A 264,719-nucleotide genomic window follows, 5' to 3' on the forward strand; every position below is an offset into this window, starting at 1 on the left:
AAAAGTGAAGGAAATCCTTATTTTTGAGCTCCCCCATGGGCTGGGCCCTGAACCATGTGCTTCTACCTAGACTACCTCATTTTGTGTTTACAGTAATCTTGTGGGGTAGGGATTGTGCCCCTGTGTTTCAGAAGAGGAAACTGGCTTAAAGTATTTAGGTCACTTGCCTGAAATTACACAACCAGGGAGAGACAGAGGGAGGATTTAAATCTGATTCTTCCATATGTGATAATGCTTGGCATTCCTTAGGTACTGAATATGTGTTTGTTTTGCCTGTTGCTAAACCAAGCAGGTATAGGGAAGAGCTGACATTTAGGGGCCCTAGCACCCAGCACTTCCTGGAGAGGCCTCAGCACCACAGTAGGCACAGGTATCAACCCCATTAGCATATTAATCACATGCATACAATGCTTCCCAGTTGACAAGGTTCTTTCACACACCTTATTTCTTGGTGTGAGGGAGCTGAGTGCACTGATACCTGCAGATGTTTCTGACTCCTCCCCAACCTTCAGCCTGCTGGGAAAGAGATTGGAAGGTGAGCCATACTAGGTGATAAGCCTCAGAGAGGCAAAGTTCTCCTTCCCACAAAGGTGCACAGTCACCATTCCTGTGGAAGGGAGAGCAGGTTGGCTCAGAGCTGGGTATCTGGGTGGTGGTTGGGCTGTTGGGGGGTTGTGTCCAGGCCATCCCTGCAACAGCCCACAGAGCCTGTAACTGAGAAGAACTGTCCTCCAGATCAGATAACCTATCGTGTTCCTGGAGGCCCCCTCCTCCGGAAAGGACTTTAGTCTTTGGTGCTGTCAGCTGAGCTGAGTGAGATGGGAGCTCAGCTGGCTGGCAGGCCGTGAAGGAAAGGAGGGAACGCGGCAGAGGCTGCCTGCTGCACAGTCAAGACTCACATCATGGAGCCAAGGGCAGCCCAATTGCGGAGGAGAGCAGGGCCGAGGGGAGAGCAAGAGGACCCACCCTCCGGAGGTGAGCCACCGTCTGGGAGTGCAGAAAGCTCAGGAAGGGTTGGAGGTGGGGATCCCTGTGGAGAGGGGCTCCTGCTGTCCAACTGCAATCCTTCCTGCTGTCCTGGGTGGCCTCTGCCCCTAACTGCCCAGCTGGGAGAGAAAGGAGAAAAGGGACATTGAGAGCTGTGGCCCTGCCTTGCCTTTCTGACTTTAACCTCAGAGGGTAAATGGAACAGCTTCCTGTTCCCTGGGTACCATGTTTCCAGTAAGGTCACAAGGCTCCCTGCTTGCCAATGGCCTCTTCACCCCTGCCAAAATAACTTCCTCTTCTTGCTGCCCCACCCATGACACTAGATATTGATTGGCTGGGGGGCTGGGCTGCTGACAAGTGTACATAAAGCATTTCCTGGACTGGGGATGCCTCTGGGTTTGCACAAGGCGGCAGAACCCTGACTCCTCCCCCTTAGGTGTGCCCTTTAACCCTTCCTCCTAGGAAATGCTGAGGCACATGGAGGCCCAGACTTGGTGCAATGGACCCGACATATGGAGGTGAGGGACCTCAGAGGTCAGAGGTCAAAACAGACAAGTCCTGGAGTGAAGGGAGGTAGGAGTGTGGACTGGTTTGGTGATAAAGACAATTTGGTGTGAGGGATATGGATGATGAACGTCTAAGTATTACCTTGTTTTGTACACCTGAAAGTAATAAATAAATAAATTTATGAAAAAAAAAAAAAAAAAGACAATTTGGTTTTGCGTTCAAACCCCTCAGATCATGTTAGAACTAAGGGTTAAGATAAAAAGGTTTGAAACACAGGTTGTCAAGATGAGTCAGGGAGAAGAGCCAAGTCAGAGATAACAAGGTAGTTCGGATTCAGATCCAGGGGATGGAAGTGTCGTTCCTGTTGTCATTCCTTGATCTTCATTGCCGCCCTGGGAAGCCAGAGGGAGATCAATTCTTGGGGAACCTCTGGGCAGGAACTGTGCTTTCTATGCATAGCCCTTAGCAGTCCACCTGTCACAGAGAGAAGCTTGGTACATGTGGGGTGAATGAGAGGATGGCTAACGGGATGGAGGGACAGTGGGCTGTGCTTTGTCCTGTAGGCTGTGAAGATGGAGCTGCTGGATCAGTTACAGGGACAGCTGCTGGAGCTCCTGGATCGGGCCATGTCGGAGGCGGTGCAATCTTATCCACCACAAGGTGGATCTCCTTCAGATTCCCTGAGCAAGTAAGAGTCTGAGGAGCCAGGACCTGGGGAATGGCTGGAGCGGGTTTCTCCATCATAAGGATTACGAGCCATAAGCATCATCTCATATGTCCTTTCCCAGCACTGGCATACTCTCATTTCAAGTTTCCCTTTTCTCTTATCGCCTCTGCCTTCCTGGTAGTATCCCCCACCTCTGGGCCTTGCTGTGCCCTGGTTCTGACCTTCTGCCCGATCCTGCCCTCTGCCCCTAGCCTTGACCTTCCCCTACCACTGCTCTTGGCTCCCAAGTATTGCTCTTCTGTGAGACCCCGCCCACGTCTCCCTGCCTTCTTCCTTTGGGTCCTGACTCAGAACTGTCTCAATTCAGGACCCAAGAGCCATCCCTAAAGAAACGGAAAGTTTTCATCATTCGCAAGTCCCTGCTTGAGTAAGTCAGGGGTGAAGACGGGGTAAGAGATAAAAAAAAAGGGCTTTGGCTGGGGGTTCTCATCCCCAGGCTCTATGTAGTTTAGGAAAAGACTTGTAAAGGGTTTCTGAGGTTTAGTTTCCCTATTTATCCTGGGTGTGACTGGAAGAAAGGTCAACAGGATAAGAAGTGTCGGGGCTGGAAATGGCGTTGGACAGATGTCCCAGCCACATCCCGCCCTTAGATAGAAGTTCCCAATCACTAGACCCCATCCCCATCTGTGTACAGTGACTGAGCTAGTCCACATGACCTTGAGGACCCTCCCGCACTGACATTCAGGCCCCTGTCCTTCCAGTGAGCTGATGGAGGTGCAGCATTTCCGGACCATCTACCATATGTTCATCGCCGGCCTATGTGTTTTTATCATCAGCACCCTGGTCATCGACTTCATTGATGAGGGCAGGTAGGCACATAGATCAGATCAGACCCCTTGGGTCCCCAGGTTTCCACCTACCACTGGCCTGAGAGGGTACAAGTCCCCCATTGATTATTGCAAATGCATCAGTGTTGCTTCCAACAACATTCCTACCTAAAATGTGCTCAGCTTTTTCCTTCCACAGCCTTGGATAGGCCTTGGTCTGTCTTCCCTGGGTCAACCACTCTAGGAACAGCCCCTCAAATACTTCTCAATAGGAGCCTTGTCCTAAGGCAGATATACAAGTGTGTATGCACACGTGCACACTTCCCACCCCATTGACCTCGCACACTCTTTTCCAAGTCAGTGCTATTCAATTCAAGTGACCTCTTCTGAGCACTTCCTAAGTACCAGCCCTGGGGGCCAGGGAGGTGAGGGGCAGACCTCATCCCTGTCTACGGGCACTCCCAGTCTTGTGGGGAAGATAGACGCGCACACAAGTGCCTTGGTGGGTCATTTCTCCCACCGAGCACCCCCCTGGGGATGAGCTTCAGAGGGCTCTGCACCTGTGGGGGTCTGTATCTGCATGCTCTCCCCCGAAAGCAGGGCTTAGAAAGCAATAAAAGGAAGAGGACCAAGCGTCTGCAAATTCAGCAAGAGCACTTCCTTTTAGTAAAATTGTTGCTAATGATATGAGTATTATAAGGACCAAATCTCAGTCAAAAGTTCAAATACACATAAAATGATTCCTTGACCACCACCCCCCTTCAATCCCAGACCACTCCCCAGAAGTAACATTTTTAAACAGTTTTGAGAGTTTCCTTCCAGAGCGTTTTCCATGCATTCCATCCACATGTATTTAAGAACCAAAGAGCGTATCTTGTGGGGGGTTACAGCAATAAGATACGGTACCTATTGTTTTGTTTTCACTCCCTAACAACCTAGCTTAGAGATCTTTCCATGTCAGTCCATTGTTTTTAACGACCGCAGAGTCTGGGGATGTCCGATTTTGTTCATTTAGTCCTTTCCTAAGGGACATGTAGGTTGTTTCCAATTTTCACCATTAGAACCATACACTCTTAATCTAAGCAAACAAAACACCCAACAACCTGCTTTCTATTAACTCAAGTCTATAGCTCCAGACATTGCAAAAGAACAAAACTAACGAAAATCAAGGTTAAACTCTACCTACATCCTATCTGAACACGGGTGGCATACAAAGTAGGGAACCCGCCTGCAATACCATAAAACTCGCAGAGGGCTCTAATGGTAATGTGGAAGCAAACATTTCCTGACAGTCTGCTTCGGCAACGCCCTGTGTTAGAAGTCCCCAGCAACAGAGAGAGGTGCCACCTTGAACACCTTCAGAGATAGGGAGCTCACAAGCTTCGCAAGATACCTCAGGTTATTTTCCAAGAGCTCTGGCTGCAGAGGAAGGGGACAAAGATGGCTACACATTTGTCTACTGTGCTTCTCCCTCCCCACTCCAAGGCTCATGTTGGAGTTCGACCTACTGATCTTCAGCTTCGGACAGCTGCCCTTGGCTCTGATGACCTGGGTCCCCATGTTCCTGTCTACTCTGCTGGTGCCTTACCAGGCTCTGCGGCTGTGGGCGAGGTCCCAGGCCGGAGGGGTCTGGATGCTGGGGAGGGGCCTGGGCTGCATGCTGCTGGTCGCCCACATCGCGCTGCTAGGCGTGCTCCCGGTCCACGTGGCCTCGGAGTATCAGCTCCCGCCAGCCTCCCGCAGTGTCCTGGTCTTTGAGCAGGTGACGGACCGGGCCAATGGTGAGGCGGGGTGGGTGAGCCACAAAGGGCCGTGGAGGCTCAGGTGAGGGAGGGGACGTCACGTGTTATTGGAGGGGCGGAGCTAGTTACTAGGGGCGGAGCTCGTTGCGAGGGTATTTGTCTGAACCACCAAACTCCAAGGAAACGTAAACGAAGTGGGTCGGGCTACTCAAATATAATTCTACTCGGCAGAGTTAGAGGGTTGGCCAGATGAAGGCTCCGCCTGGTCTTTCCTTTACCCCCTTACCCTAGATTCACCCCAACAATAATAAGGTGATCCAACAAAAAGATCAGGTATGGGCTCTGATGTGCTCAAAGCCACACAGCAACTTAACCTCCCTTCCTCTCCATCTCAGGTCAGGTTCCTGATGAAAAGCTACTCGTTCCTCAGAGAGGCTGTGCCTGGGATCCTTCATGCCAAAGGAGGTGAGGCCTTCTCAGCTGGTCCCGGTGTGAACTCAGTCCTCTTAGCGATTGAATAAAGCTAGAGTGGCAGGATCCTCATTAAAGCTCTAACTTTCTAAGCCCGTCATGCCCACTGGGCACAGCTCTCGCCTCCATCTGGGCTCTGAGGGCCTCAGACGTTAGATATAATCAGGTCCCACCTCTGACAGAAATCCTGTTGCCCAGGATTTCTGGTGCTTTCCCATTTCCAGGCCTAACCTGGAAAGACCCAGGGTATGACAATCTTCTATTGGGAAGTCAAAACAGAAAGAGAGGGAGAATGGGTGGGGGAAATTTCTAAATGCCAAATAAAGCTTCCAGATGCACCAGAAAATGGGGTGCCTGGAATGGAAGCAAAAGAGTATTAGAGAGCAGATTCAGCTCCTGCCCAGTTTCACCTCCCCTCCCCCACCGCCAGACCCAGTATCCAGCCCTCACCCCCGCACCTCTGTCCTATCCAGTTCTCCACTGCCCAGTCCTACCACCCTTCCCCAGCAACTGCCTCACCTGTGCCCTCTCTCCCTTCTCCCTTTACTGATGCACTCCTCTCACTCCTCCCCAGGTAAGGGAGTCCAGGCTCCCAGTTTCTCCAGCTACTTCTATTTCCTCTTCTGCCCCACACTCATCTACAGAGAGACTTACCCCAGGTAAGACCCTACACCCTTTCCCCAAATGCCCAGGCCCATCAGGGACCTTGCCCTCCTCCTCCCCTCCTCTCTCTGAGGTCCCTAGCCTCACCCAGCCACTGGCTGCTTTGTCAGGAAGCATCCCATTACAAAGAGGGGAAAGAGGTGGCAGGTAGACTATCCCTCTTCCTCACCTAGCCCATAGTGACACAAAGGTGATGTCATGGTTTGCCCTAGATTGTCCTGGTTTAGCATGGAAAACCCTAGGTCTTGGGAAACCCCTCAATCTGGAGCGAACTCCCGATGGTTGGTCACCTTAGTTGACACCCAAGTTAAAAATCCATTTGCCATCTCTGTTATGGAAGGTACAAGTGTTCTAGACCCCATCTCCCCAGGCCTGAGCAATTGAGGGTCTATGGAGAGAGGGCCCCAGAACCTGGGCCCCAGCCTGAGCAGGGAACGAGAAACATATAATCCCATTGCTGCTGCAGGACACCCAACGTCAAGTGGAATTATGTGGCCAAGAACATTGCTCAGGTAAGAAAATGGATTAGAAGGGTGAACCACCAGTGACTCATGGTGGCTAAGGGAGCATTTCTGGGAGTGGGATGGGGAAAGCCTGGGGAAGAGGTTGAAGGGTGGTGCTAGAGAAAGAGGAAGCAGATACTGGGCTAGAGTCCAGTTCCAGAGTGAGGAGGCAGCTGCCAGTGCCCCCTCCCAAAGTTAGATGTCTACTACTCCCTCTCAAGGCCCTGGGCTGTGTCCTCTATGCCTGTTTCATCCTGGGCCGCCTCTGTGTTCCTGTCTTTGCCAACATGAGCCGGGAGCCCTTCAGTACCCGTGCCCTGGTGCTCTCTGTCATGCACGCCACGTTGCCAGGTATGCCTAGTAAGGCAGGGCTAGAGAAGACTGTGTCCTGGGAAAGGCTTAGCAGGGAACTCCTTCCTCCCTTCGCGCTTTACCTGCAGTCAGTTTCAACACCTCCTCCCTCTGAATCTCCCCTCACATCTGTTCCCGCCTATCACTGCTCATCGTGAGGGTCTCATTTTAGATTGCCATCTGCTCCCCCTCTCCATATCAGCCTCCCACCCAAATCTTTCCTCTCCCATCTGTCTCTGAAGACATTGCTACCCAGATGAACTTCCCTCCTAGAGAGTAATCATTCCTGACCTTGCTTCAAAATCTCCAGTGATTCCCCGTTGCTGGCATCTCCAGATAAGATCTGAACTTTGGCCTGGCATTCAAGGGCTTTCCTGTGTATCACATCCCAGCATAAACCCGCCTTTCCCTTAAAGGCACGCACTTCCATTCCTTTGGCCTTTTCTCATACTGGTCTCTCAGCTTGGAATGCGCTTTCCCTATTTTCCACTGGTGGAATCCAGTTCCTTTTTGGAGGCCCCCGTGAAATGCCCCTCCTCTAGGAAGCCTTCTTTTTTTAGCCATCAATCATCATGACCCACCCTTTGCTCTACACTCCCAAGCACATCAATGGCCCCCATGCTTAGCTCCCAGTACATTTGACCTTGATGCATGGTTGAATATATCTCTCTGTCTTCTCTCTCTCTCTCTCTCTCTCTCTCTCTCTCTCTCTCTCTCTCTCTCTCTCCCACTCTGTGAACTCTTAATAACCAGGAGCTTTGAGAGTCATCTCATACTGCCAACATCTGGCATGGAGTTCATGAGCAAATGGATGAATTAATGAATGCATGAATTAGTGAATGATTAATAAATGATGGATAGGAGTTGAGGCCCTGGTTGTTAGGTGAAGGGCCCTCAGATCTTCCTGGGGGGGCCAGGTGGGCCAGTCTGACCTGCAGCCTCTTGTCCCCACTCGCCAGGCATCTTCATGCTGCTGCTCATCTTCTTTGCCTTCCTCCACTGCTGGCTCAACGCCTTCGCGGAGATGCTGCGATTTGGAGACAGGATGTTCTACAGGGTGCGTCCTGGACCTAGGCCATTTGGGAGCTAGAGGCAGAGAGGGCTTGGGAGGGATCTAGGGAAGATGGTGGCTTCGCTGGGTGTCGATCAGCTGTGCTGTTCATCTCCCACAATGAGAAACGTGCTCTCCTTGGTGTGGTTATAATGCCACCCCTCTGCCTCTTGACCAGCCAGGGCTAACTGCTTTTGTTGGACGAGGAAGAGTAGGAGGGAAGGCAGGGACCCCAAATCCTAAAGAGGGAGCTGGGAGAATGCTCTCTATTCTGTGGAGCCAGCCCTTGTGAGAGAACACTGGAACAGGGGGAAGGAGGCAGGGGTGAGAATTTAGGGCCTGGGAAGAAATAGGGCCCTGAAACTCACCTCCTTTCCCCGCCCTGACCCCATCCTTTCCCCAGGACTGGTGGAATTCCACATCCTTCTCCAACTACTACCGCACTTGGAACGTGGTGGTCCACGACTGGCTGTATAGCTACGTATATCAGGATGGGCTATGGGTACGAGTTCTGCAGACCCCCTCAGCTCCCACAGTTAATGGAGCCTCTCTGGGACATCCTCTTCTTTCCCCTTTCTGCACCACCCATCTTTTCCAACCTAAGGGCACCTTGACTTCCATCTGCCCCCATTCTACCCAACCCAATGGGCAGAAAATCCTTCTTGTGATCTAACTTCTTTCCTTCCTCGTCCTTAAATCCACTCCCCTCCCCAGGGCCTTTCTGCCCTCTTAAGGAACTTGTATATATAAATTTTCAGTTACCAAGAGTTGTCACATACATTTAATATGCACAATAACCCTGAGAAGGAAGTATTATTATATCCCTTTTTAAAAATTGCATCGAAGGCCCAATGGGCTAATAAAATGGTCTTAAATAGGATGTATTAGCCCTTCTGACCCCAAATCCCAGTGTCTCCATTGCACCACACACCCTTCTGGCTTCTTTAATGAGAGGGCTCTTTGTGGAGGGGTTCTAGGGAGATTCACTGTACCTTCGTTTCCCGGCCGTGCCAGCTGCTGGGTGGCCAGGCCCGCCGGGCAGCCATGGTGGGCGTGTTCCTGGTGTCCGCCATCGTCCACGAGTACATATTCTGCGTCGTCCTGGGCTTCTTCTATCCTGTCATGCTGATCCTCTTCCTTGTCATTGGAGGTGAGCTTGGTTTGTGTGTGCCCCTGGAGGGCAATTCATCCAGAGGGAGGAGGCCTGTGCTCCCTCTCCTGGAGAATCCAGGGCCACACCCCCACGACAGAAGGGAATGTGCATGCCTTCTGGTGACGGCATGAGAGTTGTGTGTGAGGAGGGACTTGGGAGCAGGAAGGGAAGCAGCCTCAGGAGGCAACAAGGGGGTAGCTTGAGAGATTTCTGGCTAGAGGGGAGCATCTGTTCAGGACACTCATTAACGGAGACAACGGAAGAAACTGGTGGAGTTTGGGAGATGCAGTATGAGATCCAGGATATTGAAGGGTACACTGAGGCATCCTGGTTTTATATGAGCCACTGGAGATCTCCATGGGTTTCGAGAAGTGGGTTCAAGATCTTTCCCAGTGGGATCTTCCTGTTCCATCCTTCCCAGTGTCCTGGGATAGGAGAGCAGCTAGAGAGATAAAGCACAAGTATCTGGAGCTGGGGTGACCATCTTTCCCCCTGCCTCAGGGCCCATGAACTTCATGATGCATGACCGGCACACAGGCCCAGCATGGAATGTGTTAATGTGGACCATGCTCTTTCTGGGCCAAGGCATCCAGGTCAGCCTGTACTGCCAGGAGTGGTATGCACGGCGGCACTGTCCCCTGCCCCAGGTAATGCACCCTAAGCCGTACTCAATTCCCTATCCAGGAGAACGCGCTTCCAACAGCCAGCGCCCTATTCTTGCCCAATTCAACAGCTGTGATCAGGGGGCAGGTCCTGGTTTCGGGGTGATGGCTCCCATGTCTGGGATGCACAGAGTAGACACTAGAAGGAACCTAATTCACAACTCATCTTTCTCTGGCACAGACAACCTTCTGGGGGCTGGTGACACCTCGATCATGGTCCTGCCACACCTAGAGGTCACAGCGCACTGATGGTTCAGAGGACACCACCAAGTTCTTCTCTGCCTCCAAAGCCTAGGATCAGGGCTCATCTTTCTGCATTCCCAGACTCAGCTCTGAGGCAAGGGGGCTTACCATGTGTAACCCCACCCGAAAACTCTAGGGACTCAGATCTGTGGACCTGTGGACAGATGAGCACAGGCTCCCAATGGTGGTGGCTCTTGAACCTCCATCCCCATAGATTGGGCACATGGCCCCCTCCCACACCGTGGCTGTTCAGACTTGGGGAGACTTAAAGATTTGGTGAATGTGGGGTGACTTAGAGAGACCTGGGGCCACCAAGGGCTTGATTGTTGTTGTTTTTGTACTTCCAATACAATAATAAACTCTGCGTCTCTTTTTATTCATTTGTTTATTCATTCATTCATCATTTATTGCAGGCCCATATTTGACATGCACTATTGAAGAATTATGTCTGCAGAGGCAAGACTTTGTGGCAGGAAGGGCTGAGGGTCTTGGGTCACATCCTGCCTTACTTTCTCTATGCCACCCCCTGTCCCCAAAACCTGGCCTCACCCCCTCTTTCACCTCAACTCCTTCTTCAGCTCACATTTCTACATCCCTTTAATCCTTCTGTTCCCGGCAACCTCTATCACATTTTGAGAGGGCACATAGCAGGCCTCCTTTCCTTCAGCAGACTTAGGAAAGGAACAGACATCGAGCAAATCTTTTGACTTTGTAAGCCTGTTTCCACAGCAAAAAAATGGACATTCAAATCAGGAGTGTTCTGATTGTATGGGGACAGCAGGTCAAAATATTTGTATTCAGAACCATTCCAGAAACCAGACTATGTGGTAACACTAAGGAGAAGGTCATCTCTGTCCTCCCTACACAGATCCCTTGCCTAACCTGGTGCCGGGGAGACTTCTGGATCAGGAAAGGGAGAACATTAACCTCTAGGGAGACCAAGGACTGAACAGATCAGAGAACCTAAGAGAGAGGAGGCACTTTTTAAAACATTTAGACAGTATCTATAGTATATCTTTTCATATCAATAATATACATCTAGTTCATCTTTTTTTAAAAAGATTTTATATGAGGAATACTGGGGAACAATGTGTTTCTCCAAGGCCCATCAGCTCCAAGTTGTTATCCTTCAATCTAGTTGTGGAGGGCGAAGCTCACTGGCCCATGTGGGAATCGAACTGGCGACCTGAGTGTTAGGAGCACTGCGCTCTAACCCACTGAGCCAACCTGCTGCTCCTTGAACTTCCTTTTTGTTTCCCCTTTGAGGGATGTAAGTTTTCATGTCTGTTTTGTAACAGGCCTTGCAAGATCATGGAAATAACTGTTCCTTTAAAAAATGGATTTGGCAATGTATGTTTATACATAATCTAGTTATCAAATAATAAATTTTAAGTTTTATTGAGATATAATTAATATATATAAAGTGCATATATTTAAAGTGTATATTTTGGTAAGTTTTGAATTAGGTATACACTTGTGAAATCACCACTGCAATCACAATAATGAAGATATCAGTCACCCCAGAAAGTTTCCTCCTGTCCATTTTATAATCTCTCCCTTCTGTCTATCTCCATCCCCAAGCTACCATCCCTAGGCAAGTACTGATGATCTGCTTTCTGTCACATTAGTTTGCCTTTTCTAGAATTTTATATGAATGGAATCATACAGTATGTACTCTTTTCTATCTGGCTTCTTTCATTCTGCATAATTATTTTCAGATTCATTTATATTATTACATTCATTCTGTTTTATTACTGAGTAGTAGTCCATTATATCACAATTAGTTTATCTATTTACTTGTCCATAAACATTTGCATTGTTTACAAATAAAGCCATTACAAAAGAAGCTGCTGGGAGCATTTATATACAAGTCTTTGTGTGGACTTATGTTCTCATTTTTCTTGGGTAAATACCTAGGAACAGAATGGCTGGATCATATGGTTGATGTATGTTTAACTTTTTTCTTTTTCCAAAGATTTTATTGGGGAAGGAGAACAGGACTTTATTGGGGAACAGTGTGTACTTCCAGGACTTTTTTCCAAGTCGTTGTCCTTTCAATCTTAGTTGTGGAGGGTGCCATTCAGCTTCAAGTTGTCCTTTCAGTCTTAAGTTGTGGAGGGCGCAGCTCAGCTCCAGGTCCAGTTGCTGTTGTTAGTTGCAGGGGGCGGAGCCCACCATCCCTTGCGGGATTGGAGGAATTGAACTGGCAACTTTGTGGTTGAGAGCCCACTGGCCCATGTGGGAATCAAACCGGCAGCCTTTGGAGTTAGGAGCATGGAGCTCTAACCGCCTGAGCCACCAGGCCGACCCCTGATGTATGTTTAACTTTTGAAGAAACTGCCAAATTGTTTTCCGAGGTGTTTGTACCTTTATACATTCCCACCAGCAGCAGTGTATGAAGAGTTCCAGTTGTTTCACATTCTTGGCACACTTGATATGGTCAGTCTTTTTAATATCAGCCATTCCAATAACTGTGTAGTATGATCTCATTGTGGTTTTCACTTGCATTTCTATAATGACTAAGGAGGTTAAACATATTTTCATGTGTTTATTTACCATCAGTATATCTTTGGTGAAGTATCCATTCAAACTTTTTACTCCTTGTTAAATTGGGTTGTTGGTGAGCATTTGAGATCTTGCTCCCCAGCATATGTTATCAGTTTGGCACAAATAAACTTATAAAAATTTAAAAAAATAAATTGGGTTGTTGGTTTTTTTATTACTGCATTTTGAGAGTGTATTCTAGATATAGGTCTGTGGGGACAGAGCCCCAAAAAACAGTTTCCAGGCTCTCGGCCTCACATAGAAAGGTGCTGGCTCGGGTAGTAAATAGCCATCAACTGTGATCAGATGGCCAGCAGCTGTGGCTAGTTGGCCGTCAGCTGTAACCCGTACTCCATTGGCCACTAATGTAACGGCTGTGGCTACGCTAGCAGAAAGAATGGGAGCTAGCAAGAGCGGATTACAGAGAGGTGGATGCCACTGGTGAGAATGTAGTGATATGACTCCCCTACTTATGGCTCCGTGGGTGTTCCTTTTTGGCCTCACCATGTCCTGCGTTCTTATGTGGGGAGTGGGAGCAGAGACCCCGCAGGCCGCCCCGCCGGACACCCCGCACGACAAGGACCTTTATCAGTTGATTTCCAAACATTTTCTCCCAGTCTGTGTTTGTCTGTTTATATCCTTAACAGTGTCTTTCACAGAGCAGGTTTTAATTTTTTTTTTTTTAAAGACCATATCCCAAGGATGTGCTGGCCTAATTTTTTTTTAAACATTTTTTTATTGGGGAATTGTGGGGACAGAACCCCAAAAAGCACATAGAGAGGTGCTGGCTCAGGTAGTAAATGGCCATCAACTGTGATTGGATGGCCAGCAGCTGTGGCTAGTTGGCCGTCAGCTGTAACCAGTGAGCCATTGGCCACTAATATAACTGCCGTGGCTACGCTAGCAAAAGAGAAAGAATGGGGGGTAGGCAAGAAGATGGTGGCTGGCGAGCGCAGACTGCTGTTAGGACGGGCCGGCGGGTTGCAGATTATGTAGATCCTGCTTCCTGTGTCTCCAGCCCAGCCACCAGTGAGAATATAGTAGTATGACTCCCCTACCTATGGCTCCATGGGTGTTCTTTTTTGGCCTCACCATATCCTGTGTTCTTATGTGGGGAGCGGGAGCTGAGACCCCGCCGGGCGCCCTGCATGACAAGAATATTGAGGAACAGTGTGTTTCTCCAGGGCCCATGAGCTCCAAGTTGTTGTCCTTCAATCTAGTTGTGGGGGGTGCAGCTCAGCTCCAAGTCCAGTCACGGTTTTCAATCTTAGTTGCAGGAGGGTTGCTGAGAGCTCGTGCTCTAACCAACTGAGCCATCTGGCCACCCCTCCCACAGCTCAGCGGCATCTCGTTGTCTTCAATCTAGTTTTGGAGGGCGCAGCTCACTGGCCCATGTGGGAATCAAACTGGCAACTCTGTTGTTGAGAGCTCGCGCTCTAAGCAACTGAGCCATCCAGCCGCCCCTAATTTTAATTAAACACAACTTATCAGGTTTTTTCTTTTACAGATCATAATTTTGGTGTGGTATCAAAAAAATATTTGCCTACCTTGAAGTCACAGAAATTTTCTCCTACGTTATAGTCTAGAAGTTTTATAGATTTTGGTTTTACATTCAGGTGTGTGATTAATTTTGAATTTAGTTTTGTGTGTGATGTGAAGTATGTGTTAAGTTTCATTTTTGTGTGTGTGTGTGTATACAACTGTTATAGTGCTTTGTTGAAGATTAACCTTTCTCCACTGAATTGCCTTTGCAATTTTTTCAGTTTCTTGAAGTGAAAGCTGAGGACATTGATTTGAGACCTCTTTTCTTTTATAATATAGATATTTAGTGCTATAAACTTCCCTCTAAGCACTACTTTAAGAGCTTCCCATAAATTTAGATATATTTTATTCAGTTCAAAATACTGTATTTTCACTTTTGGTTTCTTCTTTGGCCTGTGGGTGGTTTAGAAGTATGTTCTTTAGTTTCCAAATATTTGGGGGGATTTTCCAGATATTTTTCTGTTACGAATTTCTTATATAAACCATTTTGGTCAGAGAATATATTTTGTATGATTTGAATTGTTTCAAATTTACTGAGACTTGTTTTATTGCCCAGAATGTGGTCTATCTTGTAAATGTTTAGTGTGTATTTGAGAAGAATGTGTATTCTGTTGTTATTCTTATTAAGTAGAGTGTTCTATAAATATTGATTAGATCAAGGTGTTTGATAGTATTGTTCAATCTTCTTTCTACTTGTTCTATTAATTATTGAAAGAGAGGTGATGAAATAATTTTAATTTTTTCTATTTGGTTTTAGTTTTGCATATTTTCAAAGCTCTTTTTCTTTTTTTTTCTTTAAACTTTTAAAAATTTATTTAAGTGTGTTTTTCCAGGACCCATCAACTCCAAGTCAGGTAGTTGTTTCAAGCTCACTGTGGCCCATGTGGGTATCGAACCAGCAATCATGTTGTTAGAGCACAGCGCTCTAACCAACTGAGCTATCTGGCAGCCCCTCTTTTTCATTTCTTTTTAGAATTTGTATAAGAGGTCTTTTGAGCCAAACTGATGACATATGCTGGGGAGCAAGATCGCAAATGGTCATCAAAGCTCTTTTTTTATGTACATAAACATTTAGGATTGTTATGTCCTCTTGAAGAATTCACCTCTTTGTCATTATGAAACAGCCCTCGTCATCCCTTGTGAAATACTTTGCTTTGAAATCTACTTTGTCTGATATTAGTAGAGCTACCCCATTTTTATTTTGATTAGTGTTAGCATGCTCTAGATCTTCTTTAATTGTTTTATTTTTAACCTAGATGTCTTTATATTTAAAATGGGTTTCTTAAAAGCAAAATATAATTGGGTCTTTGCTTTTTAATCCCATGTGATAATGTTTGCCTTTTAGTTGGGCTGTTTTGACCATTTCCATTTAATATGATTATTGATATATTGATATATTCTATTGTTTTCTATTTCTCTCACTGATTTTTGTTCCTTTCTCCTTTTTATGGCTTCTTTTTAATTAATTATAGTTCCACATGTGGAACGAATAGCACATTTGATTTCATTTTTTTCTATCTTATTGTATGTTCTTTAATCATTTCATGTTTTTGCTGTTTTGATCAAGTTGCTATTCATTTCATGTCCTCTACTCCCTTGTTATTTTGGAAGTTCTACTATATTTTTCCATTCCCTTGATAGTTTAAATCATTTAAACTTCCTTCCCAGCACTAAAAATCAAATACATAGTTCTTTATCGATTTTAGAAAATATATCAATTATTTCTTCCATTTAGATGTTTTATTTCTTGCCACTTTCACCCCCAATGAGACCTTTAGAATATTTTTACTTACCCCTCTCACTCTGCTTCCAATTTCTAGGTTTTGCTGAGTTAATAGAGTACTTATGGTTCTGGCTATAATTAGATATCTATCTCTATGAACATTTAACAGTACAGTATTTTGTCACCCTCAAAAATGCAGTCTATAATACAATTCTCTAAATTGATATATACATTTAGACATACTCTCTATGTGGTTCATAATAAAAACAAATTCAAAATATATAACATACATATATACATATGTGTGTGTGTATATATATATATATATATATATATATATATATAGCCTCCATTTATGTCTTTTCTTTCTTTTGGAACTAATATAGTTGAATGTTAGGACTACTGGATCTATTCTCCAAGTCTCATATTTTCCTCATTTCCATCTCTTTGTATTATTATATTTGCTCTGTGCTTTGAAATATTTTTTCCACTTGTTCTTCCAAGCCACTAATTTGAGTCTCGGCAGTTACCAGGCTTCTCTTTCAATATATATACTGATTTTTTGTTGTTGAAAATAATGGGTTTTAGTTCCAGAAAGGTTTTTTACTAATTTATTTATTTTTTGGTACACTACTTGAATCTTTTTAAGTGCTCATATACCTCTTCAGTGGTTCCTGCGCTGTCTGGTAGACAGGAAAAGCAACGCTAATGACTTCATCCCTGGAAGGCCAAAGCCTCTGAGTCACACTCTTTCAGTATCCCCATGTCCTGACCTCTGCTCAGGGGTTCTCCAAAGCTGGTGTCCAGGCTCCTGCGTGGTGAGAATGAGGAAGTGCCCCACCAGGTCTTGACACCAGGCTTTGTCCTTAGCAACGTCCAATTCAGGACTTGACTTGCACACACCCTGCCCGCTGGCCCAGCAGCAATATGGCTAAGGCAAGATAGGTGTTTGAAGATGAGCGTGGAAATCCCCTTAGAACAGAAGTCCTCAAACTCGAATATTCATTAGCATCACCTCCAGGGCTTGTTAATCTGGGTGGGTGAACCCCCACCGCCTGAGTTTCTGATTCATTAAGTCTGGGGTGGGGCTTGAGGCCTTGCACTGCTAACCAGTTTCCGAGGAACGCTGATGCTGTGATCTGGGAACCACACTTTGAGAACCACTGCCTCAGAATACAACAAACGGGGCGGGTGGGGGTGGGAACAAAAAGGATACAACAAACCAAGTCCTCCTCTCCTCCTCCTCCGCCTCCTCCTTCTCCCCCTGCTCCTTCAAAATTATACCTTTTTTTATGGTAAGGAAATGAATCCCATGTCAGGAAGGTATCCTCTCCTCATTTTACATTGGGTTCTTCCACGTGTTCACAATACTGAGGCTTGTGCAGGACTGGGCTCTAACCAAGCCCCCTCCCCTCCAGGCTCCTGGTGTGGGAAGGGGGCTCCAGCAGAAGGCCGAAGGAACCCAGAGCAGGTTGCTCTAAGGCCGAGCTGAAGTGGAGTAGAGATGAGTCAGTCTGGCAGGCTTTCACCTTGTGGTAGCCTTGTTTTACCCTAGTACCTGGAGGGTGGCAGCAGAGCTGCCTCCACCTTCCCTCCAGAACCCCCCACACCGGGGTTGGTGGGGATGTGGGGTGGGAAGTGCTTAGAACGGGAGTGTGCGTAGCAGTCAGGGAAGGCTCTGGGGTCACCCTCCTGCCCAGCAGGGTTCTCCTCCCAGGCCAGGTACCACTTTGTCTTCCTGTCTGGGGTCTCTTCTCTGCTGCCCCATCTGTGACCCCCAAAATCTGCACCCACCCTCTTGCTTCAAACACCTTCCCTCCACCCTTTGAATTTGTCCAGTCTTCTCTCCAAAACTCCTTGCCTGTCCTGGGATGCCCCCGCCCCCCATAACACCCTTCCACTCTCTGTGGTCCCCTCCCTAATCTGAGCAGCCCAGTGATTTGTGACCTCCAAACACCTCATACCTCACTCTTTAGAGCTCCTCCCTCCTGTATTACTCCTTCATTGCTCTACTGTTTAGAGCCCCCCTTCACTGTTCTAGAACAGATGGGCCTTTCAGCACCGTCTAGTGTTTCTATTTATCTGGAGGACTCCCTTCCCACTGTCCAGAAGAACATTGCATTCTCTCCTCCCATCATCCATCTCCAAGTCTACAGATCCCCCACCCCCAACACACATACCCCTCAGCTCTCCTCTACTCCAATTCCGTCCAGTTAGCTGGAGGAATTAGAATTAGCCCTCTTCACATCAAAGGCCATTCTCTCCTCTCACTATCTCAAACACTTAGTCTTTCTGATGAGATCCAGGCACAACCCTCGCCTTTCTCCTCTCTACCAAATTGCTCCCATTAGCATCTGGTATGCTCCTATACTATGTCCCCCTCCAACTTTCCCTCTCTTCACCCCACATCTTCATCAAACTGTCCCACCTCCCATCTTCTTGTCATAGCCAAACTTCTGGAAAGAGTTGTCTGTACTGTTACTGGTTTCTCACCTCCACTCGCTTTTGTGTTAATCATGAGTCTACAAAGGTGCCTCCCCATATTTTCATGTGGGTTTTCAGCTCCAGTACCCATCCCTTCCTGTCATTTCTCTTCACATCATAGGGATCCACTCTAATACGTGACAAATTTATATGTATTCGTAAACAATGTAATGTTGTACTGTCCCCTTTTAATTTATATAAAGGAATTTATATAAGGAAATACATGTAAAGATGTATCAGTGGTGCGTCAGGTAAATTTAATTTCTGCTGTTACTTGTGTAGAACTCCATCAGTCACATACCACGTTATATACATTCTAACCTGTTAGTGGGCCTTTATTATGGGCCTGAGGGGGCAGGTTCTGTGTGGGATTTCTTAAGAACTAGTTTCTATCTAAGATATATTTAATTTCACTAAGAACTGCCAGGTGTTCTCCAGAATGACCAGAAGTAGAGCCATTTACATTTTCACCATAAGTGCTTAGGGTTTCCTTTTTACTCACAGTTTCAGAGCATGAGGTGTCTAACTTACTTTGCACATAAATAGCCCAGTTGTTGCACCATCATCTGTTGATAAGACTATCCTTTTTCCACTAAAGTGCCTTTGCACCTTTGTTAAAATCAACTGATCATATATGTGCGGATCTGTTTCTGTTTCATTGATTTATTTGTCTATCACGCTAATACCACACTGTCTTGATTACTGTAGCCTTATTATTAAATCTCAAACTCAGGTAGTGTAAATCCTCCAATTTTTTTCTGGTTTTGGCTATTCTAGATCATTTGCATTTGCATTTCCATGTGAATTTTAGAATCAACTATTAACTTCTACAAAAGCCACGCTAGGGTTTTGCTTGAGATTACGTTGAATCTATAGATCAGTTTTGGGGAGAAATGACATCTCAGCAATACTGAATCTTTTGATCCATATACATATGGTATAGTTCTCCATTTAAGTTTAATTTCTCTTAGCAGTGTTTATAGCTTTTAGGGCATAAGCTTTGCACATCTTTCATCAGAGTTGTCCCCATATATTTCATACTTTTATAATATTATAAATGCTATTGTTTTTTAATTTCAACCTCCAATAGTTTGTTGCTAGTATCGTTTCTCCAAAAATAAGACCTAGCTGGACAACCAGCTCTAATGCGTCTTTTGGAGCAAAAATTAATATAGGACCCAGTCTTATTTTACTATATGACCAGGTTTTATATAATATAGTACAATATAATAAAATATAATACTGGGTCTTATATAAGACCAGGTCTTATATTAACTTTTGCTCCAAAAGATGCATTAGAGCTGATTGTCCGGCTAGGTCTGATGTTTGGGAAACATGGTATATAGAAATACAATCGATTTTTTTTTTTTTATTGATCTTGTATCTTGCAACCTTGCTAAACTAGTTCTACTAGCATTTTTGTAGATTTACTGGACTTTTCTACATAGATAACCATACCACCTGCAAATAAAGAGAAATTTACTTCTTCCTTTCCAATATTTGTCTTTTTTTTGCTTTATTGTCTAACAAGTACAATGTTAAATGGTTACATTCACATAACTTTTATTATAGTATATTGTTTTAATTTTTCTACTTCATTATTAGTTATTGTGTTAATCTCTTACTGTGCCTAATTTATAAATTAAACTTATCATAGGTATATACGTATAGGACAAAATATAATATATATAGGATTTGGTACTAACCGTGGTTTCAGGCATCCATTGGCTCTTAGAATGTAGGTCCTGCGGATAAGGGGGGACTACTCTATATGGAATCTGAAGAAGACACTTCTAAGTAACCCATTAATCAAATAATAAATTAAAAGAGAAACTAGAAAGTATTTTGAACCAAATGAAAATAAAAACACAACACTTATGAGATGAAGCAGAAGTGGTACGTAGAAAGTAATTGATAGCACTGAACACCTACATTAAAAAAGAAGAAAAGTCTAAAATCAATGTCCTCAGCTTCCACCTAAAGAAACTAGAAACAGAAGAGTAAATTGTACCCAAAGGAAGCAGAAGAAAGGAAATAGTAACAATTAGAGGAGAAATCAATTAAGTAGAAAACAATTAAGAAACTCAGTGAAACCACACCTGGTTTCTTTGAGACGATCAATAGCAATAAACCTCTAAGTAAACTGACGGGAAAAAGAGAGAAGACATAAATCATCAATATCAGAAATGAGAGAGGTGACAATACTACAGGTTCTACAGATACTAAAAGGATAACAAGCAATCAAGATTACATCAATAAACCCACAACTTTGATGAAATACATAATTCCTTGAAAGACAAAAACTACCAAAGGTTACTCAAGAAGAAATAGCCCTGAATAGCCTCTATCAAAGAAGTTAAATATATACTTTATAAAATCTTTCCCAAAAGAAATCTCAGTGTCAATACCTGGTATACATAATCCTCAAGTCTATATTTACTAGAAGAAGGGAACAGTACCAACACCACTTCTAGTTGACATTAAAAACATTTAAACTGCTAAGCCAATATTAAAATGTATGTGGTTATAAGAAAAAGCTAAAAATAACAGGCTACAAACTAAAGAAATGTGCAAACTAATTATGATGGCACCAGAGAATTTGCTCAAAATGAACTTCAGGAACATTTTCAAAACTGGGCCACCAGGCTACTGGATTCCTTTAACATGTGGAAAGTGGATCTCAAGAAACTGATATGAGTCTAGAAAAGAAAGCACAGAATTACTATATTTGGGGGAATAAAATTAAAGAGATAATGAACAAATGGCATTCCTCTTTGGAATAAAACACATCTTCTATTTAAGAGACAGACACTTCTGTGACCTTGTCAAAAACCTTAGTTTGGCCCAGGCTCTGCTGCCTTATTTGTAAAATACAGGTTAAAAAATCTGCCTAAAGGCCAAGGTGGTATCAGATGAATATTCGTGCTGGCCTTTCTATTTCAAGACCTATCATTCTATGAAAATTGTAATACTAACTAAACCAGGGAGTGTAAGAACATTGCCATCTTTATATAAAATCCAACAACCCAAATGCTCCACTTAACATAAACAAAAAGAAAACCTCTTCAAAAAAAGAGATGAATCAACCAAATCCGTATCTCATTCCATCTACCATCGATAGGTTGTTATCATTCTCTCTGTGGTCCCTGTGCTAACTCCCAGGGAAACATCACGGCCCCCTTTAAAGCTCTGGCCTTCATTTCCCTTAGCACAGTTAAGATGGGTTGGGAGATCAAAAATAAAGTTAGTCTCAATTTTACAAGTACATAAATATATCCAATAGCAATGAACATATGTGGTGCATAGATGTTGTGCTTTCTAAATGCCATTCTCCACTAAAAGGAATCAGGGCTCCTTGAAAACATGGCTGATTCCAAGACTGGGGCAGAGAAGGAACAAGATATGCCTGGAACATTTTTGTTGTGCCAAGAAGAAAGGCAGTGCTTAGAAGAAAAAAAAAGTCATGTCAAATAGACGGGAGCCAGATTAAAGGGGCTTCCTATGGTCAAAACTGGGACATTTTGAGCATTAATATAAGTAAGGATCCATATAGATTGTTACTTATTGAATAAAACCAGAGTCCATATTGATAATAAATGGAGGAATGAATAAGGGAGTAGGAAGTTTATTCTTTGTAGCCAAATACCAAATGATAAAAGTAGAGGGAATGTTAAGAGTTAGAAAATCACCGTTTTGCAGCCTTTGTGATAAAAGGTGGCTTGGCCAAGAATCATGAGTAGATACTAAATCTAGTTTGGGAAAGTATGAAGAGGAGAAAGCTATTAGCATAATCTAAGAATGTCTCCTTACAGATCATTAATTGCAAAAGGGAACATAATAACTATACTGTGGAGAAACCAGATGACACCTTAACCAATTTTTACCTTGATCAAAATTACATCACCAATAAGGAGCAAATGGACATTGTGGATCTTGGGATGTGATTCCCTGAAAAGGACACACATGCCTTATGTCAGGTTCCAGCTCAGAATGCATCACTTGAATCCAGTCATGAGGAAGCATCAGGAAATAAAAAACTGATGAACATTCTCTAAAATAACTGGCCTGTATTCTTTAACAATATCAATATCATTAATGACAAAGAAAGGCTGAGGAACTATTTTAGATTAAAAGAGACAAAGAGACATGACAACAAAATACATGATCCTGGACTGGAATCTTGAACTGGAGGGGGAAAATGTCACAAAGGGCAGTACTGGGACAATTGACAATTTTAGAATATAGACTTTAAAGTGTAGTGTCTATGTGAAATTTCCTGAATTTGCTAATTGTACCATTGTTATTTAAGATAATATTGTTGTTCTTAGGTAATATGAACTAGAATATTAAGAGATAAAGGGGCATAATGTATACAACTGACTCTCAAATGGTTCAGAAATAAATTATAGTACATATATAATAAAATTTGTTAAAGTGTGAAAAATTTATCAGTTCAGGTAAAGGATATATGGAAGTTCTATGTAACTGTTCTTGCAATTTTCTATGAGTTTCAAATTATTTCAAAATAAAAAATACTTTTTAAAGGTACATAAACAGAAGAGAAATAGCCAAATGAGGACCTAGGGTAGATAAGAACAGTTCCAAGTGTCCAATCAAATTCTGACTTTCCTGTAGCTTGCTCCCTTTCATCTCCTTTTCTAAAAAGGCTCTTACCCTCAACCTCAGCTAGCTGCCACATCATAGGTGCCCCACCTAGCTTCTAGCTCCTTCGCCCCTGGCCTACCTCTCTGTGAAGGCACCTTCTTCCCCAAACACATGGAGGCTGGCCTCTTGAACACTCTGACCCCTTGAAACCAAAGAACCCCATTCCAATATTGCAACCCTCCCATGGTTCCCAACATCTCTGTTTCCTGTTTGATGGGAATTAAATTTCCCCAGGCCAAGAGCAAGATGGATGACTGCTGTGGCTTCATCCTTCCCGCAAGTAGATCCACAGCATATGGTTAGTAACACCCTAATACCCACGCCTATGAATTATATACACCTGTCAACAGAAGCAGGCTAGGTCCGATGGTTAAGAGTCGGAGGACGATTGTTTGCGTTTGGCTTTGACCCCACCACTTAAAAGGTGTGTGACAGAGAGCAAGTAAACCAGTACCTGGAGCTCATTAACCATTCACACATCACCCACCTATTAAGTACCAGACTCCATTTTAGGAGGCAAAATCTCTGCTCGTAGAGCTTTCACTGTAGAATCAGACAGAAAATAATTGACAGATAGAGTATGACAAATGCTCATCCACGTCATAGAGAAAAAAGGGCAGATAAGGAAATAGCAAATGCAAAGATAGAGGGTAAAAATGTAATTTTTAAATAGGATATGCAAGGAAGGCTTCACTAAGGCAGTGATACCTGAACAATAATCTAAAGGCAACGAGGGAGCAAACCATGTAGATGGATGAACATTGAGGTAAAAGGGGACGGAAGGTGTAAAGGCTCGGGAGTAGGGATACGCCTAGGTTGAGGGACGACTGCTTCAATTTTAAGCTCTTTGAAGGCAGGGAAAGGAATTACACGAAGCAGCAGCTCAGTAAATGTTGATGGGAGACAAGAAGCAAGAGAGAGACTGTGATATTGCATCCCTAGACTTTGAGGTTGAATTTTGGGAACAGAGGAAAAGAAGCACCAGTTTTATAAATCTGGAGAAAAATAAGTGATTAACTGATTTTATGTCCTGTCTTTCTGGCCTTCTCTTAAAGATGTTTTTTAAATGAAATTGATTCAAGAAATTTGAAGATTTTTTTCATTTTTGCTTTCTGGCTTTGAGTTGAAAATAAGGATTTTTTAGTTTGCCTTTTTACTATAAAAAGATTTTTTCAGATGTATAAACCTCTTCAAGATTAGGGCTTGGAGATCAAATTATTAATATTCTCAAAACAATTTTATTATTTGGAAGACATTAAAATACCATTTATAACAAGAATAACAAGTTTATAGGGGAATTATTCATAATTTATGCATAGAAAGGCTTTTTTGTTCCCCAAATGGTCAAGAGAATTGGGTCTGAGATTTGGATGTTCTTTTGCTATAGTTTGAAGTTTGTATTTGCCTCTTCAAATAATTTTGGATGACTTTTACATGACCACGTTACTGTTTTCATAAATGGTATTTTTACGAACTGGAAATAACAAGAAGTTCTGGTAGACTTGCCACTTTTCCTTAATAACCTGTGTAACTAAATGCCTCTTTCCCAAAAAGTGACTGAAAAGCAACACCAGCCCAGGCTTGTAAGTATAAAATGAATGTGTTTATTTAAGACAGTAACAATAACAGAAGACGTGACAGGGGCTTGGTTACTAGTTTGTTTTTGTTTTTTTAAAACTTAGTTTCTGTTTAAATTACGAAAGGAAAATTCTTTTTCTTTCTCTCTTTTTTTTTTTTTGGTAAGAATTTTTCAAGAATAAGTGGATAAGACTCAACGTCACTAAAGTACAATTAATTTTAGAGTGACTCGATTTTTGGTATTTCCCCTCCCACTAAAGTTTTTTGAGAAAAAAAAGTTCCTATTTTTAGCCTGCCTTTAAAAAAAATTAATTTGCTTTCTCCATTATTCGGTTGAAAGGTAATAAACTTCAAAGCATACCAAAATAATACAGTTGAAATTTTACTTTATTTTTCTATTATAAAAATAATGCATATTCATTACATAATAAAAGGAGTAGTACAAAAGGCATAAAGAAGTTAATTTTTTAAATTGCCTATAATCCCATCCCAGGGAAAACTACTAACATTTTGGCATACTTCATCCATCCTTTCCTATGTATTTTTTAATATACGATATTACTATATACTGGGGGTGCCAAAAAAATGTATACACATGTATTTATCTTTTGTTATGGGTATATATCGAGTATTACAATTTTAATACATTTTTTCCTTTCTTAAAATGTGTATACATTTTTTTGGCACCCTCTGTCTAAAGTATTGTATCCAGCTTTTTCAACATTATATTAAAATTATATTTTCTCATATCAATAAAATCCTCTGTAAACATAATTCTAAAGGCAGAATAATATTCCATCATAAGGATATACTATAGTTCATTTAAACATTCTCCTTATATCAAATATTTAATAGGAGAGTTAGTGGGTCAAAGCATATAAGCGTTACAGCCACTGCTGCCTAGAAAGGCTGTTCTTGAGAACACAAGGAGGGAATTAACAGAGCCAATGAAATGAGGGGGTGTCAAGGCCAGCAACCAGAAGGAGGAAGCTCAGAGGTCCTGCCCTAGCCTTTCCAGCTCGTTGAGGAGGAAGTCCATATCAGCCTGGGTCAGCGCGGGGTTGGCCACGACCATACGGAAGAAGTTGCCCTTGGTCCCATGGGGCTGGTAGCCAATCATCATGGAGCCCTCCTTCACCATGCGTTCCTTGAGTAATGGTGCCACCTATCAAAGGGGTACAGAGAGCGTCTAGTTGCAGCCAGGGGTCAGGAGATGGGTGGGGTGGCTTCCTGGCCAGCAAGTTATCCAAGATGCATTTCCCTTCCACCCAGCCACCTTCCAGAGGTAGCCCTCATTGCTCTGATTCTGACCATAGCCCTAGTTTACCTTTCCCATCACATCTAACCTGCTTGGCCTTCTCTACCACTTGCTTTAGTCCTCACCCCGCCTATCTCCAGGTTGTCACATGGGCCATTTTCTGTCACATCCTGAGTTTTCCCTGATTGCCAACACTGCTGTCGTCTAATGTCAAGCCTCAGTCATCCTTAACACCTTCTTCTCCCCTCTCTGAATTCCCATATTTTTTATCTCTACCCTGTAATCTAACATGGATATTACAAGACTGCCTTGAACACAATTGGTTTCAAATAGATTAGTCTTGTTTTCTAAATATCACTCCTTAAAGGCAAGAACATTTTTTTTTACCTCCTTTCTTTCGCCTCCTCCCCCCCAACCCCCTACCCCCCCACCACCGCTTCAAGCCATTGTTTTCAATCTAGTTGTGTAGGACACAGCTCCTTGGCCCATGCTGGTATTGTGAGCCTTGCGCTCCCCCTGGCTAAGACAGTCGGTCACGGGTCAGCCGCTCACGGCAGCTCTCGCTGGCTGCCAGCCGCTCACGATGGCTGCCGGCCACAGTTGCCCGCAGCAGCCCACGGCAGCCCACGGCAGCCCACAGCAGCCCACAGCAGCTTTTGCCAACCTCTGGCTGCTCACAGCAGCCCAGTTCCAGGGAGAGCCATTGTTCACAATCTTAGCTGTAGAGGGCGCAGCTCACTGGCCCAGGTGGGAATCGAACAGGCAACCTTGGCATTAGGAGCACAGCGCTACAACCACCTGAGCCACTGGGCCAGCCCCAGCAAGAACTTTCTTGTCCTTTCAGATCATATGCAGCACCTAGTACCAATCTATCCTTAGGGATCTATGACATATCTCCCTGCCTCTAGGAGGCATGTGTGGACTGGCCTTACCAGGTTGTTCCATCCCCAGTATCAGTGACTCTTCCGTGATCTTTCTGCCTCACATCTGTCCTGGGTCTGGGTTTCCAGCAGAACTCCCAGCACTGAGATCTATATACTGTACACTGGTGACTTCCCCTATAACGCCCCTCTCTATCTTCTTCTCACTTTCCAGAAACATATCATATTCCCCAACCCCATCCCCACAGAAATAAGGACCACTGGGTGGTGTTTTCCAGTTCACATCCCCACCCCAGGAGCAAGAGACCAGCAAAGAGACCTGCCATGCTACTCCTAGCCAGCAGGGGGCAGAAACGTACCAGCTGCATCAGTTCCCCAAACTGGGTTAACCGGAGCCAGGAAGAGAAGAAACCTACCTTAGCCAGCCTTTCACTGTAATCAGGACTCTCTTGCTTGCCCCGCAGGCTGGGAGGCACGAACCAGAAACACACATTGACAAACTCAGGCTGGGAAGAATGAGGGAGGGGAAGGGATGAGCTGAGGAAGGGGGACTATCCCCCCTCACTGTCCCTCTTCCATTAGGGCTTTGCATGTATGATAGGCTAAAGGGGTACAAGGAGATGCAAAGAGCACAGAGTAGGCCATACCTCCATGACCAACTCAAATCCTTCCCGCTTCTTCATTTCTTTCACCAAGTACCTTCAAACAGAAGTGAGAAATCACAGGTGGAGGAGGAGAGGTAGAGATATAAAACCAGAGAATGAGCTGGAGAGGCACTGAGAAGAGGAAAGGGGTGCGGGCAAAGGACCCAGGGGAGGGGAACTGGACCCGCTCCCTACGCCTACCGGGTAAGGGTAAAGGCCTGGTCAATACGGCACTCCAGCCCTTGCCCGCCCTGGGCCTTCCACATGAGCCACAGCTTCAGACAGTCCACACGGCGGCCACACTGCACCACCTTGTCTCCCGTATCCAGGGCCACGTCGTAAAACTTGTCCTGCTGGAAGAGGTAGCTGGCCTGGGATCCATGGCAGTGCTTGAGCAGGTTCTGTGGGCGGGCAGGAGGCTGTAAGACCCCACCTCTCTACCCAGGTTTCTTCCAGCGCTGTACGTATCAGAGGGTTTCTTCGCTCAGTCCACCCATTCCTTTCCTAAGAACCAGGCAGCACTGATAGGACGGCTGCTGGCTGACTCCGACCCCTTTCTCTGGATTTTCTCCCAACACCCAGAGTTCTTCCTAAACTCAACCCAGGATTCTTTCAACTACAACTTCAAGTTGTAAAGCTTTTTCTTTGCATGAAGACAGGCCACAGGGGGAGTGAGGGAGCCCACTACAGGGAGTTAGGGTGGTCTCAGATATTCAGCTTAAGATGGGATAGTAAGGAGAATACACTAAGGCCAGGCCCCACTAAGGTGAGATAGAAAAATAGACAGAGGTCCAGGGTGAGAGATGGGGCCAGGCCTGGGGCAGACCCACCGAAGTATCCTGGAGAAGAAGAGCTGAGCACTGCAGGCCTGCTGTGAGGAGTTTGTGGGGATTCCAGGCCACGGAGTCTGCCCTGGGGTGGACACAGCAAATCTGGGTCAGCTGGCTCTTCCTCACGCTGCCCAACCAAGCCCCCCTCTCTTCCTGGACCTCAGTAAAAGGGCTTTAGTCTCACCCCAGCCCAGCAAGAAGAGGTGCCAGGAATTGCCATGTCTACTGTCTGACCTCCCAGCTGCAATCAGTCATCTCTCCAATCCCCTTCCCACAAACCTCCTTTCCCCACTCCCATCTGAAGCTCCCTAGACCATGAATATTCTGTGGATCAAGGATTTGAAGGGTGGGATTTAGAGAGCAGGGGCCATATGCACCTCTGGATCCCATCCAGGAGATGTCTATGTGTCTGTGACAGCAAAACACTTCCACCCCAGGCAGCCTGTGGAGCAGAAGGAATAGCACGGGCTGTGCCTCGGCTCGGCCCATCCCCACCTCCAACCCCTAGTCCCACTTACGTCCACATGCATCCACAGTGCGTGACGCTGGCACACATCAGCAATTGCTTCCAGGGGGTCAAAAGCCCCCAGCACCGTAGTGCCAGAGGTGGCACTGACCAGGAACGGCACAGCACCCTATTGCAAAAATGCAGAAGAAAGAAGCTGTGAAGTCTTCTCAAAAGCAACCGAGAGCCTGGTGATAGAGCCTAGTCCGAAACTCTTTGCATACCTGACTTGGGCCCTTTCAACCTTACATGTTACTGTCCCCTTTAATTTGCAGCTGAGGACACTGAGATTCAGAGGTGTTAAAAAAAAAACTTGCCACCAAGCTGAAGCGCCTGAGCCCAGGTCTGTCTGATGGTTTATCTCTAAAGCTCATACTCTTTCAAAAAAAAATTTTTAATGTCTTACTGGAAGTTCAAAATGCTATTTTAAAAATTCTAACAGTACATGGGGGCAGCCAGATGGCTCAGTTGGTTAGAGCACGAGCTCTTTACGGCAGGGTTGCTGGTTCAATTCCTGCATGGGCCAGTAGGCTGTGCCCTTCACAACTGGATTGAGAACGGCGAGCTGCCACTGAGCTGCGAGAGGGGCGGCTGGATGGCTCAAGTGTTTGGAGCACAAGGTCTCAATTTCCGCATGGGATGGTGGGCTGCGCCCCCTGCAACTAAGATTGAGGACAGCGACTGGACTTGGCACTGAGCTGCGCCCTCCACAACTAGATTGAGGAATGGCGACTTGGAGGTGATGGGTGCTGGAGAAATACACTGTTCCCCAATTTAAAAAATAAATAAATAAAAATTCTAATAGTACAAAGTTTATAGAAAAACTGAATTAGTATTAAAAAAAAAAAAGCCACGAAGAAAAGCCCAGGCCCAGATGGCTTCATTGATTAATTCTACCAAACATTTAAAAAAGAACTGATACCAATTCCAAACTTTCAAAAAACAAGAGAAAGGAACACTTCTGAATTCATCCTATGAGGTGAGTATTACCCTGATACCAAAACCAGAGAAAACATTACAAGACAACTACAGACAGTATCTCTTATGAAAATAGATATAAAAATCTAAAAAACACTAGCCAACTGAAATCAGCAACATATAAAAAGAATTATACACCATGACAAACTGGGATTTGTTCCAGGAGTGAAAGCTTGGTTTAATATCCAAAAATCTATTAATGTAATACACCCCATTAATAGAAAAAAAAGGAAGAAAAAAAACCTCAATGTGGTCTGTTGATTATCTCAATAGACACAGAAAAACATTTGATAAAAATCCAATACTCCTTCATGATAAACATTCAACAAACTAGGAATTGAAGGGAACTTCCTCAACCTGATACAAGGCAACTATTAAAAAAACCCAGTTAACATCGTACAAAATGGTGAAACACTGAAAGCCTTCCCCTAAAATCAGGAATAAGACGAGGATGCCCTCTCTCTCCACTTCTATTCAACATTGTACTGAGGAGGTTTTAGCAGGGCAATAAGGTAAGAAAAAAAGAGGCATCCAGATTGAAAAGGAAAAAAAAAATCTCTATTCATAGATAACATGATATTGTATCTAGAAAATTCTAAGGAATCCACTAAAAAATTATTAGAATTAATAAATGGGTTCAGCAAATTTGCAGGGTACAAGATCAACATTAAAAAATCAATTGCATTTCTATACATTAGCAATAAACAATCCAAAAATGGTATTAAGGAAACAACTGCATTTATAAGAACATCAAAAAAAATTTAAATAGTTAGGAATAAATTTAACAAAAGAAGTGTAAGACATATACTCTAAAAATTAAAAAGCATTGTTGAAAAAAAATCAAAGACCTAAATAAATGGAAAGATGGTCCATATTCATGGATCTACAATCCCTATCAAAATCCCAGTTGGCTTCTTTGCAGAAATTGACAACCTGATCCTAAAACTCATATGGAAATTTAAGGGACCCACAAAAACCAAAACCATCTGAAAAAAGAACAAAGTTGGAGGATTCACACTTCCTGATTTCAAAACTTACTACAAAGCTACATTAATCAAGACAATGTGGTCTACAGTATAGACGTGCATATCAATGGACTAGAATTGAGAATCCAGGAATACACCCTCACATTTACAGTCAATTGATTTTAAACAAGGATGCCAAGACAATTCATTGGGGAAAGAACGGTTTTTTCATAAATGGTGCTGGGATAAGTGGATATCCACATGCAAAAAACAATGAAGTTGAACCCCTTTCCCATGTCATACACAAAAATTAATTCATAATGGATCACAGAATTAAATGTAAGAGCTAAAACTACAAAATTCTAAGATCAAAATATAGAACTAAATCTTCATGAGCTTGGGTTAGGCAAAGCCTTCCTAGATATGACACCAAAAGCACAAGCAGCCAAAGGAAAAATAAATAAGTTGGGACTCATCAAAATTTAAAACTTTTGTGCTACAGAGGACACCACCAAGAACGTGAAAAGACAACTTAGAAAATGGAAACTATTTCCAAATCATACATCTGATAAGGGACTTATATCTAGAATAGAATAGAATAAGCACAGGACAGGATGCTCAACATCATTAGTCATCAAGGAAATGCAAATCAAAACCACAGCAAGAAACCACTTCACACCCACTGTGATGGCTATAATAATCATAAAAATTAAAAAAAACTGGTGTCAGTGAGGATGTGGAGAAACTGGAACCCTTCTATACTGTTGCTGGGACTGTAAACTGGAGCAGTCATTTTCAAAAATAGTCTGGCGGTTCCTCAAAGGTTAAATATAGAGTCACCACAGGACTCCACAATACCACTACCAGGTACCTATATAACCAAGAAAAATGAAAAACACATGTGCACATAAAAACTTGTACACTAATGTTCAGAGCACCATTCTTCATAATAGTCCCAAACTGGAGACAACCCAAATGTCCAACTGAGAAATTAATAAATAAAATGTAGTATATCCATACAGAATATTATTTGGCAATAACAAAGAATGAAGAACCCACACCTATATTGTCATTTAATTTATGACAAAAGGAGCAAGAATATACAATGGGGTAAAGACAGTGTATTCAATAAATGATGCTGGGAAAACTGGACAGATACATGCAAAAAAATGAAACTGGACCACCTTTGTACTCCATATTCAAGAATAAACTCAAAATGGATTAAAGACTTAAATGTAAGACCCCAAACTATAAAACTCCTAGTAGAAAATATAGGCAGTAAATTCTCCGACAGTACCCTTAGTGATATTTTTTTCTGACATCTTCTTAGGCAAGGGAAACAAAAGAAAATATAAACAAATTAGATTACATTAAACTAAAAAGTTTTTGCACAGCAAAGGAAACCATCAAGAAAACTAAAAGACATCTTACTGAATGAATGGGAGAAGATATTCCCCAATGATATATCTAAAGGGATTAATATCCAAAATTTATAAAGAACTCATACAACTCAACACCAAAAAAACAAACAATCCAATTAAAAAGTGGGCAGAGGACCTGAATAGATTTCTCCAAAGAGGACATGCAGATGGCCAATAGACATATGAAAAAATGCTCAACATCACTAATCACCAGAGAAATGCAAATTAAAACTGCAATGAGATATCACCTCCCATCTGTCAAAATAGTTATCAACAATAAATCAAAAAACAAGTGTTGGTGAGGATGTGGAGAAAAGGGAACCCTCATGCATTGTTGGTGAGACTGCAAATTGGTGCAGTCACTATGGAAAACAGTTAGGAGGTTCCTCAAAAAATTAAAAATAGAACTACCTTATGACCCAGCAAGTCTACTTCCGGTTATTTACCTGAAGAAACCCAAAACACTAATTTGAAAAGATATGTGCACCCCTTTGTTCACTGCAGTGCTATTTATAATAGCCAAGATATGGAAGCAACCTAAATGCCCATCAGTAGATGATCAGATAAAGAGGTGGTACATATATGCAATGGAATATTACTCTGCCCTAAAAAGAATGTAATCTTACCATTTCTGACAACATGGATGGACCTACAGGGTATTATGTAAGTGAAATAAGTCAGACTGAGAAAGACAAATACCATGTGATCTCACTTGTATGTGTAATCTAAAGAACAAAATAAATGACCAAACAAAACAGAAACAGACTCAGAGATACAGAGAACAAACCGATGGTTACCAGATGAGAGGATGACTAGGGGGATGAGTGAAAAAGATGAAGGGATTAAGAAGTACAAATTGGCAGTTACAAAATAGTCACAGGGATGTAAAGTACAGTATGGGGAGTATAGTCAATAATATTGTAAAAACTATGTATAGTGCCAGGTGAGTGGAGGACTTACCAGGGGGTACCAGTTCATAAATTACATAAATGTCTAACCACTATGCTGTACACCTAAAACTAATATAAAATAATATTGAATGTCAACTAAAATTGAAAAAAAAATAGTCACAGAGAGGTAAAATACAGCATAAGGAATATAGTTAATAGTATTGTAATAACTACGAGTATGTACAGTGTCAAATGGGTAATAGATTCATTGGGGTGATCACTTTGTGAGGTATATATATGTATGATCATTGTGTTGTTTTGTACACCTGAAACTAATATAATATTGGATGTCAATAGTAATTGAAAAATAATTTTTAAAAGTTAAAAAAAAAAAAAGAAAGGAAGGAGAAGTAAAGGAAGAGAAGAAGGAATAAGAAAGGAAAGAAGGGAAGAAGGAACCCAGATCTTGGGATCATTCCACTGCACCACTCAGTTTACAGAACTCATTTAGCAATTTTTAGTTTATTTTAAGGAAGTAATTTATAACAACATTGCAAATTTCAAAAAAGAAAAGAATGAAAGAATGAAGACCTGGTACATGCTACAACATGGACGAACCTTGAAGACACTATGCTAAGTGAAGGAAGTTCATCACAAAGGCGATGTATAGTTTGATTCCACTTCTATGAAAAATCCAGAATAGGCAAATGCATAGAGACAGCAAGTAGGTTAGTTAATTTTTTTTGCATGTATCTGTCCAGTTTTGCTAGCACCATTTATTGATTAGTTGTCTAATGGGAAGTATGGAAATATTGGGGAATTGGTGGCTAGAGCGTATGGGGTTTCTTTCTAGGGTGATACAAATCTAGTATGTATTGTGGTGACAGTTGCACAACTCCATAAATGTGTTCAAAACCATTAAATTGTACATTATAGATGGGTGAATTGTAGGGCATGTGAATGGAATTGTATGTCAATAAAGCTATTACCCCAAAAAAGTTTACAATGAAAGTGCTACTCCACTGTTCTACTTGCCTCTCATACTGCCACTCAGAGATAACATCCATGTCAATAAATATACATTGTTCTAAACAACAACAGGCTCAAAGTGTCCTTTGTATACTGCAACTTGCTACATATACACACACACTTATACATGTGTGTAGTATATATACTTAAATATATGGTGGGGTATTTTCATATGTGTATATATTTCCACCTTATGCTTTTAAATGACTACATAGTACTCCAATAACAACAACAATAATAATGGCACCTAATATTTATATAGTGTTTCATGGCTCTTAAGTGCTTTACATACATTAATTCATTTAATGCTTACAGTAATTCTGTGATAAGGTCTATATTATGCTCATTTTACAAAGAAACTGAGACACACAGATATACCATAATGCTGATGGACATTAAAAAAATTTGTATTTTATTTTGCACTTTGCTCCAGTGCACAGAATTTTAAGTACCGGAACGATGATATATAGAATCAATCCTAGCAGTGGGACCTGAATCAGTGGATAGATACATGTAAAATGGATACTGAAGCTGCCAAAACGCCGTCCAAGATGGCGGCGGCAGTTCACGTAGCCCACCACTGTGGAGGAGAGTCGGGTGCCTCCACATTGCCCACTGCTCACAGCCTGCGCTCCTCACCACTGGCCCACACATGTGCCCAAGCTTCTGTCTGCACAGACCCTCCCAGCTCACAGAAACCCTCCACACTACACTTCAGGCCCCAACACCCTCCCTGTGCTGCTGCCTTGAGACTCTCCTCAGTGACTCGGTTTGGTCCTGCTCCTGCCTCTCGGAGTCCAATCCTGCCTGTGGGTCTCAGCAAAGTCCCTGAGGGGACCAGCGTGTCCTTGCCCCTCAGGTTCCCCAGGGATCACTTCAGCCCATAGGGGAGATGGGCACAGAGATCAAGGAGAGGGATGAGGAATGCGTCGAGCACGGAGAGCCCAAAGAACCCTCCAAGAAAGGGACGGAGGTGTCCTGCCCCTTCCTCACTCACCTCAGCCTCAGCCAGACTGATCTGCCTCTCCAGATCCTCAGGGATCATTTTCCCTCTAGAAAAGAAAATTGAGTGGGTAGAGAAGCAATGGGTTTTCTAGGCTAGGAGGCGGAAGTGTTGACAGCAGGGTAATGTGGGGTTAGCAATGCAGAGGCTACAATGTGGACTTCTCCCTAAGAAGGGTAAACAGATCTCAGGGGACAGGGCACCGAGACAGAAGCAGCAATTCTGCAGGAACAGAGAGGGGAGAGAAGTGGCCAGGGGCGTGGGCCTGTGGCCGGAGCTTCTGATGGCGGGAAGGTACGCAGGCAGAGCCAAGCCAGGTCAGAGCTACATGGACAGGACCTCACCTCTCATCTGCCTTGACCACTCGGACACTGTCGGTGCCAAGACCCAGAAAAGCAGCTCCCTTCTTGATGGAGTAGTGACACTGTGTAGGAAGGCAAAGGGCACGTTAGTCTGATGATGGAGAGGAGAAAGTCTAGTAAAAGTCAAGTACGAGCTGCAACAGATGAGACCCTGTAGACCAGGGCTTCTCAAGTGTGCCTTCGAATCACCAGGGTATCTGATTAAAATGAAGACTCAGATTCGGTAGGTGTGGGGTAGGGCCTGGGATTCTGCATCTCTAACAAATGCCCGGGTGATACTGACGCTGCTGGTCCATGGACCACACTCCTAGGAGAAAGGGTGTGGCCTATGTTCCTTCCCCACCCCCAGACAGAAGGCAAGGTGAATAGGAGCCCCTTGATTGGAAGGAAGCACATCCGCTTGGGGGCAGGCAGAGGACCTGACAGGTCTCAGACTCAGCTGGCTAGAGACTAGAATCAGGAGCCCAGGGTAGGTCTGTGCCTCTTCCTGACCTCCTCTGATGTGAAGAGGGCTAGGGGTGGCAATGCCCGGAGGCCCCTCCTCTTGCAATCTGGGTAGCGCTGATAGCGGGCCAGATTCACAGCATACATGTTGGAGATGGAGCCACCTGTCACAGGGAGGGGATGGAGGCAAAAGAGAGGGACAGTGGGTCAAAACTGGGGCTTACCTCCCCTGACCTCGCAGCCCAGAAGTGATCAAAGCAGCACAAGTGATTGGCTCCCAGGCCATGAATTCCCAGGGTTCTACAAATGGCATGACAATAACCCAGAGCAGCCCCAGGATCTGCAGATCGCCCTGACTACCCGCCTCTACTTCCTGGGCTGCCCCCAGCATAGCACCCACCCAGAAAGGGCAGCCATCAGAGCACTGATCCCATGGACTGTTGGGCAAACATGATGCTACAGGGTATTGGGCAGCCTCTCTCTGGTTTGGCCCCAGCCCAGATAGAGAGGAAATAAAGAGGAACCTCACTGCCTGCCAGCTTAGAGCAATAGAATGGTGGGGAATGAAAACCCCTTAAAAGTCCCCCTTCCTTCTCACATACCAGGACAGAAGACCCCATCCCCAGAGCTCCAGCCCACCAGCGCCCGGAGTGTCTTCAACACTTCTTCTTCCATGAGTACAAACACAGGAGCTATTTCATAAGTATACCTGCCAGGAGAGGTAACGATGAGAAAGGGGAAGAGACAGGGAGGGACTCCAGGGGAGACCCTCAGGCCAGTGGGAGAAAGGAGGTGGTGCGAATGAGTGAGGGAAGGGTCCACAGAGAGGGGGAGTTGCTGACAAGGAATCAGGGAAGCAAGTGTGAGGGAGGAGGGGTCAGCACACAGGAGAAAGGGTGGAGAAAGGTGGTCCAGCGGGTCCAAAGGGACAGGTTCTGCAGCAGAGGGGGGGGACAAAAGCCATTCCCTCCCCTCCCCTCCCCCTGGGGCACATCTCCCACTGAGGCGGGGGGTGGGGTCTGGGCAAGGCTCACTGGCTGGTGTTGAGGCTCTCGGTGATGACGCGCCCAGCCAGAGCGTGGGGATCCAAACCCGAGAAGAGCTGGTTGAAGAAGCGTGGGTGACCTGGGGAGGGGCAGGAGCTCAGGGCGGGGCTGGGGGCAGACGCCAGACACTCTCCCCACCAGGAGCCAGGACCCACAGGTCTTTACGCTGTAGCGGATCACAGCCCAGCACCGCTCCAGGATCTGCTCCTGAGGCTCCCCCTGGCTCCGCAGCTCCAAATCCAGCAGCTGCTTCAGTTCCTCCGGCTCCTTCCACTCGCAGACCTAGAAGAAGCGGCTGATCCTGGTGGCCCTTAGCTACCCCATTAACTGGCTACCCAAACCACATCTCAGTACACACCACATACCACCAAGTTGCATTTAAAGCAACAAGTTAGGAAGATTGTCAAGGAAACACATGAATGGGGTAAATAAACACAGTGAGACAGTGATGGATTCTGGGGAGAAGCATTGTTGGAGGGGGAAAGTTCTGAGCCGGGTCTGATGGGCAGGAAGAGGAGGGAGAAAGGACCTACCTTCTCAGAGGCACTGGTCCCTTTCCAAATGATCTCATCCACCACAATCCCAAACACATCCCGGAGCAAGGCTTCTGCAGCCATGGGGTCACCATCATGGGAGAGGAGTGGTTTAGAGTCAGCCATCAGGATAAAACCTGTGAGCAGAGCAGGAGTTACTCCCTACTCAGCCTTTGTACCCTACCTAGATCTAACCACTAAAAACCCCAACCCCTTAATGGGCCTAAGGCCCCAGTCCTGCAGCTCACTCCCAGCTTTCACTGTACATACAAGGGCAAGTGAGAGCGTCCAGGAAGAAATCCAATAGAAAGAGGCTGGGAAAGAAAAAGGCAGTTAGCACGGAGCAGGTGGAATCTAGTGGCCACTGCCGCCTAAGGCAATGACGAGAGGGTTATCTTTCTGCTCGGTTCTCTGTGAAGGTGAGCTGGAGGTACGGTACACAATTAGCTTTTCAGAATGTTAGGGCCAGAACAGCAGAGGGAGCGAGGTATGGGCAGCAGTCACGAGACCATGACATCCCTCTCACGCCTTTGCCCTGAAAAAACCATGCAGAGATTTGGGATAGGGACAAGAAATTGAGACAAGTCCCCTGAATAATCATTAGCTAACATGAAGAGGGGGAAATGAGATGAAAGGCAAAAACACATGCCACATTAACTTCAGGATTAAGAAGGGGGTGGGGTAGAGAGCCAGCAGGAAGAGGGGCTTCACACCCTGAATCAAAGGGCCCAGAGGGGGCGGTCCGTGGGGGATATTTGGCAGGGAGGCAAGGGTGGGGGCTGAGGGTAAGGGGGAAGCCCAGCCAGTGGCCTTGTGGCAGGCTAGAGGGGCAGGGTGCAGGTGCAAGAAACTGCTGCAGGTGACTCTGGAAACTGACGAAAGCCTGATGCTGGTGGAGGTGAAATGTTCAGACAGGCCTCAGATGCCAATCTCTATATCCCAACCCGCAGAGTCTTTTCAGTACTGTCCTGCTTTCTAAAGCCCTCTCCCAGAGCAGGAAGGAAAGGTTATGCTGAGGAAGCACTTTGTTAAACAGGTGTGACCCTGTGCCTTCAGGCTGAGAGCACTCAATGGACAGGGAGTGGCTGTTGGAAGTGAGTACCAGCCGTGCTCCTGCCAGGGGCTGGGGACTGAGAAGGCCTCCCTGTCCCCCTGCAAGCACACAGATGCACCTGCAGCAGGTGCGGCCCAGGGCCTGGCTGGATGCTGACGCCAAGCGCTATTCGGGAAAAGAGGGGATTGATGAAGGCTGAAGAGTGACTGAGGAAGATCTCCAGTAGGACTGGAGCTGAATCTTGAAAATGGGCAGGAGAAATGAGATTGATGAAAGGGAGGAAGAGAGGCACGCAGGGGAAGGTGAGGAACGCCACGAGCTCACTTACATTAAGAATGAGTGTGGCTCCTTCGAAGGTCAGTGAAGGCACCCAGCTGGCTGGAGGGAGGGTCTACAAGGGGGATACAGGAGCACGGCTGCACGAGATTATGGAGAGCCTGGAGTGCCAGCCAGGCCAAGGAATCTAAATTTTATCCTGTAGAAAATGGGAAGTCACTGAAAGATTCTGTGGCAAGGAATAATGTACCACACTGATGCGGTCAGAAGACCAGTGTATAGCGGCAGGAGGCCGAAGAATTACCAGGCTGTCACTATAAACCAGACAAGAGGTGATCCAACCTTGAATAAAGATCGTGTTGGCAGGAAAGAATAGCGGAATCTGCAGGCTTGGCCACTCACCGGATTACACTCAATTCGACATTTATGGACTCTATGTTGTAGGAGAAGGGGCAGTCAAAGATAACCCTGGGCTTTCGAGCCTGGGTGACTGAAAAATAAAGGTGCCCCTGAAAGAAATTAGGATGCAGCAAGGGGAAGCTGGACAGAAAGTAAAATGGTTATTTGTGGAGATACTCATCCCAGTGGAGGTGTCCCAGGACTACAGATACTCATAGCTCTGATGAGATGCTAGAACGGAAAGCAAAGCAGAGTCAAGAGTCAGGGCGCCGCGGAAGCCTTGTAACAAGTTCCACTCCCTCTGGGAGAAAAGGTTCAGAGAGATGGTCACGGAGAGAGGGGCAAACACCAAGGCTTGGGGAACCCTCAAAATGAGGGGCAAGAGGATCAAGAAAATGTGGAAAGTGGGGAACCTTCCTCCAAGTGGGCTGCTCTGACGTAAGCCACTGTCCAAAGCCACTGGACTCCACACTGGTTGAAAACACACGTCCAAGGGACGCTGGTGGCCCTATCCTTAAACTTTTCCTCAGTAGATTGGTTTGGAGAAAATAAGGGAGCTGGCCTAGGCCCAGAGAATGAAAGAGTCAATCCTTCATCAGTGCTCACTCTAGCTTCCCTGACAGGTGGCAGCAGTGGGGTGTTTAGGAGAAAGGCTAATAAAACTAGGTACCGCTGAAGTACTTACCATACTCTCTACTTAATATGCATTATTCTAATCTTCACAATCGTTTAGGGTAAGTGTATTGCCCACATGTGAAGATGAGGACACTGAGATGTCAGAGACACTATGTATGTAACTTGTCCAGATCACGCAGCCAGTATGTGACCAAGCTGGGTTTGAACTCAGGCGTGTCGGGCTCTGAAGCCCCTGCTCCTAACCATCCCACTCAACCGCCTCACGCCAGCTCTCTCGGGCACTGAGTTTGCTGTAATGGGAAAGCCACTGGGCCAGGACGCCTCAGGGCTTCAGTTTCTGAAAAATAAGGGGTTTAAAGAGAGACTCTCCAAGGCATGTGCTGGTGTTCATAGGCACTCATGCCCTTGGATATGACAAGCAGGCCAAGGGAGACATTACTTTTACAGCAGGGGAAACAGGCTACAAGGAGGGAATGATAGTGAAGAAAGAGAGACCCCCGGGCTGGAGGAAGCCTTTCTCAAAGTTCTGAAGAGAGGGTCTTCAGGGAAGACCATGGCTCCGTCCATGTGGTACCTTCTTTATTCATCCCACATCAGTCACCTCTCAGAAATGAAATCTGGAGGTGAGGACTCTGAACAACCCCCATTTCCTCCGGGGTAAACAGGGAAGTGAGGCATCACTACCCTCATTCCCCACACAGAATCCTGTCCTGGGTACCTGAGAGAGGGAAGAGCCCCTGCCCACAGCAAGTTTCTCTTTTTAAAAGCAAGAAGGACATTAACTCACAAGATAGAACGATAAAGCAAAGCAACATGAATAGAGTCAGGAACAGTGCGTTAGCCCCTGGCTGAGAAGATGCTGGTAGGACCAAGTAGGATTTTTTCAAACATTCACAAATTTGTTCTGACTTCATGGGATCTCTAGTCTATAAACTCTTCTCACTATCAACTCCCTCATATCTTTCTTTCTATAACCTAGGTTGGATGGTCCATTGTTTCAACTACTCTTTATCCAAAATCCTCAACTCTCTGGCCTTACTGTCCTTCCACGAAATCCACCTGGCAAAACCTTAATCCACCTGGCCAATCCTCTTACCAAATCCACCAGAACTGCTGCATTCTGCTAGTGAAAACCACCTAACCATTCAAATCGGCATTGCTATAAATTCATGGTCTCTGTGCTCCTTCCAATTAAACACAGCAGATGAAAAGCATTTTTACCACTACTCTTTCCTGACACCCCACTAAAATGACATCAGTGGAATTTTAACTCCAGAAGAATAAAGCAAAAGAGAAGAGAGACAGAAGACGAGCGGTGTCCATAATGGTAGAAGATGGAAAACAGATGAAAAGTAGAAACTCAGCACATAGCAGCAAGTCCAAACCAGCATGCGTGTAGAGGATAACGCCAATGGGAAACAAGCTGGTTCTTGGGGCACAGGCCCAGAAAGGCTCAGGAACTAAAAACCAGCTATCTTGGAAGACAAGAGGGAGGGGCACAGCTAAAAATATGGAAATTAGATGAAAATTTATATAAGGATCATTGAGACCCTCAATGCCCATCCTCTCCCTGCCCATTCAGCCCACAACCCCCTCCTCCTACTTCCAAAGAAACAGGAGGTATGTTTTTAGAGAAACTGAAACATGGAGACCTAGACTTAGGAACATCTAGCACAGCAAGAGGTAAAGATGAGGCATTGCCCTGAAGATAGGATGGTCAGGAAGTTACATATTGAATGGATTCCTTTCTCCCAGTCAGCATTCAGAACCAATGGCCAGGGGTAAACCCTCCAGGGCCAGGAGGCTGGAGGATTCCTCTCTAGAGAAACTGACCTCAGTTGCCCCAGAGAAGAAATAACCTACTGAAGCTCTCATTTCAGTCCTTGTCCAATCACCTAGTCAGTGGTGCCCACCCGTCAATAAGGCCTATCCATGAACTTGGGCCCTCCAATATGCCTCAGTGCCTCGCTCTTAAATGCGTGCGACCAGCCAGCCAAACACCACCACGCACTTGAGAAAAGCGCCTAACCTGAACCACAGAGGTAAACACAGACAAACTGAAAAAAAGGCATTTGGTGGAAGAAGGGAAATCCAGTGAGCAGAAGAAAGCCTCAAAAATTCAAGAAGCTATTGCATCCATTAAAAAAAAAAAATAGGTTGCTCTCAAAAAGGAATACTGGGGCCGGCCCCGGCCCCGTGGCTCAGGTGGTTGGAGCTCCATGCTCCTAACTCCAAAGGCTGCCAGTTCGATTCCCACATGGGCCAGTGGGCTCTCAACCACAAGGCTGCCGGTTCAACTCCTCGAGTCCTGCAAGGGATGGTGGGCTCTGCCCCCTGTAACTAAGATTGAACACGGCACCTTGAGCTGAGCTGCAGCTGAGCTTCCGGATGGCTCAGTTGGTTGAAGCGCAGGCTCTCAACCAGGTTGCTGGTTTGACTCCCGCCAGGGATGGTGGTCTGTGCCCCCTGCAACTAGAAACAGCAACTGGACCTGGAGCTGAGCTGCGCCCTCCACAACTAAGACTGAAAGGACAACAACTTGACTTGGAAAAAAGGCCTGGAAGTACACTGTTCCCCAATAAAGTCCTGTTCTTCTTCCCCAATTAAAAAAAAAAAAATCTTAAAAATAAAATCCTCAGTTGTTAAAAAAACAAAAAAAGGAATACTGAAAGAAGAAGCTCTAGGATTTTAAAAACATGGCAACTGAAATTAAAAATTAGACATAAAACGAAAATCACACAGAAAAGATAAAAATATAAAGAGCTGGATAACAAAAAAGAATTTTAGAAGATCGATCCAAAAGGCCCAATAGTCAACTAATAGAAGTTTCAGAAAAGGAAGAAAAAAACAGAGGAAAGAAATCAAAGGAAGTTTTACAGAACAGAAGGACAGATTAAAAGGATATGCTGAATGAGCAACACAAAGACAGATTATTATATTGTTTTGGAACAATGGAGGATCCAAATACTTCTGGAGATAAAACAAACAAATAAGCCAAAACCAGGGCACAGACACAGGATAGACAATGAGACCACATCAAACTTCTCCATCACAGGACAGAGGTAAAGGGAATTCCCAGGACTGTAATGAAGGTCGTAACCATCTTCAGAGTAAAAAAGCAGCAGTGACCGAGCTCCACTGCGCACTCAGTACTGCCTGGCAACATTACTATTTTGCTATTGTCAGCTCTCCAATTCTCTGTAGCAACTATTTGAAAATTTTCCCACACCTCTCAAATTATTGACCTAGCAACCTTCTCCCTGTTTCTCTCATTTCAAATTTCTTAGAGAAAATAAATAAAAGCCATCAAAACTTACTCAACGTTTTGTTACCTGCATTCTAGATCCCACCTCCTCCTTCCCTCTCCCTTCCTTCCTTCAATATTTATTCAGTATCTAGTATGTGCCATTCACTTTGGTGGCTGTTAGATGTACGAGGTGTGATAAAAAAAAATACAGTGCATGTTTAATTTTTTTTTATTATTACGGTAAAAGACACATTGCCATTAAATGCCCTGAAAATACTCGCCCTCACTTCGAACACGCTTATCGCATCGTTCTTGCCACTTTCTGAATTACTTCTGGAAGTCCTCTTTCAAGAGTTTCTTTAGTTGCACTGTTGTGGCTGCCTCAATGACCTGAATCAATTCAAAATGTTACCTTTCATAGTCATTTTGACTTGGGGAAAAGCCAGAAGTCACACAGTGCCAGATCTGGTGAATAAGGTGGTTGAGGACACACTGTAATGTTTTTATTTGACAGAAACTGCTGTATACCAGAAGCGATGTGTGACACACATCCTTTCCATTGTGATCAAACAATACAGTGAATGCTGCTGCCCAGTGCCATCCAATGGAAAGGCAGGGATCTTCAATATGGGAAGTGGCACATCAAACCTTAGTAACAGTGTGTGACAAGTTTCAACCTGTTCGGTGCAGTCAGTTGGGTGTGAGCTACGGTTGAGAGACAAAGTGTTTTAAAGCGTGCCATAAATCATCCACCAACATGATAACGCGCTGTGTCACACATCACTTCTGGTATATGGCAATTTTTATCAAATAAATACATTATGGTGTATCCTTATCCACCTTATTCACCGGATCTGGCCCGTGCGACTTCTGGCTCTTCCCCAAAGTCAAAATGATCCAGGACATCAAGGTAGCCACGACAGCACAACTAAAGATGCTTTCGAAAGAGGACTTCCAGAACTGTTTCCGCAAGTGGCAAGAACGATGGGATAAGTGTGTTTGAAGCAAGGGCAAGTATTTTGAGGAGGATTAATGGCAATGGGTCTTTTACTGTAATCAATTTTTTTTTATTTTAACATTCACCATATTGTTTGATCACACCTCATACAATGGGAAGCAGAAGACCACAGCCCTGCCCTCATGAAGTTCACAGTCTAAAGCACAGGTCACAAACTGGAAGACGGTGACCCAACTCCCACCCACAGACAAGTTTCATTTGGATTACACAATACATTTTAAAACTTTTAAAAATAATTGTCAATACTGAAACTTAGCTTCTTGTGTAAAAGTCAGAAGACCTAGCAACACTGGGCCTGAATTAATATACAGCAATAATCACCTGTAGTTGGAGTTGCCCCTTTATTGTTATTATAGTTTTACATTCATTATATTTTCTTTTCAACTTTTTTATTTTTGATTAAACAATATATTCAGGTAATTCAAAAATCAAAATATATAAAAAATATTAATAGTGAAAAGTCTAATTCCGACTCCATTCCATACGCCCCATTCCCATCCCACCCCCACAGGTAACCATTTTTATTATTTTCTTGGGTAGCCTTTCAGAGTTTTTAATGCAAATACTAATAAATGCAAATATATATTTATTTTCTCCCATTACACACAAAAGATAGCATATAGTCACTGTTGTGCACCTTGCTTTTTTTGGTTAACAATATATGGACAATCTTCTATCAGTACATATAGAACTTCCTCATTCTTTTTTTAATGTAACAGCTTTTTTGAAATATAATTTACATACCATCAAATATACCCCTTTAATTTGTACAGTTCAGTGGTTTTTCATATAGTAACAAAATTGTGCAACCATCACCACTATCTAATTCCAGAATATTTTCATCACTCCAAAAAGAAACTCATTAGCAGTCATTCCCCATTCTCCCTTCTTCCCAACCCCTGGCAACCACTAATCTATTTTCTGCCTCAGTGGATTTGCCTATTCTGTACATTTCATATAAATGTAAACATACAATATGTGATCTTCTGTGACTGGCTTCTTTTTCTTAGCATAGTATTTTCAAAGTTCATCCATATTGTAGCTAGCATATATCAGTACTTCATTTCCTTTTCTGGCCAAATAATATTCCATCATATGGATATACCAATTAAATTCCACCAAATGATGGACATTTGGTTTGTTTCCAGTTTTTGGCTGTTGTGAATAATGCTGCTCTGAACATTAATGTACAAGTTTTTGTGTGGGCATATGTTTTCAATTTTCTTAGGTAACCTGGTAATGGAACTGCTGGGATCATATAACTCTGTTTAACTTTTTGAGGAATTGCCAAACTGTTTTCCAAAGTGCCTACACCATTTTACATTCCCATCAGCAATGTATAAGGGTTCCAATTTTTCCACATCCTTGCCAGACCTGTTATTGTCTGTCGTTTTCATTGTAGCCATCTGCAGTTATAATTTTGTTAAAGACTGCCAACATCCTAGAGGTTGCACCAGTGTACGAAGTGCCTGTGTCCCCAGCCTCAAGAAACTTCTTTTTAATTTGAGAAGTGAAAAATGGTATTTTAGTAGTTTTATTTTAGTTGAACTCCTGTATTAGTCAGTTTTGCTGTGGTAACTAATGACTTCAAATTCCCATTGGCTTACAACAGTTTATTTCTCTTTCATGGTTTACGTTTGTGGTTGGCTATAGCTTTGATCCATGTGCCTTTATTCCAAGACCCAGGCTGAAGGAACAGCCCCTATTCAGGACACAATGTTCTCGTGGCAGAAGGAAAAGAGAAAAACGAAGAGAAATCCATGCACTGATTCTTAAAACTTCTACTCGGACCTGGCGTATGGCACATCTACTCATATCCCCTTGACCAAAGCAAGCTCAAGGGCAGTGGGGTGAGGATGCATGTTCCTCCCACAAGAGGGCACTAAAAAACGCTTGGCAAGGGGTGAAGATGTCAAATCCCATCACAAGATCACTGGGCACACGCCCTTAGAATTTTGCACTCTGTTTCACCTCAATCCACACCAGCCCACCTCGTTCATTTGCATTACTTGCTTGGCCCTGTAGATATCTGAGTTGGAACCACTGGTCTAAAGGCGTCTCTCCTTCTCTCTCATGGACACCTTTTTGATTATCCCCTCATTTCTTCAACTCTCCCTCCTAATACTTCTTACATTTTAAACTGTTTAAACCTCTTACAACATGTTCCCACTCCAGCCATCTCCTCTTCACAGCCAACCTTCTTAAAAGAGTTCTCTCCACTCCGTCTTCACTTCCTCTCTTCTCATACTTTGTAGCTTCCACCTTCAACATCACCAAGAATTTCCCTGCCTCCAAGTCCCATGGACACATCTTTAATAGAGGCACCAAATTCTCCTTATTTACACAGTGATTTCTCCCCTTCTACAGTGTAAATCCCTGGGGGGAGAGGACTAAGTCTTATCCTTCTTTTAAGTAAAGCACAAATACAAAATAGGCACTCCAAAAAATGTAAGTTTTCATCTTCCCCACTCTCCACTCCTGTCCTCCAAGGTGTTGCACAAAGGTATTCAATAAACATTTAGTGAATCAACCATTATTTTCAGATACAGAAAAATAATACTGTTCTACTTACATTTAATTTGCATAAACCAAAAATCTGTATGAATTATAACTTAGAAGATTTGCAAAGGGTTTTGTTTTTCTTCTCAAAGCCTTCTCATCTATGACTTCATTTGTTCCTCACAGTAGTGCTAGAAATAAGCCTGAAAAGGTATTTATTTATTCATCCTCATTGTCAAATGAGGACTCTTGGGCCAGAGACAGTGAATTCATTTGTCCCAGATCACAAAGGTGACACGGGAGCAAGACTGGATCGCTGATTTCTGACTTCTAGGCTAGTACCTCTGCCGCTCCATTATTGGTCCCTTTTAAGTATGGCATTTCTCACTACCTCTTATCATACACAAAAATAAACTGCAGGTGAGACAAAGACATAAATTAAAAATATACAACTATGAGAATACCAGAAGGAAATGCAGGGAAATATTTTTATAATCTTGAGTTAGCATGTCACAAAACCCCAAAAGCCACAGGCAGATTTGACTACGCAAAACTTTTAAAATTCTGTGTAAAGAAAGACACCATTAAAGTGGTTAAAGATAACTCATGGCTTTATTTTTCCCCACTCATTATTTTACCCACTCAATATTTTCCAAAATGGTTTTTCCTCTCCTTGTAATTATTCCTTTCAATGTAAACTTTAAAAATCAGCTTAAGTTCCATGCAAAGTCTTGTTTTAATAAGAATTTAACTTAAAATATAGCAAAAACATATGTCTCTACTGTATTAAGTCTTCCTATTCATGGACATGGTAAAACTCTCCATGTAACCAACCCCTTTTTGTCTTTCACTAAAATAGTCTGATTTTCTTAATGCCATATAACTTGCAGTTTCCTGTTAAATTTCTAGAAATGTAATATTTTAATTGTGAATGAGATTATTTATTCTATGACATTTTTATGGTTGGTTATATTGTTATATTTTATTATATAATTTTCCTTTGTTAATCGAATATCTGACCATGCTACTGAACTCACCACTAGTTTTACTATTTTGTCAATTGATTCTCTTTGTAGATGAATATATCATATGAAAATAATGAGACTTTTGGGTGGCCAGGAGCTCTAGTAGAATATTAATTTTGATGGTAAATATTCTTGTCTTGTTCCTATCTTTGATAGGAATATTTCAAATATTTTCCCATAGAGCATAACTTTTGCTCTGAAAAAAAAAAAGTTGAAAGATAAATGAAAATCTATGAGAAAATACTTTAAATGCATATGATAAATAAGAAGTTAATATAACATAGAGAAGATTTCCACCAGTCAATAAGAAATAGACAAATGATCTACTTTTCTCCTTAATGGGCAAACGATATGAACAGGCAGTTTACAAAAACAATTAAAATGGTCAAAAAACAAGAGATACTCAATTTCACTATTAATGACATGCAAATTAAAACAATGAAATTACTATTTTTCACCTATCAAATTGGCAACTGGATAAAAATTGCCAAGGTTTAGGAAATGGGGACATTAACACATAGTTCTGAGTGAGGGTATAAACGGCTACAAACTTTTGAAACACAATTTCGCAGAATCTATTAAAATTTAAAATCTACATATCTTATCTACAAATAGGATAACTATGTAAGATGCTCATTATGGCACCGTTTATAAAAATAAAAAACCACTGGAACTCACCTAAATGTTCATCAGGATGGGTCTAGACAGATTAAAGTATAACCATAACTTGAAATACTATGAAACAATTAAGATACGAACTGACTTAGATGTCTAAAACACTGTGTAGGGCCAGCGGCATGTCTCAGTTGATTGGAGTTCAAGTTCTCAACAACAAGGCTGCCAGTTCAATTCCCACATGGGATGGTGGGCTGCGCCCCCTGCAACTAAAGATTGAAAATGGCAACTGGACTTGGAGCTGAGCTGCGCCCTCCACAACTAGACTGAAGGACAACGGCTTGGAACTCAGCGGCCCTGGAGAAATACTGTCCCCCTAATATTCCCCAATAAAATAAAATAAAATAAACAGTGTGGTGCACTGTAGTTGCTCAAAAAATATGTTCTGACCGAAAACAAAATTTTTTGTATGAACATAGAAAAGGCCTGTAGGTATATATATATATATATACCAAACTCATAAAAATGACTACCTTCAGGCACATGGGATAGTAGAAGGGGGAAACTAAATGTTTTTGCCTTTTATTCTTTTGTGTTGTGTGGATTTGTTAAAATGAGTTAATTTTTTAAAGTTAAAGACATTTCTGATGATTCTCTATCTCTTTCCGTTTTATCCCAATTTTATGATGAGCCTAAGAGCAGAAGCACTTGCTGTCAGTGGCTCCAACTTGGAAAGCTCAGGAAAATGAAACCTGTGTGAAAAAAGGGGCTAGGAATTCTTGTCTTCTTTCATAAAGAGATTTTTCTTTCGGTATCCTTAATTCACAACCTGATAGCACCTACAGCAGAAGCTGGGACCTAAACGGAATGGACATTTCCTTCCACAAAATGCACTTCACATAGTATGTTTTTAGGAGGACCACTCCCTAATTAGCAGCTAAAATTGCGAGCAGAATTTGAACAAAAGAGTCAAGTTTCCACTTTCCTAATTCGGCCAGGCCCAGGGGCCATCCTGCAGGAGCCAAGTCTCCAAGGAGACCAGTCTACAGAGGGGACCCTACGGTGTTTTCCAAGCCAGGCTACTGTTAGACGCTGGCGGGCCTAGAATAAACGGGGGAGCGGCGTAAGATAACCAGGCCAGCCTCGGAGTGCGTGCACCACCGCGAGGGCACCCATTTTCAGACTGGGGCTGAGTGTACACGGCAGGAGTGTGCAAAGGAAGTTAACGCCTCTCCCAGCTAGCGGACGGGGGACCCCAAAATCTGAAGACCCGGGCCTGATGGAAAGCTCCGGTAAAGATAACCTCGGCCGAGAACGAATTGTTCCGACTCTATTTGGGGCTCCAGGCTCAGAAGCGACAGGGAGAACAGAACGTGCACGAGTTAGGAGGGTGATGGCGCTTTTTCGAGGAGTCTGAACTAGCTCACTCACACAGGAAAACCTCTCAAACAGCACTCAGCTCACAATCATTTGGGGCCCTTCGTTCCTGCCCTCAGTCAAGATGGCTGCCGGGGCGCGCCGGCACCACGGCGCACGCGCCACACGGCCGCTCCTCCTTTTCCCCCCGTCCTTCCGCGCGACGGCACTGCCCACTCAACTAGCTGTACCCCGCTTGTGGTATTTTCGGCCTCACCCACTTTCAGGCTGCCCCCGCCCGTCCCGAGCCCGGAAGTGGATAAAGCTGCCTGGCGGAGAGGACGAGGGGGAGGGAGAAGTGCTTCCGGGGAAGCGGACCCCGGGTTGGTGTTTGTAAACTTGCCTCGGTCCCGGCGGGGGCAGCGGCAGCCAAGGGGTTGGCACGGGGTGCTGGGGCCTGGAGGAGGCGTCGCGCGGCGGGGGAGACAGCGGGAGGCCGTGCCTGGCAGGTAGGAGCACGCCCCAGGGAGCGCAGCGTCGTCCGGGCTGGAGGCAGCGCTTCAGCAGCTCGCAGGCCGTGGGACGCCGCGCGGGAAGGGGGAGGGGAAGGGAGGAGGGGCGCGTGGCGAAAGGAGGGGGCTCGCCGGGGAAGGGAAGGGGCCGCGCGCGCGCACTGCCCCGCGCCCGCGCGCCCGCCGCGTCACCGGCCGGGCAGAGGGGGGCTTGCTTGGAGGGACGCGGACGCGAGCACGCACCTGGCGCGCTTCTCGGCGCTCCCCGGCTCCCCGGCTCCCCGGCTCCCCGCAGGGCTCGTGGGGTGGCCGCGGTGGCTGGGTGGCTGGAGGGAGGGAGGGAACGCGCCGCGCCGGGCTTCGCTTGCCTGCCTTCCACCTCCGCAGCTAGTTTTCGTACCTTCGGGCAGACTCGAAGAACCCGCATGTGTGGCCCGACCCGAGGCACACTGCCAGTGCGGTGTCTGCCTGCCACCCAAGCGCCCAGCGGTTCGCCCCTGAGCTTTTCTCCTTCCCAGTCCTGACCACCTTAGGAGAGTGCGAGCCTCCCGGGCGGCCCACTGGGGCACAAAAGCCCCGAAGGGCCTCCGCTCCCTTCTTGCATTCCTAAGATGGCAAATCCAAGCAGTTGGCCTGTTGCAGTTCCTCCCTAAGAGACCACCAGTTACTTTTGCTCCTGTTGACGGCCCAAGAGAACAGTGTCTTCTGTTGACCTAGAAAGATAACTCTGCTTGACTAATGTCCTCTTTATGAGCTTCACCGAGAGCTCCTGGCAAAAAAATAAAAAAAAAAAAAAAAAAAAGGTCAGCTCGCTACAGGTTGCATGGCCTGAGGATGTGGCACCTAACAGTCCATCTCCCTTTCTGGTTTCAGGTTTCTGAAACAGATCGTGAACTTCATCAAGAGAATTCCGTTGGAAAACCAAGATTGGCAGACTCTCTTTCTTCAGACAATAGGCAGGAGCCAGAGTCCAGGGATTCTTGGAACATCAATCTTCTCTTTGGAGCATACTAAGTTATATTCGAAGACAAAGGGAGTTCAATATGGCAGCAGGACTGAAGGGACATGAAGGAGTTGTTACAGTGATTTGGTGACAGTTCTTCAAACAGCAGTGTCTTAAGGAAAGGTGGATCGAGAAACTTCTGAACTTTTGGGTTGCATTGAGTGAGAAATCAGCATGGCTCAGGTAAAAACCTCTAGAGTCCTCCTTCAAGATCGCTGGGAAGCGTGTTTGCAGTTTCACTCTTGAATGCTGTCTTAGTCAACATATTGACCAGCCCAGTGAGCCAAGCTCTGTATTAAGCAACAGGAGGAGGTCTAGAGGAAGGAAAGGAGACAGGCCACAGCCCCTGCCTTCAGGGAGCTTCCAGTCAGATGAAGGAGGTAGGCTATGCTGCTGCGTCAGGCACTGATGAGGATTTGCAAAGCATCCGGGTACTCAGTGTACACGTGGTACATTAAGTGCTGAGGGACGTGAGGGAGTGAACAGTCTTGTAGGTGCTTCATTTGTTTTTTTTCCAACAGGAATTTATTGAGTTCCTGTTACATATAAGACATGGTGCTAGGGATACAAAGTGAATAAGATTGGCCCGGTCCCCAGCAAGTTTCTAGACTAGGTGTGTTAGGATAGGGGGAGATGGAGAGACGGGGAGACGGTCTCTTATTTATCTTTATAGTCACACCACCTTCCGTAGTGGCTGACTAGTAGTAGACACTCAGTGAGCCTGTTGAAGGAATAACTGAGGTATGTACACTGCACGGGAGAGAATGATATTTCTACCTGGTTGCAAAAAGAAGCTTGAAGGATGCATAGGATTTTGCTAGATAAACAGAACTGCACATTCAGACAGGGAGAACTGCATGAGCAGAGTAAGGGTGGGATGGGGTTAGGAGTAATTCATGTAGTTTGTTAGTTAAGGAGGAAAGGATTTTAGTGGATGCTGTTAGGAGGATAGGGTAGGTAGTGATGGATGGGAAAGTTAGGGTGAGGGAGTTGTTTCCTGGAGAATTAAGTGGCGTAACTAAGGGCCTTTTCTGTCTTGCTAAGGAATTAGACTTTATTTTATAGAGAATGGGAACTCTCTGAAGAATGTGAAGCAGCAAAGTGACGTTAGCTCAGTGTGTTTAGAAGGTTATTGTCATTGTGGGTGTACACGATGGCTTGGAGAGACAAGACGACCTGATAGGTTATTGTCATCCTCGGGGTTGGAAAGCTGTGTGCACGCATCCCCAGAACTTCTCCCACCTTACTTCCTGGGAGCCTCACCTACCAGTCTCACCAGGATGACAACCTGATGAGAGTGCAATTGGCTTTCTTCCAGCTGCGTGCATAGCTTCCCCCTTTCCATGCAAAGTAGGACTCCTTTAGTTTCTTCTTCTTTTGTCTGTTTGCGTCCCATTTCACAGCATCTTGCTCACGCTTGTTCTGAAAACACTGCTTGGCGCCAGTCACTAACTTTGTATTGGGTACTGCTAAGCATTTTACATCCTAGTTTAATTCTTATCAACCCTGTGGAGACAGATACTATGATAAACATTTTGCATTTAAGGAAACTTAGCTTTAAAGAGGTGGAGTCATTTGCCCAAGATTATATAACGCAAATAGCAGAGCTAAGTTTTTTTTTTTTTACCTCCGGACCTTTCAGTCCAAAGTCCTTGAAGGTGAGAGAAAGGGTTCCAAGATAATACTGATCATCTAAAAGGAATTTATAAATCACTTGTGGAAGTTTGCTGACCACCTATTTCCTAAAAGTTTTTTCAATAAGAAAAGTATATTCTCTAGTGCTGGCTAAACAAAGTCAGTTTGAAGAATATAACAGCGAAAAGAAGAAATGCTCCTAAATATTCCTTGGTTAACTATTTGTAAACTATGTGTAGAGCAGGGAATGTGAAAAAATATGGAAATGCACACACATAAATGGCCTGGTGGGTCAACAGAAATTGTATATTCAACTCCAAAATCCTTCCAAGTGGTTTAATTTTTGTATGTTATAATTAGCGACACTTAGGGAATTTAAAATCTGAAGAGAGAAATGACCTAATTTTACCGATAAACATATTTGTGGGACCTGATAGAATATATATTTGGCATCAGTGAGGTCTGCCAATCACAAATGGGCTCTGTGAAGCTGAGTGCCGTTGAGAAATGAAGGCGGAAGTTCCCTTAGAAAACTCCCATTTCAGTGGGTCAGCAGGACGGACCCTCATGCCCACTTACAAGGCTTAGAAATACTTCAGTGTACTATAGATACACACATTGTACCTAGCACAGTGCTATTGATAAAAGTGTCAGTAAGACTTGATTCTTCACTTGATCCGTATCTAAATGATGGATAACAAAATAACTAGTTTCTAGTAAGATTAGTTCGGGAGCAGGGTTTCAAAGTGAGGAGGGACACCCCCTAGAGAAGCAGTTTGTAGCTGGGTGTAAAAGGTAGTTCGGTAGAGGATGGCAGCCTGTTTTTGCCCTGCCCTGCCAGGTGACCTGACACCTCATCTCCTTTCAACTTAGGCAAGTCTCCTGGCTTGTGAAGGCCTAGCAGGTGTGAGTTTGGTTCCCACTGCAGCCAGCAAGAAGATGATGCTGAGCCAGATTGCCAGCAAGCAGGCCGAGAATGGAGAGCGGGCAGGTAGCCCTGATGTGCTGAGGTGCTCGAGTCAGGTACAGCGCTTGAGTCCGTTGCGGCACCTGGGGGTTGGGTAGCCCAAGCTCTCTGCCAGGGGATGCCAAGCTGCAATTCTTCAGTGCTTGTTTAGGGAAGTGGGGAAAAGGGATCCAGCTGGGGAATGAGTGAAGATGGGTATTTTAGAGAGCTAAGGAAGGTCTTTAATGTACCTACAACCCCTTAAGACAGAGTATTTTGAGAAGAGATGAATGAATATGTTTTCTAAACCTTTAGGCAGATGGGTTACTCTCATTAGTTGCCTGAAGCAGCATTTGGTGTCCTGTCTTGTGTTCTGAGATGGACTGAGTTTAGATTTGATTTGTATTCAAAGGGCCACCGAAAAGACAGCGATAAGTCCCGGAGCCGCAAAGATGATGACAGCTTGGCTGAGGCCTCTCATTCAAAAAAGACTGTTAAAAAGGCAGGTAATGGGGTTATCCCAAACTGATAGTTTAGTAATGGGTTAATCCACTTTCTTCACTGTGGCTCAACCTGGAACTTTCCCTAAATGTTTTGGTCCCTCACAGCCAGTGAGCATGTCACCCTGATTTCCTCCAGAGACCACTTTAATAGTTGATCTCTGCCCTCTCTGGAACATCCTTGCTGAGAGTTAGAGGAGCATGTCCCTGTTGCAAAGGGACAGGCAGACTCCCCCTCAGATCCCATTCAAGTTGAACTTGTTGAGTTGAACAAGGCAGGTAGCTTACCCACCCCAGCTCCTTCCTCAGAGGGTCTCTGATCTCTTAAGGGATAGGGGAGATGACGGTATCTGAGGGGCTACTTTGTCCAGCAGCTGGAAATAGACCCTGAGTAGAATAGGGGCAAGAAGGGGGCAGAGAGATAGCCTCGTGACATGCCTGATTGTTGCCCCCAGGTGGTGGTAGTGGAACAAAATGGTTCTTTTCAAGTAAAGATTCCCAAAAATTTTGTTTGTGAGCACTGCTTTGGAGCCTTTAGGAGCAGTTACCACCTCAAGAGGCACATCCTTATTCATACTGGTAAGTCTCTTGCTTGTATTCAAAGCGGGAGAGTAGGTGTGTGTGTGTGTGTGTGTATAGTTCTTGTTGGGGTTATTTTAAAGGGTAAGTATTAGAAATAGGGTAAGAAGGTCAGTGAATAAGGTAGAGTGCATGGCTCTCTCTATATCTAGTGTCACGGAGACCAGCAGCTTTGGGTACCCTTCCCCATTAGGTGTCTACACATTGCTAAAAATTGAAATTTCTGGGAAATACCTAGAATGGGGTCCCTGCCATGTATACCTCCTGACATGAACTCCTCTTTCCATCTGGGCCAGGTGAGAAACCATTTGAATGTGATGTATGTGATATGCGCTTCATCCAGAAGTATCATCTGGAGCGTCACAAGCGTGTGCACAGTGGCGAAAAGCCCTACCAGTGTGAAAGGTGTCATCAGGTAAGCTCACATGTCATCCATCCACCCGCACACACCAATCTTTCCTTCCCCAAGAACCAGGGCCAGCCCTCACTTCCTGCCTGACAAGGGCTCACCTAGTGTTCCTGGCCATGAGCGAGCTAGTACGTCAGGGTGAGGTGGATCGCTCTGGCCTTATGCAGCTGATCGTGGGGAGGGAGCATTAGGAGGATTGTAATAATATCATCTTTTAAGGTCTTACTCTATGTCAGGTACCGGGAGAGCATACTTAACATAGATTATTTTATTCTCACACTAACTCCATAAGGTGGCTGTGTTGTCCTGATTTCACATATGGGGAAACTGAGGTTCAGAGATGTTAAGCTTCCCAAGGACAAAGCAAATCAAGGGCAGAGCCAGGATTCACTGGAACTTCAGACCTGGTGCACTTTGGAGGCAGAGATGTAATTTTGTGCTGGGGGGGGGGGGTCAGTATCTGATCTGATGAGAATGTAAGAGCCAGGACCAAGACAAGAACGAGGTGAGAGGTGGTAACAGCTGACACCTGGATGCTTTGCTAGGGCTCAGGCTTTGCTCAACGCTCTCACTGAACCTTCACAACCCTAGAATGAAAGCTCCCTAAGGCAGACTTTGTCCCTCTGGTTCTCCGCTCTCTGCAGCCCCAAGAACTGTACCTACCTTGAGATAGATACTCAATAAATATTTGATGAATGAAGCAGCCACACTGTGAGTAGGTACTTTTAGCTCTGTTTTACAGACAAATGTACAGATTCAGGACTGTTAGATAACTTTCCCAAGATCGCACCGCTGCTTAGTGGTAGAGCCAGAAGTCAATCTCCAAATCTGCTTGTCCTTACCACTGTGCATTCGTGCCATCTGTGAACATGCTGAGGTGACATAGAATGGGTCGTGTGCTTCCTGTTGGGGGAAGACAGATCTAGCCAACAGGTAGCTAAGCTTCTCCTCTCAGGCACTTAACCCTCCCTTTCTTCTCAGTGTTTTTCTCGGACAGATCGATTACTCAGACACAAACGGATGTGCCAAGGGTGCCAGTCCAAGACTTCCGACGGGCAGTTTTCTCTATAGGTGCAAGGGGTCCCGGGTGGTGGGAGAAATCAGAAGAATCTACCGAAGAGCGCACCCCCTCTGGTCTGATGGTCCCACCACCAACCCGTGTGTACCTGTCCCCTCCTGGAGGAGTGGACCCAGGAGACCAGAAGAGTGCATCGGGACAGTGGCCCCAGAGCCTCAGCTCTGTAAATAATCTGAGACTATGAGTATCTCGGGGAAGTTCCTACAGCATTCCTGGGTAGGGAAGCTAGTCCCTGGACCCTTGGCTGAGGTCATAGATGGGGGACTCAAGTTACAGGACCAAGACTGAAGTGTGGCTCCCACAACCTTGGACTCCAGCTGGCAGCTGAAATGGAAAAGATTGGGGAGAGGGATTTGTTTGTTTGTCCTGTTCTTATTTTTGTTTATCCAAAAGCAATTTCAGCAGGTACACTGTGTATACAGGTAATCTGGAGGCATAGAGTCTTGGTCAGAGGGACTGTGGGTAGTCCAACCTTTCCCCCAAATTGAGTTTTTAGTTGCAATTGATACTCAGTGTTCCACAGCCCTGCCCCTCACCTCCTGTTTGCAGGAGAATAGGATCGGGGGTGGCAGTTGAGCTTACTTTGGCCTCCTTATACACTGTAGGGACAAAAGGAAGAATAGTAGGAGGAGCAGACGAGGGCTGGATCCAAGAAGAGTGGACAGGTACCTCTGATTTCCTCCGGGGAAGAGGAAGAGTTGTGCTCCTGGGTGTGACAGTGGCCCATACCACACTGGTACTGATGGGGTCAGCTCAAGTGCCTTGTGGAGGAAACTTGGGTGAGAGTGGCCGTGAAGCCCTTTCCTTCTCTCTTGGGGCCGTTGGTCTCGGAGATAGTTTGTGGCTACCTCGCTGCCATGGACTCCTAAGCCAGAGGTGTTGAACGGGGAGTCATGGATATGAAAGTGGATTCTCTCTCCTTGTGCCCTCTTAAGAACTACCCAAGACTAGTCCTAAGTTGAGTAACAACTGTTCAAGAAACAAAGGAATTTAGTGTCCCCTGACATGACTGTTGAGCAGCGTGAGCTGTTCTCCTTGCCCAAGTCCTATCACTGTATTCAGGTAGAGGAGATAGGGTCTGGCCTTTGGTTCCAAAGAACAAGATCTTGGCTTCCTTCTTGATGGCCATCCCTTCCCAACAAATTGGGGGTGAGGGTGCTGCAGAAAAAGGACTGAGGAAGAAACCTAATGTAGGTTTTATTCTTAAACATATTCTCTGCTCCTCTCTGCTCCAACACCACCACCCTATCCATCCTCACAAAAGTGATCAGGGTGTGTGTGCGTGCGTGCGTGCGTGTGAGTGATTGATGTGATGTGAGCATGTTTGTATGCTTGGAGATGGCATATTGAGCCAAACCCTTCTCTGGCCCTCTCCTCAGGAGGATGAGCATAAAGCAGCCTCTCCCCGCCCCAAACTTGAAGGGTGCTTAAGGTTCCAGCAGGAGCTGAGGAACTCAATTTAGGGGACTGGAGGGCTTTGTTTTCGAGGGGTTTTTGTAGATTGATTCAACAGGCTAGTGGTTACAGTGTTTCTAACCCAAGCTAGAGGCTTCTGAACATGAATTTTCTTAAGTGAAATAAACCCTCTTTCTTCCTGCTAAGGAAAGATCCTTATGGGAGGTTCTGGGTTTGTGGCGTGTGTTCTGTCGCCTGCCCTGCGAGGTGGAGAGTAATCGTGGCCACTTAGTGAACCTGACCAGGCTGTCAGTGGGGATCTGAGGTGGCCGCCTGTTAGGAAACGTGATTTCATTTCCCAGGAAATAGATGGAACAGCAGCAGTGAGCTACTGGCTCTTAGCTATTCCAGAGGAGATAACGGGGAAAGTTGGGGCATCCTCCATACCTCTGAGGTGTGAGGATTGCAGGGAAAGAAAAGAGGCGTGGCATCCTTTAGGTGCTTCCTAACGGCATCTGAGATCCTGAAGGAGACGGGGCATGTTTGCCGCCCGTGCTCTCCTAGCTTCATACTGGCCTTCCGTTGGTTGTAGGACGTGGACCTCAGTCCCAGATCTGCCCTGGGGTCCCCATAAGCAGGGCACCCTTCTGCATGTGAGCCAGCCCCCCTCCTGTGAGGTGGCTCTGTTCAGGCTGGAATTGGTCTGTCATTCACCTCTGGGAATATATTCAGGGAAGGAGGATACATTTAGAAAGCCCAAGAGTGCTTTTGAAGATGGGAGGCCTCGCTCCCTGGCACTTGCAGCTCATCTGTTTCGGGTTGGGGTGGGTTGGCAGTGGGGCGGGAGGGCCTTGTGTGGAAAGAAAATCACATGAGTGGTCTATACCGCTGCATGTGTGAATGTGTGTTTAAGTCAGAATGTGCCCTGGCCCCCAGCAAGCCTCAGCTTCCTGCCTGGGTGAGTGGGACGGAGGGGACTGAGTGGATGTGCAGAGCCGTACCAGACCCACCCCTGCCAAGGATCGGGTGTGGGGGAAACTCAGGAGTGGGGGTCAGTTTTGTCCAGATGCTCATGTGCTGGGGCCATGGATGTGTGAGACAAAAGGAGCCAAGAGGTGAAAGGAGTGATTTAGCACCCGGAGGTCCTGGGAGCCCCTTTCCCCCCCAGGGAAACCACAGAAAAGACCACTGCAAAGGCTCCTGGGCCCAAAGCCCCACCCTTCCTTTGCTGGGGGGTCTAGCACTGGAAAGATGCCTCAGGTGTGTTTGGAGTGAAGGAAAACGGGGATAGGGCCGGCTCTCAAAGACCAGGACATGGGATTTGGGGACCTGGGAAACAGAGTAATGCCAGTTCCTGGGTGAGCTGCTGTACCGGGCCCTACCAGCCCTGCCCTTCCCAGCACCCCAGGTCTTCCGTCCACCTCCCAACAGCCTCGTCATCACTTAGCTACTGATTGTGCCCCACGGCTTGACATTGGAGGGTTAAATAAGGCTCTGAGTCCCGCCACAACTTTTAACCCTCTCCCCAGACGCCCTTTGCCTCTGCTGTAGCCCTGGGGCTTTTATCTTAACAATTCCTCCTACCCTTCCTCTACACCCTCTTTTTTTTTTTTTAATATACTTATTTTGCTATTGGGGGAGGGGAATATCAAATGAACAAGATCACTTTTAAATGGTAGTTTTTATAAGATGTTATAAACTTGTATCTTTTTACCATTCAAGTGCAGTGTATGTTCCTTCGTGATATATTTAGGATATTTAAATAAAAAGAAAGTGGGGCTTTTCTACATACTATCTCCTCTCTGAGAAGAATATCCTTTGGGGAAGCTTTTTCCCTGGGGGGCCAAAGTGGTGTTCCTTTTTTTTTCTTCCCCAAATATAACCACCCTACAACTTCCACTACCCCATAATCTGCCACTTTAAAACTCCCCTTCTCCCCTGCTCTACGTGGAGGAGCAGCACGTAGAAGTAAAAGGAGGCTATCAATTCTCAGCACAGCTGCACAGCAGGCCAGGCTAAGCGCTAGCATCTCAGTGTAGTCTGTATTCCTCCCTTAGCATACCCTGGGAATGCACTTCACTAGCCCCTCCCAACCAGGTGCTTCCAGGCAGCCACTTACTTGCTCCCCCGCACATTCAAGTTTGAGAACCTTTCCCTGCCTTCAGGTGGCAGGAGGTGCCCCCATTTTCACAGCCTGTGATGGCCTTGGGGTAAAACAAATGACAGCTGCAATCTCAAGTAAGACTTTATTGTATGTGTGTGGGGGGGGTGACTCCCACTCCTTGTGAGGTAGGGAAGCAAGGCTGCAGCAGGAACGAGCCCTCTTGCATGTCACTCAGAGTGAAATAGGTGGTGACCACTCTTCAGCAGTGGATTCGTCCCCTACCAGGCTGCGGCCTGATAGACCCCCCACCCCAGTTCCCACCGTACTGCCAGTGAGAAGAGCCCCAGAGTGAATATCCCTACCCCCTTCAGCCAAGGGGACTCTCTGTCCCGTGAAAGTGAGGGTTGATGGTGGTTGTGATGGCACTTTGGTAGAGCGGATTGCTGTCCTGTGGAAAGAGGTCGGAAATGATGAGGAAAAGTCCCAGGACTCCCCTTCTTTGTCTAATCCTAATAGCTAAACCTAGAACTTGAGCCAGACCCCAGGTGCTGGTGGGAGTTAGCAGAAGGTTGGGACAAAGGAGGCGCAGACTTAGGTGAGGGGACGGGGCCTTTGTCGGAGGGGGCGGGGCTGAGGGTGGAATGAGAAGGCAGAGGGAACCTAAGCAGGGAAAGCAAGTAAAACCCAGCACAGTGGGCAGTCTCCTCACCTGCTTCCAGTTGAGATTCTGCCGCTCCTTCTCAAAGCGACTGTATTCTCGGCGGTCATAGATTTCCACTGAGAGCCGATAAGCCAGGACCAGCCCAAGGCCTACTGCCACAATGCCCCCCACGCAGCCTAGCACAATGGCCTGGGTGTGGTCTGCTCCCTCTACGGGGGGAGAAACACACGGACTTCTAAGGGCTGGGGCATCGGGATTGATCAGCGTTTGCCCACAGTGTGTGTGTCCAGCCCTACGCAGCCTCCCCAGCCCTGCCTGCCATTAGAAACGGAACCCAGCAGAGTCCAAGGTGTTGTCAGTGCTCAGGGCCTCAGCCTTGTCCACCTGGTCTGGCACCTCCACTTTTGCCTGGATTCCCAGCTCTGCTTCAGCCCCCAGCCTGGTTTCCCACTCTCTCTACCTCCCCACCTGAGTCCTGAGGCCCTACCCATTGCACTTCCAGGGCCCGCTTTGGCGTGTCCACAGCACCCCTGCCCACTTACTCTCGTGGGGTCTCACTCGGAGCACGACCCTGCCTCCAGCTTCATCCTCCACCAGGAAGAAGAACAACTGATTGTCCAGGGTCCTCTCTCTGCACCAGCCGTCATCCAGGGTAGGTGCCACAGCCAGAGTCACGTTGGCATGGGCACAAGCCACGCTGCAGTTGGCAGCCAGGGGGCCAGTCCCAAGGGCTCCACACTCCGCACAATCCCTGTGCAGTGGACTCCAGTAAGATACTAGATGGACAGTTGTCACTACACCACATGCAGGAAAGGGTAGGCAGGTGGCAGCGAGTTTCATTACGCCCCTCCTCCCCAAATGCCAGGCCTGAGGCCTCACCTGTGTCTCTCGCATGGTGTCTTGCAGCCTGGGCACTGATCACACAGGGCACCATAGTAGCCATCCAGGCACTGGCAGCGGTTGCATTTGCAGTGTCCGTGCCCACTGCAAAGCTCATCCTCAGGCCCGACACAGCCGTCTGTGTCCCCACTGCACTCGCATGCTCTGCCCGTGCGGTTGGCGTGACAGTGACACACTCCACATTGGCAGCGGCCAAAGCCTGGGACAGAGCCACACACGGTGAGAACCATACTCCCCACACAGTGAACAACACGGTACAGAGAGCTGACCTGTTCATGTGTATCAGGTTCCCTCAAGTATGCCTGACACATGTCCCGACTCACACCAGAATCTTTGATACTTGAGCTCAGTGTCTAGAAGGTCGAGCCTAAATACCCTTGGGAGAGCCACTCTGAGCCCACCCTTCTCCCAACAAGTCTCCAGGTACCTCCACAGAGGATGCCCTCGTGTCGCTCACAGCTGGCATCGTCACACTCGCACAGGCGCCCAGAGCTCTGTCCACTGCAGCTGCAGCGTCCACACTGGCACCGTCCCTTCCCGCTGCATAGGGGCCCTGTCCCATTGGGGGCACGGCACCCAGATTCCAGATCCGGGGAGGACAGCTCAGCCTCAGAGCACTCACAGAGCCGACCCAGGCGGCCAGGGACACAGCTGGAGGCGGAGAGGCAGGAGAGGGAAAGGCAGGTCAGGCAGGGACCACCCCAGGAGCGTCACACGCAAAAGCTCACAAGAGTCAGGGACAGATGAGGGGCTGAGGGGGTGTGAGTACAGCGAAGCTCCAGGAATAGAATAGCAGAGGGAGTCCTGGTGGAGGGGAAGGGCTTGGCATATGTGAGAAACTTCAGGACGTGACCATGGGTGCAGTCTAGGGGTGTCTAGAAGAAAGTTGGGATGCCAGTGGGAGGGTGGAAGGCAAGGAGGAGGAGTACAGGGGCTGGTCACTCGGGAAACGTGGCTGAAGGGAAGCAGGAGGCCCGCACCTGCACACCCCGCAGTGGAGGTGCCCCTGGCCATCACTGCAGTGGGGAGCCTGTTGCTGGCTGTCACTGCAGTTACAATCACACAGTGTATGCAACTCCACAGTCAGTTCTTCTGAGAAGCCAAGGGCTCGCAGCTTCAGGTAATGGGGCTCTTGGAGGCAGTGGGTAGCTTGGAGAGTAACCAGAAAATTCACCTGAGGACAAGATGGGCAGAAATCAGACTAAGGTCATGCACACAGCCGGTGTGCACTCACACACCAACCAAACCTACTGGTCAGAACCCTACTCCTTCGTACATGAAGGAATCGTGCTAACATGTAACTCCTAGCAACACCCTTGAGGAGCCACTCACTAAACCCCTTCGGAAAGGATAGATGGAGGACTACCCCATGCTTTTGCATTGTTCTCCGCCGGCTTCAATTTCCCATTCCCACCCCCACTTCCTTCCTTCTGCCTATCTTGGCTGGCTCTCACCGTCTGGTTGATTTGGACGTAGTTGCACTGACCCCGGTTCCCAGCCTCACCATCCTTCTTCTCAGGACCCCCACACTGAGACTTGTAAGAGATGTGGACCCCAGAAGGGAGCTGAGAGTGTTCAAGGGTCACAGTAGATGACAGGCTCTGTGGAAAGAGAGAGCGTAACAACGTGAAGGCAGGACTCCAACCCCACCTCATGCCCTTTCCAGCTGGTCCAAATTCTGCCAGAAGCCTGCCCTCATCCCACTTGGGGCTCCTTCCATTCTGCCTAATCAGAGGCATTTCTGAAGGAAGGACCCATGAGAACCTTGAGATGAGTACACGGGGTTCCTGAGACCTGTAACAGCATCTCAGTGCAGCTGCAGTGAAGGCCTGGCTAGGCGCTGTAAACGTGCAGTGCCTGTTTTCACACCCCAAATCAGGATATAAAACCTGTTTGCATACACGGTCTAAAGGGCAGTTCTCCCAAACTTGGTCCTGGGAAATTTGATACTAGCTCAGTTTTTCTCACTGGGTTTAGGACATGGTCCTGTCATCAAGAAGCCTACAGTCTAGTTGCAGAGATAAGACCTAAACCCAAAAACACTTAGGAATTTTTGTGATTCTTTCCGTAAAATTCTATGGTTCCTGTGAAGAATATCTGAATTGTTTATAAGCTTAATGAAAGTAGACTCCGGTTGTCACATTCTTTGGACTCGGAGACGAGTCCCAGCCCTTCCGTCTGTTATCTGAGTGACCTTGAGCAGGTCACTTAGCTTCCTTGTGTCTGTAGCCCCATCTCTAAAATAGAGATGGTAACAGTTCCCCAGCGGGGGTTTTAGTAGGGTTACATGAGACAGCAAACACTAGGAGCACTTAGGACAGTGCTGGGTATGTAATGAAAGCTAGTGAGTATTAACTGTTTTTTCTTGCCCAGAGCAGGGCTCCATACTCTGCACAAATCAGACACTTAAGATTTATACATATAAGAGTGAGTGAGTGAGTGAACTAATGACAGCCATATACAAACTGCAGGTAGGCGCTGTGGAATGTTACCCAAAAAGCGATTATTCCCTTTTAGTTCTTCCACCCTCCGGAGGGCCCCTTCCCACCTTGCCCCAGTGCCCACCCTCACCATCCTTCCCCCACCCCAGCCCCTCACATTATAAGCGTCCATGATGAGCTGTACCACATTGCTGGAGTTCTCACTCAGCTCCCCCACTGCGGACTTGGGAATCAGCTTACTCAGCTCCTGAATTATGAGGAGTTTCGGAAATGGTGGATCACAGCTCTAGGGAAACGGGTTTCTGGGGTTCTGGGAGGAGGGAATAATGGGGGGGAGGAGAATGGGTCTTTGAGGGACTTGAGAAAGGCTCTGGGTAGGAGGGTCTGGCATTCAGACAGCTCTCACCTGGTAGACAGGCAGTGTGGTGCTGGTGACAGCAAAGATGGGCTGGATGTTTGCTGCAGAGAGAGCCTGGGCTACCTGACCCACAGAGGGGTAGTCCTGGGGCAGGGAGAGGGACAAGGTGAACACTACAGGTCCCCCACAACACGAAAGGGGCCCTCAGCCCGGGGGAAATCCAGGAACCAGGGTTCCACCAGCTACAGGAGCCCCGGAGGCTTGGCAAGTGAGGGAGGGGCTAGGGAGTGGGGTGACACAGGTTTCTGGCTGAGCAGTGGAGGGATGTGGAGAGAAGAAACAGGGGAAGATGGCAGGGTGGTTACCAGTAGGGAGGATGAGGCTGGGGAGGGGGTCAGGAGGGGAGTACCCGGGGCACAGGCGTGGACTCACAAACTCTGGACTACGACTGTAGAGGCCATTGCTGTCCAAGTGACAGTGCCCATCGCTGGGCATGAAAATGCCACCCAACTTCCCATCACCAGCTGTGTGGAATGTGTCATCTGAAGTGAACACCAGCAGCCTGGACACATTTCTCCAGCCAATCTGCTTCTGGGGTGGGATGGGAGGTGAGTTGTGCCGCAGCCAGTGCTGTGAGCCGACGATTTGGCCAGCTTTGGTCTGAGTCGGCGTATCTATACTCCTGCCTCTAGTTCCCTGCTGCTCCCTAGCCCCAAACGCAGGGTTGCTGCTCGTGGAGGCCTTCTTGTGAATTAGAAAAAACGTGCCTCTTCCCCAAGGTATTTTACTCCAGTCTACTAGGAAATTTTCAAAATAAATATGCAAACTACAGTGATTATGATATGAAGGGCACCCCCTAGAATTGTGCGCTGTACAGCCAGAGGTGGCAGCCTTGGCCCTAAACAGTCCTTCAGATTCGAATCCCCATCCCACCTCCTCACCTGGCAGAGTGCAGCCTGCAGAATGGCATCAAAGCCACCTTCCGGGGAGTCCAGGTTGCCGGACACATTCTGGCGCCCCACCTCCCGCTCAAAGGCCTTGGCGTCCCCCGTCAGGGACAGCACATGGTGAAAGCTGAAGGGTGGCTGGCAATGCTCCAGCCGGGTGGGACAGGGGTGGCGAAGCTTGGAGGGCACTGTGCTCACGAAGGGCAGCACCGTTTTGTCCACGAAGGAGCCAAAGCCTGGGGAGGGGAAGGGAGGCATGAAAGCTGTGCCAGAAGTCGCTGGACAGCAGCAGGAAGGAGGGGCGCCTGCTGAGGACTAGTAAGGGAGGACTGCATGGGGGAGGTGATCCTAGGGGGTGGGGACCCAGCACCTGGCAGGGGCAAAGGGCTGAGACCACCGGTTCAGGGAAGTGGGGGATAGAGGAGATTTAGAGGAGGACACAATGAGGGTCAGACAGCGGTTTCCTAAGGCTGAGGACGAAGGTGGGGTGTAGCGTATAGTAGCAGCATGAGGCAAAGGAGGGCACAGAGAACCGAGAAGAGATGAGTGCAGAATGTGCCCCCAAGGACAGTGGCATTTAGATCTTGTCCAAGAGACACCGGGCCGAGACAGTGGCATCAGGGCAGTACCCGCGTTGGTAGGTCCAGGGCACTGTCTGACCCCTGGGAGCTGTCTGAACCGTCTCTCCAGACTCTGAACCTCAGTTCCCACCCCTGCAAAACAAGTGGTCCTACTGGACTGTCTCTTAAATCCCCTCCAGCTCTGACCTAGAAGATGGATGTCTTTGGGGAGAGAGATCAGCACCCAGTGGCTTGTTAAAAACTGAGAGAGGCAGGTGGGGGCGCTGGTGCTGACAGAGGCTAAGGCGGTGGTTGAAGTCAGAGGCAGACGGCTGGCAGGTGTCTGGGCGGCGCTCCCCTCACCTATGCGCACTGACTGGGTGACCTCCTGCAGTCGCACCAGCAGGGCGTGCCCAAGCTGGCGCACGAACTCCAGGTCGTCCTTCATGGAGTAGCTCAGGTCCATAAGGTAGTACAGGTCCACAGGGTACCCCTCAGCACGGAGGAAGCGGACCCGGAGCTGCTGGGGCTCCCCTGGGGGGCAGCGGGGCGTCAGCGGGGCGTGTGGGTTCCCGCCCAGACCTCTGCCGCGACCCCTCCGCCCCTCACTCACCCGGCCGCAGCCTGACTCGCATCCGCTGCGGCGCCAGCTGGGTGGCCCCCTCGCCGCGGGCGCCCTGGCTAAGCGGCTCATCCTCCAGCACCTCCTGCCAGCCACGGGGCTCCTCCAGGTCCCCCGGGGGACAGCCCCGAGCCAGCAGCTCCTCCCGCCGGGCGCAGCGCCGCGCCTCCGCCTCCCCGGACGCTGTGAAGTTCTATGTCGCAAGAGGGGGCGCATCGGAACCCTAAACCCTACAGACCCCCAGCCCTGCCAGTCTGCAATCCCAGCCACTTCTAACCTCTCCCCCTCAGTCAGCTCCCTGAGCCCCTCGATTCTATCCCCTCCCCTTCCACAGCTACCCTTGAACCCCGACCCTTTCTTCCTTGTCAGAGCCACTTCCTATAGCACCCCTATTCTCCCTCATCTCTACTTCCCCCCTTTACCCAGCCACCTACCTTTACCCTCCCCCTAGCGCCACAGACTTCCTATTGAGAATCTCAGGGACTTCACTACTGCGGAAAAAAAAAGGAGGCTGGCCTCGTCCAACCAGCCCTTGATGCTCAGGCTGAAATGGGATCAAGCTAAGACCCACAGTTCCTGGGAAGGGAAAGAATAGGGACAGAAAAGGAACCCCCTTCCCCCCAATATTTCTTGTACCCCTGGGACTGGCTGGGAAACCGCAGAGGAGGGAAATGGTTAGAGTGACTTCTCAGAGGGCCTGGGTGCCAGCCGATGGTCTAGAGATTGGGGAAGGCAGACATATACCCGACTGTCCCAACAGACTCCACCTGGCACCTCTGCTGTCTTCCTCCTGTGGACTGAGTCTTCCCTTCCAGCCCTCCCAGATTCACTACGTGCCTTTCTCCTGGGTGTGCTTAGCCTCTGTAGCTCTGCCTCCTAGTGAGTTTGCCCTCATCCCTTATCTAACTCTCCATCTTCCTGTGAGAGAGTTAGGCCACCTCTATGCTCTCCATTCCATGAACTCTGTCTCCTTTAAGGCATAAACAAAGAACAGCCTTAATTGATTAGCCAGGAAGACACTGGCTCCCCAGCATCCTTTTGGGCCACTAAGGTAGCGCAAGCCTTTCATCCAAAGCCCACAGACTTCCAACGCCTTCCCTTCTACCCTCTCAGTCACAGGCTGCTACATACCCCTGCCACCCCTCAGCACAGACTCAGAAACCCAAACACACACTTTCTGCTATGGATTAACCCTCAGTATGACGGTATTTGGAGATAGGGCCTCTGGGAAGAAATTAGGGTTAGATGAGGTCATAAAGGTAGAACCCTCATGAGGAGATTAGTGTCCTAATGAGAAGAGACACCAGAGAGCTTATCTGCAGCCCATTTACAAGCCAGGAAGAGAGCTCTCACCAGGAACTGAATCTGCTGACACCTTGACCTTCGATTTCCTAGCCTCCAGAACTAATAAATTTCTATAGCTTAAGCCACCCAGTCTATAGTATTTTGTTATGGCAGCCCGAACTGACAAACTTTCTCACATGTATATACATGCATAATAGGTCCCTCTACCTATACACAAGTATGTGTTCCAACAAGAACATACTTCCTCCAAATTCAGTCACAAGTCTTGTCCATATATACACAAATACACGGGTACACACATAAACATACATGCACAGGGACCTTGCGTGCATGTTTATGCACACCTGCAAACACAGTCACACACAGAAGTCCTATGGGCACAAACTTAGTCACGCACAGGACTGCAGAGTACACCCTGAAAAATCACACATGTGCCCATACAGTCACACACGTATATCCAGGCTGCACATACACCTACACATGGCTCATAGGCCATTTTTACCAGTTGCTTGCACCATGCACAGCTTGGATGTGAGAGGATGCACTTCTGGCAGGAGGGGGCTGGTTGGCAGGATCCCGGCAGGGACCGATCAGGATCCCCCCATTCTGTAGCCTCCGCTGGAGATGAGATCTTGGTGTCCAACTCACTCTCACTTCTGCTCAGGACCAGCAGGAAAACAAGGACCACTGACAAAGTCACCATGGTCTATAATAGGATATAAAGGGGAACACATGGGTCATCAGGGAGGACCTCCCCCCCAACTTCTCAGTCCTCTAAACTTAGCCTGTGGTTGTTACTCTCAAAACTCTACCCGAATTCTTTATCTCTCCTCATAGTTTCACTTCCCCTGTGGATTCAGTAGTTTCTTCAAAATGGCAGGAAGGGGCAAGTACCAGGCCATGGAATGGGCCTTGGAGAAGACCCATCCCTCCTGTGTGCAGACTTCAAGAGGCCAGAATGGGCAAAACGGCCTAACCAAGAGTCTGGGCACTGGGCCTAGAGGCACTAAGGTCTACACACAGGTCTGTTCGCCAAGATTCCAAATCACGGAAGAAATAGATCCAAATGGGAAACAGACCAGGTTCTGGTCCTGCCTCAGTCACTCATTGGCTGTGTGGTAAGTCAGACTTTCTCTTTGAGCCTTAGTTTCCACATCTGTAAAGTGAGGGCATTGAATAATCTGACAGCTCTTGTAGCTCTTATAATCTTGGATTCTATGTAAGGAAAGAGGATCAGAGGCTCTAAATAAGGGGGGAAAGTCAGAGAGTAGGAATGAGAAGAAAGAAAGCTGGAGCAGATGAGGGAGTGTGTGAGAGGCAGGGAAGTTTAACTGTACTTGGTTGACATGGTAGCAAACGGAACAAAGATTAAACCATAAGAAGCACTTTCTAAACGTCTGGGATAACTGAGGAAGGAAGGCCAGAGGTTGTAAAATTTTTTCTCTTTCTCTACTTTGTGCAAAGGAAATCTAGAGTAGAGAAAGAGCCAAAAGGCAGGTCATTCCAATTCCTATGACCTCTGGAGAAGATTAGGCAAATTTCTGATTTTCAAAAACTTACTAATTAAAATTTTAAACAGTCAACCCATTACCACGTTTCAAAAATTAACAAGTGAAATCCCAAAGGCCTTTTTTACAGAACTGGAAAGCTGATCCTAAAATTCATATGGAATTGCATGACTAGCCAAAACAATCTTGAAAGAGAATGAAATAGGAAGACTCACACTTCCTAATTTCACAACTTACTACAAAGGCCACAGTCATCAAGACAGTATGGTACTGGCATAAGGACAGGCTTATCGATCCGTGGACTATAATTGAGAGTGCAGGAATAAATCCATCCATTTATGGCCAATTGATATTTGACAAATGTGCCATACCATTCAATAAGGAAAGAATAGTCTTCAACACGTGGTGCTGGGATGACTCGCTATCCACATGTGAAAGAAAGAAGTCGGACTCCTACTTCACAACATGCACAAAGATTAACTGAAAACGGGTCAAAGATCTAGTGTAAGTGCTTAAACTATAAACTGATAGAAGGAAATATAGGGATAAATCTTCACAGTTTTGGACTTGAGAATGGATTCTTAGCTATGACATCGAAAGCACAAGCAATAAAACTAAAAATAGATAAACTGGACTTCATCAAAATTTAAAACTTTCGTGTCTCAAGGGATACTATCGAGAGTGAAAAGACAGACCACCAAATGGGAGAAAATATTTGCAAATTATATATCTGATAAGTATCCAGAATATAGGAAGAACTCTTACAAATCAGCAACAAAAAGACAACCCAATTTAAAAATGGGCCAAGGACTTACATAGACGTTTCTTTAATGAAGATAAAAAGAAATGGCTAACAAGCACGTAAAAAATGCTCAACGCCATTAGTTCTCAGGGAAATGAATATCAAAAACACAATGAGATACCACTTCATACCCACTAGGATGACTATAATTTAAAAAAAAAAAGGAAAATAAGTGATGAGGATATGGAGAAAATGGAATTTTCATCGTTGCTGGTGGGAACATAAAATGGTACAACCACTGTGCACAACAGTTTGGTGATTGTTCAGTAAGTTAAAGCATAGAATTACCCTATGACCTGACAATTTCACTCCTAGGTATATTCCTAAAAGAATTGAAATCAGGTGTTTAAAGAAAAACTTGTACATGAGTGTCCATAACAGTTCTACTCACAATAGCTAAAAGGTAGAAACAACCCAATGTCCATCAACTGATGAATGGATAAACAAAAGGTGGCGTATCCATACAATGAAATATTATTGGGCCATAAAAAAGAATGAGGTACTGATACATGCTACGACATCAGTGAACCTCGAAAACATTATACTGCATGAACGAAACCAGTCATAAAAGACTACATACTGTATGATTCCATTTATATGAAATAGCCCGACTAGACAAATTCATAGAGACAAAAAGTAGATTAGTGGTTGCCAGGGGTTGAGGAGGAAAGGAGGATGAGGAGTGACTGCTTAATGGGCAGTTTCCTTTTGGGGGGAAGAAAAAGTTCTGGAACTAGATAGTGTTTATGGTTGCATGGCATTGTGAATGTATTTAATGCCACTGAACTGTGAAGTTAAAAATGGTTAAAATGATAAATTTTATGTGTACTTGACTAGAATAAAAAAAAGTTAAGAGTGAGAAATCTTCCATTCCTATCCCCCATCAACCCTAGTTGCTACCCAATCCAAATACATAATCATCATTTATTATCTTTTGTTGCCTATAGTCTTTCTAGAGATTGTTTTATGTATATACAAACTAATATGACCATATATGTGCTCTTCGAATGGTAGAATCAAATAGTAGAACCGTACGAATAGTAGAATGCACACAGTTCAGCATCTTACTTTTTCTCTTTGAACTAGTTTTCTTGGATCCTCCTACCCAAGAAAATACAGAACTTCCTTGTTCACTTTTATAACCATGTAGTTTTCCATTGCATGGATATGTCATAGTGTAGTTAGTCTCTTATGATGGGGATTTAAATTGTTTCTAATTGTTCACTATTGTAAATAATGCTGCAGTGAAAATTCACATACTTATCATTTCACATGTGTGCAAGTGAAGCTGTAGGATAAACCCCTGGAAGATTTGTAGGGTCCACAAATAGGTGTCATTTATGATACTGGTATTGCCAACATAACCTCCTTAGAGGTTGTACCAGTCGACATGCCTGACAGTGGTGTATGAGAAAGGCTTCTGCCTCCTCCTCAGCCTAGACTCAAATCCAGATGCCCTGCACAGTGTGGGAAAGGGGTGGGGTACCAAGTCGTTGACAGCCCCCACCCTGCTCCCCACCACCTGTGTGACCTCAGGCATAGAATATATCTGGAACGGATGTTCCACGTCTCTTGAGAGACCAGCCCAGGGCTCCGCCTCTGTGTAACCTCAGCCCTGCTTGTTCTGCACGCCTGTGGTCAGGGATGCTGGGGATGTTGCACGTCAAAGCCCACTTTTGACTCATCTCTCACAGGTGGGGCCCCCATGCCACAGTGGTTTCCCAGATAAGGCAAGCCCAGAGAGAGAACTCAAACCCCACTCATCTCCCCTAAGGAGGGCTCTGGGACTCCAGGACAGCCCACTCCAATCCCCTTCTCCCAATTCCCCACTCTCTTCCTGGTTCTGCCCTCCTTGGGGATATGTGACCTGCCACTTGCTTCTCTTAATCTGACTCACTCTCCCCTCCCTAATCAAAAACGGATGAACATCCTTCTGCTGCTTTTCTCTTCTATTAGAGGCAGAACAGGGACTGAGACAGGTCAGGCCCCGTGGTTGGTTTGCTCCTTTGCTCCCCTCCAACCCAGGCGCCATCATCATCAAAAGTTGTGCCCTCTCCCCACTAGCTCGCATGGGCTCTACCTAATCCCCTTTCTCTTTCCTTGGGGGACTTCATCTTCCCTTCTCTCCCTCCATGGTTGTCCCATTTGCCTGGACTCAATTCTGACTCCAATACACACCCTACTGTTCCCTCAGCAGCTGAGAAACAGAGCATCTTCCCAATCCCTCCAGACCTTCCCAAGTCAAGCAGAATCCTCTGCTGCCCACTTGGAATCACAAGGAGGAAACAGAACCGGACCACTGGGCCACAGTCTCCCAGGAGTGTGGGATCTGTGGCCAAGCTGCCAACTGGAAGGAGGTCTGCACTGAGCACAAGGCATTAGGCAGCAGGAATGGCAGCTGGAGAGTAATATTGGGAGAACCCTACCTTGACACAATCCTTGGCACATGGCAGGCACGCAGATGATAGCACTCATATATTCCCCCACCTTCTTTTCCTCCCTGCAGCCCCATTCTTGGGAAAGTGCTGCATGAGAGGTTGGGGGAGGAAGAGCTTGTGAAACAAGACAGGGGACCTTAGGAATGCAAAAAGGAGTTCAGAGCCTTTCCCAAGTTTCAGCTGAAACCTGGGCGTCAGAACCCTCTTCCCCGGCAGTTGGGACCGGGTGGGGCCTGGACGAGTAAGGGGAGGCAGGAGGGCTGGTGCCCTGGTACTCACAGGTGCCAGTAGAGCAGCCTTTCCTCCAGCGGCAGCGGCAGCCTTTGTGTACTGATCTGGGAGGCTGCACAGGAGGAAGTGACACACCCCGAGGGGGGAGACTTTGGGGTGGTGGGGGTAACTGATCTAGAAAGGGGAGCAGAGAGGGGTGGAACTGGGCCAAGGGAGCTGATGATACAGTGATCTGCGAAAAGAAGGCGGCGAGGAAGCTCATCTACTGGGCGCCGAATGGGTGCTGGGTGTATCGTGATGTTAAAACTAATCCTCACAAGAACCTCATGACATAGGTGTTAATACCTGCCCAGCCCCCCAGTTTTTCACAGATGTCGAGGCTTAGAGGTAAGAAGTAAAAATGTTACCTAAGGTCACATAGCTAATAAATGGCTAGTCTGGGATTGAAATCTAGGTCTGCCTGCCCCCCAAGCTGATGATCTCTCCACTTCCTCATATAGGCACATGATAGGAAGAAACATGGAGGCAGTAAGTACTGTAAGGGGGAAATTAATGACTATGGTCCATTTTGAAAATCCAGTGCTCACATTATCATAGTAGGTGCTTAACTACAGGCTCTGGAGCCAAACTGCCCAAGTTGACATCCTGGCTCTATCACTTACTAATAGTGGGACCTTCAGTAAGTTACTTACCCTTCTTGTGGCTGTTTTCTTACCTGTCAAGTAGAACTCATAGGAGTGTTGTGAGAATTCAATAATTGTCATACAATTAAATAATTAATGAGATAATTCATACAACTGCTTAGAAGAGAATCTGGAACATACTAAGGGCTTGATGAGAGAATTAGTGGATGAGAAGTAATAGGGGTGAAAAGTGGAGAGGCTTTGTGAAATTCAAGGTCCAGAGAGCTGGGAAGTTGGAGAGACACAGAGAATGAGACTGGGGGCCAAGGAGCCAAGCCAGTAGTGGAGCCTGGGAAAGGGGTTGAAGAGGCCACCTGGGAGAAGCAGAGACCACAGGATGACAGCTGGAGCTGGGGCAAGGATGAAACCTCGCTGTAGGGAGACGGGGTTGTGGAACATATTCGCCCCTGGCCCACAGCTGACCACAAGGAACCCTGAGAAGGAACAGGACCTGGGCTCTGTGTTCATAGCTCCGTCTCCTCTACCAGAAGTGGCACTCCTTGCAGGCAGGACTGCTGGAAGCCACAGCACCTAGCAAATCGCATAGCAGGTGCTTATCAAGCGGCAGATGGATTACAGGAGTGTAGCTCCTGGGAGGAGCAACCCGGGCAAAGGAGTTCCTTCTCTGGGTGGCCTTCAGATGGCCTCAGGCTCTGAGCCTTTTTACCCTTCCCCCATCAGCAGAGGTTACTATGGCAATGACCCCTCCTACCACAGAGTCCCTGTGGTTTTCTTTAGAGCTTCTTTCACTTTCTTCTTCTGCTTTTCCCCAGTCTTATCTCCTCCCCTACTCCCACATCCTCAGCCTCTCTCTCCCATATGCATAGGTCATCGATGAAGAAAGCCAAGAACAAGGGAACAAGGTAGGCTAGGCACTGTCCCAGGGAAGGGGAAGAAGGTGGACCACCAGCGCGGGGGGGGGGGGGGGGTGATATTGAAGGGGTGTCACAGAGGGCAAGGGGAAGATGAGTATAGGGCACAGTGGGACATGTAGGGGCAAAGAGAGAGATTCGAACAGAAGGGAACAGTGGAGTCACGGAGTGAAGAGAGTAACAGAGTGAAGAGAGTAGGGTCAGAAGAAACAGTGACACATCGATGAGAGTGGGAGAGCTCATGGAGTGAGGTGTTCTTATAAAACAGAAATACTGTAATTTAGATACAGGCCGTGGGTCTTTTTTTCTGGGACAGAGACCTCATGAGAACCAAATGAAACTTCAATGAACCCTCTCCCTAGAGATGCGCATATACAAAATGGGGGCCGGAGGGGGGTAGGGACAGCTTAAAGACCTCTGAGGTCCATTCCTGCCTTCCCAGACATAGAAGTCCATAGGGGTGATAGAAGAATGCACAAGTAGCTGTGGGAGGCCCAGACACTGAGGGTGGGCCCTGTGGGCTCCCTTTCCCCCCACCCTACCAACCCCTCATCCAGATACATTAATTACATCCTATTTCCTTGGTTCCCCTGAGAAAGCTGCAAAATCCAGTAGATTAGGAGCTCCCCTCATCACCCAGGCCCTCTCCAGGTCAGCTGGTCCTTTCCCCCAATGCAGTCTCCTCCTCCTCAAAGGAGCCACATCCCATGAGTTTCCATCACTTTATTTTGCAAAAATAGAAAACTCAGCAATATGCGATACAGCGGGGTGGAGGGGAGATGTAAACAGAGGGGAGGGACAGCACCCTGACCCCCCAGAGAAAAAGGGGAGCCAGTGGGAATCTTATTTGGCAACTAAATACAAACTGGGGATTGAAGGAAGAAGGAAGGGGTCACAGGGGCCCTGGGCTCCCCCTCCCAAGACCCCTACAGGAAGGGGTCAATTCCAGGGTGTAAACAAAAGCTAATAAATAAATAGAGGCTTCCTCTGGGTCAGGGCGGGATCAGCTAAGCAGAACCCACCCCCCTCTCCCTGGGCCAAGCTGCTCTGGGGGCCAGGGGGGAAGGCACTAGGGGGAGAGGGGTCCCCTGGCCCCTCTGTAGTGTAGGAGGGTCCCTGCCCCGGTGGCTGAGATGGGGGGCAGAGGGAGCCCAAGGCACATGACAGGGCTGGGGCTTATAACGGAGGGCACAAGGTAAACTCTGGGCCCAAGCAAAGAGGTGCAGAATGGACCTGCATCTGTCCCTTTCACCCTCTGGCCCCCCCACAGAAATGCAGGGCACAGCCTGCCCCCACCCCCAGTCTGGAACAAGGATGGGGCACAGAGGGCAGTGTGCACCCGGCAGGTGCATTACGCAGCATGAGGCACCAAGGGCAAGGGCAAGAGGGTGGGCTCAGCCCGCCCCTTATGCCCCCCTTTTGGTCTCTAGTGTTCCTGTTTGCTTCCAGAGGCCTAAGCACCTGGCAGAGGAAGAGGCTGTGGAATGGCAGGGTCTTCCTCCTGCCTGGGGGAGCCTGGGACCCTGGTGTCTGAGGGCCAGAGCTGAGATTTTAGAGTCTAAACCCAGGCTCACCGCTCTGCCCTCTCTAATGGGAGCAGGGCAGGCCCCCAAGACTGGAGAGGGAGTCGGTTAGAGCAGGAAGGGGATGAACACAGAGGCACCCCTGGAAACTTTGGCAAAAACAAGGAGCTCGCTGGAAGGAGTGGGGAGAGGGCAGAGCAGGTCCTCCCCCAGTCACTGGTGGTGTCTGGGCGATGGTCAGTCTGCCGCCTGGAACCCCAACCCCACGTCAGGGGAAGTCAGGGGCCCTGGTCAGGCTGGGGGCTCCGGCCTCCTTTACTCTGACCCCCAGGAACCTCATCCTCGCTTGGGGCCTTAGGGTGGGGACCAGTCTGCGAGGAGTCGTCCTCAAACATTTCAGGATTCTCCAGCATCTCTCGGATCAGGGGAGGCATTGGGCCTGGAATCTCCATCTTCAGGGTAATGGCCCTCTCTGCTCCTGCAACAGAGGGGTAGAGTTTCAGGGCAACAGAGGCACATGTCCCTTGAGGCCACCTACCTAACCTCTCTCAACTGCCCTGCTACTCCCCTCTGGGGGCTCCCAGCCCAGGCCTACCACCTCTCTGCCCCAGCTCACCCTCTCCCTAATTTAGGGTTGCTGGGGTCCACTCCTCTGCCTAGAACCTCTACCTGTCTTCTCTGCCAAGCTGCTGCAATTCGTCTCATTCTTTCAGGCTATCTTCTCAAAGATCACACCACTCCCCAGGCACCCCACCCTTAATGCCCACAGCTTGTCAGTTGTCCCTAAGCCTGTTCTGAATAACACTTGTAATAACACCTACTATTTATCAAACACTATCTGCCCGGCATCCTTCTAAGCCAGCACTGTCCTGTAGAATTTTCTGCAACGATGGAAATATCTGCTCTACCCAATATAGTAGGCGTAGCCACATGGAGCTACTGAAACTGAGGAACTGAAATTTTAATTCAGTGCCATTCTCAGCCCATTGTGTGTTAACCCATTTAGTCCTCACAATAATTTATGAGGTAAGTATAAGTATAGTTCAGTTTACAAACAGAACAAGGCACAAAAAGTAAAGGAATTTGCCCAAAGTCTTCCCACTAGCATGTGACAGAGCTAGATTCCAGCGCAGACTGCCTGGTTCTCACCCACTCTGTTCTTGTCTCTACCTGTCCAGCACCTCTGGGAAGACAGAGGGGAGGCTCACTCGTGACTGACCCTTGGTGCTGATGCCCCGGAGGTCAGTAATCTTCATGAGCATCCTTGGAAACATGTAGGGCTGGCTGGGCCGCCGCCGCCGAGCATACAGCCTCAGGGCTTCCAGCAGTGGCTCCTGCAGCTTGTCCACTTTTTCCGGTTCCTCCAGGTCCATGCGGTCTATGTGGACAGCACAGTGGAGTGAGAGAGGAAGAGGTGGGGCAGCCAGTGACAAGGGGCTGATCCCCAACTGGCCCTGCTCTAGGGGCCTCCAGACCCCAAACTTTGTCCCATCAGCCCCTTGCCTATTGTCCCTGAGCCCCACTCAGGCTGTCTCCCCCTGGTCCAAGCCCTGTACCTTCTCCCCTTCAGTAAGAGATTTGTTCTGGTAAATCACGCCTGCCCAGACACCTATCTCAGCACCAGTATCTGGGGTCTCCTCGGCTCCCCCTGGCTCTACCCCTTTTTGTCCTATGTTCCAGGCTGCAGGGAGCCTGCATTGGATCTAAGAAGTCTGTGGATGAGGCCAGACAGAAGAATCCCAAGGGGACGGACTAAGGTCTCCAGCCCGGTGGGAGATCAGGTGTGAGGTGTGGTGGAAAAGGAACCCAAGCAGACACCAGGGGGCGCCGTTGCACCTCCGCAGATGAGGCAGATGGCACTGAGCAGCCCGGTCTCTGTGTCATCCATCTCCAGTGGCAGGAGCTGCCCAGCAAAGGCGAAGACAAGGTCTGTGAGGGGCCCGAAGCCAGCGTTGTGCATCTGTGTCCGGTTCAGGGTCAGCCCGTCGGAGAAGGTCATGGTGTCCTGCTCTGGGGTATACCTCGTGCAGATCCGCAGCATCTGGAGGTGCGGGGGTAGGGTTAGTGCCGTCTCTAGAGAGGGGCAAATATGGGGGTGAGGATAAAGAGGGAATGAGGTGCACACGAAAGTGAAGAGGTTAGGTCCAGAAGGAGGGCCACCTGAAGCACACAGGTAGGAAGGCGGAGAGGAGGGGCATCTGAAGCTTGGGGAAGGAAGAGAAGTCCGAAGGAGACAGGGTGTCAGAAGGACAGGATCAGGTTTTAGGGGCAGGGGTTAAGACAAAAAGGGCTTGAGTTTAGAGGAGATCTGGGGAGTCCCATATTGGAGGGGGAAAGAGAGAGAAAGAAATCTTTGTGTGTATCCACTCCTTGGTCCCATAGGAGGGTCAGGCTGTGGCGGAAGACAGACCACAGGGTTATTAACTTACCAGGATGTCCAGACAGGCAGCCTTGAGCAGAGTGATCTGGTCAGCGATGCTGAGCCCTGTAAAGCCGGGCAGCCGCTTGGCAAACTCCACAATCTTGATGATGCACTTGGTGGCCAGCTCACTGAACTTGTCCCATAGCCCCAGATCCAGCTGCACCCGGTGGTCTGCACTGGAATTCTGCAGGGAGGGCAGGTGAGCACGCAAGCTAAGACCTGCCCTGCAAGCTGTCTTCTTTCTGCCGACACCCCAAAAGCACTCCCCTACGCATTCTGATGCCCTCCTTATCCTCAGCACCAGACCAGGGGCTCCAACACAACCCCAACCCATTCCCCAAAGTGAACAGTCCCCTGCCCACTCCTCACCGTGGTGTATTTGCCCAGCTGGCAGAGTGAAGGGAAGGTCTCCTGATGGGCTTTGCTGACCTTGGTGATGAGTTCTTCTAACTGGGGGCTCAGCTCATAGTTGTCAAGCGACCCTTCTTCTTTCACCTCTTTCTTCTTCTTGTTCCGGTCATTCCGCACAGCTTGGGGGTGGAGGTGCAAGGAACAAGTCAGGACCCTCAGAAACTCCCTCTGGATATCTCCTCTTGCCCTAATTTAATGCTCAGTCCTTATCACGAACATCTATTCACCCTGAGACTCTAGTCAGTGCCTCAGTTTCCCTATCTCCTACATTAGCTCCCATCTCCAAGCTGGCTGTCCCTAACCCCACCCAGGGCCTACAGCCCCTTCTCCCTCCCCAGGCCTTTCGGCTCCATCCTGCCCTTCCTGTCACCCTGCAGGAGCTGGGGGGGAGGGGGGGCAGGATATGCAGGCAGCAGGATATCCACTTATAGCCTTGGCAGCACAATGGTGCAGGGCGGGGGCACCCCAGATCCACCACAGGCTCAGGCCTGGGAACAGGGGAGGGAAGGGACTGGCAAGCCCTCCTCTCACTTCTCCAAGAAATGAGAACATGAGATGGTAACCCCCATTACCTCATTCAGAGGAAGGGTTAATTAAGCCCTGAGATGGGAGAATGGGGGGGGGGGGAAGCCTTCCTAGGTGAATGGCGCTAATCCAATAGGACTGGCCAGGGAGGAAGCAAGCTAGATCTCAGAGGTCAGGGAAGTAGGGGTAGCCTATAGGAAGAGGGTGGCAACCACAGGCTAGGACAGGAGTGCTCCTGCCCAGGCCAGGGCTAGAGGCCTACCTTCCTTGGACATGCCCACTTCAAAGCACTTCTGTAGCCGGCAGTACTGGCAGCGGTTCCGGGTCACCTTGTTGATGATACAGTTTTTGTCCCGATGACATGTGTACACCATGTTCTTCTGGATGCTGCGTCGGAAGAAGCCCTGGAGTTGGGGATGGGGGGAGTGGAGTGTCAGTGAAGCAGGATGCTGGGAACATCAGGCCTTGCAGGTTGCCCAGGCCTGACCCAATCTATTAACCACCTATGTGCAAAGCAGGTCCCTCCCACCTCAGAGGGACACCCACTCACACACAGCATCTCACCCCTGGTCTCTGATCGAACCAGGTAACTCCAGTTGCCCAACGCATCCACCCCACCACATACACACCTTGCAGCCTTCACAAGAGCTGACCCCATAGTGGTAGCCAGAGGACTTGTCATTGCACACGAAGCACGGCTTGTAGACCCGAGGAGGTGGTGGGGGCGAGGGCGAGCTGGGCACCATCTCCTCCGAGCTAGTGCTCTGTGTCTCCACCGCTGGGGGGCAAGCAGTGTGATATGAGAGTTGGGGGAGAAGGATCCTTCAGATCTCCAGGCAACCTCATCATACACACACACCCATTCCCACTTCTTCCTCCTGCTCAGTAATGACAACACCGTCACCACCACAGTGATTTAAAGTCCCAAAAACCATGGACAGCCCCATAGTAAACATTTCTGGAAACCCCCAAACAACCACGATTACTGCACCTCCTAGTCCGGCCATCTCCCCCAACAATAACGCCAGCCCAAAGCTTACATGACACTGTTCAATTCTCCATCTGGAAGTTAACTTCTCTGCGCCTCAGTTTCCCCCGTTATAAAGTAGGTAGGTGAAGGGGTTATGGCCCATGGCTCTGACTCTTTAATCATACCCTATCCCTTCGATTGATCCTTGTCAGATAATCTGCCTCCTACTATCCTCCTCCACATGAGGCAATAGATCTGGGGGTGATAGGCAATTACAGGCCACCTGGAGCTGGCACCTTGCTAAATGACCTGTTGGGATACCCAGTAGGTAGAACAGGACCTCATTTTCTCTCCGGAAGTACAGAGTAGATAATCCTCTCTTTTCCCTCTCATACTGCCTACCAAATAACCGCCAACGTCCTTTTCCCCAGAAACCATTGAGACAGTGCAGCAAATGGGACACAGGTATCAAGAAAGTAGGTTAGAGGCGATGTAACAGCCTTATTTTACATCTGAAGGAACTGAGGTCAAGAGAGGGAAGTAAGCAGCCCAACGCCACACTGCCAGTTGACAGAGGAGCCAAGGCTCTCAAATCTTCTGACTAGATCTGAGTGGCCTGAGAGGCACAGAAGTTGGGAAAGAGGAGGCTGAGGTATTTGCTCAGATTCTCAGGTCTAGATGCTGTTGGGGGTATAGCAAACCGAGAAGTCAGGTGACACTGGGTAAACAGGGCTGTTGGGGGAGGGGAGCTGTTGCTGGACCTTCTCTGGGCCTGTCTTCACTCCTAAGCTTCCCCACAAACACCCACTTGCAGCTCCAAAGGGGTCTCAGCCCACGCCACACAGAGAGTGTGAGGAGGACACCCTTTGTTCAGCAAGCTGCTAAGTAAACGTTTTTTTGGGTGTGTGGTTGATCTTCAGAGGCTGGAAAAATCTGTAAATGATTCAACCTGTAGGACCTGTTCCCCAAAGCTGGAGGGCCCGAGCCATGCAAAACCCTCAGACCCTCCCTAAGGAGTGTCCCACTCACCCACCTCAGGAACATCTTCTTTCTAACCGCTGCAGCCCACCTGGTCAGAAGTCGCCCCATGCCCCAGAAGGGCAGAAGGCAGGCCCAGGAAGCCTGTCCCAGCTAGCTCCACCCACCCCACAGGAGGGAAGCCCTCCCGCCCCCCAAACACAGGCAGACACTCAATTAACATAAGAATCCTGTTGGAGGGAGAGTCCCCAAAAGAAACAAGGGGAAAGAGGAGTGGAGGAAAGTAGGGTGCCTGGAATCAATTCTGACTGAGGGCGGGAGACTCTTGGAGGGGCTGGGGCCGAGAAGCGGGCCGGCCGGCCGGGTTGGAATGCCTTTCGGGACCCTTCCTGGTATCCTCTGAGCGTACATGTGCCACTGCGCTGGGTGGTGCTGACTGCTGACACCCTCCCTGCCCGCAGAGCGCTGCTTCATTTCCTCTCTTTCGAAAGGACCTGGGTGTGGTCAGACTGGCATGGGGCAGTGCCAGCCAATTATAAGACTGGGGACCGCAGGCAAACAGGCCCAGGGGCAGCTTTTCCCTTCTAAGTGGCCCTGTCACCCCTTCTTGGCACCCTCTTGCACACCCCCACCCCCTGAACCTTAAGGTGCAGCCCAGTGGGCAAAGGGTGGAAGAAGGTGAATTGGGTCAACTCAGCTCAGATCCCCTTCTCAGACAGAGCCCCCACCTTCAAGATGCAGCTCCCGGGCTAGGCTGGGGCCCCTGCTGGGGAGGAGGGGATGGGCTCAGGGTTTTTCTCCTTTTAAAGCCCAAATTGCTGAAATTGAGGAAATTCCTGGCCAGGCTAAGCGGAGCTTCAAACAAACTCTTTATAACCGGCTGTAAACGCTCCCAGCTGCGAGGTCCAGGGCTGAGAAGCCCAGACTCCCAATCTGCCACACACCTCCTCGGAGACGCACACTCTCACATGTCAACAGGGCACCAAAGTGGACATATCACCGATGGGCTCCTACACCACCACCAGACAGAGGCACAGAACACACAGACAGTAGAAGGGCACTGACTCCAACCACCCTGTGGAGGTGGCCGCACAAGTCATAAAACAGACACAAACACTCAGTGCTCCACTTCGCATTTGCAAGCCAGCCGCTCTGCTACCAGACAAACACCCTGGCCTGCCAACGCAGCACCAGGACACAGAGAAGCGCCAAACATGCACACACACACACACCACAGGGCCCTCGCCTCAAAGGACCTCTTGCCTTCCCTGATTTAGATACCCAGAACCAGACGACTCTCACTGAAAGTCTGTGGAGCAGGCATGATGCCTACCAACGTCCTAGAGGCCAAAATGATTGGTCCAAATTGAAATGCAAAAACATCCTGCGAGCCAAACACAAGGGATTTTCATGGGCCTGAGAAAAACCGGGGTCCCTGCCCAACCCCCACAAAAACCCATCCTGGGAGATTCACTCCACCTCGACACCCCTCCCAACATGCCCCAAGGCTACATCCTATTGGGCAAGGCGAGGAAGGTTAAGAATTCACAAGAATTTGGTGCAAAGCAATAGTTCCGTGCTGTCTCTGCCCTTTAAATGCCACACTTTTCATTCTTGTCCCCACCACCACGTCAAAGTATGGTCTCCTGTTTGCCACCTCCCTCTTCTAGTCTCCCAGTTGTTAAATCTAAGCAACTCTGCCCTGGAACCAATAGACAAAAAAAAAAAAAAAAGAAAAAAGAAAGAAAAAAAAGAAAAAAATGTCGAACTCGTAAACAGCGCTGCAGAGTGCCAAGGAGCGAGGCGCGTTGGCGGGGGCTCCATGACCCCGCGGGCGCACTCCCCTGGCGCCTGCCGCCCGGCCCTTCCCAGCGTGCCCCCATGCCCCTCGTCCCCCAGCGTCCGCACCGGCTACGAGCGCGGTCCCAGTCCCCGGTAAATTTGGGGGGTGGGGGTTCCAAGCTCCCCTCCCGGCTCCTCCCCACACCCCACCCCCGCCAGGCACTTGGGCTGAGGCTTCAAAGCCGCCTCTCATCTGGACTTCATTTTTACTGCCTCTCAGTCCCCAGCTTTTTATTACAGCTCTGGAAAGAGGTTCCAGGGCCCCAGACCTGGCATCTCCCATTTCACAGAGAGGGGAAGATGGGTATTTGGGGACCTAGTAGTCGTACTCTCCCTGCGGTTGCTACCTCCAGGCCAACCCCAACCATACACAGGCTTTGCTTTAAACTTTTCGCTTCCTACTGAAGTTGCGTTGGAGCCATAGGAAAAAGTCATCTCTCTGAACACAACCCTATTCACATTTCCAAACATTTCTTTTAAAAATGGGGGAGGGGGCGCCAGAGCCCAGCCTTCGCCTGGTTGTGTGCACCACCCCTTCCACCCTGCACGGAGAACACACAGGATGCGCGCTGAAACACAGCACTTTCCAAATCCGCCCCCGCAGCCACGCAGGGGCACACGCCCTCCCGGCTTCACGCCACAAACATCCCCACACAGGACCGTGCGGACCTGCCAACGTTGTCGGAGGCACCACGGAGTGGAGAGACCCCTTCACCCACACCCACACCACCTAGACAAGGCGCTGCACACTCCTGGAATTCACACGCAAATAATATTTTTTACACTCCTAACTTCCCACATGTACTTTACAAACGCCACCCACGGTCCTGGGTTCCATATCTTTCCAGGGCCACAGACAGACCTGCGGGCACAAACTACCAACACACCTCGGTCTCTACCTATCCCCAGGAATTCTGGAGTAGCATCAACCACAGATCCTAGCTAAACACCCACCATAAAAACCACACACACACTCCAAACACCGTTGCACACACCCAAAGGAGTCAGTGAGGTCCCCACGTTTAAAGGGCTAGTACCTCTCTTTCCTACACACTCGCCCCTCGCATAGAAAGTCAGAATCTCTACTTGCACCCCAGTTCCACGTTTTACACATAGAAAGAGTGAGCCACTGCCTCTCCTGCACCCCACACCCCATCCCCGGACTCGTATACCTACATTGCAGACTGGCGGGTTGCGGCCAGGCAAAAGACTCAAGTCCGGCGAAACAGGAGCTGCCGGTGGCTCTGCGCAGCAAGCCGGCCCCGGGCCCGACCGCGCCGTACAGCCGTCGTGGACCCGGGGCGAACGTTTCCATGCAGTCGTACATCGCGACCCAGCTTGGAGGGAAGCTGGGTGCTAGGAACACCAAGGACCCGCAGCCGATTCCCCCTCCTCCCCCAGCGGCGCCCCGCTCCTGGAGGGGGGGAGGGGGAGGGCTAGCATAGGGCGCCGGGCTGCATGGAGGGTATGGGGTGGGCGGGGAAGAGGGGGGTCCCCAGCAGGGGAAAGGGACTGGGCGGGGCGCAAAGCTGGGGCAGCAGCTTCTGCAGCGGTCCGGCTCACTCTGGGCGCCTCCGCAGCTAGCACTTGGGAGACCTTTTGTAAAAGCAAGGCCCTGAGGGGTGGGGGGTGGGGCTTGGAGAGTGAAGGGGGCCGGGCACCAAGATGAGCAGAGCTGGGAGTGGAGCGCACACACATACACATATACACATTCGTCCCGCGGCGCGCTTGCTTGCTTAGACACACATCCGTGCATGCATTTATCTTGGCTGGCACCACGATTTGCAAATACGCAATAGGGTACATGCACATCTGCACGCACATAAGATCATAGATGCAAACACATTTGTGCAAGCACACCTGGCTTGCAAGAATGCTTGCAAGCATTCTCCACACCGGGAGGCTTTTTGCACGCATTTACACTTAGTCGCGCCTGGGATGGGAGAAAGAGTGGAGGAATCAAGCACACGCATTTCCTTTCGAGTTTTCCCCCTCCCCCAACACTCCCTTTTTCACTCAAGTCAACACAGGCAGGGGTGTCAAGGATGACTGGGGAACGAAGAACAGGAGGTTCCCGGCGCGCGGCAGTTCTCCAGAGCTAGGGGACCTCAACTACCTCCACCCTCTGGTTCCCAGGCCTGGCTCCTCCCTCTCCCTCCTCGCGTGCGCGCCCTTCAGAGCTCAACAGTACATTCCTGCGGCTCAGCGCGCGCACCCTCCTCCTTCCTTCCCGTCCTCCCCGCCCCCGGTCGAAGGGCCAGAGCGCGCTCCCGCCATGAACTCTCCGGGAACCCCCCTCGGGGCTGGTGGCCGGGCGCGCTTACCTCCTCCTGACCCGGCCCCGCCCCACTCCGCCCAGGCAGTCGCCAGCGCCGTCGCTGAGTCCCCCCGCCCCCTCCAGAGCTGCCTGCAGTCTACCCCTCCTAGCCTGGGCTGTGCTCCCTCCACCGCGTCCCGGGCCGCCTCCCTCCAAGTACCCCAAGCCCCATCCCGCGACAGACACCCCCTAAGCGCCTCCACTGCCTCTCTCAATGCCCCTTCTCTCGACCCTAATTTCACTTTTAGAGCACAAACCACAACCCCAAACTGTTCCTCCAGCGCCAGCTGCGCCTCAAACGAAACTGCCCTGCTGAGTGCCAACTCCCCTCCCCCAGAGCTTCTGGCATGCTAATTGCCCCAAAGTGCCAGTGCCCCTCTCGGCAATAACTGTGAGTCTGGTCATTAACTGTTCTCATAGCCATTAAATATCCCCACCATTGGCAATAACCGCCCCCTCTCCTCTCAGTGCCACACTTAGTGCCCTTCAGATCTCCAAGAGCCGCCTCCCTGTTCCCTCGGTTGCCCCTACCGGGCACTGAGCGCCCTCGCCCGGCAAAGAAGGGAGGGAGGGGGCGGGGACTTGGCCACGTCAAGAGTTTGCCCTCGTCGGGCCGGGCCGAATGGGGACCCTGGCTCCGGGACAGCGCCAGCGGCGGCGACTCCCGGAAACCGCCCCCTCCTCCGCGCCCCGCCCGCCTCCCGCCCTGCCGCCCGGCGGGCCGGCCCAGCCGGCTCTGTCAGCGCCGCTCTCACGGGGAGCGCCGGGGAAGCAGGAGCGGCGCCCGGCCCGGCCCCTTCCCCGCCTGGCGGCCGTGGCCCGGCCAGGGCGGGACGCGCTTTTCTAAGAATCTGTTGTACCGGTTGGGGGGCGCACTGGGGTGCTGCAGGAGTGGGGCGCCAGTTTGGAAGAATAAAGAGCTGGAAGGGGTGCCAGAGTAGGCGAGGGAAAGGATGGCAGGCTCGGAGGAGGGGCCCGGGTGGTGCCGGGGACCGAGGGGGGGCAGGGCTGGGAAGGAGGGCCTGGCTTGCTGATGCGAAGGGCGCGGGGTGGCAAGGCTGACTGGGGGTCTTGAAACAGGGATATAGAGGGAATGCAGTGCTCTTTCCAACCCAGCGAGAACTCACTTCTGTTGCCCCCAACCCCAATACCCCACTTCTAATCCAGCCATCCCCCTACCGAAATAGAAAAAACGGCGATACATTTCCGAATCAGAATCTGACCAGCAGCAAAAAAAATCAAGTAAGTGCAAAATGGGGAGTACCCCAAAAACAAGAGGAAAAGAGCCCTGTTTAGTCAACTCCAAGCTGTCAGTCCCCACCCACTCACCCACCCTTCCCCCTCTGAAATCTGAAAGGTCCCAATTAAGTCAGGCCTGCCTGGTTGGTAATTAGAACCAGAAATGGCCAGGCCACAGAGAGGGGGGTTGAGAGTTGGGCACAGGAGGAGTGGGGGGAGGGCTCCAGGAAGTCATGAGTCCTCAATAGCCCCCCTTTCTCTTCACCAGATGCACCCCACTCCTCATAACCCCATTTGTGTGTGCTTCCCAGGCACTGCAGGCAGAGGGGGCCTTATAAGGCACCAGGTATGAGGGTATCAGGCCCACCTTTCCCATCAACCCCAACCCCCCCATTCTAGATAGTCTTTGTACAACCTTGAGGAGAAGGTAACAGAATGGGGGAATCTAGTGCCCCCTCTTTTCCCCAAAGTCTCCCCAGCCCTTATTGCAGCAATTAGACCCATTAGCCTTCTAGCATTTCATGGGAAACAGATGTTCTCCACCAGCCTGGTGGGAGTATGAGGGGGGGCTGCTGCCTGACTCACCCCCTTCCCTATGATCCCCACCACCACTGCGCACCCCTCCCAACAACAGCCCCACAAAGGCATGGCCCCAGAGGCAAAGAGAAATACACACCTCCCCCACTAATTCGGCCATTAGCACTGGAGTCTTGCATGGTCACCCCTCAGAGCCTTTATCACCCTGGCAAGCTTGAGTTTGGCCAATGAGGGGCTGTGGAGGGAAGGACAGCTAACTCCTAAGCACCCCTCTTTTGCCCCCCTTTCTGCCACCTTCTGGATAGGGCTTGAGGATAACTGGCTCTAAATTCCTCATGCTAAATTCGCCTTTCTTCCAAAACTTTCCCTCAAAAAAACTGAAGAGGGGGCATTTCCAAGCAAAGAAGGCCTGGCCCAAGGGTAAGTCCTAACAGGAGTCCCACCTGAAGGACTCCTTCAGCAATGGGAGGGATCTCTGGAGGAGGAGGCAGCAGAAGAATGGGGGGAATAGAGAGGTGTGAATGAGGGATGAGGCCCAAGGCAGGGAAGTGAGGAGCACTGGCAGGATGGGGGCTGGGACTGGGTAGGGGGCCAGGAGGGGGGGTGCAGCCTGGGCCCCAGTGGCGGCGGCTTGCCCGGCTCCCCCCGCCAGAGAGGTTTCCTGTTGCAATCAAAGCCCCGTTTGTGTCGGCCTGGAGCTGGAGCCCGAGCCTGAGCAGGAGAGACTGGGAGGGGAGGGGAAAGAGGCAGTCGGCTGGGGTTTTTTTCCTGGAGGAGGCCTCGCTGCAGCCTGCTGGCCACCCTTACCAGCCTGCTTGTTCTCCTTGCCTCTCCCAGCATCTGGGTTCTCTCTGTGTCTGTGCCTTTCCGACTGTATAGCTCTCTCTCATATTGTCTAGGTCTTTGAGTCTCTCTTTTTCAGTTTATTTTAAGTAGAACTCTATTACTTCCTGTGCCAGCCTGCCCTCAGTTTCTCCATGTGATTTAGTGTGGTACAGTCTGGGCTCCTTGCCCCAGGGACACTGTCACCAAGTTCAGAGGACAAAAACGGCTAGGTCCTGAGGACCACAGAGATCACTTCAAGAGGGGAAGGAGGGCAAGGCTTGCCTTCCCTCCCATCACACTCTGTTCCCTACAGTCTTGATAAAGCAAACATATAACACACCAGTAGGGACACAGACACCAGGGTTTCATGCACATGTGTGAGCATGCACACCCCCCTCTGCTGTCCCATGCACACAGGCCTGTGCTTGCCTCGGCAGCACATGTTCCCCTTCCCTCTCCCCTCCACCACACAATTCTGAGATGCCTGTCTCACCCTTTCATGCCCCTGGAGAACCCCAAGCGATAGAACAAGACTTCCCTTACCAACAGGATGTCTGCAAGGTGCTAGGGACCCAGCATAGGATCCAGGAGCCAGCCCCAGGGACAAGTTCCAAACTCCCTCATAGACTACCCTCCCTCCCACAGACAAGAGACAGAGATAGAAAGACAAGGTGAGTGTGGCTTTGGCATAGGACTCTGGCTTCCAATCCCTCTCCATTAGATGGTCCCAGCCAAAAAGAGACAGTGGGTCAGAGAAATAAGAGACCACCCTCTTTCACCCTTCAACTGACCTCCCAGGAGGTCTCCCGGACTCCAGGATCCCTTCTCCTCCCCTCTGCCTCCCTTCCATTTATTAGGTTGGTGCAAAAGTAATTGCAATTTAAAAGGTTAAAAATAATTGCAAAAACCGCAATTACTTTTGCACCAACCAAATACCTTAGGTGCCGCATGCCCCACTCCCATTCAAGCTGTCTAGACCCAAGCCTTCCCCTCCTCCCCACCCCACCACTGCCTCCCTGCCCAGGCCTGTGCCCCCCACCAGCCACACCCTCCCCAGCTACCTGCCCTGGTTCTGGCTCCTCCTTTGGATTTCTCCTTTCAGCCCCCCTCCTTCAGGACAGCCTTTGGGGATAAAGCCCAGTTTGTCTCTTTCCCCTACCTTGACCTTACTTTGAACCCTGACCTTGATCTCAATGTGTCTGGGGGCACAGGGGCACAAAGAGAACTTCACTGATGACTCTCTAGCTATGACTCTCAGAATTCTCCCCACTACCAATCTCTTTCTCCTCTCCCTCCTTACTCCTGCTTTTGTAGTTGCCTCTCCCAGAACCAGGGAAAATCAGGTCCCAAGGTATTGAGCTGTATGGTCCTCTGTAAGAAGTACATTCATGTGGGGAGGGTGGTTCCTTCCCACCTCCCCAGGCTCCAGGACAGATTCATGGGGTGTAAATGAGGTAGGGGAGGCCCAGCTGAGGTTTCCAAGAAGGGGGGCTTTGTGCTCTCTTGTTCACCTGCACACCACCCAAATAACCCCTGTTGGACTACAGACTTGCCACAGGCAGGGCTCACGGAACACCAGACACACCGTCAGCAGCCCTATTAAATCCCGCCTCACTTCTCACACTGACTCTTTGTTGCACACACTGGAATTCTGTATGGAGCAGAGTCTCTGGGACAGGCTGTGCACACACAACTGCATATGGTCTACACGCGCGTGCGCATGCACACGCGCCTTCGCCAGATGAGCACACTCTTTCCAGTAGAGCTGCCAGCCCCATCTAGTCACCCTTTTACACACACACACACACATACACCTTCCAAGTGCCCCCTCCCAAACGCAAGCCCCTTCTCTCCCACCTCTCTCTCTCTCCAAGCTTGTGGAGCTGTAAAGGATGTGTCTTTATTTTTTTCTCTTTTCCTCTTGTGTCTGTTTCTGTCTCTCTGGAACTCCTCCTCTGTCTCTTCTTTCATCACCTCCCCTTCTTTCCAGGTGATGCTTTCTCTGTACCAGCTCACATACTGACACTTTATCCCACAAAGCCCAGCATCTCAGCCCTCCAGCTCATGGGCACCCACACCTATAATGACCTGGTCAGGAAGAACAACTACCAAGTGAGAGGAGAGGGGATCCAGAAGGAAGAAGACAGGCCGAAGGCTTGCATGATGTCAGCATACAAAGGCTTAACCCAAACAGGGCAAGCCTGAGGGACAAGTAGGGATCTGCACAGCACGTGGGCACTATGCCAGCCCTAGAAGGAGGGGAGGAGTCCAGAACCCACACAGCTAGAATAGAGGATGCTTCTGGAACACCCCCTCCACTTCCCTGGATTACCTCGGGTGAAAGAGGCACCTTCTTTGCAGCAATTTCTACCCTTTCCAGAACAACAGGAGAGTGTCCTGACCCCACACATCTTTGGGCACCAGATTTCATTCCTCTTTCTGCAGCCTCTCCTAATTCGGAACAATTTTAACTCTTGATCACAGAGTCAGCTGATTGGCCTCCCAGACTCCTCCACTTCCCGGCCTGGCTCCCTGCACCCCCCACTACATGCCAGCAGCAGCCTCAGAGTTTAGCAGAACCCCACTTTGCTGCCTTTACAAAGGTGTTCTCCCCTGCTAATTGACTTACTCAGGAGGCAATGTTAGATCCCCAAAATTTAGGCATGCTATTATACTTTCCCATCCTATTTGGGCAGGAGAACTCTCATTTGCAAACACTTCCCTTTGCTCCATATCCAAATCCCTTTCTAGCCACCCTTGTCAGCTACTCTATCAGCTACTCTATCTACTCCGCCCTGCCTGCCTTCCTAACTAGGGTGCCAATTTTCTATATCACCCACCCTCCAAATGTCCTCCTGTTTCCACTTGCCCTCCTCCCCCAAGATCCATGAGACTCACACAGAGAGGCCATCTCCTTGGGGAGGTCAGGCTGGCCCAGGCCTCGGAAACTAGGGCTCAGCATCTCAAAAGGTGGAGACCCCCTGAGTGCCCCTGGGAAGGCGAAGGGGAAGCCAGCCCCTGGGTAGCCAGATCCAGGCCCCAGGGCACCAGCCGCAAAGAGTCGCTCCTTATTGGTGGCCATGGCAGCTGCAGTGTGGGAGGCTGAATCCTCTGGGGTCTGGGTCTGCAGTGGGCTGGTGAGGTCTTCAGCCACAGCCCCTGCCCATGCCCACTGATGCCCGGGCCTGGGAGGCTCCGTGCCCGCCCTTTCTGGCCTGCCCACTGTATCTCCAAGAGTCCTAGGAAGAAAGAGAAGAAAAGGAGGGATGAGAGAATGATTACTGACGTTCCAAACCCATGGCCCTCTCTCAGTTGAAATCTCTTGCCTCTGCTGGTAGGGTTTGTACTGTCCTGGCTCGGGCCCCACAGGGGAAGAGGTAGGGCAGATGCTTGGGTAGCCTCAGAGAAACTCTCCAGGCAAGTGTAAACTGAGTTTCCAAGGTGAATGAAGTTTTTAGGAGTCCTGATAGAGAGGACTCCTAAGCTGACAAGTGACCATTAAGCACCACAATTGGGCTAGACACTTAATTTAACCCTCACATCAATCCCGTGAAGTAGGAATTATGATTCCCATTTCACAGATGAGAAAACTGAGGTTAAGTGACTGGCTTAAGGTCAGCTTGAGCCAAGACTCAAACTACCATTCTGGAGAAAGCAAACATGTCTCTGTTGTAACTTTGGGGTCCTATACCTCTTTGGAGAGTATAGTGCAATGGTTAAGAACACGGACTTTGGAATCAGACTACTTGAAACTGGTCCCCATCACTTGCTAGCTGCAGGACCTTGGGCATGTTACTTAATCTCCCTGTGCCTCACTTTCCTCATTTGTCAATTGGGAATAATAACAGGGCCCACTTCCTAAGGTTGTTGTGAAGGTTAAACAATTTAACATATGTAAAGTGTTTAGAATAATGTAGGGCACATACTAAATGTTATGTAAGTGTCTCATGTTATTTCTTTTTGTATCTTCTCTTCCTCCACACCTCTCTTTTAATTAGCATTTCCTTCTCTTTCTATCTTCCTTAATACTCCCTCTTCCAGTTTCTCCTCCCAATTCTTTCTCTGTCTCTAGTTATCCCTCACTCCCTAACCATTCTTGCACTCTCTCCTTCAAAGCCATAGACGTTGATGGGAGCCCCACTGTGATGCCAGAAATCTGCTCTCCTTGTCCTCGGCTTACTTTGTTTCTCCATCTCTTTTTCTCTCTCTTCTCTGAGCCCTCTGCTTCAAAGAAGCCCTCCCCACATCCTCCCCTCCCTCAAATGTAGCCTGCTCCCTGAGATTTTTAACCTGAGTCCAGAGGAGTGAGAGAAAAAAAAAAAAAAACAAACGAGAGACAGGAAATGGGAATCCTAGGGTTAGGCAGGTGGTTTCTCTCCGGATGCTCTGACAAGGGAAAGGTTGGTTTTCCTAGCCCCAGCCCCAGAACCACCGACCTCTCTAGGGAGTTAGGGGCTGGAGAAGGAGAGCCACAGCAGCCTGGGTACCTCCTCTATTAGCCAGAACCATACTGGACTGAAGTGAAAAGGGGTGGAGAAGGATCAAAAGAGAGTGAAATACATAGAGACCACAGGGCAGGCAGGCCCAGAGGTAGCTGATGGATATTTTCGCATCTCTTTCCTTCTAGGGTCAATATGTTTCAGTCTGTGTACCTCCGATTTCTTTCTCTTTCTTTCTTTCTTTCTTTCCTTCCTTCCTTCTCTCTCTCTCTCTCTCTCTCTCTCTCTCTCTCTCTCTCTCTCTCTCTCTCTCTCTCTCTCTCCCTTCCCCCCCCCTCTTTTCTATCTCTCATCTCCTTGGACTTCAAATTCCTGAAGGTAAACTGTCATGGAGGTTACAGGAACTCAGACCCCCAACACCACCACCCTTCACTCAGTCTCAATGCATGAAGCAGCCCCTGCCCCTCACTAGGCAGCACCCATATCCCTAGCAGCCTCAGACTTTTCAGCCCAGTGTCTCCCCAGGCCCTAAAAGTCTGAGCTCCAAGCCCCCAGGGTCCCTCTTGTCTTCCTTTCCCTATTTCCTGAAGCCCTCATCCCTGGTTAAGCCCAGGTGGAGCCAGGAGTCCGGGGCCCCTAAGGCCCCTGGGCCATAGCTCAACAGGCTGGGCCACATTCCAGGTGGATTAACCTCTCCAATGCCAAGGGTGAGAAGCTACTAGAGCCCCCCCCACCCCATCTTCCCCAGACTAACTTAGACTGGGGACCCACTCAAGGCTCCAGGCCTCACTGTCTGCTTCTCATAGATAGATGGGAAATAGAGACTTGAAGACGAGGCAGGAGGGGGCGGGTGTCACCCAGAGAGAGACCTCAGCCTCCTGGTCCTTAGCGAGGAATGAAGCTGTAAGGAGTGAAGGACAGCCCAGCTCTCCCTGGCCTTCCTTCTGGTTTGCCTCAGAGAAAAGACTTGAGAGTTGAGTGAAGACAAGAAGGGGACAGAGATTCCTCCCTTTTCTGAGCCTTGGTTTCTCTGCCTTGGCTGGGAAGGGAAGGGGAGTTTAAGTCCTGGATGGAGGAGGGGACCAAGGAATGGAAAACAGTGGTACAGAGAGTAAAAGGAAATCCTAAACTAGGGACCCAGAGGCCTTAGTTCTTTTGGGGATCTGTGGAAGGGGGAGAACACTTCTCTCCTCCCAAGATGCCACCTCAGACTGAGGGGGGGCTCACTAGGGGAAAGGGGTCCATACAAAGCTGCTTCTCTTAGAGCTGAGGTGGAGTTGAAGGGAGGGCATGGATGAAGGGGGCTGCCGGATGGAGGTGGGGGTAGGGGGGCGTCTCCCTACTGCCCTACCAGCTCCAGAGCCTGGAACAAAGCTGCTCTTGTCGGCTGCTCTCCACCCACTGCCCCCCTCCCCTCTATATAAACACGACCACCTTTTTCCATGACCCCATCCCCAGCCTGGGCGGAGAACCCAGGCATCCTCTGCTCTAGCCTGGGCCCCCAGCCTGCTCCCCAGGAGGCAGCAGTGGGCCCGGTTTCCCTGGCTTTGTGCCACCCTTGGGGGAGTCCAGACCCTTGAGTCTCCACCTCTCATCCCCAGGTGCCCTCCCTCCACCTCACTGGCCCCAGGGAGGGGCAGTTCCCCTGAGGCAGGCAGGCAGGCAATGCCAGTGGAATGTGTGTGGGCATCGGAGGGCACGGGCAGGGTGGGGCAGAGGGGGGAACTGGAGGTGCCAGTTAGGTGGCTTTCTGAGCCAGGGGTGGGGGTGTGCCCGGTGGGGGTGTGTGCCCTGTGCTGCCTAGCAGGCTCTAAGTCACAGTGTGTGTGCCACAGAGTGTGCGTGTATGTGTGTGTGTGTGTGTGTATGTCTCTCTTTGGGATACCCAAGCTCCAGGCTCACTACCCCTTTCCCCCTCCCCTATCTTCTCTCTTCTTGCCTTAAGAATATGGGACGCACTGCTTATGGTTCTCAACCCCCACTCAGCATCGGGGGAGTGACGGTCAGGGCCGGATCCTCAGGCTTGATGACTGGGATTGCAACTGCCTGGACCTGGGACCTAAAGGGGCACAGTCATCTCAGCTTCTTGCCCTGCAGACCCCTCCTCAGGCTCCCTGTTCCTCCCAGCCCCCCAACCATGCACATTCTTACCCTTTGGCCACCTGCAGAGATGCCCTCCTACATATTGGGTCAGGTTGAGGGGACTCGGCTGTTAACTGCTAAAGAGAGAAGCAGCGTTAATGGAGCTTCAGATTAGAACTCCTGGGTCCCTGCCCCAGTCTTCCTGCTCTTCCTTTGTTCCTTTTGGGCTCCCTCCAAGAATACACCCAAGGAGCCCCCCACCTTAGCTGGAGGGAGCCAAGACTTAAACCCGCAGCTGGGGATATGAGAGAGGGAATCCTGAACTGTAGTTCAAGGACACTTCACAGACTCCTATCCCATCTACTTGTCTCTCCAAACTCCTGGACCCAGAGGGTCAGGATCAGTGTGGTGGGGACCCTTTCCTTACCATGCTGATGTCCAAGCTGTGCCATTCCATTGGGGAAGGAGCAGCTTGGACCAGCTCGGACCAAAACTCTACCCCTCAGACTCCCCAAGGGAAACCAGTGGTCTTTCCCCACAGGAAAGAATCCTGTCTTCCCTCACACTCCAAGCACAAACGTAGGCTAGAAGACCCCTGGCTGAAGACTCTTTCCTAAATGCTGTCTCCTGCTACTCACCGAAATGAAGGGGCCATAAAGCCCAGCCCAGGCCCAGCTTGTCTCAAATCTTCCCCAATCCTTTCCCACATCAGGGCTGACCCCCAAGTTGGGGCAGGAAGCCCCCCTCAAACCGTTCTGACAACCTGACCAACCTGGAAGGGACAGAGCTGACGTCTTCCTCGGCGCCACCCCCCCAGCCCACCTCACTGAAGGACCCAGGCATCGGGGCGGGGGAGCCTGCCTCCCAGTCTGACTCACCTGGTGGAGAAGGGAGGAGGAAGGGAGGCCGCGGAGCCCCGAGGTCCCGACGTCCGGCGGTCGCGAGGTTGGAGCGTCGCAGTGTCAGAGGCTCGCCGTAATGGGGGGCTCTTGGAGGGGGGTGCACGGGCTCTAGGCTGGGACTGTCCCGGGGCCTCTCGGAGCCCGCCCGCCCACGTGACCGCCCCAAAATATCCGACACATTTTCTCCCAAACCGCACACTGACTCTGCAGGCGGGGACACGGAAAATATTTTCTTTCTTTTTCTCCCTCCCCACCCCCCCCACCTCCCTCCCAGCCCGGCTCCCTCCTCCCCCTCCCGCCCTCGCTCCTCCCTCCCCAGCCGTCTGCCCCTGCCCGACTCCCTCCTCGGTGCCCTGGGGCTGGGGGGCGGGGGGGTGGGTGGGAGGGGGACTGGGCGGAGCGGCCCAGGACGCTTGGGTCTCTGCCCCTCCCATTTGCTGGGTTTCCGTGGCTCCATCCCCCGGAGGCCAGGCAAAGCTGGCAGAAGTGGTCAGTGTCCCAGGCCCATGATGCCACCCCTTCTCTCTGGCACTTTCCCCCATCTGCCATCTGGGGGGACTGGATGAGTTCTCTGGCCAGGCTGTGGTTCTGGGAGGCCAGTCTCTGGTACCTCCCCAGGGTCCCCAGGGTAGGCAATAGAAGCTCTATCCTGGTGCTCTCTCAGTGTTGGAGTGATGGGGCAAGGGTATGCCAGAGCAGATGCCACAGTCTTTGCCCTTTGCGTACCCTTTGCCTGCAGGTCAAAGCAGTCTCTACTTCCCCTTGCCTACTGCAGACAGTCCTTTGGTCCCAGGAGCAAACTGGTTCAACTAGTGGGGGCATTGTGGGGGGTTGCTGAGACCTGGGCTCAAACATCCCCTCCCTTTCACCCTGCCTTGAGTAAGCTCCCGGAGTTAGGGCACCTGGGTTCCTGGCTGCCAATGTTATCCTCACCTTTAGGCTTGGATCTGGAGGAGGAAAAGCTGGGGAGGAGGGCGAGAGGAACTGTGCTGGGAGTGGGAGGAGCCTCCCGCTGGGTGTGAGGGAGAAAGCCTAAGCTGAGGGTGTGTGTCTGTGCCTTAACCAGCGCCTGCCTGCCTGGAAGATGCGCCACGAATGTGGTTGACGTGTGTGTGTGTGTGTGTGCGCGCGCGCGTGCGTGCTCAGCCAGAGTGAGTGTCAGCGTCTGACAGGGACATTCTCTGACTTCATCCTGACACCATATACTCTCTCAGTCGGAGAGTGGGAACCCAGGGTATCAGTCTTCATTCTACTGAAGACAGAGCAAGAGAAAAGAAAGGGTCTGAACTCCAAGCTCTGTGCATGGACCTCAGGCACTCCCACAGGGATTCGAAGTGGAAGTGAGAAAGTGGAGAAAGAGAACAGTAGCAGGGACTGGCTAGGCTGGAGAAACGCACCCAAAGGACCTTTCCAGCAACAATCCCTGAGTGGCCAGCAATGGGGACAGGGACTCCTGGTTACGTCACATTTTCCAAACTGGAATTACTTGGCTCTGTCCTCACTGCCACCGAGGTGTCCTCCCTCCTGGGAAAGGCCACTTTTGGTAGCCAGAGTCAGAGGAAAGAGAGGGAGAAAGAAGGGGCACGCTGCGGCTATCTCTAGAGAACAGGAGACATCAATGGAGGTGCAGACAAGGCTCTCCCTTTCACTCCGGGGCCGGGAAGAGCTGGGAATAGATACTCCAGGGTCCCGTCCCCAGGTGGCCTAGCTGCTGTTGACTTTGCTCGGTTACCCTGGGAGCAGCTCTCAGCAGTGTGGGAGGGGCAGGTGTCAGGGAGTTGGACCCAGGCGTCCATGCTGGGGTGGGATGGCACCCCGCCTGTGGTAGGGATCTTGCCAGGAGACTGCAAAGTTAACCCCTCCTGCTCTGGGAGTGTTGGCTGTAGGGTGGGCCCAGCTGTGGTTGGTGAATATGGCCCTGATACCCCCCTGCCCTCCCCACCCCCGGCACATCTGTACTTGGTTTATAGTGAATGAGGCTCCTGTCCTCATGGACCAGGCGATGGCACCACTCCCTCCAGGGCCCCTGGCTGGGCGTCCTGACACAGAACCAGGCGCCACCCCCATGACGCTTTCCCTGCTGGGTCTCTCCTCTCTCAACTCTTCCCCTTCTTTTTCTTAGAGGGACTCAGGGGTGGGTCCCTAGGCCAAGAGCTCTGAGACTGTGCAATTGGGGTAGCAGATGGAGACAGGGAAGCTAAAACAGGGGACAAAGCACTTGGAATAGCCTGGAAAGAGAGAACAGGTCTGGAATTCCATCTGTCTTTGCCCTCCTCTTTGTCCTGGTTTGTCTGTCTGTCTGCCCCCGTCGTTGTCATCGGTGGGTGTTTGAACATCCACCCGACTTGGTAACTGTGGCTCCGCCCTTCTGGTAGCCACCTCCGTCCCCAGCCAAGGACAGCAGCCAGGGGGCGATGCCCAGGAAGAACCGCCCTATACCAGCGCCGCCCCTCAGGGTTGCCATGCCTCCCCAGGACCCAGTGATTGGGGTCTGTCTGGCAGCTGCAGCAGTTCCAAAGTCAAACTAAAGAGCCAAAACAGGACTGGGGAACAAGGAAGGGGGACATTCGGAGGGATTCAGATTCTTCTTCTCTCCTTCTTGCAATGGAGCCAGTCTTCTATCCAGGGATTCCAGGAGGAAGCTTGGGAAGACGGCTTCCCACCCTGAAAACGGGTGGAGAGAGCTCCCTTCATTTCTCTTTCTCAAGTCATCCCTATTTGTAGGCTTTGCTCTGTTTGTGATGGCCCCACTTGGTCACCCTGTCAACTTAGAGAAATGGTATCTTAGGGGCCCTAGGACCAGACTTCCTTTGCTCCCCTCATCACAAAGATCAGAAGGAGAGCTCCTGAGAGGGAAAGGATCCAGAATCCATCCCCCCTGCCCTGACTTTGTTATATTGCCCCACCCCAAATTTTCACCCTCACCCTCTTCACACCAGCATCAGGACACTGAACAGGTAATTTTCCCATGCCCAGTCTGGAACTGGAGGGGATGACCTATGCCATGATCAGAGGTGGCTAGCAGATGTCTGCAGGAGGTTAGGGGAGCTCTGTTACAACCCCCAAGGACATCATTAAGGCATGGAAGTGCCATTGGGGCTTGGAGACCAGGGCACCCGGGGAGAATGTGATGAAAACATGTTTTGTACAACACGTGTCTTCTCCTTTCCCTTCCTCCCCTCCTTTCCCACCTCCTTCCCTAGGCCTGCTCTGTGCCAAGGCTGCTGCCTGCCCTGCCCGGGGTACTTGCTCAATTCCACCCCTTATACCAGGCTTATTCTGCTGCTTGCCAGTTTGCTGACTCTCTTGGTGAATGAGTTTGTGTGTGGAAGGTCCTTACCAGCCTGTGTTGCCCAGATCCCGACATAGAATAAGGCCTTGATTTTGAAACACAAGATTTTAGAACTAGCATAAACAACTAGGAATTTCTTCCCTGAACATGCACCTTTCATGAATTCAACAAACCTTTATTAAGCATCCACTATATGCCAAGCACTGTGCTAGGCCTGGGGAATACCCAGGCATGGTTCCTGTCCTTGCAGGCCTGGAGTCTGGGGGAGGAGTCAGATGGTAACCAATAATCCACAAAATTGCAAGTGATAACCACCGTGGAAAAGCATACGATAAGAATGGGTAGCAGCAGGATTTCCCCCACCCAAGGAGATCAAGAAAGGCTCTGGAAAAGAGTGAGGGGGAGAGTGGAGAGAAGGGAGGGCAGCAGAAGAATATGTGTAAACGGCCCTGGAATCAAGGTCCTGGCTCCCAGCCACCCTGCTCCCCCAGAAAGAGGAGGGACCCTCTATTTGTGCTCCCCACCTCGCCTTGGATATGCTACAAAGAAGGGATGCTAAGCACCTCTTACTGACCGAAGCAGGAACGTGCAACACCTAGGAACCTTGCCCTGAAATGATTCCACCCATTCCTTCATCTACTCCTCCAGAAAGGGAAACAGAGGCACATATAGGGAAGAGGAATCCATAGGTTTAGGCCTAAGATTATGCACGGAAAGCAGGGCCCCATGTTTTTGGCAAAGCCCTCAAAGTGAGGGATGGTTGCATTTGCCCAGTTGGAGTCTCACCAGAGGCTCCTCTGAGCTGTTCTACCGTGCAACCCCCCCCCTCAAATCCAGCCCTGACCTGTCCTGCTCCTGGAACTAGATCGTGTCTGTCTGCCTCCACGGTTGCCTGGAGTGTATTTGAGGTGAGCGATCCAGGTGTCTGCTAGTCACCATGTGGGTGGGTGCAGCGGTCTTTTTTGTACAAAACCTCCACTCAGGGCTTAGGGGGTTATCTCTCCTCTGTCCGCTGGGGGGCTTCCAGTTCCTCCTGTCCAGGTCCCAAGGTTTCAAGGTTCTTCCTTTCTGAAGAAAAGGAATTAAGGACCCCTTAGAGGAGGGAGCAGACTTCTTTGTGACTACACGTCCTCTGGGGCTGGCAAAGAGGTCATGGGACCAATGGGGTTAAGTTCCAGTCCTGCTCTGACCCACTTTCCTCCCTGTGCCCACATCCCCTGGGGCCAGGGTATTGGGTGGGGCCACCCTGGCACTCGTGTACCCACACCTGGGACTTCCCCTGGATGGAAACTCCCAGACCCTGCTGTCTTAGCTCCCTTGCCAACTCCCACTAACTGCCTGGATCTGTTCAGCTTCAATTGGCTCTTTCTGTCTACCAGCTCTTGACCAGACTACATCTCAGCTTTAGTTAGCCCCAAGGGGCCCTGAGGATGTGGGCCCACACTCTGGGACCGTCTTTGATGTCTGATTGCCCCTTCTAGCGGACTCCTTTGAAGAGATGTGGGGCTGGGGGGAGGGGGTTGGGAAGCTATCCTTTGCTGAGTACCTAAATGTTCCAGGCATTGTGTTTGGCATGTACAGTACTCACTTAATCCCCGCAGGAATCCAGAGAAGTAGCGGTTATCACCCGCATTTCACAGAAGAGGGATCTGAGGACCAGAGAGGTTAAGCAACTTGACCAATATCACACAGCTAGGAAGTGGCAGAGCTAAGATGGGAACCCACGTGTTGGTGATACTGAGCTCTATTCATCACAGCAGGCTTCCTCCTCTTCTTTAGCTGCCCACCTCTCTGTGGGATGAGAGCCTTGGGGGAATTCAACTCAATCCAGTTCAGCAAATAGTTATTGAGTATCTACTAAATACCAGACAATGACAGGTGCCAGAAATACAGGGAAGGTTTCTGTCCTCGAGGTCTGGTAGGAAAGATAGTTGTATGAACTAGGAATATCTAACTTCAACATAATGATTTAAATGAGGCAGCATGGAGCAGAAAAGAAGTGGTACTTTAATTTTCTTTTAGAAAGAGTATGTAAATATATTATGAACAGTGTACAGAATAAATTGGAATAAAATAAATACCTATTCAACTGCTCCCCAGGTCAAGAAAAAGTATTTCTTACATCCTAAAAGCTCCCATAAATCCCTTTCATAATTCCATCCCTCCCCTAGGAAGTAACCACCATCCTGACTTTTGTGGTTATTATTTCCTGGTTTTTCTTTATAGTTTTAGCACCTAGGAATGCATCCCAAAACAATATTGCTTAACATTGCCCGTTTTTGAAGTTATATACATGAAATGATACTGTATTAATAACTCTTTTGTGTCTTATTTTGTTTGTGAGATGTAGCCACGTTGTTGCATGTAACTGTCTTTTTCATTGTTGCATAATATTCAGTTACATGAATATACCACAGTTTAGTTTTTTACTCTACTGTTGGTGGATGTTTGAGTTGTTTTCAGTTTGGGCTCTCATTATGCTGCTAAGAACATTCTTGTACAGGTTTCCCAGTACACACATGCAAGAGATTTGCGAGGCCATAAAACTAAGAGTCAAAACGTATGTGCAGGAGATCTCAACTTTATCAGATAAGGCCAAACTGTTTTCCAGAATGGTCGTACCAATTCCACAGGAAGCAGGACATTCTAACCAGAGGCAGGCGTAGAACCAAGAAGCCCCATACACTTTCTGGCCTAAAACCCTCTGTGGTTTTCGCTTTTTCTTGGAATAAGATCCAAGTCTCTCCTGTGGCTCCCAAGGCCTCTGCCTTGCTCTCTACCTCGGCCATTATGCTTCCTCTTTGCTCTTTGTACTTGCTGTTCCCCCTCTCTGGAATGTTCTTCCACTAGATATCTGCATGACTCACCCCCTCACTTTCTTCAGGTCTTTGCCAAAAGGTTACTTCTCAGTGGCACTTTTCCTGATAACCGAATTTTAGATTTCAACCTCCATTACTCCTTATCCCCTTCTCAGCTTTATTTTTCTCCATAGCTCAGCCACTTGGGTTCTATTCAGCCTCCAGCAGTTTTCCTCTGGGCTGCCAGGGCTTGACAGACTGTATCTCCCCTCAAAACCCTCAGTGGCTGTCCTACCTGACTGTAGCGGGCCTTTCATGGATCCACCTTACTAAGGCACTTTTTCTCACATTGCCCTGTTTTTCTTATTGCCATTTGCATGCTCTGAAATAAGCTAATGTATTTGTTTGTTTACCTATTTGGGTTTGGTCCCCAACCACACCACCCCTCACTTTTGTCAGAGCTCCGTAAGAGAGGAAACTTCGCTGTCACGTCCAGGCTGGTTGTCAGTCTCCCAGAGGCAGCTGGGCATCCCCACACCCACACCTGGGACTTGCCCTGTCTGGAAACACCCAGAACCCAGACGTCCTCCCTCAGCTGCCAGCTCCCACCAGTATCCCTGGCTCAGTCTCCGAGCACTGCTTCGGCTGCTTCCCTGAGTCCCAGCTGGGGGCTGCTGGGGAGCATAAAGCAGCCATTCTGGTCATCAGGGCTGGAGAGTGAAGGGCTGGGGTCCTTACCCAGGCAGATGTCAGGTGCCTGAAGCCCAAGGAATACCTTTCGATTGAATAAAAGGTAAGACTTCGGAGACTATAGGACCTTGCCAGGTGGAGAAAAGAGAAAAGGCACTCCAAACAGAAGGAACAGAGTGAACAAAGGACTGAAGGCATGAAAGTGCACGTCATATTTGAAGAACGTGTTCTGGTCTGGTGCAGTTGGAGGGTTTTCAGTGGAGAGGAGGGTGGCCGAGGGAGTACTGCCGGGCAGGCCTGCAAGAGCAGGGCTGGATGGGGAGGTCTGAGCTCTCTGAAGGCGCAGCAAAGCTCAGCAGTATCTTAGGTTTAATCCTGCCGAACACTCCGCCCCTCTGACTCCCCCCTTGCCCTCCCCTTCACCCAACCCCCAGCCTGGCTGCTCCTGCAGCTTAATGGACTTCTCTCTGGGCCTACGTTTGGGGCCTCGGAACAAGAAGGCCACCCACCAACAGCCTCCTGCACCCTCTGGGCACGGCCCACCAGCTGCCTCTCCCTGCCTGTCCTGTTCCCCCTCTGCCTGTGCTTGCCCCTGCCCTGGCTGCCCCCCTCCCACCGGCTCCTCCACTGCCTGTCCCTCTTACTCAGCTACCTGCCCCTCCTGTCCCAGTTTCCCTGGCCCACCCTGCCCTCCCTGTCCCCCCTTGACTTGTCCTCACAGCGCCTGTGTCCTGTGCTCTGGTCCACATTGGACCTGCTGTCGCCCCTCTCCTTGCCCCGTTTACACTTGCTCCAAGGGTCGAGCTGCCTGCGGGAGCTCCTGCTTGGGCTACAGTGACAGCTGCAGCTGCAGGCAAGGGCCTGTCTGGGGACCTCCAACCTCCACTGGCCATTGCAGCTGCTGTTTCAGGGGACAACGCACCTCTCAGGGATGCTGTCTGATAGTCTAGGTAGGCTGCCCACCCCAGGGATCATCTATTCCGGAGCACTCTCCAGGCAGAAGCTCTGGGTGGAGTGAGGGGATTAACCTGGACCCCTCCCCCAGGCAGGTAAAGGGAGCAGGCTGCTCAGAGCCACCCCCCAATCTCCCCCCCACCGGTCCTCCGAAGTCTTGGGGATGAGAGCTGGCATCTGCTTTGAAGTTACTTTCTGGGTATGTTCCTGCTGGTTCTAGAACCTCCTCTTCTGCAACTTCTGGAATGGAAACTGTTCTTCTCAGAGCCTCCTCCATGGCTCCTGAAGGTGAGCAAGTTGGCTATTTTCCCCCTCTAGTCAGCCTCCCCTGGAGACCCTTCTTGGCTTTACTCCTCTGCAATTCACATAGATAAGATAGATTCTTCCTCTAGAAGTGGCAGGGGAATCCTTTGTCCAGGGGCCATTTCTTGCCCCTTGGACCTCTGGCAATATCCTGACTGATCCAAGAGTCTCTGGAACCCTTACCTCTCGTCTTGAGTCAGGCACAGATGGTCAGTGGCTCTTGTACCAGAAAAGGAGGCTGAGCAGAGGGTTTCTGGTTCTTCCCTCCCTTTGGATGTCATGACATCTTACGCGGTCCTTTGCTTCTAGGAACCTGGCGCTTTCTGCCTGGATGTCTTGTCTTTCAAACCTCTGAGTGCTTGCCCAGCTTTATGACCTCGGTCTTCCAGGATTAATCCCATCTGTGACATCTATGCTTATCGGGGGCATGGGGATGAGGGAAGCTGGGAACATGATTCAGCTGCCCAGTGATCCCATCCACACATAGCTAGTCATACATCCCCTGCCCCAGGAGCGGAACTGGGAGTTCGGAGAAGCCATCATGAGAAAGCTGGAAATGAGGGACCCAGGTCTTTGCCCAGGACTGGATCCTAAGCTGAGAGTCCCTGAGCACCCCGCCCCACATTTCTCAAGTTCTCTGACATTAGTCTTTCTCAGCCTTCTTCTCTGGGACCCTTTCTTTGGTATTTATTTACGTATTTATTTATTGTATTATAATAGGTCCTCGTGTTCTTTCTTTTTTATCTCTTTATCTTTTAGTTTGTCTTTTCTTCATCTTTCTGTGTCACTCTCTCCATTTCTGTTTCCTTCTTTCTCTGTCACTGGGGCATTCTGCCTTCACCTAAGTTGTGTCTTGACATCTGTTTTCCCCATTCTCTATCCCTCTAATTCTCCCTTCCTCTATTTCCCCTTCTAATTTAAATTCTACTAAACATATATGTCTTTTTCTTCCTCCTTCCCTGTCTCAGTTGGTGTCTTCATGTCTATTTCTTCCTTGGTCTTTTAATCCATCTTATATCTATACTTTTCTGTCCTATTCTGCTACTGGGTACATTTCATTCATGATCTCTCATTTCTGTTCCCTTTCTGTTTATCTCTCTTCCTGGCTTCTGTGTCTAGCTGGTTTTTTTCACTTTCTCTCTCTCTCTCTCTCTCTCTCTCTCTCTCTCTCTCTCTCTCTCTCTCTTTCTCTCTCTCCCCTGCAGCTTCCTGCATACTAGGCCTGTCTCATGACCATCCCATTTCTGTCCAAGGACACCAAGTCCTCTAGTATCTGTCTGTCCCCCCCACACCCCATGTCTTGGAGTGAGCAAGGGCTGGACACAGCTACCAGAATAGTCCCTCCTTTCCCACCCACTGTCCAGGCCATCCATCCCAAACTTTTTGAAAAATGATACTTCTCCCAACTTCTTGTTCTGAAAATTAGCAATTAGAAAAAAATGAATTAAGCATATACTCTGCCTCTCCTATGTAAACTATATTTTACGGTAGCCACATAGCTGTAAGTGTTGGAGAAAACTTCTTATTTACAGAAGAATTCCAGCTAATATTGAAGGAATATGGAATAAGAAAAATTACCGTTTTGCAACCTTTAATGCAATAATTGATCAAAGTATCTTCAGTGAATGAAACCAAGGATGATGATTGATGGAGAACTTTATAGTGGAAGAATCGAGCTGTTACCACCTGAACTCCTGATGAATCTTAGCATCACTAAAAGCGGCAAAACCACACACCATGTACCTCTTGATGTGAGGGGCTCACATCACAGTCTGAGGGACTCAGCTTCACCTATGAAGGACTCTTGCCAAACAAAAACACTGAACGTGATACTAATCAAAACTCTAAAGTTAACCTCCATTTACTAAGCAATACCGGGGGATGGAAGAACAAATTCAAGGACACAACAAGGAAGTCAGAAGACACATCAAGAATGTGGGACATTCTAAAGGAAATCTGACTGCATTTCTTCAACTAGTCAATGGCTAGGGGGAAAAGGTGAGAGGGGACATAAAAAGACAACTACTACATGGAACAGGAGGACCTTGTTTGGTTCCTGATTTGTAAAACACAAATGTTAAAAAGGATATTTTCAGACAGTTGGGGACCGTTAATGATGGCGTAGGTATTTATGATGCCAAGGTATCAGTGTTGATTTTGTTAGATGTAAAAATGACTTTGTTAGATGTAAAAATAAGAGAAAAGTCCTTATTTTCTAGAGATGCATTCTGAATTATGGAGTGAAGTGACATATGTAATTTTAAATATTTTGGCAATAAAAAAGGACAGAAAAAAAGGAGTAGGGGGAACAAAGTGACAAAATCAGTATTGCTGAATTAAGTATATAGAGGTTCACAGAACTATGCTCTCTACCTTTGCGTATGTTTGAACATGTTCATAATAAAAGTTTTAAATAATGCTCCTTTGGTAACCATACTTCCTAGGAACTCCCAGAGCATCTTCCCCACCTGCCCTGAAAGCCAAGAATTCCTGTGTTACTCCCCACACCCAGAACCCAGCCCTCTCTGTCCTCTACTAGAAGCATGTCCCAGAGATGGATTGCACTCACAGGCTGTCCTTTATCTTCTCCAGTCCTCTGCTGGCACATTCCCCACATTTAGGAACTTTCCCAGCGTGCCTTACAGCTCTGAAGGGCCAGTGGGAACTTAAAGAGAAAACATATTTTGAATAGGTCCTAAAATAAACAAAAACAATCCAAAATAATGTAACCTTCCTCTAAGTCTCTCTCTATCAGGTGCTTCTGAACAAAATGCAACTCAATAATAAGAGAAAATTGGCCTCCATCCTGAAAAACAGAAGGCAAGAAATGTAAGGCCATTCTGTCCCACTCCCTGCTTTCATTCAAAATGACCTCCATTCCCAAAGAAAAAAACCACCAAGAACTGAGACTGGGAGTCATGAGTTCAATGGGCTTCAGCCCAGGACTGGGATGGAGGGCATTCGGGTTAGCAATGCCCTCACTCACTGATTGAACGACCTTGGGGAAATCATGACTTTTTGAGTCTTAGTGTTTCTAGATGAGTCCATGGGAACCACTGCCCCTTTCTACTCTCTAGAAGTTTGCAATTAGGGATGAAGGCACTTTGGAGCTTGGATATAAATCTCAGCTGTTTCCTTTATCATAAGAAAGTATTTTTCTAGATGTAATCCCAGAAACTCCTGCCCCCCCAACTTTAATATAAAGAAAACCAACATTTACTAATTACCTGTGCAGCCAGGTGAAGTCATTTATTCTTTTCAGAAACCATATGAGCATGGAATTGGAAAGATCTGGGTCTCAGTTCTGACTCTGGACATGTTATCTAATCTTCCCAATTCTAGGGGATAATAATAATACTTACCTTATGGGTTTTTTGTGACAGTTAAATGAGATAATTCACCTATAGTTGTTGGCCCAGGATTTCTTAAAATAGAGATTAGGCATATAATAACCGTTTGACAAGTATTAACAGCTAATATGGGCCAGTACTTTTTAGAGTAATTTACATGGATTAATTTACTCATTTATTTATCAAATATTTATTGATTTTTTTATGCACCAGTAACTGTTTAAATATTAGACATACAAGTGAACAAAACATCAATATCTAAAGGGAGAAGAGACAGTAAACAAGTAAAGAAGTAAAATATACAGTATGCCAGATGGTGTTAAATGCTATGGAGAAAACGCAGCAAAGGAGAATAGAGAATTGGAAGGAAAGCAGGTCGATTACTGTGGAAGAGGTAGCGTTGTTGCTATTTTAAACACTATGGCCAAGGAAGGCCTCTCTGATGAGGTGACATTTGAACAGAGAACTAGAGGTGCTGAGGAGGGGAACCATGTGGATGTCTGGGAGAACCAGAACTTTACAGGGCACAGTGTGCAAAGGCCCTGGTGGTAACCAGTATAGATGGAGTAGGAGGAGGGAGGATGGTAGATGAGGTCAGGGAAGTAGCAGAGAGCAGAGCACAGAGGGGTTTGTTAGCCGTTAAAAAGATTTTGGCTTTTATGCTTAGGGAGATGGGAAGACATTGGAGGGTTTCGAAGCAATCATATTAAGGCTGGAGAGAAGTTAAATAACTTTTCCAAGGTAATGCAGTTGGTAAGTGACAGAAAGTGGGCGTTCAGCTCCAGGGCTGAAGTTCTTAACCCTATGCTGCCGCTGAACTTTAGCCTTTTTATTTGAGCACTGCTCTCCTGTGACTTCAGACGAAGAAATTGGGACACCGAGAAGTTATGTGGCTTGCCGGAGGCCAGACAGCTGGTAAGTGACAGGGGTGGGATTTGAGCCTTTGTCTGCAGCCGAGTCCACGTCCTTTACACCACACTGCCTCCCTCAGGTGTCAGGGCCTTACTGACTTCTGGCCTGGAGGGCACTGCAGTGGGAGAGGGGAGAACAGAGGAGCCCCTCTCGGCTTAGGGCAGCGGGATTCCCTGGGAAGCTCCAACCCCGGGCTCTGCGTGACTGTGGGCATCTTCCCGGGCACAGCCGCGCTCTCTGACCAACAGCACGAAGGAAGAGAGAGGAAATGGGCCTTTATTCCGGGGTGGCCCCGAAGGTATCCCGAGCCTCAGGAGCGGGTGTCACGGGACGGCAGCGGACGTGGCCACACCGAGAACAGCAAACCCTGCTCGCCTCTAGTACTCCACGAGCAGGCGTCCCGAGTCCCGCCGGAAGGCAGAGAGGGGCGGGGCCTGAGTGCCGCGCCCCCGTCACGTGACAGGACCATCATGGCGGCGGCCGGAGGCCGACTCGGTTCCCGGAAGCAGGCTGTGAGGGGCGGGCGCGCTGCGGGAACAGGAGCCGGAGCCGGAGCGGCTAGGGCGGCCGGGCGGCCTGGAGCCGGACGTGTCCGGAGCGTCCCCGCAGACCGGGGCAGCAGGTGAGACAGGGTGTGGGCGAGGCGCGAGCGGGTGTGGTGGCTCTGGACGGGGGCTAGGGGGCGCAGGGGGGTGACCGTGACCTGGAGGATGGGGAATCTTAGATGCACGCGCGTGACCCTGAAGCAACTTGAGAGGCCCGCGCAGGGGGGAGGGATGGCCGGGACAGATGACGAGACTGTGAGGGCGAAATGAGCTCCCCGGAGAGGATGAAAGGTAATAGAAGGAAGTATGCAGAAGCTGTGGCGGAAGAGGGCAGCAGCCCCTTAACTTGCGGGGCTGGGATTATGGAAGGGACTCCCTCTTTGATATGCCAGGCAAGGGTGGGGCGAATGCACAGTCTTCTCCGCTCTCCTCTTACCCTTCCCTGCCCCACAGTGTCCTAAGACACCGCTCTGGCGGGCCACTCCTCCCACCCACCCAACTGGTCCCTCCGGTCTGAGCTCAGAGGGAGTGGAGTTGAGGGGTGGGAAAGCCCAGTAGGCAGGGGGGAGGGTGGAGCTGCCGTCTGCTTAGACACCCAGCCCCTTGACAGTGCTGCCTGGGCAATGGATGTGACTCCGAAACCCCCTTCTTTCCCCAGGTCGTCCGGGGGCCCGCCATGCTGGTGACTGCCTACCTTGTTTTTGTGGTCCTCCTGGCCTCCTGCCTGGGGTTGGAGCTGTCAAGATGCCGGGCTAAGCCCCCTGGAAGGGCCTGCAGCAATCCCGCCTTCCTTCGATTTCAACTGGACTTCTATCAGGTCTACTTCCTGGCCCTGGCAGCTGACTGGCTTCAGGCCCCCTACCTCTATAAACTCTATCAGCATTACCACTTCCTGGAGGGTCAAATTGCCATCCTCTATGTCTGTGGCCTTGCCTCCACAGTCCTCTTTGGACTGGTGGCCTCCTCCCTTGTGGATTGGCTGGGTCGCAAGAAGTCTTGTGTCCTCTTCTCCCTCACTTACTCTCTGTGCTGCTTAACCAAACTATCTCTGGACTACTTTGTGCTGCTGGTGGGCCGAGCACTTGGTGGGTTGTCCACCGCCCTGCTCTTCTCCGCCTTTGAGGCCTGGTACATCCATGAGCACGTGGAACGGCATGACTTCCCTGCTGAGTGGATCCCAGCTACCTTTGCCCGAGCTGCCTTCTGGAACCATGTGCTAGCTGTAGTGGCAGGTGTGGCAGCTGAGGCTGTGGCCTGCTGGATGGGACTGGGGCCTGTAGCGCCCTTTGTGGCCGCTATCCCTCTCTTGGCTCTTGCCGGGGCCTTGGCCCTTCACAACTGGGGAGAGAACTATGATCGGCAGCGTGCCTTCTCAAGGACCTGTGCTGGGGGCCTGCGCTGCCTCCTGTCGGACCGCCGTGTGCTGCTGCTTGGTACCATACAGGCCCTGTTTGAGAGTGTCATCTTCATCTTTGTCTTCCTCTGGACACCTGTGCTGGACCCACATGGGGCCCCACTGGGCATCATCTTCTCCAGCTTCATGGCTGCCAGCCTGCTCGGCTCTTCCTTATACCGCATCGCTACCTCCAAGAGGTACCACCTTCAGCCTATGCACCTACTCTCCCTTGCTGTCCTCATCGTCGTCTTCTCCCTCTTCATGTTGACTTTCTCCACCAGCCCCGGCCAGGAGAGTCCAGTGGAGTCCTTCATAGCCTTCCTACTTATCGAATTGGCCTGTGGGCTGTACTTTCCTAGCATGAGCTTCCTGCGGAGAAAGGTGATCCCTGAGACAGAGCAAGCTGGTGTACTCAACTGGTTCCGGGTACCCCTGCACTTACTGGCCTGCCTGGGGCTCCTACTCCTCCATGACAGTGATCGCAAAACAGGCACTCGGAACATGTTCAGCATCTGCTCTGCTGTCATGGTGATGGCTCTGCTGGCAGTGGTGGGGCTCTTCACCGTGGTAAGGCATGATGCTGAACTGCAGGTGCCCTCACCCTCTGGGGAGCCTTATGCCCCTGAGCTCTAACCCTGTTCCAAAACAAGAGGGCTGGGACAGACTCTTCAATCCCACCTCTCCATGGTTGTACAGATCTCTCTGTGACTGACTTTGTGACTATCTGGCCCCTCAGCCTGTCCTGGGGGCCCCTCTTGCCAGTGCTTTGTGTTGGGGAGCACATGGGGGTGATGGCCTGGAAAGAAGATGCCAAAAGTTGCCTCTGTGTTACTCCCTTTCCCCTTTCCACTTAAAAATAAATACTTTTAACCGGTCATTGATTTGATTTACTCATCCTCACCTGTACCCACCTTAGTAGTTTCTGGTGTGTGGGCAGCTGGAGGTTTTAATGGTAGAGGTGGGGTTACCAACAGAAGGTTTGTATTTCTAGGCTTTCTAAGACTAGTGAGAGCTGTGGCATTGCCTCTCAGCAAAAATGGATGGATGGGCAATGCCTGAGGCTCCTAGGTCCTCCATATCTTGTTACCCTGGGAACAGGCACCCTCCCCAGTTGCCAAGCAAAACCTTTGCTCCACATCCAGGATAAGATGATCTGTGGAGCATGTGGAACAAACCAGTAGCTTGGTCTACTTCTATGACTACCCCATGGGGCAAATCTTGGGCCTTTCTACAGGAAGAAGCTTGTTGCTCAGCACATACATGCTACCTGCCTTCAGCCTCTGTGGCTATGAATGTACCATTTGTCCGGCATTAATTACTTGAGCCTACCAGGTTCCGTATCCTTGCTTGAAAGCTAACTGAAGGGCTCCCAAGGGCAGAGAGCAGTGAATGGCTGATGGACTGGGACATCTTGTCTATACCTGACTCTTCCCCACCCAGACTGAGTGAGGGTGAGGGAGCCATTGGGGCAGGAAACAGTACTAGTGGGAACACCAGTTCTGTGGGCCCCTCCCTGCCTCACCTCTGATGATATCTGCCTTTCCTCCTCCCACCAGCACCTGGGCTTCTCAGGGGAAGCAGAGCCAGCTCTAAGAAGGGTGGGGATAGAGGGAGGGTAGGCTCAAGGGTGTGTCCTGGAATGTGCTTGAGATGGGCATGGGGGAACCACTGTTCTGGAAAGGGATTGATGACCTTTCCTTGGGTCCCAGACTGCTTCCCAGACAGGAAGATGCAAGATGTTTCAAGACCTGCAAGTCCCTACCTGCGTAGAGAGATACCATCAACTGGTGCTGGAGGAATGCAGTATGGATGGGATTCTGCAGGGTGAGGCTGAGGTGGTCTCAGGTCCCTACTCAGAACAGAAAAACAAGACATGCCCCGCCACCCGCTATCTCTAGGCTGCAGGGAATAGAAGTTGAGGTTAAATACGAAAAACAGATACTTTTGCCTTCTCTATCTTGAGGCTAAGACAGAGTCTTTGCAATAACTCCACTTCCTCTTTCTGCCCTGTTGAGCTGGACCTACATATGTTTTATAGTTATTTGTAGACTTTCTGTCTCTCTTTACCATACTTGAGGACAGGAAGAAATTGTGTCTTATTTGCCTGTGTCCCCCTATATATGCACACAAGTGAGCGCTTTGCCCATGGCTGTGTTCGGTAAATGTCTGGAGAGGAGATCACACCTGGCTTTTCAAGAGCTGCCCATTTGGCAACTGTCTATTAGACTAGAATCTAGAGCCTAGTTAATGATTTGTTGTTTTGGATGACAATAATTATTTACTGATGTAAGTATGAGGGGGCCCCACATTCCTAAGTGATAAGGAAATTGGGGGGTAGACAAGACACACTAATGAGTTCCTTTAACTTTGTCCCTGCTGAGCTTTCTTCAAAGGGGCTGGTGGCGGAGTGGGGAAGATTCTTTCCTGTCAGGCTCACAGGGTTTTGGGAGCTTAAAGGCATCTTAGAGATTGTCCATTCGGACTTAAATATATTTTTATCAAGCACCTACTATGTGTCATGCATTGCATTACTAGTAGGTGCTAGTGACTTTTTTTTTCCCCAAAAGGAAAATCCCCTTAAAGAAAGGGCAGGTAGCAAGTGAATGCCAAAGCCGAGGCTAAACCTTGTCTCTTGCTGTCTGCCCAGTGCCCCTTCTATGACATGTATTTCCTGTATCTCCTGGGCCTTCATCTACTTGCCTTTCTCTAGCCCTGCTCCCTCATCCCAAGTCCTATCCCTGGGGAAGGACCAGAGAGTGGGAGCAGTTAGCCTTGGCCATTTGGTCCACTTTGGGGTATCTGCCTATGTAGGTCAAATAAAGGATTGGTTCAGCAGGTAAACACTGCCTGCAAAATGTTACTCATGATACTCTGCTAAGCAGCAGCAGAGGGAACTGGTTAAGAGCATGGAACCAGAGCCCGACCACCTGGGTTCAAATTTGTGCCTCAGTTTCCTCATCTGTAAAATAGGGATGATAGTGTCATTTCTACCCCATAGGGCTCTTGTGAAGATCAAATGCATTACTGTATTTAAATGCTTAGACTAATACTTAGCCCACAGTGTAACCACTGCATAAGTGTTTGCTTTTATATTTTATTTTTTAACTTTTCAATCCAGCTGAGGCTATCCAGATTTGGGTGTGAAAATGAGTGGCTGGGGCTGTAATGGGATGTAGAACTTTCCAACACATCCCAGAGGTTGGGTGAGTTCCAGCAATGTTTACGCTTGGTGCAGGTCCAAACAGAAGTATCCAGCTATCTGACAGGCCTTCTACTTTGGGGTATGTGAGCTGCTGAGTAGGGTGTCAGTATATTCCACTTGAACTCATTTCCTCTTCCTCAAGTGGGAAGGTCAATTTGGTGTCAGACTTGATACATACCACCATCTTTCACTAAGAGCCTCCTGATTTTTTGAATTTCCATCCAGCTGGTCACATGATTATTTGATTTGGAGCTTTTAAGTGATCCCGAGGAGAGCAGCAACATCCCAAGGAACCAGGGGCCAATGGATAAGAAGGCAGGAGGATTGGGGCATGAGGACAGTACTGGGTTCTGAGGCTTGGAGGACGACCTCTTCCTGGAAATTCAGTCCTTGCTTAGGGAAGGGAGGGGGCTGTTCCCAGCTAATGGCCATGGCCTTTTGGCTGGGTCTAGGTCCCACTCCCCACTCTTCTCCTAACCCCAGTCCTGTGGTTCTCCTTGTCCTTTTTATTATTTTTGCCACCACTTCCCCACAGAACCACAGAATAGAATTATAAAGCAAACAAAAGTTTGTCATGCTTGGGATCAGATCTAATGTTATAAAAATACTTCACATTTGGTTTAAGGTTTTGTTTTGTTTACAATACAAAAGTTATATGGGCTCATTGTAAAATAGTCAAATGCAAATACAGAACTGCATATTTAACATGAATATGTGAATATAAATCTGTTTATATAATGTTATATTAAAATACATATATTTATATCGACCCATAAATACCCAGGTGCCAAAAAAATGTACACATGACTTGTATCCATCTTTTGTTAGCAATATATGTTGAGTATTACAATTTTAATACATTTTTTTCCTTTCTTAAAAATGTGTTAAATGACTTTTTTGTATGTCAAATATAACATTTATTTTTTAAACAATTAAAAAAAATGTGTATACTTTTTTTGGCACCCTCTGTATATTACAACTATAAATACATATAGAAATGTAAGACATCAAAAATGACAGGCTCGCTTAATCCCGCTCTTCATACCACTGTTAAATAATATGATTTAGTATTAGTTTTTTGTTTCTTTAATAAAAATTGAATCATACCATTCATGCTATTCTGCAACTTTGTTTTTTTATAATGTAACACTATGTCTTGTTTTTCTGTTTAAAACAATTAAAATCCACAGGAAAACTGTAACAATCATTCATGTATCTCTGACATCTTTATATGTCAGTACATATAAGACATGCTTTTTAAAGACTGCAAAGCATTGTTCAGGCCTTTGAAAAGCATTTCAAGGCTATTCTATTTGAGGCTGGTAGAACCCCTGGGAGGTAGTGAGGTTTGATGTTACTTCTCCATTTCACAGATTAATAATAAATTTGACTGGAATCAGAATCCAGTTCCTCAGTTCAGAATCAAGTTCAAAGCTCTTTCCACCATCCTGTGCTCTTTTTTACTGTATTTATTTATTTATCTATTTATTTATTTATTTATTTTTAAGGAGGGCGCAGCTCGCGCAGTGCCCCATGTGGGGAGCGAGCCGGCAACCTTGGTGTTATTAGTACCACGCTCTAACCAACGGAGCTAACCGGCCACCCCCATCCTGTGCTCTATAAACTTGAGATTCAGGTAAGGGATTGGATTATGTGACTCAAGTTCATATTGATTGGCTTTTATTCGTCTTTTGATACTTAAAGAATTTCCTACTTGTAAAAAGTGGAAGAGGAATCAAAAAGAATAAGTCCTCTGCCCTTGAGGCATTTAGAATCAAGTAGATACAGTGAATACATAGGAAAAAAGTCCCAGAACACTTGCTATACAACATGTAAATGAGCACTGATTGCGCAGGTGGAAGCAAGAGGAACTGAAAGAATTGATATATTTATTATTTATGAATACCTCCTCTCTGCTGGGTCCCTCACCCTGCAAGGGATACGTGTGTAATGTCTACAACACACAGCACCTGCATTATTACCATTCCAACGCTGAGATTCTTTAGAGATGTTGTCTTTGTTTTAAAGTCTTCCCTAGTAGATATTCACCTCACAAAAGAGCTTGATGATGAAAAAGATGATGATAGAGAAAGATGAGTTATCCAATAGAGTTCCTCAGAAAAAAGCTAACTGGAAGACCAGAGTTTTGAATTGAATTTTTTGGTGGAGGAAGAGCAGCAGAGCCAACAGAATCTGTGTTTAGGGCAGTAGTTAATACTTACCGAACATGTCATTAGAAACTATGAAATATCCGGGTAAATGAATTTTCCTAATTCTTCCTGTCACTCACAATCCCTATGCCACCCCCCACCCTTCATCCCCCATCAAGGAGGGCGAGATCCTGTCTTCCTCACATAGTCCAATTGATGGAAGGAGCAAAGCTGGAGGGCAGAGAGAAAGAGTTGGAAATCCCACCCGTACTCATGTCAGCGCCCCGCAGAAAACTATACGTATTTTATAAAGAATTCCATGAAAGGATATGCCCTTTTTTTCCTGGTAACCCAAACCTTGTGAATTCCCAGTAAGTTCTTTCTGTTGTCTAGCGTATTTCTCTTGAAATTTAAACTCTTTCTGAGCTCTGGAGATAAAGGGGAGAGGAAGCATGGGGCTGGCCTTCTTGATAGCGGCTAAGCGATGGGTAGCTGAGGAACTCGTCCCTAACTGGAAAAAGTGGGAAAACTCATGCCCGCAAGAGGCCTTAATGCCTGGAGCACCACTACCCGGCAGGCCGGCGTCACGTGATGATGCAGCACAGCAAATAAACTACAACTCCCAGGGCGCCGCGCGGCCCACCGGCGTTACGAAGCTCTCGCTGATTGGTCGCTGGATATATTTGAAAGGAGGGGCTGGCGCGTAAACGAAGGTTGCATTTTGGATTCTTGAGGACTTATACGTCTGGCGGGTAAGTCTTAGACCTGGGAAGGTGGCGACTCCTCTGGGGCTAAGGACTTGTGAGCGTGCGTACAAATTGAGGTGAATGGGGTCCCAAACGCTGACTTGAGGAGGAGTCGGGGAGTCGGGGACGACTCTGCAAGGGAGTGTCGGGAGTCCCCGGGACGTCCTGGTAGTCGCTGAAGAGCGCGTTGGAGGCCTCCCCTGTGGGGCGTTGGGGTGATGGTGTGGGTAGTGAGGCCGGGGATCGGCCGGGAGGAAGAAAAAGCGGAAGCGTCGGTTTATAACGGGAGCCTTGGCGTCTGGCCCGGGCTTTTTTCCGATAGGATTGTTGATGAATTTTTTACCCTGTTCTTCCGCGGCCTTCAAGCCCTCCACCCGTCCTCCACTTAACCCCATTACGAATCTTCTCTGCCCTCTCTAATCCGTCTCTTTTCTTTCCCCTAGCCCTCCGGCGCCATGAGGAGCTTCAGAGGAGTCAACTTTGGGACTCTGCTGAGCAGCCCCAAGGAGGCTGAAGCGCTGCTGCCTGACCTGAAGGTGGGGAGTGCTGTCTGCCTCTGCATGCACCGGGCTTTCCACGCTGAGCTGTTTGTGTGTGTGTGTGTTTTGCTGTATTTGAAGAGCCAGATGAATAGATCTCCTGAGCAACCTCATGTCTAGTTTCTTACCCTCTCTCTTTCCCTCGTTTGGTAGCCCTAGTCACATCTTTCTCTTCTCTTAGGAGTTCCTGTCCATGCTTCCAGCTGGTTCGCCCAGCTGCCGATTTGATGCTGAGAGGAGACACGTTTGTGATGCCATCCTGAGGGCTTGCAACCAGCAGCTGACTGCCAAACTGGATTGCCGTAGGCACCTGGGAAGCCTGCTGGAGCTGGCAGAGCTGGCTTGCAATGGCTACTTGGTGTCCAACCCCCAGCGCCCACCACTCTACCTAGAACGAATTCTCTTCATCTTTCTGCGGAATGTGGCCGCACAGGGAATCCCAGAGGCCACACTCCGGCTTGCTCAGCCCCTCCATGCCTGTTTGGTGCAGTGTTCTCACCAAGCTGCTTCCCAGGACTATGAGGCTGTGGCTCGGGGCAGTTTTTCTCTGCTTTGGAAGGGGGCAGAAGCTCTGGTGGAGCGGCGAGCTGCATACTCTGCTCGGCTGAAGGCCTTGAGCTTTCTAGTACTCTTGGAGGATGAAAGTACCCCTTGTGAGCTTCCCCACTTTGCTTCTCCAACCGCCTGTCGAGTGGTAGCTGCCCATCAGCTGTTTGACGCCAGTGGGCATGGTCTGAGTGAAGCAGATGCTGATTTCCTAGATGACCTGCTCTCCAGGCATGTGATTAGAGCCTTGGTCGGTGATGGAGGGGACTCGCCTGGTCCTCTTTCTCCACCAAAGGCCCTCTGTCTCTTGGAGCTCACCCTGGAATACTGCCGTCGCCTCTGCTGGAGCCGCCTCTACACCAAGGCCACCAGGGCAGTAGAGAAGGCCCAAGATTACCTAAGGAAAACCAGCCTGGCTTCCAGCCTCCAGCTATGCCAGCTGGGGGTAAAACTGCTGCAGGTCCAGGAGGGAGGACCGCAAGTGGTGGCCAAGCTTCTGATCAAGGCATCAGCTGTCCTGAACAGCAGTATGGAGACACCATCCCCCCCACTGCGGGCATTGTATGACAGCTGCCAGTTCTTCCTCTCAGGCCTGGAGCGGGGCAAGAGGCGCTATGGACCTGATGCCATTCTGGGCCTCTTTGCTTTCCTTGGCGGGTACTGCTCCCTCATTCGGCAGCTGCAGGATGGTGTGAGTTAAGGACCTAGAGGTAGTATGGGAATGTGGTTCTGTGGACTGTCAGGCTAGGGTCTTTGGTAAGACCTGGAAGCCCTGGTTCCCTCCTTGGTAAGATGCTCTCTAGACTATGCCTGATGAGCCAGCAAGCAGCCTAGTCTATCCTGAGAGGGCAGTAGCCCCTCCTGATGTCCTTCCTACTCTCTGGGCTTTGTCAGCTTTCCAGGACTCTGGGCCAGTCTTTAGCTTTGAGCTCATGCTTTATCTCTGTCCCTCAAACCAACCTTCCCCTTCCTTCCTCAGATCTGTGGGGACTCCTCCAAGCAGCAGCAGTCTTTTGTTCAGATGCGATTTCAGGGACTTCACCTCTACACTGTGGTGGTTTATGACTTTGCCCAAGGCTGTCAGGTACCGTCTGGGAATCAAACATCTTAGACATGTTCTAGGGTCAGGGGTTGCTTGACTGCCTTTGGTAGAGCTTTGGGGTTGCTTTGGCTATGGGTATGGGGTGGGGTGGATGTCACTTTGGACCTATTGTGTCTCCTTTCACCCTCAAGCCCTTTTTGTCCCTTCAGGAAGCTGGTTTGGCTGACCTGGCCCAGCTAGTGGAAAGTTGCAAATCTACTGTTGTCTGGATGCTAGAGACCTTACAGGATCTGTCAGGCCAAGAGCTGACTGACTACCTGGGGATGACTGGTTAGTACCCTGGGGCCCAGATAATAGGGTTCTTGGGAGGGTCACCACTCATTAGGCAGGTAAACAGCACTTGCTGGATGGTTATGACCACCAGAGGGGCTCCTTATGGTTAAAGGAGCCAGCAGAAAAGAAGTTTATAAGTATCAGTTACTCTATATTTAACAGCAGAAGAGAAGTAATGAGGCTAACTTACAATAGCGGACACAAATTTTTTCTCATTGATTTTGAAATTTGATTTGGTATTTGTGTCATGAAAACATTGTGTCTGATGTACAACTTTATTACTTATCTATGTATTTAAATTTTAAAGAACATTTGTAACTTACATTTTTTTTTTAAACTAGGTAAAACATTCACAGGGTTCAAAATTCAAATTGCACAAAAGGGCAGATACTGTGAAAAGCCTCTCTTTCCTCCTGATCCTCGTCACCCAGGTTGACCTCTATAGTGGCAACTAATATGGTTAATTTCTTATGTATCCTTCTGGAAATATACGATGTATCTATAAACCAACAGCATATACCTCTACCAACCCTTTTTATTGAAATATGCATACAGAAAAGTACTCACATCATAAGTGTACAGCTTGATGGATTTTTTTACAAAGTGTGCCTACTTTGTATTCAACATCTAGGCAAGTAACAGAGCATGACTTAACCCTGGAAAATCCCTCCTTGTAACCCCTGCTAGTCTCCACTCCCCAACAGCAACCACTATCCTACCAGCATAGTTTTGCCTATTTTTGTATTTCATGATAAATTTCCCCTTCATTTTACAAAAAGCATGGCCCTTTAGTTTATGTCATATAACCTTAATGAGTTCAGTCATTGGAAGGTTTTGGAGAACTTTTCATATTCATATTTTCAGTGGTCATAGAGATGAAAATATCACCAGAAGTCATAAGAATTATTAGTATGAAAATTCTTTGCACAGAGTATTGAAGACTGACTTTTTTTCTCTTAACCATCTGTGTTGATATCCAAGAAGCTGTGTAAACTAAAATTTAGTAAAATTTTATTCAACAAATATTTATTGGGTAACTACTATGTGCTAAGCACTGTTCTGAGTACTGGGATTTGTCAGTAAACAAAACCAAAGATTCCTGCTCTCTTGGAACCACATCCTGGTTGGGGGAGAAAGATAATAAACAATAGAATAATTGAATTACCAACACGTTAGAAAGTGGTAAGAAGTATGGGGGAAAGGAAAATTAGAGCAGGAGGAGAAGGAGAATTAGGAGTTCAGGATGGGTGAGGGCGGGCAAGTTACCATTTAAAGCAATAGGGTTGTCAAGGTAGACCTCATTGACGGTGACCTGAGCAAAACTTGGAGGACGTGAGGGAACTGGCCATGTAGGCACCTGGCAAAGGACATCCTTGGCAGAGGAAACAGCCAGTGCCAGGGCCTCAAGGTAGGAGAGGGTCTGGTGTGTTCAAGGAATAGCAGGGAGGCTATGCGGCCTCAGCAGGATGAGGGAAGGAGAGGGAGGGAAGGGACAGGCCAAGTGTTCCTCTAAGATGCTGACCTTTGGAGCGAGATGAAGATAGATGGGCATGTGTGGAGTGATGGGCCCTGCGTGGGAATGAGGACTCAGCTCTTGTGAAACGAGTGCAGAGCGGCTGGTGGGGGTGGGTCTGCCTAATGGAATGGGGGTCGTGGGCTGACCGGCAGCAGGAAGGGGAGTGCTGTTCCTTTCTCATTTCCTAGTGATAGGAGTTCCTGTCTGATCTGGAAGCTGGTGAGCTGACTGTAGGTTGAGCTTTTCTCTACTGCCTCCAACAGGAGAGGGCGGTGGGAACCATTCCTGTGGTCAACGGTCCTTTCTCTCCCCTGCAGCCTCTTACACCAGTAACTTGGCCTACAGTTTCTATAGTCACAAGCTCTATGCCGAGGCCTGTGCCATTTCCGAGCCCCTCTGTCAGCACCTGGGCTTGGCGAAGCCAGGTACCTATCCTGAGGTGTCTCCTGAGAAGGTATGAGGGCTGGAGGGGAGGTTATGTTGGGGCAAGGAGAGAGCTTGAGGAGCATGAAAAGGCCTGGCCAGGACCCTGCCTTAGAGAAGGGTGTTAGGAGCTACGTGTTGGCAACAGTACCTGAGGCAGGGTTTTCCCAGATCTCACCTGTAATGTTATTTACTTAATTTTGTGATTGACTCACGTTTTATATTTAGCTTTTCCCAAGCCAGTGGTTCTCAGTCTGGCTGCACATTAGAATCATCTGAGTGATTAAAAAAAATTCTAATGCCTACCCTAACCTAATTGCATCAGACTGCATCAAAATCTCTGGCACTGGAGCCTGGACATCTGGATATTTAAAGTGTTCCCCTAGGTGGTCCTTTGGACAACCAGGTGAGAACCACAGTCTTAAAGTAAGAATACCTGTGAAATGAGCAGTTGGCTGGATTGGCAGGCAAGGTGGGTTGTAGGGGGCTTTGGGTTTCATCGTGAGGGAGATTGATGAGCCTCTAACACATGTAAATGGAGACCTGATAGCAGATTGGTGTCCTGGGTCTCCCTGGCATCACTGTGGCGAATGAATAGAGTGCAAAGACAACAGTGGGCATCCAGGCTGCCCTAGCAGGAAAGAGTTGGTTTCTGAATTGAAGCAGCTTCCCAAGGGACAGAAAGAACTGATGGGTGCAAGAAGTCAAGGATCAACCTGCTAAGTGACTGGCTATGAGGGAGGGAAAAGGAAGAGTCTCGGGTGGCCTCACATTGCTGACTCCGGTGATTTGTCGAGAGAAGAATGGCAGGAAGAGGAGTAGGTTTTCAAGGGTATGGGAGATGAATGTGTGGGTAGGATGGATTCAAGCCTCAGGTTGAGAGTACCAGGGTATTTAGTTGTTAGGTGTCTCCTGCCTTGGGGCAGGGGTGGTGGCTGCAGGACCCCTGCCCCCACCAAGTGGTATGTGTACCTGTGCATGTACGTCTCCTCCTACACAGACTCATTGGTTCCTCCTAGTTTTGTCTGTTCTCTTTCTCTGGTCAGTTGAACAGGTGCTTCCGGTTGCAAGTAGAGAGTTTGAAGAAACTGGGTAAACAGGCCGAGGGTTGCAAGATGGTGACTTTGTGGCTGGCAGCCCTGCAGCCCTGTGGCCCCAAACACATGGCTGAGCCAGTCACCTTCTGGGTCCGGGTCAAGATGGATGCAGCCAGAGCTGGAGACAAGGCGCTACAGCTGAGGTGAGTCGGCAGGAGGTGGGACAACCATGTTTACCCCATGGCGAGGGCTGGCTTTTTGTACTCATGGTCACGTTCGTCCTTATAGTTGAAAGAGTCACTGATTCCTCCATTCATCATATTCACTAAGTGCCTATTATATGCCAGCTGCTGTGCTGGGTACTGGGGAACAGTGGTGACAGGCAGTGTTCTTGCTTTCGTGCCTAGAAACTTACGGAGCTCTCAGCAAGCCCAGCCTGGGACTCCTTGGCAGAGGGGCAGAGGCTCCACGCTTCGTGGGCTCCCCTGGTGCTGAGTCCATCCCCTTTCAGGACTCTTCGAGACAGCCTGAGTGGCTGGGACGCAGAGACCCTGGCCCACCTGCTCCAGGAGGAGCTGCAGGCCTACAAGGCAGTGCGGGCGGACACGGGGCAGGAGCGGTTCAATGTTATCTGTGACCTGCTGGAGCTGATCCCCGAGGAGACACCGGCGGGGGCCTGGGCTCGAGCTACCCACCTGGTGGAATTGGCTCAGGTGCTTTGCTACCATGACTTTGCCCAGCAGACCGACTGGTAAGGAGGCAAGGCGGGGAGGTCACTCTTGCTTCTTGCCCTAGGTCCTCTGAGCCTTTGCAGAGCGTGTTTCCGTCTCCATGTCCCCGACCACCCCCTTCCGTTTGGGATCATGGTGAGACCGGCTGTCGTGCAGAAGGCCCTGTTTAAGTGCATCCTCTCCCTACAGCTCTGCCCTGGATGCTATCCAGGAAGCCCTACAGCTTTTGGAGTCTGTGAAACCTGAGGCCCAGGCCGAGGATCAGCTCCTGGACGATAAAGCACAGGCCCTGCTCTGGCTCTACATCTGTACTCTGGAGGCCAAGATGAAAGAAGTGAGTTTGGCGGCCGTGGGGCTTGAGCAGCACTAGGTACAGGGATTGTTCTCCCTGGGCCCCCAGTAAGCTGCCACCAGCCCTGTTGCTCACCCTGATCTCCCCCTCCAGGGAATTGAGCGGGACCGGAGAGCCCAGGCCCCTACTAACCTGGAGGAATTTGAAGTCAATGACCTGAACTATGAAGATAAACTCCAGGAAGGTCGTTTCCTATCCAGTAACATTGCCTTCAACCTGGCTGCAGATGCTGGTGAGGGCTGTGGACATAGTATGGTGGGGTAGTCTCTCTATGGCTTCCTAAGAGCCAAATGGGGACCCCAGGTGTGAGGGCGGCTGGGAGGTGGGTGGGCACACATGGCAGAGGGTGTTCTGGAGAAGGCAGCATTCTTTCGAGATGGCCCATGCTGAGAGAATGGCTGGTCCTTTCCATCTGACTTACAGCTCAGTCTAAATGCCTGGACCAAGCCGCGGCCCTGTGGAAGGAAGTGCTTACAAAGGGGCAGGCCCCCGCTGTAAGGTGTCTCCAACAGACAGCAGCCTCACTACAGATCCTAGCGGCCCTCTATCAGCTGGTGGCAAAGGTAATGAAGCAGGGCATCGTCGCAGACCACAAAGCCCGCACCTTTTCCTTTGGCCTGTGTATCTGCTGAGAAGCCCAGTAACCCAGTGAGGGCTCTATCCCCAGCCTCTCTGAGTGTATCTCCAAGCTCTATCATTTATTAGTCCATGGCCTCAGGCAAGTTACTTAACCTTCTAAGGCCAAGTTTCCTTATCTAAGATGAAGGTAATAAAAATACTACCTCATAGCATCGTCCGCATTTGATGAGATAATGCATGAACGATGTTGTACATAAAAAGGATACTCAAATGTAAACCATAATTATTATATTAATTATTAGATAATTTGAGACCTATGTGCTCAGAAAAATGTAAAAGTGCCTATAGACACAGTTCTATATGTTGACATGCGATGTCATGATGTGTCATAGACTCCCTGAAGCTCTTCCCTGAAGTCCACATTTAGAAACGTGGGCCCCATATTAGAAACCAGAAAAGAACATTGCACATAAAGGATCTTTGTTACTGTGGGCCATTAGGCTGTATTTTTACCACAAGGAGTGTGGGAAGCTGCCTCAGCCCTAGATTTGAGTCTTGGCTCTACCACGTACCTATTACATGAATGTAGACAAGCAACTTACACTATGTGATTCTTAGTTTCCTCATCTGTAAAACTGGGATTAGAGTTGCTGTGTAGATAAAAGAAGCTGATGCATGTAAACCTCTTGACACAGTGCCTGGCACATAGTAAGTACTCAGTCCATCCTGACTATTGACGATGACTGACATCTGGGCTTTCGTACAGAACGCGGTAGCATGGTTTGTAGGCTCCCTCATTGCTCTCATCTCAGACTCCCTGAGGATGGCAACTGGTTACTCTGTCTGGGTAGCCACATTCCGGCAGGCCCAGAGGTCAGAAGAAAGTCCCAAAGGGCTAGGGAGCAGAGGGTAGAAATGGAGGCTTGAGAGGTGCTGGATAAACTTCCTCCTCCTGGCCAACCAGCCCCTACAGGCTCTGGAGGTCCTCCTACTTGTACGGATCGTCTCCCAGAAACTGGAGGACCACGCAAAGGCAGCTGGCTCCTCCTGCCATGTCACCCAGCTCCTCCTGACACTCGGCTGTCCCAGCTATGCCCAGGTGAGTGCCCAGCCAGTCCAGCCTGGGGCTGCAGGGGGTACCTAGCTGTAGTGACCCATGTTTTCTCTGAAAAGATAGCATACCGAAGGGGCAGCTTCTCTGCCTCCTACTGCCACATTCTGCTAGAGGATTGTTAAGTGCGGAGTGATTGAGAGGCAGGTGTGGGAAGAGGAAGTGTCTTTCTCCTTCTCACTGCAAAATCAATTGTTTATGAAGTCTGAGAGATTCTTCTCTAGTCATATGCTGCTAATCCTGTATTTCCCACCCATTTCTGTTGCCCTAGTTGATGCTTCTTTGCTCAGTTTAGGACTATTATGATGTCTCCTAGCTGGTCTCCTTCCTTCCTGTTTCTCCGTTTTCCATTTCGTCTTAGCGTGGTCTTTTTTGGCATAGATCTGATCTTATCTCTTGCCTGCTTAAAGGATTTCATTGGCTTCTCCATTTCCTGAGGGATACTGTCCAGACCCTTTACTTTGTATTGCATCCTTTTTTAAAAAAAAAATAATATTTTTTATATTAATTTCAGATGCACAAAACAACATAATGATTAGACATTTATACCCCTCGCAATGTGATAACCCCCTCCCAGTCTATTACCCCTCTGACATCATATATAGCTGTTACTATACCATTGACTATATTCCCTATGTGTAGTTTACATGCCGTGAATATATACGTATACACACAATATTTAATTATAATTGACATTCAATATTACTCTGCATACCTTCAATATTATTCTAGTTCACATTTTTTCTTGTCACTCCCCACCATGAACCTTATGCCAATCTGTCCCAGTTACTTGATATTCCTTTTATTGTGCATCTCTGTCTTTGGTTGCATTCGTTCCTCCAGCCTGAATACACCCTTTCTCCCCCCTGCCCTTTTTTTCATTCAGTAAACCTGTACTTTCTTTTCAAAGCCAAGATCAATGATCTTTTCACGATCAATGGTTCCCTCCTTCATAAAACATTTTTTATGTCCTCCTCTTCAAGGGCAGACTCAACCACTTTCTCTGTGTCCCCACAGCACTAATGGCATTGTATCATGATTACACAGGTATGCCTGCATCCCCACTGCATTGCAAGATTTTGGTTGAAAGGTCCTGCTTACTCCTTATTCAGCTTTGTCTTTCTAGCATAGTGTTTAACTGAAAGGTACTCGATGACCATTTTAGTAAGTGAGTGAATAACTCCTGTGCAGATTATAATATTTGAAATATATTTAATTGGATGTGGTCAGCATTTTGCTTGTGAATGCTTTAATGTCTCTCTTCCCCTCATGCTCCCTTAGTTACACCTGGAAGAGGCAGAATCAAGTCTGAAGTTTCTGGATCATACTACTGACGTATACCTGCTCCTTTCCTTGACCTGTGACCTACTGAGAAGTCAGCTCTACTATGCTTTGCACAAGGTATTTCTCACTTTCTTATACCCAAAGATGCTAGGTATCGGAAGGATTTTAGGATTTTCTAGATATTTGTCTGGCTTCTGAGATTTCCTTGGAGCTAAAAAGAATATTCCTGACCCTGAGAAGCAGTGCTATTTCCTACCCTTGCCCTCCAATGAATTGTTCATCAGTGTTCCTCTAGTAGAGATACTTTCCTTTTCATTGTTTTCCAGTTTCCTGAGGGGCAAGGGGGAAAAGTCTCCCTGAATAGAAACTGGGATGTCACTGGAGCCTTAGACTGGAAATCCAGTGGGATCAAAATAGCTGAGTGACTTGGCCAAGTCTTGTGCCCTCTCTGTTCTAGTTTTCTCTACAGCTTGTATCATTGCTAAAAGCAGGGCATTGGGCCAGATGATCTCCAGGAGCCCCTCGCATTCTGAATAGCCTATGACCTCACTGCTCTGCTCTGGCCCCCTCGCTGTTCCAGGTGACGGAGGGTGCCTCTCTGTTGCTGTCTGTGCTTCGGGACCCTGCTCTCCAGAGGTCATCCAAGGCCTGGTACTTGCTGCGTGTCCAGGCCCTGCAGCTGGTGGCAGTCTACCTCAGCCTCTCATCAGACATCCTCTCAGCCTCCCTGTGGGAGCAGCTCTGTGCCCAAGGTGAAAGCATAGGGTGGATGGCCTTCCTTGGTTGATGTGTGCGGTTTGTCCACTACCAGCTCTTGTCAGCCTTTGTCCCTTCTGCTGTCCAACTGCGTGAATGAGCCTACCTAGAAACTGCACAGAATAGGCCCAGGAGAGCAGATGATTTTCAGTTCACCCACTGACGCTAATTGATTGTCTAGTGACTGCCTGGAATACTATCCCAGCAGGGATTCTGAGACCCCTTGTGCTCTCAGGGAGAAAGAGTTCCGTGATTGATTGGTTCTGTCTGCCTTAGGTGCAGAAGGAAAAGAATGGCAGCGTGCTTTGCATTTGTTATCTTAGTAGTTGAAGGTGGTGGATATTCTGGCCACATCCTCTCTCTTCTTGTCCTGCCCTCCCTTGCCTGCACAGGCTGGCAGACACCTGAGACAGCCCTCATCGACTCCCATAAGCTCCTCCGAAGCATCCTCCTGCTCATGGGCAGCGACTTGCTCTCGATTCATAAAACAGCCGTGGAGACACCGTTTCTCGACTATGGTGAGTCTGAGGAGAGGAAGGCCCTGTGAGAATAAACAGGCTAGATGGTGGGGCTGGCAGTTTTGTCTCCAGAGGATCCAGGCTACGAGCAACGATGGTCTGGTCTCTCTCCTTTGCTACAGGTGAAAATCTAGTACAAAAATGGCAGGTGCTGACAGAGGTGCTGAGCTGCTCAGAGAAGCTGGTTTCCCGCCTGGGCCGCCTGGGTAGTGTGAGCGAAGCCAAGGCCTTTTGCTTGGAGGCCCTGAAACTTACAACGAAGCTACAGATACTTCGCCAGTGAGTACAGGGCCCAAGAAGGTACTGATTCTGGAGTGTGAGCGCCTGTGCCCTTGACCATGGGCTCCCAAATTATTCCACAGGTTAACATGTTATGTTTGGAGGGGTTAGTGGAAGAATGTATTCCATGGCTAAATAAGTGGGAAGTGCTGAGTTAAACAATGTTAGACATTTTTATTTCCTATAGGACTTCTCATGTCCTCTAATATGTTAATACACATCTGTAAAAAGGAGATTTGTTTCCCTAAGTCTCTTTGCCCACAAGGCCCTTTTTTTTGAGGAATGCAGTTTGGGAAATCCTTTCCTTATGCACAAGGATGAGTTGGTTTGAGTCAGCAGTATAAAGGGTTTTCTCCAGGGAGCAGTGAAGTCAACTTTAGGAAGTAAAAGCCTTTTGGAGGCTGGAAAAGACTGATGGCTCTGCCTGAGAAAGGGCAAAAAGACTCTCCAGGAAAACAAATGATTCCACTAATTATTTGTCATCTCCTCTCCCCACAAGGTGTGCCCTGTTCCTGGTGCTGAAGGGGGAGCTGGAGCTGGCACGCAATGACATTGACCTCTGTCAGTCGGACCTGCGGCAGGTTCTGTTCTTGCTCGAGTCTTGCACAGGTGAGCAGCCATGCCCCCGTGCCCACGAGCAGTGGTGAGAGTGACATATACACTGTACAGCACATCTTTATATGGCAAGGTTTGGTTCCCTACTTCTGATTTCAGGGCAAAGCTCCCTTTACTTCAATCAGACCATTGATGTCTCTCCTTCAGATAGCCTGTCCAGAACTAACCCTACCTGGTTCTAGTTTTCAGTGCTAATACATTTTGGCTATTTAAATTTAATTTAAACAAAATTTTAAAATTCAGTTTCTCAGTCACTCGCCACATTTCATATGTTCAGTAGCCACATGTGGCTACTAGTAGCTACTGTATTGGACAACACAAATGTAGTGTCCTCAGGAGGCTTAAGCTCAGAATGAAATACTGTATTTATGGTGCATTTTTTCTTATCAATCACTTTTACCTCTAGTATTTCATTTGACCCACATAAAACCTTGGGAAGTCAAGTGGGAACGTAGATTTTTTTTTTTTTTTTTTTTTTTCTTGTAAAATGAGAAAGTTGAGAAATTCACTGTTTTGGGCCAGAATCACAGGGCTAGTCAGGGGCAGAAGCCAGGATTAAGACTTGGTCCTCCTGGTACTGGCCTGCTTTCCTGAGCTATGCATGCATCCTTCGGAGCTGCAGATATGGGGGCTTTGTGGGCTGTTGGTCCATTGTTGGAAAGGAAGAAAACATTAGGGATTTTATTGAAAAAATAAGCCAATAATATTTAGTGTGGTAGTACAGTAATATATATGAGTGACTAGTAAGTAAATTACACTTACATTAGGGAGTTGGGCCCTGGGGTAGCTCAGGAAGCTCTTGGTATCATTTCTCCCAGTTTTGTAATTCCTTTTTTCCCCCGTCCCCCCCAACTCTGATTCAAGCCGTTGTTCTGTCTAGTTGTGGAGGGTGCACCTCTCTGGCCCATGTGGGAATCGAACCAGTGACCTCGGCATTAGGAGCACAGCACTCTAACTGCCTGAGCCATCGGCCGCCCCCAGTTTTGTAATTCTTCTTCTGCTCTCTCCTCAGAGTTTTGTGGACTAGCCCAGCACCCAGACTCTGTGAAGAAGGTCCACTTGCAGAAGGGGAAGCAGCAGGCCTCGGTCCCCTGTCCTCCAGAACTCCCCGAAGAGGAGCTCTTCATAAGAGGCCCTGCTCTGGAACTGGTGGCCACTCTGTCCAAGGAGCCTGGTCCCATAGCACCTGCTACTAACTCCTCCCCAATCCTGAAAACAAAGCCCCAGCCCAGCCCTGGCTTCCTGACCCATGTGCCCACCTGTGACTGCTCGCTCTGTGCTAGCCCTGTCCTCTCGGCAGTCTGTCTGCGCTGGGTGTTGGTCACAGCACGAGTGAGCCTAGCCATGGCTCATCAGGCCCAGAGTCTGGATCTGCTGCAGGTTGTCCTGAAGGGTTGCCCTGCAGCCACTGAGCGCCTCACCAAAGCTCTACAAGTTTCCCTGAATCACAAAGGGACCACCTCCCCCATCCCGAGCCTCTTCGATGAGATCTTGGCTCAGGCATATACACAGCTGGCACAGGAGGGGCTGAGCCAGCCGTCAAACAAGAGCCTGGAGAAAGTCCTGAAGTCAGGGTTGAAGTTTGTGGCAGCACGGATACCCCACCTGGAGCCCTGGCGAGCCAGCCTGCTCTTGATTCAGGCCCTTGCAAAGCTGGCTGGCCTCAGCTGCTGCTCTACGCAGCTTTTTGCAAACTCCTGGGGCTGGCAGCCACCATCAGTCAAGTCCCGCCCAGGCTCAGAGTCCTCTAAGCTGCGGAACCGAAAACCTTCTGGACGAGGGCGCCAGCAAGCGGTCTCTGCTACCCTGCCCCTCCATAACACCTCTCTGAAAGGTCTGAAAGGTCTGGAAGGTGGAGGACCACCCTGTACACCTAAGCCCCCAGGCCGGCTTAGGCAGGACGGTCCTTGCGTCCCTTTCACCGTGTTTGAGGACGTCTCCCCTACAAAGAGCAAGCCTGAGATTCCCAAGGCCCCTAAAGTACAACAGAGGGTCCAGACCCGCCTGAAGGTGACGTAGGACTGTGGCTGGGTGGTGCTGGTGCTGGGTGGTCCTGGAGAAGAGTTCCGCACGGCAGGTGTCTGTGGGGCAGCTTCCCAGGGACTGATGGGACCTTTAGCTCTCCTGTTATCCTGCAGGATCCCTACATCTTCCTCAGCAAGACCTGCTTCCAAGTCTACCTTTGTTTTGGACAGAAAGCACTTTCCCTAACTCTACGCTTCCTTTCCCCTTTCATCCCTCCTCATCTTCTGGGCAGGAGTTACTGCCCCTGGTTGAGTGTGGCGGTCCGTGTGGGAGGTTCTTAAATCTTCCCCAAGGCTTCTGTGTTGGTGCCTCCACAGCGCCACCTGCTGTCGGATGATGTCACTGAAGGCCCCTTGGCCCTTCTCCCTTTCCCACCCATCCCAGGTGAACTTCAGTGATGACAGTGACTTGGAAGAGCCAGTTGAGGCACGGCTGGCAGAGGGCGCCAAGAGACGGGGCGCTGCTTCCCGGGGCCGGGGCCGAGGCCGGGGCCAGGCTAGGAAGGGCCCAAGCTTGAAGACTGACGCAGGGACTGTCCCAGGCGGTGCCCCTGGGCACTCGGGCCTCAGCGGCAGGAGCCGGAGGCCCAAGAAGGTGGCGTCCGGGCATCGTGAGGAGCTAGGCCCCGAGATTATGAGGACCATCCCTGAGGAGGAGCCGACTGACAACCAGATGGAAATGAGCTTTGAGATCCTCAGAGGCTCTGATGGGGAAGAGTTAACCTCAGGTATGAGGGCAGGGGTGGGAGGCAGAAGGTACATATGTTTTCGGGGGGCTGCCCTGGGACCAAAGCACAAGAAATAACTGGTGCCAAAGACAGTACAGAAAGTTCTCTTGCTGGCTCTGGACTGGATACGGCAGGGAGAACAAAGGGGCTGGCAGAAGGAGATTGCTCCACAGAAAAGTCATCTTCTCTCCCCAGGTGGGAAGACAGCAGCTCCAGGGCCTGACGCAGCCATAGGAGAATGTGAGGTGTTGAGACGGGATTCCAGCAAAGAGGAGCTGCCCGTCTTGTGCCCAGATAAAGAGCGAGACCAGGGTCTTCATCCTCGGCTGCAGCGCCCCTCCGCCCCGGTACCCATTGGTGAGGTCTGGTCACCTGGAGAGGGCTGCGCCTCTTGATCCCCATGCTTTTCCGGTCTATCTTGGTTCTGGCTTTAGATTCCCACCTGGATCCGCAGCCTTTGAACCTGGGTTTGAATTCTAGTACTCTACTACCTATGTGCAAGTCACTCAACCTCTCTGAGCGTCTATTGACTTAACTGTAAAGTGGGGTTTGGGAGGACAGCAAATTGATGCATGTAAGGTACACAGCACCCTACTTGGCACATTGCCCTTCGTAAATGGTAGCTGCTACTTTCCAAGGGAGACGAGATAGGGACCCCCTGGCAAGTTCCTATTAGCTAGAAAATGGGGGATTCATCTATAGCCAAGTGTCTTGACCTTTCTCTAGGTGTCTCTACCCTGGATGCCGTCTATGACTCACTGAGCGTTGCTTTCCGTGGGGTCAGTCACTGCCCTCCTAGCGGGCTCTATGCTCACCTCTGTCGCTTCCTGGCCTTGTGTCTGGGCCAGCAGGATCCTTATGCCACTGCCTTCCTCATCACTGAGTCTGTCTCCATCACCTGTCGCCACCAGCTGCTCACCCACCTCCACAGGCAGCTAAGGTGAGTGCCCACCATCCCTAAGGTTTGTCCTGGGCAGACTGGACGGATGGTCCAGACTTTGAAGGAGGGAGAACTCACCGCTTCTGTGTTGCCTGCAGCAAGGCCCAGAAGCACCGAGGATCACTCGAAATAGCAGACCAGCTCCAGGGCCTGAGCCTCCAGCCGAGGCCTGAAGATGTCCCCCTGACCCGCATCCAGCGCCTCTTTTCCTTCAGGACGTCAGGGTCTGGCCATTTCCCCCAGCCCGAGAAGGAGAGTTTCCGGGAGCGCCTGGCTCTGATCCCCAGGGGTATGGTGGCTGGCTTTGGCTGGTTCTCCTGGCCTTTTATTCATCTTCTTACTGAAGAGTTGGGTGAAGGTGTTTAAGGTACTAGTTAGCACACATAGATTTGTGATCCTTATGAAAAGACATGTCCTACCTTTTCATTGATTAGTCATTTTGTGATTCTCACCAGACACACCCTAAATCTAGTCTTTTTTAATTTTTTAACCTCAACTTTGAGTTACCAGCAAATTCAATGTCTTTCTTCAGGGATAAGTTCAGGTGTCCAGGGTCTCCCTACACTAACATGAAACACATGATTTGAGTGCTTCCTTCCGTGCAGCGCCCTTTGTTCATTTCTGTGAGGGACACAAAGAAGTAAAATACAAGGTCTGTGTCCCCAGGGAGCTGTTAGGGCAAGTGGGAACACCTTGAAATCCAGTGAGCAGGAAAGGCTTCTTAGAGTTGTCTTAAGTAATAGATAGGAATTGAGTACAGAAGACAGGGAAGGGCATTCCTTGTAACAGCTGAAATGATTCTGGGTTTGTTCTGTGTTTCAGATGTGACTGTATGTGTGTTGGCCTTGGCCAACCTCCAGCCTGGAACAGTGGGTGACACCCTCCTGCTGACCCGGCTGGAAAGGGAGAATCCCCCGGTCACTGTGCAGATCCCCACCGCCCGGAGCAAGGTAGGTCTCCGCGTCTAGGGAGCAAAGTTGGGCTGGGGTAGGCCTCTGGTCAAGCTGCTCACATTTCTGTGGCGGCGGGACAGAGAGACGGGGCTCACATGAACAAGTAGAAATCTCACAACCCCATCTCCCAAAGCTTCCTCTGAGTTCGGCCCTCAAAGAGTTTGATGCCATCCAGAAGGAACAGAAAGAGAACAGCAGCTGTACTGACAAGCGAGAATGGTGGACAGGGCGGCTAGAACTGGACCACAGGATGGAGGTGTGTGCTCCCAGGGTGGGGTGGGGTCATGCCTACCCTAGGAATGACCTGTGCATGCCTGGGGGCTTCTCTGAAGGGTGCCAGGTCAGTGCTGAGCTACCTCAAGTCCTTTCTGGAAGTGGAGGCCTAAATAAAAAATTCTGTTACTTGGGAAGGACTTTAAACAAGAGCCCAAAACTTGAAGGTTATGGCAATGGAATGTTTAAAGGTACATACAAGAAAAAGGATTTAAGCCCAAGTATCAGCTTCCTGGCTTTACCTTTCATTGCCCACCTGTTCATAGTTGCTAAAACATAGTGATATGTAGCAAATCATCTTACCTACACTCCCCCAGGGTCTCAGCAAATGAAAAATGTTTCCACTTCTTGCCTTTTATGGCAAACCTATGTACTGGAAAACCCATTTCCTAATCTCTAAAATGTTGGTGTGTGTGGGGAGAGAAACTCAGCTTCCTCTCTGACTGAAGGTTCTGTTCTTCTTCATTCAGGTTCTCATCACTTCCCTAGAGAAGCATGTGTTGGGCTGCTGGAGGGGACTGTTGCTGCCATGCAGTGAGGACCCTGGCCCCTCCCAGGAGGCCACCCACCTACAAGAGTTGCTGCAGGAATGTGGCTGGAAATATCCTGACCCCACTCTGCTGAAAGTGAGTTGAGAAATCAGGGGAGGGGAAGAAGCTAGACAATTCTTTCCCACCTGCCGTTGTGAGTGGCGATGGGGGAGCTATGGCACTCACTGACCACTGTTCCCCTACAGGTCATGCTCAGTGGTGCCAGCACCCTCACGCCTCAGGACATTCAGGCCCTGGCCTATGGGCTGTGCCCTGCCTGGCCAGAGCGAGCCCAAGAGCTCCTGAGTGAAGCAGTAGGACGTCTACAGGGGCAGAAAGTACCAAGCAATAGGCACCTTGTCTTAGTGCTGGACAAGGTAAGGAACTAGATGGCAGAGGGGCAGCATCTGGTGGGCAGTGGGCACCAACTCATCCCCACGCCCCTTCTCACTTCTGCATATACCTGGCTCGGGACTGAAACCTCTGAGTGCTTTTTGCCCAGGACCTGCAGAAGCTGCCATGGGAGAGCATGCCCAGCCTCCGGGCACTGCCTGTCACTCGGCTGCCGTCCTTTCGCTTCCTACTCAGCTACGCCATCAGCAAAGAGGTGGGATTCAAGGAGCGGGGACTGGGGATGATTGGCAGTTGGGGGAAGATAGGAGAGTGTCCTAGGAATGGATGAGCCGTGGGATGGGGCTTGAAGTTTGTTGGAGCTTGGGCCTCTGGCCAGACCACGATCCTGATCACCATTGTCTCCTCCTCAGTCTGGGGCCTCGTCAGTGCTGAGCCAAGGGGTGGATCCACGCAGTACCTTCTACGTTCTAAACCCTCACAATAACCTTTCAAGCACAGAGGAGCAATTTCGAGCCAATTTTAGCAGGTCAGGAGGATAAGAGCAAGAAAGTGGGTGGGGAAGGGTAGAGACAACGTATAGGGGCAACATGTCCTTTTCTCTAGAATCAGATGTTGCAGCCCACCTTCTCCCGCCCTCTTTCTTACTACATGACCCTTATTCTTACTACTTTTTCCCTGCAGTGAAGCTGGCTGGAAAGGGGTGATTGGGGAGGTGCCAAGCCCAGAACAGGTGCAGGCGGCCCTGACAGAGCATGACTTATATATGTGAGTGCTTAGGGCCGGGAGGTGGGGGTAGGGGCAGTCCCAGAGGAGGGTATCACTTTGGTTTGCTTTGGGGCTTAAAGCTCCTGGCTGACTCAGGATGCCTCTGAAGACATAGCAGAGGCCTAGTACAGCTAAGTCAGACTCATCTCACCTTCTTCTGCCTTAGCTATGCAGGGCATGGGGCCGGTGCCCGCTTTCTGGATGGGCAGGCTGTCCTGAGGCTGAGCTGCCGGGCGGTGGCCCTGCTGTTTGGCTGCAGCAGTGCAGCCCTAGCTGTGCATGGAAACCTGGAGGGCGCTGGCATCGTGCTCAAGTATATCATGGCTGGCTGGTGAGTCTCAAGGGGTAAGGCCCATCCTAAGTCCCACCCCCAGGTTCTTTCCAGGTCTGAACCCTAAATCCTTCCCCTTGTGCCCCACCTTCCTCCCATCCTAGTTCCCTGACATGCCTGGGCCTTTTTGCCGTCTTCTCTCCTCCTCCTAGAACTATGGGCCAAGGGACTTCTTCATTGACTCAGTCCTCTACTCACCTACCACCACCATCAATCGTGTTTTCCTATACATTCTGTCTTAGAGCCCTTTGTACTTCTTCTTTTTTCCCAGTCCCCTGTTTCTAGGTAACCTCTGGGATGTGACTGACCGTGACATCGACCGCTACACAGAGGCGCTGCTGCAGAGCTGGCTTGGAGCAGGCCCAGGAGCTCCCCTTCTCTACTATGTCAACCAGGCCCGCCAGGCTCCCCGACTCAAGTATCTTATTGGGGCTGCACCTGTAGCCTATGGCTTGCCTGTCTCCCTGCGGTGACTCCTTGGAGCTGTCCTATTGCTGATAGAAGCCGTATGACTGTTCTACCTCCCATACTTAGATTTAACCCTTAGGATAAATATTTTAAGTGATTTTCCCCAGTGTTTTATATGAAACATTCTCTTTTAATTTAACTTTAATATAATAAAGATATATTACTTAAAACTTGTTTTGTGTAGTTCATCTGAAAACATTTGAATATGACTGTTGCCTCTCCCCTCTTCCCCCACTATGTGGCATTGTAAACGGAACAGTTTGCAGTTCAAGTCTGAGAGTAATGGGAAGAAGGGCAAAACCACAGGACAAAGCTGGGCCTGGTTTGGCCTCAGATTCTGTGGTCTGCTGCTTATGTATGACTTTTCGCTCCCCAGTTAAATTGTTAATCTCAGAAGCACTTACCATATACATTCATGTATCCCTCATATCTAGCACGTGGTAAAACATTGTATTTATTAATAAACCTCGTGCTGTACTTGGTTGATCACTTGCCTGCTTATTGTTCTCTTCACCAACAGACTCTCCTGCTTCATCTTTCCAAAGCACCACTTTCCCCGATGACACTTAACTCCCCTTGACCCAAGAACTTCACCGGCGGCTTCCTTGCCTGTCAGTCACTGGGTTTATACGACCCACGTGGAGTAGCAAGCATTGCTCTGCAATATTGTGGTTATAGCCTGAGTACTTTTAAGATTTTTAAGTTCCTTGAAGGCAGGAGTCCTGTTTACTACAACTTTACTACGCCAGGCTTGGGATGTTTTATGAAAAGAGCGTGCGGCTATCTTTAATCCAAGGCGAGTCTCAGAGATTCCAGTTCTTCCTCCACTTGGGGACGGAGGATCATAGAGATGTTTGGCGCAGCGAAGCCTCCTGGCACAGCCATCGAGATGCGCAGAGGGACAGCTAGAGCGTCGCTCGCGTAGCCGGTTTCCGCTTTCTGAGTCCTCCTTCCCAATATGGCGCAGTCGGTTAACATCACCGAGCTGAATCTACCGCAGCTGGAAATGCTCAAGAACCAGCTGGACCAGGTGGGGACGGGCCCCAGAGACACTCCTTTCCCGCCTCACATCCCTCCTGTGCACGCGTACGCCCTCTCCGCCCCCGTTCCTCCCCACTTCGGAAGGCTTCCCTTCCCCTGCGGAACCCCCACCTCTTCTCTGGCGGTGCCCCCCCTCCCTCCAGCCCTTGCACTGACCCTCTCTCCTGAACTCTAGGAAGTGGAGTTCTTGTCGACGTCCATTGCCCAGCTCAAGGTGGTACAGACCAAGTATGTGGAAGCCAAGGACTGTCTGAACGTGCTCAACAAGCACAACGAGGGTATGGGGTAGGCGCGCGAAGGCAACCTGGGGGATGTGGTCGCCGGCTTCTCTCGCCCCGCCTCTTAATCCGGTCTTCCTCCTGTGAGACGAGAAAACAGTTCATTACGTGTCATGTACTGCTACGTGAGCCCTTTGCATGTTACCTACCCAGAATTGAAATGTACGGGACGTTCCTCTGCTCCTGCCGCCCGTTTCTGTTCTTTTCATACTGTCTGCGCTGTGCCACATAGGAATTCCCTTCAACGTCGTAAGGTTGGAGCTGCCAACCTTCCCCAGATGTTTGTCTTAATTGTTTTCGCAGGGAAAGAATTACTCGTCCCCCTGACGAGTTCTGTATCCTTTCTACAGGAACTGCCCTGCCCTTTCCTTTCTCCCTCACCCCTGCTCCGCAAAAAAGGGCAGGTAGTTTTGATGACTCCAGAGTGCCCCCATGATTCTGAGAACACTTACTATGTACCCAGCTCTCCTATTTATGTATAACCTGGGGCCAACATGCACCTAATGCCTTGTGCGCACCAAAGAGCGTGTAGAATTGAGGTGTGATTATTTCCCTTTGCTGTTTGAGGATATCATCTAACATGGAGATAAAACTGGTAGTTTACGCTTTTACTAGTAACTTGGAAGACATAAGCCATGGAAGGGTAGAATATAGGAACAAGGAAGTTGGCTCTGTTTATTAATCCTCAATTCAGCTTAATTGTGGCTCTTAATTCCTAAACTGTTGTTACTAAGAAACCTGGATTGTGGCTACCTGTCGATTGTTTTACTTGAATGATCAAGTTATGACAGTAGGGCACCTGCAGGCTGAGAAATGACAAGCTAAAACAAACACAGAAATAGCAATGTAGTAGGGATTGGCTAACTAATGAACATTAAATCCATCAGGAATTAACTAGTTCATGGTTGGGGTTGTTGAGGGGAAGTGAGACCGGCTTTTCACTTTTACTACTCCACAGCAGTAGGAAAATACCGTAGTCTTTCTGGAGGGTCTAATGGGAAGAATTGTAAAAACTGCTTGGAGGGTGGGGGATGGGATCAGCGCAAGAGAGTAGTTCAGTGTATGTCGTTTTCTCCATAAGGAACCAACTTCTCTGTCTCTCCACATTTGGAGTTTATAGGTATTGTTCTAAGGCCTCCAGATTATTCAGTCCCTGTGCCTTGTAGCTTTTTAGAAAAAGAGGTTCTTAGGAGGCCAAGCAGGCTTGCTGATAAGGAATCATGACTCATGCTGGGCTAGTTTTTCCTTAATCCTTGCTTCTCAGATGTATGTCCCTGGGAAGCTACATGATGTGGAACACGTGCTCATCGATGTGGGAACTGGCTACTATGTAGAGAAGGTGAGTGGAAGGAAGCATGTGGATGCCCCTCTAAGCAGGGAAAAGGAGTTTAGGGGAAGATTTAGAATGCAGCATGGGGTGTCCTGTTAGCCCCTCATCTACCTCTGACCTTTTAGACAGCTGAGGATGCCAAGGACTTCTTCAAGAGGAAGATAGACTTTCTCACCAAGCAAATGGAGAAAATCCAGCCAGCTCTGCAGGAGAAGCATGCCATGAAACAGGGTAAGCTTGGTATGGGCACCTCTTGACCCTTTCTACCTCCATGATAGACAACATGAATTGCATTGTGAACCATGGGGGTGTCCCCTTTGCTGGATTAAAACCATGTCTTTCTCTTTGGTGTCTTGATGTGTTGTTCTCTAGATTCTGTGTATTACATACCCACTATTTGTAGATTCTTGGGTTGGGTGCTTGAGAAATTTAGAGGAAGGAATTCATGCCTGTGTTCTTGCAGAGTTCCTATTTCATGGGGATGGAATGAGGGAGGAGATCCATGTAGATGAACACACAAGAAATAAATATAGCCCTAAGTACTAGCAATTGCAACCCTGGTTGTACATTAGAATCACCCATGGAGTTTAAAAAGCCTGGGCCCACTCCAGACCAACTAAATCAAGCCGGGTAGTGGTGGTGGGGTTGTGGGGAGGCAGGGTTTCCAGGGTTCAGTTTTTTTCAAAAAAAAGAAAACTCTCCGGGTGATTCTTTCCAGTCAGGATTGAGAACCATTGTCCTAAAGGCAAAAATCTTTCCCACGTTACAATTTTCTGGTTATGTCTGATTTATTTAATACTGTATTTTGTTCATTTTTATATCCCAGTAATTGTCATATTTACTGACACAGTGTAGACTCTAAATTTGTGTGTGTGTCCCCCACAGTGGACCACTGTTGAAAGTTGCATTAACTGTAGCGGGTCGTCTGCCTGTCCTTAAAACTTCGCTGTCATTTTTCTTTAACTCTGGGTTCTCCCCTTTAGTACCTGACCAGGGTCTTTGTTTTCCACAGCTGTCATGGAGATGATGAGCCAGAAGATTCAGCAGCTCACAGCCCTGGGCGTAACTCAGGCTGCCAAAGCCTGAGAGCTTGTTTCCGAAATGGGGCAGAGGGACCTGGGACTTCTTGGGGGAGAAGAGAAGCGTTTTGTGTTTCATGCTAATAAATGTTCCAGCTGGGCAGAAATGTTGGTCTTTTCTTGCATTAAGCCAGGGACTGGCGAAGAGCTGGGAGGGCAGCGGTCGAGGGGGGGTGCCTGTCCCCAGAGCCTGAGGCAGTGCTTGTTGTGGAGGCTCCGCTCGGACCCCCGGAGGAGCGGGAGACGAAGCCCGCGCTGCCGCCCTGCCCGGCCTGCGGGCCGATTGCTGCGGGAACGGCCCCGGCGGAAGTGGGGCTGTCGCCGCTTCCCTTTCCGGGTCGGCGGCCCCGCCTGCGCGCGGGGGGAGCCGCATGGAGCGCCGAGCTCTGCGCGGGCTCCTGTCGCTGCTGCCTCCGCCGCTCCGCCAGGTCCGTCCTGGCCTGCTGAGCCCGGAGTCCGTGCCGCCCTCCGAGCGGCCCCGCAGCCGCCTCATGGCCCCGCCCCGAATCGGAACGCACGGCGGCACCTTCCACTGCGACGAGGCCCTGGCCTGCGCGTTGCTGCGCCTGCTGCCGCAGTACCGGGTACAGCCGGCCTCTCCTAACCGGGTCCCCGGGTAGCTCGGCGGCCTGAGCACTCCTGCCCGCCCCGGCTCCCGTGGAAGCCTGACGTTAACCCCCGCAGCTCTTGGCAGCCCCCTCACCTCCTGTGTTCCCCTGCAGGATGCAGAGATTGTACGGACCCGGGACCCCAAAAAGCTAGCTGCTTGCGACATCGTGGTTGACGTGGGTGGCGAATACGACCCTCAGAGACACCGATATGACCATCACCAGAGGTGGGTTCGCAGACACCTTTTCTTCACGTCAGGTTTTCTCGGTGCTCCCGTGCAGCCGTCCGTGTCAGCGAAGGGACTGCCTCATCCTTGAAAGCAAACTCTGTGTCCCCCGAGGCGACAGCCTTCCATCCCTCTAGCTCTGCACCGGCTCTGCACCCGTCTGCCTGTCCTCCGACCTCCCTGAACCCTTGCATCTGCCCGGGCCGCCCTTGGCTCCCAGGCAGGCAGTCCTCAGGCTCCTCACGGCTCCCCTCCTTCCGTGGCTCTCCCCTCCTTCCGTGGCTCGGTCAGGCTTTCTCCCACCAGCACCATCATCAGGCCAATTAACACCCCAGCTGGCATTAATCCATTCGTGTGCCTTTGCAGCTGGGATTAATCCATTCGTGTGCCTTTGCTGCCCCGTTTCCGACTGCTGCGCCCACGTGACTGTGGTGGTTGGTGTGTGGGGTCTTTATTTACGCTCTTCCCTCGGCAGATCTGTCTTTTCCAAGGGTAGCCCATTATGCACACTGCCATTCTAATTCTTTTCTCCTCCTCACGTCCCTACCTCATCAAAATCCCTCAGTGAGTCACCCTGCCTCGAACTTTTCCAAGGAAATTTAGTTTTTCCTACATGCGTGTCCTGTTTCCCACTCTCACATCCTCAGCTCCCTCCTTCCAGTTCAGGAAACACTGTTCCCTTCTGTTTGCCCCCTTTCCAGTCTATTACTTTCTCCTCTTGGACTTCACATCACAAGTCTCCCACCAGTGTTTCTGCTTCTCCTTGCTGGCAGCTTAAAACTCCGCTCAGGCATCTCGCATCTTAAAAACAAAGGAATAAAAACAAAATTCTCCCTCATGTATACCTCATTGTTTACAGTGGTTATCTCTGAGGGATTATGAAGATAAATTATTTTGTTTGAAGTCTAAGTATTTTCCTCCCTCTCTCTTTTGTTTAAGTGTACATATTATTTTCATAAATGATGTTGGGAGCGAACCCTCCAGGTATTTACAACCTAATCTCACCCTCACGTCTCAGTCAGTCTTCAAAAGAAGAGCTGACCCTGGCTCCACATCCCTTCGATTCATACTATTCATTCGTTCGTTGATTCATTCATCTGGTTCTCTCCCAATCTCTCCATTGGAAATGCTCATGGAAAGGGCACCAGTGACCTCAAAACCAAACTCAGGTTGCTGGCGGAACATTTCTGGACTATAAAACATAGAAGGAACACCGATGAACCAATGTCCCCACCTAAGATCTACACCATTACCGTTACCTTTGCATCTGCACCTGTCCGTGTGCTTCTTCCCTACCCTACCCCCGCACGCCTCCCCCAGAAGTAAGCAATATTCTGAATTTTGTGTTCATCATACCCTTGTTGTGTGTAGTTTAGCATGTCTGTTGCCAGCAACAATTTATTTGGTTTTGCTTCTGTTTGAACCCTATCTGGGGGAGTTTTTGTTATGAGTCTCTTTCTCTATACCTTATGAATATTTCACAATTCTTTTTGTATTTACTCAGTCTTTAAGAATAAAGATCATTACAACAAAAAGATAAGCTCCCTAGGTGATTCTGATGGACTGGCATTTAGAAAATTACAGCTATAATTTCTACTTCCCTAACAACTGTCATACCTTTTCCCTATTCTCCATTCCATTACTATGCAAAGCCCTGCCTTTCTCGCTTCCCTGGACCACTACAGGTATTCTCCTTGCATCTGTTCTCCATGCTGGCTGGCACAATACTTTTTCTAACATGCACTTGCCTGCTTAAAAGTCTTTCAGTGGCTCCCATTACCTGCAGATGAAGTCCAAACTCCAAAGTATGGCATACAAGGCCTGCCATGATTTGGCCCCTGCTTACCCTTCCTCTTTCTTTTGCTACTCAACCCTCACACCCAAGCTGCCTGTCTTGCAATTCCATGAAAAGACCTGTCTCTTAGCCATTGTACATGTTGTTCCTTCTACCTGGAATACCTTTTCTCCTTCACCCGCTAATTGATCTTTCAGGAATAACCTGCCAGCGCTCCTCCTGAACCCTTCCTCACCCCCTTTCTGTTCATAACGTAGCTAGAGCATTTGCTTGGTTATTTGTGTGTCTGTCTGCCTCTAATAGATGAACTTGAACAGTATGTCTTGTTTGTTTTTTTATCCCGTGTCTAAACACAAAGCCTGGCATGCAGTGAGCATTGAGTTAACCATTGTCAAATGAATGCATGGAGACTCCAAGCCGAGGTCCATGTTGACCCCTGAGGAAAAGCCAAAGCCTCCCCAGCTGGGCTCTCTCTTCCCAACCCCTGCAGTATTCCCCAGTCTTCCCACGCCCACTTGTGCCTGCACATGCACACACGCTGTGGGTTAACTAGGGCAACTCCGCCTCAGCGCCACCTCCCTGTGCTCCTCAGGTCTTTCACAGAGACCATGAGCTCCCTGTCCCCTGGAAAGCCGTGGCAGACCAAGCTGAGCAGTGCGGGACTCATCTATCTGCACTTCGGGCACAAGCTGCTGGCCCATTTGCTGGGCACTAATGAAGAGGACGGCATGGTGGGCACCCTCTATGACAAGGTGGGGACACAAGGACAGAGATGCCTCATACATGCATCTCCACCAGGCCTGCTGGGAGTCGCATTCACGCCGCTCTCAGGACTGGGCCTCAGGTTAGGGTTCCTGGCCCATAGCTAGCCTACCACCATCTTCCTCAGGCTCATCTTATTATTCTGCCTCCATCCTGGAATGGTGGTGAGAAGTGGATGAGGTAACATCCAGGGATGGGCTTTGAAAACCATAAAGCAGTGCTTCCCAGTCTTTTTCTTGACCTGACACTTTAAAAAATGATTGTTCAGCAACTTGGTAATAGAGGAGGCTGCTTATGTTTGGAAGCATGTGGTTCGGAGGTTCTGGATGCCCCGAAGTGGGAGGGGAGCATATGTCAGGCACCACTAGAATTCACCAGATACACACGAGTTGGGAAGCTCGGCGGGGAAGGGTCTGACTGTGAAGATATCTTTAGGTCCCACCAGCATTCCCTGAAAGCAACTCATAGCAGGGTGCTGCTGCTGGGGAAGGAACAGGGCTAGTGGCCCTGGCGTGCATGTTGGCTCAAACAGTGACTCTGGACACCTTGACCCTACTCCTGTGAAGTGCACAAGTCACACTGAAGATTCAGTCGGCTTCCTTGTTTGCAGAAAGGCTGTTGAGTTCACGTCTTTATCTCAGCTTACCTGTCCTGTGTCCCTATGCCACAGCATTACTGTGAGCCAAACAAGTGAAGAAATGTGAATGGTTCAGTTGGAGCTTCTGGAATTCTAAGGTTGTAGCCTGCCTGGGTCAGTTTGCCCTCTGCTGAGGGGTTTCTAAGCAATTGAACTAAATTACACCCGAGTTTTAACTGAGTATCAGGTTGGGGTCCAGACAAGAGGTGCTGAGCATGGGAGTTTCTTTCTCGGCCGCCCTGAGAGTAGCACTTTGTCTACAGACCACAGAGGTGTTGATATGGAGGCCTATTTTGTGTGGCAATTTTGCATTAAACACTGATATCCTGTATCATTTCTGCCCCCAAACTCTTGAGGCATTGTCCTGCCATCTCTCTAGGCTCAGGAGACGCAGCAACTACTGGTGCCACATGGCTCATGGTGGGTTTCTCTGGGATCACCCCAGTGCTTGACGTCTAACCAGCTCCCCTTCCCTCCCACGTGACTAGTGTGCTTGGCTAGACCCTCCTTGACTTTATTAACCGGTCGCGGAATAGCCCACTCAGCCCCTCTGGCGATTTGCTCTCCCTGAGCCTAGGGATCCACCCTCCCAGCGCCCCTCGTGGAATTCGAGATCTTGTTCAGAAGTCAGCAGCCCCTACCCCATACATGCTGCCTTGGCTCGGGCTTTATGTGTAATAGAGCGAACACTGGATTAGAAACCAGATGATCTGAGTTCCAGCCCTGCCACTCCCTACCGTGTTTCCCCGAAAATAAGACCTAGCCAGACAATCAGCTCTAATGCATCTTCTGGAGCAAAAATTCATATAAGACCCGGTCTTATTTTAATATAAGACTGGGTCAATATAATAAACATAATACTGGGTCTAACATAAGACCGGGTATAATATAATATATAATACTGGGTCTTATGTTAATTTTTGCTCCAAAAGACGCATTACAGCTGATTGTCCGGCTAGGTCATATTTTTGGGGAAATACGGTATTGGCTCTCTGACCTTAAGTACTCGCTAATTCCCGCTTTCCTCATCCAGTTGATACTGAGATCCTCACAGGGCTATTGTGAAGATTAAATGAAAGTGTGTGTGAAACCTGTAAAACTATGCAAATGGTAGGGAGCCTCCAGCATTTCTCCTGCGGCTGCCTTAGATGTATGAGAACTTCGTGGAGGAAGTGGATGCAGTGGACAATGGGATCTCCCAGTGGGAGGGGGAACCTCGATATGCACTGACCACTACACTGAGTGCCCGAGTCGCCCGGCTTAATCCCACCTGGAACCAGCCTGACCAGGATACAGAGGTAAGGAGGGCCCCAGGGGAAGAGACCGTGTGGCATATATAAGAACCTCGGGAGGAGATGGGAGTGGTTACCCCGTCAGATCCTAGCAAAGTCAAAAATTTGGGCCAGCACCATTGTTCTGATTCCATTGATTCCCAGGCTGGGTTCAAACGCGCAATGGATCTGGTTCGAGAGGAGTTTCTGCAGAGACTAGACTTCTACCAGCACAGCTGGCTACCAGCCCGGACTTTGGTAGAAGAAGCCCTAGCCCAGCGATTCCAGGTACAGGCCTGGGAGGAGGCATTGTGGCTCAGGGATTAGTGACTGCTGGCAGGCTGCTGGTCAACAGGGGCTCCTGCTTCCACCCTAAGCCTTCCAGCCATGCCCCGCTTTGCTTTCAGGTGGACCCAAGTGGGGAGATAATAGAACTGGCAAAAGGTGGATGCCCCTGGAAGGAGCACCTCTACCAGCTGGAATCTGGACTGTCACCACCGGCGACCATCATCTTTGTTATCTACACTGACCTGGCTGGACAGTGGCGGGTACAGTGTGTGCCCAAGGAGCTCCATTCATTCCAGAGCAGGTGAGGCCCTGGGGGACTGCCCTGCCCTATTGCAGCCCTATCAGGTGGCGTTGGCCTCTGCTCTGCTCCCTCTCGCAGTACTTCAAGGCCTGCATTTGCTCCCACCAACTCCCTCTTTCTCCTCATTTGTAGGCTGCCCCTGCCAGAGCCATGGCGGGGTCTTCGGGATGAGGCCCTAGACCAGGTCAGTGGGATTCCTGGCTGCGTTTTTGTCCATGCCAGTGGCTTCATTGGTGGGCACTGCACCCGAGAGGGTGCCTTGAGTCTGGCTCGTGCCACCTTGGCCCAGCGCCCAGCGCCTACGTCTCCCACAAATCCCCTTGTCCAATAAAACTTTTTGCATCTCAAACTGACCAAGTCTTTGCCACACTTACTGCCCTGCACCGTTCTTGGAACTTGCAGAAACTTGGGAGAAGTGAAACATTTATTATGTGCCAGCTCCTATACTAGACCTTCAGGCCTGTTGGTATTTTCTCATCTGTGCTTTCCTAATCATTTGAAAACCATCCAGTTCCTAAGGGTAATAACTTGGCCAAATTCACAAGAACTGGCTAAAAAGGGACAGAACCAAAATCTTAACCCAAAGCCCACGCCTTTTTTTCTTCTTCACTACACCCCAATGCACTCCCTTGTAAAGAGTCTTTCATAATTGATTGGAAGACAAAGAAGGAAATTTATTATTATTAGAAGTGGGAGTGAGGGGAGTGGGGCCGAGCAGACGGTGGCCCTGGCAGAGGGTCCCAAGGAGCAGAGATTGGGGATGTCTCAGTAAAGAGAGGCAGATCATGAATACAACCTACGCCCCCAACGAGCGGCTCTTGGGTTCGGCCAAGCACTGGGCTAAAACGTGGAAACTGGACATTGACGAAGTATAGAGGGATGTGGGCAATTCGGCCTGTGGACCAGCACTGCAGAGCGGAAGGAAAACGCCAATCAGACAGGGACCAAAGAAGGCTGTAATGCAGAGGCACACAGCAGCAGAGGCACACAGCAGTCGAGAACTTGAGCTCCTTCATCCCACTCCCCAAAACCCCAGCAGCCTGGCCTACTCACCACACTGAGCAGTGCCCCTTTGTTGAAGGAAGGATGGAAAGTGATGAGCTGGGCCTGGGCTCCTGGCTCCCCCTGGATAATACCACTAGCGAAAGAAGACAAGGTAAGCAGGCAACCAGAGGCAGGTGTAGTGGGGTGTGGATTTGGTGTGCGAAGGCTGGTGAGGTACCCAGACCCAATGGCCTGCCCAGCACTTACCAAGGAAGTAATTCAAACACGGGGCTGTTTCGAGTGCGGAAAAGGAGGACAACTGGCTTACCATCCTGGACCCGTGGATTTCCTAGAAGAAATGGATTCAGGGACAGGAAGGACCTCTGGAGGCCGAATGCCAGGGCAGGGCGGAGAAGAACTTCAGCCAGAGCATGGACACAATGAATGGGAATAGATGGCTGTGGCCTGAGCAGAGGCCTTCCTCCCCACCTCTTACCTTTCATGAGCACAGCCAGACGCTCCCCGCTGGGGTCCCAGACCATGGAGTGAGCCTCTCCCCCAAGTCTAGGGGTCAGAACAGTAAGTTGGGCGGGCTCAGCGTGGCCCCTCCCACCTTTCACCGCCTCTCCCTCACCCACTCACCTTTCCTCTCCCCGTGGTGTCTGTATTGTGGTCTCAGACAGATCTGCCACAATCATTGCTGATTTTGCACCTCCAACGCGCCCCTTTCCCTCACCTGTGGATCAGCGCAGCAGCTGTTAAAAAATGGGTCTCTCCCTGGTCCCCTGCCTCCTTTCCATCACAGGCATAAACACCTCTCAAATCTCCCAAACTGCTTTACTTCCCTTTATCCTTCAGAGTAGCATGTTCAGAGGGTTTCTGCCTCCCTCTACCCCAGATATTCTGCATCCTGAAGTGTTTTCCCTAACTCACCACAATGTTCTGGGAATGACAAGGAGTAAATCAGTGGCTCTCCCAATACAGTGAACAGCAGTCGGTTTCCATCTGGGCTCCAGCAGCCAGTCTGGAGTCAGGAGGCAAAAGGCAGGGGAAAGGGGGTCTATAGGGGAATGTAGAAGGAAAAGAAATAGAGGAGGTGGGGAGACAAGCTTGGGGGACCAGGGGACCACCTCCTCCGCAGCTTCTGTGAGTCTTACCTGACATCTCCCTGATAGCGTAGGCCACCTCTCGCAAGTCCACAGCTGGGCCTCCCAGACTCTGCACCAAAGGCAGATCACAGCTTAGTACCTTCAGGTTCCAAAATCTGGATTTCCCTCCCTCTGTCAGCCCGTGTCAGGTCAAAGAATGGGAATGGGAACAGAAGGTTCTGCCTGCTGGAAATTCCAGAAGCAAAGTGCCTTTCTCAGGTCGTTCTTACTCTCCCTCTGTCCCCCTCCCACTCACCGAAATACAGCTGAGGGAGTGGTAGCCAGGACTTTGCTGCCATCCGGGGACCAGAGCAGGTTGGTAACTCCACCTCCCCGAAACCAGGGAAGGGGAACACAGGTCTCTGTTGAGATATCCCATACCTAAGAGAATGGGGGCAAGAGAGTGAGACGGAGGAAACAAGCATCCCTATCATATCACAGGGGTCTCCTTTTTTTGTTTATTGGGGTGACAATTGTTAGTAAAGTTACATAGATTTCAGGTGTACAATCTGTAATACATTATCTATATCTCAAATTGTGTGTGCACCACCCAGAGTCGGTTCTCTTTCCATCACCATATATTAGGGGACTCTATCTTTTTTTAAGATACAAAGAACCAGAAAGGGAGGAAGTAGGAAAAGGACTGTTAAAACTGGAGGAAATAGGTTTTATGTTTACAATTACAGTGGGCAGAATTTTAAATCTGTGAGTGGCTCCTTCCCTGGGTAAGTTTAAGACTGAATAGACAATTATCCCTCTCCTTTCCACAGGTTATTTTCCACCAGCAGACCAAGAATGCTCTTTCCTCAATCTGAGAGGTGGCTGAAATTACCGAAAAAGGGGTGGGGACCAACTCACCAGGATAGCAGCATCCACAGGTGAAGCTGAGAGCAGCCGCCCCCCACTGGGGGCCCAGGCCAAGCTGGTGACAGGTGTGTGCCCAGGGTGAGACAGTACTTGTGCACAGCCAGAAGAGGGTCTACCAAGGGGAAACAGGATATGGAGTCAGAAGAAAGCCCCATGATTCTATTTCCTTGCCTTCCACTAAAACTTTCAAATCCCAGTGGTCCCTTGGAGCTCAAATCCAGGTTAGGGAAAATGAATAAGGATCGTGGAAGTTAAAAAATAAAGAAGGAAGGGCAATGTCACCACCAGTAGGTTCACAGAGGAAAATGGGTGAAAGGGAGTAAGCTTTCACTGGGCGTCAAGGAGATAAAAACTTCTGACCAGTAAAGCTAGAAGGTGTTGAGCTGGGGAGATGTCATGCTCTGCCCTAGGTGACAGCTCTCCCCCCACGGGACCATCCTACCTGGGGCCTGGGATAATCCATGATGTCACCTCAAGGGTCTAATCTCTTCACTTTCCAGTCATCTGCCCCAGAACTCAACCTGTGCTCCAAAACCTGTCTTTCTGCCTTTCTTGTCAGAATTAGTCTCCCTTTTCTGCTCCCTCATCCTTTTCTGCTTGTCAAAAAGATGCTGCCTGTGGGTTGGCCTCCATCACTAGACTGGGAACTACCTGAAGGCACCACTGTGTCTTAGCTTTGCAGCTCTCAAGCCACATACTTGGCCTGACAGGTACAGGCTACTGCCTGAATTAGTGCCACCCTCTCCTTTTTCCACCTAACTAACTACATTTAGCTTCAATGAGGTCTTAGGCAACCAATCTACAACTTTAACTTTAGAGTAAATCATACTTATCTTTTCAGGTCAGTTCATAGAGACCTATCTTTTTTTTCAGTGGCTCCACTGATTTGATTATAATTAATTTAGTCATGCCTCCACAAATGGACGTTTCAGTTGTGTGTAAATTTTTTTATTACAAGCAGTGCTGCAAAACATATTCTCTATATTATGTACTTATGTTGTTACTTGTGTAGAATAGAATGTTAAAGTGGAATTGGAGGTAAAAAAGGCTGCACCTTTAACAAATAAATATGCCAACAAATTATTTTCTGAGAAGTTCGTACCACAATATACTCTCACCAACTGTGTATAAAAGCACCTGTTTTCCTACTCTTGCTAGTACTCGATATTATCAAACATCTTAATTTTAATAATAATATTCTGAATGGGCAAAAAAATATTCTATATTTTCTTCTAGTCCTTTTATTTTTATATTTATTCTTTTGTCTGCTTGGTATTTATTTGTATATAAAGTGTGAAGGACTATTATTTTCTAAATGGATAACCAATTATCCCAACACCCTAAAAAAATAAACCTAAATTTCTTCATTGCAGTGAAAAGCCACATTATCGTATTAAATCTCCATCTACTCTTAGATCTGTTCCTGAATGTTATTCTGCTACATTGATGTTTGTCTGTTCTTATGCCAATAGCTTTCATAACTTTCTATTACTGTAAATTCATAAAATATTTTAATACCTGGTAGTGCAAATATCTCAGTATTCTTCCTTTTCAAACTTTTTTTCTTGGTAATTCTTCCACATTCTTTCATAAAAACTCTAAATATAACCTTGTCCATTTCACAAAAATAAAACCCAACAGAATTCTAACTGGAAATACACTTAATTTGACATCTTTATGATTAAATTTTCCTATCCAGGAATATAGCTTGTCTCCATTTGTTCAATTCTTGTTTACTACTCTTCAACAACTTTCTTCAGCTGTCTAATAGATTAAATAAATTTAACAACTTAGTTCCCATAATTTAGTAATTATCTATTATAAATAGAATTTTTTTCCATTCAATGTCTCAACTGATTACTAGGAAAGAAAAGCTGTTACATTTTCAGTGTCTTGGATCCAGTCACCTTATTACATTTAAATTTCTTATTAGATCAAATAGCTTTTTTTAGGGGTGGCCGGTCAGCACAGTTGGTTAGAGTGCGATACTCTAACACCAGGGTTGCCGGTTCGATCCCTGCATGGGCCAGTGTGAGCTGCGCCCTCCACAACTAGATTGAAACAACTACTTGGAACTGATGGGTCCTGGAAAACCACACTTAAAATAAATAAGTTTTTAAAAAAAGGTTCGTTTTAAACACCTTTTTTTGTTGACTCTCCCGTGTTATCTAGCATACCATCTTCAAATATTAATAATAATTTTTCAAGACTTTACATTTCTTTTTCTTGTCTTACTGTACTCAATAGAACCTCCAAAAGTAATGTTGATTAATAATGATTACAATAATTCTGTCTTTATCTTAAGATTATTGGAAATACCTTTAGTATTTTGTATTGCAGTTTAATATGGTAGCCACTGAGTTTGAGTCAGTCCTCTTATGTTTAGGTTGTCTCTTTGTATTCCAATTTTAGTTTGTGTTTTCAAATGGAATGTCTGCTTTCTGAGAAGGACATTTATTGACATAAGCATTTATCTCCATTAACTTGCTAATTAACAAATCATGTGAATAGATTTCCTAATGATGAATAGTCTTTAATTTCTGGAAAATCCTACTTGGTTAAAATTTCTGAATATACTTTTGGACTCTATTTGCTAATACTTTATTTAGGATTTTTTTTATGTTTCAGGTGTACAAAACAATGCACTAGACATTTCACAAAGTGATAACTATCCTCCCCCAATCTATTGCCCCTCTGACATCGTATATATCTATTATAATTCCATTGACTCTATTTCCTATGCTGTACTCCATAACCCATGACTATATATATATATTAACTTATAGTTGACATACAATATTATTCAGCTTCAGCTTCAGGTGTACAGTGCAGTGGTCAGGTATCTACATTGCCCATGAAGTCATCTCACTAATAAGAAATGTGCCCTTCTGACACCCTACAAAATCTTTACAACAGTATTGATATTCCCCAAATTGTCTTTCATATCCTTGTGGCAATACTGTCATTACCAATTTATGGTGTCTAATCCCTTCCCCTTTTCCCTCATCCCCACCATCCTCCTTTCTAGCAACCATCAGTTTTTCCTCTATATCTGAGACTATTTCTGTTTACTTTGCTCATTTATTCAGTTCTATAGATTCCACATATAAGTAAGATCAAATGGTATTTGTCTTTCTCAGACTGACTTATTTCACTTAGCATAATGAATTTAGGATTTTTTAATCGATGCTCAAATATTTACTTTCTTGTACTAACTATTGTCAGGTTTAGGTTTTTGAGTTACATTAGTTTTATAAAAATAAATCAGGGGGCGGCCAGATGGCTCAGTTGGTTAGAACGCGAGCTCTGAACAACGTTCGATTCCCACACGGGCCAGTGAGCTGTGCCCTCCACAACTAGACTGAAGACAACAAGCTGCCTCTGAGCTGCTGGAAGGGTGGCCGGATGGCTCATTTGGTTAGAGCGCGAGCTCTTAACAACAAGGTTGTCAGTTCAATTCCCGCATGGGATGGTGGGCTGTGCCCCCTGCAACTAAAGATTGAAAACGGTGACTGGACTTGGAGTTGAGTTGCGCCCTCCACAACTAGATTGAAGGACAACTACTTGACTTGGAGCCGATGGGCCCTGGAGAAATACCCTGTTCCCCAATATTCCCCAATAAAATTTTTAAAAAATTAAAATTAAAATAAAAATCAGGATGGATCCTGGACATTAATGAAAAAAAATGGTGGAATCTGAACAAAGTCGAGTTCAGTTAATAACACTGTACAAATTTCTGTAACAGTGTTACTGTACAGAAGAACTACTGTACAGAAGTTACTGTACAGAAGTACTTTCTGTACCAAGAAACTGTACCAATTTCTTAGTTTTGACAAATTTAATATGGTAATATAAGATGTCAAAAATGGGGGAACTGATGAAGGCTTATATACTAAAACTACTACCTTTGCAACTTTTCTAAAAATCTAAAATTATGCAAAGATAAAATGTATTAAAAGGAAATAAATAAATCAGGAGGCTTTCCAATTTTTTCTATGATCTGAATTAGTTCAAATAACGTGAAGATTATCTTTTCTTTGACAATTAGATAGAACTCTCATAAAACCATATCAGCCTGGCATCTTTTTTAGTGATAGAGCTCATCCCTTTTAATTTCATCTACAGTCCACTTTGGTAACTTGTATTTTGCTAGAAAATTAAACACTTCCTTTAGATTTTCAATTTCTTGGTCTAAACTTGTGTATACTGTTCTCTAATAATTATTCTATTTTCTTCCACATCTGTGGTTCTCTCTCTTTTCCCATTCTGAAAGTAGTGTGCTTTGATTTTCTCTTTTACCTTAATAAGGCTGGCTAAAAGGTTTTAATTTATAATTTAAAGAACCAGTTTCCAGTTTTATATGTAATTAGTTTTCCTAAAGATTCTCCAATTTCATTGGTTTCAACTTATAGCCATATTAATTCCCTTCCTGCCTTCCGTTAAGCCCCTAGTTCTGTTCCTTTCTCTACATTATTCTCAGCACCTCCACCTTGACCTTAGGTCTGCTTCTCCCATAGGAAGTGCTGTGAAGACAAAAGAACTTGCAAACCTCTTTACCACGCCTAGCATGGCCACAGGTAAGACAGAGGCTGCTGGGACTCACCTGGTAGACAAGGAGGTGGGGTCCAGGGTCCAGATGAGAATGCAGCTCTGGCAGGCCACAGCCAAGACAGAGGCGCTCAGGGGCTTCCAGGCCAGAGCTGCCACATTTCGCTGCAGCCGGTGCTTCAGAGAGGGGACGATAGTGCTAGAGAGAAAGGGTAGGGGATGGAGGCAAAGCAGGAACGCTGAGGCTCGGGGGACCTAAGTACAGTTGAAAAGCAAATCCACAGACCAGAAAGCTGATCATCCACAGCCCAGGGGTATTGTGGGACAAAAGGGTAGGATAAAGATTAGATCTAGATAGAGGACACATCCAGTTCGGGAAGGAGCCCTGTGGACCAGGCCCAGGAACTGCAGGACTCCCCTGGGACCAAGGCTGGAGAGGGAAGGGGAGACTAACCTATGGAGACTGAAGAGTCAGAGCCTGCCCAGTAGGCCCCACATACCTGTTGGCGTTATACACACGGACTGAGTCATCTAGTAGGGCCACTGCAAACTTGTTGGTATGGGGGTGCCACGCAAAGACCCGCAAGCAGCAGCTGGACCTGGGGCAGGAGTAAGCATGAAGAGTCTGAACCTGCACCTACCCATACCCCAGCCTAGAAGCTCAGATTCCCTTCCACATGAGAACATTATTTTCCACTTTTTCTTGCATTTCTTTTTTTGGAATGTAGGAGTGAGAATGTGGCAGCACTCAGGAAAGGAGTGGAAGGAGTATCTGCCTTGACTTCCCTCTCCCCTAAAGAAGTTTCAAGGTTCAGGACTTCCTTCCCACAAAAGCCCCAAAGCTTGTACACTCACCAATTTGTGACTTGGGCAAATTCAGCAATCAGATCTTCACTCCTGAGCTGTAACATCAAAGTGGATAGGGGCACAGCGCACTGGAGCAAAGGGAACTTATCCCCCCAATGTTCCCACAATGGAGCTGGACCACTCCCACTCTACAGTCTTCCCACTCCACCCTGCCCTTAAAGTATAGGAAATGGAGAGGGGGCCATAGTGGAAAGGGCAATGGGACAAAGCCAAACTTACAGACAGATGGGGGAACAGGGACCCATGGAGGGAGGAGGCCCATTGACAGAGTGCCAGGGCCCAGCTAGACGCCGTCTTCACCCATTCAAACACTGTAGGGTTGAGGAAGTAGCTCTGATTAAACCACTCACAGGTCTCTCACTGGGCACCCTCTTAGGTGAAGGAGGAGCAAGCACGAGTACTCCCCAAATCCTTCCACCCAACAAGTGTTCTGGACACCCACTCTGGGGTATGTGAGGTAGGTAAAGGGGAGAAGTGAAAATGGTATCAACTAGACAACTGGGCCAGGGAAAATAGGACGAAAGGGAAAGGGGCTGGGCCAACAGGTGACTGGGATGAGTTAGGGAGATTATTGAGGGGAGATGCCAACTGCAAAAGTAGAAAAGACTAGAGTGGGAAATACTCACCCTCCTCCTCCGAGTTTGCAATTTCATTCAGCACCCCAAACAGGCCCGTGTCACGCCTGATGAGAGAAAGCTGTGATTCAAATTACTCTGATCCCTTCATTCTCTCCTCTGTAAGTTTCATTAAGTCAGTTAATAAACATGTATTAAAATTAAGAGCACTCACATTTAATGAGTGGCAGCAACATGCCATGAACTTTGTATATTGTTCTTTCATTTATTATCACACTAAAATGGGCATTCTGCCTCTTTTAACTACGAGGGAACTAAGGCTCAGAGGTCCTTCAGGACTTTGTGAGCAGGCAAAGAGTAAAGACTTGCCCTAAGACAGTGAATGGAAAGCCAGGAAACGTTTTTAAGCAGGAGAATAAACTTATTACATTGGCATTTTAGAAAGATTAGTCTGGCTGCAGATTTGAGGGGTACAAGAACAGAGAGAAGAACCTAGAGAACATTATGCTAAGTGAAATAAGCCAGTCAGAGAAAGACAAATACATGATCTCACTTACATATGGAATCTATAGAACTGAATAAATGAGCAAAGTAAACAGAAATAGTCTCAGAGATATAGAGGAAAAACTGATGATTGTTAGAAGGGAGGAGGATGGGGATGAGGGAGAAGGGGAAGGGATTAGACAGCATAAATTGGTAACTACAATATTGCCATGAGGATATAAAAGACAGTTTGGGGAATGTAATCAATAATGTTGTAAAGATTTTGTAGGGCGTCAGATGGACACATGTCTTATTAGGGAGACCGCTTGATGGACAGTGTAGATGCTTGACCATTGCACGGTACACCTGAAGCTGAAGCTGAATAATACTGTATGTCACCTATAATTTTATATATATGGGCCGGCCCGGTGGCTCAGGCAGTTGGAGCTCCGTGCTCCTAACTCCGAAGGCTGCCGGTTCGATTCCCACATAGGCCAGTGGGCTCTCAACCACAAGGTTGCCGGTTTGACTCCTTGACTCCCACAAGGGATGGTGGGCAGCGCCCCCTGCAACTAACAATGGCAACTGGACCTGGAGCTGAGCTGCGCCTTCCACAACTAAGACTGAAAGGACAACAACTTGACTTGGAAAAAAAGTCCTGGAAATACACACTGTTCCCCAATAAAGCCCTGTTCCCCTTCCCTAATAAAATCTTTAAAAATAATAATAGTAACAATAATAATAATATGTAGAGAGAAAAACACAAAGAAGAAATTGGTTTGGAGAGGGAAATGAAGAGATCAGTTTTGAACAGGCTAAATGTGAGAAGCCTGTGGAATATCCAACTGGGGGTGTTTGGCAGACAAGTGAACACCCAGGTGTAGAGCATCAATTACAAGTCCAGCCCAGGACACCAACATTTAAGGGACATTAGGAAGAAGAGAAGCAGCAGCAGCCAGAAAGGAAGTGAGAAAGAACCCAGGATTAAATAGCTTTCAGACAATGACTTGATGTTTAACTTCACTCAAAGAGACAAGCAACTTAAACCATACTGCAATACCAAATACTGAAGTTTCATAATGCATGTGTTGGGAAACAGGCACTCTCATTCTCATCCATTGCTGGTTGTACTGAGGGCTATTTGGCAACAGCTCATGAAATTACAACTGAACTTAATTCTCTGATCCCAGCTACTTCATTTGTAGCAATTCATCCTACACGATAATAACATGTTATCTGTTTTACGTATACTAACTCATTTAATCATCACTACAACCTTGTAAGATAGGTTCCATTTTACAGATGAAAAAAACTGCAGGACAGAGTGATTAAGTAACTTGCCCAAGGTCACACAGCTAAAAAATAGCACAGCCAGGAATTGAATCCAGGCAGTATGGCTCCACTCCTACATGTGCAAAATGAATATGTACAAGATTATTCACTGCAACTTTATACCCAACCTTGCTGAGCTTCAGGCAAAAGCTCAAAAAGTGCTAATAACATGAGGTGGGGGTAGGGAGCAGGTTCACATAATCAAACCAGAAAGCAAGGCAAGTCATTGGAGATTAAATGGAAATACTGTTGCGAAGCCTTGAGTTCCAGCATAAGAACTGATAATTTGATATATTGAACGACATACAGCTCTGGGCTACAGAGCCTGGCAGCCCGAGGCAGAGGGGTAGTGACCTCATTTGCTCCAGGATCTGCAGACCATGGTCCAGGAGACCCTTTGCCATGTCTCACCAAATATTGATGCATCTCTTCCACACTTGCTCCCGATGATGGATGAAAGCAGTTCTGGTGCCATGGTCCAGCCTCCCAGGGGTCTTCAGGGGGTCCTTCGTCAGATTGAGGACAGGAAGATTGATCCACTATCGCCCAGAAGTGAGAGGTGTGGCAGTGAGTGGGTCTCTTCCCCAGATCTCTGCTGAACTCCCTGCCATCTCCAACCCATGGCTAGGCTAAGGGTAAGAGGCTCCAGGGAACTGTTTCCCATTTCCACAAATAGAACACTTGTGAGACTGGGAAACAGGTCTTAGCTCCCTTATCTGTAAAACTACAATATTTCGTAGGGTTGCTGTAATTATTTAATCTTACAACATTGATGGAACACTTGACTCCGAGCCTCCTTACACAGCAAAGCTCAATAAACGTCAGTTTCCTTCCTTTTCCTTCCCAGCAACACCACGGAAAAATGCACTCTAAGTTGTGCTTTCCCAGTTCTCCCAGATACGGTCCCCAACTTGTCAGTAATTCTCCTACACCCTCACATCGCCTAGATTCGTCTGCACTCTCTCCACACCCTCTAGGCCTGCCCCGCAGCTCTGCAGTGTCCCTCATCCCCCAATCCCAGCCGTTCCATTCTCCTCCAGCCCGAGCCCGGCGGGTACCAGTCCAGGCTGGGGACCGCGACCCCGCCCCCATCACGCTGCCTTGGGTCCCCGGTTCTCCCTGACTCCGCCCCATCCCTGTGGGTCCCCTCCCTTCTCGCCCAGGCCACCTGGCCCCGGAAGTCAGGAGGCGGACTCTCATAGGTACTGCCTGTCACCAGCTCGTTATTGTGCTCGTATAGGGTGACTTGACCCCTAGGCGGCGGCGGAGGGAACAACCCCAGGGAGCACATCTCGCCGGTCCCCAGGCCGTCCGGACTCAGCAAACTCGCGAATCCCGCTCCTCTGACTCTTAGTTCCCGGGCTAGATTCGGATGCGTACGGGTAGCCGCCTGGGACAAGCGGCGATGCAACGCTCCACGGAAGTGAAGGGAACAATGACGGAGAAGGATGCGTGCGCAGTCCCGGGACAGACTTCCGGAGCTTCCTCGCGCACCACCTAGCGGCTGGAGGGGGAGCGGCGTGGACACGTCCGCAGGGCCAACCCCTAGTTCAGAGTCAAAATGGTTTTTGTTTTGGGGGGTTTTTTTTCCGGTGAGACTGATGTTTTTCTCCGTTCCGAATTCCCCAGCAGTCTCCCACTCTCTGAGCGCTCGGAAAGCCCAAAATAAAGCCATGTTCAGGGAGGTACCTAAACCTTCCCAGGACTGTGGACCGCCCGGAGAAAAATAGAGATTGTGTCACCGGCAGCTGGCTGGAAAGCCTCCGGGAGGAGGAAAGTCCGGGGAGACCTTGGGAGGGAGAGTGCTGCCACGGCCGGAACCTAGGGCCCACAGGGTTAGGCATCCTGGAAGGAAAAGTGGGAAGTTGGAAAACTAACATTTCCTGAGCACTTACTATATGATGAGCACTTGTATAATCTTTACTACAACCCCCCCATGTCATATCACCATGAGGAGAGTGAAGTACAGGGAAATTTCACCGCGAAATACCAAAACAGGCATTCCGACATAGGAGTAAAAATGAAGTTGATCTTATTCTAACTCCCAGGGATGGGACTAGAACTGGAGTCCAATGCAGAATGGGTGCTCCTCTGCTTATATCTGTGTGACTGGAAAAATCATTGAATTCTTTGAGCCTCCTCACTTGCAGAGTCTCCTAATTATTTCTCGTGGTTGTTTCCCACTCAAAATAATGGAAAAGAAGCTGTTTAATAAATTGTAAGTGCTAAACAGATATCAGAAATGATTAGCCATAACTGCCACAAACTAGGTGACCTTGGGCATTGGTTCATTCATGTACCATGCCCTCTGGACAGAAAAATATGTAAGGCATAGTACCCACTCCCAAGAGCTGCTAGTCTCATGGGAGAATCTAGGGGGCATTGTAGTTTAGCATTCTTGGATTTTGTATCTGCCCCTCTCCTATATGAAAAGTTCTCCCCAAGAGAGTTATTCCCTGGTCAGAAGCTCCAGAATGTTAATGGCAATAGGACTCACCTGAGTATCTTGCTGAAACAGATTCTGGGTGGAGCTCTGAAGCTGAAGTTCCAAAAAGCCCCCAGGTGATACTGCACAAGAAGCTCCCTGTGGGGACAGAGCGAGGAGTGCAGTTTCCCGGCTCTCGGCCTCACGTGGAAAGGTGCTCACTTGGGTAGTAAATGGCCATCATCTGTAATTGGCTGGCCATCAGCGGTGGCTAGTTGGCCGTCAGCTGTAACGAGTGAGCCATTGGCACTAATATAACTGCCGTGGCTACGCTAGCAGCAAATGGGGGCTAGCAAGAAGATGGTGGCTGAGCTGGCAAGCACGGATTGCAGTTAGCAGGGCGGATTGCAGCCAGCAAGTGGGATTGGTTGGCAGAGAAGCGGATGGCAGGTTGCAGGTCGTGTGGTTCCTGCTTCCTGTGTCTCCAACCCAGCCTCCAGCAAGTCTATAGTAGTATGACACTCTTTTAATTTGCTGTCACTTGGGAAATCGCAGGAGGCTTAACAGCATAATGTCGCTTCCCACGTAACAAGGGCAGTGAGGAGGCGAGAAGGGGTGGTTTGGGTTAAGTTTTTAAGCAAGAAACAACCAGAGACTTAATGCAGTTAAATCTCTCCGAAGGCCCGGGGTCTCTAAGTCTCAGAGGACTGGAGCCCAGAATGAAGCTGGCTGGAGGTTTTTATTGAGAGGTCTACAACTACAAGAAAGCAACATTGTTTCTTACACGGTCGGTGAGGCTCAGACTTCCTAACAGAAAAATGTTTATTCCAATTACCCTTTGTCTTTAAACAGCAGAAGCACAAGGTCCCAGGATATTTTTACCTAAAGTATGTACCTTTTCAGGATCGAGTCTTTCACATTGTAACAACTCTGTTGAGGGAAATGGAACCAGGTCCAAGGGGAAAGCCAGAGCCGGCAATAGACTTTCCCAAGCAGGGGGAAGGGGAGGCAAGGCCCCTTCCCATACCTGTCCAAGGCAGCTCATTGGGGGTCCCCACTCGGTTCCGCCTGGCTTAGGTTGTATCTCCCGTGAGATATCTTACCTGTCTTTGGCTGCAAACCATCTTTTGGGGACCAGACAGAGAGACATAAGGTGTAAACAAAGGATGGAACGGAGTCCCAGAAAGGCACAATTTCACAAACTCTTCTTTCCTTAAGGAAAGACATGAAAGGACATTTGGCTAGGCTGTTGTGCGACAACAGCATAATGTAAAAACTCTTTTGGGGAAACTGGCTGGGAAAGCTCTCATTGAGAAGGGGAAGCAGGGGCCAGCTTGGTGGCTCAGATAAGCTTGCCGGTTCGATTCCCTCTTGGGCCAGTGAGCTGCGCCCTCTACAGCTAAGAACAAAGGCTCTCGCTGGAGCTGGGCTGCTATGGGCTACTGTGTGCTGCCATGACAGGCCGATGGCAAGCGTGAGTGGCCAGCTGCCAGCGTAAGCGGCCCGCAGCCACGGAGAGCTGCTGTGAGCAGCCGACTGCCTCAGCCAGGGAGAGTGCAAGGCTCATAATACCAGCATGGGCCAGGGAGCTGTGTCCTACACAACTAGACTGAGAAACAACCCAGCTTGAACTGGGTGGGGGGAGGAGAAAAAAGTCAAGGAATTCATTTTTAAAAAGGGGGGGGAAGCAGGACAGGTTTGAAGGAAAAGAGGGAGTCTGTGACTGAAAGATAAGTGAAGAGCACAAGTCACGACACCATCCAACTCCAGACATTTCCAAGAAATCACTAGGGTTGCGCCTGCAACTTCCACCTCCATTTGATGAAGCCTGATTATCATCAACAGGTTGTGTTATAATTATTGGGTGGGTGCTTACCTCTTACTCTGTAATGTGAACTGGAGAGGAGGAACAGTGCCATGTGTATTCACATTCTGCCACCACCTCCCCCATACTACTTATCTAACGTTGGTTGAATGGTTTTCACAATTTGCAGATTCTGGGGAGGCTGAAGTCCAGGCCTAGCGCACTCTCTACTAACTTCACCAGGGGGCGCGACGGCTCCGGCGACACGGCTATCGTGACCCACCGGCCTAAGGGCTCGGAGCGCTTAGCGGGCGGTCGCCCCTGGCTCCTCCTCATGACCTGGGCGGGAAACCGAGGCAGCCCGAAACTTCTAAGATGGGCCCCCCCACTTTGGGAGGTGGGACCCATCACCGGAACTTGGGTGCCTGGAGCTCGGCCCGCCGCCCCTTACCGGGCGCCCTGGCAGGGGACGGTCACTAGGCGGCAGAGGACGGTAACCAGGCGCACATGGCCCGCCGGGCCCTGTTTGTTCTGGCGACGCGCCGCCGCTATTTGAGGCGGTTTTTATCTCCCAGAAACCAGCAAAACCCCAAGCGGAGTCTAGAGAAGATGAAAGGAGCCGAGGGGCCGGGAAGGGGAGGACCGCGGAGCTGCGGCGGGCGGGAGCTGGCACCGGACAGGCGGAGGCCGGGAGGCGAGAAGGCCAGACCTTGGGGGGTCCTGAGGAGCCTGCCGCGGGGGCGGGAAGCGGGGGTCCACTCGGGGCCGCCTCCTGTCGCAGGCCAGCTCCCAGGCGTCCCCCGCCATCAGCCGCCCCAACCCCCTTGCCCAAGTCCACCGCCCGCCATTGCCCTCGGCCCACGGGAGATGTCCTCGGAATGCGGATTTCTTCAAAGCTCCTTTGAAGCCGCGCCCGCCGGAGGGCAGGAGATCTCGCACCTGGCCGGGGGCGGGAGGGCGGCAGAGTGGGGGGGGGTAGCTCCCCGAGTCCGCGCGGCTCGCCGCCTCGGACCCGCCGCCCCCTTTTCCCGGCTCCCGCGCCGCAGCGCCGCTCCCGAGCCCGCGAGGGGGACCGCGGGCCGAGGCGTCGCCGGCAGTTGGGCCCAGGCCGGGGTGTGTGTGTGGGGGGGGCTGGTGCGCCCCCTCAGCCCAGCGGGGGAGCTCTAGGGGGCAGGGGCCGCACAAAGCCCTATTGTGGCTAGGGGATGGCCGCCACAGAGTGGCTTTTGTTCCTCCGCTAACTCCGCGGCGGGCACGGCTGATTGCAGGCCCGGGCAGGGGGCGGGTTCCGTGCCAGGCTGGGGCCGCCCGCGGGAGCCGCCCCTCGCCGGGGTCAGGGCCGCGCAGTAGTCGCGCTGCGTCCGCGGGGCCGGCGCTCCGCACTGGTCCGCACGGGTCCGTGGGTGCGGAATCGGAGAAAGCCGGGGAAGAAACCCGTCTTCCCAACGCTGCAGAGAGCTCTACGCGGTCGAAAACTGAACTCCGCTGGAGGGCCTGGCCCAGGAAGTGTTCCACCGCGGACATAAAGTGCAAACGGGCATGCCCATGGGGAGTCTCCAGTTTGCCAATGAAAATCCCTGTGGCTCACCCTTCTCCCTTCCTCTTCCCATTTTCTCACCAGGACAGAGTTTAAAATCGAACTTTTATTTATTAAATTAAAAAAAAAAAGACTCCATGAGGGCATAATCCCTTTCCTTCCATAATGTTACCCTCTCCCCAAGCCCCAGCGGCTTTAACCCTTTAACTTGAGGCCTGAGGGAGCAGGAGACAGAAAAGGAGGATCCAAAGTCACAGGAAAGGCATTCAAAGGCACGAAGCGGCTTTAAAAGTCACTGGAGGTGGAGTTGGGAGCATCGGAAGTCCCAGGTTGGGGGCCTGTGTATGCACCCATATCAGCTTGGGGACCTCTGTCCTCCTAGCTCTATAAATTCTTTCTCATGGCTTATAGGCACCAGCCTTGCACGGTGCCTTGCCCAGAGTAGGCACTCAATAAATACTGGATTTATTTGAATCTGATCCCAGAGCCTTCCCCACCTATTCTTCAGGAGAGACACCTCCAAATTGTCCTGTTAGGTGGGCTTCCCCAAAGAGCCTAATACGGCAAGTTCTCCATAACCATGGCAACAACGGATTAGCCTGATGGGGTCAAGGTGTGTGGGAAGGGGGCAGTGGAAGAACCTGTTCTGGGGTCGAGGGAGCTGGGGTACATTCCAGTCCTCCCCTCCATAGGACTTGAGGTTTCACAGCTTCTGGCTGGGGGTGGGAATATTAGGGATCCCCTAACTGAGAGAGACCCCATAAACTCTCTAACAGAGATCTAGCTAACCAACCCTATTAGCAGAGATTCCATTAAAAGAGAAACCCCATTAACTGAGACCTTGGTATAGAAATTCTGTTAACAAGATCTCCAGTAACACTTTTTCTATACAGAAATGCACTTGTGTAAAATTTCCATAACAGAAATGGACCTCCTTCCCTCCCCAGCTCACTCTACCTGACCTGTCATCATAACTTAGATAAATAGAATTATTATTATTACTATTCATTTCTCTTGGAACATAGGGGTTAAATATACAAGGCTGGGGGCAGCCTCCCTGACCCTGGGGGTCACCCCATCTTTGGGATCAGATCCCCACTGGTCTGCCCCCCTTTTGGCACCCTGCTCCCTGCCAGGTCACTAACCCCAATCCCCCTAAATATAGTCCCTAATGAAGAGGCCACCAGGGGGCAATAAATTATCATCATCATCATCATTGTGTTTGTAAAAAGAATGCTCTGAGTCATGGAAAGCAATGGAATAAGAAGTTGGGAAGACTGAAGCCTGGAAACTAAGAGATAGTGGTAAATAAGCTTGGGAAGCAGAAAAGATGCATATCAAAGTCTTAGTGAGATGGAGAAATAAAATGTTGGGAGCCCAAATGAAAAGAAAGGGGGTTGGGATGGTAAAAGCAGAGGAGAGAGAAGCTGTGAGCAGGGGCGAGGGAGAGTTTAGGAAGCCAGAGTGCAGAAATCAGGTACAAGGTGAGGGCCTAAGAGGAGAGTTTGTGGAATGGGCTCATGGCAAGGGGAAACGGTGAGCTTGAGGGGGCATGCAGGAAGATACCCAGGCCCAGAATGGCCAGGGGAGAGATGAATGAGAGCCCCAAAGGGCAGCATGCATGGGGCAAAGGCAGTGAAGGGCAAGCAGTGGTCCACAGAGCCAGAAGAGGCTGGCAAGCAGCCCTGGGGCTGGAATCCTCCATCCAGCTCAGATCTCCAGCAGGTTGCTCTGCTCCGGGCTGCCTTCAGGAGCTTTCTCTGGGGGTGCTGGAGAGGCTGAAGGTCGGGGCGTCTGACTGGCCTCCTCTTCCCCAGTGCTGCGACCCTCCCCCAGCTCCTTGGGGCCACTGGGTGGGGGGCCTGGGCCCGGCTCGCCATGGGTGCGTTGGTGTTTGCTCAGGTGGTCACTCCTGGTAAAGCGCTTGGAGCAGAGCAGGCAGGTGAACTTTTTCTCCCGGGTGTGAGTGCGCACGTGGCGTTCCAACTCGTCAGAACGGGTGAACCTCTTGCCGCAGAAGAGCCAGTTGCAGACGAAGGGCCTCTCACCCGTGTGCCAGCGCAAGTGGGCCTTCAGGTGTGAGGCCTTGCCATATACCTTGCCGCAGCCAGGGATGTGGCAGCTGTGAATGGGCTTCTTCCGCAACCCAGCTGCTGCTGCCCCCAGGCGCTCTAGCTCCTGGCAGTTGGGGCAGTCACAGGAAGAGCGCCCTGCTCCACTGCCCCCATATCCACCACTGCCCCCTGTGCCTGCACCCCGAGAGGGTTTGGCTCCACCACTCCCCTCCAGCTGCCCACTATTGCCCACTGCTTTGGGTTTATAGACATCTTGGGGTAAGACATGCTGCGGCCCTGGTTGCAGGAGGTGGGGAGCTGGGTAGGGGGCTGGATTAAGGGGGGCAAAGTCAGATGGGTAGGTGGGTAGCTGGGGGTTCAATGGAGGCTGAGCAGGGCCTGTGGGCAGGGTCCCTTGCAGCCCATCACCCTGGCCCTGCCCACCACCTAGCCAGTTGCCCCCAGGGTGCATGTCCCACCAAGGTGTAGGAGCATTGCCTGGGCCTGGTGAGATGCCTGCATGGATGCCTGCCTTGTACCAGGAGCCGTAGGGGTGTGCCATGTCCAGAGAAGTGTAGACACTGGGCAGGCAGTCAGACGAGCTGTGCCCCTTGGGCACTAGTAGCCCAGGATCCTGGGTGCCTGTGGGCCCAGGGAATGAGTGAGAAAAGGGAGGGTAGTCATTGGCATAGCCCGAGGTGGGTGCTGGTGGACTGCCTGCAGGTGAGAGGAGCCCATTGGTGCTTGAAAAGGGGGCTGGGTAGGCATCCCCCATGGTTTTGGGGGCTGAAAGGTCACTGCCCACAGAGTATGGCTTCTTCGTGCCTGCTTTGCCCAGTGTCGTTGAGTCCCGCAGAGGGCTGGAGCCACCAAATTTGCTGCACGCTGCTGTCAGCATGGCCAGGGGACTGGAGCCATAGTGAGCTTCCTCCTGGGAAGAGAGGGAACACTGCTTAGGGGAGAGAAGGAGAATGCAGAGGGAAGGGCAAACTTTAGGACTGCAACCTAGAGACATGGAGAACAGAAGGGTCAGGGAAGAAGTGAAGAGAACGGGGAATTAGAGGTAAGAGGGGGGCCAGTAAGGACGGTCCCAGGGCCAAGCTCAGATGGCATTGTGAAAGGAGAGCAGAGGCCCAAGACTGCAGCCTAGCACCCCAACCCAGGAGGCAGGAAGGAGAGTTCACTGTGGAGTAGCTGGGTGTGCAAGGGCCTTCAAGGAACAGGAGACACCTCTTAAACAGCGTGAGAAGAGCTAGGGATAGAGTCAGCACCTGGATGAGGAAGAATTAGGGATGCTGACTCCTGGGAGTGGCTTCATAGCAGAGGCCATGGTGAGGAGCTGGCAGGGGAAAGCAGAGGCTCAAAGAGCACGATGGGAAGGAGAAATATTAGGGGACTGTAGTTGCCCTCATTCCAGATTTCCCCAGCGTTACCCCGTATTCCACTTCCTGTCTCCACTTCATCTCCTGGCTAAAGCAGTGGCCTGGTCTCCCTGAGGCCTCGTCCTCATGTCCCTGGTAAGGAATCTCTTGGCAGGGACTCTGGGGCTGAGGAGCAAGAGGAAGCGACTGTGGAGACACTGGGACATTGAGAGGGAACAGGGCTGTAGCCAAGCCAGGACTGTGGCTGAGGCAAGAATGTCTTTCAAGCGGGCAGTGGGCACCTCCTGCTTTGCGGAGCCAGCTGGTACCCCTTTTGGAGGGCTGGAAGAACCTGAAGTCCTCAGGAATTGGGATAGCTAAGACACTGGCTCACAGCCACACCCCTGCGTGCCTCAATGTCCCCTGACACGTAGCCCATGTAGCTGGTCTCTCTTCACCATTCAACACAGCACGTGAAGGAAGATATGTAGATGCAGAGCATGGAGGTCTTCTAGAAACACAGAAAGCCCTTAGTGCCCAGCCTGCTGCTACTACCAGGCCAGACCCCCTGACATCACCATCACTCAGGAGCTCCTGATACCCCTCTGTGAGTCAGCCTCAGCACATTCCGGGAGGAGATGCCCTCCAGAATCCCTTGCTGGCATAGACATGCGTCCATTACTGAGAATCCCACCAAAAAATATGTCCTCAAAAGCTGACCCTGGACAGTTCCCTGACTGGGGTCCTCAAAAGCCGATATACCTGGTGCCTTCCTGGTAAAAGAAACCAAGAACTCAGGGTTCCCAGCCCTGTGTGCCAGCTCTTAGCATGTGGGTATGGCAACAATCCCCAAGGTAGGTCTGCAGTGAGGAGCATAAGCAGTCACCACTCCTGCCCTGCTCCCCAGGTGCAAACTGCTGCTGCCCCCCCATCCCCGCCCAATTACCTCAGGACCTGAGGTCCTGTTGACCCCATGGACACAGACGCCCAAATCTGAGCCACCAAAAGCTTTCTCAAATCTGGTTATGGGAAAAGCCCTGGTCTTTCCCAAACTGATGGTGGGCTAGAGCAGGGTAGCTGCTGGGGCAAGAGCCCAACCCCAGCAGAAAGGAGAGGTAGAAACATGGTGTGTGAAGGGGAGAGGCAGAGACCCAGAGACACGGGCGCAAAGCACCCAGCACAAAGTCAAGACCTGACATAAAAGCCCCCAAGGGTGGGGGAAGGGGAACAGAGGGGAAACTGGCATTAGGGGGCAGAAATGGGCAGGGACCCAAAAGAGCAGAAAGGTAAAACAAAAGGGAGCGAATGAGAGGAAAGCAGTATAAACAAAGAGAGGTGACAGAAAGAGATCCGGCTAAAAAGGCAAAGGAAAACAGAGGAAAAGAAAGGAGGAAGAGAAAAGGGTGGGGGAAGGAGGAGGAGGACGACGAAGAAGGCAGATTTCCTACCTAAGAAAACCACCACAGGGCTGGGCCCCAGAAAACCCCCAGACCAGGCCACTCCTCCAGCCTTCTCCCCCTGACCGCCCCCTCCCCCTCTGCCCAGCCCGGCCCGGCTCCGTTGGTTTCCCTGCGGTCGGTTTATTTTTAAAAACGCCGACGCCGTCCCCCCCGCCCGGCCCTCACACTGTGGCCACAGGGGCCTCAGCCAAGCCTAGGGACCCCACCCAGCTGTGGGGAGGGAAGGAGGGGTGAAAGAAGGCAAGCAGCCCTAGGCCAACAGGAGACCCCAGCCCTGAGGAGGGAGGCCCCCAGGGCCGCTGAGAGCAGAGAAAAGGAGTAAAGCACCAGGCCCTCTCAGAATGTTCTAGAGGCCAAGAGAGCTGGGCCCCTGGCTGTTTTACCACAGCCTCAGTTTCCTTCTCTTGCTGCTTGTGCTTGAGAACCAGGGAGAGGGTCCTGATGAAGGGTTCTAAATATGAGCTCCCATACCTAATTAAATGCATTACCTTTCTGGGGACCCAGGAGTCCCACCTTCCAGTTGTTTTTCCTCCTACCTCTACCCACCATCTGCTGAAAACAACAAAAAGGCAGGCTTAAAGTACCAAAAGAGAAGCCTCTGGAGAAGGAACAACATGAGGAGCTGTCCCAGCCCTCTCACCCAGGTGTGCAGCCGGGGAAGGGAGCCCCTCTCTCCAGGTTGCTCACTGTGCCCAGCTGACCTCCCAGTGGAATGCTCACTGCACACCTGAGGGCTAACTGGCCATCAGTTCTGAGTACCCAAGGTCCCAGTTTCCAGTTCTTCACTTCTTCAGCCTCCTCCCAAGTTGTTTAGTTCTCTCTGAACTTCAGATTCTTCATCCCCACCTAGCCCCCATCCCCATTTCTCCCTCCTTCCTATCCATCCCCCTGCATTTCACTCAGCCCAGGTGAGAGCCTCCCATCAAGCAGCAGCTGCTTCCCTCTCTTGTCCCAAATTCCTCCCCCTGCCAAAGAGCCCAGCCATACCAGGTGGAGGGCTTCCTGGTGGTGGAGGCTGGGAGAGGGAAGGTTAAGGTCCCAGGTGCCCAAAAATTGGTGAAAGAGACAGAAGGACTGGAGTGTCTTTTATGTTGGGGCATCTTTAGCTCACAAGAAATGAGGGACATGGAGGCCCCGTTTTCGCGACACACTCCTCCTGCCAAGTGCTATCCCAGTCCTGTGTCTTTCCAGCAGGCCTTTGGGTCAGCCCTTCCCCCAGGCACCAATGCCACGCTGGCAACTTTGGCATGATGCCCATGTCTACTGACACTGCCCCTGCCTTAGGTGGACCCAGGATTTCCATGCACCTTAGTCCTCCAGCTTCCTTAAGACCAAACACAGTGTTTCAATGGTGGCTCAATATAGTCTAGTGGGAAGATGGCAGGGTGAGCAGTCTGCCATCATTGCAGCAGGGGTAGAGCCCAACAGCTGGGGACCCCTGACTGGGAACAGAGCAGTGACAAGGGACATGTTGTCCGTCCCATTGGCTCTCATGTCATTTGCTAAAACTCAGTCACAAATTCAGTATCTCCCAGCCTGACACACATACACCATTCCTCACTTGGACTAACAGACACGCAGATGTCCCCGCTTGTACACACACATATACCTGTGCTCTCACAAAGCCAGCCATGCATACAGTCGCTGGTTTACTTTCTAACACTTACACTCAGGCCAATGAACACAGGCATTAAGATCCCACTCCGTCTCACACACACCTCTCTTACAGGCTCAATGTGTGGACTTCCTGTTTGGCCCATTACCCCTGGGACCTGGGCTAAGGCACCGGGAACAGAGACAGGGGCTTCTGAGGGGCCCGAGAATATGGAAGGTTCAAGGCGACTGAAGGGGGTTGACTAAGGGAGGGCTCTCTGGCCAAATTCCTATGGGCGGACTTAGAAAGCATGACAGAGATGGTGACAGAGAAACAGTCAGAGACCCAGAGGCAGGGAGAATTCAGAACGTTCAAACAGGCTCTGAGTGGCTGTGAGTCCCCCTTCCAACTATGTGCCATGAGTCCCCCAGAAGACCTGGTAGAGTCAGATTTCTCAAGACCCCAAACCCTGACCCCATGGTACCCTAGTACCCTCCATCCCCAGTGCCAGAGGCAAGGGATGCTGGGGTCCGAGCCTGGAGGGGAAGTGGCCTAGTCCGCCCTGGAGCCTCCCACTCCCAAAATAGAGCTGAGTTTGTCTTTGGCTGAAAGCTAAATATTTGTGAGCCGGGCAGGCGGCCTCAGACCCTGGCCCTCCTCCTTGGTTCCCTCTCAGGCCGGGGCCCAGTTCCTCTGGTCAACGCCCCCACACATGCACAGGACTGCCCTTCTCCCTTTTCTCATAGCCCACCTCCTCTCCTGCACACAGCAGCCTAGAGGCCCAGCCCCCTCCCCACCTACAAACCAGACAAGATGCAGGTCAGGCTAAGAGTTCCAGGAGACAAGACCCCCTAGGAGCTGTACCCAATTTCCACTTTGTGCCCACTCAACTGGTCCTATCACCTTCTCTCTCTCCTCCTGTGTGCGACCAGCTTAGCTATCTCCCACCCTTCTTTCCACTCCCCCCTCCACTTGCTCCTTTCTCCATCCCTTTTCCATCCTACTTCTTGGACTGCTCTCTGATCCCTGGCCCTGTTCTCTCCTCCCCCTTTCTCCTGCCCTTTGCTCCTCTCCTCCTCTGACCCTACTCCTCTCTTCATCTGAGAGTCCCCTGAAAGTGACAAGCACCACAGCAACTGTCTGTGTGAGTTGGGAGGTGGGGGGCAGGCAGGGATTAGAACCATTAAGATTGCGGCTGGTATCCTGGGGGGAGGAGGGGGCAGTTACCTCAAGCAGGGAGGACGCCATCCTGAGGCTGGGGACCAGGTCCCAAGGAGCCAGGCAGATGGAGAGAGCCGAGCCGTAGAGAGAGGGAGAGGGAGAGGGAGGGAGAGGGAGAATGGGAGAATGGGAGAGAAGAGATCTAAAGTTAGAAGGGACTGGGGGGTGGGGGGTGGGGGGGCTGCTCTCTGTCTGTAGGGATCCACCCTCTAATTACAGCTTTCCCAGCGGAGAAGCCTCCGGATCCAATGAGCAGGGCGAGAGAGGGAGGCAGAGGGTCCAAATTTCCTGCTCCATTTGCTGAGCTCCCCAAAGAAGGGATCTGGGCGGGAGAAGAGAAACAGGGCTCCCAGGGAAGGGGTGGAAGGAGAAAGGGGGATAAGGACATGGGCAAGTTGTCAGGACATCCTGGGGGGAGCTGAGGGGAAGATTTGAGGGTAGGTGGGCCCAGGTGTCCCACACCCCGCCCCCAGCAATCCCATGGGCATCTGTGGGAACCCCTCCCAGAGCTCCCCAGTATCAGATACCTTGGGGATCTGGGGCTGTGTGTCCTGGGTCTCTCCTCTCTGGAGGTCTGGCAGTGGGAGTGCAGGCAGGAGGTGGCCTGAGAGTCCTGGGATGGCTCGGTGCTTCTCCTAGGCCAGCTCCACTCCTGTTCCCACTCGGGCTCCGATCCTACAATCCTCCTGACTCCAGCGTTCTGGCTTCTGCTCGGCTGCTGCTGCTTCTGCTGCTGCAGCTCCTGCTGCTGCTGAGGCTGCCGCCGCTGCTGCCGCTGAGGGAAGGAACAGGAGGGAAAAGGAACAAACCCCAAACCACTAATTAGAGATCCAGGGGGGGGATGGGGGATTGGGGACGACACTCACAGAGAGAGACTGGAACACACTGACATACATACTCATGGACAAACACAGGATGATACATGCACGTGTACACACACAGTGCTGTGGACACGGCCTCTGTCATGAATGAATGCAGACAAACTCACACACAAACGAGCTCAGTGACAGGGCTAGAGGCACACACACCACATGCACACCAAGTTGACCAGAGATGCTTGCTTCTCCGGTCACCCCCCTCCTGATCAGGAGAGCAGTGTGTATGTGCGTGTGTGTGCACGTGTACATGTGTATCATGAAAAAGAGGAGGAAGAGTGTGTTCTGGGGTGAAGGCTCCTGCTGCCCAAGCTTTTAGGGTTCTTGAAGCAGGTTCCAGAGCAAGGCCTGGAGGAAGCAACCGAGAGTGAGGGAGGGGTTGGCACAGGCATGGGGGTTCCTCAGTCTTCCTCCCCGTGCCTCAGTTTCACTCCTAGGAAGTGGCACCTAGGCCTACTTCACTCTGTGGGGCAGAATCTGGATCTTCTGATTCTGAGAAAATTTAAGGCAGGTAGGTCATTGGGTCAACTCATCCATGCCCAAGCCTAACCCCCTTGGATTAAGCCCCCCAAAAGATATGCCCTAGCCTTCATCACTTCTTGCCACTTACCCTCCCCAGGCCTTTCTTGGCCACACATCAAATCTCCATCCTTTGATAGATAGTTCTCATGAGTGATCATGTTTTCCTGGGAGGGGGCTCCTGGTTCCCTTTCTCATTGCCATGCATCAATTTCCCTCTGCAGCAGGAAGACTTGAAGTTAGAGCTTAAGCAGGACTTCCCAACTTTGACTTCTCATCAAAATGGGGAAGAAGAAAAGGAAGGTCAACTAGGTTGGGAAAGGGAAACCAAAAAGTCTATTAACTGAAACCTGGGTCTTAAGGTAAATTTGTGGGAGAGAAAGGACTGGGCAGCCAAGTGGTAGAACCAGCATCTCTCCCTCAGAGGGGCCCAGCCAGCTGGGGTTGTTTTACAAGTTATTCCCCAACACACCCTTCTCCCCCCTCCCAGCCCTGCCCATTAAAGGAATGGAGCCCTGTCCTTCCCTTCCCACCCCTCCAACTCCCAACACAGTCCCCTCACTTTCTCTTCCTGAGTGCCCACTTCCTTGCTACTTTTGCTCTCCCAGCTCTCCAAGGAAAAAGTGGGGAGGGGTAAGGAGCTGATGGAAGTCCAGGGAGGGTTAATGAAGCTTAACCAGCAGGCAGGATCAAAGTTCAGGGCAGGACCCAGGAGTTCTGGATTCCAGCCCCAAGATTTGGTTTCCCCCATGGAACTCTGTGGGTCACATTTTGGGGTTAGGGAACCAGGATGACTGGCAGACAAAGGAAAAGAAGCAAAAGAAGAAACACAGACAGGCCAGAAAGACCCAGAGACACACAGAGCAAATGAAACAGTCCGAGAGAATAAGAGACACTATGGGATATAACAGAGAGAAAAGAGGAAAACAGAAGACCAGGTATGTGGCTTTAAAAAACCAGAGAGTAGAAAAATCTAAAAAGGAAAAGAAACCGATCCAGAGGAACAAAGATGAGGAGACAATGGTTTCGAGAAAGGACAGGACAGGGAAAATAGCTGGAGGCCTGGTCAGGTCCGGAGGAGGCAGAGGGTTAAAGCGGCCAGGCAGGTGGGGGGGCGGGGATGGAGTATAAATAGCGCATAATTGTGTCCGATGATTACACGGGCCACCCCACCCGTCTGCCCAAGAGGAAGTGCCCGTGGTGGGGTGTCCCGTGACCTCGCAGTCTCCCCCTGGTGGGGGGCATCTGAGCCTGAGGTGCTAGATGGATTTCTGCCCGCCCGCCCTGCCATCCCCACCCCAGAAGTTGGGAAGAGGATGGGGAAGCTTTGGAAAAATTACTGTGCCAGCACAAAAACCCAAAGCTAGTTAGGTCAGGCAGGCAACTGAGGAAGAGGAGAAAAGTCTAGACGCCAGAGAAGAAAGGGCAGGTGAGAGAGGTGTTACAGTAGGGATCAAACTAGATCGGGGAGGAAAGGAAGAGATTGAAGGGTATAAAGAGGAATGATGAAAGGATGAGAAGAGGTGCAGAGTTCGGGAGAGGAGATGGATGGCAAGGAGGGTCAACCTCCTTCACTTCCTTTGGGGGCCTTAAACCCTAATCCTACCTGGGACGGGGCAGGAGTGCTGGGGAAAGAAAGAAAAGAGCAGCGTCCCCAGGAAGATGTGAGCCAGGGCGCCTGATGTGTCAATCCCAACAGGACAGTGCCTGGACATAGAGACCCCTACCAAAGGTCTGTCCAAAGCCGGGCCGAGGGGCTGCCGGAAGCCCCCAGCTGCCTCTCTCAGGACCCTGGGTTCTGACTTCTTCCACACCCTTTTTAAAGATGGTCCTGCAGCCCTGCAGAGGCCCTGGTATTCCTGGGCCTAGACCCCTCAAACCCCTCCCAGTGCCCCCAAGGGCTGGGAGCAGCAACTGGGAGCCCTGACCAAGGACCTGCCTCCACCCTCACAGGCCTCCCTCAGCCCAGCCTCCCAGGGGGTGGGGCAGCCCAGGCAGAGGCGCCATGTGGCAGGGGCGGGTAGAGGCTGCGGCTCTGGTCCTTCCAGTATAAACCCCCTAGGCATCTGGTTTCTATCCACCACCCCACCACCCTGGGGGCCCCTCAGCCTCCGCCCATGGCCACCCAGACGCTGAGCTCCCAGAGATGGACACCCCTGAAGGAAGGGGTGGGACGATGCCTTTCTGATCTCTCAACCCCAGGACTGGGCTGAACCACAGGGACCGCTCCCTTCCCTCCCTTCCCTAGAAGAATCAGGGTGGGATTTCTAGGTTAGAGGGGGTTGAATATGGAACCTGCCTCAGTTCTCTTTAGATCTTTTTGGAATGATTCGTGGGGATGGAGAGTGAAAATTGGGGAGAGTGGGATACTTCTAACCCCCTACTCCTCAGGGAAGCTCCCTCCTTCCATACCACTGCCCTCTGCCCACGTCCCAGGCTGGGCTCCTCTGAAAGCCCTAATCCAAAGGGACTCCTAGTCTTTCCTTTGTTGTTATTATAGAAGGTTTGGCTCCCCTAGAGAGAATCTCCTCTGAACAGTGAACAGAGCTGCTGAAATAAAATAAAGATTGACACATACGCTAATACAGACCTAATGAGTGACACACTTTCAAATACACACTTGCACACATGCTGAATGATAAACATAGATATACTCTGCAGGCACCCGTATTGATGCACACTGGAATATCCACATACCCCATACAGATGAGGCTTTTGCACCGAGACTCTGACTCTAACCCCCAATCACGAGAATGCACATCCCAGTGTTCATACCTGCAGAGATTCACAGCCATCTAGAACACCCCACACAAGGACTTGTATAGACTCACATCATCCACACGGTTACAATATGGCAAATGTCCCACACATACACACAGGCGTATCATCAGAATCTACAGCTCTAGAGATCCCTGAGCTCTCCTAGAGGAGATTCAGGAATCCCTCTTCCTACAAGAATCTGGGGTTAAGGGTGACGTGGAGGGCATTTCCAGACCTACGAATTGCTGCCTGCAATTCCTACTAGGAACCTCCAGTGTACCTTTAGGGGACTCACTGATCTTTTACTCCCCACATCCACCGGAGTTCAGAGACCAAGATGGCCCCAGAGAACACCCTGGCCCTGGGGACCCCCCCACCCCCGCATGGCATCCCCACCCCCATCCAGACCCCCCCTGCTCTGCGGCCCTGCTGACTCATCTCTCCCTCTGTGGAGCTCCCCAACCACAGGGGCCTGGAAGAGAAACTTGGAAAGTTGCGCTCACGTCCCAGGCCCCTGGTCTGGCCACTACCCACCCCCCCCCCCCATACACCCAAGCCCAACCCTTGTCTCCAGTGGAGACACTGGTGACATAGTACACAGAGGGGACAGGAAAGAAGGCTTCCAAAGACAGGGAAACAGAAAGACAAAGGAAGAGACCTAAGGGAAAACAGAGATGGTGGGAATACAGATAAGAGAGCCAGAGGAACAGCTGCTAATCTGATAGGGTTCTCCAAAAGCCATAGGGCTGGGGACCAGGGAAACTCACTCCTTGGGTGGGGGAAGACCCACTCATGGCTTTGGGATATGGACACTGCCCAGTGCCTTGACCTAGCTAGCATTCTGAGCCTAGGCGCAGGGAGCTTGGGGAAGGGGATCCGATTCTGGGAGGCAAAGCTGAAGACACAGGGAAGAAGGGAAGCTTTTAAGAGGCCAGCAACCTCTGTGTAGGACAGCTTGGAAAAAGTGCTTTCCACCCCACATACTGTGCACATTTACTCATACACATATATGTGCACCTCAACTCTCTCCCTAGGTCGCCTGGTTCCCTGTTCCAGGACCAGGGCTACAGAACAGGAATCCTGGTACTCGCCCTCGCTCCCCTCTGCTCGGAGCCTCCATTTTCTTAGTTCACATTTGAGCCCTGAGATAATATAGCAGCTCCAGAGGAGGCAGATCAGAATCAGAGAGAGAAGTGCTATGGGAGAGGGAAGAAGGAGCAAGTATGGCAGAAGACAAAGAGGAAAACGGAGAGAAGGGGAAGTCTGAGATTTGATCTGAAACAAGGGAGCCTTCATATGGGTCAGCATTGAACTAAGACTCTGGGCATCTCAAGGAAATGACTCTTTGTAAAAAAGAAACCCTGGAATCTGAAACGTGAAATATATTAGTGTCTTTAAAATAAGAGAACTTGGGGTGATGGGGTCATGATCACGGTTCTGTCCTGAGCAATGGGGCTGAACAACCCAAGGCAATGGTCCACACCAGTCCATGCCGGTTTTCTCTGACCTACTCAGGTTCTTCTTGAGATCACAGTTTTTGGAGACTGCGGGCTGGACCGGAGGAACATTCTTTCATTCAACAAATGCTCAGCAAGCACCTACTTTGTACCACACACACAGGGCAAAGCTCAGGTATGCAACCATGAACAAGACAGACCCAGGCCTTTGCCTCACAAATCAGTAACTAACATAAAGAGTGAGAAGTATCTTAAGAGAGTAAGTACTGGAAGTTATTGGAGACAAAAGAGTGACTCTAAGCTGGTGTTGAGGAAATCAGGCAGCGCTTCCTGAAAGAAGAGATGGCTAGGTAAAGCAACTGAAGGATGAATAAGAGTTAGCCAGGTGAAGAGAGGAAGAATGTTATAGATGGGGGAGGGGTATATACAAAGGCGCAAAGGTATGAGAGAATAAGGACACATTTGAGGGGCTGAAAGTTGACTGTGACTGGAGCACAGAGTGGAGACCGATGGAGAAGGTCTAATCAGCTGTGCACAGGATCTGAACTTGATCCTAAGGGCAACATATGGGAATATTTGTGTATTAGAAAGATGACCCTGGCTGCAGAGAGAATGAAATTGAGGCTTAGAGTCAGGCAGTTCTGGGTACATCAGCCATTTACTATGGCTATAAGCTGGGTTATTTATTTTATTTAAAAAATTTTTTTTTTAACTTTTATTTAAGTGTGTTTTTCCAGGACCCACCAGCTCCAAGTCAAGCAGTTTCAATCTAGTTGTGGAGGGCGCAGCTCACAGTGGCCCATGAGGGTATCGAAACAGCAACATTGTTAAGAGCACCGGGCTCTAACCAACTGAGCTAACCGGCTGCCCCAAGCTGAGTTATTTAACCTTTGATGCTTTAGATTCTTCTTCTTTAGAATGGGAAAACATAATACAGCAACCTCCCAGGGTTGTTACAAGGATTAGGAGCAACCTTGTCACAAAGAACTCTTACCAGTGTCCAGTGTCCGGCATTTAATCGTTGTTCCATCAGTGGTGCCAATTAGTAGTGTTGTGAAAGTTCAGAGGAGGGCAAAATTAGAGGCAAGGGGGCCAGTTGCTACAGTTCGGGCAAGAGGTGAGAAGATGTGCCCTGTAGCAGCAGAGGGTATGAGGAGAAGACAAAGGAAGGGTGATATTTAGGAGGTGGTATGGATAGGATTTGGTACTGATTGGATGTGAGAAGTGAGGGAGAGAGAACAGTCAAGAATGACTTCCCTTGACGTGCGTGTGCACCTGCACACAGGACATGCAGACATTTTAGAGGTATCTATTCGGTTCTGAGAACGGCCATTTGCAGCAGCTGGATCTGGTCAACAGAGTGAAGACACCTCGCTGTATCTGAGGACCTAGCCTCCAGCCTTCCAGGAGGAACCCCCCCTGTACACACACACACACACACACACACACACACAGCTCTAATCCCTCCTTAACTATTTCCTTTTCCCCTTTTCACCCATCCCTGCCTCTCTACACCCACCCCTACCCTCCACCCCTCTTCTCCTCTCCGACGACGGGGACTCCCTGTAAATTCCGAGTCTGCCTGGGCCACCCTTCCCCATCCTTCCTTTTTCCACTGACCAGGTTAACTAGTCTTTTGGGACTCAGCCTCCACCAGTACCAACCTCCTCCTCACACACCCACAATCGGACGCCCACTCTGGACCTCAAAGTATTGCTTGACTTTTTCCGGCGTGGATGTTTGAAGCAAGGAGAGCGATTAAGCTAAGGCAGGATTGGGGTCTCAGCCCCAGCTCCAGCTGTGGCAAAGACAGACGCCCAGACGCACAGAGATCGTGAGATCTGGGGCTGCGGGGAGAGGCCGACGGCCTCCCCAGCCGCCTCTCGCAGCCTAGGCTGAGCTCAGGGAGGCCGGCGATGTCGCCTCCCTTCCGTGCCTCAGTGTCCCCGCGCGGCCGGGAGGCCGAGGGGCGGGGCGCAGGCGGGGCTGGCCGGGCCGGGCGCCCGGGCAGGAGGCAGCTGCATATCTGCGGTCCCGACCACAATTGCTGGGAGTCGCGTCCCGGAGACTGGCGGCGCTGACTCTGCCCGCTGCGGCCGCCGCGCCGATTAGAGCCCGAGAGGGAGCGCCAACCGGGGGGAGGGGGCGCAGGCGGCGGCGGGGGAGCTCCGTACGCCCCTTTCCCCTCCGTACAGCCAGCGCCCCCAAGTGCCCCGCCCAGGCCTTTCTTTACCGCCTGAATCTACGATAGGAGTCCTGCCTCCCCAGCCCGGGCTTTCTCCAGAGCCGGATCTCAGGCGTCCTCCTTAGCGGTGCCGGAGGTCCCGAAGGAACCGGGGCTGCCAGCCTCGCGTGCCCTTTCTCTTTCTCAGCTCTCTTCTCACACAAAGAGGAGTCTGAATCTCAATCCCAATGCTTTACCACCCCCCCTCCCGCTCCCCACAAGCACTCTCTAGGCAAAAGTAGTTCCAAGCGAAGTCGAGGTCAGACTCCGAAAGACAGGTATTCAGGAGCCAGAGCACCCCCTGCTGGCTGGCCCGAAGTCCCTGCCCCTCCCCCTCCAGCTGTGACCTCCAGCTGTGGTGGTTGGGAAGAGCTGGCCTCTTTGATCTAGGAGCGTGGCCACCCCCTCCAGGCGCCCCATTAACCTCCATTATCCCAATTAGGCAGCCCTCCCAGTCCTGGATCCAAGCTTCAAAGCCCCCTCAGTGGGGAGAAGAGGGGGCTGAATCCTGTGCTCACCCCCCTTCACCAAGCCACACCACTTTCAGAGGAGACCCAGGTGTCTTGCTCCCTAGCTTGGGTACCCACTAGAAGGACCAGAAAACGGACCCCGAGGGGCCACCCAGATCCCAATCCTAAACATCACTCCAGAGAGAACCAGATAAGAAAAGGAACCATCTTTTGCTGGCTCTCAGTTTTCCTGCATTAAATGATTCAGGTAGCTGCATACAGGTTCCTGACTGACCTGAGCTTCCATTAATTTATCCTGCTTTATCCCTTGGAGAGGGGAGCCAAGAGCCACCCCCTCCTCCCTTAATCCTATCTCAACACTCCCGTCCCTCCTCCCTCCTGGAACAATTTCCGCTGGGGGAGCAGGAGCAGGGCCCAGCACAGTGGCCGCTTCCTGGAACATTTTCCTGTATCCGAAACCGCGGCTCCCTCCCCAGGGACCGGCTGATCAAGGCCAGATGGGAGCAGGGATGGGGGAGGAGGAGAGGGAGCCATGCTCTCACCATCATCCCCTCCCAACACATGCCCTTCACAGGAAGCCCCTTCCTTGACACACAAAGGCACATACCACATGCCACATAGATGATTGTGGACATGCATGGCATGGTGACACTCATGAACCACAGTGTCCAGGTCTTAGAAGGAGACATACAAACTCACATAAGTACATTCTACAAACACATAGATGACCACACTCTCTCTCTACCCAGTCCCTTACCCCTCTGAAGTTTCCTTGGACCCTGGGGCTTCCTTGCCAGCCAAGAAAGTCTTAGAAATCCAAGAATACAGGGGTAGGAGAGCAGGGAGACCTTAGTTGGTAGAGTGTGAAGGGACAGACAGACATCTAAGGCAGCCTGTGCCTTGCTAGACAACACCCACCAGCCTCTTCCACTTCTGGATGACTCTCAGGCTTGACCCCTCTCTCCAGGATCCTGGGAACCAACTGGGATAGAGGAAGTCTGAGATGCTCCTTGTTGTCAATGCTACCCTCGGAGCACTTTCTAGTTCCCTTCAAATCCTAGAGAAGAAGCACCTGGTGTCCAGTGGACTCACTCATGGCAGCCAAGGGACAAAGAGCAAGCAAGAATATGCAGTTTTAGGGAGTTCCGGGAGCCTGGGAACCTGGGGACCTGTGGCCCATTGGTGACAGCCTGCCGTCCACCCCTCAGCCAGGGTGGTTAAGAAGAAGAGCATGGGATTGTGCCCCCACTTCAGTCCATTCTTGGGCATTATCCTCTTCTGCCCACTCACTGCCTTTCCAGGACAGGGGCCTAATTCTTACATTCTGCATATTTGTCTTTTGCTGGGAAGAATGCAGATTTGGGCATGGATAGAATATAGGACAGAGCTTTGGAAAAGCTGAGGATAGAGACACATAGTCTGCTCTTTTCTGGAATTTCTCACTGGTTTAGGGGAAATATTTGAAATTGTAAAGTTTGGGGCGGCCAGTTGGCTCAGTTGGTTAGAACACACTGCTCCTAAAACCCAGGTAGCCGGTTCGAATCCCACGTGGACCAGTGAGCTGTGCCTTCCACAACTAGATGGAAAAAAACAACGACTTGCCTTGGAGCTGATGGGTCCTGGAAAAACACGCTGTTCCCCAATATTCCCCAATAAATTTTTTTTTAAATAAAATAAAAAGAAATTGTAAAGTTCTGGAAAATCTGGGATAGAAGGAAGAGGGAATATGATAATCATAAGAAGGACCAAAGTTAATCAGTCTGGCCAAAAGTCATTGTGTTTTTCCTTGGTCTCGTGGTATAGTTAGAAGGCATATCCTCAAACTCACTTGGGGAGGGGTTGCCTCAAGACATTTTTAATCACTTGTTTAATGGTTTGCCTTTCTAACTATCTAGAAACCAGAAACCGTTTATTTAGCATAACCATTATCTTCCATCTTCCTATTTAGCCTGCAAATTCTTGCTCTAGCTCTAGTATAAAATCCTATTAATCAATTTAGTAGTCAATAGCATTTATTAAGTGGTCCCCTGAGTGAAATGTTACAGAGAAAATGTTACATAGGACCCTCAGTGCTTGCTCTTTGGGATCTTAGCAGCCTGGTGAGTAAAAAAAAGGATACATGAAAAAACTAGGGACCATATCTGAAGGCATAGATGACCCATGTTACCTCTCAGTGCTGTCATTTCCAAATTATACAAATTTGGTTACATCTAATTGAAAACCACTGACTTTCATGAAGTCTAAGGTCCCTTTTTTATTTACCTCAGGAATGCTAGAATTAGTCTTTAATAATGGAATTTGTTAATAAAGAGCACGTTAGGGGCAGCCGCACAGCTCAGTTCGTTAGAGCCGAGCTCCCAACAACAAGGTTGCTGGTTCAATTCCCGCATGGGATGGTGGGCTGCGCCCCCTGCAACTAAAGACTGAAAACAGCCACTGGACTTGGAGCTGAGCTGCGCTCTCCACAACTAGACTGAAGGAAAACAACTTGTAGCTGATGGGGCCTGGAGAAACACACTGTTCCCCAATATTCCCCAATGAAATTTTTTAAAAAGAGAGCATGTTAATATGTTAAACAAGAAAAATCACATCATTAATTCAATAGATGCAAAGACATTTGACAAAATAGTTATTCTTAATAAAACCTATCTGAAAAAAACAAAACAAAACAGGATTCAACAAATGGTAGAGATTTTTAGTATATTTTGGTTCCTTCCAGTTCTGAAGTTCTAAGGTTTTGATAATTTCTTGGAAATGAAATCAGGTTTCTTGGAGGGGGTGGGGGTTTGACTTGGCAAAGAGAAAAAGTAAAGATGCTGAGAGATAGGTAGGCATTAGGCACCAGCAAGGCCGTGATAAGGTAGAGATGGCCTCCCAAAGATTCTGACAAGAGGCTAGCCAGGGCTTCATTTGTCAGGTAAAGACAAAAAACCAAACATTGATTACTACCTCCTATTATCTCCCAGGCACTGTGGGGTCCCACGTAAGACAAAAATTTATAAAATACAACAACGCTGGCCCTCAAATAGCCCACAAATTTAAGTCAGGCAGGTTCTCCTTTCCAAAGCGGGGTGCATGGTGTGTTACCCACTAGTATCTAGCAGTACCCAGTGGTGCTTGGTGCACAGGGCTGCAAAGCAGGGATACTACAACAAATGGAAATTTTGAGATAAATAATTTGTTATTTCATATTTTAAAAAGTAAAAGCATTAAAGTAATCATTGTAAGAGAAGTCAGACTTTTCTGGCACATCCTTACTTATGCTTATTTTACTTTTAGTATTGTTTCTGTCTGGAAGCCCTTATGGTGGAAGTGTGCACCACAACTTTTCAGAGCTTACAATCTTTAAGGGTCCTAACTCCATGCAACTCAGCGTGTTGGAATAGCAGGAATGTCGATGTGTGCTGTGAATGGGAAGGGATTCCAGGGAAATAAAAACCCTTGGAGGGTAGGGCAGTGTGCAAATAGCTTCCACCGTAGACTTTTTCAGGCAAGACATTCCCTAGGTCCCAGGCTCTGGAGAAAGAAGATTGAGCGAGGCTGATCGGCACCACGAGGTGGCAGGAGTGAGCTGCTCAGCGACGCCACGTATCACCGCTCTCCCGGCTGGTTCCTGGGGTCAGAGCATTGGCAGTGTTTTGCAAGGGGGCAATGGCAGAACTGTCGGCGCTGAGGCAAGCAAGGGCTAGGGTGAGAAGAAATCTCAGATTCTAACCCTTCCCCAGCCTTGGCTTAGAAACGTTAAGGAAAAAAAAAAGAAAAAGAAAAAGAAAAAGAAATGGCAAGGCACTTGTCAAAGGTCCAAAGGCGTCCTGACTCCTTCAGGCCAGAATTCAGCAAACGAGGGTCTATTTCCTGCCCCACCTGCCTGCCTTCCTTTCACAGACGTTTTCCGAGCATCTACTGTGTGCCAGGTATGTGCTGGAAATTTGCAATGTAGTGGAAGAGAACCAGGTAAACAACGACCCTCCTATCCCACCGGGAAGCAGTTTGAATAGTGGTTAAGGCACTGTGTTGGAAGTCAGACAAGGTTGTAAATTCAAGGTCCATCACTTGCTAGTTGTGCAAACTCTGTGAGCCTCAGTTTTCATGTCTGTAAAATGGGGGCAAGTGACCCTCACAGAAAACTAACAAAATGAAAAATCACTGCCTACAAAATTTAAAAAATAAATAAAATTCTCTGGCCGGCCAGGTGGCTCAGGCGTTTAGAGCTCCATCCTCCTAACTCCGGTTCGATTCCCACATGGGACAGTGGGCTCTCAACCACAAGGTTGCCGGTTCAACTCCTCGAGTCCAGCAAGGGATGGTGGGCTGTGCCCCCTGCAACTAGCAACGGCAACTGGACCTGGAGCTGAGCTGCGCCCTCCACAACTAAGATTGAAGGACAACAACTTGACTTGGAAAAAAAAAGTCCTGGAAGTACACACTGTTTCCCAATAAAGTCCTATTCCCCTTCCCCAATAAAATCTTTTTTTTTTAAATAAAATAAAATAAACATAAAATTCTCTGCCTGCCATACAGCTGTTATTACAAGTGCTGAGTGCTTGAAGAGCAGCACCTAGTTCAGATTTGAGGAGACTTCCCAGAGAAGATGATCACTGCTGTAGAAACCTGAAGGACGAGTAGAAGATACATGGGAGAAGGGGGAAGCAGAGGTGGGGGAGTGTGGAAGGAGGTGGTCAGGGAAGGAGTAGACAGTTAAACTCTGGGGAGTATGGATGAACACCCCCTGGTTCATCAGCGGTGGGGACAAGCACAAGGATAGCTTCCCAGATTTGAGGCTGGGATGGTCGGCATTCCCTCCACAAATCAACATGCATTGAGTGAGCACCTACTTATCAGCCTCTCTCAAAGGTTGTAAGAGATAATGAAGACAAATAAAAAAAAATAAAAGGTCTGATCTTTGTTAAGGAAGCCTATACAAATTGGGAAAAAGAAAGGGCAGGGGATCAAACCTTTTGCTCTAAGCCTCGAGCCTGATCTCATCTCCAGGTTCCCACTCTCTCACTCTTCCCTCATAATACCCAATTAACACTGAGTCTGGGAGCTGCCAGGAAAGTCCAATGAGTGGGCTGTCCTTTCCCTACCACATACATTTTTACATCACTTAAGTCTGGCGAAAATAAACATGAAGCCCACCTTGAAAGGGAAAAAAACATATTAAAAGACAAACTACTAATAAAGTCAACATTTTTATTTACTTTACTAATTATGGTGGCACTTCCCCTACGCCAATGCATTTGATCTTTACCAGTGCCTTATCAACTAGGCAAGTATTGTTAGGTCTTAGGAAGGAAAGAGAAGTTTAGAGATGTAAAATGGACCAGACTCCTTTGTCATCCTAAGAAGTTGGTGCTTTGCCCTGAGGAAATGGGAGTAATTGAAAGATGTGGAGCAGGGAGGTGATTCTTATTTTAGAATCATCACAAGAAAATAATGCACAGAACTATATGAGGCTATTCATGACAGCTCTGTGATATCAGGAATCTAATTCTCCATCTCTAAGGAAATACTAAGCAACAGAAGTGATGAACTAGATATATCTATAGCAACATGAATAAATCTTAAATAGAGTGTTGTGTGGGGAGATCAGATGGCTCAGTTGGTTAGAGCGGGGAGCTCTGAACAACAGTGTTGTCGGTTCCATTCCCACATGCGTCAGTGAGCTGTGCCCTCCACAACTAGATTGAAGACAACAAGCTGCCACTGAGCTTCTGGAGGGGTGCCAGACGACTCAGTTGGTTAGAGCTCGAGCTCTCAACAACAAAGTTGCGGGTTCGATTCCCACAAGGGATGGTGGGCTGCGCCTCCTGCAACTAAACACTGAAAAGAGCAACTGGACTTGGAGCTGAGCTGCACCCTCCACAACTAGACTGAAGGACAGCAACTTGGAGCTGATGGGTCCTGGAGAAACACACTGTTCCCCAGTATTCCTCAATAAAAATTTTTTAAAAAGTATTACGTGGAAAAAGTAAAACAATTGGACTTATAGTATGATTAAATTCTACATGCAAATTAATCACACCCGTAAAATACGTATATATTCAGGGACAAATAAACACATTAGATGGTGCTTATAGGGAGGAGGGGAAAGTCTTAGGAATAAAGAAGGGGAAAAAGAAAATAAACTAGAGAGTCCTTAACAGACTCATTTTCTTACTTAAAATTCTGCAAACATCATCAAAAAGACAAGAGATAACAAATGCTAGAGAGGATGTGGAGAAAAGGGAACCCTTGTGCACTGTTGTGGGAATGTATATTGGTACAACCACTATAGAAAACAGTAAGGGGATCCTCAGAAAATTAAAAATAGTACTACCATACAATCCAGCAATTCCACTTCTGAGAATATAACCAAAGGAAACAAAAACACTGACTTGAAAAGCTATCTGCACCCCCTGCCCCCAGCCCCGTGTTCATAGCAGCACTATTTGTAATAACCAAGATGTGGAAACAACCTAAGTGACCATCAATAGACAAACGGATAAAGAAGTTGTGGTACATATACAATGAGGAAATCCTACCATTTGCAACAACATGGATGGACCTGGAGGGCATTATGCTAAGTGAAATAAATGAGAGTGAGAAAGATGCATGCTATATGATCTCACTTACATGTGACATCTACAAACAAAACAAAACAAAACAAAAACCAAACTCATAGAAAAAGATACCAGACTTGTGGTTACCAGAGGCAGAAGGTGATGGTGGTGGGGGCTAGAGGAAGATGTTCAAAAGTTACAAACTTACAATTTTAAGATAAATAAGTCCTAGGGATGTAATGTACAACATGATGGCTGTAGCTAACACTGCTGTATGACATATAGGAAAGTTGTTTAGAGAGTAGTAAATCCTAATCGTTCTCATCACAAAGAAAAAATGTTTTTCTTTTTATTGTACCTATATGAGAAGATAGTTGTTAGCTGAAACTATTGTGGTAATCATTTCACAATATATGTAAATCAAACCATCACACTGTACACCTTAAACTTACACAATAATGTATGTCAACAATTTCTAAATAAAACTGTGGGAGGGGAAATCTTTCAAAGATTCTCCATAACCTAGAAGATAAAGTCCAAGGCTCTGTGTCTAGGACTTTATGTCCAGCAATATTTTAACTATTTGCCTTTGCTCTCTGTCTGGAATGTAACTCAGTGGTTTTCAACTCCGGCTGCATATTGGAATGAGCTTTTAAAATTTATAGATGTTGGAGCCTCCATCCCAGAGGTACTGATTGAATTGGACTGGAATGGGGCCATATTTGGGTGTTTTCTTTCTTTTTTTTTTTGGGGGGTGTTTTCTTAAAAGATCCTCAGGTAGGTTAAGAATCATGATTTCCCAGTCAGGTCAGGTGTTTCCAGGCTGGATTAGGGTCTTATAATGTATTCACTCTATCACTGTGCAATTTCTACTGTCAGTTTATCTAAACAGTTCATCTTAGTCGAGTGGAATTAATTGAGCCTTTTGTATCTAACTTTTCTGCTTCAAATCTTTTAGTGGTCCTCTTACCCCCAAAATAAATTCTTAATGAATCCTATAATTCCTGCAGGTCCTGGCTTACCCTTAATCCATTCATTCATTCAACCTTTATCAAGTGTCTATTATGAGGTAGGCACTCTGGTAGACATTGGGGACAAAAAGGCAAATAAGCACATTGTCTTCTCTCTTGAAGAGTTTACAATCTTTGGGGGGAGACAAAAGTTGAATGAGTAATTACAGGGTTATATTGGACCTAAGGCTGTTTCAGGAGGTGGGGAAGGAAGGTTTCCCTGAGGAGAAGAGAGTTAAAATGAGTCCAGAAAGGTAACGTAGAAGTGAAGTGGGGGTGGAGGGAGAAAGGAGTTTCCAGGCAAAAGAAACAGCATGAGCAAGGATCCTGGCTTCGGGAAGATCGTGGCAATTTGGAAGCACTGAAACGTGTGGTCAGGGAGGAAGATAACGTGGCCAAGCTTGAAGAGCTTTATAGGCCAAGGTTGGGGATTTTATCCCAATGGTGCTGGCAAGTCTGGAGAAGATTTAAGAAGGGGAGTGTAATACAATCAGATAAGCATTTTAGAGAAGGATCTGGGTGTACTGTGGAACTTAGATTGGATTTGGGGGTTTCCAAATCTCATCAGCCTCTCCTTTGCAGATCATATTTTGGAGTCTTATACTAGCAGTTAAATTCATCTCCTGTGACTTGTTTGTGTTAGCTAGCTGATCAGAATGTGCTCCTTCTTACAAACTCCTAGGTATAGCAGTGGAATTCCTCACTGTTGTTGGGTCATTCAGTAAATACTCACTGGGGGGCTATTTTGTGTCAGGCACAGATCCAGGTGCTGAGGATATGAAGATAAATCAGACCCAGCTCAAGGTACAAAAAGAAATACAGATTTGATCTGTAAAAAAATAAGTTATATTGCATAGACAATAATAACAAAGTTAAAAGGCAAGTGACAGGGGGTTGGCCAGTTAGCTCAGTTAGTTAGAGTGTGGTGCTAATAACACCAAGATTGCCAGTTCAATCCCCGCATGGGCCACTGTGAGCTGCACCCTCCTTAAAAAAAAAGAAAAGCAACTGACAGGGAGAAAACATTTTAAAAAAAGGATTAGTATCTAGTATTTCTGTATATTTAAAAATGTAAAATAGTACAGCAATTTTGGAAAACAGTTTGGCAATTTCTTATAAAGTTAAACATACATTTACCATAAGACCCAGCCATTCCACTCCTAGGTATTTACCCAAGAGAAATAAAAACATATCCACACAAAGATTTATGTGGGATTCATAGCAGCTTTATTCATAATAGTCCAAATATTGTAAACACCCCAAATGTTCATCAAAAAGCAAATAAATGAAAAAATTGTGTTACATTCATACCATGGAATATTAGTAAGTAATGTGTAATAGGGAACAAATTACTGATATATCGAGCAACGAGGGAGACTCTCAAAACCATTACGTTGAGTGAAAGAAGCTAGAACAAAATATATTTTTTAAAGTACATATTGCTGATTTTGTTTCTGTGAAACTCTACAAAAGACAAATCTAATTCTTTTCTAGAATCAAATGTGGTATAAAATCTAATCAGAAAGTGGGTCAGTGGCTGCCTGGGTGCTGAGGTTGGGGAGGGATTGGCAGGGATTGTCTGGGAGAAGGGACAAGGAATTTTCCATATCTTGATTGTTGTGATGGTTATGTGGGTATATACATTTGTCTAAACTCATCAAAACGTACACTTAAAATGGGTGCATTTTTCTGTGTAAAAATTATACTTCACCAAAGTTGATGTTTTTCATTTCAAAAAACAAAACAAAAACAAAAAGACAATTGACAGAAAGAAAATGTTTCACGTATGTTAACAAAGAATTAATATCTAATACACAGAAAGAGCTTCTTTAATTCAACAGAGAAATGGACAAAGGACAATTCCCAGAGGACAAAATACAAATGGGCAATAACAAAAAAGACACTCGTCCTTATAAATCTTGATAAACCAGGAAAAAAATAAACCAAGAATGACATTGTCAGGTGGACCATGATTTTAAAAATTGGTGAGAATTCAGGGAAACCATCACTTTCATAGTGGGGGTATGAGTCTAACTGGGAATATTTTTTAGAAGATAATTTGGCAGTGTGTCAGAATTTTAAATATGCATAATCTTGACTCAGCAATTCTACTTTTAGGAATCTATACTGATAACACTGATAAGTATGGGCAGGGATTCTAACCATACCTCAACTGTTCTATGGAGTAAATACTCTTATTTCCTCATTTTACAGATGAGATTGAGACATGGAGGTTGAGTTGCCTAAGTCGTATGGCTGGTAGGCCAGGCTTCACACCTCTGCTCTCTCAGAATCCGTGCTCTTAACAACTGCTGTGCAGCTCTCCACTCTCTCCTAAATACTGTACATGGGCACTAACACACACACACACACACACACACACACATATGTAGAGAGAGAGAGAGATGTTTGCTGCAGTAGAGTTTGAAATATTAAGAAACAATGAAATAAACTAACATGATAAGATGTTTAACATATTTTGTTAAGTTAAAAAAATAGCAAGCTATAGAATAATATTTATAATACTATTTACATAAAAAAATACCAACAACAAAGAGATACATGTGAACATAGCAAGTAAGCTCAAAAGAGCAGTTGTGTCTTCATTGCCATGTCAGAACAGTGCCTGGCACTTAGTAGGCAATGAATAAATTTCTGTTGGATGTACATAAATACATGTAGCTGCATAAAAAGGGGACTGAAAAGCTGCAAACCAAGCTGTTAAGTGGTGAAGGTGGTCCCCTACCTTGGGAGAAGAGAGAATGGTATATGTGGGATAGGTTAGTGAAGGGCAATGCCCTCATACGATGCGCTCATACTCACCAAACTTCGGATTGTTTCAATCTTATACAAAGAGATGAGGTTGATGTGTTAGTTGGGTAGTAAAAACAAAAACCAAACAGATTAAAAAACAAAACAAAACAAAACACAATAAGAGCAAAAAAGACTGACCACATTTTCATTTAATTTCTCTACAACCCTTCCAGGTAAGTAATATCTTCATTTTACTAAGGTTCAGAGAGGTTAAGTAACTTGCTTTGATGTGAGCCTAGATGTGAACTTTGACCTGTGACTCCAAGGCCGAGGTTCACTTCACTCCATTGTGTTTATAAATGTACAGACAAGTAAGTGCAACAAACTGGAAGGCTGCAAGGTAAAAGACAGCAGAAGTTGTAGTGGAGGCAGGTGGAGAAACGTGGCAAATTCTAGAGATAGAGGGGCTATTTCTAGGAAGGATTGCAGAGATGAAGCTTGATCTAAGAACTTGAAAGGTGAGTTCTTCCCCCACCGCCCTTTGGTACCTTTATTACTATTGAATTATTTTTTAATTGAGGGATAATTGACATACATTCATTTCAGGTATACAACATAATAATTCATTTTTGTATATGTTGAAACGATCACTATAATAAGTCTGTTTAACACCCATGATCATAGTTACAGAATTTTTTTGTCATGAGAACTTTTAAGATTTACTCTCTTAGCAAGTTTTAAATATGCAAGACAGTGTTATTAACTGTAGTCGCCATGCTGCACATTACATCCCCAGGACTTATTTATGTTATAACTGGAAGTTTGTAATGTTTGGCTCCCTGCACTCATTTTGCCCACCCTCGAACCCCCGCCTCTTTGAACTACCAATCTATTCTCTTTTTTGATTCCACATATAAGTGAGATCATGTAGTATCTGTCTTTCTCTGTCTGACTTAATTCACTTAGCATAATGCCTTCAAGGTCCTTCCATGTTGGTGCAAATGGCAAGATTTCATTCTTTTTAATGTCTGAATAATGTTTCACTGTGTATATATACTATGTTTTCTCTATCCAGTCATCTACTGATGGACGCTTAAACTGTTTCCATATCTTGGCTATTGTAAATAATGTTGTAATGAACATGAGGGTGCATATATCTTTTTGAATTCGTGTTTTCATTTTCTTCAGATATATACCCAGAAGTGGAATTGCTGGATCACATGGCAGTTCTATTTTCAGCTGTTTGCGGAATCTCCATACTGTTTTCCATAGTGGCTGCACCACTTGACATTCCCACCAATAGCACACAAGGGTTGCAAAAGTTGAGTTGTTGAAATTATGGGAGAAGGGCATTCCAGGCACACACATGTGTGTGTATCAATGGATATCACAGAGGAAACCACTAGGCCTATTTTGTGAAAAATAAGTAATTGAGTGGGCATGGCTGAAGTTTTACTTACATTTCTAGGTGAAAGGAAAGGCCTGGAAAGATTTGATTTGATTTTTACCAGATAATGAGATCTGTGCTCAATAAGACAAGACTCCCTAGGGCAAAGGCGTGGAGCCTATTTTGAAAAGGATCAAGCTAGAGACAAGAAATCCATTCTACATAGTCACATCACCAAGTAAGCAAGGATGGCTTATGCTGAAGGCAGTGACAAGGGGCATGGAGAGAGAGGAGGGGATGAATCTGAAAGATGGATGGGACTTGATGACTGATTACTACTGTGAGGGAGGGTGCTGGGAGTACAAAGAGGGAGAGAAGTTTGTTGGAGAGAAAACTGGGCATGAGGTCTCTTAAAAAGGGATCACTTGTGTATGTATCTCTTTCACTGCATATAAGACAGGATATTATAATTTATTATAATTAGCTGTGTATGAGTCTGCCTCCTCTACTAAACCATGACTCAATTCATCTCATCTCCCCACTGTCTAGTGCCCTATCTTGCACAGATTATGTTAACGCTGAATGAAAGAGTATCGCAGAGATTGGCTTTGGTTTGGGGTGGGTGGGGGGAGCAAGGAATGGTAGGGAATAAGTAATCACAAAAGTTGGGAGGCAGGAAGTTCTCCAGCCTACTGCTTCCCTCCTCAGCCTTAGTCAGAAGCCTGGCCCAGGGGAGATCCCTTAATTTTCCCTCAATCCTTTCCTTCTCTGAGTTAGTCCCCACAGTGTGATAGTGTTGAATGGCTGAGACATGGGTGGCTTCAGTATGGGGAAGGGTGCCTTCCCCAGATTCTGCTATCGTCACCCATAAACTGATTCTAAACAGGCATTATAGGTGAAGCCTCAGACTTCTACTTGCCTCCTCTGAACCACCAAACCTTGAGATGTTTGGCAAGAGGTGGCATGTTTTTAGCATGTCTTTAGGTGGCACAGGCTGATGTGGCAAGGGGAAAACGGGGAGCAGCCAGGAAGGTGTGAACAGCAGACAGAAAAGGAGGCCACATCCTAATATTCCTGGGGATGTGAAAGGAGGAAGGAACCAGTGGGCATTTTAATTATTATTAATTAAAATATTTTAACCAGTTGTATTATTAAAAAATCATTTAAATCAGTAGAGAAGAAAACGAATCTGATTTAACTATCTTTTTTAAATTTTTATTGGGGAATATTGGGGAACAGTGTGTTTCTCCAGGGCCCTCAGCTCCAAATCGTTGCCCCTTGATCTGGTTGTGGAGGGCGCAGCTCAGCTCCAGGTCCAGTTGCCATTTTCAATCTGTAGTTGCAGGGGGCGCAACCCACCATCCCATGCGGGCATTGAACCAGCACCCTTGTTGTTGAGAGCTTGCGCTTCAACCAGCTGAGCCATCCGAACGCCCCTCTGGAAGCTCAACAGCAGCCCATTGTCTTCAATGTAGGTGTGGAGGGCGCAGCTCACTGGCCCATCTGGGAATCAAACCAGCAACCCTGTTGTTCAGAGCTTGCGCTCCAACCAACTGAGCCATCCGGTGGCCTTGATTGAAATATTACCTGGACTTAACAATTACCAACATTTGCTACATTTAGGTCAGTTTTGGGGGAAGTATTTTAAGATAATTTAGACAATATGACATTAAATCCTTAAATGTCTCAATATGTATTGCAAATAAAAACACGTTCAATCATGTGGAATAGAGTCAATAATATTGTAATAAATGTTCAAACCTGGGCGCAGCTCACAGTGGCCCATGGGGGGATTGAACCGGCAACCTTGGTGTTACTAGTACCATGCTCTAACCGAGCTAACCTTCCTTCCTTCCTTTTCTCTCTCTCTGCCTCTCTCTCTCTCTTTCCGTCCCTCCCTCTCCCTCTCCCTCTCCTTCCCTCCACTCTCCCTCCCTCCCTCCTGCCTCTTTCCTCTTTCTTAGAATTTTTATAATAGTTTATTTGAGCCAAAATGATGATATATACCAGGGAGCAAGATCTCAAATTCTCCAGAGAATAATAGTTTTGCAACTTCTTTTATATGCAGTTTATTTTATGCATTTGAAATAGGTGAACACACAATGGGATTTATAGATGATGTAATATAGAATTGTATACCTGAAATCTATGTAACTTTACTAACAATTGTCACCTCAATAAACTTTAATTTAAAAAAAGAAATTAAGGGGGAATGTAAGAAAGATTACAGGAAGGTGGAAGAAAGCAAGGTGGGGGGTTGGATTACAGGATAGTTAACAAGATTATGTGCTCTCTTGAGAGTGGTTGGGTGGTTTTCCTTGAGGGGTCTGAAAAGAGGTATTGCAAAAAGTGTTTTGGGGTGGCCGGATGGCTCAGTTGGTTAGAGTTCGAACTCTGAACAACAGGGTTGCCGGTTCAATTCCCACATGGGCCAGAGAGCTGCGCCTTCCACAACTAGACTGAAGGACAACAACTTGGAGCTGATGGGTCCTAGAGAAGCACACGGTTCCCCAATAAAATTAAAAAAAAAAAAAGTGTGTTAACCTAAGTGCACAGAAACAATGGACATGGCTTAAGGCAAAGATAAGCCTTTTACTAAAGAAGTTATATACCTGGGGCGTGACCTACTCACCATGACCAGCCCAGATAGGAATTTAGGGTCAGAGCACCCTGTGAAGTTGCTTTCTGTAGAACCCCTTTTTCATCCATTCTGTGTATGGTGTCAGATGAGTACTAGACTTATCACTTCGTAAGGTACATAAATGCCTAATCACTATGTTGTATACCTGCAACTAATATATTGTATGTCAACTATAATTGAAAAATAAATTAAAAAAACAAACGTGTTCTTATATACTCCCAGTAGTATTATCATGTCCCCCAAATTAACAATCACTCCTTGATATCATCTAATACTCAATCCATATTGAAATTTTCCCAACTGTCCCCAAAATGCCTTTTTACAACTGGTTTGTTCATGTTGCATGTGACTGTTTTGCCTCTTAAGTCTCTTTTAAGCCCTTCCTCCTCTTGTCATTGACTTGCTGAAGAAACAGTCAGTTTTCCTGCAGAATGTCCTACCTTTTGGATTTTTCTTATTTGTCTTTGTGTTTCCATTTATCTTGTTCCTCCAGCCCCCATATTTTCTGCAAACTGGAGATAAAATCTAAAGACTTTCTTAGACTCAGGTTCAATATTTTGGAAAAGAATATTTATTAGGTGTTCTTCATATTACATTACATCAGGGCCACACAACGCATGTCTGGTGGTCTGATTCAGTGTTTTTGAAGTTGCTGAAGAATGCTAAGCCTGAGGAGGCCTAGGCAGCAACCCACCTCTGGACCTGGAAGCTGAGCTCCGACTGGGCCTTAACCATCATGCCTGCTTGCCTGTACAGGCCCAGAGTGGGCTCAGGTCGAGGAGGAGATAATCACAGAAGGATCAGCTTGATGTTGATAGTTTGGACGGGCTCAGTCCTCGGGCAGGATTGAGCAGAGGGTCTTGCAACACAGATACCACACAGGCAGCGGTGGCTCCCTGTTCAACCCTGCTGTGTGCACCTTGCAGGAATGAGGAGACTAACCAGGCAAAATTCCCCAGGGGTGGGGGTGAAATCATTCTAGGACCTGTTCATCCTGTCTTGCATTTTTCCCTTGTGGAGGGCAGGAAGGCCTCCTCTTCACCTCTGGGCCCGTTGGTGGTGGGCCTGGGGGAATGTGGCTCACAGAAAATTCCTGACTCTACTAGCTCAGTTTTTCTTGCTCTCTGTTGTGGGGACTGAGTCCCAGAGAGCAGTTTCCAGGCTCTCGGCCTTGTGTGGAAAGGTGCTGACTCAGGTGGTAGATGGCCATTCGCTGTGACTGGTTAGCCAATTGGCCACCGATGGAACTGCCCTGGCTGCATTGGTTGGTTGGTTGCCAGGCAGAGAACCTGGCAGCGGATTGCAGATCGTGTGGATCCTACTTCGTGTGTCTTCGGCTGCCAGCGAGACCAGGGTGCAGGAAGGCCTCTTGTTGGGGTACTGGGGGATGTTTGCTCTGTGTCTCCAACCCAGCCGCCAGTGAGACTATACTGGTATGACTCCCCTATCTATGGCTCCGTGGGTGTCCCTTTTTGGCCTCACCATGTCCTGCATTCTTACGCGGGGAGCGGGACCAGAGACCCTGCGTGACATCTGCCTTCCAGTTTTCCTGTTTTAAAAATCTTTGATTGCTCTTAAACTTTAGAATGGTAATGTTGGAAGGAGCCTTGTGGATCACCTAGACTAGTCCCCTCACAAAAGAATTCCCCTTCTCCTGCATCCTTCCTTAGAAATAGCAGCTTGTAAGATGGTGAAACCAGGATGGTACAGTGTATTTCCCCAGACTGCCATCATCATACTCCACCTTCATAATTTTTACCGTTATCAGGTTTCCCTTATTCCACAGTATTCCATTAATTTTTTTATCGTAACAATAAAATCTGTTAAATGATAGGTTTGATTCTGTATTTCAAATTCCTTCTAAAATCAATTGAAAGAACACATACAGAAATGTTCAAATTCCACCTGGGGTAAGTGCCTCCCACTTTGGGGAATGCAGGAGTAGAAGTGGTGTCAGGGAGTCCCACTATGTCTGCCTTAAGACCTTGGTTGGGCACATTTCTCCAGTGTAGAATTTCTTTTCCTAAATCAGTAAGAAGATACTATAATATCTACAGGTGTTAGTTACTAGTCTTGTGAGTGACTAAGGTAAGCTCTTCCTGGAAGACTCCCAGGGACCTTTGTGCAGGAACCTGTGATCACCTACAGTGGTGGGGGAAGGGAGAGCAGAGGGAAGGAAGGCCATGGTAAAGATTATCCCTTGGGCATCAGCATTAGGAAAGTTGTGGGAAAACCCTTCTGTGAAGCTTCAGTCCTCTCCCATCTTTCCCTATCCACCCCAAGAAGGAATTAATATCCAGGGCCTTTCCCTCACAAGAACCACCCACTCACTCACCCTGGGGACACTGAAATCTTCCGGAAGAAGTCAGGTGTTAGGCCTCAACGAACCTCAGCCAGTTTCTCCGCTTCAGGGAGGGAGGGCAAAGCAGGAAGGAGGGGTTTGTGGTTGAGGAGAGCCAGGTGGTCCACCCCTAGCCGGAAATTGGGGGTGGAGAGGCCCCGGCCCAGCCCACACCAGACATCCAGCTCAGGCTGGGTCTGAGAGGCGACAAACCCCACCCTATTCCTCTGGGCACCTCGTGGCCCAGGCGGGTTTGTTTATGAGTCCAGGTCCCTCCTCCCCCAGCCCGGCCCTCCGCCCGCCTCCAGGGTGGCCCCGCTTCCGTGGGAGGGGGAAACCGGGCCAGCCCCCCTTTCTTCCCCTCCCTTTCCTTCCTCCAGCTTCAGTGGATGCCAGGAGGGCAGGTCCTTTTTCCAGACCAGTTGAGTCTGTCGGAGGTCATTCTCTTTTCTGGGAATGGAAAACTGGGGGTGATATAACTCTTCTCAACTCTGGACTCTGGAAGGGACTCAGGGCTATTTGTCCCAGGAAAGGAAATAGAAAGGGAAACTGCTTCATTTTTGGTTAAAAGAGGAACTTTTTTTTTTTGTTTTAATGCTTTACTGCCGGGCAGGACCCCAGTCATCCTTGGGGTGCAGAGGTCTAGGTGGGGTGGGGTGACTGGTGAGGGTAAATCAGCATTAAGCACCAGCTTCCTTCTCGGTCTGGTGAGCTTTGGATTCCCGAGGAGGCTGAGGGGTTTGGATATTTGGGGGAGGGAAATGTTTTGATTATACATGTTTCAAGCTGGTCTCTAGATTTAAATGTTCAGAAAAACTCTTGGCTTAATCATTTAGGGGTCTAGTTTCCTCTCCTGAGCCCCTGGGGGGGAGGCTGCTTCTCTAACTCTCAAGAATGCAGATGGATGGTGGAATTTAGAGTCTCTCAGCAATTTCTCTTCCTCTTCCCCACCATGCCTCAAACTACCTCTGCTTTGCTTTGCCAGAGGGCCTTCAAGCTCCAGAGACCATCAGTTGGGTTTCCAGTCTGGCCTTTTTGTAGCCCTTTTCAAGGTTGGACCAGAGTTCAGCTCCAAGGATAACTAAACTGTGTTCTTGACCATGCCAAAAACTGTCAAAATGACAAAAACTGTCATTTTTTCCCTCAGCCTTCTTCCTCCAGGGCCTTTAAGACCACCAGAGCCGCTGACTGGTTGCCACACTTAAAAAAGACTTTCCTAGTAGAAGGTACAGTCTAGGCAGGGATGAGCCACACAGTACCTCTCAGATAAGGAAACAGACATAGCAAAGGTACAGAATGAGTCATTTTAAATAATGATAATAAAAAGAATAAGAATATCTGCAGGCAGTCCTTTTTCTCATCAACAGATTTTGGGCTTCCCAAACAAAGAAACCCGACTTGTTAAAGTTCTTATCTTAGTTTCTTGCCTTTCCAAAGTCCTAAAAAGACTGAGGGACATGTGTAATGATCCATTCAGCTTCTTACAGTCACTTTTGTACTGCAAATGACCTTAAATTGCATGATGTGAGAAATCTAGGCTTGTTTTCTTGTTCTGCGAGCTAGAATTAAAGGTTTAGAACATTATCTGCTGAGACTTAACCTGTCAGGGACTCTTTCTCTTTCTCTTTTTAATCTTTATCCTGGACTAGGCAGGGCAGGTAAAAGAAAGGTTAGTCTGTTTTGTACTTAGCTGTAGTTGAAAACTTACTGAGAGGGAATGTTGCAATGATGGTGTAAAAAGAGAGTTTTGACTCACCTGTGTATTTTAATTTGTAAAATGTTCCCAGTTACCAGATTGCTAAGTGAGAAATTGATGAAAGCTATATAAAGTGGCTTCAAAATCAGGAAGAATGATTTAACTTGTAAAAGACAACCAACTGAAGGCTGAGAATCAATCTGGAGACCTATTTAGGATGTTGGGTAACTATGGAATTATGCTTCCCCTTCCACTTAACAAATGTTTACTGGGTGTCAACTATATGCTAGCCCCCTGAGGATATAAAGTGAAAAGGCATCATCTGGGCCCTCAGATTGCTTTGTGTAGTTGGAGAATCAGATATTTAGATAACCTCTAGTGGAGGTGTGTAAACCGAACACAGTGGACAGAGTATTCAATACCTGCGGGAGGTAGGAAAGACTTCATAGAACTCGTTCTTTTTCCTTTTTAAAATTTTATTGGGGAACATTGGGGAACAGTGTGTTTCTCCAGGGCCCATCAGTTCTAAGTTGTTGTCCTTCAGTCTAGTTGTGGAGGGCGCAGCTCAGCTCCAAGTCCAGTTGCGGGTTTCAATCTTTAGTTGCACGGAGCGCAGCTCACAGTGGCCCATGCGGGAATTGAACCGTCAACCTTGTTAAGAGCACAGCACTCTAACCAACTGAACTAACTGGCTGCCCCCCATATTGCTTTTTAAAACACAGTCATTAGGAGTTAAGTGATTTGAGAAGCCTTGAAATAAGTTGAGTCATTTTTGTTTTTTGTGTTAAGTCTAAAAAACAATTTGTTCAGGTTTTACAGATAATCGGACAAGATGGATCGTGCCCATTTGCTTTCCAGGACCATCAATAAGCAACCATCCCTCACTAGCCAGGTTCTGAATTTTGTCTTGTCCTGGAGAAACAGTATTGGGAAAAGGATCATGGCTCCTGAATTGCTGAGTCTATATCTAAGCCCTTTTCTCAGTATCTGGCATAAAACCAAACCCTAGTTCTCATTTTAGGCATAGCTTAGAACCATGGTAAAAACACAAGGTTTGGAATTAAACGGAGCAGTCATTAATTTAACGGAAGTATCTGAGCTTCAGTTTTCTCATCTGTAAAAGGAGATGGCAGTTTCTTAAATTGGTTGAAAGGATTAAGTGGGACAATGTATGTGAAATGTTCAGAGGACTGCTCTACAATGTTAGCTCCCCCTAAGTTTAGGTGTGGTCTTATGCTCAATGCACTGAACAGCTGTTACAATCTTGACAGCTTAGTTTACAAAGATGACTAATGCAGTTTTTTTCCCTTGGGAAGTTTCTTCCCTTCTGGAAGTTTCTTCTCTCCAGTTTCTTCCCACAGTGTTTCTTAAAACTGGTTTAGGGACTAATCTCTTGAAAGAGCTACTAAAAAATGCATACTCTCAAGCCCCACCCGAGAGAAGGGGATTTATTCAATCTGAGATGGGGTCTAGGAATCTACCTTTTTAAAAAGCAGCCCACAGGCTTCTGATAGGGATTGTCTGACATATTTTGAGACGCTTTGATCTAGGGAGAGATGCTGTTAATTATAATGTAATGGTGATGTTTTATAATAAAGGTATACAAGAGGATGATGCCATTTGAATTATACTGGAAGTATGGACAGGATTTTTTCAGGAGCTAGAAGATAACATTATAAAAGCATTTTTTAAAAACGAAAAAGAAAACAACAACAACAAAAAAAAACAATAAAGGCGCAGACCCCTTCGGGGAAGTGGACTTCCTTGAGTTAGGAAGAAAAAGCCAGAGGAGGGAAAGAGGGGAGAGCGAAGGAGGCAGACATTTTTTTTTTTTATTAAGCCATTTTTATAAACGGTTATACAAGGCATTGCTTTCTCTACAAAGAATTTATAGAAGACTTTTTGTGGCACTATTCTGGGTTGGAACCTGGAACTACAACTTATTAGCTTTGTGACCTTGGGCAAGTTACTTCCCAGCCTTAATTTATTCAGTTATAAAACACATACTCTCTAAAACTCGGAAGTACCTTCCGTATGAGCAGGACATAAGGAGGGCAAAACACCTAACTGACCCAGGCACCTGCCACGTCCGACAATCCCATCACCCGTCTTCAGGCCCCTGCCCAAGACTGCAGAGGTGTATGTTTTAGGGGAATCCAGACTTTAAAACATGACAACCCATCACAAGCGCTGAAATTGTAGCTATTTAAGTGAGAACATATATAACATACAAGTGCCAAAGAGAATGACCTCATCATTCTTGACCGCCACCCACACAGGCTGCCTCCACCAAAACTAGAATAAAAGGAAAGCAGGATGGGAGAGCAGAAATTCAGGTACCTCGGGAAATACCTCCTTTAAAACCTTGGTAGTTGTAAACAAAACAACCACACACACAAAAAAAAAAAAAAAAAAAAAAAACTGTTCTACTATCTTGTTTTATGATTGGACGGCATTTACAATTGAGAGTGGGGGGGAAGTGAGTGGCTTACAGGACCTTGACTCTGGGTGCTGCAGTGCACTTTAGCCTCAGAGCTCTTGAAAAGTTAATCCGCCATAAATTAAGTGGTCAGCACCTTCTGGGGAAATTTAATAAAATGGCGTTTGCTGTAGTCTCACAAAGGCCTTGCAAATCGGTCAGCTCAGTGTTGACTGAAGGCGTGAGCACCGTCGCCAGATCTCATTGCGCTGGCACCCTCAGGGTTTACACCCACGTTCAGAGGCATCCGACTGCCCGTCCGCCCAGCCTGGGAAGAGTGAGACTTGAGAAATACTTTTAAGGGACGTTAAATGAAGACATAAAAGCGCCCTGGTGGCGAGGCAGAACTGCCCACTAAGTTTCTTGGCCCTGACACTTGTTGAGCTAGAGGGCTCCGCTAAAGCGTATCACCCAGTCACTGTAAAGACGTCCCCTGAGGAGGGCCAATATGGCGACGGACTCCTCTTGGCACAGCCCTGTTCCCTCCCCCATGAGAGGCGGCTCTAGTAACGCCCATCGGCCAAGATGGAGGCGGTGCCTGGCTTCCTCCGCTGCCTCATTGGACTGAGTGACTGAGTGAGACGCCAATTCTCCTCTGCCTACTCCGAGTTCCCGCCCTCAGAGTTCATTCGGTTTTTAATTGGCGTTTAGTTGCCGTCAATTTGCGTCTTATCGTGTCTCTTTTCATCGTTAATCCAATCACAACTTTCCTGGATGCCCGCCTGATTTCTGATTGGTTTTGATCAACTTCATCCTCTCCCATTCCTGCCTACTTCTTATCGCTCCTCCCACTGGGACTTTGCTCAGGCACGTCCAGGGTTCTGGTTGGTCGTTGTTCTGTCACTCCAACTAAAGCTCTTCCTATCTCTACCTCTCAGGGAGCCCGCCTGGCAGTTGACTGGTTCCTTTCCAAGCCTATCATTTCTAGCTCCCGCCCACATTTACTTCCTGCGTCTTTCATTGGCTTTGAAAATTGAGAGGGCGGCCTTTTGGGGCGGACACCGGGCACGCAACTTTGTCTTACACGCCTTAGAGAGTAAACGAGTCTTACCATTGGATAACCTGCCCGCCTTTCTTCTGCAAGTCCCTCCTTCCTCCCTCCCTCATTGGGCGGGGCAGCAGTGAAGGGGAGGGGCCTAGGCCGGGCTTGTGGCGCGCTGCTCCCTCCTCCTTACCCCCCCCTCCCTGTCCGGTACGGGTTCGTTTGCCTCGTCAGCGTCCGCGTTTTTCCCGGCCCCCCCCAACCCCCCCGGACAGGACCCCCTTGAGCTCGTCCCTCAGCTGCCACCATGAGCGGTAAGGATGAGTCCACTCCAAGCTTAGGGGTGGTAGGGGAATGAGGGGGCGCGCGCGAGGGCCGACCAGGCGGTCCCCGCCATGAGGGGGGGCGGGCGGGAGGCGGCGGCGGCGGCCTTGGTCCCGCCCGGGGCGGAGGGAAGGGAGGGAGAAGGGGCAGTGGCGGAGCCTCCGAGGAGGAGGGGGATGGGCCGCCCGCCCCGGGGGAGGGGGCAGAGTGGCCTCGCCCGCCCCCTGCCCGCCCCGGCCACGGGGGGGACGGGCCTTACCCCCCACTACTCGGCCGCCTGCCTAAGGCTCCTCCTGCCGGGGGCTGGAGCCGCGGGGGCGGCCCGAGCAGTGCAGGCCCCGCCCGGGCCAACCGCCTCCCTGGTCCGCCCTCTGGTCGCCGCCTGCCCCAGGGCCCTCCCCACCTTCCGTAGATTTCCCCTCCCCCCCACTGTCCCGCCCTTTCCACGCCCCTCACCCCGAAACCGCCCTTTCCCTCTAGGGTCCGCCCAGTCCGCCAGGAAACCTGATTTCTATGTCCTGGACCCGTTCAGCCCCTTACCAGTATCCACAAATGTTTCCCCACTCGCACTTCTCAACTTTTCCCCCCTTTGCCCTCCTCTCTTGTTACTTTTTACACGTGCATTTTTCTCTTTCTCCATCTCCTTTGACCCTAATTTTAGCAAGCTTTCCATCCACCCACATGTTGTTTTTTTGTCTTACTTATCCTTGTTTTTTCCCCCCAGGATACTTTTCCTTGTTTTGAAACTCTTTCAACATGCCCACTGTGCTCACACTTCCTATGCCAAAAGCACCTTTTCGATATTTTCTGAGTTTAACTCAGTGCAAAGGAGAGTTGAGGCCCAGTTTTGGCACCAATAAGCCTAGCTCATGTGCTACACATTCTACGACTGTTCCTTCTCCCCCAATCCATTTTTTTTTGTGTTTTTTTTTTTTTACGCTGGCGTGTTTCACCTTCCTGTTAGTCATGCCTGTTTCATCATAGCCTTTTCTATTCTTCCTCACTTTACCCTTTTCCTTCCCTCAACTTTAAGTTGTCTATCCTTTCATTGTTTTTAGACCAAGATCACTCCATGGATGAAATGACAGCCGTGGTGAAGATTGAGAAAGGAGTTGGTGGCAATAATGGGGGCAATGGTAATGGTGGTGGTGCCTTTTCCCAGGCTCGAAGCAGCAGCACAGGCAGTAGCAGCAGCAGTGGAGGAGGAGGAGGCCAGGTAAGTGCTGATCAGGACAGAGCGGCCAAGGTGTTGAGAGGATGGACCCATCTTTAGGTGATTGTCTTCACAGGAAAGAATTTAGGAAAGGGCTCACCCTTTTAGAGATAGGGAAGTAAGTACAGAGAGACAAGTGACTGGGAGAGCCCCCAAAATGGCAGTTTCCCCGTTTCATTTGTTCATGTTCTCCTTATTTGTCTGCACTGTGTTGCTGTTTGTTTATAGTATACTGCCCCCCCCTCCCCAGCTGGCAGCTGGGTGTCACTGAACTGATTCCTTTGCTCTGTCTTATTTTTTGGCCAGGAATCCCAGCCATCCCCTTTGGCTCTGCTGGCAGCAACTTGCAGCAGAATTGAATCACCCAATGAAAACAGCAACAACTCGCAGGGCCCAGGCCAGTCAGGGGGCGCCGGTGAGCTTGACCTCACGGCCACACAACTCCCACAGGGCGCCAATGGCTGGCAGATCATCTCTTCCTCCCCTGGCGCTACCCCTACCTCGAAGGAACAGAGTGGCAGCAGTACCAGTGGCAGCAATGGCAGTGAGCCTTCCAAGAATCGCACGGTCTCTGGTGGGCAGTATGTGGTGGCCGCCGCCTCCAGCTTACAGAACCAGCAAGTCCTGACAGGACTACCTGGAGTGATGCCTAACATTCAGTATCAAGTCATCCCACAGTTCCAGACCGTTGATGGGCAACAGCTGCAATTCGCTGCCACTGGGGCCCAAGTGCAGCAGGATGGTTCTGGTCAAATACAGATCATACCAGGTGCAAACCAGCAGATCATCACAAATCGAGGAAGTGGAGGCAACATCATTGCTGCTATGCCAAATCTACTCCAACAGGCTGTCCCCCTGCAAGGCCTGGCTAATAATGTACTCTCAGGACAAACTCAGTATGTGACCAATGTACCGGTGGCCCTGAATGGGAATATCACTTTGCTACCTGTCAATAGCGTTTCTGCAGCTACCTTGACTCCTAGCTCTCAGGCAGTCACTATCAGCAGCTCTGGGTCCCAGGAGAGTGGCTCCCAGCCCGTCACCTCAGGGACTGCCATCAGTTCTGCCACTTTGGTATCATCACAAGCCAGTTCCAGTTCCTTTTTCACCAATGCCAATAGCTATTCAACAACTACTACCACCAGCAACATGGGAATTATGAACTTCACCACCAGCGGATCAGCAGGGACCAACTCTCAAGGCCAGACACCCCAGAGAGTCAGTGGGCTACAGGGGTCTGATACCCTGAACATCCAGCAGAACCAGACATCTGGAGGCTCAATGCAAGCAAGTCAGCAAAAAGAGGGAGAGCAAAACCAGCAGTCACAGCAACAACAAATTCTTATCCAGCCTCAGCTAGTTCAAGGAGGACAGACCCTCCAGGCTCTTCAAGCAGCACCATTGTCAGGGCAGACCTTTACGACTCAAGCTATCTCCCAGGAAACCCTCCAGAACCTACAGCTTCAGGCTGTTCCAAACTCTGGCCCCATCATCATCCGGACACCAACAGTGGGGCCCAATGGACAGGTCAGTTGGCAGACTCTTCAGCTGCAAAACCTCCAAGTTCAGAACCCACAGGCCCAGACAATCACGTTGGCCCCAATGCAGGGTGTTTCCCTGGGGCAGACCAGCAGCAGCAATACCACCCTTACACCCATTGCCTCAGCTGCCTCTATCCCTGCCGGCACCGTCACTGTGAATGCTGCTCAGCTCTCCTCTATGCCTGGCCTCCAGACCATTAACCTCAGCGCGTTGGGTGCTTCAGGAATCCAGGTGCACCAGCTTCCGAGCCTGCCGTTGGCTATAGCGAATGCCCCAGGTAAGGCTTCTCGTTTTTTGCATGTATTTCCAGAGCTAAGTAGCACCTCAGGTGAAACTGTTGGGCGTAAAGAAGGGAATAAAGCCTTTTGGGGGTAACACTTTCTTGAGGGCTAGTCATGTAGACAAGTTCATTAGAGAAATAGCAGCGATTCTATTTAAATCATTTGGAACCGATTTAACGGAAACTCCCCCCCCCACACACCCCCAGTTAATCTGATGAGAAAGGAGCGCTTCTGGGCAGTGTCCCTGGGGTCTCTGTACTTCCAGTGCCTTTAGTGCTATAGAACAAGCAAGGGTTGGCAAACTTTTTCTGTAAAGGGCCAGATAGCATATATTTTAGGTCTGTGGGCCACATATGGTCTCAGTTACATTTCAGCAACCCTTTAAAGATGTAAAACTATTATTAGCTCGAGGGCTCTATTTGGTCTGTTATTTGGGCTCACCCCTGCATAGGATAAGAATTGATTATAAACTTGACCTATTTGTAGGACAGTTATTAAGTTATATTTCTCATGAAGAACTGTTAATTTCGGAACAAGGGGAAAAGTGATATAGTGGATCCTAGAAGGATTTCTTTTTTTTTTAAAGGAGGTTGCAGCTCACAGTGGCCCATGCGGGGATCGAACCGGCAACCTAGGTGCTACTGGTACCATGCTGTAACCAACTGAGCTAACCGACCACCCCAGGATTTTTTTTTTTTCAATAAAACAAGTTCCTTGGTTAATCTTTAGTTAACCAGAATATCCTATCCTACTCTCTGAGCAAGCTGGTTAATCAAGGTTTAATTTTTTTTAAACTCCTAGTTAAAAGTAGAATCCATCCACCTCCCCTTACACTAGTGTGTATTTTTAATAAGCTTCCCAGGTGATTCTGATACTTCCTAGATACCCTGTTTCCCCGAAAATAAGACCTAGCCGGACTGTCAGCTCTAACGCGTCTTTTGGAGCAAAAATTAATATAAGACCTGGTCTGATTATATTATATAGTATATATTATAAATATATAATTTAATGTTCTTATATTAATTTTTGCTCCAAAAGATGCATTAGAGCTGATGGTCCGGCTAGGCCTTATTTTTGGGGAAACAGCATTAAGAGAACTACTTCCTGGAGACTGCTTTGAAAGTAGTACTTAGTTGAGAAGGCAGGGGAGAGAAGGGAGGGGAGAGAAGGAGTGGGACAGAATGGAATGGAGAGGTTGAGTGGAGTTAGGACTACGGCAAGCATTGAAGGGAAAGAGTCTAAGGGAAGAGGTATATATATATTGGAATGGCTCAGTTGACCGCAATAGTCACTCATTTTGAACTATGTTTCACTATTGGTTATTTTGAAATTTGAACCATGTCCGTTTAAAAAGGTGAAAATTAGTTTATTTGGATTTTATCATTTTAAATCTATCATGATGGAGCTGACTTTTAATAAAGCATGACAAAAGGGTATATACACATTTTTATATTTTGGCATGAAAAAAATTATGATGGGCAATTGTTTAATATCACTGACCTGCTAGCCCTGTTGGAATATATGTAGGCTTATGAATTGTCTACTTTTTTTTTATAATACTGGTTTTTAGACTGGTTTTTATGTAAGTGAGGATAACAAATAGGCAGCCATATTTCCTGCTTTCTGCAATTTTGGAAAATCAGTGTGGGAAAGTCTGTTCAAGTTCCCTAACTTTCTTACATTCTTGTGGTGTATTTTAAATGACTACATTTTGAGCTTTAACAAGGCAGTAATTTTCTTAGTGAACTGGAGTCCTTGGACTAGAAAGTTAGAACTGGAAGGGACCTAAGAAATCATCTAGTACAACTGCTTTATTTTCTAGACGAGGACATTGAGATGTTAAAAAGGACTTGAGGCTTGTGGTTAGTTCTCCTAATCTAGGGCATTTCATTACCTGTTAGTTTTAACTCAGGATCTGAGAAATCCTTTAGATTGTTAAAAATATGTATCTTCTTTGAAATTTAATGCTCTAGAACTGGCAGATGTCTTACAAGCTAAAAATTATGGGAGTAGAAGTGGGAAAAATTTAATAAAAACTGAACTTAGCCTGGAAAATTAGACACTTTCTGGGTAATCTACATTAGCATGTTTGTTTCCTCTTTACTATGAAGTTGTACCCAGCAGTTTTGCTCTTCTTTAAAGGAAAGCAAAGCTGTGGGATTGTTCCCATTAATAATAATTTGGATCCTTGCAATTTCTAAAAGGTTTATAACTTAAGCTCTAGAGAACAGTTATGAGGCACGCTCATTGCTAAATCATGCTCTGGGGAAGTCTGCCATTTAGTATGTCATAGGATAGGGCTTACCTAGCTGTTATTGATGGTCTCTGAGCTCAAGAAAACGTATGCCTTTCTGTAAGGTAGCAGCAGCTTGACGTTCACTGATGAGAGAGAATGAGGCACTGAAAGGCCATTTTGTGAGAGTTGAGATTGGTTGCTTCATTAGTTATGGTTTCTGAAGATAGAAGTTTCCTCCTTTCTGGTTAGTCATACTTTTGCAACATTTCTTTCCCTTCATTTGATCTGACTTCATCCTTAATGAAAGATAATAAAACTGTTTCCTGAAGCTTAGTGCTGTTCAGCTATTGCCTGGCTGCTGCAAAGTATCTCATTTTACCCCCTTTTCTGGTATATAGTTATTTTACTGGAAAAACTCAACCTCGTTGCCGTATGATGTGTAATAGTAGAAAGAGTCCTGGATGTGAAATCCTTCTGTAAGATATAGTTAGGGAGGCAGCCAGCCCTCTGCAAAGGGAGACTTGGTTGTGAAAGACAGCAGCTTCCATCGTGTTCGCTTAGTCTATCATAATTTTTAAAAATCATCTTAAAAAAATCTTCTTAGCTCTCCTGTTGACTTTTACTCTTGTTTCCTTCTGTTTGCTGAATACACAACCAAAGGCATAAACGTAGAAACAAAATAAACCAACCACCTCTGTATTCTTGTGTTTTTCATGGCTCTGCCCCTGGTGGGTGGTAGTGAGGAAGGGACCACCCAGTAAACAAAATTTAGTTTCCAGGCAGTGAAATGACATATGGGCTCTTTTTCAAGTTATCAGAAGCTTTTTTTCCTTTTTTTTTCCTAATCAACACGCTTCCCCTTATTTTGTAGTCACATTCTAATAGATCGTTATTTTATTTTATTTTTTGTTTTCAGTTTAAAGCTTTAGGTTTTTTTTTTCTCAGTATCTGCTAAGTCCTGAAAACTCTTACCCCATGATGGGGGTGGGGGTGGCTTTGAAAGACTGAGTTTGGATGACTTCGTGGGAGTTCTGCCTAATAAAGAGTGTGGGGCAGGGCTTTGGCAGGAGAATAGAACATATTTCCTTGATGGCTCTAATTCACTCAAGAAGCAAATTTCAGGCACTAAAAATAAAAATTTCACATCTGTTCAGTTTTATCGGGGTCAGGAAAATGTCTTCTCTTAGAAGTTAAGTTGAATGTGATACTAGAGTTGGTTTGCCAACAGTGTCACTAAACTTGGGGTCAGATTGCTGAGACCTAATTTGTTAAAAAGTTGTATTTTAGACTAGTGCATTTGAACATTAGCAATAAGGTTGAGATGATTTGAATGTGTTCAGAATTATTCTTATGCAAGAGGTCACATGAGAGAATTTTGTATTTTAAAATAGTATTCTTTATCAAATACAATGTTATATGTTTCTGCATCATTTGCCTTCTTTATCAAATAGACTTATTTCTTAGGGTCATGTTAGTGCTTTTTAAATGATTTTAGTTTAAGTAGAAAAGGTCTTTAAAACTTAGGTGCCTTGATTGATCTGAAAAGACTGAGGAGACAGCCTTCAGACTTTTTCAGTTGCTCCTATTTATTCATTCCAGTGCCTTTCCGTAAATGACGTCATTGTTAAATCACGTTGCATTGCGTAATGTGGCCATTTTAGTTCTTAATTAAATAACAAGAGCACAGGGTGCCTAGTGTTTCAGAAAAGTTATCTGTTCTGTTCTGCTATCTTCCTTTCTGTTTCATTGTTCCACTTTGTAAAGTAGCATGTAAATATCGGCACTGATAATTTAGTTCTGCTCATTCCTTGCTTAATTGCTTTGTTTTCCCTCCTTGAAAATGTGTTAGAATGTAATGCTTTAAGTTTCTTATTGGGTATCTGTAAACAGTATATGATAATTAGTTGAAAATTTTCACTTTGCTGTTTAATTGAAAAACGTACTGTTTTTCAAATTTTTTACAGAAGGTGTGTCACAATAGTACTGTCCCTTTCTCTGACATTTAATATTATTAATATAGACCCTGATGTATAGATTATTTTAAAATTTATTTAAAATAATGCCCACATTGACTATATTGTTAATACTATGCTAGGTTTTAAGAACTGTTCTCCTTAAAAAACTATATTCTGTAGAAAGAATATTTGTCAGAGTTGGTTGCAAATCTGGGCTATAATTTGAATTTATACTTTTGCTCCAATGTTTTTCAAACTGAATGGCTTATGGAAACTGGGTGGTATTACTTGTTTGACAGGTTTGAATGTGCCTATCTAATTTATTTAGAATCCTTCTCATGCTGTATCTATGTACGAAATAAACAATAACAATATCAAAGGAGTTAAAATATAAAATACCTAGGTCAAGACAAAGATTTTAAAATATAAGAGAACTAATGTTTGTTGCTAATAATGTAAGGTTAAATGCTATTGAGATGGATTTTAAAAAATTATTCAATTATGTTCTTCATTAAATTGACTCTATTTTGATAGCTTAAAAGTTACAGCTCTTTGCAAACATAATATAATTAAACCAGACTATCCATGGTAATAGCAATTAAACTGAAGGTTGCTAGAGCTGGAACCTTCATCCCCTCCACTACACTGTAGGCTGTAAGGTGTAGAAAGATTCAGTGATTTGCCAAAGGTCACTGAAAAAATTTACAGTGACAGCTCTTTTGATTTAAGATCAATATCCTTTCCACTCCACTCCTTTCTCATCTTTTACTTCTCTCAAGTAGAAGAATGGATTTGTTTTTTTTTACCCAGTTCAATTATTTTGAAGTGTTAACTAACATTTGTAGCCTAAGACAGATAACAGGAAAAAAAAGAAGCGAAAGGCATGGTTAATCAACAACAACTTTATAAACTTTGTTGTGAATGAGAATTTGTTGTAACCAGATAAATTAATTTGAATTTATTGAATTCTAAATGAATATGAATAATTAATGATGATGATGAAAACACTAGGAAAGGGAGGAACAAGATGGCAAAAGAGAAATCAAAGACTTAGATAATTAATCAGTCTTTGAACACATGAAGGTCACCTATGTCATATTAGGGTGTGTGTGGGGTATTACCCTCCCCCCCTTTTTTTTTTACAGTTAGGAAGATGTGTTTTGTTTTCCTGACTGTTCTAGTTTTTTCTCCGATACGCTTGAGACATTTTTATAGCAAACTTTATTTCCTTATTCCTCTCCATCTATTATTTTTTGTTATTCTGGAACTTCCCTTTCAGGGCCTTCCTTCCCTTACGCCCTTTATTTCTGATTAAAAAAAAAAAAAATTATCCCAACGTACTTGTTGGGGATATAGTTTAACTACCAACCCTTTTAAAGGGCCTAATTTTGTCCAGACCCTACATGGTTACTGCTGGTTATCTGAAAAAACTCTGCTTAGAATTCTTTGGCAGTTTTTTGTACCATCGTGAAAAAATATATTTTATACAGACCATTTGTTTTAAAGAAGATAAAAAGCCCATTACCCTATAAACCATATTTGGAAATTTTCCATCTTACCAAGAAGTTTCTTTGGTTTGGTGTTCTTTTAAAAGAATTATCTTTAAAAATTTTAAGAAATTGGCATTAATCACATTTTGAATGGCCTCCTTGTTTAACCTTAAATTCTGTTAGGAAATTGAGTAATACTCATAGTTCAATTAACTTACATAGGCATTTACTGAACACCAGTATACTTAGTAATATAATTGCCCCCAGCAGGCTTAAGAATGAGATACAAAGTATAAACGTCAAAATGGGTTCCAATTTTTGATGCTTCATTCATAGCAAAATATATTGAGCATTTATCATGTGTCAAATGTGCTAGGCTCTCTGAACTCATACAGATAAGGTCTCTGCCTTCACAGAGCACCAGTTGCTGTTGTGCTATAGTTACCTATACTTAGTACACTTCAGAGAGGACCAGAGTTGCAGCAAAATACTGGGAGTGCCAAAAAAAAGGTATACAAGTGGACACTTTGGTCAGTGTTGCTCAAGCAGCAGTTCTCCGTAATCAGAAGTGTCTGGGCGCTGATGGTAACCACTTTGAGCACCTCTTGTAATTGCAAAAGTCAGAAGTGACTATTCATCTTTAGCTATAGATGTATATTATTACAATTTTAATATAGTTTTCCTTTCTTAAAATGTGTATACATTTTTTGGCACCTTCTATATATGAAATAATACAGCCACTAGTATTTTCAATTTATATTATAGTCTCCTGCTAGTGCGTTATATATTGTCAGGTTATTTATTTAAACTTTTGTTATTTTAAGTGTGTTTTTCTGGAACCCATTAGCTCCAAGTCAAGTAAGTAGTTGTTTCAGTTTAGTTGTGGAGGGCGCAGCTCACACTGGCCCATGTGGGGATCGAACCGACAACCCTGTTGTTAGGAGCATCACACTCTAAACAATTGAGCTAACCGGCCGCCCCCTATTTATTTATTTTTAATTTAAAATGCTGTTATGTCCTTTAATATTTTAACTCTTTATCCTTTTACTTATAATTTTGGCTCAAGTTGCAAAAGCAGATGCATGGAAAAGAGGAAAGAGAATTGCATAAATATTGTGATTTACTTAATGGTATTTTTATTCACTGTTACATCCCTAGCATTTACATATTTTTAGAGAAAAATTATTTAAAATGTCATATGAAAAAGTTATTTTTTAAATAATTATTTTTAATTGTGGTAAAAGCATAACATTTACCACCTTAGGTATTTTAAGTGTACAGTTTAATAGTGTTAAGTATATTCAGATTTTTATGCAACAGATCACCAGAACTTTTTCATCTTATAAAACTCAAACTCTATACTTAAACTATTTCCGCCTCCCCCCAGCCTTTTGCAACTGTTATTCTACTTTGTATTTATATAAATTTGACTACTTTAGATATGTCATATAAGTAGAATAGAGTATTTGCCTTTTTTTTTTTAAAGATTTTATTGGGGAGGGGGAACAGGACTTTATTGGGGAACAGTGTGTACTTCCAGGACTTTTTTCCAAGTCAAGTTGTTGTCCTTTCAATCTTCGTTGTGGAGGGGCCATTCAGCTTCAAGTTGCTATCTTTTCAGTCTTAGTTGTGGAGGGCGCAGCTCACAGTGGCCCATGTGGGGATCGAACCAACGACCTTGTTAATAAGAGCACCGGGCTCTGACTAACTGAGATAACCAGCTGCTGCATATCTTTAATTTTTTGAGGAAGTATAGTAATTTTTTATAACTTTGCTTTTAGCTTCTATAAACAAACATTTTTTAAAAAAGAACATTTTCATACTACGTTTTTAGTCAGAACTACATTTTAAGTTTTTCTATCTGAATAGTTTTCTTACAAGATTATTTTGAAGTTTCCAAACGTAGTGGATGGAGCAAAATCATTAATACATTTAGCTGATATCCAGCTGCTTTTATATTATTTAAATCTTGGATATTTGTTAAAGTAACATGCTTAAAATAGAACTCAAAGGTTGAGACTTGAAACAGGAATTATTGCTACTTACGATTGCACAAGAAAAATTGTCATGATACACAATGTGTTTGAACATGCTTTTGAAGATAAATCATTCTTAGTAACTGGTAATTGCTGACCTCTTCTATTTATACATAAAAAAACCACAGAAAGCAAAGATGGCTTGTTGTTGGCATTCCCTTTTTGGAATTAATTAAATGACCCTTCTGGGCCCCAGAAAGATAGAATTGTTTTGTCATCCCAGACAATAGATATTCTCATCTCTAGCTTATACAGATGCTTAGGCCTGGCCAAGCATCTTGGTGTAGTAGTAATTAATCTTTTAGTCAAATGTCTGGTCAGAGCTGTCTTAATAAAAGCCTAACATTTCATTACATTGTATTCTTTTTAACAGCTGTGAAGCAAATTCAGGTGTAGCTAGGCTTAAATTACTGATGGTTCTTTGATTTATTCCTGAAAACATTCTGATAGCTAATTGGCTTCAGTCTTAAAATTTGTATTGCAATAACCAAAATGGAGACATTATACAATATTATATCACGTAATCTAGATGTGCCTTACCATAAAAAATTAAGAAATAGGCGTTTTAAACTTAAAAATAGGTACATGTAATAGAGGTTGCAGGAAATGGGCATCTTCATTTCCTGCACTTCTTTCTGAACATTTTTTTTTTAAAGATTTTTATTGGGGAAGGGGAACAGGACTTGATTGGGAAACAGTGTGCACTTCCAGGACTTTTTTCCAAGTCAAGTTGTCCCTTCAATCATAGTTGTGGAGGGCGCTGTTCAGCTTCAAGTTGTTCTTTCAGTCAGTTGTGGAGAGCACAGCTCAGCTCCAGGTCCAGTTGCCGTTGCTAGTTGCAGGGGGCGCAGCCCACCATCCCTTGCGGGACGCAGCCTTGTGGTTGAGTGAGATCCCACTGGCCCATGTGGGAATCGAACCGGCAGCCACCAGGCCCATCTTTCTGAAAATTTTTACTCCATGGACTATTTGGTTTCAATCATTGCTTTCCTTGCAAAAGAATTTGATGCTGTTTAAAAGTGTTACCAGCCAAGAAGTTTCTCCCTCTCCAAAATACCAAGCATCAAACTTACAGCAAAGTTTTCATTTTGTTTAGCTCCCTTATAGCCTCAGTACTACAGGTAACATTGTCCAGAATGATTCCCTTAATGAGAATGTCACTGAAAGACTACTAATGTTGCATCTAAAGACCCCTCATCTAAACAAGGTATCCCAGGACCCCAGTAGAGGATTGTTTGGAGATACCTGGCATTGTGCTCTGCATGCTCTATAAGATTGTACCTAGAGGAAACAAAATATATAAAGGTTACACTTGGAAAACATAAGCTTTCTGTTCAGTTAGAAAGTCAAGTTTCAGAGGATTGTCTGGTTCTGGTTCAAAACCACCATGAGGCCCAAGCTGAAATGGAGACGGATAATGAAACCTACTGCACATGAATGGTTCTATTTATAAATGAATCATATTTGTGTCATGTCGCCTGTTTTCCTATATCCCCTCTCCACCCTACCCCCATTTCTTTTTTCAACCTCCCATGAGACTTTGGTACTATGAACAAACTGAGGAGCTTGCTAAAGAGTACTGTTTTTCTTCCCACTTATTATGGGGCTGTTATGAGAGGAAATGAAGTGATGACTCTTTGAAAGTACAATATAAAAATCCACAAAAATGGTTAAGAAATTATTTGGGATGAGTTTTTCCACTTGGTGTTAGTATTCTGATGGGAAGAAGTTACAGATGACTGACTGTGAGATCTTAAACCCGAAACTGTTTTTGTTTGTGTGTTTCTTTTTTATGTACTGTTTTTGTAGATGAATGTCTCGCATCCTGTTTAGTATTCGTTGGATGGTTTAGCTATGAGTATACCCTTCATTTCATCTGATGGATGAAATAACTCCAGGTGTGAAACTAGCAGTAATTAATTGAAAATCCTTTGTGAAAGAAAAAGGAAAGCTTGTTCTGAATGAGGCATTTAGTATGACTAGAAGAGTGACCACGTGGAACTTGTAGGCAGACACACTAGGGTACAGACCATAACTTTGCTTCTTACTGGCTATGTGACATAGGGGAGGTTTTTCATCCTCTCTGAGCTGAGGTTTCTTTATCTGTGAAAGAGGGTTAATACTAATATTTACCTCCTCTGGGATTGTTAGAATTAAATAAGATAAATAAAAGGAGAGCAGCACGTTGTAGATGCTCCACACATAATAGTGCTCATCTCGCTAAAAGCCCCATTCCTTGTAGTCTTCCCATCCAATTAAAGTAGGATTTTCATCACTTAGTCCAAGGCTGCTCTTGAAGTAATTGAAGTGTCCAAGCCTTTACATTCTTTCTGGTCCATTATATTCTTTGTCCGGCAGTGTAGTCAAACTACCACCACTATCAAAGGAAGTAAATTCCAGCCACTATGCTTTGTTCTTGAATAAGCCCTTCTGGTAAAAATGGTAGTTGACAGCAGAAAAGGTTAGAATTACTTGTGGAGTTTGTTTCTTTATTGTTTGTTGGCCTGGTTATGAACTTGGTGCAGAGCATGTGCCTGTGTTTTCTCTGTGGACCGCCAGAAAAACATCCTCCTTGATGAACCTTTTGTTGACACCCTATCTAATTATACTCGGGTTTTTCAGTGTCCTAGTTCAGTGAATTATTTTTCTGTCCCTAGTTTCTTAAGAGTTGTTTTCTGTAAATTAAATATATTTTATCTAAAAAATAATGAAAAAGACTTAAAAAAATGTTTTCCTCTTACCTTTCTAGAACTTGCTTTCATTTAAGCACTATTTTACTTTTAATCTCTCAGCTAATTCCTGTCACCTATAACCTTTTCCCCCCAAAACCCAACACTTCAGAAATGATTATGAAATAATTTAAGACATCTAGGCAATTAGAATAGATAATACAGTGGGTATTATTTTGCGCATATGCCAGTTCACAAAACAATATAGTTACATATATATTAAAGCTGACAAAATATGCCTGCCCTTTCTAACACTTTTAAACCTTGCTGCTGAACTATGTGGTTTTTATCATTTAATGATTATTTTGGTTGTGTGTATGTATGCACTTGTTTGCTTTAATCTATTGCAAAATGAAAGCAGAATCTAGTTTGGTCTGAACTGACTGTTAATTTGGTGATTTTTGGAATTTCTTGCCTTCCGTTCATCTACAGAACAAGAATGATTATACCTGCTCAATTCTTTGTGGTGGTGTAGACTCATTGATGTACAAATACATACAAACAAATATTTAAGACATTTGTTTAACTACCCTTTGTGCAGTTCTAGGTATGTCAGTGTTTTTGATCTCAAATGTCTATAGTTCAGGAACCACCCTTGTTTTTCTTTATGCAGAGCATGTTTGGTACCATAAACATACATGGGTACAGAATATTTGATCTGAAGGGAGAAAACTGGTTGCCCATTGCCCATAAAAGACTGCTGATATAAATCACAGTTTCAGTGTGGGAAATGGGAAGATCCAAGGCATTCACTTTATAAAGATCTATAGAGAAGAATTTGGAAAACTTGACCTTTGAGGACAGGAAAAATAAAAAATATATTAAAACATAAATCTTGTTTGATATTGGTAAAAACATAAAACAATAACAGAGACTGAAGTGAAAATTAATTGAAATTTAACTGTCCAAAGATACCCTCTGTTGAAATTTTGGTGAATATTCTTCCAGCCATCATTTTGTGCATTTGTGTACAATTTACAAAGGAATCTATATATAGTTTTATTAATATTTAAATAGGATTGTACTATCCACAGTGCTCCAGTCTGTTTTCACTGAGCTGTATGTGAAGAACATCTTTTCCATAAGTAATAATAAATATAGAACTGTGTCATCATTTTTAAATGGTGGTATGGTATTTCCATAGTATATTTGTACTAGGATTTGCTTAACCCTATTGATATACTTAAAAAATGTATTGGGGTGACATTGATTAATGTTACAAGTTTCAGGTGTACATCTTTATAATACATCTGTATACTCTATTATGTGTCACCACTGGAAGTCTAGTCTCCTTCTGTCACCATATATTTGATCCCTTTTTAACCCTCTTTGGCCTCCCTCTAGTCCCCTTCTCCCCCCCCAACCACCATTCTTTTGTCTGTATCTGTGAGTTTGTTTGTTTGTTCATTCCTTTGTTTTATATGCTAATTAGTTTCCAAAATTTTAGTTACAAACAGTGCTGTGCTGAACATGCTTGTTCACACTTTTTAGATTAAAATTCTGTAAGTGAGCCATTCTCCTAGGGACAGAAATGAAAACATGTTCACACAGAAAATTGTACACAAATGTTTATAATAGTGGTACTCATAATAGCCAAAAGGTGGAAACAACCTAAATGTCCAATGGGTTGAAAACTGTGGTATATCCATGTGATGGAATATTATTTAGCCATAAAAAGGAATGTGTGATACATTGCTCTAGTGCTAGTGAACCTGGAGAACATGATGGGAAGTGAAAGAAGCCAGATAACAAAGGCTGCATATATTATGATTCAATTTATATGAAATATCTAGAATAGGAAAATCCATAGAGACAGTGGTTTCCAGGGGATGGGGTGAGGGGAGTCATGGGAGTGATTACTTAATGGCTATGGATATTCTTCTGGGATGATGAAAGTTTTGAAAGAGAGATGCACTAAATGCCACTGAATTGTACAGTTTAAAATAGTTAATTGTATGTTATCTGGATTTCATCTCAATAAAACACTTTTTTAGAAATTTTGTGGGTCAAATGTTTTATTTACAGCCAAACTAAATTTCAGAAATCTAGCAATTTATATTCCCATAGATATCAATCTTTTGCCAGTATAATGTGGGGAAAAAAAATTCTTGCTTTAATTAGCATTATTTGATCACTAGGGAATTAAATATATTTTCACTTATTTGCATTTTATTTTCTCTTGTGAGTTGCTTGTTTTTATTGTTTTTCTGGTACTTTGTTTTAATAACTTCCTTTATAAAAGTTTTAATATTTTCCCTTGTTACTATGTAAAAATTTTTTCCTGATGAATCTCTTATTTTTCAAGATGAATTTGACACGTATTTGTCAGATTTCCCCAATAAGTCCTTCTGGGATTTTTACTGCCTCACATTATTCTTTCATTATTTCCTATGATCCAACACATTGCTTGCTAACTTTAAGCTTAGTATTTTATAGGTTTTGTTGCTATTGCAAATAGGACTTTTTTCCATTTTATTTCTAACTGGTTCTTATTTGTATATAGGAAACCTATTAACTTATGTGTGTTAATTTTATAATGGCTATTTTACTGTAATCTTAGCGCTTTCAATAGTTTTTAGTGTTATTCTTAATGTTTCCAGGTCATCTACAAATAATTTTATCTACTCCTTTCCACTATTTACACCTCATTTCATTTTTTTTAGCTTTAATTTTTTTAATATGAAAAATTGAAGATCCCATACAAACGAAATTCACGTAATATTTTCTTTAGTATTTCATATTTTCTAAGTAGCCTTAGCATTTTTTTTAAAATTAAAGTTTAGGGGTGACAATTGTTAGTAAAGTTACATAGATTTCAGGTGTACAATTCTGTAATACATTATCTGTATCTCACATAGTGTGTTCACCACCCAGAGTCAGTTCTCTTTCCATCACCATATATTAGACCCCGTTTACCCTCTTCTAGAGCCCCCTTCCTCCCTTACCCTCTGGTAACCCCTAAACCATTGTCTGTCTATGAGTTTTTGTTCCTTCATTTGTTTGTTCTTGTTCATTTGTTTGTTCTTGTTTTTAGTTTAGATACCATATATCAGTGAAAGCACATGGTTCTCTGCTTTTTCTGTCTGACTTATTTCACTCAGTATTATAATCTCAAGATCCATCCGTATTGTCACAAATGGTCCTATTTCATCTTACCACCGAATAATATTCCATTGTGTACATATACCACAACTTCTTTATCCATTCGTCTATCGAAGGACATTTCGGGTGTTTCCATGTCTTAGCCACCATAGTAAATAAAGCTGCAATGAACACTGGAGCACACATGTCTGTCATTTCATTCTTGTTAATAGTGGGAATCCTTGTTTTATATCTCACTTTTAAAGGGGTGATTTTTCAGGTGTACAGCATGGTAGTTAGACATGTGTATAATTTAAGAAGTGATCCTCTAGAATAGCCCACCTGGCACTATAATAGTTATTACCGTATTATTGACTATATTCCCCGTGTTTTACTTTACATCCCCATGGCTATTTTGTAACTACCAATTTGTGCTTCTTAATCCCTTTACCCTTTCTACCCTGCTCCCCAACTCCGCATTCCATCTATCACCCAGAGAAATCTAGTACCCATCTGACACTGTACATAGATATTATTGACTATAGTCCTTACGATATACCCTACATCGCTATGACTACTTGGTAACAACCAGTTTGTACTTCTCAATTTCTTACTCTCTTCCACCCCCTCCAACCCCCCTCCCATCTAGCAGCCATCAAAATGTTCTTTGTATTGATGAGTTTATTTCATTTTGTTTATTTTGTTCTTTAGATTCCACATACAAGCAAAATCATATTGCATCTGTCTTTCTGTCTGACATAATTCCACTCAGCACAGCACCCTCCAGGTCCATCCTTGCCTCCACAGATGGCAAGAACCCATTCTAAATGGGTGATTTTAAATTACTATGTAATATTCTATCACGTTGTTTGCCACAATTTATTATTTCTCTTGTCAAATATTTAGGTACCTTCAAATTTTCCTGTATTTTAAATATAATAAAGAGTATAAAGAATATAATAGCATACAGTTTTCTATTTTGAATCATTAAAATAAGTCCTTAGGAGTTGGTTTGCTGATTCATTCATTAGATAATCTATTAAAAGAACAGAGAACATAAAACTCCAAATATATTAAATAAAATACATTTGAATTATTCATTGCCATATTAAGCAAAAGTTTAAGGAAATCAGTACAGGAAAAGAAGTACATCAATGCATAGGTGAGTATCTGTATATTTTCATAGAGTAACTTTCCGTCCTTTCGTCATACTGTCACTGGTAGTTTAAAGCTGTGATGTGTTTTTGCGACACTGGGTATAAATGAGAGGTGTCTGCTTTTAGTACTTATCTAGTAATCTGGACAAATTAAGCCAAGATGAAGTCTAGTTCTTAACATTAAAAAGCTACCTTAAGAGTTTATGCTTAGGGGAGGGGTTGAAAGTCAGCTGTAGTATGTGAGATTATATAATTGTGCTGGGCATTACTTGTGCAGAAACTTAGAGAACCTGTCATCGAACGATACCTAACACGTAAGTGCTTATTTACATGGTCACTTCAGGGAGCTCAGGATGGTGTGGATCTGGAGTTACTTCTTTAATATTAATTCAGATTTTTATTCATAATGTAACTATTATGATTACAAACACGTAAAGTTTATTTGTGCATACAAATAGTAATTGAGGGGATGTTGAAGTGATAATAATTTGTTGGGGTAGTAAGATTTTAGATGTCTTCACCCCCTTTTTTGTTTCCATTATTACTGTTAATATAATAGTACTATAAATATTTATTTTAAATAAATTTAGACTTTCTTTTTAAAATTTTTATTGGGGAATATTGGGGAACAGTGTTTCTCCAGGGCCCACCAGCTCCAAGTCAAGTCATCCTGCAATCTAGTTGTGGGGGCGCAGCTCACTGGCCTGTGTGGGGATCCAACGAGCAACCCTTTGTTAAGAGCTCCCGCTGTAACCAACTGAGCCATCCGGCCGCCCGTAAATATTTTTTTAGACCCTTATTCACAGAACATGGTAGATGGCTACTATTATTCATTTTTCTTCAGGCCCTACTAGAGAATTAATTTGGTCTTGTTAGTGGGAGACAGTCTCTAGGATACCCGAGTTTTCGGTACTTATCTTTCCCATGTACATCTCTAGTTTGTTTCAGCATTCCTTCATGCTTTTATCATCACACAGCATCTCATTACTGTATTTTATCCAGAAAATTTTCTGAAAACATGAAATTTAATTTACACTGTTGTTTCTTCTTTCGAGGCAACACTGCATTCAGAACAGTTACTATTTCTGCATTACTAATCAAACCAAGGTATTTTTCATGGGAATTACATATTATTTGAAGGTTCCAATATGATTATCCTTTTTCATTGGTAAATCCAGTGGTTAGAAACAAAATATTAGATGGCTGTGTATTTTATTTTTTGTTTCTTTTACAGTATTCTTTTATTGCTCCTATTTTAGAGATGTTGATTGAATTTGATATTATAACTCCCTTAGATAAATTCAAAATGGCATATTGTGGGTAGTAAGGGTGCTTGTGTAGGTGGGAGAAAAAACATTTTTATAAAAGTCATATTTAGCTCTCCTTTTATTTTCCTGATGTACAATGATTTATTGAGTGTGTCTCCTGTGTGCCAGGAACAATGCTAGGTATGCTTTATATTAATTTATTAGTACAATATAATTATATCATTTTTGCTTATGACGAAGGTAAGGCTCAGAGAGGTTACCCAGTTAGTAAGTGCTAAAACCAGGCTTCAAACATAGTTTTGTCCAGCGGCACCATTATAGTTCATTACAATGTGTGTGTGATGGCCCTTACTCAGATTGATCATCAGATGCTCTCCAATAATTTTAAATGTGAGTTGATGGATATGAACCGTCCAAAATTCAGTCAAAAGAACCTGATTTAGAACTCAATGAGGGAGGAGATGGTGTTCATCTCTCCTGTAATTAGGGATGTGATGGAGATATAAGTCCAAAGTTAATTTTGTCATTCTTCTATTTATTTTATCACTTTCCTGCTCTTACTAAACGAAACGACTGTTCTCTTAACTTTTATGTCCCTCTCCCACGGCTTTCCTGGTAATATATTATATATTTAAATGAATTTTAAATCGTACCTGTCGAAAAATAATAGTAATTATAGCTAGTTTGGGAGGGATGTTAAATTGAGTCCCTTTCCCCAGGAAATCATCACTGTTGATAGTTGGGGGCGGGGGGGGGGGGAAAGACAATTCTAATTTGTTTCTCTGTTTTGAAAAACAGTTTTCACTATAGAATGATGTTGACAGAGGTAGGAAGTAGGTGAAAGTCTTAGAATTTAGAAGAATTTCAGCATGTCACTAATGATCAAATTTTGAAATCTTTAGTTTTCTTGGAAATAGGGAAAAGAAATAGGGAAATCTGTACCTTTGGATTTGTAATGGAGAACAAAAAACTAGAGTGTATTTAGTAAGGAAACATGACCAAAACTGGAAAAAATTCTTATTTTGATGGAGAGACTTCTGAATTATACTTCCTCAAATGGTCTCCCATTTAAAATTTGTCTTCTCCCTCCCCCTGCCCGCCTTTTTTTCCTTCGTAAATCTTGGCTGGGAGCGTGGACTTTAAAAACAAGGATCTATCACTTAATTACAGTGACATCTACTGGTGAGAGCCTTGCTTTGCCATCATGGTGCTTATTGCCTGTACTTAGGAAAACTACCCATTTTCTGAAATGTGAAGAACCAGTGTTTAAATCTATAAAAACTGTTAATGTACCAGAAAGGGGAGAGATACACAGGTTGGATTTTTTTTTTTACTATGTAGATGGTTTTAATGATAAAAGTTATCTAATTACGTTATAAGAATATGAGAAATAGGAAGGAGAAAAACAAAACCAATAGCACTCCTCATCACAGTCACCAGTTTGGTGTGTTTTCTTCTACTTTATTTAAATTTTAATGTATGTATTTTTTTAGTATAGCTTTATTCTAATAACGCATGTAATTTGTTCCTTGGTTTGTTGTTCAGTAATATTATGGCATAAGCACTTCCCCAAGTTTTTTTTTTTAAATTAATTTATTGGGGTGATAATTGTTAATGAGATTACATAATTTCAGGTGTACAATTCTGTATTACATCATCTATAAATCCCATTGTGTGTTTACCACCCAGAGTCAGTTCTCCTTCCATCACCATATATTTGAACCCCCTTACCCTCATCTCCTACCCCCCACCCCCTTTACCCTCTAAACCACTAAACTATTGTCTGTGTCTATAGTTTTTGTTTCTCATTTGTTTGTCTTGTTATTTTGTTGTTTTTGGTTTATATACCACATATCAGTGAAATCATAGGGTTCTCTGCTTTTTCTGTCTGACTTATTTCGCTTAGCATTATACTCTCAAGATCCATCCATGTTGTCACAAATGTTCCTATATCATCTTTCCTAACGCCGAATAGTATTCCGTTGTGTATATATACCACAACTTCTTTATCCATTCATCTATCGAAGGACATTTTGGTTGTTTCCATGTCTTGGCCACCGTAAACAAAGCTAGCACTTCCCCAAGTTTTTATATTTAACTTTTGTTGACTGCCTAATATTCCATCAAGTTATTTAACAAATTTCCTTATTGTTTACATTTTAACCCATTTCTTGTATTGCTATTGTAAATAATTTATTGATGAATATCTGTTTAAATGGCTTTTTCCAATGATGAACATTTTTATGGACTCAGACCTTTCCCTAATAGTTAAGTTTTTATGTTTTTGCTTACTAGTGAGGTTGAGTATTTTTTCTTCTGCTTATCTACAAGTTATATCAGTTGATTGATTCATCTACTGGTATGATAATAATATTCTTAGGAACTTGCCTGGGCTCTTTTTTTTTTTTTTAAATTTATTTTTTTTTTATTAAAATTTACTGGGGTGACAATTGTTAGTAAATTTACATAGATTTCAGGTGTACAATTCTGTATTACATCGTCTATAAATCCCATTGTGTGTTCACCACCCAGAGTCAGTTCTCCTTCCATCACCATATATTTGAGCCTGGGCTCTTTTTTTAAAGAAAGAAATTCATTGTTTTTAAAATTTGCCAAAAATAACTTTCTCAAATTCTTGCTTGCTTTTTTTAATACAGAGACTTTTCATGTCAAATGATGTTTCTTTGTGTGTGATTTCTTTAATGATTAAAAACATAACAGAGATGGCTTTCAAAAGTTTGATCATTGTTTTCTTCATATTTAAACATATGTGTGTGTATATATTTAACTCTCCTCTATTTTTCATCATATTTCATTTGAAAAAACATAGAGAAGGCCACCTATCACTTAAAGAAACCAGTGGTAGTGTTTTTTAATTTCTCGCCAGTCTTCCCTTCCAGACATTTTGGTAAACATTGAGCTTTATTTGCCCAGAATGATTTTTGAAATATGACAAGGGCGGAAGTATCCAAAGTTATTTTGAATATAAGATTTGTCTCTGAGCCTCCTGACATCTAGAGTGAAAAGGGCAACTAGAGATACCTCGTTTTCTCTTGTTTGTCATCTCACTAGATTTTGGCTCCTTGACTGTAGCACCTACCATTAGTATGTGGCACACAGCAAAAGTGCAGTAAAGATTTGTTGAATCAAAATAAATAAAAAATAAAATATTTTCCTTTTCCCTACTCCCAAGGTGGTGCCCTTCCCCTGCAATGTAGGTTGTTTCGTTTTCCTTTATAATTTTCCCCTTTGAACCTTTTTCCATTTTTCCTTCCTTTTTTTTGGGAAAAAATTGTTAAACTATAGTTTGTTTTTTAAAACAACTTTATTGAACTATAATTCATGTATTAGGTTGGTGCAAAAGTAATTGCGGTTTTTGCAATTTTTTTTTTAACATTTTAAACCGCAATTACTTTTGCACCAACCTAATACCATGTAATCCACCCATTTAAAACATACAGTTCAGTGAAATTTAGTATATTCACAGAGTTGTACAACTACTACTACAGTCTAAAAACGTTTTCATCACACCCAAAAGAAATACTACAGGGCTCATTAGCTGTCATTCCCCATTCTCACCCCTCATCTCCAGTCTAAGACAACCCTAATCTACTTGCCATCTCTATGGATTTGCCAATTCTGGGTATTGCATATAAATGGAATCGTACAATATGTGATCTTTTGTGACGGGCTTCTTTCACTTAGCACAATGATTTCAAGGTTCATCCACGTTGTAGCATGTGTCAGTTCTTTTTTATTGCCAAACAGTATTTAATTGTGTGAATATACTACATTTTGTTTATCCAGTCATGAGTTGATACACATTTGGGTTATTTCTACTTTTGGCTATTATGAATAATGATTCTGTGAACATTCATGTACAAGTTTTTGTGTTGACATGTTTTTATTGATCTTGGTTATATACCTAGGAGTAGAGTTACTGGATTAGAATTCCTTATTCTGTATCTTTGAAAGATCTTAAACATGTTTGTTGCCTCTCTTTTGTTCAGTCTTGCTGATTCACTTATATCCCAGAAACTTGGAAGTTCCATGTGCAGAGGGTGCCAAGAAGATGTATACACATTTTGAGAAAGGAAAACTGTATTAAAATTGTAATACTCAATATATACCAATAACAAAAGATGAATACAAGTCATGTCTGACTTCTGCAATTACAATAGGTGCTCAAAGTGGTTACCATCAGCATCCAGACACTTGATTATGGCGAACTCCTGCTTGAGCAACGTTAACCAAAGTGTCCACCTGTATACATTTTTTTGGCCCCCTTTATATTCAACCACTAAACCCTGCCTTTTTTCTCCCCCCTAAATATTTTCTTACCATGCCTTTTTCTTCACTGGAACCACTGCCCTACTTTATTTTTATTTTTAATTTTTTTTTAAAGATTTTATTGGGGAAGGGGAACAGGACTTTATTGGGGAACAGTGTGTACTTCCAGGACTTTTTTCCAAGTCAAGTTGTTGTCCTTTCAATCTCTTAGCTGTGGAGGGTGCAGCTCAGCTCCAGGTCCCGTTGCTAGCTGCAGGGGGCACAGCCCACCATCCCTTGGTGGGAGTCAAAGCGGCAACCTTGTGGTTGAGAGGATGCGCTCCAACCAACTGAGCCATCCAGGAGGCAGCTCAGCTCAAGGTGCCGTGTTCAATCTTAGTTGCAGGGGGCGCTGCCCACCATCCCTTGCAGGGCTCGAGGAATCGAACTGGCAGCCTTGTGGTTGAGAGCCCACTGGCCCATGTGGGAATCGAACCGGAGTCAGGAGCACTGAGCCACCGGGCCGGCCCCCACAGCCCTACTTTAGACCTTTATTATATGTCATCATTATCTGATGGAATAGCCCCAAACATTTCACTTTTCTTTCTTCTAATACTTCCCCTCCCAACTCTTAAACTTCTTTTATCAGAGTATTTTATTAGTACTTTATTATACAAATTACAGCACAGGTATTATACTTGTTGATTTCATTTTGTGTCTTCTCAGAGAGAGAAGCTCGGTCATGGCCAGGATTATATCTTTCTTTTCCCAGAGCATAATACAGTATCTGGCACATGTCCTTATTCCTAGAAGTATTCTTGCAGTGTTAAATATTAGTCACATCTTAAAGACTTGATCCATATTGCCAAAACACCATACACATACCAAACTGTTTCCCTGCCATACGAAGTCTGACAGTTAAGTTTGCGAACTCATCATAGGAAAAGTGCTACACACCTCCTTGCTGAATATCACTACAGTCACCCGCGAAGTACTCCCCTTGGGAGGCTATGCACCGATGCCACTGCCTAGTCCACCCTTCAAAGAAGTTTTGGAACTCTCTTTCTGGAATGGCCATCAGAACGGTCATAGTATTACCCTTGATGTCCTGAATGTCATCAAATGTCTTCCTTTCAATATTTCCTTTCTTCGAGTAAAGAAAGAAGTCACTGGGGGCCAGATCAGGTGAGTAGGGAGTGTGTTCCAATACAGTTATTTGTTTAGTGGCTAAAAACTCCCTCACAGACAGTGCCATGTGAGCTGGTGCATTGTCGTGATGCAAGAGCCATGAATTGTTGCCCGAGAAAAGCTCAGGTCGTTTTTGTCTAACTTTTTCACGCAGGCTTCTCAGCACTTCCAAATAGTAAACTGGGTTAACTATTTGTCCAGTGGGTACAAATTCATAATGAATAATCCCTCTGATATCAAAAAAGGTCAGCAACATCCTTACAACAAGGTCTCGAACTTAATTGTCAGACCTTGTATGCTTTTGTGCACTCATGCTACTGGGAGTTGTATGACAATGTGTATCTCCATACTCTGTCATCACTTTTTTTTAAAAAAGCATCTTTTAAATATCTGTCTTGTATCTATTGGTATCACCTGCTTTGAAGTTCACCTCTCCACGTCCATCTTCTCCCTCTACTCCACCATTGTTCCACATCCCGTGTTCTATTCCACCACATTCCTTTGCTCATAATGTTCCTTCTCTGCCTGCGACACTCTTCCCTTGCCAACATTCTTGACCTGGCTAACTCCTAGGCGTTGTTTCAAGTTTGGCCCAAAGGTCAGCTCCTCTAGGAAGCAAGCCTTCTCTGAAATTCCAAGCTAGGGAAATGACCCTTTTCAGTACTAGAAGATCCTTTGAAGGGCTTTTACTATAATATTTATTTGATTGTTTTGAAATTATCTGTTTCTTCTGTAGTGAACTACAAGCTCTTCAACAGCAAGAACTAATTCTTTGAATATTCAGAGCTTAGCATGGTAAATAATTGATAAACATTTCCACAACCTGCCCTTAGGGAGCCCACATGGTCTAAGGCACTAGAGGGATACGCCCCAAAGGAAGTTTATATAGTTTATATATAGCAAAGCCTATAAGTTGTCACTCATATGCATGTGTGTGTAAAATAAGATGTAGTAATTGTATAATTAGGAAAGATTTAATGTGGAAGAAATAAGTTTAGAAGCAAGGTATATGGGTGTGTGTAGAGCACAAGTTACTAAAGAATTAGCAAGGGCTTGCATTCTGGAGCAGAAAGAAGTAAGTTTCTGATGCATGTTCTCTATTCTTATGTGGTCTAATATAAAATTATCAGAATTTTTTTTGTTAGATGCTTACAGCATAGTTCTAGAAATTGGACCAAGAAAATTAAAGGCTCTTATCAATTTGACACACACAAACAGGGACACAACATACTGGTAGGACATACTGAGCTGTACTGCAGTCAATCAAATTTGATACGCCCAACATTGTCATGACTTACTTAACAAAAGTTTCTTTATTTTACTTTTGTCTTTTTTTGTGGTTAGGGAATGCGTTTAGCTATATTCCAGTGGCTTAACCAGATAGGGGTGTATTGTTCTCATAGAACATGAAGTTTGGAGCTAGTGAGTTCAAGGTTGGTGTTGCAGCTCCAGATAACAGTAGGAACCCAGCCATGTTGAGTTTTGCCTTAGAATGGGACAGTTGCCATGCTTGCAAGGCAGATACTCCACTTTTGGTTATTGTGACCTCTTTGCAGACAGGATAAAGGGACAAATGGGTAAAGTTTGATAAAAGAGGAAGCAAGTCTAGTTCCCATTTAAAGAGCTTTCCTGAAAGTCTTACTCAGCAATTTTGTTTTACATCTGATTGATCAAGCTCCTTATCTGCAAGGGAATGTGGGAAGGAGAATATTTTTAACCTGGAATATTGTTACCCTGAGCAAAATCAGGCACCTTTTAGGCAGGAAGAAAGGAAGAATGAAAACTGGGAACCATGTAGTGTCATCTGCTGTGGTGCCCGTAGCTGAGTGCTCATACATGTACATACACGTCCCACTGACAACTGCAGATAGGCACTGAGGAGTGCGCCTAAATAATTAATTTAGATGACTGCATTTTTTTTTTTTTAAAGAAGGGCTTAGCCCACAGTGGTCCATGCGGGGATTGAACTGGCAACCTTGGTGGTATTAGCACCACGCTCTAATCAACTGAGCTAACTGGCCACCCAGACTCCATCTTTTTTTATTTTAAACTTTTAAAAGATAATTTAGTGAAAATTGTGGGAATATAATGGTGGCAGCCAGTTACTTTAATCTTTCTGTAGCTCCCTCCTAAAAACAGAGTATATCGATATCATGTACCTGCTAATATGATGTGATGAGAAGGGTACTTCACTTGTGTGTATTCTTTTCTAAAACCCATAACTCCAGTCTAATGAGAAAACTAGAACTACAAGCTCTAGTAGTTCTAGTAGAACTAGTAGAACTAGTAGTGGACCAGTTCAAATTGAGGGATGTTCTACAAAATACCAACCAGTATTCTTCAAAACTGTCAAGGTCATGAGAAACTAAGACACTTCCATAGATCAAAGGAACCTAAGGAGACATGACAACTAAATGAAATGTGGTACCCTGGGTGGGATCCTGGAAGAGAGTAAGGACATTAGTGGAAACACTGGTGAAATCCAAAAAGTATCTATAGTTACTAGTATTGTACCAATGTTAATTTATTGGTTTTGACTAATGTACCTTGGTTACGTATGTTAACATTAAGGGAAGCTGGGTGTAGAATATATAAGAACTTTCTGAACTATCTTTGTAATGTTTCTATAAATTTAAAAGTGTTACAAAACAAATATATTAGCTGGAGAAACTAGGATAGCAAAACCAAAAACTCTGCAACGAAGCCTTATATCTGCAGTGAACCAGCAGGTGGGAACGAACTATAAGATCTATAGATTACTGGCGTTTGTGAAGGAGAGGTAGCAGAGGGAAGGCAACAGGGCTTCTCTGGCCCTGAGAATAGGACAACCTCTAAATTCCCAACAGGTACTCAATGAAGAACATCTAGAACAGGAACTGAAACTTGGAAGGGGTTCTGCAGGATTCAGTTAGACAGTGTGTACAAGGGAAGGGAGAGAGTGACAACTTTTGAAATTTAACAAACTGAAGTTCTAACGTAAAGCTTGGAACCGAGGAGAAACTTCTAGGAGTAGAATTCACACTGAGCTAGACAGGAACAAAGAAAGGGACAAGATAAAAGTAAGAGAAAGAGCAGAGGGGTAGATAACAGAAAGAATGAAAAGTGTGTTATTTTTGTTTTAATCACTTTGCAAAAATAAGAGAAAAGGAATCTCTAAAGCCTTGAAGCTTAGAAAAGCTGTCCTGGTTCCTACCCCTTGCTCCTAAAATTTCAGGAAAACTTCATTTTACTTGAAACAGAGTTTGAATCCATATAAAGTGACTACTAGTAAAAGATACTAATAACAACAACAGAAAGAAGCAGAAAAACATTCCCTCAGACAATGAAAGGACCCTGGAGACATGCTACAAAATAGGTGAAAATTCAAAATAAGCTAAAAGAATTTAAGGAAATGATAGAAATTTTGAAAGTACAAATTCAAATTAGAAAAATGTCAGAAATGAAGTGATTGGAGGAAAGGAGAATTTGAAAAGAGAAGTGACAAACCTCAGGAAAAAATTGGAAATAAGAGAAAAAAATTACTTGAGAAATAAAAACGAAACTAAAAAGAACATAAATAAGCACAACAGATTAATGACTCAATAAAATAAAAAGACTAAGTAAAACAAAATTAATTTTTATACATATTATAAAAAGGGAAGCTTTTAAAATAAACCCAAAAGGGAGGGGGTACAAAGGAGTGAGAAAAAAAATATAAAATATAGCCAAAGAAGAACCAACATTTATATGAACAAAGTCCTCAAGGAAGAAAACAATGAAAACCCGTGAGCAAACTTTCCCAAAGTGTATCTGAGGAAATTGACCCAGAATGGTCAACAATGAGACAGTCTAGTAAAACTGATAGGTTTTAAGGGAAAAAAATCATTTGGGCATCCTAATTTAAAAAAGAAATAAAAAAGACCTAATCACTTACAAAGGAAGGAAAATAGATTATCATTAGACTTTTTTGGCAGCATGTCAGAATTCAACGAATTAACATTTAAGAGAATCAAGGAAGTAAAACATGAACCAAGAATGTGATAGCCAGACAAATAGACCTCCAAGTATAAAGACCACGGACAATTAAATACCAACATGTAAGAATTCAGGAAATAGTGTTCAAATGATTACTTTCTGTGGAATCCACCAGAGCTTCAAATGACTAAAATGATTGTGGTTTCTAAACACTAATTCCCCATTAAAAGAAACTAGGAAATACTAGGAATACTTGAAGAAAGCTGATTCTAGATCTAGAGCAGGAAATTAATGTCAAACGTGGGATATCTTGTCAAAGGACACAGGAGCCAATTTGGTATTTTTCTATGGCTAAGTGGACAGTTTGAGCATCAGTAGGGATAAAAAAACTGCACTGGATTGAAGCATCAAATACGTTTAAATCCATAACTTCATATTGATACAAAGAAGACTGATTGCAGGGGGCAGGGGGAGTGAGGGCACTATTTGAGTTAGTGGAAATATTCTATATCTTGCATGTAATAGTTATATTATTTACTGTATACATTTGTCTAAACTATGTTTCTTAACATCGGCACTATTGTCGTTTCAAAATGGATAATTCTTCATTTTGGGGGAGGAGCAGGCTGTCCTGTGCATTGTAGAATGTTTAGTAGCACTGGATACCAGACCTGACAATCAAAAACGTCGCCATACAGTGTCATATGTCTCCTGGGGAGCAAAATGTCCCCAGTTGGGAACCCTGGTCTAAACTGATTAAAAGGGTGAATTTTCATTGTAAGTTATACCTCAGTGAACTTCATTTTTTTCCTTCATTGGCGAATATTGGGGCACTGTGTTTTTCCAGGGTGCATCAGCTCCAAGTCAAGTCGCTTGGGGACGCAGCGGGGTGCGCAGACCATCCCATGGGGGAATTGAACCGGCAACCTTGCTGAGAGCTCGCGCTCTAACCGACTGAGCCATCCAGCCGCCCTGCCTCCAGCTCAGCGGCAGCCCGTTGTCTTCAGTCTAGTTGTGGAGGGCGCAGCTCACTGACCATATGGGAATCGAAACGGCAACCCTGTTAAGAGCTCGCACTCTAACCAACTAAGCCATCCGGCCGTCCCAATAAACTAGATTTTTAAGAAAAGAAATTCAGGGCAGCCAGATAGCTCAGATGGTTAGTGTGCAAGCTCTTAATGTGGTTCAATTCCCGCATGGGATGGTGGGCTGTGCCCCCTGCAACTAAGATTGAAAACGGCGACTGGACTTGGACCTGAGCTGCGTCCTCCACAACTAGGTTGAAGGACAACGACTTGACTTGGAGCTGATGGGCCCTGGAGAAACACACTGTTCCCCAATATTCCCCAATAAAAAAATTTTAAAAAAAGGAAAAGAAAAATTCATTGGTCGCTTTTCAAGAATTCTAGGAAACCAACTTGGTATTTTGAACACTAGTAATTGATAAAATCAAGCATTTATCCTATCTTTCCCACATTAAACTATCTCAAGAATAACCAAGTAGTCAATAGAGGCATGAAATTGGGGGCCATCTATATTATTTGTATGTTTTGGTATTATATCTTATCACTCCCAGTGACCAGTTATTCTGTCATTGAAAATACAGTTTTTCTATTTGTTTTTCTCTACTTTGCTATCTCTGCTACTGGAGATGTTTTTCTTGATTTGGGGTCGTATTCTGGATACCTGATGTTCCTCACACATAAGTGATATGTTACCAGTATTCTGTTTCAACATGGCTGAATATACAAACACTCCGTGGTCTGAGATATACTTCTTTGGATTAAATCTGTTGTGTAAAATGAAACATGTTCAGAAAACCCAGTGTATGCTTAGTACAGGTACAGTTTTAAAATTCAGTCTTACTGTAGTAATGCTTACTGAAATAAAAAAACACAATGTTCCCAAAATCATTCCAGAAAGCATATGGGAACTACCCTTTTGAAAATTACTGAGGAGGTTCATAGTTCATCTTATTTTAGTATTGTCCAAGTTTTTTCTGAGAAGAGTAGGCTGTTTGACTTATCACAATGGTCTTCTTGAAAGCTCCTAATTTCAATACACTTCAGTTTGAGGAAACTGAAAAAGTGTGTAACTGTAAAAAGTGTGTAACGGCCATAGCTATTTCAGAAACTAATGCTAGAGGCAACCAGTGAGCTGGGCAAGACTGTCATTAAACTGCGCCTTTGGTATACTAGTTATTTTCATCATGGAAAGGAGACTCTTTAATTTGTTTCATTGCCACATTTTAAGATAAAACTATTCTTTTTCTAAAACTGTTAGTAAAAGAGGCTGGAAACAGATTCTGGTCTGATGCTTTGTTGACATTTTATCCCTTCTTTTGGTTAAATGAAATTCAAAATTGTTAATTTCATCTAACCTCATTCCCAGTTTTCACTTAAAAAAAAAATCTTTGAAATCATAGTGGGGGTCCAGGAAGATACTAGTTTTGACTATTTTGTAATGAAATAGAGTTAGACATGAGGTTTTAGAGAGGCCTAATAATCTCAGTATTTCTGTTTCCCTCTTTACTGAATTATGCCCTGTCCTGAATGTTATTCTTATGTTTTAATAAAATGGAGAAAGGTTTGCCACTTTCCAATTGACTGGGACAGGGGAGGACTTTGGGGGTAAATGAATTTCTTCTCAAATTTTAATTGAGTTAGGTTAGCTTGGAAAGTAGGTCAAACAAGATGATTTTAGGGCCAGCCCGGTGGCACAGGTGGTTGGAGCTCCATGCTCCTACCTCCGAGGGCTGCCGGTTCGATTCCCACATGGGCCAGTGGGCTCTCAACCACAAGGTTGCCAGTTTGATTCCTCGAATCCCACAAGGGATGGTGGGCTGCGCCCCCTGCAACTAGCAATGGCAACTGGACCTGGAGCTGAGCTGCGTCCTCCACAACTAAGACGGAAAGGGCAACAACTTGACTTGGAAAGAGTCCTGGAAGTGCTCACTGTTCCCCAATGAAGTCCTGTTCCCCTTCCCCAATTTAAAAAAAAAAAAAAAAGATGATTTGTTTATGAGTACCATGGTTTTGTCTTAATCTTGATTCTAACGACCTATTGTAGATAGCTGGATCTACAGTTTCATAAATTTCTCTCCTGAATGTAATTTTTGGTTGGTAATCATTGGTGATACTAGCATCCTAATTAGCCTTGAACTATTTGGGCTTATTTTAGAGGATAAATTCTCCATCCCCACTAGGGGGCGTTTCCATTTAGTAACATAGTGTTTTGTTTGTTTTAAACTTTTATTTACTTTGGGCGTTTTTCCAGGACCCATCAGCTCCAAGACAAGTAGTTGTTTCAATCTAATTGTGGAGGGTGCAGCTCACAGTGGCCCATGTAGGGATCAAACCGGCAACCTTGGTGCTATGAGCATCGCACTCTAACCAACTGAGCTAACTGGCTGCCCCTAGTAACATAGTTTTTAAGGCAGATTGATTAAACAAAATATTGGTGTATATCATATTCCATGATGTCTCACTATGATTTTCCCATAAGATATTTTCCTAATAATATTAGCTACAATGTGTTGAATGCTTGCTATGTGACATACTATGCTAAGCACCTTACATGTATTATTTCATTTGTTTTTCACAATAACTTTATGAGATTGATAATATTTTGTCCTAATTTTACTGATGAAGAAAGTTACTTGCTCACTGTTAGAAGCTAATCAAATGACGGTGCAGGAACTCATATCTAGGTCTGTTTTACTCCAGAAGCTGTTTTTAACCCTGTACTCCAGTAATTCTCAGTTTTAGCTCTGCCGGTATCATGAAAGTCTCAAAACATTCAGATTAAATTTATTTTACTGCCAGAGGCTGGTGCTTAGAAGTGGTAGAGTGTGTAGGAACGCACAAAAAGAAATTATTATTAGTATTAGGCATAGTAACTCAAAATTAGGTTAATGAGCTGAAGAGTGGAGGTTAGGTACAGAAGTAAAATCAAGAGCCTCGATTTTAGATGGTAAATCTGATCTACCCTAATTACTTAGTTTCCTTCTTTATAAAGTAGATAAAACAAAACAGACCAATTCAATACTCCGTTTATAGAAATCTTAAATATGGACAGAGTCATTAACTTATTTGTACGGTGCTTTCATAGGTGAATACTTATTGATACTAGATGTAGTGAAAACCTGACAAGAATGTTATGGATTCCTTTAAAAAGTTACTTTTGTCCACTGGCCAATAGCAGTGATTGAAAATGTCCACTGTAACCAACCCATTAGTGATTCATACAATCAGTATACTGGGTCATGACCAGCATTAGGGGAATAAAATTAAAGTAGAGTCTAGAAAATTTAAGAATACATTGCTTATCATAATAAGGGTCAGCATTGTTTGTGAAGCTTTTGTTTCTGTTATATGTGTTACCTACTAGGTAAAATATAATGTCAAATATATTTTTTACTTTGGGTTGCAGATTTTAAAAGTTTGAAAAACATTGGCCTAGAACTTGGTAACATTTATCTGTTTTAATTTATCCGGGACAGAAATTAGTGATTATACAAATTTTATCTTTAAAAGCAAATGACATCAAATGACAGAATGTATGCTTTACATTTTCTTCCTTTTTCTAGAATTCTGAAAAGCATCTAGTCCCAAATCAAAACGTTGTATGTATAGCTAGCTCTTTCCTCATTGTGTCAAAATTTATATTACAGGTTGGTGCAAAAGTAATTGTGGTTTTTGCAATTTTTAACCTTTTAACCCGCAATTACTTTTGCACCAACCTAGTAATACACATGTACTGTTCTCTGCTAAGTATTCAGTACAATTTTTTGCTCATTTCAGGAATTTTCCCGTCTCAGGTTTTGTATAATTTCTAGTTCAGAATCTCTTGAAGTCTTATCTTTAGTCATTTCCATTTGGTTGCTTCTATAGCACTTTAGTTCTGGGAATGAGTAAGAGTTTTGTTGGACATCTTTATCTCATTCTTTTTAATGGATGTATAGTAGTCCATTGCATAAGTTTATTGTCATTTATTTAACTATAGGATCTCAGTGGCGTACATTTTTATTGTTTCCAATTTTTTGTTGTTACAGAAAACACTGTTGTCACATATCTTTATGTTCTCATGAGTATATCCATAGGACATTGCTGGTTTCAAAATGGAATTACTTTGAACTATATTTGAATTATTGGACAAATGAAGATATGCATTAAAATTTTTAATAATAGTGCCAAATTAGCCTCCAAAAAGGTTGTATCTAATTTGTCAATACACATACACACACACACACACACACACACACACACACACACACACACACCTATTTTCCCATATCCTTGCTGATGCTGTGTATTATTAGAGTTTTAACTTTTTATAATCTGATAGGTGAAAAATTACAAAAGTCCATTATAAATCGAGTTGTACTTTTAAAATTGAGTGAGATTGACCATGTTTTCATCTACTTATTGGCTCTTTGTATTTTCAATGACGATTCTTGAGATTTCAAGTATGGGTGATATCAGTGAATGTGACTTCAAAGCTTTGAAGAAATGGTGCTGTAAATGCAGTGTCCCTGAGATGCTGGCAGCTACGATGGCCTACCCTCCCTACTGCCCATCTTGACCCTTTACTCTGAATTTCAGGTGATCATGGAGCTCAGCTTGGCCTCCATGGGGCAGGTGGTGATGGAATCCATGATGACACTGCAGGCGGAGAGGAAGGAGAAAACAGCCCAGATCCCCAACCCCAGGCTGGTCGGAGGACCCGGCGGGAAGCATGCACCTGCCCCTACTGTAAAGACAGTGAAGGAAGGTAAGTTGACCCAGCTATTATCTTAAGAGTAATACAAAAATAAAAAAAAGTGAATGGATCTGGTGGTGAGAAGAGGGTTGTGTTTTTAACATTTAAGACTTGGCAGTGTTGCAGAGGCATCAGAGATAGTATAATACATTTGATTAGGTTATATTATAGGCCCTTGGTTGCTTTGATCCTGTGGATTCTTGGTTCCTTGGATCCTTTCATCGACTCTTAAGTCCTTGGGCCGTAATAGGTGCCTGCTTGCTCCTAAAAAAATCAGACGGAGCCAGCTGGTTTAATGATTATTACCATATGTCTGTTTTGAGATGCTTTTAACAAGGTTGCTTGTAAAACAGGCTTGCAAAGAAAAAAAAACCATACCTATTGTAGTGTGTTTTTTACAGTGGTTGTATAAGGATAAGTTTTCCAGCATCTTATTTTCTCTCAAAATAGACAAAAATGCTTAGTCTACGTAGAAAATGCTTTCATCAGGGACTGTAACGTGTCCTGCAGAACAAAGTTCTGATGATTTTCTCAGTCATACCTGTTACTCAATATTATCTCTGGAGAATTCCAAGTTCCATTCTTTTCCTGCAAGCTACTGCTTTTGAAAGAAAACAGAAAGTCAGATAGTTGTTTAAATGCCTTTGAAAAAAGTCTATTAAAGTTTTGTCCCAATAAAAATAAGTACAAAAATAAGAGTATCAAAACAAAAAATAATTTATTTGTAGGTTACCCTACATTATAGGAAAAACCTGAATCAAAAGTACTGAGTACAAGTGTTTCCCTTTAACAAAGCTTAAAGTGAATTTAAATTTTTGAAGGAAATTCTGATTTCCACCTAAGTGTGATTTCATTTCTGTTAAGTTTTTCCCCGCTGAGAATATGTGCTGTTAAAACCCAAAAAAAGTCCCTCTTGGAAATCTCCCCAATGCCCACTAATGGATCACACATGGAACAAATTGGTTTGGCAAAAACATTTCAGAACTGATTCCTGAGAGGAGCTTAGGGATCTGCTCCATAGAGGGAATATTTTATTTTTTTTTACATACCTTGAATTAGTGTGAGGGTCCTTATTCGCCTTTTAAATTTTATTTAGCCCATGTTCCTCTTTCACTGAAGTCCCTGATACTGCTCCAGCTTTTCAGCTTTTAATCATCACCATTTGGGTCTTGACCTTTATTCTAGAAAAAAAGTTCTATAATTGTAAAATATTTTCCTTAAAGTTCTCCACTAAGTGCCTAAATGGAGAGACCCTTTGTACGTTAAGTAAGTTCCCAGCCCAAAAAGATCACTATATTTACAGTAGTTCCCATAAAAAATGCTTGTATTGAGACTTAAACTTTTAAGAAAATGCCCCATGGACTTCCCAAGTCACCGCCAGAGTGTTTTATTTCTTCAAACATCAAAATTGATAAAGGAAAAGGAAAGCAGAAAAAGAGCAAATATCTCATAGAGAGGAAACCTACACCTTGAATTTTGGGTATCAAAACCAGAATCAACTGCAGATTTATCTTTTGATACTAAAGAGACACCTTTTTTAAAAATGAAAGTTTGGGTTGTTTTTGAGTGGGTCAGGTAATAACTATTGACACTTTGTGATTCTTTAATTTTTATCTCTAGGATGATGAATAGTTGTGTTCTCACTTTCAGGGGCTCTGGGGATCCTGGCAAAAAGAAACAGCATATTTGCCACATTCAAGGCTGTGGCAAAGTATATGGCAAGACCTCACACTTACGGGCACACTTGCGCTGGCATACAGGCGAGAGGCCATTCATGTGTACTTGGTCATACTGTGGGAAACGCTTCACACGTTCAGATGAGCTCCAGAGGCACAAACGCACACATACAGGTGAGCCGCAGCCTGGAAAAGAAAGAAATAGTAATAGAGGAGAATGGAAAGGCACAAAACTTACCTATGAAATAACTATAATTTCTGAGCAGTTTATGTTTGAAACTGAATGTATGGATCACAAACGGAATTGGAATCAATCTGGAAAACCTTTAAGAAGGAAGGAGCTGGGTTTTGAATGGAATTTTGAAGGAGGACCCCGTTGCTCTGCTTAGTCCCAGTCCTGCCTTACTTTACTGCTGTATTCCTTCCTTTCTGAATACTCGGCAACCTTTTTTTTCTCTTTTTTTTTTTTTTTTTTAAATTTATTCCCCTCCTCTTGGTACTAGCATGCCAAGTTTCCTTTGAAAATGATCCCTTTGTTTCTATTTTTAGTATGTGGTTTGGGTGGGATCGACCCTACCTTCAGCTCCAGGAATGGGCTGTGATTGGCTTAAACCATCCCTTCCCCACAGGATGTTTGGTTCAAGGGGTGGGCAGTTAAGCTTGTCCAAGAAGAGAGAACTTGAGCCTTAAGGTAGGAATGCAGGGCTACAGACACTTTCTACTCCTTGAATTTGTGGTGTGAAGATGTATGGCCAGGAACTGCTACTCCCAACGTTTACCTGTTTTTCTTCCCCCAAAAGCAAAAGATACTCAACTAAATTTTTCTTGCTTTTATCACCTTCTAAACCTGGCCTTATTCTGCCTAATATAGTTTGAAAACAGTAATTGGACAAGGCACCGCTACTTCCTAATATGTCAGTTTCTTAATCTTCTTTCTCTTTTTTCACTTAGGTGAGAAGAAATTTGCCTGCCCTGAGTGTCCCAAGCGCTTCATGAGGAGTGACCATCTGTCAAAGCATATCAAGACCCACCAGAATAAGAAGGGAGGCCCCGGTGTAGCCCTGAGTGTGGGCACTTTGCCCCTGGATAGTGGGGCAGGTTCAGAAGGCAGTGGCGCTGCCACTTCTTCGGCCCTCATTACCACCAATATGGTAGCCATGGAGGCCATCTGTCCAGAGGGTATTGCCCGTCTTGCCAACAGTGGCATCAACGTCATGCAGGTGGCAGATCTGCAGTCCATTAATATCAGTGGCAATGGCTTCTGAGATGAGGCACACGGGGCCAGAGACATATGGGCCATACCCATCAACCCCGGGATGCAAGGTAGCATGGGTCCAAGAGACATGTGGGAGAGAGAGCCACGAGGCATTAAAATGCATGGTGGTGGGAAGAATTGGGGGAGGGATATAAGAGAAGAGATGGGGTCCTGGCACCCACCTATATCATCCGTACCTCCTTGAAGTGGTGAACAGGAGTGAAAATTCTGTTGGTGCCACCCTTTGATGAGCATTTGTTTGACCCCAGCAAGTTTCTTACATTTCTTACCCCAGCCTCCCTGTCCTGCATTTCCTTTCTCAGCTCCCTCATGATGGATCCCCCCCTTTCCTAAAGCCATCATGCCTTGTTAAATATATATGATCATTGAAATACTTTTTAACAAAAAACAGATTCTATATTATATATATATATATATATATATATATGTAAAAGATATATAGAGATGCATTTGCAGGGGTTGGCTGGGAGGAGGAAGGAGACCATTCTGTGACCAAAATACCTTGGTCATTTTTTTTATATTGCCTTATTTCCTTATGGCTGAGCCTTGTTGTGACAACATCCAAGTTCTGTAGATGTTGTCTGGGCTTCCCACCAGATTAAGCATTCATATGCTCTGCTTTTAGTTTATATATACATACATAATGTTTTTCTTTTCTTAATTTTGTCTTTTTATTTGGGATCAGCTTCTTGCACTCCTTTTCCTGACTCAACCCTTTTTGTCTCCCTTTCTCTCACCCCATCATTTCATGTTTTTGGTAGTGATCCCTGGATGAGGCACTTCTGTGAATCTTTTAAAGTCCTTAGTCCCAGCAGCAGAATGGCGAAACCATGAATCTCAGGCTGATGCTTGAGGTGGCTGTGGAGAGAGTGTTCAAAATACTACTGACGCAGGCACCCTCTTGGCGCTGGAGAGTCAAAGGCACTTCTCTTCATTAGCTGCTCTAAGCATCAAGAATTAGAAGTCTTTCTATGGAATTGTATAGGAGACCTTTCGAAGGTTATAATCTGGGATCAGTTTATACAAACCTATGAAAAGATGGTCACATATTAGATAGGGGCTTTTAGTAGGAAATGATGTGGTAACAAGCAGAAGTGGTCCAGTTCAGGAGTTAGTGGAGTATTTGGACTTTTGTACGGCTGTCTTCCAAGGTAGCTCTAAATTTTGATTTCACATAAGTTTCTTGAGTTCTGAGAGGAAATACACTTCCTCTTCTGAACATCCCCAGTAGTTTCTTTTCCATTATGTTATTAAGGAGCATCAGCCAATGAATCTGTTCCGGGTTTCCATTCTGCAGAACTCCAGAACATGTACTAGTGGCAAGGCAGTGGTTTTTTGATCTTTTCCCTTAACTCTTCCTTGGGTGGTTCCTAAGGGAAAAGGAAGCACATGATCATGGGAATGATAGCCCAGAACAAAAAGAAATCTTGTCTTACCACTGTGGTTTATAGGAGAGATCGGGAGAAACCATCTTGCTTTTTCCATGGCCTGATTCCTGAAGAGACTGATCCAAAAATTATAGCGGCAGGGAACTCTTAGTGCATTTGGCACTGAGATTTAAATGCAACCAGAGTTGTCCTCAAGGCCCAGCCATTAAAACATCGTCTCTCTTGACCTTCTGGTATCTTGTCAGAGGGCTTTTCACTGTGAGGAAGTGTGAAAATGGCTGTGTGTATGTGTGTAATCTGTTAGGTTGGGGATAGGTTTTCTGTTAGCCAATACTAAAAGAGACCTGCAATAAAAATTACCCTGATCTGATAGAAAGCTAAGTGTTTGTGTATGACTGTGAATGTGTGTTTGTGCCTGTATATATCTACACACAGATGAGAAATTATATTTAAAATTGTTGGAAAATAAATCAAATTCAGATCAAAATGCCTTTCAGGCTTATTACCTAGAAATCTATCTTAAAACCTGGGTATGTTCCTGAGGTCATTTCTTTGCTTATGCTAAATTAGTTACAATTATGAATGGGGGATATTCTACTGCACTTTTAAAAGAAAAAACTATTTTTGTGTTTGAAAGTGAAACCAACATTCAGATGTATAGCAGAGTCCTAGTTCCTTTCATAAATCTTTTTACCTTGACTACAAATAGATGATGTTATGATTTATATATTTTATATAAAATCTATCCAAATTAGGGTTTAGGTAAGTTTGTGTTGTTTAACCTGAAATACAATAGCTGTTAATACTCTAAATAATAGTTCACTCCAGTTGGTTCTTTCTCTGCAGACTTAATACTGTTTTTAACACTCAGGAACCATTGCAAGGAACTTTCCCCAGATCAAGTTCTGTTAATACTGAAAAAAAAGTCACCCGTGCCCAGCCACTTATCACATCCTTTATTCCCACTGAAAGGCAGAACTCAGAACCTGTTATTTTATGTCTGTAATCATGTACATAGACACTTTTTGGAAGAAAGGGGCAGATAACTCACTGGATGGAGCGTGCAGTACTTTGCTAGAGCATTTCAAGGAGTGGGATCTTCCCCAGTGTGAAATTATTAATATAACCCAGCTTAATGAAGCTGAGGACAGACAGCAAGCTTTTTAGAAGGTTATTTTGATATTGTTTCTCTCTGGGATGGAATGCTGGTTTACCCTCGTCCCCGTTCATTAGCATTACTTTGAGTGAATTTATATCCAGTTCTTTCCACTTGCCCTATTTTCTTCTCACCAAGGAAGCTCCAGATCCTTATCGTAACTTGTTTGGCCCCGCAACTGACGCAGCTTCTGCTTTTGTCTCCTAGCAGCAGTGAGCCACTCAGTCTTTTCCATAGGAAGTTAGGAGCCTACATTCCTTGAGTCAGGAGCTTATTGCTGAAAATCCCTTTCCCTGAACTTTTGGCCGGCAGAAATTAATGTAACTGACAAGCATATTGATTCTAAATTTGTTTTTCATGAGTTCCTTTTTTTTTTTTAATAAATGACCAAGTCTTATGGGGCAGGGCATCCCAGAGGAGTGGTTACATTAAAGCACTCATTCCCTTGTCCTTTCCGGCTGCTCATTCACACTCATCTGCTATCATTTGACTGTCTCAGTTTTACCCAGAGCAGTAACAACCCACATGTTCCTTCAGGGACCTCCCAGCTGGCCCTGTTTGTGAGTGCTATGCAGAATGAAATTTAATGGATATTTCAGCTTGGTTCAGGATAAATAGAACCCTTGATCCCAGAAAGTATAGACTGCAGTGTGGGGTAAAGATTATGATTGGGGGAGGGTTAGAGACAAAAGCTGTAAATTACTATGGCTGATTGATTTATTTCTACTATATACATATATATATTTTTTGCTTTTGTATATCCTATATAGGAAACTAAGCATTGTATTTTTTTAACAAATCTGAGAAAGCACTATGAACTGCAGATGTTTGACTTTCAGAATATATTTTGTATTGTTAATATCTTCACATTGTGTGAATACTGGAAGCTGCAGATCTTTGCTAGGACGCAATAAATTTATATACTTTTTGAGGGGTTCTTTGGGGGTATTAATCAGGCCCCTGTTATGCTTTGGGGGAGCCCTGGTGCTACTTGCTTAAAGTTTTCATTCAGTTGTAAGTACCCTGATGCCTTTTGGACCTTGGGATCAGATCGAGTTTTAGAGATCCAGGTATGAAGGAAATGAGGTTAGTCTAGCTGCCTCAAGTGGAGGGCCCTTTGCATAGCTCTCCTTCCCCCTTACTCAAAGCTGGGTAGCCTCTTGGGGTAGGGAGGAGAAATGTGAAATCTCAGAGTTTCATCTCCCTTAGAAGAGAGCCAGTAACTTATGTGCAAGGATGAAAGGTGGCAGCAGTAGCTTTGGGGAAAGGAGGAGGACATGGCACTTCTCCAACCCCGGAAAACATTGCTTTTGAAAACTGCTGATAAAACATGGGCAGGTTTCTTTACTTTTGTTTTGGAGCCTGTGCTCTAACTGGTGCCTCATTTGGCTCTACTCCTGGGGTGCAGACGTTTTCTAGGAGGATGAGCAGACCAGCTTTGAGGTTGACCTGTTTCTTTTCTTTGTCTGCCTTCCCTAAACACCAGCCCCCAGGAGGACAATAAGCAGCCTTAAACTTCCTACTCCCTCGCCCAGATTTGGCTTGCTTGCCTTAGATTGAAGGCTGGGAAAGGAATAAAAAGGGGCATCCCTGGATTCATTCCTCCCGTAGGTCTTCTCCAGTTTGACTTCCCAAACCCAAAAAGATTTCCTCCACAATGTTCATTTGAGAGAAGTGAGTATTTTGTCCCATTTTCCCCCTTCATTATCAGACAAACCCCGCCTGCCTTGTCCCTGCTAAGCGAGAAGGGGTGTGGTGGTCTGTCCCTCAACTCCCTTCAGTATTAGAAAAAAGCGTGACAAATGGCGTTAAGCTGGGCTGCGGGTAGTGAGGACGGTTGATACCTCTCCTGGGGTGTGTGTGTTCCTCTGTCTCACCTTCGGGAATGACACTGTGCCTTCTCCACAGGGGAATGGGCTTCGTCTGCTCAGCCCTCCACTTTCCCAGCAACTGCTCTTGAACACTGTGGACAAGGGCAGGTCTTCATATTTCTGATCACCCTTTTCTCCCAATGGCATCCCATAGCCCTCACCTGGAATCTAGGGCGCAAAGACTTTGGGGAAAGATGGGAAAAATATGCTGAGATTGACCTGAGGAGTCCCCTTCTACACACACCGATGGCAGCTGCCCTAGGGCCTGCTGGGCGGTGCTTCAATCTCTGGTGCCTAAAAGTTTTTTCTCTCTTAACACTGGCAATAACCAGTCTTCATACCACTGTTGCCTTTTTAAACCTCTTAATAATCTCATGCTGTGTTTGTTGTTGGTTCCAATCCAATTATCACCAGGGCTATGTGGGGAAATACTTTTAAATGCTCTCTTCATCTCTTGTTCTTTTTCTCCCTGTATGTATGATGCTAATCTCTTGTCTTTCAGTAACTTCCTGCTCTTTTGTATCTTCCTTTCTTGCGTCTCCTCCTACCTTTTGTCTCTGGGTGTTTTGGGGCTTTTTTTTTTTTTTTTTTTTTTTTTTGCCTTTTTGTACAAAGATAGTTTCAATGTAGCCTGTAGCTCCTTTGTAAACCAATTAAAAAATGTTTTTTTTTTTAATAAAAAAGCATGTCTCTGGTGTGTTGAGAGGGTTGGGAATGTGGAGAATATGGATATAACTTCCTATACTGAACCCAACAAAGGTTCCCAGCTACACCGTTTTGCTCCCATACATATTAATCAGCGTGATTGCCCTACACGTAACTCCCAGGTAAACAGTGTCCTGACCGGGTCAGCGTGCCATGACTACATAGAAATGTGGAGGACCAAGAGGAATAGGGTCAGCCCCAACAGTTTTTTAAATAAGCTTTTTATTTTGGAATATTTTTAAAGGAAAGTTGCGAAGATAGTACAGAGAGTTTCCATATACTCCTTAACCCAGTTTTCCCCATTGTTAGCGTATTATCATGGTCCATTTGTCAAAACTAAAAAACTGACATTCGTACATTACATTCTCTAAACCCCAGGCTTAATGGGTTTCACCAGCTTTTCCCATTGTGTCCTCTTTCTGTTCTAGGATCCATTCCAGGATACCACATTGCATTTAGTTGATGTGTTTCCCCGATCTCCTCTGGTCTGTGACAGTTTATCTCTTTTCATGGCATTCTGTGGGCCAGATGTCCCATAGAATATCCCCAAATCTGAGGTTTGTCTGATGTTTTTCTCATTATTAGACTGAGCTTAGTGGTTTTTGGAAAAAATACCATTCAGGAGAAATGCCCGTCTCATCACATCCTATCGCAGGTATGTGCTAGCCACATTACTGAAGGTAACCATCACTTGGATTAGGTAGTGTTTGCCAGGTTTCTCCAGGTTCTCTTTCCCTGTTCTTTGGAAGCAAGTCAGTGAGTGTAGCCCACCTTTAATGGGAATGAAGCTTCCTCTCGGTGGGGGTAATATCTATACAGAGTATTTGGAATTCTGTGAGGAAACTTCCCTGTTAATTTATATTAGCATGCACTCATTTTTTATATTTAAATGTTGGGTGTATTTATATTGTGTTATAATCCAGTACTATATTAGTTTTGTTCAGATTGTCCCAGCTTTGACCATGGGGAGCTCTTTCGGGTTGGCTCCTGTGCCCCTTTGATATGTCTGCATCCTTTTATTTTTTTGGAGCACTTTTCTTACCTTGTGATAAACAAGATGTTTCAACTCATCTTGTACTTTCCCAGCCCAGTCCTAGAATCAGCCATTTATTTATCCAAGGAGCATTGGTTCTTTTTATGGGAGAATTGTATTTGGGAACCAAGGTCTAGCCCCAAAATATTTTACATTCAGTTAATATCAGCCTGTGTCTAACATGATTCAATCTGGATTGTGAGCCCTTCAGAAACTGAAATTGAAATTATTCTGACAACCTTTCCAGTCTCCCTACAGCTTCACTTCCCTTCCTACCTAAAAATCCTTGATTAATTGTTTATACCGTGGTTACCAACATTCTTGATTATTTTGCTCATCTGATTCCTGGTGTCTGCTTTGTCAATGACTCACCCTTGGGTAAATTCAGCCATTTGATTTCCTTACATAGCCAGCTGCAATATAGCATTTTAACATTTGACTTCACTGGGGGGCTTTGGATTTTTTTTTTTTGGGGGGGGGGTTGGTTTTGCAGCCTTGAATGGGCATTTAATAGTGGTGCCATCTATTCATTCAGCAGTCGTTGAGCCCGTACTGTGTGCTGGATACTAAGCTAGGTGGAGGATGAAAAATGAAATAAGACAGGTCCTGCCACCAAGTACTTAACAATCTGGCGATAGAGACAGATATCATTAATTACAAGTTTCCCAATCCTGACCCAATTTTTCAGCAGATTTGCTTTCTATTTCATGGAGAAAAGGGAAGCATGAATTTCCTCAAATTTCCTTGTCCTATTCTTACAAACATCTATGTATTCACCAATTTCTTAGAAGAAAATACTTCTTTTCCTTTGCAAATCCAACCCTGCCACTTGTGCTCATTTTCTTTGACGTTTTGTTCTTTGTTTTGACGGTATTTCCTCGTTTTATCTTTAGTCGGCCTGGGTTCTCTTTTGTCAGCCTATCAGCATGTTAAAATTCTTTCTCTCCATTTTGAAAATCTCTGCTTCCTCTTTAAGCTACTGACTTAGTTCTTTCCACTTCCAAAGTTAGTGAAAATAATTTACCCTCAATTTTCCTCTTTTATTCACCCTCAGGCCACTTTGTTCAGCACCCATCCTTTCCCAAATTGTTTCTTATAAACATTGGGCAGCTGGTTGCCAGCTACAGTAGTCTTTCAGTCCTTTGCCTCAGACCTCTCTGCAATAACATGCACCTTGAGCTTTCTTCCCATGGAGTGGAAACGGATACTCTCCTGGTTTTCCTTCAACCTTTCTGACTATTCTTTTTAGTCTCCTTCATAGCCATTCTTCCTCTGTCCCTTAAATGTTGATGTTTCCCTCTCTTGTGTCCTGTCCTTACTCTACCTTTCACCCCCTTAAACAAGTCGCATCTACTCTGCAGTTTTTAAACACGTTAGTGACTCGCAAATCTTAAGCCCTACCTTTTCTCCCATTCTGGCAGCCTGTGTACTGGACGTTTTCATGTGGATGTCCCACAGATAAGCTCAACATGTAAGAAAGGGAAATAACCCTGTGTTCCTCGTCTCACTCAATAGTATTACTACCCTTTGAGCATTTATTTTTGAAGAATCATCTTTTAATTCTCCCTTTCATCTCCCAACATTCATTTGATTACCAGTCCTGTTAACATTACCAATACAATATCTCAATTTTTTTCTTTTAAATTTCTACTGCCCTAGTACTCACCTTGGCGACTGCTTAGGTCTTGTAACTGATCTTGCTTCTAGTCTCCCTGAGTCCCGGTCATCCATCTTCCACGTTGTCACCAGACCACTGCCTAAAATCCTTTCCTTTTAGGAAAAGTCTAAGCTCCTTGATACAGAATTGAAAACCTTTCCAATCTGCTCTCAGTCTATTTCTGATTTTCTGCTTCATATGTCTGTGTGTATTTTTGCTGTTCTTTTTGCCTATAACACCCTCCTTTTACTTGTTTTTAGTATGTTTACCTTTGAGACAATTTAAAGGTCCGTTTCTCTTTGAAACCCTCTGGGCACCTTTCTTCCCTTGTCCTTTATGCCCTGGACTGAATTAGCTTATTTGATCTTTCTACATGTGTAGCTGCTTGTTCATACCTCTGGTCTGATAAATGATTTTCTGGTTGCTTGTTGATTTATCTTCCTGCCTTTCTAGACTGAGTTCCTGGAGGGCAGGAATCTCGTATCTTTACAGGCTCAGAACCTAATGAAATGCCTTTTTAAGGCTGGGACCTAATAGATATTTTCTGAGTTGAATGAATAAATAACTAACTTTAGCCTTGTAGTCAAAGATCAATTATTGAGCTACTACAGACTTTTAGTCAGGATTCTGATGATCATTGTGTATGTGGAATCCAGGAAGCCTTTATTTCCTATGCTCAGGTCCTTTCTTAGGACCTATCTAATCTCTCAGCTCCCAGATTTTTACCCCTTTCATCACCATCTCAGCTCTAAACTGAATGCCCAGAGCTGGTATCCTTTCCATAAACCTGGCTGGAACGTTTCTATCTTTGAGAGGAGTGGTTATCCAAGCCTTTGGGTGAGGACCCTCTGTTTCCTGCCTGATCCTTACCTTGCTCTCCTCTGGAGGAGATAGTCTCTTGAGACACTCCAGACACAAGAAGTTATTTGACCTTCAAGTACTCCCCCTATCCCCCACTCCTACCCCATATCTGATCTGGGAGCTGGTGAAGGAAGATAGCTGTAACTAAGTACATTCCAGTCATCTTACTGGCCGGGTCCTGCAGACTCCCAAAAGGACCCACGGAGGGATGGGCAGCTGTCCATCTGCCTCTAGCCCTCATCATTCCTACAGCTTTGGCTTCGCAACTGCTGGAGTTTACTCTCATTCAGGCTCCCCAGGAGAAAGGCTCCAGAATCAAAGAATTAATACTCAGACCATCATCCCTTGTCAAAGCTAGACCATTCCCAGAAAGGGTTTCTAGGTAGCCCCAAGGGTGACAGAGGCTAGGAAAACAGGAAACGTGTCCCCTCTGACTCTCATTCTCATGGGAGCCAGCTGCTCACAGGTGTGGAAATGATCTATTACTGTAGTTTTCTAAGTCTGGTGGAATTGGGACTCCTGACTCTATCGCCTCTCCCTCCATCGCCCTGCTGACATTCCCTCTGTACGCTCTGCCTCCCTTCACATTCTACAGTCCCTGCAGCTTAATAGGTGTGCTAGTGCGGACATTAGTCATCCATCAGAAAAGGCCCCCTCTCTGCACTCGAGTTTCTTCTACGTCTGCTGACCTCTAGTGGTGATAGTTTGAACTGCACCTTCCCTTTCTACTTAATGGCCTGCTGGCAGGTAATGGTGCATCTTTTCTCAATCCAAATTCAAATATTCAAATACTGTATTAAATGGAAATATTTTTTTATTGCTGAGTTTTGTATGTGTTTTCAGGCATCATGGCGTCATGCAAAGAACAGGGTCTGGGCTTTGGAGATAGACTTAACCTAACTCCAGGTTAGGTTAGGTGATTTAACCTAGGTTCCAATCACCTTGGGCTAGTTACGGAAGCTCAGCTTTCTTACTGATAAAGTGAAGATAATAAGTAATTCAATAGGAGAATTAGATGAGGTGATTGTACAACGCGTAGCCCTAGCTGTGCCCTAGCACATAGGTGCTCAATAAAAGTTTGTTCTCAACAATGGTAATTTGTTCAGTATGTGACTCAAAGTGATTTTTTAAAATTTGGTAACATAAAACTTACCATTATACCATTTTCAATGTGTGGTGGTTTTTTTTTTTAACTCTGAGAAATTTTATATAACTGCTCTCTAATTCTTGAGTTTGGAAAATGAGGTCAACTCTAGCTAGTATGGGCTGTGAAGCCTCTCTCCCCACGGAACTGTGGATCTGAGCCCTGAAAACAAGGGTTAGAAGGGATCTTGGGCACAGATGAATGGCTCCGAGCACCTGACCTCACTTTGGTTTCCTGGCTGGCAGGATCCAGGACTTGATTCCCGGGTCAGTTAGGCATCACTGGGTTCTTAGCTGGGCCTCCAAGGCGCCCGCCTCCCACTTTGTAGAGAAAAGAGGAGGTGGCTGACTAGAGGAGGATATGAGATTGGTTCTCTGCTCCTCCTCTCTCTCCTTGCTTTTCCCCACAACCATCCTCTCCCCCACAGCAGCCGTCTCCCCCACAGAGACTGGGAAGAGGGAGGGGGGGCGGAGTTGGGGACTGAGGGATCAGAAGCCCCACAATGCCCTGTATGTGAAGGAAGCTCTGGCCAGGGGCAGCTGTGCTGGCTCCTGCTCCCCTCCTGCTGCTGCCTCCTTCAAAATGATGCTGGGTGTTCTGGGGCTTGGGGCGCTGCTTCCTGCAGCTGTGCAAGGTAAGTGTCTATAGGAGGGGCAGGGTCTTTCCACTCACCACTGAGGGAAAGAGGCACTTGAAGCAGCAGCCACCCCTTTGGAAGAGTGGTGAGTAGGGTTGGTATGTAAGGGTGAAGGGTAGAGCCATGTGTCCCCCTGCTGGGGGTCAGGTTCCAGGACTCTGATGGCCCTGTTTCCTCCCATGGCTTTACCGTGCTGGGCCCGGAATATGAAACATGTTTTATCTCTCCTTTTGCCTGCTGTTTTTGCCCCTGTATTCACTCCTGTGTTGAATCCTCCCCTCTCCCCACCCTGGGCCACAGCACCCCCAAGCAGACGGACCTGTGTGTTCTTTGAGGCCCCCCGAGTGCGAGGAAGCACAAAGACACTGGGGAGGCTGCTAGATGCAGGCCCAGGGCCCCCCAGGGTTATCCGCTGCCTCTACAGCCGCTGCTGCTTTGGGATCTGGAACCTGACCCAAGACCAGGCACAGGTGGAGATGCAAGGTGAATGTCAAAGCACACGGCAGGTGATAGCTCGGGTGGGAGATAGGTCCATCCTGGGGTGGGGGTGGCAGCTGAGGGAGAGGAGGAGAAATGGGATGTGTGGAGGGAAAGAAAAGCCCACCTGAAAGAAGGGATGCCTCTGAGAAGGGATTTATCCTCTCTGTTCTCAGACCCCACTATGTGTGCACGCTCTCTGTCTCTGTCTCTCTCTCTTCTAATCCTACCCTATCAGGATGCCGAGACAGTGATGAGCCAGGCTGTGAGTCCCCCCACTGTGACCCGAGTCCCCGAGCCCAGCCCAGCCCCAGCTCCACTCTCTTCACCTGCTCCTGTGGCACTGACTTCTGCAATGCCAACTACAGCCAACTGCCTCCTCTGGGGAGCTCTGGGACTCCTGGCTCCCAGGGTCCCCAGGCTATCCCAGGTAGCCCCCAGGGGTGCTGAAGTTGGATGGGGGCTGGGGACCAGGTTAGGATGAGAGATAGAATTAGGGCCAGTTCTCACCCTACCCCCGTCCAAGCTTCCCTCCTCCTGGCCTTGAGAAGTTGGTTGCCCTGGTGACTGGTAGATAAGGGGGCTTGTGACCAGGGTGGGGGTGGGTCCAGAAGCAAGATCTCTGAGGAGGGGGAGAGGAGCAGAGAGTGGATTTGGGGCAGGCCGCATCCAGCCTACATTCTTGTCTTAACGCCCAGGCGAGTCCATCTGGATGGCGGTGGTGCTGCTGGGCCTGTTCCTCCTCCTGCTGCTGCTGGGCAGCATCATTTTAGGTACTAATCTGCCTCATCCCTCCCTTGTGACCTGAAGCCACAGCCCCGAAGCCACAGCCCCGAAGCTCTGGCCTCTTTCCAGACTACCCTGACCCCCAGCTCTGAGATCTCTACAGCCTGACCCCTGTTACCTCCCACAAAGTCCCCTTCCCAGTCTCTGTCCTGTGCGTCCTGACCCTAAGGCTCTTCTCTACCCAGCACTGCTGCAGCGAAAGGCCTGCAGAGTGCAAGGTGGGCCAGAGCCAGAGCCAGAGCCAGAGCCAGACTCCGACAGGGATTGGAGTGCAGAGCTGCCTGAGCTGCCTGAGCTGTGCTTCTCCCAGGTGCCCAGGGAGGGAGGCAAGGGCCCACTAGTCCCTCCCAGAGGGTGTGCTGGGGAGGAAGCCTGGCCCTGGTACCGGCTGCGGCCGGCACCCAGCCCCGGCACCCAGCCCCGTGTCTCCCCCAGGTCATAGCCGGCCCCGTGTCCCCCCCAGGTCATCCGGGAAGGAGGTCACGCCATTGTGTGGGCTGGGCAGCTGCAAGGCAAGCTGGTAGCCATCAAGGCCTTCCCCCTGAGGGCTGTGGCCCAGTTCCGAGCTGAGAGAGCATTGTATGAGCTGCCAGGCCTGCGGCATGACCATGTTGTCCGCTTTATCACTGCCAGCAGGGGAGGCCCTGGCCCCCTGCCCTCCGGGCCCCTGCTGGTGTTGGAACTGCACCCCAAGGTGAGGATCAAGGAATGCCTACATGTGGGTTTGCCTGTGTGTGAATGCAGATGGGTGGGGACTGCATGGCCACTGTGCCCTGACCATGCTTGTTCTTCCGCTTTAGATTTCCTCTTCTCTAAAACAGTAAAACTGATTTGCATTGTTTTTTCTGTTTTATTACACGGGCTGATATTTTTTAACTCATAAAATAGATAAAGAAAAGGAGAAATCAAAACAATTCATATTCCATACCTTAAATAAAATCATTGTGAAAGAAACACCTCCAGACATAGCCCTCCAAACTCATTCACATATTCATTCAACAAATATTTACGAATTGTGTGTCAAGGCACTGTGCTGAGTGCTAGAGAAAACACACCCAGGCCCTCCCTGCCTTTACAGATTTTATGGAGTAGTGGGGGAGAAAGAAGTGTCAAGTAAACACAAAAATGAGTGTAAACTGTCCAGTGTGTGAGGTGTCAAAAGAGCACCATGGTACTACAGAGAAGAGGGAGGACATGTGACTTGAGGGGAGGACCGTGAGCAATCAGGATGAAGTAGAGGGAGGCAGGGGCCAAGCCACACCCCACGCTGTGGACCGACCGAGGACTTGGGACTTATAAGCACCTATAGCTCCACCTTCCTTATATTGAATTCTGGAAAGTCCCCTCTTTGATCAGCTCAAAAATGTCTCAATGCTCAGCTCGAACATCACTGCTTCTGTGGTTTTGTTTGTTTGTTTAACTTGCCTGGCACACTGAAGGTGCTCAGTGTTCGTCAAATGAGGGACTCTGTTGCTCCTTTCCCTCCAATTCCTACTTGCTCCCCACCTACCACTCTCCTACCCAAAGGTTGGTCAGCTCTACCCTGCAGGCCTAACACCTCAGGCCAGGTGGTTCATGAGAGGTGCCCCAGCCTAGCTCGCCTGCCTCTTCTGTTTCTGTCTTTGTCCCAAGTCCTCCGAGGCAGTATAAGGTGCTTAATAGTGAGTGACACCAGCATCGGACCGCTTCGGTTCAAGCTCCACTTCTCTCTCCCCAAGTGACTTCCGGCAAGCTTACTTATCTCTCTCTCAAGCTCCTCACCTGTAAAATGGGAGTGACAGGAGTACATAACTCCTAGGGTGGTTGTGAGGATTACAAGAGGCCCGGCCCCCAGTAAGTGCTCAGGACACTTGAGCTAGAGTTACTGTTTCCTGTCAATATGACTGATGCCCGTTCTCATCCTCTACTGCCTGCTGTCTTGGCCTGGATGTGTCCGTGTGTCAGTCTGCTGGGAGATGCAGTTGATCTCGGCATCCCTGGGGTGGATCAGCCACCTCCAGTTTTGCGTGTTCCCCTGTTCTCTCTACTTCTCACCAGGGCTCCCTGTGCCACTACTTGACCCAGCACACCAGTGATTGGGGATGTTCCCTGAGGATGGCACTGTCCCTGGCGCAGGGCCTGGCGTTTCTCCATGAGGAGCGCTGGCAGGATGGTGGGTGAGCTGTGATCAGGAAGCCGTGGGAGTCCAGAGCCACACTGCTATTTCTGATTCTCCCTTAGCTTGGAAGGGAAGGATTGGGTCAAAAGAGAAAGGAAGAAGATCCATGCCCCTTAACCTTGGCTTCTCCCACAGGCCAATATAAACCAGGTATAGCCCACCGAGATCTGAGCAGCCAAAATGTGCTCATTCGGGAGGATGGGTCATGTGCCATTGGAGACCTGGGCCTTGCCTTGGTGCTCCCTGGCCTCACTCAGCCCCCTGCCTGGGCCCCCACTCAACCCCAAGGCCCCGCTGCCATCATGGAGGTAAGTACTCTGGATAAGGATGAGGCGCAGGAGGATCGTGCTGGTGCTGATGCTGTAGCACCCGTTGCTGTAGCAACAGTGCAGCAATGCCTACAGTGTTTGGGACATTGCTGAGTCTGTAGTTGGGGGATGATGCATGGACCAGTGTTACAGTGAGACTTGCCAAGGAGATGATTCTTGGCCCTTCATGCCTCGCTCTTCAGGCTGGCACCCAGAGGTACATGGCGCCAGAGCTCTTGGACAAGACTCTGGACCTGCAGGACTGGGGCACGGCCCTCCGGCGAGCCGACGTTTATTCTCTAGCTCTGCTCTTGTGGGAAATCCTGAGCCGCTGCTCAGATTTGCGACCTGGTAAGGATGGGTGCGACAGTCCGCATGCTCCTTCTTCCCCAATGCCTCACCCATCCATTTCAGACCCACCTACCTCCTGACTCAGGCAGCTCTGCTCTTCTCTGCCTTGGTCTTTCCACAAGGAAGGCACCCTTAGTGCTAGCTGACACCTAGCCCCATGTGCTTTTCCCAGACAGCAGACCACCACCCTTCCAACTGGCCTATGAGGCAGAACTGGGAAGCGCTCCCACCACCTGTGAGCTGTGGACCTTGGCCGTGGAGGAGAGAAGGCGCCCATACATCCCACCCACTTGGCGTTGCTTCGCCACAGTAAGAGGCCACAGGCTGGTGGGCTGGGGACCTGGAGAGACTGGGCATGGGCTTCCAGGTCTTATCTGCCAGGACAAGTCCCTCTACTCCTATGTCCTCATCTCCCACCACTCCCTGCTCATGTGCCGCTGAGCTGAGCAAACTCTCGGTACCTCAGCTCATCCTCTTCCACCGTAAGTCTCACACAGCCCATTCCTGACCCTCACACCTTCCTGCTGCTCAGTCTTGCCCAGTCTGTCTCTCTTCTCTCTCTCCACCATCAGTTAGCTCTATTCCTCAGTCCCCTGCTCTAGGAAGCCCTCCTTGGCTTTATTTCTGCCCTGAGCTTTGCCCCCAAGATGGCTCCTCTCCTAGTACACTGGAGCACACCATTCAATCCAATAATTCCTTGTTCTGTCCTACGCATTTGTGTTTCTGCCATGACTCAATAACATCCAGTTCTAGGTATAACGGGTTAAAGCGGTGGCCTAAAAGTGAAATTTCAGAGGTCTGTACAAATAGTTTCCTAACAGGAAGCCCCTTCTCCTACTACCTGGTCTGAAGTTTTCACTGCACAAGTGTCTGCTGGGTTAGATAACAGTGGCCCAGACATTATTTGCAGAAGGCCTTGTTTGCCTGGAAGGAAGGAGAACAATTTCCCATCGACATGTTAAGCCATTAACTGGAATGAACTCCTCAGAGGAAAAGGTGGACCTTTTGGAAGGCACCCAGAGAACCTGTTCAGGGAGCAAGATCCCGAGGGCTGGATTTCAGTGAGGGGGGAGAGGAGTCTTGCTCCAAGAAGGATCAGAAGAGTGTCCAAAACGGGACTGGTAGACACCTTGTAATCTTGGGGGCCACTTGGGGCTACTCAGGATCCTGGAGTGAAGCTTGCCTGCTGGTCATTCTTCCCAGGACCCTGCTGGCCTGAGAGAGCTCCTAGAGGACTGCTGGGATGCAGATCCCGAAGCGCGGCTCACAGCCGAGTGTGTACAGCAGCGCCTGGCTTCCCTGGCACATCCTCAGGAGGCCCACGCCTTCCCTGAGGGCTGTTCACAGAGCTGCCCACCTCTCTGCCCAGAAGACTGTCTCTCAACGCCTCCCCATTACCACTCTTCCTCGTAGGCTTCAGCCGAGAGCCTGCATTTCACATTCAGCAAGGCCCTTGTTCCAGGAATTCTCAACCTGTGGGCCCCATTTCTCAGGTGTAAATATGCAGTTTATGTGTAATCTATGTACGTGCAAACATAACTATGCTGACCATATGTCTGTGTGTTCTGCCTCACCACTGCTTTCCTACTCGCCAAATGCCTGGATGCTTCTGTGGGTATCCCATCCACTGCAGTTCTGACCAGTGACTGACGGGAGGTGTGCACAGGAAGAGATAAAGCCAGCTTTCCTGACTCCACGTTTTCCGGTCTTCCTCCCTTCCTGTGATCCTGGGCTCTGCCTCTCTTCCTTCTCCTTCACAAGCCTTTATTTTGTGGGATCTCATGCAAGGCACTGGCAAAAGAAGGATGGAAACGATGAATTGCTGCTCTGAAGGTGCTCAGAGACCCACAGTTCACTTTGTTGGGGTCCTGTACTGTGTCCTTGGAGGGAGTATCCTCTCCTGAGGCGTGAATGGGAAGGCCTCACACAGCACAGGATGTATAAGCTGGGGCTTGATCGAGCAGGAGTTTTCCAGGAGTGTTGGGGACAGTAGGGCATTCCTGGCCCAGTGAAGTGTGCTATCATGAGGTACAGAAAGAAACTGTAAGTAGCCTGGGGAGTAAAAGTGTGGGAGGTGTGGTGGGGAGAGAAGAGGTGACGTGGAGAACTATAGGCAAGGCCTTGTGAGCCCTGCAGAGAAGTTCTTCCTTCATTTCTTTTTGTGTGTTTTCTCTATTGGCTTTTCTTTCCTGCCCCAAGTCCCTTTAACACTGGTTGCCCCTCAGGGTCAGTCCAATTACAGGTGCCCGGTTTAGGTTTATAGCCCTAACTCAGTTTCTAACTACCTGAGTGCTCTTGGGCCAGTTTCTTCCTCTTTCTGGGGCTCATGTTCCTCATTTGCCAAATAGGAGTCGGAGGCCTTCTGGTCTCTGCAGAAGAACCATGGGGGAGTTTTGACTTCATGACAACAGGTTTGCTTCCTGCTCAGTGACCAACTAGCTCTATGCGAAGGGGCAAGTTACTCAACCTTTGGAATCTTAATTTTTATCGTGTGTAAAGTGTGGATAAAAACATTTACCCTGCTTGTAGGGTCAATTCAGGATGAAAAAGAAAGTGACAGATCTTGTACCGATCTTATCCCCTAAGTATGGCCTTAGGGAATACTTTGTAAATGGGAGTAGTTGAGATGATCTCTAGACCCTTTCTAGCTTAGTTGTTCTAGAGTTCCAGGATTAGCCTCTGGAGAGCCCATCCACTCTCCAGCCCTGAGACTTTACAGGGCTTTCTTCAGACTCACATCTCTAATTCTCTGCAAGACACCATCACTTGAATAGGCAGCCATCACCTGAAACTAAACACATTCAAATCCAAGCTCCTGCCTCCCCCCTCACCAACAGGTCTGCCATCGCCCTCTTTCCTGACCCTGAAGGAGACCAAATTTCTCTTGGTCTTAGAGGATCCCAGCAAAGGTGTTCTCGTCCACTCCAGTGGCCCTAGTTCGTCTTGTCCATATCCAGTTAGTTCTCAGGCCCCACGGAGGTTGCAGCGGCAGGACCTGTCTCTGAGCACCATCCTCCCTTTCCTTCTTCCTGGATCTGGGGGCCTAAACTACTGCCATTGTCTCTGGGCTGCCTATGTTCCCCCAATCTAGGTTAAATACCACTCTGAATAATCTTTAAATGTAACTTTGCATTGTGTTTTGCCTCTGCTCAAGTCTACTGTTTCATGACAATCTTTTGAACACCATTGTAAAGGAGGAAACCAAGGGCTCAGCGAAGTTCAGGAATGTGTCCAAGCCCACCTAGATCTTAAGTAACAGAGCAGGGGTTTTCATCATTAAAAACGATGTTTATGAAAATGTCATAAATTTTTAGGAATGGATAATGTCACATGAAAATAATGTATGCGTACAAACCTATGCTACAAGCCTAGTGTTATGTTAAATCAAAAATACCTATAATCACAAGAAAAACAAACAAATCCCAGGAGAGGCACATTTTACAAAATACCCATCCAGTCCTCCTCACAACTGTCAAGATCACCAAAAACTGTCTGAGAAACTGTCACAACCAAGAGGAACCTAAGGAAACATGATGATGACGACAAAATGGAACATGATAGCCTGGATAAGATCCTGGAATAGAAGAAGGACGTTGGGTAAAAACTAAAATAATCTGAATAAAGTATGGAGTTTAGTTAATAATCATGAATAAATGTTGGTTCATTAGGTAACAAACATGCTATTAATGTTACGATGTTTATAATGGAAACTGGGTGTGGGGAACATGAAAAGTATCACCTCAATTTTTCTGTAAATCTATAACAGTTCTAAAAAAAAATAAAACTTATTAAAAAAAACAATGACTATGACCAGTAGAAAAAGTAAAAATATGTAAAATGTCATACCCACAAGATTATTTATTGCAACATAATTTTTAATAGCAGACGATTGAAAATAATCTGACTATTGATTGACCATGGTACATGATACAGAAGAATAAAATACAGTTGTGAAAATGACTGAGGACAATATCTACGTACTGATATGGAAACATCTCCAAGACATGTTAAGTGAGGGGGGAACTGAAAATTAAACTCTGCATGATTTGCTATTTTTATATTTAAAGGGGGGGCATATATTAGTATTTGCTTGATCATAATGAAAAAACTGTAGGTATATAGAAGAAACTACTTTCTTCTGCATAACAGGTTATGTAGGTTAGAGGAGGCTGAGTAGATGAAGAGCAAGAGTCGGGGGGAGATTTTTCACTTTATACCTCTTTATCCTCTTTGGTTTTCAATTCATGTTGTCCAACAAAAATTAATACATATACATAAAAGTAGTTTTGATCTTTGTCTTAAGGATAATGCAAAACCACCGAAGAATTTTAAGCAGTAGGGTGACATCAGATTTGGCTTTGGAAAAAAATTTCCCAGGTTGCAATGTGGAGAATGAATTGGAAGAGGGCCAGAGTGGATGCTGATAGGGATGCTACGATGAGACGCCATTTTACACCCACTAGAATGGCTACACTGTACTAATAAAGACAGACAATAACAAGTGTTGGTGCAGATGTGGAGAAATTTAAATGCTTATACATTGCTGGTGGCAATGTAAAACGGTGTGGCTATTTTGGAAAATAGTCTGGCAGTTCCTCAAAAATTTAGAGTTACCATATGATCCAGCAATTCCTCTCATATGTATATACCCAACAGAACTGAAAACATATGGTCACACAAAAACGTGTACATGAATGTTCATAGTGCAATATTCATAATAGGCAAAAAAGTGAAAACAAGTTAAAAGTCCATCAACTGATGACCGGGTAAACAACATGTGGTAAATCTGTTCAGTGGCATATTACTTCCTTCATAAAAAGGAATGAAGCACTGATACATGCTACAAAATGGATGAAACTTGAAAATATTACGCTAAGTGAAAGTCACAAAAGGCCACATATTATACAATTTTTCATTCATACAAAATGTCTGTAATAGGCAAATTTATAGACAGAACGGTGATTACTGGTTGATTAGGGCTTGGGTGGGGTAGGAGAGAGGTAAAGAGAGCACTGAGGATTGACTGCTAATGGGTGTGGGATTTTTTTTAGGGGAGACAAAAAATGTTTTAAAATTAAATAATGGTGATGGTTGTACAATGCTCTGAATATGCTAAAAATCATTGAATTGTACACTTTAAATGGGTGAATTGTATGGTATATGAACTATATCTCAATAAAGCTGTTTTAAAAAAGAAATAGTTTGAAATACTTAACTTCTAAAAGACATCATGCCCTCATCAATAATTTCAAATTCAAAATCTTCCAAGAAAGAAATAATGTAGATATAAATTGCCATAGAACTTAAAAAAATAGGAAATGTTACAATTCATCTCAAATATTTAGCACAAACCTGATAAAAACATACCAAAATGTACTATGGTTATATATCAGTGAGGGGAGCTAAGTAAAGTGTACACGGGGATTTACTATTAAAAAAAAAATAATTTGGAAACTTTTAATATTTTGGTCACGTTTAGGAGGGTTACATTAAGGGATCTTCCCCTTGAGAACTTCTACTATTTTTGCAACTTCTTGTGAGTCTAAAAATATTTCAAAATAAAAATGTTTAATAAATCTAACAAAGTCTTAGTTCAAGATGACAAACTCAGTATAAAATTTATTTTTTTAAATATTTTTTTTATCCCATAAATTTGGGATGTACTATTTTCATTATGGCTTAGTTCAAAGTATTTAACTTTAATCATGGTTTATTCTTTGACCCAGAGTTATTTGGAAGGCTGTTTGTTTGTTTGTTTTAATTTCCAGATGTATGTTTGTATTTATATTTTAGATTGTGGTCAGAGAATATGGTATGTATTATACAATTCTTTAAAATTTGAATTATATTGAGACCACTTTTTATAAAATGTTCTAAGTATAAGTTTTGGGTGCATGGTTCGATATATGTTTATTAAGTCAAGCTTGTTATTTAAAAAAAAAAAAAACATTGCAGCAATCCAGTTGACAGCTCATGGTAGGTTGGGAGCAGGGAGAGAAGTACAGGGATTCCACATCGGTATTGGAATGGGGGCCACAGAGGCGAAGGAGAGAGCCATCAAGGATGACCTCCTTGGTTTCTGGTTTATGCAATTCGACCTCTGGGAGCCAAGATTTCCATTTGCCCTTTTTAATGGGCAAGTGGGTGTTTACATATGTAAATATTAGAGGATCTTTCCTGAGCCACCTTCCTGATTTCGCCTCGCGGAGGGTACTTCTCTTTGCCTGGGGTGGTTTCTGGTTTATGCACTTGAGATAGGGCATCCTGGGAGATTTAAGAAATGTCTGTATTTCCCCCAAGAATGTTTCTTCACTTCCCTCGGGGGCTAGGAGGGAGGTGGCAATATTGAGGCTTAGAGCTGACACTGCAGCTCCCCGATCTTCCCTAAGCACACTGTGTATATCTGTGTTACAACACTTATCACGGTGTATTGTGCTCACATTACAAGGTGTTGCACCCACTGGACAAGCTCAGAGGCTGACTTTCCTTTCCGCCGGACTCTGCTCAGAAACAGATTCCGCCCTCTGCCAGCCTCTCCCGTAGTCCCGCCCCCAGGTATTTCCGGCCAGCCAGCTCCTCCGCGCTCGCCTCGCCCTAAAGGGTGCGGATCCACCCCTCCTGTAGTAGGGACTAGAGTAATTGACGAGCATGTCCTCCAATCAGAACGCCGAATGACCACACATACTCACCAATTAGGCGGTAGCAGACCGGGTGCTGAAGCCGTAGGTGGGGGTGACCAGGAAGTGAGAGCGGAGACTGGGAAGGACGAGTCGAACCCGGGCGGTGGTGTAAAGGTGATGGGGCATCTGGGTCCCCCAATTTCCTCCTTTCCCCGTTCCTGGGTCAGGGGTCCCTTCGCAGCTGGAGCCAGGATCTCTATATACCCTTTTTAATGTGCAAGGGGGCGTGTCTCTATATGTAAGCATTTGAGGATCTTTCCTGAGCCACCTTCTTGGGTTCAGCTCGAAGAGGGTCGGTCCTTCTGTTAGCCTAGGGTGGGGGTCCTGTCTTCCTCCCCGAGGAGCGGTAAAGTTGTTTAAAATCCTTCCTTACCCTGTGGCTGGTTAAAGTCACGTACTCAGTCACGGAAAGGGAGATGAGTGACCGGGACAGAGATGCGCTGACTCTGCCCCTCTCCCGAGGGGTTAAGACTCCTCCAGCTGCGGCCAGACATAGTGGCAGGTGGAGCGGCCCTGGGAGCTGCATTCCTGTGTTTAGGGAACTAGGAATAAGTATTGAGGGCGAAGGAACGAGTGGAAAGAAACATTTATGTGGAGGTCATGTAGTTCTCAGAGCCTATTGTAGGGCAGGAGGCCTTGGGGTGGGGCTTGGTCACTAAATCCCCGTCTCACCTCTGGGCCGTCAGCTTTTTGCCTTCATTTCTTTCTCCTCAGGCTGGAGAAAACACCTGACCATGTGGAATCCCAATGCTGGTAGGTGTTTGGGTGCACTCTTCTCCCACCCAACCCCTTTTCAAATGGGCCCCACAACAGGAAGTTTCTGTGCTTTTCCTTCACCTTTCTCTGTCCCCACCCTCAAAAGCCAAGTCTTAGACCATAGATGACCAATACTCTCCTCTTTCCTTAGAGTTCACTGTCTCTCCCCAGCCTGAGAGACAAGGGGGCGTGCAAGGGCATGTGACATTTTTTCTCTCCTGTGTGGGTTTGTCTCCCCTACCCTCCATTCTCCTTCCTCACCTTTCCATTTCTCTTTAAGTATTGAGCGAGAAACTGAATCACCTTTTTGTTGTTGATAGAGGCTCTGGGCAGTTTTAATCGTAAATTTGTTCTTTGCTTCTTCCAACAGGGCAGCCAGGGCCATATCCATATCCCCCTAACACTGGATACCCTGGAGGTTCCAATCCTGCCCATCCACCACCTGTCAATCCTGCCTTTCCTCCAGGCACCTTTCCCACTCCTCAGGGGAATCCAGCTTTCCCCCAAGTCGGACCCCCTCATCCTCTGCCACAACCAGGGTATCCAGGATACCAGCCAGTAGGTCCTTACCCACCACCATACCCACCACCTGCTCCAGGCATGCCTCCTGTGAATCCCTTGGCTCCTGGCATGGTAGGACCAGGAATGGTGATGGACAAGAAGATGCGGAAGAAAATGAAGAAAGCTCATAAAAAGATGCACAAACATCACAAGCATGGCAAGGTCAGTGCCCTCTGGATCCTGGCTAGGAAGGGGTGTCCCCACCGAGACTAGGCAGGCAGGGCGTAGGCAAGGGGGACTCACAATCTGAGGACATGGGCAGCAATTGTGTTGCTCTGATAGACCGTTTTTCCTCTTTGAAAAGGATTCCCATTGGGCAGAATCTGATCATCTTGAAGAGCAATACATATTAGGCTCATTGGGCCTTCTCTCTGGGAGGGATTAGGCTGAGCCTTAGGATGGATATCAGAATCAAAAACTATTCTTGTTTGCTTTTCTCTCTCCCAGAATTTTTGTCCTCTTACCCCACTTCCAGATGCATATTTTAGCAAGTTGGACATACCCCCCGAGGTGGTCATAATGCCCATTCATAGGGTCAGTCCTTTGACAAAACAAAGTTTTACATAATAATTAACAGACAATAATCTGGCCCTAATTCCTGGACTTCATTTCTCTCCTTCAGGGTGATGTGTTAATTACATGGACTTTCTTGTCCTACCACCCAGTAGGGAAATGGAGGACAAGAGGAGTCAATGATTCTCAGCCTCAAACAAAAACTAAGTTTCATATGAGCTCAGTCCCAAGGCCTCATTCTAGAGGAGTGTTCATTAGGACGGGTAACAGTAGCTCCCAGGACAACTCTGCAAGGATTGAACAAACCCGGATCTGAGGAGCCCTTAATCTAAATTGTCCTGCCTAGTACTATTTATTTGCCTTATGGTTTTGGGCTCTAATTCCTGGTGATGGATCTTTGGTAGAAGTCTGAGGAGAAGAAAAGGTGAGAATTGAATGGAGAAATTACACTGGAGAGATTAAAAAATGTTTTTAATGACAGTGTTGATGGGTGTATGCAGGTAAAGAACCTTGACTAGGGGTCTCCCAGCCTTCTTTCCCACCTTCCCCACTTTCTCCCAAATGGAACTTAGGAAAAAGTAGAGGTAGGTGCTGTTTCTACTCACTTTTCTTAGATTCAGAGCAACTAGGAACTTTCCATATAGCTAATCAATAAAGGTTTATAAGGTAGCACCTGTTTTCTAGCACTACACTATGCTTGTGCCTATAATTTATTCCTTGCCTACGCATTGTCTCTGGTAAAGAAAGTTGGAAACTTGCTCCAAATGCAGTACAATGAGTTACGATGGTTTAATCCATTCCTGTATGTTCACTGCTGAAGGAAATCCTTGACTTTGCTGTTTAAGGGACAGTCTGGTTCAAGACTCCTGACCTTCTTAGGTCTTGGGTGGAGGGGTAGTGCGCCAAAGAATGTCCCATAGAGTGATCAAAGGTCATTTGGATCTGATGCTGTCTCGTTTCCCCTTTCCCCTTGCAGCATTCCTCCTCCTCCTCTTCCAGCAGTGACTCTGACTGAATACAGGGCCTGGACCCTTCCCTCAAGTCTCTCCAGTTCTGCTCTCCCATCAAGCTTCAGATATCATCTTGCACTGGGGGAAATTAGCCCTTGTGTCCCTCTACCGACCCTCCCCTAATCTGAGCCTTACTCTGCTGTTCAGCCCTAACTGGCTAGGGAAAATGGGAAAAGAATTGCCACGGGCTAGCAAAGGTCATTTTGGATAGAAGTTTTAGCTGATGAGTTTTTCAGGAGAACTATTTTTTGAAGATGGCTCACCAACCTTGAGCTAAATGCTGAAGACAAGTCTAAGAGCTATAAAATGTGACTTTTTAAATTTTCTTTTATAACACCTGTGGTTGGGAAGGTGTTGTGGAAACTTAATTATGGGAAAAACAAAAAAACCCTGTACCTTTTTTGTAACTGTGGCACACTTGGGTGATTTAGTGGCAAATACATTTCCCAACAGGCCTTTTATTGATTGCACTAACTCTAAGCCTGATGGGAAGTGGAGTCCATTTGTTGATGAGTTCTGACTGCTGTTTTGGAATCTAATCTCCACTCCTTAGCTGAGTATGCTATCTCAGGTCCTCCCCTCATTCTCCAAATTTCAGTCCAAATAAAGCTGTTTCGCCTGGTCTCTGTTCACCTGTGCCATTACCTTGGTTGGGCCCAGTACATTTTACTGCTTTTGTTGCCCTTCCACAGATGCTTTAAAGTGTATCAGTTTTATAATAAGGGACCAAAGCATCAGCAAGGAGGAAACCATACTTTCCCTGTGTTTCTTAAGTGGGAAGAAACTTCAGAACTGGTTCAGGCTTAGTGGAATGAATCTTCACTGTCTTTACTTCAATGAGTGAACATAGGTTTTTAGCATAAGTTTTCATATCTGCTACAGAGGTTCTCAATCCTGCCCATCAGCTATTGGAGAATAATTTAGGACTTGACCCCAAATCTATTGAACAAGACTGTTTAAGGCTGGGGTCCTACATATTAGTATTTTTTAAAGAAACTGGGTGATTCTGATGCACTGCTAGAATTGAGGGCCACTGGTTCATTATGGGCCATGTACACTGCTACACATCAGGTTCTCAAAGGCCAGTTGAGTAGAGGAAAAAGACATCTAAGAGAACTAATTAATAAAGACAGATGCTATAAAATCCCAGAGGGATATAAACCTAGAAATAACTGGGAAGAAAAGGATGAGTCAAAGGTGACTTCACAGAAAAAGTGACATTTCAACTATCTCTTGGGCCTTGAGTGTGAAAAGTATAAGTGGAAAAAAATGAAAAAAGGTTTACCAAGTGGATGGCAGAGAGGATCTGGGAAGGGCATGTGCTTAGGTACCGAGTCAGAAACCTCCATAGCGTGTTTGGGAATCATAGGTATCCCAGTTGGGCTAGAATGATTTCCTGGAAAATGGATTATTGAAGAAATACTGTGTTCTGGGTACAGAAGCTGCAAAGATGAATAAGACAGTCCCTGCCCTTCATAACCTGCAAGATCTAATAGAACAGACAGATATGTGAATATGTTATTATAGTACAGTAAAAAGGACCACAATAGAGACATGGAGCAAGCGGTGGGGGAGGAAAAGAAGCAGTGGCAGCGCTGCTGGGGAAATCAGCCTCAGGATGATAGGAGTTTCCCAGTTGGTAAATAACAGCAGCTCACACCGAGTTTATTATGCGCCAGGCACTGAGTGCTTTACATTTAATAACTAGTGTAATCTTTACAGCAACTCCATGAGATAGATAACGATTTTTCTCATTTTGTAGCTGAAGAAAACTTCAGTCAGGATTTGAAGTCAGGCAGTGTAGCTCATGTCTGTGCTCTTAACCCAATGGATGCCAGGGAGAAGAAGCAGTTTGACGGAGTTGTAAAAAGTGTCAGATGAAAGTTCAGGAGTTCCTGAGCCCAAGTTCTGGTTCAGAAGCCTGAAAGCAGAGGGAAAGCCTGAAGTGGGGGAGATGGGACTGGAGGAGGGAGTGATAAGGAGTGGACTTGAGAAATGTTTCTGAGGTGGGATCCACAGGACTTTGGGATTGAGTGTGGGGCTTGAAGAACTGGGAAGGAGTGTATTTAGTTGGCTGTATTACATCTATGACTTATCCCTGGGACAGGTTATATGAAGGTTATATGAAATAAGTGCTTGAGGTCTGCCTATACTTTAGAGCTAACAGCTTTATTGAGATATAGTTCATATACCATACAATTCACCCATTTAAAGTGTACAATTCAATGATTTTTAGCATATTCAGAGCATTGTACAACCATCACCATTATTTAATTTTAGAACATTTTTTGTCCCCCCTAAAAAAATCGCACACCCATTAGCAGTTAATCCTCAGTCCTCTCTTTACCTCTCTCCTACCCCACCCAAGCCCTAATCAACCAGTAATCACTGTTCTATCTATAAATTTGCCTATTACAGACATTTTGTATAAATGAAGAATTGTATAATATGTGGCCTTTTGTGACTTTCACTTAGCATAATATTTTCAAGTTTCATCCATTTTGTAGCATGCAGAGCACTGGGTTTGTTCCACCTGTTTTGTGCATCAGTTTAAGACTGTAAACATTATGGTTCTTAAGTGTTTTTACCTTATGCATTTACCGCCCTGTGTTCATGAGGATCTGGGATTCTGCCATTCTCTTCTTACTAGAAACTAAGTATAGCAAGATTTCAACACAATTGAGACTGGGAAAGGATAGGAAACCCAGGACATCTAAAATACAAATTGACACTTTAGGTTTGGGGACTGCCAGTCATGGGAGAGTCCTTAGAATCATCTCCCTATATCAGGTTGCTTTGTGGCCCTAAATAAGTTCACTCACTTGAGTTTGTTCCCCATCTGAGAAAGAATTTATTAATTAATAAAATTATCAGCTATTGCTATTAGGTGCATCCAATCTTTCTCTTTCAAAGCTGGCTGCAATTGAAGGCCAGGCCAAATAGAAGCCATGTTATTGTTAGTCGATGATATTTTATCAACTTTTGATTTGAGCTTTGTTTTGTCCCCCTACACTAGAACTGACTTCATAGATAGCCACTCACTTTCACCCCAGCTTTAGAATCCCCGGGGTACAAATGACCCCACTGTAAAATCTTGAGATTAATCTGATCTTCACTCCAAGCCTCACAGTAAGCCTTAGTTTGCTTTTTCCTGGGAGTCCTAACATTGTCTTCATTCCCTCTTTCAGTATTTGTTCTGCCCCTGCCTTTGCCAAGGGACAGATTTCTTTTTATTTATGTCTCACATTGTTCCTAATGTCTACTTCCTCATTTGGGGATGGGAGGTGGGAGCAAAGGCTTTGGTGTCCCCAAGCCTTATTTTCTACTTAATGAAGCTACCACTCTACAGACGACTCCACTGAACTGGGTTGCCCAATAAAGCTTGGCTAATACTAAGACCAGAACTAACACTCAAAGGATTTGAACAAGGTTCAATAATAATCCTATATGTGCTCTTTCAATTTCTCCTATTTTGTGTTTCTTCCTTCCAGGGCTCTTCTGTTGTTTTTTTTTGTTGTTGTTGTTTTTTCCTTCAACTTTTAATGTGGAAATTTACATATATACACAAGAGTAGAGAGAGCAGTTTAATGAACTCCCATATTCCCATCACCTAGCTTCAATAATTATCAAGATTGCCAATCTCATTCCACATAGTTTTTCCAATTTTTATTATGAAAATTACTTTTTTGGGGGCGGGTGGGGTGGGAAGAGGAACAGGACTTAATTGGGGATTTCCAGGACTTTTTCCAAGTCAAGTTGTTGTCCTTTCAATTTTAGTTGTGGAGGGCGCAGCTCGGCTCCTGGTCCAGTTGCTATTGTTAGTTGCAGGGGGCGCAGCCCACCAACCCTTGAGGGAGTCGAGGAATTGAGCTGGCAACCTTGTGGTTGAGAGCCCACTGCCCATGTGGGAATCGAACCAGCAGCCTTCAGCATTAGGAACACAGAGCTCCATCCGCCTGAGACACTGGGCCGGCCCTGAAAATTACTTTTTAAAAGTTTAAAGAACAGTACGATGATCACCCATAAACCTACCACTTATACTCAACAATTGCTAATGCTTTGCCATATTTGCTTTATTAATATACCTATGTGAACCATTTGAAAGTCTGTTGCATACATCATGACCCTTCACCCTTAAATATTTTATCATGCACCTCTTAAATAGTATTTCTCCTACATAACCACAATTCCATTATTACACTTAAGGAAATTAATAATACTTCCTAATGTTAGCTAATATTCAGTTCATGTCTGAATTTCCTAATGGTCCCCCAAATATCTTACATAGCAATCAAAAACACAGGATTGAAACAAGATCCACACATTGCATTTGATTATTATTGCCTTTTAAATTTGTCCTCCTCCTTCATTACATTGCCTTTTTGAAGAGAGCAGGTCTTAGAGAAAGTCTCACATTCTGGATTTGCTGATTACCTATCTCCTTGTACTGTGATGTTTCACTTGTTACTTTGTCCCTTGTAAATTTCCTATAAAATGTAAATTAGGTCTAAAGGCTTGATTAGATCAAGATTAAACACTTTGACAAGAACTTTAAGACAATACTACATACTTATTGCATTTCATCAAAGCCCACGTAACGTCGAAGTTGTCCTATTAGTGATGCAAAGTTTGATCATTGGGTAAGATATTGACTACCAGATCTCTCCAGTTTAAGTGATTGCAAATAATCTGTATGGTGACATTTGGCACTATAATAATATCTTGTTCCCTAACAAACTTTTGCTTAAAGGTTTGATGATTTACGACACTTGCCTGAATCAATTATTTCATTTTGAGTCGCAGAATTAACAGTGATTTTCTAACCTTTTCATTCCTTTTACATTTATTAGATAGAACTCTTAACAGTTTTCCTTTATGGACTACGAATGAACAGCAGTTCTTCCTAAAAAGAGGATGAATGCTTAATTCCTTCCTTTTAATTACCAATTTTCAGAGTAAGGAGTTGGTGTAAAAGTTACCTCCAGTGTGGCAAATTAGATTTTGCTGTTTCCTTTTTTGAGTATCACTACAGATTACTGGGTTTCTCCTGTCTCTTCTCACTCTGTCCTCACTCA

At 46.6% G+C, this 264,719-nt stretch overlaps 15 protein-coding genes across 23 annotated transcripts; 10 read left to right on the forward strand and 5 right to left on the reverse strand.

The window, feature by feature from the left end:
- The first annotated feature begins 561 nt into the window (after positions 1-561).
- Positions 562-10,202, forward strand: SOAT2 (sterol O-acyltransferase 2). 2 transcript variants are annotated; one of them, XM_081059212.1, is made up of 15 exons: positions 593-975; positions 1,450-1,505; positions 2,058-2,182; positions 2,529-2,588; positions 2,923-3,030; positions 4,474-4,750; positions 5,126-5,195; positions 5,776-5,860; positions 6,331-6,376; positions 6,589-6,718; positions 7,678-7,775; positions 8,173-8,271; positions 8,784-8,919; positions 9,424-9,569; positions 9,766-10,202. In XM_081059212.1, exons 1-15 carry the CDS (start codon positions 903-905, stop codon positions 9,814-9,816), a joined length of 1,560 nt encoding a protein of 519 aa, XP_080915338.1. In that variant the 5' UTR covers positions 593-902; the 3' UTR covers positions 9,817-10,202. The 2 variants fall into 2 exon arrangements, with proteins under 2 accessions (XP_080915339.1, XP_080915338.1); XM_081059213.1 differs by lacking the exon at positions 2,529-2,588 and having other exon boundaries at positions 562-975.
- Positions 10,203-24,458: 14,256 nt separating this feature from the next.
- CSAD (cysteine sulfinic acid decarboxylase) lies at positions 24,459-49,979 on the reverse strand. Its single transcript, XM_081059195.1, has 15 exons — positions 49,681-49,979; positions 37,153-37,289; positions 36,775-36,901; positions 36,608-36,698; positions 36,176-36,282; positions 35,622-35,737; positions 35,112-35,191; positions 34,762-34,816; positions 28,495-28,611; positions 28,354-28,418; positions 27,977-28,058; positions 27,348-27,547; positions 27,150-27,201; positions 26,919-27,008; positions 24,459-25,528 (listed from the first exon to the last, which is right to left on the reverse strand). The coding sequence occupies exons 2-15, from the start codon at positions 37,276-37,278 to the stop codon at positions 25,355-25,357; spliced, it is 1,482 nt and encodes a 493-aa protein (XP_080915321.1). The 5' UTR covers positions 37,279-37,289; positions 49,681-49,979; the 3' UTR covers positions 24,459-25,354.
- Positions 49,498-59,127, forward strand: ZNF740 (zinc finger protein 740). Of its 2 annotated transcripts, XR_013993985.1 has the most exons (8): positions 49,506-49,786; positions 50,663-50,975; positions 53,301-53,450; positions 53,786-53,875; positions 54,329-54,452; positions 54,749-54,867; positions 55,843-58,254; positions 58,391-59,122. XR_013993985.1 is itself a non-coding variant. In XM_081059196.1 (7 exons), the coding sequence occupies exons 2-7, from the start codon at positions 50,967-50,969 to the stop codon at positions 55,930-55,932; spliced, it is 582 nt and encodes a 193-aa protein (XP_080915322.1). In that variant the 5' UTR covers positions 49,498-49,786; positions 50,663-50,966; the 3' UTR covers positions 55,933-59,127. The 2 variants fall into 2 exon arrangements, 1 of the variants encoding a protein (XP_080915322.1); XM_081059196.1 differs by having other exon boundaries at positions 49,498-49,786; positions 55,843-59,127.
- A 435-nt stretch (positions 59,128-59,562) lies between these two features.
- Positions 59,563-72,307, reverse strand: ITGB7 (integrin subunit beta 7). Its single transcript, XM_081059197.1, has 15 exons — positions 72,260-72,307; positions 67,735-67,938; positions 65,919-66,120; positions 65,669-65,839; positions 64,740-64,981; positions 64,231-64,389; positions 63,847-63,942; positions 63,598-63,687; positions 62,454-62,600; positions 61,980-62,173; positions 61,427-61,650; positions 60,979-61,198; positions 60,642-60,850; positions 60,148-60,308; positions 59,563-59,886 (listed from the first exon to the last, which is right to left on the reverse strand). The coding sequence occupies exons 2-15, from the start codon at positions 67,933-67,935 to the stop codon at positions 59,806-59,808; spliced, it is 2,397 nt and encodes a 798-aa protein (XP_080915323.1). The 5' UTR covers positions 67,936-67,938; positions 72,260-72,307; the 3' UTR covers positions 59,563-59,805.
- Positions 72,308-74,474: 2,167 nt separating this feature from the next.
- On the reverse strand, positions 74,475-95,128 carry RARG (retinoic acid receptor gamma). Of its 3 annotated transcripts, XM_081059561.1 has the most exons (10): positions 94,755-95,128; positions 93,946-94,013; positions 90,254-90,594; positions 79,277-79,425; positions 78,910-79,051; positions 78,081-78,241; positions 77,719-77,895; positions 77,126-77,330; positions 76,509-76,667; positions 74,475-75,767 (listed from the first exon to the last, which is right to left on the reverse strand). In XM_081059561.1, exons 3-10 carry the CDS (start codon positions 90,435-90,437, stop codon positions 75,568-75,570), a joined length of 1,377 nt encoding a protein of 458 aa, XP_080915687.1. In that variant the 5' UTR covers positions 90,438-90,594; positions 93,946-94,013; positions 94,755-95,128; the 3' UTR covers positions 74,475-75,567. The 3 variants fall into 3 exon arrangements, with proteins under 3 accessions (XP_080915687.1, XP_080915689.1, XP_080915688.1); XM_081059563.1 differs by lacking the exons at positions 90,254-90,594; positions 93,946-94,013; positions 94,755-95,128 and adding an exon at positions 80,647-80,740; XM_081059562.1 differs by lacking the exons at positions 74,475-75,767; positions 76,509-76,667; positions 90,254-90,594; positions 93,946-94,013; positions 94,755-95,128 and adding an exon at positions 83,614-84,327 and having other exon boundaries at positions 77,240-77,362.
- Positions 95,129-102,013: 6,885 nt separating this feature from the next.
- Positions 102,014-102,508, forward strand: LOC308501889 (uncharacterized protein; the record flags this gene model as incomplete). Its single annotated transcript, XM_081058971.1, has 1 exon — positions 102,014-102,508. One exon carries the CDS (start codon positions 102,014-102,016, stop codon positions 102,506-102,508), a length of 495 nt encoding a protein of 164 aa, XP_080915097.1.
- A 4,797-nt stretch (positions 102,509-107,305) lies between these two features.
- Positions 107,306-113,328, forward strand: MFSD5 (major facilitator superfamily domain containing 5). 2 transcript variants are annotated; one of them, XM_081060237.1, is made up of 3 exons: positions 107,564-107,699; positions 108,281-109,215; positions 109,300-109,894. In XM_081060237.1, the coding sequence occupies exons 2-3, from the start codon at positions 108,299-108,301 to the stop codon at positions 109,649-109,651; spliced, it is 1,269 nt and encodes a 422-aa protein (XP_080916363.1). In that variant the 5' UTR covers positions 107,564-107,699; positions 108,281-108,298; the 3' UTR covers positions 109,652-109,894. The 2 variants fall into 2 exon arrangements, with proteins under 2 accessions (XP_080916362.1, XP_080916363.1); XM_081060236.1 differs by having other exon boundaries at positions 107,306-107,699; positions 108,281-113,328.
- Positions 113,329-115,571: 2,243 nt separating this feature from the next.
- On the forward strand, positions 115,572-134,148 carry ESPL1 (extra spindle pole bodies like 1, separase; the record flags this gene model as incomplete). Its single annotated transcript, XM_081061373.1, has 30 exons — positions 115,572-115,652; positions 115,837-116,892; positions 117,181-117,285; positions 117,453-117,573; positions 119,410-119,546; positions 120,562-120,755; positions 121,064-121,303; positions 121,473-121,617; positions 121,729-121,867; positions 122,059-122,198; positions 123,179-123,313; positions 124,607-124,726; positions 125,190-125,361; positions 125,758-125,883; positions 126,006-126,162; positions 126,662-126,771; positions 127,790-128,787; positions 129,187-129,529; positions 129,725-129,886; positions 130,256-130,469; positions 130,568-130,758; positions 131,292-131,419; positions 131,556-131,678; positions 132,166-132,321; positions 132,432-132,602; positions 132,728-132,832; positions 132,990-133,105; positions 133,261-133,344; positions 133,511-133,675; positions 133,947-134,148. The coding sequence occupies 30 exons, from the start codon at positions 115,572-115,574 to the stop codon at positions 134,146-134,148; spliced, it is 6,336 nt and encodes a 2,111-aa protein (XP_080917499.1).
- A 920-nt stretch (positions 134,149-135,068) lies between these two features.
- Positions 135,069-137,944, forward strand: PFDN5 (prefoldin subunit 5). 2 transcript variants are annotated; one of them, XM_081061378.1, is made up of 6 exons: positions 135,069-135,173; positions 135,360-135,462; positions 135,766-135,797; positions 136,727-136,801; positions 136,918-137,023; positions 137,805-137,944. In XM_081061378.1, exons 1-6 carry the CDS (start codon positions 135,102-135,104, stop codon positions 137,876-137,878), a joined length of 462 nt encoding a protein of 153 aa, XP_080917504.1. In that variant the 5' UTR covers positions 135,069-135,101; the 3' UTR covers positions 137,879-137,944. The 2 variants fall into 2 exon arrangements, with proteins under 2 accessions (XP_080917504.1, XP_080917503.1); XM_081061377.1 differs by lacking the exons at positions 135,069-135,173; positions 135,360-135,462 and having other exon boundaries at positions 135,469-135,797.
- A 247-nt stretch (positions 137,945-138,191) lies between these two features.
- Positions 138,192-147,839, forward strand: MYG1 (MYG1 exonuclease). Its single transcript, XM_081061376.1, has 8 exons — positions 138,192-138,455; positions 138,594-138,706; positions 141,094-141,253; positions 143,049-143,198; positions 143,337-143,459; positions 143,579-143,760; positions 143,893-144,916; positions 146,663-147,839. Exons 1-7 carry the CDS (start codon positions 138,243-138,245, stop codon positions 144,089-144,091), a joined length of 1,140 nt encoding a protein of 379 aa, XP_080917502.1. The 5' UTR covers positions 138,192-138,242; the 3' UTR covers positions 144,092-144,916; positions 146,663-147,839.
- AAAS (aladin WD repeat nucleoporin) lies at positions 144,169-155,980 on the reverse strand (the record flags this gene model as incomplete). Of its 2 annotated transcripts, XM_081061375.1 has the most annotated exons (16): positions 155,733-155,980; positions 154,976-155,103; positions 152,801-152,856; positions 152,394-152,485; positions 152,163-152,209; positions 151,808-151,906; positions 151,363-151,506; positions 146,751-146,871; positions 146,149-146,273; positions 145,902-145,962; positions 145,678-145,768; positions 145,387-145,480; positions 145,241-145,308; positions 145,012-145,093; positions 144,814-144,898; positions 144,169-144,668 (listed from the first exon to the last, which is right to left on the reverse strand). In XM_081061375.1, the coding sequence occupies exons 1-16, from the start codon at positions 155,853-155,855 to the stop codon at positions 144,444-144,446; spliced, it is 1,641 nt and encodes a 546-aa protein (XP_080917501.1). In that variant the 5' UTR covers positions 155,856-155,980. The 2 variants fall into 2 exon arrangements, with proteins under 2 accessions (XP_080917501.1, XP_080917500.1); XM_081061374.1 differs by having other exon boundaries at positions 144,444-144,668; positions 145,012-145,308.
- Positions 155,981-161,461: 5,481 nt separating this feature from the next.
- On the reverse strand, positions 161,462-175,872 carry SP7 (Sp7 transcription factor). The gene is made up of 4 exons (XM_081059311.1): positions 175,865-175,872; positions 168,548-168,795; positions 168,027-168,054; positions 161,462-163,315 (listed from the first exon to the last, which is right to left on the reverse strand). Exons 3-4 carry the CDS (start codon positions 168,045-168,047, stop codon positions 162,041-162,043), a joined length of 1,296 nt encoding a protein of 431 aa, XP_080915437.1. The 5' UTR covers positions 168,048-168,054; positions 168,548-168,795; positions 175,865-175,872; the 3' UTR covers positions 161,462-162,040.
- A 22,441-nt stretch (positions 175,873-198,313) lies between these two features.
- Positions 198,314-235,971, forward strand: SP1 (Sp1 transcription factor). Its single transcript, XM_081059564.1, has 6 exons — positions 198,314-198,471; positions 199,540-199,697; positions 200,001-201,513; positions 232,484-232,652; positions 234,291-234,490; positions 235,268-235,971. Exons 1-6 carry the CDS (start codon positions 198,465-198,467, stop codon positions 235,579-235,581), a joined length of 2,361 nt encoding a protein of 786 aa, XP_080915690.1. The 5' UTR covers positions 198,314-198,464; the 3' UTR covers positions 235,582-235,971.
- Positions 235,972-245,854: 9,883 nt separating this feature from the next.
- Positions 245,855-255,306, forward strand: AMHR2 (anti-Mullerian hormone receptor type 2). Its single transcript, XM_081060220.1, has 11 exons — positions 245,855-246,041; positions 246,345-246,527; positions 246,760-246,951; positions 247,220-247,294; positions 247,493-247,617; positions 247,771-248,001; positions 249,345-249,459; positions 249,601-249,773; positions 249,977-250,124; positions 250,297-250,433; positions 251,328-255,306. The coding sequence occupies exons 1-11, from the start codon at positions 245,990-245,992 to the stop codon at positions 251,535-251,537; spliced, it is 1,641 nt and encodes a 546-aa protein (XP_080916346.1). The 5' UTR covers positions 245,855-245,989; the 3' UTR covers positions 251,538-255,306.
- A 1,540-nt stretch (positions 255,307-256,846) lies between these two features.
- PRR13 (proline rich 13) lies at positions 256,847-262,089 on the forward strand. Of its 2 annotated transcripts, none has more exons than XM_081060044.1 (4): positions 256,847-256,918; positions 257,519-257,557; positions 257,931-258,283; positions 259,611-262,089. In XM_081060044.1, exons 2-4 carry the CDS (start codon positions 257,539-257,541, stop codon positions 259,647-259,649), a joined length of 411 nt encoding a protein of 136 aa, XP_080916170.1. In that variant the 5' UTR covers positions 256,847-256,918; positions 257,519-257,538; the 3' UTR covers positions 259,650-262,089. The 2 variants fall into 2 exon arrangements, with proteins under 2 accessions (XP_080916170.1, XP_080916171.1); XM_081060045.1 differs by having other exon boundaries at positions 256,918-257,042.
- Positions 262,090-264,719: the final 2,630 nt, after the last annotated feature.

The sequence above is a fragment of the Rhinolophus hipposideros genome (assembly GCF_964194185.1).
Source record: "Rhinolophus hipposideros genome assembly, chromosome: 9".
NCBI classification, from domain to species: domain Eukaryota; kingdom Metazoa; phylum Chordata; class Mammalia; order Chiroptera; family Rhinolophidae; genus Rhinolophus; species Rhinolophus hipposideros.

Coding starts and splice junctions, on each gene's coding strand:
- AMHR2 (XM_081060220.1), top strand. CDS start 245,990: ATGATGCTGGGTGTTCTGGGGCTTGGGGCGCTGCTTCCTGCAGCTGTG. Junction 246,528..246,759: donor GGCACAGGTGGAGATGCAAG/GTGAATGTCAAA, acceptor CTACCCTATCAG/GATGCCGAGACAGTGATGAG. Junction 247,295..247,492: donor GCTGGGCAGCATCATTTTAG/GTACTAATCTGC, acceptor TTCTCTACCCAG/CACTGCTGCAGCGAAAGGCC.
- MFSD5 (XM_081060236.1), top strand. CDS start 108,299: ATGCTGGTGACTGCCTACCTTGTTTTTGTGGTCCTCCTGGCCTCCTGC.
- RARG (XM_081059561.1), bottom strand. CDS start 90,437: ATGGCCACCAATAAGGAGCGACTCTTTGCGGCTGGTGCCCTGGGGCCT. Junction 76,668..77,125: donor CATCTGCCTCATCTGCGGAG/GTGCAACGGCGC, acceptor CTGTCCACATAG/ACCGCATGGACCTGGAGGAA. Junction 75,768..76,508: donor CCGGGGCATCAGCACCAAGG/GTCAGTCACGAG, acceptor CCTCTGTTGCAG/GAGCAGAGAGGGCCATTACC.
- PRR13 (XM_081060044.1), top strand. Junction 258,284..259,610: donor AACATCACAAGCATGGCAAG/GTCAGTGCCCTC, acceptor TTCCCCTTGCAG/CATTCCTCCTCCTCCTCTTC.
- SP1 (XM_081059564.1), top strand. Junction 199,698..200,000: donor GTGGAGGAGGAGGAGGCCAG/GTAAGTGCTGAT, acceptor TTTTTTGGCCAG/GAATCCCAGCCATCCCCTTT. Junction 232,653..234,290: donor TGTAAAGACAGTGAAGGAAG/GTAAGTTGACCC, acceptor TCTCACTTTCAG/GGGCTCTGGGGATCCTGGCA.
- SP7 (XM_081059311.1), bottom strand. CDS start 168,047: ATGGCGTCCTCCCTGCTTGAG. Junction 163,316..168,026: donor TGGCGTCCTCCCTGCTTGAG/GTAACTGCCCCC, acceptor CTCTCTTCCCAG/GAGGAAGCTCACTATGGCTC.
- MYG1 (XM_081061376.1), top strand. CDS start 138,243: ATGGAGCGCCGAGCTCTGCGCGGGCTCCTGTCGCTGCTGCCTCCGCCG. Junction 138,456..138,593: donor GCCTGCTGCCGCAGTACCGG/GTACAGCCGGCC, acceptor GTTCCCCTGCAG/GATGCAGAGATTGTACGGAC. Junction 138,707..141,093: donor CGATATGACCATCACCAGAG/GTGGGTTCGCAG, acceptor TGTGCTCCTCAG/GTCTTTCACAGAGACCATGA.
- PFDN5 (XM_081061377.1), top strand. CDS start 135,576: ATGTACTGCTACGTGAGCCCTTTGCATGTTACCTACCCAGAATTGAAA. Junction 135,798..136,726: donor TCGTCCCCCTGACGAGTTCT/GTATCCTTTCTA, acceptor CTTGCTTCTCAG/ATGTATGTCCCTGGGAAGCT. Junction 136,802..136,917: donor CTGGCTACTATGTAGAGAAG/GTGAGTGGAAGG, acceptor CTGACCTTTTAG/ACAGCTGAGGATGCCAAGGA.
- ITGB7 (XM_081059197.1), bottom strand. CDS start 67,935: ATGGTGACTTTGTCAGTGGTCCTTGTTTTCCTGCTGGTCCTGAGCAGA. Junction 63,943..64,230: donor ACAGTCGTAGTCCAGAGTTT/GTGAGTCCACGC, acceptor TCCCTGCCCCAG/GACTACCCCTCTGTGGGTCA. Junction 61,199..61,426: donor CGAGGGCATCCTCTGTGGAG/GTACCTGGAGAC, acceptor GCTCTGTCCCAG/GCTTTGGCCGCTGCCAATGT.
- SOAT2 (XM_081059212.1), top strand. CDS start 903: ATGGAGCCAAGGGCAGCCCAATTGCGGAGGAGAGCAGGGCCGAGGGGA. Junction 3,031..4,473: donor GACTTCATTGATGAGGGCAG/GTAGGCACATAG, acceptor CCCCACTCCAAG/GCTCATGTTGGAGTTCGACC. Junction 6,377..6,588: donor TGGCCAAGAACATTGCTCAG/GTAAGAAAATGG, acceptor CTCCCTCTCAAG/GCCCTGGGCTGTGTCCTCTA.
- ZNF740 (XM_081059196.1), top strand. Junction 53,876..54,328: donor CAAAAAAGACTGTTAAAAAG/GCAGGTAATGGG, acceptor TGTTGCCCCCAG/GTGGTGGTAGTGGAACAAAA. Junction 54,868..55,842: donor AGTGTGAAAGGTGTCATCAG/GTAAGCTCACAT, acceptor CTTTCTTCTCAG/TGTTTTTCTCGGACAGATCG.
- CSAD (XM_081059195.1), bottom strand. CDS start 37,278: ATGGCTGACTCTAAACCACTCCTCTCCCATGATGGTGACCCCATGGCT. Junction 34,817..35,111: donor GTGGTCAAGGCAGATGAGAG/GTGAGGTCCTGT, acceptor TTTCTTTTCTAG/AGGGAAAATGATCCCTGAGG. Junction 25,529..26,918: donor ACAGTGAAAGGCTGGCTAAG/GTAGGTTTCTTC, acceptor CCCCTTTGATAG/GTGGCACCATTACTCAAGGA.